Here is a 234,373-nt window from a genome sequence, read left to right as displayed (position 1 = left end):
TCAAATTGGATCACGTGAATTAAATTGAAAAATTCTTATATAAAAATTTAGAAATAGGTTGTCATCTCTCTCTGGATGGGCTTTAAGGAGAGTCCGAGAGCGTTCATAACCGATTCTTTGTCTTTGTCTCATGTATTCGGTGGGCATCTAAATAATACATGGTTCTACTTGAAAATGAGAAGTTTTAAGTTTGATTCTTACCAAAAACGAATTTGAACAACATTATTATAGCTAACCCAATATGAGGCTTAGTCCACTCTCCCATTTCATTAGTATACATAATATCGTTTGTTAAAAAAATAAAAAAATAAAAAAATATAAAAAACATGGTTGTCATCTCCAATACCAATATCATCACCAAGGTAGGAAAATCATAATAAAGCGTATTACATCATCATCACCAAGACCAATCTCATCACCATAACTATGAATACTAACCGTCACATGAAGCTCATTAGGTGCCCATTAAGAACCCAATGACTTTAATTTGCGGGGCTACCAAAAGTGGGATGTAAACGACGACCTATTTGAACTCGATGGACAATTTCCAACATCAGAAAAAAGTATCAACGTACCAAAAGCTAGTTGGTTTCACAATCTGGTCATTGTTCTGGTTGTTCAATGCCATGCCATTTGGTAAGAAACATGAGGGTTTGCTGACAGCGTCTCTTCCTCCTTGTTCCTTTTGCAGCGTCTCTTCAGTCACTGCACATATTTCGCAACCTACGGACAACAATAAACATCAGTAGCTCATACCATTCTTCATCAACAGCTTCAAGATGGATATCAAATTCCATATTACATTGCTAAGAATTGGAAAATAGGATATCAAAGTAAATCAAATGACAAAGATTCAGGTACTGTGTATATCTCGACACGTAGTTTTCCCCGAGAGGAAGAGAATGATCATAACACCGCAATAAGAAGCCGATAACCCTTCTTTCTAGTGGCAGCTCAAATAAAACCTTCCCCCAGAATACAGAATAGGCTTCTACTATAACGACAACGAACCAGAGTCAGAAAAGTATCGCAAGCTAATATGACAAAGAACAAAATCTAACCTTTCTAGCCAGTTTCTCCACATCTGTTGAGAAGCTCCTTCTATGGAAATCCACAATGGCGTTGTTCGCCCTAATATCAGTGAAATCCAGATTACAGACTCGAGACAGTAGATGTATCCATTCCAAAGTACTGTGGGTAAAAATCTCCCGAATTCCAGAGAAGAAAAGCTTGTATCTTTTGTTTTCATCTTCTTTTGACCTTCAAAAGAATCATTCTCAACCATGGAACAGTCAGCAAAGCTAAAAAAATGTTATGCGCCAGGCCCCAAACACAACCAGCAACAAGATGAATTTCAAGATTGATTACCCTTGTAAATTACAGATCCAGCTCCTGCATGTGCAACCTATCAAAAAATTCATAAATTTTGCCAATATCTGCAAACAAAAATGACATCAACACTTGACAGCTGAGTGAAGACACGACCCTGTGAATTTGTCTGGACATTAACGAGCCATAGTGTTCATGATCGCGACGTGCCAAAAAACCCTTGAGGAACCATATCTATATAAACTCTTTGGTTACGATGTTGGGAATAAAGCAGTTTGTACAGGGTCTGTGGTGACTGGACATATGTACAAGATCTGCATCTTCGGAGTAGTCAGGTGCAGAGTCACTAATTCAGTTGGAAGGAAAATACTCGCTAAGAAACCAGAAATACAATCTCCTAGGCATTTATTTTACGTACATATACTTCTTGGGAGACAAATATTTCCTTTATAAATACTGGAGACTTGAGCCTTGCTCATGCAAGCAAGGTCATCATAAAGACAAAGTCTTGACCCATATCTGACTGCATCAGTACAAACAGCTATAGCAAAATTGCACTAGGTATGAAAAGAAGCAACTTCACAATATCAGATGATGTAAATGTCGATTTCCCATCATCAACATTACATGAATGCATTCATTGACTTTAAAGCAATAAATTCAACATGATATACGAGTAAATTTCAAATAAGGCTAGACAGACTTGGTGTCAACCATCATCATAGTTGTCCACTAGCCTGGGATGTTTTGTGATAATTGGGGAAACACACAAGAGAAGTAGCAGAGTTCAAGGTATTCATAAAAAAAAAAACCAAAGAAACTATTTCCAAATACTAAGAATCACGTATAGTATAAGTTAATGATCAATACAAGAACTCTACCTGTTCATGCTTCTATGTAACGATAGTGTATCTTTCTGCGACAGAACAAAGAGTAACGCATTTTCCATCACAAGAAAAACATTTAGTTTCCCAATAAAGAAACTAAATGGGACACAAAGTTAGGCCACTTTAGACATTCATGCAAACATCCTTTTCGACACCAGAAAGATACAGTTCTCATAAGTGAGCATCATCAAAATTCATAATAGCAAACAGTGGCACTGTCTCAGTCGTAGGTTGGATGATGGTTGATATTGTCTATCAGAATCTGATCCATCAAAGGGCAAAGCTAATGATTTCACGTAACTGAACTAGTTGAAAGAATATACTAACTAAAGTAGGCAAAATGATATTACTTTCATTGTCTTTAACAATCTTAAGACCTACATAAGATGCATACACATGATTAAGAAAGAAAAAGTCAAACTAACATAGAACAATGACCAAATATGAACAGGCATAAGAAAAACCAAATCCGATGAATATGAATAACATTTTAAGATAAATTTGATTTTCTGAAGTCAACAAAAATTACTACAAGGAAACAGTGCGTCTGTAAAGTACTTCATCATCACTCTCATCATCCTCATCTGACACCATCTCACTTCCCGGGAGCTCTAACTTCCCACCCATATAAAATGATGGACCCGGTGTCTCTGTTTCAATATACTCCCCTTGCAACCTCTCCTCAAATCTCTGACCACTACAGTTGAGGAACCATTTCAACGAACACCTGATGCCCTTGCTTTGCAACCTCTGGTACCTAGGTTTAATCCTCGACTCCAAGCTGTAAGTAAAGTATTCCGGAAATTCCACAAGCTCTTTCAGTGGCCTCCCCATTTCACTCTTAAAGAAGTAGAAACTATTCTTCATGAGCTCAACACGCAGCGCAATTAACTGGGGACACTTTACAACCATCTTAGCTACGTCCTCAGAAGCTATTCCCCGTCCAAGAAGGAATTCGACTGGCTTCATTATCAAATGTTGATGAAGGCTGACTATCTGTGGCATCTTCTCAACCACCCGTGCAAACCCTTCAGGATCAATCTTAAGCTTCAAACTAAAGAAATACTGCTGCGAAGACATTTTAGCTTTCAAGGGCAGCCCAAGAATTTGGGGGTACTGAGCAACAACCGAAGCAAGCGCTTCCCTCCTGATCCCGAAACTAATTAAACAATCCACATTTGGTTTAACAGTCTCCTCAAGATCATAACCAAGTAAGTACGTCCGCTTCTCCAGCATCCTAGCCAGTATCTTTTTCGGCAAACCTAATGAAACCAAATAATCAACAAACGGCTTAATGACAGTCCCAACTCTCATTCCTAAGAAGTAAGGATACTGTGTAACCATCGGTCCTATATCCCTAGGACTAACACCAATACTAACAAGATATGCAACCGAAGTACTCATTGTCCCCTCAAGCTTGTATCCAAGAAGTTCAGGATACTTCTGCAACACATAACCAATATCCTGCTTTTCGACATCAAGCCCACGAAGGAACTTGACAACCGGCACAAGCTCAACAACCACACTAGCATGCAATACTTGCGGGTAATTCTTAACAAACTCACCAAGTTTCGGCCTGGGAATCCCAATTTTCTCCAAGTAAGCCAACACAGGTATCATATTTTTCCTCACACTGCATCCGAGCATCAACGGGTACTCGTTAATGTCGTCGATCGACAATCCGAGCTTCTGAAGGAACTCAACTCTCTCCCTCATGACATCAACAGCAGAGGGCAGCTCCAACTTCTCCAATTCATCAGGAATTATGCCTAAGCTCTTCAAATAGTCACAGATTATGACCCTGGAGACGAGCTTCTCTTTCCGGCCTTGGACGACGCCCCAAGTGACTGAGGGCATTTCGTATTCCGGAAATTTGGAGGACTGGGTTGAAAAGGAAGAATTCTGCAAAACCCTTGAAGGGTTTTGGGGATGAGGGAGTTGGGGACATGGGTTTTGGTGGGATTGGATTGGGGTTGAGTTTGGAGTGAGAATTTGTGGATTTGGGGGGAAGACTTTGGGGATTTTGGTGATGGAATTTCTTGCTCGTAGCAGTGAGCCGACCATTTCCAGGAGGGACAGAGAAATTAATATACTTTTTCTGATTTCTTTGCTCCAATGAGGAGAAATTTGAAGGGAAAATGTAAAGTTCTTGAAATCTCAGCTTATGATGTCATATGCCATAAATTCACACCAAAGCTAGGTTCTTTGGTGTCTATATAAACCAAACGCAACGGAAGCTATTAGGTTAGGAAGTCAGAAAGAGAGGGAGGGGAGGAGGCGCGGAGGGTGGAGAATCTCATAACATTCGGTATTCTCGTACCAACCGGACCAGTCCAACTGGGTTGGGTTGGGCTGGGCTGTAAATTGTAAAAATTTGATCATCGTTTAATAGGTGATTTGTGTTGAGTAGAAGTATTATTAACCCAATTAAAATGAACTAATCTGAATGTTAACCATTTTTAAACATACATGTATATTCTGTAGACATATACTTAAAATTTAGTAGTTAGTAGACATATACTTAAAATTTAGTAGTTATGTTTTTTTATTGACAAACGATATTATCTACACTAAAGAGAAGGGGATAAGCTTAGTCTCATAATAAACTAGCAATAATGTGGTTTATATACGCCTTTGGCGAGAATCGAACATAAGACTTCTCACTTACAAGTAAAAAAGGTATATTACTAGATCGAAGTATTAAATAACAAATTTAGTAGTTATTAAACACACTTATTTGTTCTTTGGTAAATAATGAAATTTAAATATTAAGTAACAACTAGTGATCCTACAACACTCAAATTACATGATTTAAGTCTAATGTAACATGTATTTTGGTTTATTTATCACTCATAATCACTGTGGGAGCCAAAAATGACTCCCCCACTAAATAAGCCACTAGCACACGAAACATGAGGAGTGGAGCTACAATCAAGTAACCTAATACCCACTCCATGGAACATGAAGAAATAGAAGGAAAGTGGGACTTGGAGCCCAAGACTTGAATGCCTATAAAAGGCCAAGAATCCCACCAGCCTAGGGGAGAAAAAAAGGGAAGTATCTGATAGCTTTATAATGTCTTGCAATTATTTTGAACAACGACTGACTTGAGCGTCAGAGTGTTTTCTTGTAGGTCCCCCCCCGCTCTCATTGTTGACAAGCGAATATGGTGTCTAAGGCTTCTCAACATGTTCAAGATTACTTGTTGGTGGATAATTGGAGTATCCGAAATTTTCCTCTCCAACAGTTGGCGCCGTCTGTGGGAATTCGTACAAAAGTCGTATCGAGAAGTTATGGTTTCCACCTAAGCCACAATGGGGGCATGGGCCAAAACCCTAAATAATGGTTGTGCAGACTAGGTGTGTTCTGCAAGGGAGACACGCTTTTAGACTTCTGTGCTACAGCTGCTGCTTTCGTCAGTTCGACAAGATGGGATAGAAGTTTATATAATAAATACATATATGTATAGCCTGTCAGACAACCTTCTAAGTCAAATTTCGTCAGTCCTCGCTCGTAAATCACAGGTTTGTAAATCCTTGTTCGCAAATCATATGTTAGTCCTCGTTCGTAAATCCTCGTCCGTAAATCAAAATCCTTGTTCGTAAATCATATGTCAGTCATCGTTCGTAAATCCTTGTTCATAAATCCTTGTTCGTAAATCATATGTAAATTCGTTTGTAAATTCTCGTTCGTAAATCACGGGTTTGTAAATCCTTGTTCGTAAATCATATGTCAGTCTTCGTTTGTAAATCCTCATTCGTAAATCATGGGTTCGTAAATCATATGTCAGTCCTCGTTAGGTTCGTAAATCCTTGTTCGTAAATCATATGTCAATCCTCGTTCGTAAATCACGGGTTCGTAAATCCTTGTTCGTAAATCATATGTCAGTCCTCGTTCGTAAATTATATGTCAGTCCTCGTTTGTATCATAAGATGTCAGCCCTCACTCGTATACGAAGATATGACAGGGCGAAGAAAGCTAGTTGAGCACCTGTCCCCCGGTTCTCACAAGCTACGAAGGAAGATTGTTCGGGGATGCCTCTGGCGAGGGATTCAACGAACGTAAACGTGAGGATTGTAGTCAATGAATTTGTGGAAAACACAGGCATGAAGAGAAAAGAGAAGCCCAAAATATCAGACAGTCAAGGATGATGCCTGATAAGCAACTTGTCTTTGAGGAATTGCACGAAGAAACCATTTGAGGAATTGCATGAAGAAACCATTCCATTAGGGCAACAAGTGCTCAAAAGATGAGAAGGACGAGAACTGAAACATTCAATTCTAGCTTGGGAAAACAATTGCACAAAGAGACAATGAGTTCCTACCAAGTCATCAAACAAAACATGTGTTCAAGGTTTCAAGGCAAGGAAACACAATCAAAGTTCACTCTGGCTGCAGCGGATGTAATGAAATTGCCTAACAGTTATTCGGCAAGCACCCAAGGGTTGTTAGCAAAGGAAATTCATTTAATTCGACAACAACAAAGTTGCCCAACAGATAAGAGTTTCTATCTTACACATGCTCATTAGTATTGTTGATGTTATTCAAATTTTAATTACTCTGGGGGAATACTATTACTATATAAATTGATGATCGAAGATCATGAGACCGTGGGTTGAAGACCTAGACCGAATAAGAGCCGAAGGTCGAAGACCCAAAATTAATGGTCGAAGACCAATATGATCGTGGCCGAAGGCCAAACTCATGGTCAAATACCATATGATCGTAGCCGAAGGCTAAACTAATGATGAAATCTCAAGTTGAATGAATTTTTGCAAAGAAACATTTTTCCTCTACAAACTCTAAACAATATGTGTTTGCAGAGAAAAAAGGGGGCAATGTGGGAGCCAAAAATGACTCCTCCATTAAATAAGCCACTAGCACACGAAACATGAGGAATGGAGCTACAATCAAGTAACATAATACCCACTCCATGGAACATGAAGAAATAGAAGGAAAGTGGGACTTGGAGCCCAAGACTTGAATGCTTATAAAAGGCCAATAATCCCACCAGCCTAGGGGAGAAAAAAAGGGAAGTATCTGATAGCTTTACAATGCCTTGCAATTATTTTGAACAATGACTGACTTGAGCGTCAGAGTGTTTTCTTGCAGGTCCCCCCGCTCTCATTGTTGACAAGTGAAGATGGTGTCTAAGGCTTCTCAACGTGTTCAAGATTACTTGTTGGTAGATAATTGGAGTATTCGAAATTTTCCTCTCCAACAATCACTTAGGAATAAGAAAGAAACTAAATAATCCAAACTTTTAGAACATGTCTAACCTAACTCACTTTAGAATAGTTTAGATGAGTTGATTTGTCAATTTTCTTGGGTGGAAAAGGTTTTCAATAATGCCAATTTGGGCCTATTGGGTTAGCCAAAGGTTGAAGTCTAACCTGACCAACCCATGTAATGCTCATTGCTCAACCCTACTTGTAACGATTTAGCATCAGCAATTGAACCATGTATTCGTGTGGATTCAGACAAAAAAAAAACACTACTCTACCCCCTAATTTGGCTAGTTAACCCTAATTTGTCAGGTTAACACTGACCCACTTTTTGATCACATACCCTTTCACAATCCCTTAAGTTGACTTCCCTACCCAAAAACCTCTCCTATGGGGGTAGATATTGGTTTACTTCCTTGGTGCTCCTACATCAAATTTGACCGTAAGAATTTTTTTTTGCTCACAAGCTCGAAAGGTCGAGTGTATCGCAACATGATAACTTGTAAAAATAATGTTGGACAGAAATGAGACTTGCAGGAATTATTCGTTTATGTTTGTGCCCAGTTGGGTATGTTTCATCAAAAGGTTTCTTGTTTGGTTGTTTTGGTCAAACTTAAATAGGTACTTGGAATAATTGACGATGTAGCCCGAGTACGCCAATTAAGGCACATACGATACAATGCAACTTTAAATGCTCAAAAAATGAATGAAGGTTTCAACTAGAACTTGATATGTCCTTTCCAATAGTTAAATAGACCAACTAAATATACTGATGATACCCCATCTACTTGAATCATATCTCAGACCACATGATATGGCAGCTGATGGTTAAATTCATCGTGGTCTATAAAATTTAGTCTAAAAACATCTTCCTAACATTTTCTTCACAAAATATTCCACTTTCTCTCCAATGCTATACATATCCTTCTCAGGCAAACCCCAGCGCTCAGTGGATATCTAGAAACTGCAAGTACACATACAGACTTGTTATCAGCAAATAAAATCAGAAAGACAATATAAGGATGGTAATGAAAGGAAACATCAGACTCAAATAAAACTATTTAGTCTTGTAGAACAATTAAAAAAATTTAAGGGATGGAATCTGGTACCACAACTTCTCACTCAAAGCAAAGAATATTACTAAGGGAGAGTCATAGGGTCGATATACTTTTCAGTGTAACTATCACACCACCATGTGGCCACCAATCCATTTAAGTTATAACATGAGGAATCTATTTGTTAATGGAACATCTATATAGCCTACTTATATTATGACACGTGAATTAGTAATGTTGCACGGCAGCGTGACTGACACTCAAATTCCAACATAAGCATCACTTCTGTATGTAGTGAATATTCCTTGGTTGCAAATGTCATGGACATGTATTAAGCCTAGGTTGTTTAGGTTGGTACCTACTAAACGTGATTTCATTTTTCAGGCTTATTGATTAGTTTGGTTGCTTGGAAATATGATGGGCAGTAGTGATAAGCTGCTGTCCAGATGGTAAAATAGGGCTAAATCGCCGTAGAAGCAAATACATTCCAAACAATGAAAGTTATAACTTATAAGAGATCAACCTGATATGAAATCATCCACATATTCGCTATCAATTTTCCCGTGAGCCATGGCACCAACCTGAACATTAGGTTAGTTAATGAACAAATGAGCAAACCATCAGATAGTAAATGTATGATGCGAACATATGAGGGGAAAGTATAATGCTCATACCACAAAAACAAGGTTGGCCTTATCGCTGATAGCATTTACATACTCTCGTAGCTGAGCTGACTTTTGCGAACTGACGAAAAGTCCTGAAGTGATGGCGTGTTTTCTGTATAAGGAAGCTTTTAAATGAAAATAAAACCATGCATTATTGGAGGCTTACCTATTTTGATGGAGTTGGCATGCAGGTGCTGAGCTACAGGGTTCTGTGTTGGAATTTTTGGATCGTTGGACCCGTCCCACTCCAACGACACTGATACTGTCCTCAACTTTCCCACCTGCCCAATCCGTCAGGTGTGAGGTTTTACCACAAAAGGCCTCGGTATTAGTTAGAGTGGGGTAATACTATTTAAACCTCTTTGGTTTTCTTCACCTCACCGACGTGAGACACTTTTAACACTCCCCCTCACGTGTAACTTCATTTAGTGGTTCACACGTGGAGATCCACATCGGTAATTGAAACTCAGAGATCGGCTCACGTTGGGCCCACTTATTTTCAATGGAACTCAGCGGTCGTCTCTATATTAAGAGTTTAGATTTGTTTCCTTATGGGTGACAAGCTCGTTGGCTTGCACGGACCCGCAACCGTGGGCTCTGATACCATGTTGGAATTTTTGGATCGTCGGACCCGTCCCACTCTAACGACACCGATATTGTCCCTAACTTTCCCACCTGCCCAATCCGTCAGGTGTGAGGTTTTAACACAAAAGGCCTCGGTATCTGTTAAAAGTGTCCCACATCGCAGAACCAGGTTCATCGCTTTAATCTGGGCATGAATATGTGATTTTTGTGTTCTTCAGTGAATCGCTTTTCTGGAGCTTCATCGATGAAGAATCGCGTTTCTTAAATCTGCAAAAATAGAATATCTGAGTCTAATATGGCTGGATCAATGAGTTTTGAGATCCGCACTCCCATTTTCAATGGTGAGAACTATGAATTTTGGAATATCAGAATGTGAACCATTCTCAAGTCTCATGGCAAATGCAACATTAAGATATTATTAATAGATTCCGGCAAGATATAGACCAGCATGACATAGAAGAGTAAAGCAAAACGTAAACTGGAAGAAGAAAACATAACCAGACGAGAAACAGTTTTGTGTACAACTGACCATGACACTTAACAAAGTTTAATACACTTTAACACTTAAGAAATTACAGTATCTACTTGTGTCAACCATCTGCTCTCCAGTTTTGATAAGATTCAGGTTTCCTACATTGCAAAAAATCCTTCGATCGCTGTTCTTTTGTACTCAAGAATTCATACTAGACCACCAAAAATCACATTTGCAAGCTCTAAAGTTCACATAAACCATCTTAGTGTTTTAACATATCTATTCAAATCGACATTTAGAATTTTAGAAGAGTATTTTTCCTCCATGCTTCTATAAAAACCATACTATCAAATAACTCAAGTACAAATTACCTGATATAAAATCATCTGTATACTCATTGATCTTCCCATGGGTTTCTGCACCCACCTGAACATGTATAAAAAGCCGTTACGGGGATTTCAAATTTCACATACAAAACGGAGCATGAATTAGAGACCTATGAACTGGAATTTAGAATCTCAAACATACCACAAAAACAAGATTCAATTCATCACTGGCAGAATTAACATAGTCATCAGTAAGCTCAGAATGCTAAATAAAGGTAGGCAATGCTCACCTACTACACTAGAGTTGACTCGTAAATGTCGGGTTTACAGGTTCCGCAATGACGCGCATAAGAATTTCATTTGTATCTTTGGTCCGTATGCATTTTTTATCTAGTAACTCCACTTTAGAAATTGCAGAAGTCAAAATACAAAGCAATTCGTAAGTTCCATGACATTTTGAAGAGGCAGAATGATGCAAGGTGAATATAAAACGACTAGGAGTAGAAGCTAACTTACGCATGACTCCACAAAAGCGCCTACACGTTCTTGGTAAACGGACATGGGGTTTAATCTCAAATAACACTCCATTATCTGTTTTTACATACACAGCTCGTACCATACCAGCTTTATTAAGTTTGCTATCAAAAATCGAACGAAGAGCCTGGACGGGTAAAACCCTTAAAATCATGAATTATAAATTAAACACAGTAAAAGAAAAAGAAAACAGAGACTACGTATTAGTAAGACATGCATGATCCAATGCTAAAACCTTAGTGGCATACAGTAAGCCTATGCTAATCTCAATTCCAATGAATGAACTTATGGTTGATGATATTATAATTTAAAGGTCTGTAAGGATAGAATGATAGAATGATACAGTATAAATTGTTTAATTGGACTTTACTGTCTTGATATGTTAATAAAATCCAAAAGTTACTTCAGAAAAATGAAGGTTTGGAATTAAATTTTCCTCTCATATAAACAAATGGATGGATGTACTTAGACCCTAAATTTGCAAAGCTAGGGTTCTTCTATGCATCCAGAAATTCTCTGGTACAAATCGTCGGCGGAATTTGTATCAGTAACTCACTAAGTTGTCACTGATATTTTTCAACAATGATATCAACACCTTATAGTTATCAATTACTTTTTTCATTTATTTATAAGTATTTTCATTGACCTAATAATATAACTCCATTAGTTTGAGTTTCAAATAGAAACCTAACCAACTATAAATAAGGATTTTCATTAACCAAAGAATATAACTCCCAAGTCTAATCAAGCAAGTTATAGTTTATCAAAAGTTATGACTTTGAGCTGTAGATGACATTTTACCATAGTGGTGAAAAGCAACATCATGCCTATAAACCCTAGTGTGGGTTCAATCTCCACCAACTCTCTACTGTCTATATATAACACTATCGCTATACTATAAAAAAGTTATGACATTGAGTTGGAGTTCAAATGACATAAAAATGTATCAATGTAACGTCTAATTTATAGCTCAAGAGCAAATCTGGTAGACAACTCCAGTCCTATAATCATTCACATCTTTCTTTTGTTTGAGGAAGTCAGCGTCTTCCTCTGAATCTAGAATCTTTCACCTCTGAGGAATAAAAATGAAATTGAGGAAATATAATTCTAAAAAAAAAATTAATTAAAAAGTTTCAAATTTAATTTTTTACTGGAATATTAAAGAAATATTTGCTTGAAGAGTTTCTCCTGTACCTTTCGAACGATGCCTTTCCTCAGAGAAGCATTTTCTACAATAAAAGTTGCCCGGACCTCAACAATCGGCGGGGACGGTATAATGGCATTATCCGTGTCATCATCTTCTGTTTTCTCTTCGGTTGTTGTCGATTCGTCTTCCAACTTCCGTTTCACCATCCTAGTGGATAAATTCTGCGACTGCGACTCCGACTGCCCTCTCTTCCACCTCACCATGTTATAGTAGTGTTCCTCCACTACCTAGGGTTTTTGACTAGTCGAGGGTTTATTAATGAGTAGCCCATTAAAAAAAAAGATAGAATCTTATGTACTATTATTTTGTTTCGGGTAGGGGTGATTTTCGGGCTCATTCAATTGAAAACAACGTTTTTAATTTGGGAAGCGTTATTGGCACTCCAAAAATCTCATTCTATACTCCTTACAAAGTGTATTTTTCTTTCCTAATATAGAAAGTTTGGAGTGTAAAATGAGATTTTTGGAGTGATAATAATAATTCCTTTTAATTTTTGTTATAAAATTTTGGAATTAGAGTAATCTCAAAATTCTCGAAACATATTTCAAAAATTTATATAATTTATATGTTTTGAATATTCTCGAAATTTTTGGTACATGTACTACTATGCTTATCCTTTTTAATATAAAATTGTATGCTTTATATAAAAACAATGACTAAAATATATCCAAAACGAATAATAAAATATAAAAATTGATAACATAATGCATAATTTAAGTAATAAAATATCAGAGTATTTTAGTCTAGGGCTCATGTTACATTTTGCGCTCAATTTGAGTAATAAAATATCAAAGTGCATAATTTGACTTGCATATTATTCATTCCTTTCAGAACTCAATATAAGTCTAGGGCTCATGTTATCTTTTGTGCTCAATCTCAAGCTAATTACTTAATGCAATAGATATTTGATATTAAGCTCAAGCGTAAAAGCAGGCCCAAACAAAAAATCAATTGTTGTTATCATTGTTTTCGGGGTCATCATCATGTACATGGCATAACTTAAGTCTCACATAACCTTATTATAACCGAACACCAAACTCATGTCTTTCGATTCCTAAAAACAAAATTTCAAAGTTACAAGTAATCTTTGACATTTGGTTAGCCATCAATGGATTCCAATCTTTCTTTGCTTAAAAAGGATTCAAGCTCTCCATGTTGTGTTAAGCAATTAAAAACCAAACACTCTCGTAGACCCAACAAAAAGCAGTGGTTGCTTGAAAATGCATCAACCAGACCAACCATTAATTATATAATTAAGCATGATGGGATTTTTTATATATGATACTCTGGAGTATTGGTTACTCAAGAATTTTAACCGTTTTGTAGCTAAAACACACAATAGATAATATCTAACAATTAAAAAACTCGGAATATAAGATACTCCGGAGCACGATAAAATTTTTGTAAACGAGATATATATATTCTCAATCTCACACTTTGGACATATTAACAACTTCTAAAACTTGTCCTCTTCCTCCTCTTTTGTAGTGACCACATACCACATATCTTACTACAAGTCTAATCTCTCTCTCTCACACACACACACACAGAGTGACATACTAGCTAGCTAGAGAGACTAATATGTCTTCATTTCTCTACTACTCTATCTTCATCCTCTGCTCAACCTTTCTCTCTTCCATTGATGGAGTTCTAATCAGGCAATTCGTCAGATCCGACGGGAAAACAGAAAACTTAAGCCACCTCCACTTTTTCTTCCATGACATCCTTGGTGGCAAAAACCCAACCTCTGTTAGAATTATTGGGCCACCAAATGGTACCGCTGCAGGCTTTGGCAGCACTATGATGATCGATAATGCACTGACTGAAGAGCAAGACCGTGCCTCCAAGCTCATCGGAAGAGCACAAGGGTTTTACTCAGTTGCTTCACAACAAGCAGATGAATTTGCACTCCTTATGGTCATGAATTTTGTTTTCGTGGAAGGCAAGTACAAGGGGAGTAGCATTAGCATTCTCGGGAGGAATCCGGTCCTGAATGATGTGAGAGAGATGCCAGTTGTTGGAGGCACTGGGCAGTTTAGGTTTGCTCGAGGTTATGCCTTAGCCCATACGGTTTGGTTTGATGCTAATACGGGAGATGCCATTGTTGAGTACAATGTTTATGTGTCAGAATCCTGAACTTTGTCTTAGGCTAGCCATTTGTTGAGAAAAACCCGTTTTTCTTTTTACTTTTTTATACTTTTTTTATTTTTATTAATCCTTTATAGAGACATCTATTGTACTTAATCAGGGAATGGCTACGTTAATCTTATAACTAAGAATAATCCCTTTGAAATATACTAGTATCTTATGATGGATTTTAGAATGGTGTGCAATTTAAGGCAATCAATCTTTTAACCAGAAATTAAATCAGAGTCACTACCAAATTTCGTTTCTAACACTTTAAGTACTTCATTCATAAATTAGGTAATTACCAAAAAAAAAAAAAAAAAAAAAAAAAAAAAGCTATCAAAATGTGGGCAATTGCATGTTCGATTTAACTACACGATGAGACCGATTCGAACCCAAGCTCGTGGTAACTGACGCTTGATGAGATCCCAGAGCAACCAGAGAGGACCTCAACCAAGAGAAAGGAGAGAGGGATAAAAGCCTGAAAGAGCAAGAATCTCGCAAATCAATTTGATAATTCCTTTTAATTTCAATCAAATTTTATGTTAGTGTGCTGATGTGACATATAAATGTATAAACTATTGAATCATATAGTGTCACGTGGATTAACCATAAAAACATTTTTTTCTCAAAATGAAAAGCTATTTTTTAAAACGTTTTTTTTTTTTTTTTTTTTTCACAAACTGATGCACCACGCCTAACTTTTCTCTTGTTCACTGTTCTCTCTCTCTCTCTCTCTCTCTCTCTCTCCATTGAAGAAACCTCGAGAGCTTCAAAATGGGTGCAAATGTAATAACAGTTTTCCATCCTTTCACTAATCTTCAACTGGAAAAAATATGAAAAGTGTTTAAATATTCAACCATGTTTTCAAAACTTGAACATTGATATTATCAACTCATAAAGCTCGTCAACAACTCATATTTTCTCTCAACAGCTCGAGCTAGATTCTATATATATTATAACTTTAGAAGTTTCCTTGAAATGATGAAAGATCATGTATGTGATTTTACATTTATTTTTACTAAACGTAGCTAGGCCAACCATGCAACTATTAATCAGTTTTGCTCTAAGATTTTCTCTTTTCTTTACTGAAAGAGCTTTCATTAATTAAATCTATCTCGACTCACTACAACAAAGTCGTCTATAGAACACTTTTGGCAAGGATATTATCCATTCCTTTAAAAAACAGACCCGATTTTGATCACTAAACTTGTCCTTACTATAGTGAGAAATTAAAATATTTTGTGAGAAAACGTTTTCTCGCTGTCGATGGATTGTTGGCGAGGAAATATCTATTTCCTCGTTGTAGGCTCGTAGCGACTAAGAGTTAAAAAGTTAACCAAAACAAGAATCAGACTCCTGTAAGTTCTATAGAGATTGAGCAAACACTTGTTTATCGTGTAAAGATAATTTGGAATGATAAGGAGATTAAGTTTAACAATGTGGTATGGCTTATCGGAGTTGTATACTAGGGTTGTTACTTGTTAGCCTCAAGCAATCTCGATTGAACTAGGACTATATCTAGTTGATATGTTTACCATAGAGATTGATCAAACACTTGTTTATCGTGTAAAGGTAATTTGGAATGATAAGGAGATTAAGTTTAACAATGTGGTATGGCTTATCGGAGTTGTATACAAGGGTTGTTACTTGTTAGCCTCAAGCAATCTCGATAGAACTAGGACTATATCTAGTTGATATGTTTACTAGGGTTTCGCAGTGATATGGTTTTGTCAAATGATAGATTTTGTTAGATAAGATGTTTGATTAGCCACTGACGAGATTTGAACCCACGTCATCATGTAAGGGTTCAATATTTTTCCACCATTGTGGTAAAAGGCCACTTACTTGCGGTGATATGGTTAGTTTGCTAAGGATCACATAATGGGAAGTGTCCTTATTGAAGTCCATCGCTTATGGTATAAAGTTGGGTCACTGCTCTCTCACTATATTTATACGCAAGCAATCAGATATTCAACCCCATTTGATTGAGTCGTTTCCAGGAGTGTAGAGTTGCAGAAGAACCCTAGTTCTCGAGTAGTGATGTCATCGTCTGGTAAGTGATTACCTTGGTGTTGTAATATAGTTTTCTTTATGATATGACTCCTGACATTTATCGTTGTTTGCTATGTTGGGTCGGCATTCTGCAGCTCCTACACAGGGAGCACACATACATCAGACATTCATCTTCTAATTTTCCCTAATCTAAGCTTAGACTTGAAATTGAATTTAGAGAATCATACATTTTTACCTCTAAGTGGGTCGACACCAACCATGATCAAAAGTTTGGGGGTGGATCTCCATTTTTGCCTTCAGCGCAATGAATAGAGAAAGAAGATTGGACTCGAGTTAGATGATGGCTCTGGTGTTAGTTGGGTTTGACGATGGAATTTCGAGATATAATTTTGATTTTGAGAGAAATGGAGGCTGCAACTGGGTTTGTGTTTTTGGGTTTTGAAGATTCTAGAGGGAGAGGAACAACTGCTCTAATTTAAAAATACGAACTTTAAGGAAAAACTTCTCGTATTATTTATTTTAACGAAAAATTATATTTTTACACTAAAAAGTCAATACTGGTACTCTTCATTTTACCCTTTATTTTGTCTTTATCGTTAAAACTCAAAAATTTCAAATCATTTTCATTAGTTTTCTTTTAAAAATAAGACACAAGGGAGCTGATAACTGAGTTTAAATAGTAAATTGCTAGGTTTCTTGTCACGTTAAGGCTTGCGCGTGTGGTTTGTAAAAGGCTCAGCACCTCATGTTGTTCTAGTAGGTCACGGGTTCGAATCCAGCACCGCAGTACTTTTGGGTTTTTATTTTTCAGCGCTTTCTTTGATGCTCTCGTATCCCAGGTTCGAACCCAGTTGTGTCCACACTTCCATTCCCTTTATTTTATTTTTCGTTTGGTATCATTTTATAGTTTGTTCTGCTTTGTCTTTTGTTTTATTTTCTAGTTTTATTTTTCGTCTTTCTATTTCTAGTCAATTAAGGTGGTTGTTTATTTTTGTTTGATGTTTTAGTTTATTTTTGCTTTTCTTCTATTTTCCACACCTTGAGGACAATGTGTGATATAAGTTTGGGGGTGGGAAATAAGAAATTTTAGATTTTTAATTTTTGAGTCAAATAAAAATGTTCATTCTTTTTAAGTTAATATCCATATATTATTTTAAACGTTAGAACAAATGGACATGGTGAAGATTAATCCCACAACAGAGTATTTTCTATTTATCGTTGCTTAGGCAATAATTCATGAGTTATACTTTTAAAATTTGCACTTTCACACCTAGGGGTGGGCATGTGCCAGGCTGGGCCCAAATTTGTAGGAACCGGACTCGACCCGTTTTAAAATGCAGTGGGCCGGGCCGAGCTGGGTATATGAATTTTGAGATTTGAAACCGGACCTAACCAAGCCCGTTTTAAACGGGCCGATTCGGGCCAAGTCCACGGGTCCAAATTACTTTTATTTTTTATTTTTTATTTTTTAAAATTTTTAGAACAGGTTATTTGGATTGGTGGTAAAATCCCTATTAAGAAATTCACGATAACCTTGTGGTCGTGGGTTCTAATTTCTTAATAAGGATTTTATCACCTGCAAAAGTAGGAATAAAAACACTTAAAAATACTTGTAAGAGTATAATGTTATCGTAGTATAGCAGCTCGAGTACGGTCGTTCTCCATAGGGTTTGACTAAATAATTTATGTAAATACCAAATCTTAATTAATAATTTGAAAACAAAGTTTGGAAGAGGGTTGATTTTATGACTTAAAATATTAAAAACTAATTTAATTAAAAATAACTAAATAAATTGGCAAAGTAAAGAAAACAAAAGAAAATAGTTTTGAAAATAAATTTGAGCACTAGGGTTCCGCCGTCACCTTAACAATCATACGTAGTTCTTCCAATTACTTATGAATTACCTATGCATATTTTGAAGGTTAGGTTTTCCTAAAATATGCCCTACTTGGAACCTCCAACAATGTATATCTAACATGCAACCTGTCCGTGATGTCCAGATCGAATGTGAACATGCAAGACTCATTAAGTTTTGTGAAAACTTTATGAAAAACCATATAACCCTTAAGACTTGTCGTCCATCCTAAGAAGTTACACATATTAACCACAAAAAGCCTTAGTCAGTTTCAGGAACAGCCCACCGCCAAAATTGCATCAAATTATTTTTCTAAATATCCTAATGGCGACTAATCATCAAGACAATTAGATAATTTAAACCGGTGATTAATAATTCAAAACTTACATGCATAATATCACAAGTAAATTGAAAAGAGACTACATATTCTTTCTAAGGCTCGTGGCCTCGCCCTAGCAAACGAAACTAGTTATTAACAATCATAAAACAAAATATTATTAAGAATATAGATAAAAAAACACCTTGAAAATACAAAGTAGTGCGTTCTCCAAAGTATAAGCGTTCTTCTCTTTTATCTCTAATGGCTAAATAGCTTTATTTATACTACTACGAAATAAAATCCTTATTAGAAAAGGTCTTCTAAAAACTAGGAAATATAATAGAATAAGATAATTAGGAAGTAAAAGGCTTCCTATTTAAACTGAAATTCGGACTGCAGAGAAAATCCATCTTTTGACCAACCAAATAAACTCCGATTTGGTTTCAAAATATCTCTTTTTAAAGCTTGAGACGTTCCTAACAAATCCTCAGAAGGAATCTTTCTCAAAATATACTATATTGACCTTCAAAATACCCGAAACGTCTAGAAACGTCAATCTGGGAAAGTTGCGTCGTGGGTCTTTATTTCATTGCCACGGTCAAACGGTTTGGTAGAAAAATCAGGAATTTTGACACAATCTATCTTGAAAGACTCACGAACATCCTCCAATTATAATCACTCCAAAATTTATCTGTTTGGTTACTTTTTGCTCCAGAGGAAGTCAAATGCCCTACATTGAAAATACATAACAAATTATCAAAATTCTACCAAAATAACTAATAAATTAATACTAAGATAAGGGTAAAATATATAGTATAATATTGACTCATCAACACCCTGAGAAAGTGGAGAGTAGAGAGTAGAGATCTAGTAATATGTCTTCATTTCTGTACTTCACTAGTCTCATCACCCTCTGCTCTATCTTGTTCTACTCCAACGAAGGAGTTCAAGTTAGGCAATTCATTACAGCCCAGCAATAGCACGTGGAAAAATACACTACGTGATAAGTGTTCTGATTTACTTAAAATTTCTGTTGAAGATGTCATAAAATTATATTCTTTACCCGTTCCTTTTCTATTATATATTTGTAAATAAATATTACGCAGCGCTCTTGTTGATGGAAAACCAAGCACGGGGTTATAACTTCTTCACCAATGCAAAGAATCCACACTCTCTTAACTAAGGAAGAGACATCATTCCTCACTTCCATACCATTACCATCCTATAAACAACTCTCTGCAACACTTGCAATACAATTGAAAACTGAACGCAAAATGTCTTGTTTTGCCACTTTTGCCTGCTACTCCATCATCTTATCAAATTCCTTCACTACCATACATGGAGCATTCTCAGACATTCTGTTTTATCCCTATCTGCAAAACGAATGGAGAAGACTACCCGCCTTCAGTTCTATTTCCATGACATCCACAACAGCAAGAACCCAACTGCCATGAAAATTGTTGAACCACCAAACAAGTCAGTTGGGGGTTTCGGAACAATTTTCATGGTAGACAATCCATTGACAGAAGGGCCAAAGATTAGTTCAAAGCTTGTGGGGAGAGCTTAGGGCATTTCTGCTCTTGCTTCCCTACATGACCCTGGGTATTACCTATGGTCTTGAACTTTGCTTTCCTAGACGGTATGTACAATGGTAGCATCGTTAGTATTCGAGGGAGGAATCCTTATATGGAAGCCATCCGAGAGATGCCTGTCGTTGGAGGTAGTGGAGTTTTCCAATATGCACGGGGCTATGCATTGATGAAGACATTCTCGATGAGCACGAAAACTGGATATGCTGTTGGCATGTTGCTGAATACAATGTGTCTGTGTTGCACTACTGAAAGAGTAACGATATTGTATCACATCATCTCGGTGAGAGATATGGTCAGTAAATTTACTAGAAATAGTTTTGTTGCTTTTTCTTTTATGGTTTGTGTTGCTTTCCATGAATACATGCTGTGTTGGTTTAGAATTTATTTATTTATTTTTTAATAAACAGTATATTTACTCTAAGGGGTGGAGAATAAATTGGTAATGAACTCGACATTTATGAGATTCAAAACTATGACATCTTAATTACTGGTGAAAAGGAACATCAATAAACCGTAGTACTAAATTGATTTAGAGTATCTTGAATAGCAAGGAGTGTGATATTTCACTACTTAAAAATACCTATATGATTGACTTAAAACCCCAAATATGTTTAAAATTGAAGTATCTACAGAACAGGATTCAACCTAAAGAAAATATGCCAGAGGCACAACACCATGTTTTAATATAGATAGAGATCTAAAAAGTATACAGATTAACAACGACAGAAAAAAGAGAGAATAAATTCTCCAAACCGTTCTGAGAAAGACACTATGCAGTTGGATAGGAAGAAATGCTTAAAATCCTTTACACAAACAAGAAAAAGGTACACTTTTACTCAATCCCCGCATGGTCGACCAACATATCATTCTTATCTCCTAGATCTCCAGCCTGAAATCGTAAAAAGAGGTCTGTCATGCCAGCAAATAAACACACATCCATTCTCTTCTTTAATCTTATACCCGTCATAGCCATGCAAGAACCCCCTAGCCTGCAACATTCCATTGTAGCTCAAGGGCACCTTGCCAAACCCTGCCAACTCAAGTCTTAGAATCCACTTCTCAAGCTTCTCATGCCTCTCCCTGCGCTCAGTTCCTTCACATGCTATGATGTTTTTTATTTCCTCTCCGAAAAGCATCTTCTCAACCTTTTGTCGCTCCATTGGTGCTCTTGATACTGTAGACTCTAAGCAATCAAAAAGTGCTCCATAAAAGTGCAATGCTTCCATGATCCTGTCCATCAATGTATGGCCATTGTGGTTTGCCTCTTGCTCGGTTATTACCATTAGTTTTGGCGCAAGGCCCCAAAGAGAAGTTAAAAAACTCCCCGTTGGTGAAGCACCTGATAGCGGGGACCAAGCAGTGTCGGGACTCAGGTTATATGCGCTGATTGGATCTTTCTCCAGCCATTCTCCCAAAGTGAGTTTATTCATATGCAAGACTTTCTGCAGGTTCTTAGATGCTAATGGTGATTTCCTCCTTTGATCATCATCACTTGCCAAGAACGAATGTAGCTGCAGAACGGAGCAGATTGCAAGAGCCTCTCCAGTCTTTACACGCAAACTTTCGATGTCAAGGTTCTCTAACTTGCTTACTATAGCATTGAACTGAAATGGGATGTTCAGATTTCCGGCTTCTTCTGTCAACTGAAGGAACATTTGGTCTAATACTTCTTTTTGTTCATTAATGCCCGTAATTCTCAAATGGGGAGGGCCTTCAGGTCGCGCATTCAGTGTTTGAATCAAATTAATCCACTGAGCGGGCTCACATGAATGAAGATCGATAATATGAACCATCTTCTCCCCTTCCATGGCTTCCACTATGGCCTGATTTGTGACCACATACGCAACCTTTAGGAAGGGACAGAGATCAAAGAACAGCCTTTGAACAATAATTTCTTCTGAGACTGATGATATTTTCGTTGAATGAAGCGCTTTATGCAGACCGGGCCAACCTTTAAGCATCCGGTTAGCAAGTGCCTCGGTGAAATAAGCAGCTATTCTCTGCATTGAATCGCCATCAGGAGAGGCGAGCTGAGAAATCTGGTCAAGCCAAAAATTTGCTTTCTCAATACTACCAGAAGTGACATGGCTAGCACATGCGTAAAGAAGCTGGATCAGACATAAACCTCTCTCCTCAGATTTTAGCTCCCTGAGCCATGGTGAGTATGGAGATCCCATCCCAGGAGATAGCCAGGGAAAGAACTGCAGGGGTGATGAAGTTACTGGTGACCCATCGTCTTGCGCCATTTTTTCACTTAACGATAAAAACAATCAGCTGATGCAGAAGATTAATTGCCGGAACTGTTTTAAAACAGAAAGAATTAGGCCACAAGGAAAGCAGCTGAGTAATAAAATTAATTAAAATTCGACTTCAATATTTTCTCTTCCGCATATTCGTTTTCCAAATAATGAAGCACTTATATTCGAGCTGAAATTTCCAAGTATCATACCTATAATATAAACAATAGTCTAATCTATTTTAATCTATGGGGCCGAGGATTCGAACTCACCTGCCCTGACCATGTGACCTAGCTCTTTCACAAGGTCAGAAGTACCAGACCTGTAATTTCACAGACCTTACTTTGGTGTTTACGTACAGCACACAACTAAAATTAATCATGAATCCGGGTAAATTTGATACAAATCGGGTCAACTGAACAGATGGTTTCTGAGAAACAGGAGCAAAATAATGAAAAATTGAAAATATGAATTTGATTTTTGTTCTTGGAAATGATCCCATTGTGAACAAAACTAAAAGAACTCATTACAAGTGAGCTAAAATATTTCCTTCTCTACTCAACAATGTAAGTTTTTGGGAATTTTTCAAGTTAAATGTCTACTTTTTTTCATCAACAAATCAACCAAAAAGCCCTAAACAAAATCAAATATGCCACACAGAAAAGCATAAAATAAAAAACAATTCACAACAAATGAACAACTACATCTGTAATAAATATAAACTACGCAGAGCAAGGGAATTACCAGAAAAAGTAACTAGTTAGTTCCTCCAATAAATAACCGACCAAGTTCAAACGAGATGGAAATTCCTCACTGGGTCCAGAAAAGTTTATGAAATGGTAGTGGTTGGCTGGAGCCTCCTCCTAGCTAATCCATCAAAGGCGAGGAGTTTAAGAAAACTCAGAAGGGTTTTGTGTTTGTGAAGTGAAGTTTTGTTGCAAAGTGAGTGAAATAGCAAAAAGCTCTTGTTTTAAAGTACTGTTCCATGGCTGCACTGGCGACAAACGAGGCTTCCTTTCGTCGTCATTGATTTATTTTGTTTGTCCTTTGGCCCGTTCAGAGGAATATGGAATTTCTGAAATACAGTGCCCTCCCCCTCTCCCCCTCTCTCTAGCTCCCTCTCGATTTTATCTCTAAAATGTCTAGTGTATTACTTTGTTTCTCTCTCACTCTCACTTGAGATTTGTCACCAAGTGAAATGGATGGAAATAAGAGCTGGCCAAAGTTTGGGACTATTCTCCAACACAATGCCCTTCCAAAACATGTCCTAACAAAACAAAACAACACACTTGCTTGTTGCTTAGTGGGTAATTAATAGTGGGGAGATTGCAAGGAGGAGGCCTCCCAAGTGCCTCCAAATCCAAAACTTGTATTTGGATTCTTTCCAAAGGCATACACCATCCACTTGGTACTTTCTTCTTACATTAAGACAAAGGGACAAGCAAATTATTGGAAAAGCCAAAAGTAGAGAGAACATGTAACTTTTGGTGGTGGCGGTGGTGGGAGTACTTGGAAGAATATCATACCCCAATTCCTTCAGTATTTCTTTTTTACCCTAACCCAATCCCATGTATGAACTTCCCCTTGTGTATTTAATCAAGTGACATCAAATTGCAATCTACTCTAAGCCACCTAATCATGTAGTAGTGGTATACCACATCATTGCACCTAGCCAGTCTATGCTTGAGTTTGTTGTTTGAAAAAATTTATGCAATCAATTTCACTTAAATTTTATCATGTTCATGCAATGAAAAGTGTTTCGAGAAATACAATATAATTCATTTTAACAGTCTCCAAAATAACATGGAATAATTTCATTTAGAACGTAAGTGATTTTACACACTTATTTTTCTTCATGTGCACATGGATGTTTATATCTAATTTTTAGATTGAATCAATAAAAAAGAATCAATTAATATAAATAAACAAAGATGTGAATAAGGAAAAAAAGAAAGGAGTATGCGGATATCATTACTCAACAATGTGTCAATTTATACAATAGCTGGATACTATTACGATTACATTGAAATGAACAATAATAAAAAGACACACACGTATATAGGTTGATTTAGTGAAGGTTATTTGGCAAGCCCACTGTTAAGTGAGAGATCTTAAGTTTGATTCTCCCCCACCACCTCACTGTAAGTGTAGATAATAGTTTGTTCAAAAAAAATAAATAATAATAATTAATAAGGAGGCACATCTCTCTCTCTCTCTCTCTCTCTCTCTCTCTCTCTGTGAAAACCCTAGTTTCCGTAAGACACCCTTTTGGTGCATGATGAAATCGGCTCCACGAAAACCCTAAATTAGAAATGAATTATTAAAGGTAAGGAACCATGTTTTATCCTATTGAAAAATCAATATCCATTCAGTTTGTTGACCATATTTTAATTGATCAAAATTTGAATATCTAAATCATGATCAATTATTCAATATTCAATATTCGAAGAATATTAGTGATATGTATTATTTTCTTCTGGAGAAAACGTTTCATGATCAATTGATACGTACATAACATCAACCCCCAAGCTACATTACGTAAAGAATCAAGGATTAACTATCCTAACAGGGAGATTATCTCGGTAATCCAAAATGAGAGATCCCCATCAAAAAGGCAATGTAACGAGCAAGTCGGTGAGTAACTAAGCTAAAAATGTATTTGAACAATGCTAAACTAGGCTAAGTATGTGGATCAATTACATTGAGTGGCTAGAGCACGTGAAGTTAGGAAGGGCAGGGTTTGATTTTTCACAACATAAGTTGCCCTACTTTATTAATTAGAATTTAGGCAATTAATCTAAATTTCACAACATGAGTACATGAATATAACGACACGAGTATGAAAGCAAAAAAAAAAATTGTCTATTACGTAAAAAATCAAGTTCTCTACATATGGGTGTCCATATCTTAAGAAACTTCTGGACATATAAGCCTTTCACTTTTTATGTTCTCATTCAAGAAAGATATCCTATACAAATCTAGGAAAAACTATAGCATCTGAATAATATTCCTATTTCAATCATACAACCCATTTAACTCTCAAGTCTCAAATTACATTTTTTTTTTTTTTTAACAAACAATATTATCTATACTAAGGGGGTGAGCCTCATAATGTGCTAACAATAATGTGGTTCAAATTTGTTTTTGGCAAGAATCGAAACTAAGACCTCTCACTTACAAGTGAAGAGAAATATCACTAGACCGTAGTACTAAGTGGCAATAAGAGTACATAACTCTAAAGAATAATTATTTGGTCTAGTATGTAACTCTCAAATAAGAGTACATAACTAAACCATCGAGCCTTGTAGCGGGGGCTTGTAACTAAGCAGCGCATTAAAGTAAATGGTTGCATGGAGATTTAAAAAGTCAATTGGAGGTGAAAGATTCTTTATCACCTCATGCTGAAGTCACATTAAGCACGCCCTAATCCCTCAGGTTAATAGGACATACCTACCTTTGAAAGGGGCATAACAAACCACAATTGTTGTTGAAATAATTAAATCTAAATTTCATATGTTACTCATGTGGAAACTACAACATGGCAAAAAGAAAATGTGACAAAATAGCTAGTGAAGACATTAACTAGTGAAGCCATTTTATCTTACCATAAATTTATGTTTGAAAATTTCTTTATGCCGGTTCATACTTTACAACATAAAGCCATGATATATGGTACCCTTTGCAACGAATGTTCCATGATATATACCATATATGTGGATGTGGGAGGCTAATGAGATACGAGTCGGCCAGCACTATTGCATGGCTTGTGCTAAATATAAGTAGACAAAATGGAGCATCTGTCAGTCGTCTTTTTTTTTTTTTTCTCAAAAATTCCTATTCCTTTGTACTGTTGTTTGTAAATCATTTGTTTGCAATTACAAGCTGGAAAGTCAAACTGATCAAGTCTCACTGCCTAATTTTTTCTATTATATATATTTCCCTGGATCAGCATAGTGCAATAGTCACGAAATACAATTTGAATCCTATTTAATAATTTTCTGAATTTTTAGGGTTTTAATTTAAGTATCAAATGACTGAGAATGAAATATATAGAATTTTATGTTACATATTTCAATTCCTGTGATGATGATGATGTGTATATATATATATGGTTTAAAGTTTAAACAACGTTATTTTAAAATTAAGGTTAAGAAATTATGGTTAAGGCCATTAGAATCCTCCATCTTTTCTTCAGGTGCTGGATATCTAGGTAGCTTTAGAGGTGATTAGCATGTCAATTTGGTACCTCTTTCACCTTTTTAAATTCCATGGCTGTTTTCGGGATGGCTACATATGTAAGCCCTTTTCCCAACAGTTGCACAATCTTTGATTTTTGCGGGTCTTTCTATTATTTCGGCTATTTGGAAAGCTCGAAATAAGTTTAATTTTAGGGTCGTCCAATCTTTCATCGTCTTTGTATGTATATCAATTTTGGGATCGTTCATGATGGGAAGTTTATTCTTGATTACTCTCAGGGTTTTGACACTCGTATCATTTCTTCTATGGGGATTCAACCTATCCCATGCAAGGTGCCAACTATTCTTCCTATTCTTTGGTCTTCTCCTTGGTTCCCTTGGATTAAACTTAATATAGATGGTTTGTCTAAAGGAAATCTTGGTCCTGCTGCTTGTGGGAGAGTTTTCCAGGATTGTCATGGTCAGTTTCTTGTGGTATCTGCCAAGGGAATGGTCATTGCAACTCTTTTTTATGCGGAATTATTACCAGTTGTTATTAGTGTAGAGTTGCCTATCAGTGGGGTTGACATTGTCTTTAGCTGGAAAATGACTCTTCTAGTATTATTTCTGCTCTTCAATCAACTAATTTTGATCCTCCTTGGCCTCTTTGTATGCAATGGTCTATTTGTTTGGACCGCATTTGGAAGATGGCTTTCTATGCCTCTCACATATATCATGAAGGAAATGTGGTTGTGGACAATTTTGCTAACATGGACTTGTCTTTTCCAATTTTGGTATGGCTTGATTCCCCTTGGATAGCGGTTCGTGCTGCTTTGTTAAGACTATGTTGGTTTTCATGGCTTCTGTTTCTCAAATTAATGTGCATCTCGGCATACAGGTTTGTCTTACTTTCTTATTTTTTTTTTCTTAACTTTGTGATGTTGCTTGTTTTGTTTTGCAGATTTCGACGTTTAGGTTCGGCTTTAGAGGGGTTAGGTTTCATGTCCCCCTATTTTCCTTATATCTTTGTTGTTTTTGTTTCTAAAGGAGTATGGTTTATGTCCCCCTTCTTTTCTTGTAATTTTTCTTTATCATTTTTCTTTGTATTATAAAGGGTTATGTCCCTCCTGACCAATGCACTCTTTTTTTGATATCAATAAAATCCCCCTCGTACCGTCGAGGTTTTCTTAAAAAAAAAAAAAAGCCTCCATTTGTTTGGGTTTTAAGTGATATTCTACACTAATCAAAGAGAGAAGGATCGGGGGAGAGTTGGGGGAGATCATTGAACCTAAGCCGGAATGAGATGAGTAGACATGTCCTAACTACCAAAGCAATATCCACCACTTGTAGGAAACCACCATGCTCCTTCTCTATATATAAATGAGCACCCTAACTACCATGGCAATACACTTGCATGTAACTTTCAATATATCTATAATACCCTTCACTAGTTAGAATGTTAAAAGAAAATTTTAACTAATTGGGATAAAATAGTAGAATGACAACATTTTGAATCAAAATAGATTAATTAAAAATTCTTAAAACTAAAAGAATCCACGTAGTGGCAGTTTCTATTGTTGATTTCTTGGATTTATAATAGGGAAAATTTTTGAAATGTCATATTGTTATAAATAGGCAAAAGTTAGAGAGATAACCTTTACTAGGGACATGAGCGAAGCGGGTGCAATTTATCATATTGTTTAGTTTCGTAACTCTAACACAAAAGGATTGCAAGTAAAGAAAGGAAGAGAGGGATACTAATATTATTGCTTTCACTTATTTTCTTTTCTGTGTGTTGTGATCACACACAGAGTGTTTTTTAAATAAAGCCACACCCGTGAAAACTTACAAATGTGAAATGAGTGCTCTTTGAAAAACCTCACACAACAACAACATGGTCACCATTCTAAAGTGTTCTTCACCTTTGGCTAAAAACATGTGGGCATTCACTCCCACAACTTTTACAACACTCCCCCTTGGATGCCCACATATCAATATCAGTTGCCTCATTAAAACCTTGCTCGGAAAAACCCGGTGGGAAAAAACCGTAGCGAAGGAAAACGAGTACAACTTTGCTTGGATTGTTGATATAGTGTTAAGTATGCTTTTGTTGCCTCAATAAAACCTTGATAGGAAAAACCTAGTGGGAAAAATCCTAGCCGAAGGAAAAAGAGTACAACATACATGTATCATGAATGCTCCCCCCGATATGTATCCCCCCTAATTTCGCATTCTTCAAATTTATCTGATTGGTAAGCTGACGTAATCTGATATCATGCACTAGCTTCTGAAATGTGCACTTTGGTAGAGATTTGGTGAATAGGTTTACCAGATTTTCATTGGAGCGGATTTGTCTAACTTTAATAACTTTAGCCTTCTGAAGCTCATATGCGCTAAGAAAACTTTGGAGATATGTGTTTAATCTTATCGCCCTTGATGAATCCTTCCTTTATTTGGGCAACACGGGCTGCATTATCTTTATGAAGGACAATTGAAGTGTCTATCTTTGAAGGTAGATCACATGACTTCTGGATGTGGTGGATCATTGATCTTAACCAAGAACATTCATGACTGGCTTCATGTTGAGCAAGTATTTCCGAGTGATTGAAAGTTGTAGCAACTAAAGTTTGCTTCGTTGAGCGCCATGAAATTGTTGTATTTCCATACTTGAACACATATTTAGCTTGTGAGCGGGTTTTATGCGGATCAAAGAGAAAACTAGCATATTCGTATCCAACAAGGCTCTGGTCATTTGTGGATTTCTCGGAGTAGAAGAGATCCATGTTCGTTGTCCCACGAAGGTATCATAAAACATCTTTGACTCCCTTTCTAATGACGAGTTGTTGGTGCAGAGTTATACCTTGCTAACAAGTTAACTGAAAACGCTATATATGGTCTAGTACATTATGCTAAATACAATAAAGCACCTATTGCACTCAAATATGGTACTTCTGGACCAAGGACCATTTCATCATCTTCTTTTGGATGGAATGGATCTTTCTTAATGTCCAGAGAACGACTGATCATTGGCGTGTTGAGTGGATAAGCATTGTCCATGCCAAATCGCTTCAGGATTTTTTTCAATGTAAGCTAATTCATGGACCAAAATTTCATTAGCACAATGCTCGATCTGTAGGCCGAGACAATATTTTGTTTTCCCTAGGTCTTTCATTTCAAATTCGTTTTTCAGATATTCAGCAATTTTATTAAGTTAAGTTCATATCATCGACATATACTGCCACTATAGCAAATCTAGAATTTGATTTCTTAATGAAGACACAAGGGCAAATGACATTGTTAATATATTCTTCTTTGATCAAATACTCACTAAGACGATTATACCACATTCCTTAATTTGATTGAGAGCATACATCATGGCTTGTTAGTCGTTTCAAGCAACATAAGTTATTCTGGGACCTTCATATATATGTCAGCATCTTATTCTCCATATAGATACGTGGTGATGACATCCATAAGTCACATGTCAAGATTTTCTGAAACCACCAAACTTATTAACTAACGGAATGTAATTGTGTCCATTATAGGAGAGTATGTCTCCTCATAATCAATTCCAGGTCTTTGTAAAGAACCTTGTGCAACAAGTCGTGCTTTATATCTTTCAATCTCATTTTTTCTCATTTTGCTTTCTTGTGAATACCTATTTGTAACCCACGAGGCTTACACCAGGCGGGGTTTGGATTATCGGTCCAAAAACACTTCACCTTTCCAAGGAATTTAATTCTGCTTAGATTGCATCTTTCCACTTAGGCCAATCTTGTTTCTGTTTGCATTCATCAACAGAGCGGGGCTTAATATCATCGCTTAATATGTGGCTACTGCAAATGCGAACATATCATCGATGATTATTTCATTTTGATCCCACAATTCATTAGTACATGCATAATTTATGGAGATTTCTTTGCTTTCATGTACTTCTGTCTCTTTAGGGACATGTATCTCATCAAAGACATTTTCTTTTAATAGAAAGTACAGAATCATGAATTGTGGATTTGTCATTCATTTTCTTTTCCTAAATGATTTTATTTGGATTCGGCTATCCCCTCATCTTTCTCTTTCGAGAGTCTGAATCTTTTGAACCTGGGGTCTACCACGCTTCAAGCGTGCACCAAATGAATCATTCGCTACCACTTTATTTTGTCCAACAGGGACATCAATTCTTATAGGTGCATTTGCAGCTGGTATGTGTGATTTTGTCACTTTCGTAGCATCATCAAATGCATCTGGCATTTGATTAGCAATACTTTGAAGATGAACGATCATTTTCACTTCATTTTCACATTGAGTGTTTCGTGGATCGAAATGAGATAAGGTGGGTACAACCTATGTCAGCTCTTGGCGTTCTTCTAGAACAGTCTTTTTTCCCCCTAATGACGGGAAAACTATCTCATCAATGTGACAATCCGCAAAATAAGCTGTTAAAATATCACTTGTCAAAGGTTCCAAATATCTAATGATAGATGGTGAATCAAACCCACATAAATTCCCAGTCTACGCTGAGGTCCCATTTTAGTGCGTTGTAGCGGTGCAACATGCACATAAACAACATAACCAAAAACTTGTAAATGTGAAATGTTTGGCTGATGCCCAAACACAAGCTATACTGAGGAGTATTGGTGGTTGGCTATAGGTCTCAATCGAACCAATGGTGCAGGATGTAAGATGGCATATCCCCATATAGAAACTGGCAATTTTGTTTTCATGAGTAAAGTACGAGCTATTAATTGAAGCCACTTGATAAATGCTTCTGCTAAACCATTTTGAGTATGAACATGAGGAATAGGATGTTCAACATCAATGCCTAGTGTCATGCAGTAATCATCAAAAGGTTTGAGATGTAAATTCACCAGCGTTATCAAGTTGAATTGACTTGATAGGGTAATCTGGAAACTGTGATTGCAACTTAATTATCTGAGGAAGAAGTGTCGCAAAAGCTACATTTTGAGTAGACATGAGGCAAACATATGACTATTGGGTAGATGAATCAACCAAAACCATAAAATATTGAAATGGCCCACAAGATGGTTGAATAAGTCCACAAATATCCCCTTGAATTCTTCGCAAGAATGATGAGGATTCAGCATCAATCTTTAATTGTGATGGTCTAATTACCTTCCCTTGAGAATAAGTATTGCAAGGGTTATCATTTGACATAGCAATGTGTCTGCTCAATAATGGATGCCCATTAGAGTTGGTTATGATTCTATGCATCATGGTGGATCCTGGATGACCCAGACAGTCATGCCAAAGGATGTAAATTTTTGGATCAATGAACTTCTGGTTCATGACAGTATGTGCTTCAATTGTCTTTATGTATGTATAATATAATCCACTCAATAAACCACGCAACTTCTCCAATGTACGCTTCTAGGTATCATTGAAGATAATGCATAGATATTCCACATTTTTTGCACTTTTTGTTTCAATATGGTATCCATTTAAACATATGTCTTTAAAACTCAACAAATTTCGAGTAAATCGAGTAGCGTACAAAACATTTTGCGTGGACAATATTGTTCCATTTGGCAACATGATTTGGGCTTTTTTTTAGCCTTCAATTACATCTTATTGGCCTGATATTGTTGTTACCTTTACTTTTGTAAGCATCAAGCTTGAGAAATATTTTTGATCTTGAAGTATTATATGTGTGGTTGCGCTGTCTACAAGACAAATATCTTTGCCATTGCTCTTGTTTTGAGAATAACCATAGTTTTTATCCATGCTCTTTGAATAAGGGAATCATAGTTAAAAACAATCTATTCATAATAAAAGGAAATTGAAATGTCACTTTTATTGAATTGAAATGCAAGCATTAAACTACAAGTTTAGTACATCAAACAGAAATGATTTAATCTGACCGATAAATCAAACATTGTATTAGGTATATCCATTGGTTTAGCCTGGTCGAGGAAATTGGTTTCAACTCCCTTCTCCTTGATGGAGGCTTGATACAGGTTCACTAGATGTTTTGGGGTACGACAGGTACGTGCCCAGTGCCCATTACCACCACACCTATGACATGCTCATTCAGGATTTCTAGGAGTGTTATTCATATAAGCTTTACCTTTGTGGCGATTTACATTTTAAAGCTTGGGCCTGAATTATACCTAGGACACTGGTTGTAAAACTGGACACCATGATTATTGCCTTTCCCATTCCACCAGCCTCGCTTGTGGCCACGTCATCGTTTGTAATTATTGCCACGAAAGGATATGGTGTTCACTTCAAAGGAAGCAACATTCACTTCTGGGATTGGCGCCGATCCAATAGGTCAGGACTGATGATTTTTCATCAGGAGCTCATTGTTTTGTTTAGTTATAAGGAGCATCAATATCAGCTGGTTGTACTCAGTAAAGCCTCACTCTCTATATTGTTGCTGCAAAAGCACGTTGGAGGCATGAAAGGTGCTGAAAGTTTTTTCCAGCATATCTTCCTCAGTGATGGTTTCCCCACAAAGCTTCATCTGGGAGCTAATTCTGAACATTGCAGAGTTGTACTCAGCAACAGACTTAAGATCCTGGATCCTCAGGTGTGTCCATTCATAATGAGCCATTGGAAGAATCACTGTTTTTTGGTGATTGTATCTTCCAGAGGGCTAACGGATCTTCAACCATCAGGTACGCGCTTTTCAATCCTTCAACAAGGTGGCGATGGATAAAGATCATGGCCTTCGCCCGATATTGAGATGATGCACTGTTTTCCTCCTTGATGGCTTCTCCAAGATTTCCTACCTCCAGATGGATCTTGGTATCCACTACCCAGGTAAGGTAGTTCTTCCCAGTAATATCCAAGGCAACAAAATCAAGTTTTGTCAAGTTCGTCATTTTCTTTTTCTGAAAGAAAAATGAGATGTGTAAGAACTTGCAATAATATTATTTTAGAGGAATGTAGTGTTAGAACTTATGCTTCTTACAAATGTTTCATTTTGATCTTCAAGCCAAAATGATAAGTATTCGAAACTTCAGGATCGAGATTTACATAATTAATAAGGAAGGTGATTGTACCACACCACCCTCATTGAAACAATATAGTGTAAGATGGGGGATTATACCGTACCACTCAAGCAGTAGGGAAATTAAATATGCAGAGTAGGGTGAGCGATTATACCGCACCACTTAAAATTGTAGTAGAATTAAATCTGCAGTTCAAGATGGGCGATTGTACCGCACCATCTTTGATTGCAGTAAAATTAACATAAATAAACACTGGATTAGTAATTAGGAGCTACACCAAACAAGAAATCAAAAATATAAGTAATTGTTATATTGAGATGAGAACTAGGAGTAGGCACGGTGCTAGCAGATCTTGACGAGGGTACATCAAGCAGGTGAGGCAGGGGAGGAAGAAGAATGGTAAAATCCTTGGATGAAGCATTTTTAATGCGAAGGGAAATGAGAATTGGTTAGGGTTAGAGATTTGTGCTGATAATGTGTTATATATAGGCAAAAGTTAGAGAGGTAACCTTTACTAGGGACAGGAGCGAAGCAGGTGCAATTTATCACACTATTTAGTTTCATAACTCTAACACAAAAGGATTGCAGGTAAAGAGAGGAAGAGATAGATACTGATATTATTGTTTTCACTTCTTCTTTTTTCTGTGTGTTGTGATCACACACAGAGTGCTATTTAAATAAAGCCACACCCATGAAAACTTACAAAGGTGAAATGAGTGCTCCTTGAAAAACCTCATACAACAATAACATGGTCATTATTCTAAAGTCTTCCTCACCTTTGGCTAAAACATGTGGGCTTTCACTCCCACAACTTCTACAACACATGAATTTGTACGCATTTTTCAATTTGTCATATAAACTAAAATTTTAAGCAATTTGCCATTCCAACTTTTTGAAATTATTAATTTGTCATTGCTCCTTACCTCCGTTAAGTTTTCCATCCAATAGAAGTCATGTGCCTCGCATATGATTTGTGTTTAGGGTTATTTTGGTCATTCTAATACCTTACTTCCCTTTTATTAAGTTGTATTCGACAAAAAACCGTAGGGTTTCTCAGGCAATGGAACAATATTTTTGATATGATAGCAATGAAATGATCATGCAATGCACTCTCTTCTGGTTATTCCAAATATGTAATGATACACGAGTGGGAGTTTGCATTTTAGTATGTGACGAAGACGTAATTTCATATAGGCTTTATAAATGAGAAACAAGTTGACATTTTGTGCCCTAAATGGAGTAGTAGGTGCATATGCCCTAAAGAAAAATAGAACATTTAAGTGTTCGTACTAAAGAAAAGTAAAAAACTATTGAAAAGATATTAAAATGATCTAAATAACCCTAAACACAAATCATGTGTGAAACACATAACTTATATTGGATGAAAAACTTAACGGAGTTAGGGTGAAATGACAAATGAATGATTTTATAAAGCTGGTATGCTTAAAATTTTAATTTATATGACAAATTGAAAAATGTGAACAAGTTCATATGACATTTAAAAAATTTTCCCTTTATAATAATTATAAAATCAATATTTTAAATAAAATAAAATAAATATGAATTATCACACGCGTTAGCGCATGGCAAGAGGCTGGCTATTAGGCTTTAACCTTGGGCTTATACACTATTTCTAGCTTTTAGGGACAATTTCCAATTGACCATGACTCTCGATTGCAATCAATATATGAGGTTTTGAAAGAAAGTTAAATAAAGAATGCTTGGCAAAGTATGCAAAAATCCTTGGGAACAATGAAAAAAAAGATATCTCGGTAACGAAAATTATAGGGGGCTGAGATCCAACGGTGAACAACTGCCCAAAAGAAAAACTGCCTGGTAGGAGATATTAGGCCATTGAAACCAAACCCTGATTCTGATTACTCTAGGGTGGACATTTGGATTTAACGATACGTCAATTCACATTTGAATTTGGATTTGAATTTTATTTTGATATTAGATACTTTTTATGAATGTCAACTAAGTATCGTAAGTAAATTGCTCCCGGTTGTTCAATCATTTGATAACCAGAATCATTCTTTGATGAATGATATAAAAGTGGTGACCAAAAACGTTTTCAAAGACAATTGGAATTGTCACCCTATTCTTATCCTTTTTTTTTTTTTTTTTTGTCAAACGCTATTCTTATCTTGGTTTTCTTTCTTTCTCTTCTAATTTTGTATTTTGCTTAGGAGGCAAGCAAACCCGTAAGAAGTATACTTCAAAGCTTCACCGAAAACAAGGAAAGAAGACATGTTTTAGAGATCTGGCCAGCCATATAGGCAGTATCACCCAAATTAAAGGGAAATCTCAATGATAAGCAATATTTTATGCTATTTTAGTTTTTATCCTTTTAACAAGGCCGTGAGTGCGTCTTAAACCGACTACATATCGGTCTTAACAATGCTAATGGTCGTGTTTAGCAGGGCCAAAAATAGACCATGTGGCCAACCGTTGTCAATTAAAGGGATTTTTCATTGATAATTACGTTGTACCAAGACTGTTTGCCCTCTAAGTTTCAGTTAGACTTGCAATGCATTGGAATTTGGGGTAAAAACAAAAACAAGAGGACCCTACAATTTTGGTTTCTCCTTAATCTTAGTTTATTTTTATTTTTTTGAGTTAAAACTAGGGGTGCAACTAGAACGGGGTTGGAAGGTCAATCTAATCCTAACCTAATTTTTACAATTTGGGCTCGGGTTGGGTTTCATTCGGGTTCATTTGAGCTCGGGTTTAATTGGGTTAAGATTTACTTCGGTTTGGTTCGGATTGCCCAACCTTTTCAAGTTTAATCTTATGACAACTTAGTTTCCAAGAATTCCTAAAAAAATTAAGCCAAGTAGCATCAAAGCTAGCTAACTTTAATTTCATAAATCAATCCACTATAAAGCTTTGGGATTTAGAGACTACGAATATAGGCTAATTGATCAAAGTCTCTTATTCCCTAAAAGCTTAAGCAATTATAAAGGGTAATTTATTAAAAATATATTAGAAATGGCGTTGGTTTTTTGACTTGGCTCACTTGGATGTAGTATGAGCATTAATTGATATGGGTTCCAATCTTGTTAGATTGGGTTTGGTTAGTTGGGTTGGGTTGCGTTGGGGATAGACGATCAAATGATTAATCCAACTCAACCCAATCAATGAATGGGTTAAAATTGGGTTGGGTTTGGACGGCATATAACTAAAAAATATCCACTTGTTCAGATTTAAAATTAGGTTAAATATGAGCAGATTCGGATTGGCCCAACTTAAATTGCACCTCTAGTTAAAACATAGCTTGGTTTGCTTCTTAAGTTGTTTTTCATGACCCGTTTTATTTTCAGCTCGGTGCAGTTAAATTACGAAACCGCCTTTAGTCCACATGTTGGTCATTGTGAAAGAGCTGAATTGGGTCTGCTTCAAGTACAAACTCTCAGACTTTTGCTTCCATCTCTATTTCTCTCTCATAAATCTCGCTCTCAACCATTTCACCTCTCCTCTCTGTCAACAATATCAAGGCCACCTCTCTCTCTCTCGTAACCTGTAAGATACACATCTCGCTTTTGAGCATGCATGTATGTCAAGTGGGAGCTGCGTTATCCTTTCAAGATCGAAGCATAATTCATCATTGTAACGATTCAACGTATAGGGTTTAATGCATGCATTTACATTCTTTTTTTTTTTTTTTGGGTGCATCATGCAATTATTTTCATTATAGCCAATACAATATTGTAGGTAACATCTTCACATTTTCTCACAACATATAAGAGGTCTACTTACGATTCAAAGCGGTTTTCGTCTCTGAGAAATGTGACCGATAAATATGATACAAGATTTTCGCTACAGTACAATATTGGCAGCGTGTCATTCTCTCGCCGCACCTTTGATTCAATACCAAAGAAAGAGGTCTATACCTGGACAACTTTGATATCTCAAGTGGGATGCTGATTCATACGTATGTCATAAAAGCATGGACTAGACTTTGATCTGTTTGTATGCAATGCGTTGATTAACATGTACTCAAAATTTGGTAGCTTGGGGCATGCACGAAGAATTTTTGATCAAATGGAGGTAAGAGGTTTGGTCTCATGGAAGTCGATAATTGCCGCATATGAGCAGAATAATGATCCAACCACTGCACTTGAGTTATTTAACGCGATGCAGTAACAAGGAAATGTTGATACCTTTAAATGTTGTCCCCTTGTTCCACTTAACAGGAGAGCCTTCACTTCGTCTCAGTTCAAAAGCCATCACACCCGTTTCCAATTTTTGGTTGGTTGATCCAAATGTCGGGTAAATTTCAAAAGCTCCACCGGTCTAACTGCACTTTAGCTTCGGCCATGTCTTTCTGTGCCTTCTTTCTCCTATAGAATATAGGGCAGTCCCGACTGGAAGAATACAAACTAAGAGTTACATACAAAGCAAGCATGCATCTGTGCGTTTGGAGTTTTGCAATGTACATATTCCAACTCCAAATGCATGAATATGTTCCCAAAATACCCACAGGCCAGGAGAACAATATATACTAACGTATAAAAATCACTCAAAACTCATCAACTACAATACCTTGTGCAGAGCACATCTTGATGCAGAGAGCCTTGGCACTCTTGGCACTGCGTCCATAACCGCCCAAAAAGCATCTCTAGCTCAGACACTGCAGCAACATTCCAAAAGGTTGAGTACTTTGGTCCAAATATAAATGAATGCATAATAAAAAATTAGCATAATGTACAGGTATGATATTGATTCATACCATGAGTCACTGTTTTGCAATAGAGTTCAGCTTCTCTTCCCTTACAGTGTGAGCAAAGAGTACGGTCTGCCTTGCTAAGAATAACAAAATATGATAAACAACATTTTTAAGGAAGTTCAGTGCCATTTATATACTCAGTAGGCCTGACAATAAAAATACTCATAAAGGGACAACAAAATCAGCACGTAGTAGTACCTAAGTAGAGCTTTGCAGCCAACGCATGTGAGTTGTTTCTTTGCAAATCTCATTATTCCACTGTTTGCTGGGGTGGAGATTGAAATAGATCTTGTGTGACTTCCATGGAGAAGTTCCTTGCTAGCATTCTTCAAGATGGGCTCAAAAATTCTTAAAAGTGGCTGTATGATGAAAATTTATCGAAGCATGTAAGACAATAAAAGATATTATATGAAGAGTATTTAAAGTGCAGTACTTTAGAATAACTTTTAGTTTGCCACAATGAAAATAATAGTAGCAAAAACTTTACCTTGCTAATTTGATTTTCAAGATAGTATTGAGGATCTATGGGAATGTTATTCTCAAGCACATAGATGGGATCCTCTGACTTCTCATAAGCCTGATTGTCATCTATCCATTAATATTCATACCCCAGCCTAAAGCATTTGCAGTGAAAATATACGAAAAATTCTACACAAGGATTACCTTGGCACCTTTTGCAGCTTTAATAATGACATAAGGTACCCGATCCCCAACATTTGGAGCAGTGGCAGCATCTCGCTGTGAATGCCAAATTGAAGAAGAATAGGTAAGAGATGAGGTACCTTATTTAATAGTCCACTCCAAAGACATGAGCAATTTACTAGGACTTTCAGATAGGGAATATATTGAAAAACTAACTATAACTAGTTTAAACAAAGTTGAACAGAAATGAATTAAGTCTTTATCTTAAAGAATGTTCACATTCCTGAGTGATAAGCAATCCATTCATGTGTTCTAGCCTGCTAAAGACTAAAGTGACTAGGAATCCTAGAGTTCTTCCTAAGGTTCACTTTTTTGACATCAATCATAGCTCATGCAAGAGCAAACGCTAATTATTATGTAGAAAGAAGACCCTATTCATCCGTCTCCGTACCAGAATTTTGTGAAAAAAAGGAGGTGTAATCTTGTGCACATGCTTTGGGGCTGTGTAGGTGGCTGGTTAAGATTGCAGGGGTTAACTGGGTTACCCCTCAAACATAATTTGTAATAACCATATGTCTTCTAGTAGAGGGCAAGAATTTTGTGGAGTTTTACAGTACAACCGGTTTATTGGGTAATTCGGTTGCGACAAATAGAAAAATTTATTGGAATTATAGTTGGGATGAAGATAACACTTAGGAAAGAGACAAGTTTGAAGCATCTTTATGTGTTTCTCTTTCTAGCCTCCAGGCAACTCTCATTTTCTTAACCAAGAAAAAAGAAAGGTATCTTCGTTTACTGTAAATTTATTCAGATTGGTGGAGCTACGGTGATTTTCAGAGTTGTATGACAATGTCTTACAATATCAAAGATGTAGCATGGATTTGTTTCCTATGAGAATCATCTCGTTGATGGACACCTTGTTCCCCTAGTCTAGTATGTGTTTTAGAATTTCATTAAAAAATAATAATAAACAGACAACTTCGTGTTCAATCTACGATTAGAACTGTAAAGAATCACGAGAAGATTCAATCTAGGTTTACATTTTTATACAAGGGTTAGACTTTTGCCTCCCCCTTTAGATTATAACACTGCTAATAAGCTCCATACGTGACAAATAAGGGTAATAAGCTCGACATTTCCTCTAGGAGAGACACAAAACAAATATCTAAAGGGAAACAAGAATTTGGTAACTAGGGATGATTGTTTAATAAATGAGTATTCTTGCAACTTCCTATGCATATATGTCGAAGAAAATAGCAAGGGAATTGTTATTGGCACTCCAAAAATCTCATTCTACACTCCAAACTTTCTATATTTGGAAAGAAAAATACACTTGTGAGGAGTGTAGAAAGAGATTTTTGGAGTGCCAATAACACTTCCCAATAGCAAAAGAAAATAAAATCATGAACGCATGTGCCCCTCCTCATCATCTCTTCTAATTGGTTGGGATTCCTGGTTAATTATGAGTTCTTTCAGCTTATGGAATCCTGAAGCAGAAAAGTCAGGAAACGTGTGGCCAGGTGGAGAAAGGGGTGTCTCTCTAGAGGAGGTAGACTCATTCGTATACGTAGTCAACTTATCAAGCAGGTAGGCTAAAACTTATTTCTTCGATTCATTGAGGAATTTCATTTAAGCTATGGGTGTCTTGGGATATTTCTCGTGGCATACCCGTCATATAAGTTTTCATTTTGTTCTTGGTTTTGGAAAAGAGGAAACTCTCTCTCATATCTTTCTTTGATAGAGCATAGTTCAATAACTACCTTCAAAATGCATTTAAGACTTGAAACATCATTAAAACTCTTGAATTTCAATCGGATTTCAAGCTGGAGCAAGCAAATAGATATTGGTACAATATCTGGTTGTAGCCACATACCCACAACTCCATAAAAACCAATAACAGAGGATTACAAAAGTGGATAAGAAATCCACCAACTAAAACTGCTAAAAACACAATTTGATTTAAAACTAGTATGCCAATTCATAAATTTCAACCAATTCCACATGTGAATGATCTTCTTTTCAGAGTAACAGAGATCATAGTAACTGACTCATTTGAATTTGCCACCAGACAAGGTAAGTTAAAATGTACTACCTTGGGCAAAAAAATGGGAGGCTTCCACCTCAAAATACTGAAACAATTAAATTTTATGCCAACTGCATGCAATCAATAAAAGCAACAAACATTGTTCTTAAGGTTTTTTTTTCCTAGAAGCATTTCTTTTACAAGAAGGAAACAAGAAATTTAAAGCAAATTACGTCAATGCTGCATACCTTGCGCATACGTTCAGCAAGTTCAACATGAGCTGCCTTTACTCCATAATCATCCCCAGTTTTTGTAAGACCCTACAAAATTGTTTTGAATGTACCAGGTTAACTTTCATTATAAATTTACTCTAAAAGAGAATAAAATTCACCGAACTGGCACAAGCATGACACAAGTAAATGGTGAGGCCTGAACTGAAGTTTCTTAGCTCATCAGGCACCACAATGCTAGTACAAAATAAGCAAAGAAGGAAACAAAATATAGGCGTAAACTTGGAGCGGTTCACTCAATATTGTTTTTCTTTGAAAACAAATATACTCAACCAGAATAATCATTTTTTCAAACACAGTTGAATATTCAATCACAACAAAAGTAGAATCCAATATAAACTCCAAACACCAAACCAAAAGTCTAACATCCAGTACCACACCCGGTCTTGGCTATTTGTCATGGCATAAATACGATATGATTATAAAATTGATGTCAGCATAGGCAAGACACAGAGCGCATGAATTGCCCCTCTGTAAATGGGTTGGGCCAGCATGCCGCGGCCCATTTGACACCTCCAGAGTTGGGCAAGAAGCTAAGTAAGGCACAAAGCAATGACATCCAGGGCACTATTTTAACAAGTAAATATTCCAACCTTAGTGATAACCAAAAGCGACAAATCCATGCGATTCATGAGAAGATCTGAGATGATATTCTTGACATACTGGATTGCCCCAGGAATATCTCTGTCAATCAATATTTTGTGCAGGCATTCATTTACCAGGTTTTTGACCAATAAGCAATTGTCTCTTCGTACAGTTTCGATTCCTGTCATCAATGGATACAAAATAAGTGACACACACAAAACATTAGAAGATGATAAAGGGGTTGAGAGATTCTGACTAACCTTTAGTGTCCATTTTGTCAAACTTGCCAGGGTTTGTCCACAATAAACCAGCATATCTCTTCTTGCTTATCAGAAGATATGGATAATAAACCTTCTCAAATTCGAGTTTGATAGGCTTCATGATAAAAATAAATAAAAATAAATAAAAATAAAAACCCAGATAGCGAATTAAAATCAAAGAATGGTAAAAGATCAGCTTAAAAAATTACACAACAAAATAAGCATCAAAGGACAAATTACTAATCATGTCACGTTCATGTCACCTTCCTTCATTCCGGCTTGAAAGTATTTATTAAATGTTGCAAAGAACTTTCTGTGCTTGCATGTGTATGAGAGGTTCATCAGGAATCTCTAGTTTAGCACTATTATACTAAAGAGCAAACAAAGACGAATGACTTTAAGAAACCAACTAAACAGGAAATCAAGTGGCATCAACTCCTACTTTTATGAAAGTTCCACTTATGTATTCAGCAGCTTCTCTCCCCAAGTTCATTGCTGCTTCAACAGTGGGAACCCCGAATTGCACCATTACTGAGTCTGTGTCCCCGTATATAACCTAAAGTAATATTTTAGTGTCAAATTATTAAAGTAGGATAAAGGCAGTATAAAAAGGAAGAATCATTGACATCATGCATGAGAAGAAACAGCAATTCGATAAATTTATTAATGCATACATGGTAAACATGCAGCACTAGAAATGTGAAGCGTATATAATCCTCTGAACAAAATGAGATTTATTTTCTCAAATGCCCATAGAGTATTCACTCTTTTTTTTCTTGACATCATATGTTCATACTTCATACTGTAAAATTAATTTGTAATTTTTGAGCCGTTACTTGAAACGTGATGAAGATTATAAGATGATAAGGGAGCATAGAACTTCAATAAAGACCGACGTTAAACACCAAAAAGACCAAAAATAGAAACAGTGACCAAGCCAAGGTTAGTTAACCAACTCAAAAATAATATATCCTCCTGCTAATTTCCCCCAAAATAAAATTTCAAAGCCAAAAACCCCGGAAAGATGAGCATTTGACATTTTTTTTTTAAATTAAAATTTTATTCGTTTATGAGATCATTTGACTTGACTTCATAACAAAAGATTTATCAGAACTAATTTCAAGTTTAAATAAAAGGAACGGAAGTCCAGCAACATTTTCCACCGGAAACACAGATCATGACATGCCAAGACAAATACATAAAAATACAAAATAACAAAAAAAAAAAAAAAAGTGCTTAAAAACGTTCATCAGTCTTTAGTCTAAAGCCTCGAAATACTATAAATTCGGTGACTATCCTATCTAGAAAAGGTCACACATACAAGACCCCTTTAGCTCAACCCAACCAAACCCACTTGAAAAATCCAATAGCACACAATAAAAGAACAAAAGAGACCTTCCATCCAATCTGGAAAGGCAACTAAACCGCCCCCAACGAAGGAAAGAGCCTCCATATGGGTTGTCATGAATGGGCCTATACTATGAGAGTCCTAGCTCATATGATATCAAAAAGAAAAAAAGAGTTAATGTTAACGTATAGCTTTAATTGATTGGCTAAATAAGAGTCCTACCACATAGTTTATATTATACACTATGAGAAGAAACCCTTGCAGGAGAAGCAGTAAAGAAGACCAAGGAAGAACAATACTATAGTAAATTAACGTAGGCTCGAACAATTACAAACCCATTACCGAGAAAATCTGAGCTGGCATACCTCAGCATTGTGTTCATAGCCCTTAAGGGTGGTAAATTTGTCTTTTACAAGGTTCTTTGTGTGCTCAATCATCTGTCGACCTTTACAGAACAACCACATAACATTAATATCAGGCACATCTCAACAAGTTCAATGCATTATAACAATTCTGTTTGAAACGTACCATAGCTGGTGACACTTGATGATATCTCTAAACATGGTAATTGGCCTACAGTAGCTCCAGTAAACCCATATACAGAATTGGCACTTACCTGGATTAAGGGACAAATGAATGTATACTTATATGTAAATACATGCATACTATTAGTTGCAAACTATTCAATAAAGATAATGTGAATGTAATAGTTCAGAAAATACCTTTAAGGCCAATTGTCGCCCGTCAAGCACTGCCTTCTCAAGTGGATCTTTTGCTTCCTAGAACAATAAAATGATATTAGCCCAAAAAAAATTAATGGTAGTTCATAAAATTGCATGCACAAAAGAAGTGATTTGTAAGCTTGTAATATGTCATCCCACATTTTTTTTCTTTCCAAAACAGTCGGCAAAAGCCATTGAATACATAGTAAAAGTAATGTACCTTCAAATCCGCTTTTGCTCTCTTCCGAGCAGCTAATAATTCTTCAAGAATTTCAGGAAGTATTCCCTGTAAAGCATATTAAAATCTTATTAATGTAAATGATTTACTTGATGCGATGAAGTAATTATATGTCATACAGATAATTAAATAAAAAAAATTCAAAACTAGGAATCTTTGTCGAATAAAAAAAACAGAAAACGCAACATAGAGGAACATAAAATAAAGATGACCTTCTGCAAATTGGATTTAACAAATGTTTCTCCAGATGGAGTTTTGTTGACACATTCTGGAGGGATATTGTGTTTGTGGACATCTTCAGGTGTCACCTTCACATAGAAAAAGGGATACCATTTTGGCCAAAGTTTCTCACTATGAGCTTCTTTGATGTTAGATTAAGAAATCAAAATACAGAAAGGGCAGATTATATAAAAACTGTCAGGAGACTTACCAAAGTGCAGTAGCATAGATTATAGGCCATCATGATTGATGGATATAAAGATGCAAAATCCAAAGTGGCAATTGGCTTTTCATAGAATCCTGCCTTTGCTTCCAAAACCTGGATTTCTAAATGATGAATATCAAAGCCCATATGAATCTGATGTCTCATGCCATTCAAAGCCAGTTTAAGGAACAAACCGAAAGCATCAAATACACAAAGAGAGAAAAATCCGAAATAATAAGTTCCAGGTTATAATGCGCAAGTTATGTACTGTGTTACAGCACATAACATTTGTAGACATCGAAATTTCGGTGAAATGAATGTTAACCAATAATTAAAATTTCAACGCTCACGTGTCACATAAATTTTTAATGTAGCGTGTGACTCAACGAAAAATCGAAATAAATTGGAAAGGTCATCAAATAGGACACGTGTCAATATCTGGCAGAAACGATTTATTTCATCTGATTATTTAAATCCAAAAAATCAAGTTTTGGAATTCTATAAATAGGAGGCCAAGGCATTCATTTCAAGGGAGGAGAGAAAGGAAGAAGAAGAGAAAGAAAGAAGGGAATTTACATCACACCAAAACCTTGAAGCCTTGAAACTCTAAAGCTCTCAAGCAAAATCCCGAAGGATCAAGAAAACACTCTTCGTTCTTCGTCAAACCCTCCTTCAAGGTCAAGCCCCAACGGCCCTTGAAGAACTTCCGCCGACTCAAGATCAAGCCCCGACGGCCCCTTGAAGAAAGTGTTCATCACCCGTTCGTCCTAAGATCAAGCCCCAACGACCCTTTGGATCAACAACCTCAACAAATCCACACATCCATCAGTCTTCAAGATTAGGCCCAAAAGCCCTTGAAGATCCGCTCATCCCAGTCTTCAAGATTAGGCCCAAAAGCCCTTGAAGATCCGCTCATCCATCAGTCTTCAAGATTAGGCCCAAAAGCCCTTGAAGATCCGCTCATGCATCAGTCTTCAAGATTAGGCCCAAAAGCCCTTGAAGATCCGCTCATCCCAGTCTTCAAGATTAGGCCCAAAAGCCCTTGAAGATCCGCTCATCCATCAGTCTTCAAGATTAGGCCCAAAAGCCCTCGAAGATCCGTTCATCAACTGTTCATCCCTAGATCAAGCCCCGACGGCCCTTTGGATCAACAGCTCATCCACAAACCTACACCCTACGAAGATAGAATCAGAGGAACAAATTACAAAGAGATTGTAACCCCAAAATCATAAACACCAAAAAATATATTTTGTACACGTTATTCTTGTCTCTTGTTTTCAGGAATTTTCCGTGTTTACAAATTTGGCACGCCCGGTGGGACCTCTCTACCTCTCATCTCTATCCTCAAATCATCGAAAAACGCAAATGGCATCAAGAAAGGATCAAGCTGTTCCTGCAATCAAAGCAAAGAACAAGAACATCATCGCCGCAAGTGGTGATATTTCGGGCATCATAACCCGAAGTAAGGCAAGAGCTCTTTTTGCTGCGGCTTCCGCCCCTGCATTAACTCTGTCAAAGGAACAAGAGCACTTGAGGTACGAGCCTGTGATCACCTTAGCCTCGCTAAGGGCATCAAAGGGGGAAAGCCCGAGGAAATACTCAGAGTCCCTACTCTCCGACGCTGATTCGAGCGGCAGTACAACCATGCAAGTCATGACCACTGGAGCAACTTCAATCGAGGAGCAGCTAGCTCAGATGAATGAAGCAATCGCAAGGCTCACACGGACTGTGGAAGAGAAGGACTTGCAGATTGCCGCACTTGTCAACCAACTAGATGCGCTGCCCGACGTGAAAGTCGACCCAAATATTGGCCTATTAAAGAAAGAAGACGACGAAGAAGAGGAGCCACCAGCGGAGAAAGTTGAAGAGAAGCCGAAGCTAGACCAAGCAATGGCATCCATGGGATCTCTCTCTATCCAGCAGCTACAGGAGATGATCGCAAGCACTGTCAAGACACAGTACGAAGGAAGCTCGCATGACTCCGTACTGTACTCAAAGCCTTACTCCAAGAAGATTGATGCTTTAAAGATGCCAAGGGGTTATCAGCCCCCAAAATTCATGCAGTTCGATGGAAAAGGCAACCCGAAGCAACATGTCGCCCATTTCATTGAAACTTGCAACAATGCTGGGACAGAGGGAGACTACCTCGTCAAACAGTTCGTGCGTTCGCTGAAAAGTAACGCTTTTGACTGGTACACTGACCTCGAACCTGAGTCTATCAACAGTTGGGACCAACTAGAAAGGGAATTCCTCAACCGTTTCTACAGCACTCGTCGTACTGTAAGCATGCTAGAGCTGACCAGTACGAAACAGTGGAGAGATGAACCTGTCGTCAACTACATAAATAGATGGCGCTCCTTAAGTCTGGATTGCAAAGATCGACTTTCTGAAACCTCTGCCATTGAGATGTGCGTTCAAGGCATGCACTGGGGGTTACATTACATCCTCCAAGGTATAAAACCAAGAACATTCGAAGAGCTAGCAACTCGTTCCCACGACATGGAGCTGAGTATCGCTAATCATGGGAAAAAGGAGCCAATTACTAACTTCAATAAGGAGAAAGTATTCGCCCCAAATGTAGACAAGACCGGGAAGAAGCCCGCTAAGGAAGCTTTCACCGTCAACACTACCCCCATCAAGACCTCCTCAGCGCCCATCAAGACCTCCTCAGCGCCCATCAAGATCTCCTCCAAGAAGAAAGCGAAGGAGATAAAGACAAGTGAGCCTTCTCGCACCCAAGACAGATACAAGAGCACCTTGAGAGAGTTGGAACAGAAAACGTACCCTTTTCCTGACTCTGACATGGCTGCCATGTTAGATGACTTGCTGGAAAAAAAGGTGATTGAGCTACCCGAATGCAAGCGTCCTGAAGAAATGAATCGCACAAACGATCCTAGGTACTGCAAGTACCATCGTATTGTGAGCCATCCTGTTGGCAAGTGCTTCGTTCTCAAAGAACTCATCATGAAGCTAGCACAACAAGGGCAAATTGAGCTCGACCTTGAGGACACGGCCGCAACGCATACCACTACAATTGCGTTTGGATCGTTTAATCCTGTGCCTCTCCAAATGACACCTGACCGTTCTCGTGAATGCTTAAGTTGCACGGCACCTCCTACACAACCATCACTGGAGAGAAGCGACCAAGATACACATGCTGATGATGAAGAAGGATGGATATTGGTAACCTACAAAAAGACAAGGAAACCAAGACCACAAGTCATACAGCCAAAGGTGGAACAAAGAAGAAATCACCACGGCCGCAACAATGCGAAGCCTAAAAGAAACATAAAGCATAATAAAACAACATATGCTAGGGAACCTATGGAGCAGGAGCCACGCATTCCCGTTTCCTTGCGTGAGTACTTCCCGAATGACTTTTTCCAACAGTGCACTACCGTGGCCTGTCACATGGTTGAAGTAGAAATAGAAGAGCCCTCAAAAGGCAAAGCTATCGCCACTAAGGTAGAAAAAACCCTTACACCTGGAGAAGGTCTGCCAACACACTTTAGCATCGAGGAAGCGCTACCATTGCCAAAAAAGATGCGAAGAGCACTAGCAGCAGTCTTGGCAGGTCCCGACGACCACGAAGAGCAAGAAAGTAACGACGAAGGCTCGAAGCTTCAGCCACATGAATGTGCCACATGTTGTGCCACCCATGACGTAATTAACTTCACTGACGAAGACCTACTGTTGGGATCAAAGCCTCACAACCGTCCCCTCTTCGTCTCCGGGTACATAAAGGAATACAAAGTCAACCGCATGCTTGTGGATGGTGGGTCGGCCATAAACATCATGCCAAAATCAACAATGACCATAATCGGCATCAAGGTGAATGAACTATCCCTGAGCCGTCTGCTGATCCAGGGTTTTAACCAAGGAGGACAAAGGGCGATAGGCATGATCCGAGTAGAGATGACCATGGGTGAGCTCAAATCAAGCACGATATTCCACGTAATTGATGCAAGAACTTCCTATAGCTTGCTCTTAGGAAGACCTTGGATCCACGCAAATGGGGTAGTGCCGTCCACCCTTCACCAATGCCTAAAATTTTACCGAGAAGGAATGAAGGTGATCCAAGGTGATACCAAGCCATTCACCGAAGCCGAATCACACTTTGCAGATGCCAAGTTCTACATGGATGAAGAGACGGTACCCGAAGCCCTTCCGGAAGAGATCAAATCCACGGGCAGAGCAGCACCTAAAAAGCAGGAGTGGCAAGCCATGCCTAAAAAGCAAAAAGAGCAGGCCGTGCCATCTTCAAGCAAAGACGATGACGAGCTTGCTAAACCTGCAACAACCAAAGGAAGTAGGATGCCGTCAGAAGGACCGAACGCACCCATATTCCGGTATATCCCAATGTCAAGAAGAAAGAATGGTCAATCTCCATTCGAAACTAGAAAAGCCGATACACAGTGGCACACGGATAATGTGAACTTGCTCAAGACAAATGCAGTTTTGCCTTTGACACAGCTCGGGGGTGCTAAGGTCGCAAGACTACCACAAGGCTTCATGAAAGCTCTACCAAAGAAGGTGGAATCAAGCTTTCTTCCAACCAAGAGGACCGAGGAAGGTTTCGACCCTAACGCCTACAAACTCATGTCAAAGGCCGGGTACGACTTCGCTTCTTCTGCGGTGGCTGGAAAGAAGGTTTCAAACACTGTCAATGACGAAGAACGTAACCTCACCAAAACTCAAAAGAAGTTGAAGGAGCATGGTTACGGAGTTGACAACAACAAAGCCGGACTTGGTTTCACACCAAATGCACCTGTGATGATTTCAAGCCAAGCGAAAAACACTAGCACTCAATATGTCAGCATGAGCATTGAACAAGACCAAGAAGAGCCTAAACCCTCCCATCGGACGTCGGTCTTCGATAGGATGAGCCAGTCAAGCTCCAGAACTTCAGTGTTTAATCGCATTGGTGGTCAAGACCGAACCTCTGTCTTCAAGAGGCTTAAAGCGCCGACATCCCAAAGCTCTGTTTTTGAAAGGTTGTTAAAGCTTAAGAAACAAAGCAACACAGTTATCTCTCCTCTGCAACGATCAGCTTCAGAAAGATTTGAAGATAATGAGAAACCTTTTGGAAAGAGGAAGACAACACCAAAGGGAGAAAAGCTCGATGGGTTAGGAGGAAAAGACGACGTTCGAAGCTTGATTCCTTCAAGGATGAAGCGCCAAGCAATCCTAGAGGTTGACACAAAAGGACCATTGAAGGTAAGGAGGCGCATCATCGTCCACACTGGCAAATCTTCATGCCAACAAACCCAAGAGAACGGCACTGAAGATGAAATCCCTAAGAAAGATGTTACTTCTGGCTCTTTCGACTCAAAGTCTTCACCTCAACCGCTGGGGGCATGCTCCAAAACCATGTCAGTCAAGTCAAGTGAAGATGAAGGATGGATTCATGTCACTCCGAAGAAGCTGCACGAGAAACATATATCTTGTCCACAAGTTCACCAATCGGAAAGGGGGCAAAGCAGCTACCGTCAACCTTCAAAGCTACATGAAAATGTTGAGGATGATGAAATTACAACACAAAGATCGTTCATGCGGGATCTTTTCTTCCTCGAAGACGTCTTCAATTTCTCGATCAAGGCTCCTTGTTATGAAGATTGTGAGGAATGCATTTCGAAGATCGCTTCGAAGAAATTGGACAAGCAGCAACCATCTTGTCCACAAGTTTATCAGTCGAAAAGGGGGCAAAACAGCTCCTGTCAACCTCCAGAACAATGTGAAAGTGTTGGAGATAATGAAATTTCGACACAAAGATCGTCCATCCCCATCACAATGTGCGACCTCTTCCCAGAAGACTTCTTCAATTACCCGGTCAAGGCTCCTTCCTATGAAGATTGCGAGGAACGCCTCTCCCAGAACACCAGACAATCCTTATGCCGACAAGCTCGAGAAGGCAGCACCGAAGAGGAGATCCAAGATGTTTTCCACGTCACGGTTCAAGAAGGTAAAGAAGACGAAATCCCCGAGGAAGATGTCACTGCTGCACCACCACAGCTCGAAGATGGGGGGCAAGCCACAATCGATGATCTCAAGGAACTCAACTTAGGTACAAGCAAGGAACCAAAACCTATCTTCGTAAGTGCATTATTAAGTACATATGAGATAGAGGAGTATTATCAGTTGTTGTTAGAGTACAAAGACGTCTTTGCCTGGACCTACAAAGAAATGCCCGGCCTGGACCCTATCATCGCTGTTCATCATCTTGCGGTCAGGCCTGGAACACGGCCGATAAAGCAAACTCAAAGACGCTATCGATCTGAGCTTATCCCACAAATCGAGGTCGAGATCGACAAGCTAATCGAAGCAGGCTTTATTCGAGAAGTGCAATACCCCAAGTGGATCTCCAACATCGTCATTGTCCTTAAAAAATCAGGACAAATACGTGTTTGCGTAGACTTCCGGGACCTCAACGATGCTTGCCCAAAGGATGACTTCCCCTTGCCAATTATTGAAATCATGGTGGATGCAACCACTGGCCATGAGGCATTATCATTCATGGATGGCTCTTCTGGGTACAATCAAATTCGCATAGCCCTCGAAGACGAGGAACTAACAGCCTTTCGTACTCCAAAAGGTATCTACTGCTACAAGGTAATGCCCTTTGGTATAAAGAACGCTGGAGCTACGTATCAACGCGCAATGCAGAAAATCTTCAATGACATGCTACACAAAAATGTAGAATGTTACGTAGATGATGTGGTGGTTAAGACGAAGAAAAGATCAGAACACTTGAAGGATCTGCGAATAGTGTTCGAAAGGCTGCGAAAATACAACCTCAAGATGAACCCGTTAAAGTGTGCGTTTGGCGTCACCTCTGGAAAATTCCTCGGCTTCATCGTCAAGCACCGTGGTATTGAAGTAGACCAATCAAAGATCAAGGCCATTCAAAGCATGCCCGAGCCAAGAAACCTGCACGAGCTGAAAAGTCTACAAGGACGGCTAGCCTTCATCAGACGCTTCATCTCTAACCTCGCAGGGCGTTGTCAACCGTTTAGTCGCCTTATGAAGAAAGATGTTCCATTCGTATGGGACAAAGCATGCCATAATGCTTTTGAAAGCATAAAGAAATATTTGTCAAGTCCACCTGTCCTGAGGGCACCTGTGCCCGGGAAACCACTCATATTGTATATTGCTGCTCAGGAAAGTTCAATCGGAGCACTCTTGGCGCAAGAGAATGAATCCCAAAGAGAAGGAGCACTATACTACCTCAGTCGAACTCTCACCGGCGCTGAGTTGAACTATTCCCCAATAGAAAAGATGTGCCTCGCTTTGGTGTTTGCCATTCAGAAACTCAGACATTACATGCATGCTTACACCATCCACTTGGTTGCTAAAGCCGACCCTGTCAAATACGTTATGACTAAGCCAGTCTTGACAGGGCGACTCGCTAAATGGGCTTTGCTTCTTAATCAATATGAGATCATCTACGTCCCAGCTAAAGCCGTCAAGGGACAAGCGCTAGCAGACTTCCTTGCCGATCATCCAATCCCGGCTGATTGGAAAATCTCAGATGACTTGCCTGACGAGGAGGTGTTCTACATCGACATCTTCCCGACATGGACGATGTTCTTCGACGGATCCGCACGAGCAGACGGAGCAGGGGCAGGAGTAGTATTCATGTCACCACAAAGGCACATACTACCTTACTCCTTCCAATTGAATGAGCTATGCTCCAACAATGTTGCTGAGTACCAAGCATTGATCATCGGGCTCCAAATGGCGATCAACATGGAAATCACAGCTCTTGAGGTATATGGCGATTCCAAGCTCATAATCAATCAACTCTTAACTGAATATGAGGTGAGGAAAGATGATCTCGTCCCATACTTCCGGTTAGCGACCCAACTGCTACAAAGGTTCGAAGCTGTGACACTAGAACATGTGCCAAGAAAGGAAAATCAAATGGCAGACGCTCTCGCCAATCTAGCCTCAAGTATGACACTAGGAAAAGATGAAGTTGCAGACGTGCCAGTTTGCCAAAGATGGGTGATTCCTCTCGTTAATGAAATGTCACTAGATGATACAAATGTCATCTCAGTACTTCCAGTCGATGCTGAAGAGTGGAGACAGCCGCTGATCGACTACTTAGAGCACGGAAAGCTTCCAGATGATCTTAGACACCGTTCCGAAATACGTCGACGAGCACCTCGCTTCCTTTACTACAAAGGAACACTTTACCGACGCTCTTTTAAAGGACTGCTCCTGAGATGCCTAGGTGAGGAAGAAGTTAATCAAGCCATGGAAGAAGCACATTCAGGTATGTGTGGGGCACATCAATCTGGACCAAAGCTACATTTCCAGCTTAAAAGAATGGGTTACTACTGGCCGAGCATGGTGAAGGACTGCCTGGAACACGCCAAAAGGTGCCAAGCCTGCCAATTCCACGCCAACTTCATACATCAACCGCCTGAACCATTACACCCTACAGTTGCTTCATGGCCGTTCGACGCATGGGGATTGGACGTTGTAGGACCAATTACGCCAAAGTCATCTGCAGGGGAAGCTTACATCCTAGCTGCAACAGATTACTTCTCCAAGTGGGCTGAAGCCATACCTTTAAGGGAAGTAAAAAAGGAAACTGTTGTTCGTTTCATCAAGGAGCATATCATCCACCGATATGGGGTGCCTCGCTACATTATCACGGACAATGGAAAGCAGTTTTCCAACCGACTCGTGGACGAGCTTTGCGACAAATACAAGTTCAAGCAGCACAAGTCTTCCATGTATCATGCTCCAGCCAACGGCCTCGCAGAAGCATTCAACAAGACGCTGTGCAACCTCCTGAAAAAGGTAATCGGCCGAACAAAGAGAGACTGGCATGAAAGAATAAGTGAAGCACTTTGGGCATATAGGACTACACATAGGACTCCTACCCAAGCTACACCTTATTCTCTCGTATATGGCGTAGAAGCTGTTCTACCGCTTGAAAGTCAAATCCCCTCACTAAGGATGGCTATACAAGAAGGCTTGACTGATGAAGAAAATGCAAAGTTGCGCCTTCAGGAGTTGGAAGCGCTGGATGAGAGAAGGCTCGAAGCTCAACAACACTTGGAATGCTACCAAGCACGGTTAGCCAAGGCATTCAACAAGAAAGTCCGCCCAAGGTCTTTCCAAGCCGGAGATCTCGTGCTGGCATTGCGTAGGCCTATCATTACAAGCCATAAGACAAAAAGCAAGTTCACATCAAAATGGGATGGACCCTACGTAATACAAGAGATTTACACCAATGGCGCCTACTTAATCACGGCAGAAGACGGGTTGAAGATCGGCCCCATCAACGGCAGATTTTTGAAGCGCTACTACCCCTAAAGCAAACGCGTCACGCTCCTGGCCCGCAAGAGCATAAACTGTGTACGGCAAAATCATCACCAAAATCATCACTCATTTGAACTACGTTATGACTTGATCTCTTCTTTGGAAGAGTACGTAGGCAACTTGAAACTTCAAAACTTCAAGTACAGTCACATCAAAATAAATAAATGTTTCATTAAAGAAAGTCAATTTTATTACAAAAGAAAAAAAAATTACATATGTTACTATGTATTAGAAAAAATATATATATTCTCTACTCAAAAAAAAAAAAATAAAAAAAAATAAAAAAATAAAAAAAATAAAATAAAATAAAATAAAATAAAAAAATAAAAAAAAAATAAAATAAAATAAAATAAAATAAAAAATAAAAAAATAAAATAAATAAAAAAATAAAAAAAATAAAAAATAAAAAAATAAAAAAAAAAATCGAAACACGGTAAAAGGGGGGTTCACGGCAAAGCAAGCAAAAGTACTAGGTATAAATTTATTTGTTTATAATTTGTTCTTTGTCTTGGTGTTGCTTCAGCTTTTTGCAGAAGAAGAGAAAGAAGACTTGGCTCTTCTTATTTTCACAAAAGCAAAGAAAAAGGTGAAAGTTCCACCATCGCAGCCATCAGAATACACGGCTACTGCAACAACCGCTCCCTGCCGCTGTCGACTCCCCGTTACCCCGACGGCAAGCTCCGTTACCTCGGCGGGAAAACCCGTGTCCTTGCAGTTCCCCGCTCTATTTCCTTTTACGAACTGTCGTCAAAGCTGACTGAGTTGTGTGGGCCATCCGTGACGGCCGTCAGTCTGCGCTGTCAACTGCCCACCGAGAATCTCGACGCCCTCGTATCCATCAAGTCCGATGAGGATCTCGTTAATCTCATTGAGGAATACGACAGAGCAGCCTCTTCCGCTAATCTGAAAATCAGATTTGCTCAGTCCTTGCTCACTCAACCGTCCGTTAAGTCCCCCAATGGCGGAGCCATACGGAACCAACGGCGGAGTCCACGTGGACGTTACCGACAACGACGGCGAGATCCACACCAACCGGGAGGAGACTCTCTACGGCATCTTCCACCGTCTGATTGTTGAGATCCTCTTCCCCAGCTCCACCAGTGCCGGTGCTGCTGCTCCGCTGTTTCAACGGATCAAAACCTCTCTAGCCAAGAACGGTCCGCTGCTTCACGAAGCTTCCAGAAACAGTGGGCGAAACGTTCTTCTCTGGACTCGGAGGGGGAGCCCTCTCCGTGCGCTGCTAGTCATCTCTGTTGGCACTATTACTCTTCTTGCCTTGACAGGGTTGCTTGTCTTCACGCTTTTCTTTGCGGCAGCAACTTTCGATGCCGTTGCTATCTCTCTCCTACTTTCTCTGGCAGCTGCAGGAGGATTCTTGGCCATTTTCTTTGCCTGTGCTCAATGGTGATGGTGGAGCCCCTTCCTCTGTCTCCTCATGCCTTGCACTACCTCGAGTTCGTTATTCTGGTCACAAGTTTGCTGGATGTCCAATGCCTTGTGGTGTTCAGATAACAAGGCTGGAGCACATTAATGCCCTTTCAAGGAATGTAGAATACCTAGCTTCGAGGGATGCCACAATCATGGGAAGCCGGAACGGTCCCACTCTCCTGACAGAAAAAAAAACCATCAGGGCTTGGACTTGGGGTCTCATTTTTTGGGAAAGATTTGGAGGAGAATAACAAGCCAACTGCGTTGTCTCCAAACCCTCCAAAGAACCCTGTGTCAGGGGCAAAAAGGGGATTCTCTGACGCCATTGATGGGTGTTCTGAGAAATAGGTTTTTTTACCATGAGTAATGGATCTGAGGTTGATGTGGGTAAAGCAGGAGTCTTGGGTTCTCATTAGCCAAGAAGGAGGTTTCTTCCGTTCCTCTGTCGCCAAAGCCAGCAGCTCAGTTGGAGAAGAAGAACACTCTGGCCTCTGAGCATGCTGCTGCTTCTCCTTCTTGCAAGGCACAGGTGGTAGGATGGCCCCCAATTCGATCATTTCGGAAGAATTCCATGGCCTCTAGTCTGGCGAAAAACAACGATGACGCTGCGGGTAAACAAGGGTCCGGGTGCCTTTATGTGAAGGTTAGCATGGACGGCGCTCCATACCTGCGAAAAGTTGACCTTAAAACCTACAACAACTACACTGAACTTTCCATGGCTCTGGAGAAGATGTTTAGCTGCTTCACCATTGGGCAGTGCAGTTCTAATGGACTTCCCGAGCGAGATGGTCTGAGTGCGAGTCGATTGATGGATCTTCTCAATGGTTCTGAATTTGTTCTGACTTTCGAGGACAAGGATGATGACTGGATGCTTGTTGGCGATGTTCCTTGGCAGATGTTCACTAAGAGACCTGTGGGAGGCTTCAGACAATTAAGTGTGCCATTGCTGGGAAGAACTTGTACATGAGATTCACCGGCAGCACTGGTGATGCTATGAGAATGAACATGGTCTCCAAAGGTGTGCAAAACGTTTTGGATTTCCTCCAGAATGACTTCCCTGACATGGATGTGATTGGAATTTCGGGCAACCTCTGCTCATCACTTAGCGCCACTGCAATTCCTCCACTTCAAGCTCGACGCCTTGCACTACCTCGAGTTCGTTATTCTGGCCACCATGATCAAAATCAACGAAGAACTTCAGTGACCGCTGTCAAACGACTAGCCGATCGTGAAGCTCGACGCCTTACACTCTGCTTCAAGCTCTGGCTGCTTCTGCACTTCCGCCATGGCTGCTGCCTGTGAATGTGATTAACAAAAACAAAGTTTGTCAACTCACATCTGCTTGCCTCTGCTTCTGCACTTCCGCCATGGCTGCTGCCTGTGAATGTGATTAACAAAAACAAAGTTTGTCAACTCACATCTGCTTGCCTCTGCTTCTGCACCTCCACCATGGCTGCTGCCTTTGAATGTGATCAACAAAATCAAAGTTTGTCAACTCACACCCAAAGATCTCATCCGTCTTGCCTCTGCTGCTGCCTTTGAATGTGATTGACAAAATCAAAGTTTGTCAACTCACACCCAAAGATCTCCTCCATCTTCTCTCGGACTCGGCCTGGGTTTTCACCCACAAACTCAGCCTTGCAGATCACCATATAAAAGAAAAAAAAAATAATGGAATCTGGCTGGACAGCACCACCAAAAAAAAAAAAAAAAAAAATATATATATATATATATATATAATATATATATATATATAATAAAAACAATGATGGTGCTTCTGGAACCATGTGCAAAAAGAAAAAAAAATATATATATATAATAAAAAGAAAGAAAAAAACAATGGAGGTGCTTCTGGCACCATATGAAATATATATATATAAATGAATGGTGGATCAGAGCCACCGAAAGCAAAGAAAAGAATAAAAAAAAATAATAAAATAAAATAAAAATGAATGATGATGGACGGTGATGTATATGTTTTATCTGTATTTATCACGATACACTGAATAAAATAAAGCATGTCCATTAATCTTCAAGAAATTACAAGCATGAAAAAAAAAAAAAAAAAAAAAAAAAAAAAAAAAAAATACAAGATTGGAGCTTTCACAAAGGATGTTCACGTGAAGCCCCATTATTTGGCAAAACTCTCGGAGCGGAAGGCATCAGAGCGGGAGGCATCGAAGATAGAGCATTCGAGGCCTCAATACTTGGCCAAACACTGGAAGACCCAGGAAAAATGTGCCTCTGGAGGAAAGACGAAAACCTTTGACGGTCACTTTGAATCCGACCTTCAGATTCTTGCAGCTCATCAAGCTTCCTCTTCATGCCCGTCGAATAGTTGTTTGTAAGCACGTGCAAACTTCTATTCTCATACTTCAGCTGCTTGATCTCTTGCTTGAGACTTTCCACCTCTGCCATCAACGATTCAACCTGACGGGAGCGAGCAAGTAGGCGTTGGCCCATGTTGGACACAGAGCCTGCACACTGAACGCTGAGAGCGAGGGACTCTTGAACGGCCAACTCATCGGACCGTCCTGACAGCAGCCTACTATCTTTTGGAGTGAGGAGGTTCCTAGCTACTATTGTAGCTGTTGTGGCGTCCTCCATCACGGAGTCTTCACCTGTAAGAGGACCGTTAGAAGATAAAAAAGAAGGGCGCCATACATTACCTTGACCGGGTGCAACCGGATCGCTGCTGAGACTCAAATCTAAGCAAAGGTTCGATGAGTTAGTCATTTTTTTTCAAAGGTATTCAGAGAGAATGGGTGGATGAAGATAATTCTCAAAAGGCCGGAGACGATTTTCAAGAATGAGCAATTTTCAGAGTGTGTATGTTGGAGTGATCGATACCTCTGTAAAAAGCCAAGTGACACGACCACCGATTCAAAAATCCGGATTTTCCTGCGTGAAGTTCGGCGACGCGTTCGCGGCTTTTCAGAAAATGCGTTCAACTTTGTCAAAAGATATCTGACAAAGTCGAGAACACGTGGAGGCCATCATCGCAACTACACGTCTTTAGCCGACAAGCGCAAAGTTCGGCGACGCTTTCTCTGCTTTTCAGAAAACGCGTGCAACTTTGTCAAAAGTGGCGCTCGTTCAGAAATCGAGGAGGCGTCGTTCAGAAATCGAAGAGGCGTCGTTCAGATATCGAAGAGACGTTTGTCGACAAGGGTAAAAGAACGGTACCACCACTTGCTATTAAGAAATCCCTATATGTGTCGACCTTCGTCTCTTATGGCAAGGCAGACCTGAAGAAAATGCCCAACTCTTCCTCACCTCTGAGGGCGCACTCCCAGCAAAGCCTCTCGAAATACACAATTCTTCTTCTTCCTTTAAGAAAACCTATTCAACCTTTGAAGATACCAGATGCCTGGAGTACAGATGTCCCAGGAGGAAACGATAGATTGAAGCATGTGCTGATTCATTCACCGCTTCTTCAAAAGCAAAGGTATCTCATATCATCAAGGGCGAAAGCAAAGGTATCTCATATCATGCTTTTTCCCTATCTTTTCCTTTGCCCTTGTTCTCACCTGCCAAGACAAGGACAGAGAAAGCAATATGTCGGAACCTCCACTCAAACCAGTTGCCACCAAGAAGTGAAGCACCATTTAAATGCAAATGTTGCATTCAACTCCTGCATCGGAGGACAAATACTACAAGAGAAGAGGCTAAACCTGCATAAGGAAATACCACTTCTGCAAAGGGGAGCAAGTAAGGCAAGTGAAAATGATACATCGAAGCATGTGGAGACAAGCACAACAAATATATGTGTTGATTCATTCGCTGCTTCTTCGAAAGCAAAGGTATCTCATATCATGCTTTTTCCCTGTCTTTTCCTTTGTCCTTGTTCTTACTCGCATGGCAAAGTGAAAGAAGCAATCAGCCGGCACTTGGAGTCAGTCTTCCGATCTGGAACCGACTACCTGGAATCTATTCCTGATTGCTTACCTAGTATTGCTCTCGAGTAGTCATCTTCAACGGTTAATACACTGCCAGAGAAGGGACAAGGAAACTTCAATCTTTCCGATTCGTATTCAATACGAATTGGAAAGATTGAACAAAGAAACAGGTCAGCACCTCCACCTCGTACTTGCCTGCCATATCCTGAAACCTCTCGTAGACCTTCGGGGGGAGACCAAAAGAATCCTGCTGCCCAGTTCAAGAGTAGCACAAAGGAAAATCAACGAGCGGAGGAGACCAGAAGAATCCTCCAGCCCAGTTCAAGATCAAGCCTCAATGGCCCTTGAAGAAATCACAAGTCCGATTCAAAATCAAGTGTTCACCACCATTGAATCAAATTCAACTCCAGATAAAAGGAGTAAGTTCAGACCTTCGGAGGAGACCAAAAGAATCTTCCAGCCCAGTTCAAGATTAAGCTTGTGGAAAATCAACGATTGGAGGAAACCAGAAAATCTTCCAGTCGAACTCAAGATCAAGCCTCGATGGCCCTTGAAGAAATTGCCAGCTCAATTCAAGATCAAGCCTCGACGGCCCTTGGGTTGACATCTACATCAAGGGACTTCAAAACGCATCTTCTACACGTGACAAGCACATGTCAACGACGCGCCTTGAAGTGGGGGCATTTGTAGACATCGAAATTTCGGTGAAATGAATGTTAACCAATAATTAAAATTTCAACGCTCACGTGTCACATAAATTTTTAATGTAGCGTGTGACTCAACGAAAAATCGAAATAAATTGGAAAGGTCATCAAATAGGACACGTGTCAATATCTGGCAGAAACGATTTATTTCATCTGATTATTTAAATCCAAAAAATCAAGTTTTGGAATTCTATAAATAGGAGGCCAAGGCATTCATTTCAAGGGAGGAGAGAAAGGAAGAAGAAGAGAAAGAAAGAAGGGAATTTACATCACACCAAAACCTTGAAGCCTTGAAACTCTAAAGCTCTCAAGCAAAATCCCGAAGGATCAAGAAAACACTCTTCGTTCTTCGTCAAACCCTCCTTCAAGGTCAAGCCCCAACGGCCCTTGAAGAACTTCCGCCGACTCAAGATCAAGCCCCGACGGCCCCTTGAAGAAAGTGTTCATCACCCGTTCGTCCTAAGATCAAGCCCTAACGACCCTTTGGATCAACAACCTCAACAAATCCACACATCCATCAGTCTTCAAGATTAGGCCCAAAAGCCCTTGAAGATCCGCTCATCCCAGTCTTCAAGATTAGGCCCAAAAGCCCTTGAAGATCCGCTCATCCATCAGTCTTCAAGATTAGGCCCAAAAGCCCTTGAAGATCCGCTCATGCATCAGTCTTCAAGATTAGGCCCAAAAGCCCTTGAAGATCCGCTCATCCCAGTCTTCAAGATTAGGCCCAAAAGCCCTTGAAGATCCGCTCATCCATCAGTCTTCAAGATTAGGCCCAAAAGCCCTCGAAGATCCGTTCATCAACTGTTCATCCCTAGATCAAGCCCCGACGGCCCTTTGGATCAACAGCTCATCCACAAACCTACACCCTACGAAGATAGAATCAGAGGAACAAATTACAAAGAGATTGTAACCCCAAAATCATAAACACCAAAAAATATATTTTGTACACGTTATTCTTGTCTCTTGTTTTCAGGAATTTTCCGTGTTTACAACATTCTCCTGAATATCTTCCGCTTTATAACCAATCAAGAAATTGGCTCTAGGTTCAAACAGTGGGAGGGAACTGTAGATTGACAAAGGACTAATATGTTGTATTGTTATCAATTACTGTTAAATATAAAACAATTTTAATAACAATGCTTGTTGTAGTACGAGTATAAATGTTATAATGATGTAACTAATGTTCACCCTAGGCATCTATGCTTAACTCAAAACTAAAATTGGAAAATTAACTGAAACTCACTTTCTAAGTATTTCGATAATAAATATATATACACAAAAATTTCTCAGTGCAGGACGTCCAGAGTTTTTTAAAGTCCAGACGAGGAGCAGGTCGACGGGGAAAAGGGGGATTGATGCAGGAGCCTAGTTCAAAAGTTTAACAAGTGAATATCTTTCTAGTTTCTTATATAACAACAGAAATTTACACATACATGTGCAGGTTCACTGTCTTTGAGTTTCTCTGTATGTCAAAAAGTACAACTTCCGAATTTCAAAGCATATTGTTGTGGATCTTTCCAGATTCATTTACCCATTAGCCTATAAAAGGTGCTACTTTGTAAGCCCTTAAAATCAGAGTTTTGTGATTTTTAGCCCAACCCTTCTCACTGTCCTACATCAGGGACGGGCAACCTGCCAGGAATTAATTTTATTATTTTAGCTCCATCAACTAGCTGCGAGTTTTCAAGATATTTTTGTTAGTTTTGATCTATTTTTTCAACAGTGTTACTTAATTAGGGTACAGAACGTCTTAATGGATGCTAGATTTAGGATCCAACTCTAAAGTTTTGGGCAGCCACCATACATGCATGCAAACATAACTATACTTTATAGGCTGAAACACCAGCCCAGCAGTTATATTTATACAACCAGGCAGAATGTTTATAAACAATTTGACGACAAGAAAACTCAGTATAAGACCAGATCATAAACGTCAAAAACCTTCCCCACCCCTGACCCACTTTGTCAAGAGAAATGCAGTTAATTAACAACAACCGTGATAATGACGTATTAAGCATTCATGAACTTACAGTGGCACCTTCATACGTTCCTTGCTCAGATCCAGCCTTTTTGACATATGGAATAAGCAGGTTCTTTTGCTTTGCCTTCCTAAGAAGCTGCGAAAGTACCTGAAAAAAAAATGGTTTCATTGATGCATTGAACCTCTTCACAGCTGAACTATTGTGCTCTTCGCAGGTATTCATTCTCAAAACTAACCTTGATGCTCTGTCCTCTGGAAAGAAGAAATGACATTGGAACACCTGTCACTCTAGCCATCTCTACATAATTGTAAATATACATCAGTTTGTCCAAAAGCCTTTGTGGGAGGTAAGCATCCTGCAATGAAACATCAAAGTTGATTACTTGTGCCACATAACTTGCACATGATTGTCTTTTATTTGAAGTTTAACTGTTAATATTCTTGTCAATATTAGGCTTATATGGAACGGAATACAGAAAAAGTATGAAACAGTGTGCAACAAATCTATGAGAACTATGATCAGGATACCAAGAATAGGCAATAAACGGTTTATATGTTTCATATTCACTAATTCCATTTCCATTATTCCTTTCTGTGTGCCCTCTCCGTATGAGATGCAAAAGCCAGAAAACCCCCATTCTACGTCATGATGAAGAAAAAAAAAATCTGCTACCTTTCTCAAAACTTTTGCTTGTCTTCTTTTTTATACTGTCCAACTAAATGACAATTACATTCAATCGTAATTGATAAACTAACTATAATGATTATCTAAACTAATTGTGTCGGAATAGAGCCTAACAAGCATCTTATTGTTCAGAAAGCATGGGCCCTAAGAAAGCTTTATGTGCAAGCTTAGTATCTATCCAATTGAGGCTGCCTCAAAAAATACAGAACTGGACTATAAGTCCACAAAAACTCAAGAACAAACAGTGAAACAATAATAAAAGACCCCTAAAAAGAAAACTAAGATATAACTGACAGCAGCTTTCCAATCAAACCAAATATATGAAAATGACAAATCATTAAATCTGACAACACCGAAGCCAATGAAGACCAGAAACGAAGTTTCTCCCATAACACCTCTGCTGTTACCTACAAAATCTCCAAAAACCATCCTATTTCTTTCCGTTCAGATTACCCATAACACAGCCAAAATTATACATGCCCATAAAGTCTTATAGTTTTCTTCCCCTTCCCTGATAGTTTATGCTTCTGTGACAAAGAAGCAACAGAGGCTGCGTCTCATGCCATGACTCTGGGATTTTTAATGACACTCTTCTGCATCATATTGTGATAACAGCTCTACCTTTATGTTTTCTTAGGATACAGTCAACATGAGAGAAAAAATCAAATCGAGCTTCTTTAGGCAAGCTGATATGTTTCAAAATCCTTTCAACTGTCCTTCCCGTGCTTCTTTAGGCAAGCTCGACTTGGACGTATTTGCTCCAGCTTGAAACAGAGTGTTAGACATTAGTGTCCATTAACACCTTTACCGATGCCATAAATATTCTCATAAAATATAAGGGCTTGGCCTCTGATTTGACATGCAATTACATCACTATTTTTCTATTACCACAAACTAAACTCTGTACCAAAGAAGGTAAAATACTAAACAATCTCAGGTATTACTTTCATTACAAGGTTCATCACAATAACAAACAACAGGTACAGATGTAACTTTTCTGCAACCTTCTTATATTGTATAAAAGGACTACTCGTGAAGATTATATAAGGAAGATAAGTTGGAAGAATCAAAATAATCAAATACGTACTTTCAGACAATATACAGCAAGTCGCCTCCTAGTTTCCGCATTCCCATTCTGTAGATCAGATATAATTGAATGGTGGACATCCTCTTTCTGCACATGATTCAAAAAAGTTGCAATATATTAACGATGAAGACTCATTCCTTCCCCCGTTCAATTAAAGATCAAACGAAGAGACTATTGGATGATTTTTTTTTTTTTATGGCAGCTATATGAGCTAAAGATAAAACAAGAAAATTAATTGACAGTTACAAACTCAGAACTAAGAAGTCTATTCCATTCATTCCTGGAAACCGACAAGAATGGGCCAAAGACAGAAGATATTTTAACAAATAAATAAATAAATTTAGCAAAGTTTAACGCTTGGATGTCCTCATAGAATGTAAAAGAGCAAAAGTGGGCCAGGAAGTCAGGAAACAAGAGAAACAAAGGAAGCATTACTGATGAGAATAACTTTACCCAGCAAAGAAAGTTGGTGGATTTCATGTTTGACGAGATATCTCTCAGTAATGTTCCTAGAAGAATTTTCCAGAGATTTAGTACCTAATGTAATTACATTTGCCTGCATATAGAATAGGAGGTAACTATCATATGTAATAGCAAGTGATGCACAAGAACATGTCATATAATTTTCTATCAATGATTTTCTCAAATCAAATATTTTATAGATCCCAATGTATATTAAAATGGGAATTATTATTGGCACTCCAAAAGTCTCACTTTGCACTACCCATAAGTGTATTTTTCTCTCTAAATTCTAAAAATAGAAAGTTTGACTTGCACAATTAGATGGTCAGAGTGCCAATAATAGTTTCCATTACAATAATCAAGGAAAACAATTTATTGGGGACATAAAAGGGCCTTTTAGTGTCCGACCAAAAAAAGGGTATTTGAGTGCAATCGAACCATGTTTTAGGAATTCCAGAGAAAAACATTGGTCTTTGAGTGCAATCGAACCATGTTTTGGAAATTCCGGAGAAAAACAAGTATCAAGAAAGAAAAAAAGCAACAAGTACCTCTTTTCTCGATGTTGCTAAATAAAAATGTCTATAATTATATTACCAGGCAACCACACCAAAAAATTACTTCTGGGCTAAATCTGATTTTTAATAAAAGCTGTGGAAAAGGGCAACTGAATATATGCACAAGAAATATATCAAAACCTCACCTGCTCAGAGAGAAAGTGCGCTGAGACAGAATTCAATGAATAAGAACTTAATTTGTAATCTCGTTGCATAGCCTACAAGTAAGGAAGACAACAGAAATCTACATGAACATTTATTGAATCTCTAGCTGAAGAACAAATCTCACGGACCAGTAACAGGGTAAATTGAGCAAGAAGACAGATAATACCTGGAGTAAATCAAATTGAACCCTCCCTTCAACTGTTACTTCTTTACTTTCCCTGGTTCCGTACTGCCTGTATTACCAATATTATACCTTTTATAACAAACTAGAATTTTACTTAAAAGCATAAAGAAGTACAAAGCAAGATGAACCAAGAAGTCCAAGAAACAGAAAAAAGGACAATAGAGAAAACCAATAGACCAACCAAAGGACAGAAGAAACACCCACCCTTAGACCAGAACAAATAGACCAATACAAAACAATTAAACTCAAAGGAACATCATTAAACTGTTAAACAAAGAAGCCCAGAGAGATGCGAAGAATTTAATCCTACTGCGTGTAATAGCAAGAGGTATATCAAAAAAGATTGACAAAAAAAAATATAACAGATTAATTGAAAAACACACAAACTTTTTGTGAAACTTTGAGAAATTCTAAGCCGTTACATTGTATAACATATCATAGGATGAAGACAATGTTCCACCGCCACCAGCACAAATATAATGTTGAAACTTGAATTGTAATGTGCAAAAACTTCTTTTGTTTGTTGTGATTAGAAACAAGAATTTATCAATAAAGAGCAGTGACACAATACCTATGACAAGATGTCGTCAAAAGGAAAAAACAAAACCAAAACCATCAGCAACCTACCCAAATCAACTAAAATTGCATTCAAGACAAAACAACATGAATTAAGAAATGACAGCATTCAAGTTCGAAAATAACAGAAAAACAAGCTCTCCCTGAACTCCAAGGACATCAATGCCCAAAGAGAAGCCCAACATCAAACCCTCTCTTACAAAGAACCAGTCATCTCATCTCTTGCATTCATAAATATCCGTCTATTACTTTCTACCCACTGAAGTTGTGGCACGCTTGCATTCTTTTGCAAGAGATGAGTTTGAGAAACTAAGTTAGAAACACTTATTGCTTATGTCTTAGTGTTTGAGAACACTTACTACTTCTATCATTTTTCTTATGCTTTTTCTTATGAAGTTGTGGCCATCTTGTCCACTCCTGGTGCAATTTAATTGTTTACTGCAATAAAATTTGTTTCTTTTCAACAAAAAGAATAAATCAAAACGGCGGAATGCATTATATAGTAGTGAAAATAAATATAGCAAAGAAGCAGAAGTGTGTTAATTAACTAAGCTAATATTCACAGCCTAAGTCACTCTGTGGATGGATTGTTAATTCAACCCTCATACAAGTTGTTAAAATTACCGCAATTATACAATAGAGAAACAACGCAAAAACATCATAAAAATAAGGTCCACATTGGCACACCAACAATAGAAAAAGGATACAATATAAAGTCTAGTAACAGTTTATAACTTATTACCTTGAAGAAAAAGTAGTGTCTTTGACCTGAACCCTGCTGTTTTTGATGCGGCCAAGTATCGGAAATTCAGCAATTCCCAAGGTCTCAGCTCTCTGAAAACCAGAAAACAAGGGCAGCAAATTATTGCAACATTTTTTTTTCTTGTCAGTGAATAGAGATCTGTCAAAGCACCATGGAGGCGCAACCCTTTATGCTAAAAATACGATGTTGCACAGAGAAGTTAGCATTCTACCCCAAAGGAGTGGATAAGTTAATCCGGGAAACACCTCTTCGTTTAGGAGTGAAATTTTGAGGACACATAACCAAATCATGACAGAAATATGAAACTGGCATGAGATATTGTGTTATGTTTGGATTTTTGGCCCAAAATTAAATTTTATCATGTTTGTGTCAACAGACATTATAAAAATAAATAAATAAATAAAGATAGGGTACATGAATTTGACAAAAAAGTGAAACAAGTCCGAATTGATATCCCATTTCCACAAAATGGGCATAAATTGATACATGGTTAACAGAACTTGACACGAATTGGTACAACAAACTAGAGAATGTATACCATGTTAAATCAAATGGAAAACAAAAATGAAATGTTCCAGTTACCTGAATGAGATATGGCAAATCAAATTTGCAGATGTTATATCCAATTATGACATCTGGATCCACCTCGCGGATTAAATCCTGCAAGCAGAGTTTTATTATTCAACATTAGCAAGGCATAAAGAATGATGGCAATTAGATTTACTTTCTATGAGATTGACACACCTTTTTGTGCATAACATGTGAATGGCAGTAGCCTAGTAATTAGGTTAGCATCTAAATCTTCATGCATAGAATATAGAAAACGCCTAAAAAATCCATTGACATCTCCCTTGGAGACGCTCTTAGTTCTTTGCTTCTACTCTAATTAGTATTCCTTTTAGGTAGAGATGCATCTAGTAATCCACATTTTTAAAGACGGCTCTTACCCTCTGGTATAATTTCTTTTTATTAATAATGTCCCTACTGAAGAAAATGAATTACATATTGTCTTGATGGATGATTGGAGATATTTGGCACAACATATTCAAAAAAAATTCATAAATCTGTCATTATGAATGGCCACAGATGAAAAAATCAAAAGCACTAAAGAACAAGTTAGACAAAAAAAATTTGGACACAGATACAATTGAGTTAGAGACATGAAGGTAATGATGACATAAAATCTACAGAAAAAATGAAAAGGATCACATGGTATGCAAGTAGGATGATATCAGATGACTGGATATAGGGACTTTGTAATGAGTACAAACATAAAACGGATTGTGTTTTTAGCTTATCAAACTTAAAGGGTGTAAAATGTAGTTAGCCCAAAAGAAAAATACATTTTAGTCAATTAACAATAGTGTTGCATCAAAATTACAAGGTTTCTTTCCCCTTTCTATTTTAAGTAAAGAAGAATATTTAGGTTCAATAATATTACCCTCCAAGCCAACAAGACTTCCCTTTCTGTATCGAAAGGCATCACATCAACACCAACTATTGGAGCGCACGACTTAAGAGTCATGATGTTCCGTATAAATGGTTGGTTCTCTCCCTGCATAGTAACTAGGTTGGCCACCTATAAAACGAAGAAAAAAAAGCAATTCGTTTCAGAAACAGTTCTCTAAAAATAAAATATTTACCATGCAACATGAAAATCACTTGACATTTTATTTCAGATACTCAGAATGAAAAGAACTGAACCTGGATAACAGGATCATGGGTAGGCTCAGGAAAATGACCTTTACGGCCAGCACACTCAATATCAAAGCTCAATATGCGAAATGGAGCCATCTTCGAAAATTCCCCTTCTGGAGTATGGCTGATCAAGTCTAAATATCTAAGAAAATGGTTTGTCAAGGAAAGATAAACCAAGTACGAAATAGCTCATAATGTAAATGGCATTCATTAAATTGTTCACCAAACCCCAGATAGTTCCTTGAATGTGTAAGGATACAGGCAATGGAACTCTAACTGGCAGTAAGACAAAGGCTTAGTTGTCTTATATTTACCAGCAGGGACCTCAATCCAATTTCCACCAACTATGTTGCAATCAATCATGAAACGAAGAGCAAAAAGAACATTGCTGTCATATGTCATGAATTTCTTCATACCAAGGCCATCAATTTGTATGCCCTTTTCAAGAATGCCTGGCAGTTTGGGAAAGCATAGAAGAGGAATAAACCATTATTAGGCATAAGCCACATGATGGAAAGTTGGAAACATTGCAGTACACATTGACATGCAAGGTGCAAGACACAATATGAGCACTCCTCCAAATATAGTCCTTACAAAGAGTAAATTGGATCAGTACAATGATACACAAAGAAAGACATGAAAGAAGTTGGAGAACAATTATCGTCAAAGAAATATATGTGGTAATCACCCATAAAATGCATTTCCCTGCATGTAGGTGTTTCAATCTAGAAAGTAATTCAGATCCTACGTGTTATCAAATGTTAGTGAAACTGAATTTACCCCGGCAGCTGGCCACCATTGTTGGCAAAGCAACAACAATTTTGAGAAAGGGTTCAGAATCCTGTTGCTGGTAATACATGATACTCCTCTTCTGCACCATTTCAATACGGCGAATGAATTTTGGTACCTTGCTGTTCCTGTTGACCTCCCCCATCCTCCCCTATTGAATTACCAAACACAAAAGACATAACCAATTAAAGTAATGCAATAACAAAAACAAAGACATCTGAGCTGCTCAAGAAATAAAGTCAAAACAATACCTCAAGAATTTGATGAAACCTGGATATATCGTCAGGGCCCATTCCGGGGAAACAGTTGATATAGAAATATGGCTCAAATCCATGAACATGGCAGCAAACACTATGTCCTAGGATGATACAACAACTTATCAGAGTCAGAAAATGCATTAACTTAGTTTAGTTTAGTAGCACATTTGATTCCCATTAAGCAACATAGAATACTTGGTAAAAAGTTGCATTTCTGAGAACAAATAACCAACATGCTTGACCGAAACAACAATGCTGATCCTATAGTAATACAAAATTACAGTTTTATTCAGGTTTCTCAGTCACCAACCAAACATTTTCACATTTTCACAGCAGAATAATAACCCTAAAAGAAATTAGGAGCACAAGCTAACCTTCCTTTGTAACCCCAAAAATTCGGATAATGGCAGCAGACCCGGACCAATTAGGTAGCAATTCTCTATGGCTCTCTCCAATTACATAATCAATCTCCAATTGCTGAAAAGCTACAACACACAAGGAAAGAAAGAGATTTTAACAAGTTCTAAAAATAAAAATAGAGAATGGAGCAAAATTGGAAAAGGCTGACAGACCGACGTTTCGGGAGGCGGAAGTGTAGGCATGGGAGAGAGGCGGGCGGGCCCACTTGGTGAGGCGGGAAGCGAGGGACTGGCGCTGGTCGATGTCGCGGAGAACAAGGTCGTCTTCAGTCTCGAAAAGGGTTTCGTCGAGGAAGACGTCCTCGTCTACGAATTCTTCTTCTTCTTCTGGGGACGTGGCCTGCTGCTTGGCTGGGTTCGCCGCCGGTTGTGGCGGCGCTGGCCGTTTTCTGCTTATGCCTTTGTTCATCGCCTTTGCTTTGGATTTCCTAATGTACTAATGACGCTAAAATCCCTGCAAAATAACCAGAAAGCACATACTTTTTCATGATTCGACAAAAAGTAGGCATGTGGCTAAAACGAATTCTGAAAAAAAAACCAGATTAGAAAATTGAATTCTGAAAAAACCCAGACAAAAAACTGACCTGAAATTGCAATTCTGATCAGAATGTTCGATTTTTGCCTGAGAGAACCAAATGGTCTCTCTCAGCCACATCTGATTGGGGATTGGAGCAATACCAGCTGATTGGAGAGAAACGGATGCGGGATCGAACTGGGCGAGAGCGATGGCGTTTGGGATGCCGCTGCACCTGAGTATCGACCTTCTGCGTCTGAGTACCGGTTTCCTTTTTTTCGTCGCCGGCGCCGTCTTCTTTGGCGGGTCGTTTGGGTTTGCCGACGAAGATAGGCCACAAAGAATGATGGACTTCTAGTCATTGGAGGCCCAAAGCGTTAGAACTGTTAGGCCCAAATTTTTGTAGTAAATTTCAGAATCCAACACAAAAGAAATTTTTTTTTTTTTTTAGTACATTAATATTTTTAAACTATAGGCAAATGGTCCAAAGTCACACAATGAGTAATCTAATTTGGTATCGAATTTGTCATTCACGAGATTCAAATTTAGAACCTTTCACTTACAAGCGAAAATGAATATCACTATACTGTAACCCAAAAAAAATTAAAAACAATAAAGCTTCACAGTATTTCATGGATTATAAAACATAAACCAACCAAATATTCAATTTTGCAATAAGTTATGGATTCTAAAACAAAAGGGAATTTACAGATTCAGCTCTTGTAGTTAAACTAATGGAACCCAAGTATTGGTGTGGATGGATATATAAAAACAGAGATACAAATCTTCTTGTTCATGTAGTCTTGACATGTTCTGTATGTGAAATCCGAAAATTTAACGTACTTTATTTCATTTTTACCAGATTGTTTCTTTTCTCATTAAGAAGATTAACAAAAACATTCTCATCTCTATTTTCATCAATCTGACTGCTGAAATTGGGAAAACAAATACAAACATGCATTACAATATTAAAATTTAAAAGAAAATATAATTTGTGTCTCCTCCTTTGGTTAAAATTTGATCACCACAACATAAAATTTGGCAATTATAAGCTTGATTTAAGTTGGGCCATGTGGTTTTAATTAGATAAATTTCTGTTGGTTGGATTTGTTTTTTTCACACAAATGTAGACATTTTTTAAGTAAACTTCAAAGGTCACATTTATAAAGATTGTAACTCTTCGTCCATTCTTCTTTGGTTATTTCAATTTCGTTTCCTTTCTCTGTTGTTTCAAATTAGAGAAAGTCGCTAAAAGAGACACAGCTTAATGCAACTATAGACCATGGCCTGCAATGAGTTACATTAATCTCAATCCAACATCTCTATGTCTATAGATTGGGATAGAATATTTGCACCCCACAATCTCCGGATAAAGTTTCAGCAATTACGTATCGAAACCTTTCACCCTTCCAACAAGTAACGATTGGTTCGACGAAATTCCACATACAAGAGAACAAAACATTGTTAGCTTAATTGACTAGCACCCTAAAAAAGAAACAGGAAGGGTGTCCACCAAAGGATCTCTCATGGTAAGTCAGAAAAGTAGTAAGGAGAGAAGGATAATTTGAGAAAGTTCTAAGTAGTAATTAGTCATTAGCTTTCCTATATTTGACCAGGCTATTTAAAGGGAGAAATCCTGCAGGCATCTGAGAGGGGAGGTTGCAAAGTACTATGCAGTCCATGTATCTTGCAGGCTCAATATTTTTCGGGGTATGATTTTAAGAATGGTTCTCTCGCTAACAGTTATCTCGCTTCTAGCTATTAAGGATAATATATAATTGCATCTATCCAATGAGATGAATGCACATATTTACCCATGCGGAAAACGTATTTCTATCGTACAAACTATTCAATTTCTTAATCATCACTTAATTCATTCGTACAAAAAAAAAAATTCTAATTCGTGATTGTTTAGTCATTCAAATGTGTTAACGCATGTCCTTTCTGACTCTAATAGCCCCAAAGGAACACAGACCCAAAGGAAAGTTAAGGTCCAATGAGCATGGAACGATGAAGCCGAACGCTTTAAGGAGCCCATGGCCTCAACGCGTCTGATCAGGAATCAAGGATATCATTTCCCCATAAAAGTGCTTTCCAAGCACTATAAGGTAAGGTGCCCACTAATAGCTTTAAGGCATGAGGTCCTAGGAAAGAGCAAACCTACTTACATGTCCACTCTGAGCCACATGCAAAGGATTGAAGGCCTACTAAGGGATATAAAGGCTAACATGTAGGGCGCTCGGGTACGAGTCCCCACCAACTTCAGGCCCTAGCAAGACGTTCGGTCGCATCATCCCATGAAATGAAAGGACACAAATGGAGCTGCATAAATGTCATCTCGTTGCCACGTGTCGGTAAAAGAACGCAGGAACGACTAACAGGTTTAACCTATGCATTTGGCGCATTAAATGCAAAGAAAGTGATAGACTTGTGCCAAGAGACTGAAGACTCAAAGAAGGCTTATATAAGGAGAATGAATACTCCTTCAATGAGGTCGGACAAATTGAGAGAGAAATTGTACTCTACTAGGCGAGCGCTACTAGTACATTCTCTATTTATCTAAGAGATATTCAAAGGATGTATTTGAGTTTTATGGACGGAACCACTTAAATCCTTTGTTTTTTCCTTATTGTTTGCAAAGCCCAAGTCCATCAAAGGCAAACGCTTGACCAGTTTTACCATTATTGACCTCACCAATTTTGAGCGTTAACAAAATGTATTAAATAAATGACGACTCATCATGATTATATTATTTATAGTATTTACATCATCAATTTGGTCTAATTTTGAATGATTGAACAATTTTCCAATTTGAATGATTTTGTGTAGGAATAATTTCCAAATGAAGATTAAAAACTAAATAATCCCGATTGTAAAATTTGTGCGTTAAAAATACGTTATTCGAATTCACAAGGAGAATATGTGCATCTATCTCATGTATTATCTACCCAAGAAAAAGAAAAAAGACAAAACAATGTTAAAGCCTAAACTTAGTTATTACCAACCAGCTGCATCTGCGTGGTATCAACATAACCAAAACAGCGTTGCGTTAAGGAACATCATTTTAAATTAAACCTCAAAACCTCTCTCTCTGTTATACGATGGATAGAACAAGCCACGTTCTTTTCAAACCCCAAATTCTTAAAAATAAATCCAAATTTGCAAATTAAACTCATACGTACTCAAGTGGGAAACCAAAGATAAAGTAGTGGAAAAAAAATACAAGGCCAACGACCAAGAAGGCAAGAACCATGTGTATATATAAACCTCGTTCCCTTGTATTAGGATAACCATGAAGCTCCACTTTGATTTTCCAATGGGGTCCTGTAGGGTTTCCAATTATTCATTCGTTTTCTTCATATTGTTTCTGTGTTCTTTTGCTTCTTCTTCTTTTTCATCATCCTTGCACCCTTTGGTTTTCAACTCCAAAGTTGAACACCTTAATCACACAGCAATATCTGAGTTTAGGGTTCTTAACAGAAGATTTCTAGGCGACTGTCCGAATCCGAGCCCTTATCTCCAAATTAGTACTAATTCAAGTGCTTCTGGCCTTGGAGATGAAGAATATGTGAGTGTCAATATTAGTGGCGTCCTGCGTCCTTCCAAAGATGATTGGGTCGCCATGATATCACCTTCTCATTCTGAGTAAGAGTTCTCTAACAAATGTTGATTATGGTTTATTAATTATACACGTTAAATAATCGTTTACAAATTAATTCATGGTGTTAGTTTTAAGATATATAGTTCAGATGTTATACGTTGTTTATTTACCCATGCATGTTGGAAATATGCAGTGTATCAAGCTGCCTAGCCAATGGAATTCTTTATGCACAAACCGGAGATTTTGAAAAACTTCCTCTTCTCTGCCATTATCCTGTCAAGGTAAACAAATTATCAACCTTTTTCTCTTATGTATTTTGTTACACCAAAAAAAATAATAATAATAAAAAATAAAAAGATAGAAGCTAGGTTAACGAGTAGTGAAAAGATTTTCTTTGTATTGGATTGACATCTGATCGATATCTTGTAAGCAATAGCAACCAAAAATAAAGAATACCCGGCTGATTAGAGCCACAAATCACTCACGTCTTCATATGGCAATATATATATATATATATATATATATATATATATATATATATATATATATATATTGGAATCCTGTGGAGCTCATTAGCTTTTTATCCAGCTTTTTCATGTTCAACTACTACTTTAGAGATTTGAAAGTGAGAATGAGATATCTGCATGAGAGGAAAGAGCTTCTTTTCTGACTATATAAAAAAAAAAAAAAAAAAATTATAAAATGATGTTGGAAAATAGTTGATTGGGCTATGTCATAGAATGGATAAACCATAGTTTTGTATCGAACTTGTTATTTATGAGAGTTTTAACATAAGACATTCCCTTAGTAAAGAAGAACACCAATATACCATAATATGCTAGTGCCTATTTTACAACAATACAGGTCCTAACTTGTTGCTCTAATCAGATTTTTATTTTACTTTTTATAACAACCAATATTGCTATTCTAAGCTAGACCAGTGAGAGCTGCGGGTTAAACCCAATAGATATTGAATTAAAGAGAAAAACTCTATTCACTAGATCGATCCGCTTCTGACTTCACTTCCTCCGTTGTCAATCAGTTCCTTTCTTTATCAAAGTCCAGCTATTGGAAGAATCAATACAGGTGGTTGATATTATTTTAAAGTCTTCCCTACCTCCTTCCTTCCCTCCGGATGGTACTGAAATCCATCACTTGCCCAAATCAGTTAGGTCGCGAAAGAATCGGATCAAGCGCAAGTTTTCATTTGACAAACAGTGTTTCTTTTTTGGTGTCCATTTAATGTTGAATTTTCTGTTTCTAGGTAGTAAGCAAAAATATTAAATTCGAATGAACAAAAGCCAAAGATTTTAGGTAGCAACCGAAATAAATAAACTGGAATGAAGAAGAGCCAAACAAACAAATAAAGGTCAAAACTAAGGGCATCCAGTATTACGGTTTGGTAGTATTTTCTTCACTTGTAAGTGAGAGGTTTTTTTTCTTTTTTTTTTGGTACATTGATATATTTTTACAGTAAGGGGAATGGGAGTTCGACTTAACCACACAATGGGCAACCTAATTTGGTATCGAATTTGTCATCCATGAAATTCGAACTTAAGACCTTTGACTTTCAAGTGAACAAGGATACCATCAAACCGTATTACTGAGAGGTCTTAGGCATGAATCTTATGGATGGTGAATTCGATACCAAATTAGGTTGCCCATTATGTGGCTTAACTGAACTCCCAACTCCCCTTAGTGTAAAATGTACTGTTGTACTAAAAAAAGTCAAAACCAAGGGCCACATGGGGCAGTGAAAGAAAAAGTAACATGGAACGGCCATGTTGCCTATTGTGTGGCTTAACCGAATCCTCAACTTCTTTTATTATAAAATATATCATTGTATTAAAAATAAATAAATAAATAAGTCAAAACCATGGGCCACATGGGAGCGGTGAAAGAGAAAGTAGCATGGGACAGCCAAGGTGCCACGTTACGTTACTAACAAAGTGGCGTGGAGAAACCCATAACGTTTACGTAGAAAGCAACGCAGTGGCTATGCTTTGACGTTGGGACAACTTAGCTGATGCCGCATTATTCCACCGGCCTAGGGTAGGGTTTATTCCCCTTCCCTTTGTCGAGGCATTTTGTAGAAAGGTATCCTCTCCGGATCCCTTTCACCAAGTTCATCCATCCAGACCATTAAAATTTGATTAAACGGTTAAAGTTATTACAACTTTTAAAGGGTCCTTGTTTGTAGCTTTTAGATCAAATTTCAATGGTTCGGATGGGTGGACTTGGTGGACTTAGTGGAAGAGATCCGGAGAGGATCCCTTTCCGCATTTTCTGGCCCTTATTCAAATTAATTTTGACTTGTATATTCATTGACGAAGATGTTGAGATGTGTTAAAACTTATGCTAATATTAGGAAGACTAAATTTATGAATAAAATTTTGAAAACTAAAGGACATGGAAGTTAATATTTGGTTTATTACTTAAGCATTCATGACAAGTCAATGTGTACTTATTCATATTGGTGACAAGTCAGTTAGTTTGTAAATTTTGTGTTCAAATTTGGTTTCCCAAACATTACCTTAAAACTTACGTGAGGCCGTATATTTATCATTTATGTCATATGTTAAATGGTTCAACTTTTAGTTGCATTGAGGCATTTTGTATCTGATTGCATGGGTAATTAAGTGGAGTCAATATCAATGCTATTAATGATGGACTGTTACTCATTCCACCACTTGCACATAACGTATCTTCACCGTAAAAAATTCATTGAAGACGTTCAATTTTTTAATCTTCATTTGAAGATCATCCCTAAAAAAATTTCATTCGAATCGGAATTCGTCAACGGCTCATTATCAATATGTTCTAAAAAACAGAATTAACAAACCTATTGATTTTTAATTGAAAATTTTGTAGGCAGCATACATGAGCAATGATCCTGACTATCTCAGCTGCAAGAAGAAGGAATGCCAAAAGTATCAGAATGGTCGATGCATGGTGTCCACCTGTGGTGGTTCATTATCATTTCATGTTATCAACATCAGAACCGACATTGAATTTGTGTTGTTTTCCGGTGGATTTGAGGAACCTTGTATTCTCAAGAAGTCAAACCCTCTGAAATTTACCAATCCGAATAAGCCATTATATGGACATCTCTCAAGCATCGATTCAACTGGAACATCGGTAATTAACCCGTTACCTGCTGTCAATTAATTTCACTATTTTATTTTAGTAACCCGCTGTCAATTAATTTCACTATTTTATTTTAGTACAAGCTATATTGTAAACCCAGGATGCAGTATGTTAAAGCAAAATGCTCTAACCATGAGGGCAATTCACCACTTAAGTTATAAACATGAAAGCCTAATTTCTGCTTAAATTATGGGGTAATGTTCTATGAATCATGATTCGTTATGATGCAGATGAGATTAACATGGGTTAGTGGACAGAAGGAACCTCAGCAAGTGCAATATGGCAACAGAAAAAAACAGACATCAGGAGTTACTACATTTTCACAAGACGATATGAAAAGTGAGTTCCTCATCTCCTACTTCCATACAGATCAATGTGTTTCGCTGTACACATACCAGTATGACATTAACAGAACTGTAATATACATGAAACCTACAAATTGCGTATACCAAGTTGTATAAGTTGAATGATCAATGGTGTAATTTTTCTCCTAATCTTCGGCCGCACTAGCTATGACTCACTCCAGACAGGCCCGATTGGGGTTTCATGCCGAATGTCTTCTTAATCTCTTTGTTTTCGTGTTTGTGCCCCCTTTAAAATTGATAGGTTCAGCTATACCAAGTCCAGCCAAGGACTTCGGCTGGCATGATCCGGGCTTCATTCACACAGTAGTAATGAGAGGACTTAAGCCTTCATCTAGTTTCTCTTATAGATACGGAAGGTATGAATCGTTATGATGTAGTTTTAACCTTATAAATAATATTTGGTAGAAGAAAAAGAAGAAACAATGTTCCAAAATATTTGACGAAGGAGAATATGGTGTATGATGACAATGATCTATACACACACACACACACATATATAATTTTGTTATTAACAAAAGAGCCTTTCATCTTTTTTCAAATTCATGAACAAAAATCCAGCGATTCAGTTGGTTGGAGTGATCAAATCCAATTCCAAACTCCACCAGCAGGAGGATCTGATGAACTCAAATTTCTTGCATTTGGCGACATGGGAAAGGCTCCTCGTGATTCTTCGGCGATGCATTACATTCAGGTATGATGCATTAGTTTCTGCCAATTACTCAAATTTCTGGCACATGTTTGTACCTTGAAGGAAAAGTAAAGGCTAACGAGAATTTCGATCTTGTTGCATGAATATATAGCCAGGATCTCTTTCAGTGATTCAAGCCGTGGCCGATGAAATAAATTCCGGGAATGTAGACTCTATCTTCCACATTGGAGACATTAGCTATGCTACAGGATTTTTAGTTGAATGGGATCTTTTCCTTCAACAAATCAGTCCAGTCGCTTCTCGAGTTTCTTACATGACAGCAATAGGAAACCATGAGAGGTATGCTCTTTTATTATTTTCAAACTCTCAATCCAGAGCACACATTCAAACAAACGAATAACTTTATATTTGAGCAAGATGCTTGGCGACAAACATAACATCTTGCACTTAACAAAAACTGTGATTTTCTTTTTTTATAAATATATCATAACCTTTTGAATGCAAGGAGAGATGAAAAATGCTGACATCGCATTGCTCTAGGGTTTATGTGAGGAAAAAGTTTAGCCAATAACTTGATAATCAGGAGGACTTCGGGAACAATGTTGTTACAGTTTGTAACTTCATGGTTGATTTCGACAATTTTTAAATGTCAATGACCAAACTGTTTGCCTATGTTTTGCTTTACTATGTGGGATTCATAACGTATATGCATTATACGTACAATTTGCAGGGACTACATAGACACTGGATCAGTTTATATTTTACCAGATTCAGGTGGAGAATCTGGAGTCCCTTATGAGACTTACTTCCCTATGCCAACCTCAGCAAAGGATAAGCCATGGTATTCCATAGAACAAGCAGGTGTTCACTTTACGGTGATTTCAACAGAGCATGACTGGTCCACAAATTCTGAGCAGGTAAAGATGAATCAGCACTTCTGCATTTGCTTAATCATATCATTAATTCAAGCAACTATACTCTCAGCTTATTCGATGCTTTTATTTACGCACTAAATATTACAGTATCAATGGATGAGAAAGGACATGGCTTCAGTTGATCGATCTAAAACTCCTTGGTTGATTTTTATGGGGTAAGTACCGTAAGTTAACTATGAGACCTTCAAGTTTATGTTGTTTTCTAGTCTACCAATTTTAACGTACACATTCAAAAATCGAGTGTTCCAGTAATTAACTCTATTTTTCGCTCTTTTTATGTTGTTGTAAATATAATGCATGTAACTTTTTAAACTGCAGGCATAGACCCATGTATTCCTCCTCACCTGGATTCCTCAATGTTGATAAAATATTTGTCAACGAAGTGGAACCATTACTGCTCGAGAGCAAAGTAACATCCCTTCACCAGCTTGTTATTGGTTATATATTTCTAGCTAGTTAGTTCCTTTCTGACATGCATTGCTGTTGGAAATATGAACTGTAGGTTGATTTAGTCCTATTTGGTCATGTCCATAACTACGAGCGAACTTGTGCGGTTTATAAGAGTGAATGCAAAGGATTGCCTCAAAAAGATGAAAATGGGATTGACACATATGATCATAGCAACTACAGTGCCCCAGTGCACGCTGTAATTGGTATGGCTGGCTTTACCTTGGACGGGTTCTCAAGTGGTGTAAGTCTATCTCTCTCTCTCTCTCTCTCTCTCGCTTACACACACACAGGATTTTTGTACCATTTTTTACATGGAATTGGAATCTGATCAAACAGGTTAATAATCCTTGGAGTTTATCCAAGATTTCTGAATTTGGTTATCTAAGAGGACATGCTACAAAGAAAGAGATGAAATTAGAGGTCAGTAAATAATATGCAAGTTTGAGACTGAAACTTTGAACAAATCTCACTGTGGCAGACTTGTATGTTCACTAAATTGCTTTCATGTTTCCAGCTTATGAATGCAGATACAAGAAAGATTGAAGACAGATTCCGCATTACAAAATAGCAAGGTCATTTAATAGGGAGATCTATGTCCAATGTATAGATAAGTTGAACAAGATGAAGAGGAGAGTGCCGGTCATCATGTCAGGAGAAAGTTGTTTCGAAATGTCACTTGGTATTTTTAGTACAGATTATAAGGTTAATGTATTGCGAAAATATTGTCATCTAAGATAAAAGATAGTTTAAACATCTACAGATAATGTACTCGAACAATGATCTCTTCCTTTTTCAGAATCATTCAATCAGATTAATGGCAACTCTTAAATCTAAAAATTTCCGGCACAACTTATGTATCACACTTTGATCACTACTCCTCCTACCAATAACCTCAGCTCTCTCATGTCCTCTCCCCCTCCTCCAGACTTCTGTTGCTGCTGCAGCAAGGTTTTTCCTCCACCGTGTCCCAATCTTGGGGCTTTTTCTCGCTGTTTGGGTATTTGTAATCATAAACTCCTTGAGGCAAAAAAAGCACCATGGCTTGCCCGTTTGGCATGTTTCTCTCTCGGTCTCTAGCACTACTCCAAACTAAGCTATATGAGTTGCTCTCCGAAGTTCTTTGCCACCAAAATGGAACGATTAGATTCAAAGGGCCTTGGTGTACCAGCCTCTTTGGCGCCATCACTTGGGACCCTCGTAACTTGGAGTACCTTCAAGACCAAGTTCTCCAATTTCCTCAAAGGCCCTTATTTTCCAAGACGCCGTTTGATATCTTCTCCAGGAAGGCATATTCAGTGCAGACAGCGATAAGTGGCAGCGCCAAAGGAAGACGGCTGGCTTTGAGTTCCATTCAGCCAAGTTCCAGAAACTGACAGTGGATTCATTGTTTGAGCTGGTTCACGCTCAGCTGTTACCTGTTTTAGAGGACTCCATCAAACACTTGGCCCCAATCGACCTCCAAGACGTTCTTATGAGGTTGACTTTTGACAACGTTTGCATAATCACATTTGGGGTCGATCCCCGTTGCTTGCAGCCAGGTTTACCCAAAATACCATTTGCTCAGGCTTTTGAGGAGGCGACAGAAGGAACGTTGATACGATTTTGTGGCCCCATGTGCGTGTGGAAGGCCATGAAGCACTTCAAATTGGGCGCAGAGGAAGCTTCAGACGTCCATAATATAGGAGTGGATGAATTCGCAGACAATGTCATCCGGTCATTAAAGAAAGAGAGCCAACGCCAAGCTTTTCGAAGGCTAAGTCATCTTGGTCGGTATTCAGTCACTGGAGTCAATGCTAATTTTTTCAAAGGCTCAATTGTTCAGTCAATATTCTTAATGGAGTTAGCGCAACTTTTCGAAAGTTCAACTTAAAAGAAGCAGATTCGAGCCCAGTAACTTAGGCTTAACTTGTGTTGAAAAAATAGTTTGCTCTCATACCATGATAAACCTTTTTAGGCTTTGCATGTTCTACCACCAACATCGCTAATATTGTCCCAACTATTAGGGATGGAATCTCCAATATATAAGTTGTATATTATTTTGCCATATGTTTGATGTGAGATTCTATTGTCCAACATTTGGTACCAATAATCTAGTGTGGTATTCTTCTTCACTAATAATTGAGAGGTCTTAGATTCTATTCTCGTGAATGACGAGTTCAATATTAATTACTAACATAAAATGAAATGAAATTTAACTCGCAAGGTTCTTTTCTTGTTCATGAGAAAAAAAAATTAAAATATTATAAGTGTAGCAACTAGCCGTGCAAGTTGGAATGGTATTTCTGATTCTAATAGTAATAGTAAAGTTTTCGAATCCGAGCTCAAAAATTTCGAATTCGAATAGTTTTTGAAAAATTGTTAAGAAAATTGAAATGCATTTAGAGATTCCGAAAATTCCGAACTTATTCCAATAATTTCTTTTGAAATATTTTGATTTTTTTATAGTTATTTACTCAAATTATGTATTTTGTAATCAATTGTTAGTTTTGGATACCTTATGTTCATTGTAACAATTTAAACAGATATATATATATATATATATAATAGGATAAGCACACTAGTATACCAATTTTTTTTTAACAAACAATGTTATCTACACTAATGGAACTGGATGGGCTTAGACCATCAATGGACTAGCAATAATGCGGTCCAAATTCGCCTTTAGCGAGAATTGAACCTAAAATTTCTCACTTACAAGAAGAATAACACTATGCCGTAGTAAAAATTGTTTGTACCAAAAGTTGATTGAATTTACATATAAGCATATACTAAGTATTAAAAAAAAAATTGTATGTAACAAAAAAGTTCGAGAGTATTAAAAAACCCATAAAATTTATGATTTTTCAAATTATATTTTAAAATCTTCAAGACGACTTCGATTCAGAAGATTCTTAAACTTTTCAATTTAAAAAATTGCGATTCGATCTGAATTAATTTCGAAATATCAAAAAAAAAAAGTTAAAAGTAAATCCAAATTTGCAAATTAAACTCATACGTACTCAAGTGGGAAACCGAAGACAAAGTAGTGGGGAAAAAATACAAGGCCAACGACCAAGAAGGCAAGAACCATGTGTGTGTATATAAACCTCGTTCCCTTGTCTAAGGATAACCACAAAGCTCCACTTTGATTTTCCAATGGGGTACTGTAGGGTTTCCAATTATTCATTCGTTTTGTTCATATTGTTTCTAAGTTCTTTTGCTTCCTCTTCTTTTTCATCATCCTTGCACCCTTTGGTTTTCAACTCCAAAGTTGAACACCTTAATCACACAGCAATATCTGAGTTTAGGGTTCTTAACAGAAGATTTCTAGGCGACTGTCCGAATCCGAGCCCTTATCTCCAAATTAGTACTAATTCAAGTGCTTCTGGCCTTGGAGATGAAGAATATGTGAGTGTCAATATTAGTGGCGTCCTGCGTCCTTCCAAATATGATTGGGTCGCCATGATATCACCTTCTCATTCTGAGTAAGAATTCTATACAATTGTGGATTATGTTTTAGTAATTATACACGTTAAATATATTGTCTACTAAGTATTCATGGTGGTTTTAGATAGTTCAGATGTTAACACGTTGTTTATTTACACATGCATGTTGGAAATATGCAGTATATCAAGCTGCCTTGCCAATGGAATTCTCTATGCACAAACTGGGGATTTTGGAAAACTTCCTCTTCTCTGCCATTATCCTGTCAAGGTAAACAAATTATCAACCTTTTTCTCTTATGCATATTTTTATACCAAAAAGAAAAAGATAGAAGCTAGGTTTGAATGAGTGAATGGCCAAAAGATTTTTCTTCGTATCGGATTGATATCTGATCGATACCTTGTGATCAATAGCAAAGAATAACCGACTGATTAGAGCCACCAATCACTCTCCTCTTCATATGGCCACATGTTGGAATCCTGTGGAGTTCATTAACTTTTTATCCAATTTTTTTGTGTTCAACTACTACTTCAGAGATTTGAAAGTGAGAATGAGATCTCTGTACGAGAGAAAAGAGCTAAATTTTTTGCTTTAAAAAAAAATTATACAACGATATTGGAGATAGTTGATTGGGCTACGTGACAGAATGGATAGACCATAGTTTTGTATTAAACTCGTCGTTTACGAGAGTTTTAAAGTAACACGTTTCCTTAGTAAAGAGGATCGCCACTACATTATAATGCTAGTGCCTATTCTGCAACAACGCAGGTCCTAACGTGTGGCCCTAATCAGAATTTTATTTTACTTTTTATAACAAGCAATATTGCTACTCTAAGCTAGACGAGTGAGAGATGTGGATTAAACCCAATAGACATTGAATTAAAGAGAAAAACTCCATTCACTAGATCGATCCGCATCTGAATTCACTTCCTTTCTTTATCAAAGTCCAGCTATTGGAGGAATCGATACAGCTGGTTGATCTTTCTAAAGTCTTCCCTACATGCTTCCTTCCTTCCGGATGGTGCTGAAATCCATCACTTGCCCTTTATCAGTTAGGTCGCGAAATAATCGCTTTTCGGATCAAGCGCACGTTTTCATTTGACAAACAATGTTACTTTTTTCGGTGTCTATTTAATGTTGAATTTTGTGTTTCTAGGTAGTAAGCAAAATATTAAATTCGAACGAACAAAAGCCATTTTTAGGTAGCAACCGAAATCACATTAAATTCGAATGGCCAAACAAATAAAAGTCAAAACCGAGGGCCACATATGGTGATGAAAGAAGCATGGGACAGCCAAGGCCAAATAATTGTCTTTAAGGTGGAACTTTACGTTACTAACAAAGTGGCGTTAAGAACCCATAACGTTCACGTAGAAAGCAACGCAGTGGCTTTTGCTTTGACGTCGGGACAACTTAGCTGATGCCGCGTAATTCCATCGGCCTAGGGTTTATCCCCTTTGCCTTTGTCAAGGCATTTTGTGGACGGCTTTTGGTTTTTTTTGTCCTAACTCATTTTCTAATTTTCAAGTTTTGATATTCATATTAATTTTGAATGGTGAGATGTGTTACGTGAGGCCGTATATTTATCATATGTTTTTTTTTTTTTTGTTGATTTATGTCATACGTTAAATGGTTCTACTTTTAATTGCACCGAGATCTTTTGCATAAAAATTCCACACTTATTGATTGCACGGGTGATTAAGTGGGGGCAATATTGATGCTATTAGTGAGGGACAACAACTCATTCTACCATTTCAAATAACATATATTCACCGTAGAAATTTCATAATCAAAATCATTCAATTTTTTAATTCATTTGAAAATCATCCTTATAAAAAAAAAAAATCATTTGAATCGTAATTCGTCAACAACTCATCATCAATATGTTCTAAAAAAATTAACAAAAACATTGACCTTTAATTGAAATTTTTAAAATTTTTGTAGGCAGCATACATGAGCAATGATCCTGACTATCTCAGCTGCAAGAAGAAGGAATGCAAAAAGTATCAGAATGGTCGATGCGTGGTGTCCACTTGTGGTGGTTCATTATCATTTCATGTTATCAACATCAGAACCGACATTGAATTTGTGTTGTTTTCCGGTGGATTTGAGGCACCTTGTATTCTCAAGAAGTCAAACCCTCTGAAATTTACCAATCCGAACAAGCCATTATATGGACATATCTCAAGCATCGATTCAACTGGTACATCGGTAATTAACCCGCTTCCAACTGTCAATTAATTTCACTATTATTCTTTAGTACAAGTGATTTTCTACAGTAATTTACATTAAGGGGAGGGCTTGAACTCAGAATCCAATAAGTTGAAGAGGAAGACCCTAACCACGAGAACAATTTACCACTTAATTAGTTTTGTACATGAGGACCTAATTTCCGCTTAAATTTATGGGGTAATGTTAGGCATAGTGTTATATATCTTTCTAGATATGTTTCATACTCTATATTGCTACGAATCATTATTCACTTATGATGCAGATGAGAGTAACATGGGTTAGTGGGCACAAGGAACCTCAGCAAGTGCAATATGGCAACGGGGAAAAGCAGACATCAGGAGTTACTACATTTTCACAAGACGATATGAAAAGTGAGTTCCTCATCTCCTACTTGCATGCATACAGATCGATGCGTTTCACTGTACACATACCAGTATGACATTAACAGAATTGTAATCAATATACATGAAACCTACAAATTGTGTATACGAATTTAGTTGTATAAGTTGAAGGATCGATGGTAGTAATTTTCTCAAAATCCTCGGTCACGCTATAACTCACTCCAGACAGGCCTGATTTGGGTTTCACTCCGAAAGTCTTCTTAATCTGTTTGTTTTCATGTTTGTGTCCCCTTTATAATTGATAGGTTCAGCTCTACCAAGTCCAGCCAAGGACTTCGGCTGGCATGATCCAGGTTTCATTCATACAGCAGTAATGAGAGGTTTTAAGCCTTCATCAAGTTTCTCTTATAGATATGGAAGGTATGAATCATTATGATCTAGTTTTAACCTTATAACGAATATTTGGTAAAGAAAAAGAAGAAACAATGTTCCAAAATATTTGATGAAAGAGAATATGGTGTATGATGACAATGATCAATAATAATTTTGTTATTAACAAAAAAGCCTTTCATCTTTTTTCAAATTCATGAACCAAAATGACCTTATTGTGGAGATGGACAAAAATGCAGCGATTCAGTTGGTTGGAGTGATCAAATCCAATTCCGGACTCCACCAGCAGGAGGATCTGATGAACTCAAATTTCTTGCATTTGGCGACATGGGAAAGGCTCCTCGGGATTCTTCGGCGATGCATTACATTCAGGTATGATCGATGCATTAGTTTCTGCCAATTACTCAAGTTTCTGGCACATGTTTGTACCTTGAAGGAAAAGTAAAGGCTAACGACAATTTCAATCTTGTTGCATGAATATATATAGCCAGGATCTCTTTCAGTGATTCAAGCCGTGGCCAATGAAATAAATTCCGGGAATGTAGACTCTATCTTCCACATTGGAGACATTAGCTATGCCACAGGATTTTTAGTTGAATGGGATCTTTTCCTTCAACAAATCAGTCCGGTCGCTTCTCGAGTTTCTTACATGACAGCAATAGGAAACCATGAGAGGTATGCTCTTTTATTATTGCCAATATTTTTTATACGCTACGGATACTGGAGACGATTTCATTAACTCGGTTAATGTTACCTCACTAGATATTTGGCATGATCTGTTGTCAAACTCTCAATCCAGAGCACACATTCAAACAAACGACTCACTTTTTTTTGGTTGAGACTCCCTGGCTACAAACGTAACATCTTGCACTTTCTTAAAGTTTCCATTAAGTACACGTTGCACCCTTACTGTTTCGAGTTTATAACGGATTCCATATGGACAAAAACTATGATTTTCTTTTTTAAATAAATACTTCATAACCTTTTGAATGTAAGGAGAGATGAAAAATGCTCACATAGCATTACTCTAGGGTTTATGTGAGGAGAAAGTATAGCCAATAACTTGATAATCAGGAGGACTTAGGGACCAATATTGTTGTTACAGACTTACGGTTTGTAACTTTATGGTTGATTTCGCCATTTTTTTTTTTAAGTGTAAATGACCAAACTGGTTCCCATGTTTTGCTTTGCTATGTGGGATTCATAACGTATATGCGTTATACGTATAATTTGCAGGGACTATATAGACACTGGATCAGTTTATATTTTACCAGATTCAGGTGGAGAATCTGGAGTTCCTTATGAGACTTACTTTCCTATGCCAACCGCAGCAAAGGATAAGCCATGGTATTCCATAGAACAAGCAAGTGTTCACTTTACGGTGATTTCAACAGAGCATGACTGGTCCACAAATTCTGAGCAGGTAAAGATGAATCAGCACTTCTGCATTTGCTTAATCATATCATTAATTCAAGCAACTATACTCTCAGCTTATTCAATCCTTTTATCTTACGCACTATATATTATAGTATCAATGGATGAGAAAGGACATGGCTTCAGTTGATCGATCTAAAACTCCTTGGTTGATTTTTATGGGGTAAGTTAACTAAGAGACCTTCAAGTTTATGTTGTTTTCTAGTCTACTAATTTTAACGTACACATTCGAAAATCGAGTGTTCCAGTAATTAACTCTCTTTCACTCTTTTTATGTTGTAGTAAATATAATGCATGTAACTTTTTAAACTGCAGGCATAGACCCATGTATTCCTCCTCACCTGGATTCCTCAATGTTGATAAAATATTTGTCGACGAAGTGGAACCATTACTGCTCGAGAGCAAAGTAACATCCCTTCACCAGCTTGTTATTGGTTATATATTTCCAGCTAGTTAGTTCCATTCTGACATACATTGCTGTTGGAAATTTGAACTGTAGGTTGATTTAGTCCTATTTGGTCATGTTCATAACTACGAGCGAACTTGTGCGGTTTATAAGAGTGAATGCAAAGGATTGCCTCAAAAAGATGAAAATGGGATTGACACATATGATCATAGCAACTACAGTGCCCCAGTGCACGCTGTAATTGGTATGGCTGGCTTTACCTTGGACGGGTTCTCAAGTGGTGTAAGTCTCTCTCTCTCTCTCTCTCTCGCTTACACACACACAGGATTTTCGTACCATTCTTTACATGGAATTGGAATCTGATCAAACAGGTTAATAATCCTTGGAGTTTATCCAAGATTTCTGAATTTGGTTATCTAAGAGGACATGCGACAAAGAAAGAGATGAAATTAGAGGTCAGTAAATATGCAAGTTTGAGACTGAAACTTTGAACAAATCTCACTGTGGCAGACTTGTATGTTCACTAAATTGCTTTCATGTTTCCAGCTTGTGAATGCAGATACAAGAAAGGTTGAAGACAGATTCCGCATTACAAAATAGCAAGGTCATTTAATAGGAAGATTTATGGCCAATGTATATAAGTTGAACAAGATGAAGAGGAGAGTGCCGGTCATCATGTCCGGAGAAAGTTGTTTCGAAATGTCACTTAGTATTTTTAGTACAGATTATAAGGTTAATGTATTGCAAAAATATTGTCATCTAAGATAAAAGATAGTTTAAACATCTACAGATAATGTACTCAAACAATGATCTCTTCCTTTTTCGGAATCATTCAATAAGATTAATGGCAACTCTTAAATCTAAAAATCTCCGATACAACTATGTATCACACCCTGATCACTACTCCTCCTACCAATAACCTCAGCTCTCATGTCCTCCTCCTCCTCCTCCAAGACTTCTGTTGCTGCTGCAGCAAGGTTTTTTCCTCCACCGTGTCCCAATCTTGGGGCTCTTTCTCGCTGTTTGGGTCTTTGTAATCATAAACTCCTTGAGGCCAAAAAAGCACCATGGCTTGCCTGTTTGGCCCGTGTTTGGCATGTTCATCTCTCGGTCTCTGGCACTACTCCAAACTAAGCCATATGAGTTGCTCTCCGAAGTTCTTTGCCACCAAAATGGAACGATTAGATTCAAAGGGCCTTGGTGTACTAGCCTCTTTGGCGCCATCACTTGCGACCCTCGTAACTTGGAGTACCGTCAAGTCCAAGTTCTCCAATTTTTTCAAAGGCCCTTATTTCGAAGACACCGTTTGAGATCTTCTCGGGGATGGCATATTCAGCGCAGACAGCGATAAGTGGCAGCGCCAAAGGAAGACGGCTAGCTTTCAGTTCAACTCAGCCAAGTTCCAGAAACTGACGGTGGATTCATTGTTTGAGCTGGTTCACGCTCGGCTGTTACCTGTTTTAGAGGACTCCATCAAACACTTGGCCCAATCGACCTCCAAGACGTTCTTATGAGGTTGACTTTTGACAATGTTTGCATGATCACATTTGGGGTCTATCCCGGTTGCTTGCAGCCAGGTTTACCCAAAATACCATTTGCTCAGGCTTTGAGGAGGCGACAGAAGGAACGTTGATACGCTTTTGTGGCCCCATGTGCGTGTGGAAGGCCATGACGTACTTCAAATTGGGCGCAGAGAGGAAGCTTATTCAGATGTCCATAATATAGGAGTGGATGAATTCGCAGACAATGTCATCCGGTCATTAACGAAAGAGAGCCAACGCCAAGCTTTTCGAAGGCCAAGTCATCTTGGTCGATCGGTATTCAATCACTGGAGTCAACACTAATTTTTTCGAAGGCTCAATTGTTCAGTCAATATTTTTAATGGAGCTAGCGCAACTTGTCGAAAGTCCAACTTAAAGAAGCAGATTTGAGCACAGTAACTCAGGCTCAACTTGTGTTGGAAAAATAGTTTGCTCTCATACCATGATAAACTTTTTGAGGCTTTGCATGTTCTATCACCAACATCGCTAATATTGTCCCAACTATTAGGGATGGAATCTCCAATATATAAGTTGTATATTATTTTGCCATATGTCCAATGTGAGATTCTATTGTCCAACACTTAGTAACAATAATCTAGTGTGGTATTCTTCTTCACTAGTAGTTGAGAGTTCTTAGATTCTATTCTCGTGAATGACGAGTTCAATATTATTTACTAACATAAAATAAAATGAAATTTAACTTGCAAGGTTCTTTTCTTGTTCATACGAAAAAAAATTAAAATAGGGTTGTTTTATTCACATCCATATTTTGTTGGCTACACCCCAAATACTTAATAAATCCCACTTTTACTTTTTGAACTAAAATTTATCTTAATACACCCCACATTTTTTTCAATACTACCCTCACACCCAACATACACAATAATAAGACACCTAACGCTCAAACTCTTTGCCAACATCTGGGTTTATGCCAATTGAGTGTTTAGTTTTCTATCAATTAGGGATTTAGATTTCGTATTTGAAGAAATTGGATCAAAAGCATGCAAACCAAGTTCTGCAAAAAATAGAATAGAGCCTTTGCAATCTTAGCAAATGAATTCAAAAGGTTGTTTAAGAGAATTTCGGAAGTGTCCATCATCAATTCATAATCAAGCCATCACATTGAAGACTATTACTTCTATTGGCTAGAGTAAGGAGAAATAATGTGAGGAATAGGACAAGTTGCCATAAGTTGCTTCATGAGGTTTTCAATATTTGTTTTCTGTATATGCCCAATAGGCAACAGCAAACTCCACCATATCAGAAGTAAACTTGTTCAATTTTCTCTAAAGAGATTTTAGCCAATCGAATGAAATATTATAAACACAAATTGATATGTGATAAATGACACTGCAATGAATTGTATCGTTGACTCCAATACAGGTGAAAGTGGCTTCGAGAGCTGGAAGAAAATAATATACACTAAAAATGATTTTGAGGTGTATTCATAATCTTATGGGGTCTAAATAGTCTTTTTGCATTAAAGTGTATAAGTAATATTTTATGAGGGGTGCATTCAACAATATTTTGGGTGCTAATAGAAAAACCCTTAAAATATTATAAGTGTAGCAACTAGCCGTGCAAGTTGGAATGGTATTTCTGATTCTAATAGTAATAGTTAAGTTTTCGAATCCAAACTCAAAAATTTCGAATTCGAATAGTGTTTGAAAAATTGTTATGAAAATTGAAATGCATTTAGAGATTCCGAAAATTTCGAACTTATTCCAATAATTTTTTTTTTTTTGAAATATTTTGATTTTTTTATAGTTATTTACTCAAATTATGTATTTTGTAATCAACATAGTATTTTATTGTTAGTTTTGGATACCTTATGTTCATTGTAACAATTTAAACATATATACATATACATATATATATATATATTAAATATGATAAGCACGCTAGTATACCAAATAAATTTTTTTTTAACAAACGATATTATTTATATTAATGGAAGGAGATGTGATTAGACTCTCAATGAACTAGCAATAATGTGGTCCAAATTCACCTTTAGAGAGAATTGAATATAAGATATCTCACTTACAAGAAGAATACCACTATACTATATTAAAAATTATTTGTACCAAAAAGTTAATTGAATTTACATGTAAGTATATTATTAAAAAAAAATAATATATTTTATGTACCAAAAAAGTTCGAGAGTATTAAAAAACCCATAAAATTTATGAATTTTCAAACTATATTTTAAAATATTCGAGACTACTTCGATTAAGAAGATTCTTAAAATTTTCAATTTCAAAATTATGATTCAATCTGAATTAATTTCGAAATATCAAAATAAAAGTTAAAAATATTCCTACCGAAAGGTTCCGTTCAAAAAAAAAAAGGAATGATTAAAATTATTTTTAATGTGATCGTCACACAAGATAGTATACCACATATCATTACATAAATTATGAGTTATATAATTTTAAATATAAAATTTCTCACCCGTATAAAAACAAAAAACACATGATGTCACAACTAAAAATTTCTCATGAAGCATGCTTTCACCCCGCCGAGTCAAGTCAACATTTGAAAAACAAAAAGCTTTGCAACAGCGCTGAGTTATTCTTCATTCTCTGAGAAATTCGGAATCCATTTTCTTCTCAATCTTTCAACTTCCCATCCATCGGAAGATTGAAATCCATGGCGATGGAAGTTGTGGGCGGCGCTCTTCTCTCTTCCTTTCTCTCCGTCTTGTTTGATAGGCTGGCCTCCCGTCCCGTCGTCGACTTCATCCGCGGACAGAAGATCACCAGCGGACTGCTCAAGAAGTTGAGGATTAAGCTGCTTTCAGTTAATTCTGTGCTCGATGACGCGGAGGAGAAGCAATTCAACAACCCAGCTGTGAGGGAGTGGCTCGACGAACTCAAAGATGCTCTGTATGCTGCAGACGACCTGCTGGATGAGATCAAGACTGAAGCTCTGCGGCGAAAGCTCGAAGGCGATGAATCCGAAAGCAGCAGCAGCAAAAGTCAGGTAGGGATCTCCAGTTCCACTTGGATTGACGAATTTGACAAAACAATGGAACCCAAGATTGTTGAAATGCTTGGGAGGTTAGAATTTATTGTAAATGAGAAAGATGTGCTTGGTTTGAACGAGGGTGTTCCCAATCGGCGACCACAATCAAGATTATCTGCCACTTCTTTGGTGGAAGAGGACGGTGTGTACGGTAGGGATGAGGACAAGGAGGCCATTGTGAAGCTATTGCTATCCGATGATGCGAATGGCAATAAGTTGAGTGTGATTCCGGTTGTGGGAATGGGTGGCGTCGGAAAGACCACCCTTGCGCAGCTCGTATACAACGATGCTAGAGTGAAGCAACATTTTGACTTGCAAGCATGGGTTTATGTTTCAGAAGAATTCGATGTTGTTAGAATAACCCAAATTATTTATGGATCAGTCATTTCACAAACTTGTAGTATCACGGACTTGAATCTACTTCAAGTTAAACTCAAGGAGGCTTTGACGGGAAAGAAATGTTTCTTTGTTCATGATGATGTGTGGAACGAGAATTATATTCACTGGGATGCATTGCGGTGTTCTTTTGAGTCTGTCGCACACGGAAGTAAGATCATTGTGACTACACGTAACCAACGTGTTGCATCAATGATGGGTACTGTCACAGCTTACCATCTAAACCAAATATCTGAAAAAGATTGCGGGTTGTTATTTTCCAAGCATGCCTTTGGCAGGATAAACTCAGCTGTGCATCCAGCTCTAGAAGAAATCAGTCGCGGAATAATTAAGAAGTGTAAAGGTCTTCCTTTAGCTGCAAAGTCTCTTGGGGGTTTGTTGCGCTGTAAACAAAGTTACGAGGAGTGGGATGAAATATTGAAGAGTGAAATATGGGACTTGCAAGATGAGTGTACCATTCTTCCAGCTTTGAGATTAAGTTATCATCATCTTCCTTCTCATCTAAAACGATGTTTTTCCTATTGTTCGATTTTCCCCAAAGGTTACCAATTCGGAAAATCAGAACTAATTTTGTTGTGGATGGCTGAAGGTTTTTTGTCACCCCAAAGAAAGAAAATGATGGAAGAAGTTGGAGTTGAGTTCTTTGATGATTTAATATCAAGGTCATTTTTTCAGCATTCAGGTGATGACCGATCACTTTTTACCATGCACGACCTTATCAATGATTTAGCGAAGTTCTTATCAAGAGAATTTTGTTTTAGGTTGGATGATAGTGGCTCATTCAATAATGTTTCAAGCAAGACTCGTCATTTCTCATACACTCGGAATAGCTCCTTTCTCGAAGGACTTGGTTTGGGTGTTCATGCGACTGCAAAGGAAAAGATTTCTGGTTTTGATAAATTTGAAGCTTTATGGGAAGCCAAGTATTTGCGCACCTTCCTAGCAATAAAACCTGGAGAATTATGGAAATATTTCGGTTTCTATGAGGTACCTTATGATCTTTTACAAACACTGTATTGTTTGAGAGTGCTCTCTTTATCTCATTGTTACATCAAGGAGTTGCCTAATTGGATTGGCAATTTGAAACATCTAAGGTATATAGACTTGTCATACAATGGAGTTGAAAAGTTACCTGAAATGATATGTACTTTGCATAATCTACAAACGTTGCTCTTGAACAATTGTTATGAACTTGCTCAGTTGCCGATCAACTTGGGGAGACTCATCAACTTGCGCCATCTTGATGTTAGAAGCACCAATCTAGAAGAGATGCCACCACATATGGATAAGTTGAAGGATCTCCTCACACTGAGTGACTTTGTTGTAGGCAAACAAACTGCACCTAGCATTGTAGTGTTGAAAGAGCTTCAGATAGTAGGTACACTTGCTATTTCAGGGCTTCATCATATTGTGAATTCTGAGGATGCTTTTGTTGCCAATATGAGTAATAAGCACCTTAGCGGACTAGCTTTGACATGGGGAGCTGAGACTGATGATTCACAAAAAGATAGAGAGGTGCTTAATAATCTCCAGCCTCATACACACCTGAAAGCCCTCAGTCTTAAGTTTTATGGGGGTACAAGATTTCCGGATTGGTTAGGAGATCATTCTTATTCTAATTTGGTTTCTCTTCGACTCGAAGATTGTAAACATTGTTGCTCCTTGCCACCACTGGGGCAGCTACCCTCCCTCGTCACGCTTTATGTTTGTGGGTTAAATGAAGTGGAGACGATAGGGCCTGAGTTTTATGGTAATGTTATGCCATTTAGATCTCTATCAGTTTTATTCTTCAGAGATATGTTGGGGTGGCAAGAGTGGTCTCATTTCGGAAGTAGCCAAGAAGGTGGAGCTTTTCCTCATCTTTGTCAGCTCTATCTGACAAATTGTCCCAAGCTAACAGAGAGATTACCTGAGTATCTTCCATCCTTAATACACTTGAGATAAGGAGATGCGAGCAACTTCCGGGTTCACTTCCAAGAACTCAGGCCATTTTGGAGATTCCTTCTGTGAAAGACAACCTTTGTCTTGAAGAGAAAACTAGCGGTACTAACTCCTCTCTTACTCCATTTCCTTGTGACGGTCTGGCTGATGCTCTAAGAGTTCTTAAAATAAAAAATTGTTGGAACTTATCTCCACTAAATCACTGCTATGCATTCCTTCAAACATTGAAGATAAAGAGTAGCTGTGATTCAACCAAGTCTATCCGGCTGGACTACTTCCCAAAGGTTAAAGATCTCACATTATATGACTGTAGGAATCTGGAATCCCTTACTTATTCCCAGGATTCTGAAAGCCCTATAATCCTGTCCCTCAGTTTCTTGAGAATATTTAATTGCCCAAATTTTGTATCTTTTCCCGATGAAGGACTGTACGCCCCCAACTTGATAGTGCTTAATATATGTGAATGCGATAAATTGAGGTCATTACCAGAACATATGTGCACCAGGCTCTCATCTCTTGAGGCTGTAAATCTAGTCTATTGTTCTGAACTAGAGTCATTTCCTGAAGGGGGACTGCCTTCAAATTTGGATGGGCTGCGTATCTTTGGTTCCAAAAAACTCATTGCCAACCGCATGCACTGGGGTCTGGATAGGCTCATCTGTCTCAGATACTTGGCTTTCAGCTTTGATAAATGTGAAGACATTGTATCATTTCCAGAGGAGGGGCTTCTGCCTACCATTTTGACTACTCTCTGCATCTTCAATAGTCCAAATCTTAAGATCCTGGAGGGTTTTAGAAACCTCACCGCTCTTCAACATTTGTTCATTGATGGGTGCAATGAGCTCGAGTGCTTGCCAGAAGGCCTTCCCACTTCTCTTTCTGATTTGGGTATTGACAATTGTCCTTTGCTCACACAAAGGTGCCAGAAAGGGAGAGGGGAAGATTGGCCAAAGATCTCTCACATCACTCGTGTAAGAGTTGATGGGTCCTTGATTTCATAAACTGATCGACTCTCTCTCAGGTACTTCTGCACAATATGATATTTGTAGTTTATGAATGGTTTAATATTAGTAGGGAATCTGAAAATTGTTTTTCTGGTTACTTATTCACTTTCATCTATTTATGCAATCTATAACTACCGGATGTTTAGTTTCTACTAAATTTAACTTTATCTTTGAGTCCATGAATGCTATGTTCCTGTCATCTACTTCCTGATTTTTAGTTGTGAATTGTTCTCGCATATTAATTTGTCAATTCTTTATGTTCCTTTACGTATCTATCCAAATTTAAAATTATTTATTTTGTTGCTTTGCTTGAAATTCAATAACTATAACATGAATCCTATGCCTCACATATGCTTACTACTTCTTAGAAGAAGTCTGCCATACACAGGATTCATCATCGAAAAATCTTGGTTCTTTATCTTAATTTCAATTTTGATCAGGTTTAATCGTAACGGTTAGGAATTCTAGTTCTTATTTTAGAGGTCGGTATAAATTTCATGTTTTTCTTACACCCATAAAATGTCTTTAAATAAGGCAAGAACTTAAAAAGAAAGAGGATTTAACCATGCGAGCCATAATTTCCAAAACATATCTTAATGTTCAGATGGATTACCAAGTATTCTGATGCAGCTATAATTTGGTTTATGAATTTTTGTTTCTTGTGATGTTAAGAAAACACGCTAAGCAGAACACCAACCTAAAATTGCTGTTGATCACTCGTCAGAGTAATTCGACCACATATAGATGGGACCAAGATTATACTAGGACACCGTAATACTGTTATGCTTCATGTTTTCTTTTAGCACTTGGGAATCTTATAAAGGACTAACTGGCATTTCCCTATTACCCTAGAAGACTTCTGCATTCTTGACTAGGACACTGAGGAGAAACTTTTACTCCAGGTTGCTTGAACTTTAATGGGACTTTTTTGGTCTATTTGTATGCACTATGCACTGATATATACTTGTTTCCTTTAATGGCCGTTTCCCTGTACATGAACAAATTCATTGTCGTGTCTCTAGTGTTCCATAGGTATGCCCATGTTGAAACTTTAGCAGATACCTAATTCAACATTGGAAAAAAGGATATTGCTAGACAATCGAACTTTTCTCTCAACTTTATCTTCCCAACTTAGGAGGAATTTTGACATTGGAGTGTACAAAGCACTAAGTGTTTTGATGCAATGGTGCTGGTGAATATCATTTTCCACCTAAGTTGGTAAAGACAATTCAGGAGAAATATATGTATGTTTCTACTAAACTTTTTCTGGATGTTTGTTTTTAATTATGTTTGACTGTGGTTCCATGTTATTGCTGGCAAGAAGTTCAGCTACTATTGTGGAAGAGGATGTGTAGTCGTGATTCTCTTATGCTCTTGTTGTCATTGCTAGTATCGTTGGCAAAAGAATGTGTATCTGGTTTTTACTACAAGAAACAAGTTCTTTTTTCCCTTACCGAACAACATGCATGAGAAATCATCCCCATCATGCCCCTGTCAATTTTTCTTAGGGCGTTCAAACCTGGTACCTCTATATAATTTGGAGAGGGAAAAGTTTTGCACACGTGCTACCTATTGGACAGAGTTCGATGTAGTTCTCAACCTAGGATTACCAAAATTTCCGTTCGCAATGACTTCCGGATTTCTTTTCCAATGTAGTAATTCAAAATTCCTGCACTTGTATTTGTGTGATACTAGTTTCAGCTTTAGATTGATTGATTTCTATTTTAGTCAACATTGACCGAAAATTTTTGGTAAACAAAAACTGTAAATAGTAAATACACAGCTGCAAAACTCTGTAGGCTCAAATGCTGCAAAGTTTGTTACTAGTTAATATCATGTCTCCCTATAATTTTGCGATTGCTGTTCACTGATCAGGGTTACTCATTCTCAGGGTTATTTTCGCTCTGTGCCTTCAGAAGCCTCGGTGTGCTGGCATTTGTTTCTCGATCTCGATTCAACACAGAAGTGAGTGGAAGTTTTGTTTGCAAATGCTTCCCTCAGGTGCATCACCTGAGTATTCCCTTAGGTATATTTCTGGTCTGCACTCATTTCCTCTAGTTTTCTTCACTTGTTCGAAGACACAAACAGTTTCCGTGACAGGTTGTTCGCAATCGCAAATTTGACGGTTGTCATTGTTTTTCAGTTTCTGAAAGCGGATACAAGAAAAGTTTTGACTGCAGCTTCCACATTACTAAAACAATGGTCGTACAAATGATCAAACGCAGAAAACAGAGAAGAGTTTGAGGAATGTCACTTAATATTTTTCTTTAAACGAGATTAACAACGATTTGTTTTCGTTATTCACATGAGATTACCATAATCTGTCAAACCATTGTTCAATTATTTTCCTCATGGGCATCGAATCCAATTGATAGACACACACATTTGATCACATGTTCAGCAGACTAGCTAACAATGTTGTCCATCTTATTAACATACATGAGTAAGGATTTATGTAGAGTTTTTCGCCATAATGTCGCTATCTTAGTCCTCAAAACGAATTAGCGATCTATTAGGTTATAATTAGTGAGGCAATGAGATGATTAATACTAGTACGAGTGATTAAGCACTGATACAAAGTGATTATTACCAACGGATTGCTTGGAAATCCTATTAAGGTTTGGAATATTAACCAAGGTTTACGGCCGATTTTGTATTGTTGAAATTATTTTAAAAGCAGCTTTTTTTAAAAAAGCTGGGGCTAAAATTTGAATGAAAAAAAAAAAAGGTGTTTTTTTTTTTAAAATCATGGGTTCAAAACAGTATAAAGCAAACGTAGCTCCACCTTGCATTTGAAAACGTGTTTTTCTTCTTCTTTTTTTTTTTTTTTTTTTTTTAATTTTTTCACAGCACAACAACCCTAAACTAGCTTTTAGTGAATTTTACCAATATGAGCAAAGTTAAAGCTACGTGAATTACACATAATATTATTCATTAATGTAACCTAATGATTAGAAATCTATAGAATAACTCGTACTAGCACGCATGAAGATATTCAACAATAAGAAGGCGTCTTTAAATCTGGATAATCCAAGTTAATTCTCTACAATGTTTGCTTTGTATTACACCTTAATACATGTTACATGGTCGGTTCGATGATCGTTCTTCTATTTGCTTAGTATTGTGTATGCTAAGAGTGGCTGCCTAACTTTCTGAATAGTTTATGAGTACTCATTGAACCTTAAACAAAACAACCTTCCCAACATAATCATTCGGCTATTTATGTTGGTTCATATTGTTATTATTATATACACTTTTTGCCTCTGTCTTTTCTTTCATGTTTTTTAATCTTACCTTTTCCTGGTGACTTCTCCCCCAATTTCTTGGGAAACACATTGTTCCATGTGAAAATTCTAAACGTTAATTATACTTTATGAGAGAATAGCGCTTTTATATTGATATTAACATCACACTATCCAGAGTTATAAGATTTGACAATTCAGACTATTCAAATTTAATCTGACGATCTTCATTAACTCATTTTGCTAACATACTTTACACAAATCAAGAGCTCTGATTTCTCTTTTATATTGATATTAACATCACACTATCCAGAGTTATAAGATTTGACAATTCAGACTATTCAAATTTAATCTGACGATCTTCATTAACTCATTTTGCTAACATACTTTACACAAATCAAGAGCTCTGATTTCTCTTTCACACAAATTAAGAGACCGAAATTCCTTAAGCTCCGGATACTAAAGTCATGTTATTATAAATCAAAAAGTAAGAGCTTGAACCGACCATTTTGTATGAAAGCGTTTAATATTTGGGCAATGAAAAAGTAGTAATATTTTGGGTATATATTAGGGTCAATCATCAGAGCTGGGTGGTGGTCCAATATATTAAACCTAACGGCTAATAAAGCTTTGCATTTAACTAAATATACTTGGACCAAAAGCTTTAGATTGAAAATGCATGTTTCTAGCCTCCTAATCTTGCTTTGTCTATCTCTTTTGTGTAATTTCCACTTAGTCGGAGAAGAAAACAATTAAGTACTGAAAATTAAGTTGTTAATTGGCTGTGAATTAATGTGATTCATGTAAGATAATGATACTCTAGTGCTTTAGAGCTTAACCAAATCACTTTCAACAATCATACACCTCACGCTTATGTTTTCCTTCTTTTTGTCGTATCATCATTGCATCAGAAATGTTCTCTTGGTCATCTGGTGACTAGTGACCATTAAATTTGATATCAACGATAGAGAGTAAATGAATGTGTTTTGGGTGTTTTAAATTCAACTCTCATTTCAAATTCTTAGGGTTCGTTTGAAACTATTTTTAAAATGGCTGAAACCGTTATTTGTGAAAATATTTTGGAACCAATCTTTTGTAAAAATACAAGTAAATCATGAAAAAACATTTGAAGTACTTACTACAAGAAGCATATAACTGGTGCTTCCTAGAAGGAGCACATCCCTAATACTTCTTGCAAAAAGTACTTTAAGTGCTTTTTGAAATCATCGAACATTTTTTTTTTATAAAAACGCTTTCAACCTTTTAAAAGTACTTACAAATGAGTCTTTAATCATCATGACATCTGAAAAACGAAACTCGTATTTACTTTTTTTTTTTAATACAATAAACTAATAATATAATACCCAAGGGTTGGAGATGGTCTAAGACATATAAATTTAAAGCCACTTAGTATTACGGTCTGGTGATATTCCTCTTCAATTGGAAATGAGAAGTCTTAGGTTCGAATCTCATGGATGACGAATTTGATACCAAATTAGGATGCTTATTATGTGGCTTGGCCAAACTCTCCCTCCTCTTAATGTAAAAATATTGATGTACTAAAAAAAAAAACACAAATAAAATAGTGGCTTATGGTGGAAACAAAGCAATCAACTTTCCCAGCTTTGACGGGTAATGTGTCAGCTATCAAGTCTGTATGTTTTTGTTGGCAAATCTAGCATACATTGGAGGATATTTGACAAAGCAAGGGTCCAACTAATGAAGCAGTCGAGGTACTAAACTACTCAAATTATTAAAAAAAGCTCCAAAACTGTGATTTACATTGATCAAATGAGACCATTGGAGGATATTTGACAAAGCAAGGGTCCAACTAATGAAGCAGTCGAGGTACCAAACTACTCAAACTAATAAAAAAAAGAGCTCCAAAACTGTGATTTACATTGATCAAATGAGCCTGGTGGTCTCAATAGTGATAGTGTCGGAAGTACGTAATAATGTTAGAAGTTAAATATGGAGTCCAAAACTAAGCAAATATCCCTTTCCCATGAGCAGCGCCATGAGATATCTTTTCTTTCTTTTTTCCTCTGTAAGTTGTTTCTTGCGTCATACGGCATGAGAAAATATTTAATTTCCTTTCTTTTTCCTTGGCTTAGGGGTTGGGGACACATTATTTTAGAATATGCCATAATTGTTCAACAAACAACCCTCTAAACACAATAAAATTTATAAATAATTAAATAAATAAATAAAAGCTCTACAACCGATTCTCTTTTTTTTTTTTCTTTTTATTATTTTGACTGATAGAAATGATGAGGAGACTCTTTCAAAGTGGAACTCTGTATAGATTCTTCGTCAACTCATATTTTTGTCACAGTTCTATAATGTTGGCATGAAAAAATTGGACAAAAAACATGAAATGACAAGAATTCCATAAAAAATCTCACTTTTAAACGAGTCTCGCAATAAAAAAAGGAAAGGGTATAGTCTGCGTTTTGAATGGTCCCCTCCATGTCCATGGCAACCTACTTTTAGTTTTCATGATTAAAATTAATTTTCTTCCCTACATGTCAAAGTAGCCGTTGCACCTCCCCCTCTCTCCCCATTTAAATATGTATATGTCCCTAATCTTTCCACCAAGAAATCCGTGTCCCCTAATCCGCTCCTTTCCTTAGCTCTCTCTCTCTCTCTCTCTCTCTCTCTCTCTATTTCTTTACTGCTCTCTCTCTCTCTCTCTCCCTCTCTCTCTGTGTGACCATGTTTCATCCAATGAATCCCACTCTGTTAGAAAACAAACGTCTCTCAACAACTCCCTTGCTCTCTGCATCAGCAACAAGCACCAGCAGCAGCACCAGCAGCGAGGCCGATGACAGCCCGCCGGATTCAGGCCGCTTTTCGCTCCAGGATCATGTCAAGTATCAATTCCCCTGCGTACCCTTATCCAGGTCCTTCTCGTATCGATCGTTGGCGGTGCTCCCCGGACATGTAGGCTCGGTTTCGTGCTTGGCCTTGTGTGGTGAATTCATCCTCAGCGCCTCACAAGGCAAAGACATCATAGTCTGGCAACAGCCGGATTTAAGGCCTTTCACGAAATTCGGACAAGGCGATGGCAGCGTCAAGGCGGTTGTTGCTGTCGGGAACAAGGTGTTTACAGCGCACCAGGACAGCAGGATCAGGGTTTGGAAGGTTTCGCGGAGGTCGGAGAATGTCTTTAGGCTTGTCGACACGCTTCCAACAACGAAAGACTATTTGGGTAAGTTCATGAAGCAGAGTAATTATGTCCAAACTCGGAGACATCACAAGCGATTGTGGATCGAACACGCCGATAGTATATCGTGTTTGGCTTTCCATAACGAGTTGATTTACTCTGGTTCATGGGACAAGACTCTGAAGGTGTGGAGAATCTCGGATTTGAAGTGCGTTGAGTCGATTAAGGCTCACGACGACGCAATCAACGGGTTGGTGGCAAGTAAAGGGACTGTGTATTCTGCTTCTGCAGATGGGAAAATCAAAGCTTGGGGAAAAGAGGGGAAGAAGAAGAGCACACATTGCTTGAAGGGTATTCTGGAGGGGCACAAGGATGTTTCGCTTAACTCCGTGATCGTTTCAGAGGATGGGAGATGGGTTTATGGAGGTGGCTCCGACGGGTTTGTGATGGGATGGGAAGCGAGTAATAGCAATACTAATGGTGGTGATGTTCAAAACAAACTTGTGGTAAGTTGGAAGCTGGTTTGCGAAACAAAAGCACATGGGATGGCGGTTTTGTCGATGTGTTTGATGGGGGAGATGCTGTGCAGCGGCTCGGCGGATAAGAGCATCGGCATATGGAAGAGGGAGGCTTTCGGTAAGCTATGTAAAGTTGGGGTAATTAGCGGCCATGAAGGACCAGTGAAGTGCTTGCAGGCAGCACCAAATAACGTCGGCGGCGGATTCATGTTGTACAGTGGAGGACTTGATAAGAGCTTGAGAGTTTGGTGGGTTGCAAAACCCTCTAAAACCAGAGAGGAAGATACTAATTCAGTAAAAGGTTCAGAGCAATTTCCCATTATTTTGTGCTAGGATACATTTGAAGCACCCATCTTTTTTAATGGAGTGTCTGCAGGGCCTTCAAGCAGAGGGACTCTGTTCATAGTTTCAGAAAGATTAAAGAGTTTACAGAGGTAGAGAAAGGTTAATTTTGAAGCCTCAAATGTTTTGGAGTTGGTTTTGGGTTTGAGTTTATGTTGTAACATATTTTGCTTATATATATTTTTTTTGTTTGACTTTGTTTTGAGAGATTTGTGTGTAAAGTTCTAGGAATACATTTGCAATCAATTGTATTTAGGATTTTCATGATTCAACAAGTTTTAGAGTCAATAACATTTTTTGTAGTTGCATATGTGATCACTTGTGTTGCAGTTTTTGAGTTGCTACCTAAGAACTATCAGTAGTCTAATGGATGTTTGTCACGTATTAAAAGTGCACTACTCATCTGCTGAAGAAGATAAACTCTTGTACAACTGAGGCATAATCTTTGTGGCAGGAATCATTCAATAACTATTTTGTACGCATTCAAGAAGTCACCACTTGTCTAATAAATGTTCGCCACGTGATTTCTTTGGTTACAAGAGAGTTTCCCTCCCTCTGAAAACACACTGAATTCTTATGAGATGAATCTGAGAATATGGTAGGCAGGGTTAGATCAGCAACATAAAACACTAATGATGTTGTTTAATTCCCAAAACCCCACCAATAGGGTTCTCCTACTGGATATATAGTTTAGTATTCTACGTCGCCACACTATCAATTGTCATCCATGATGCATTCAAATAAAAACTACACGAGAACGGTACATGTTATATTATATGGTAATTTTATATGAAACTGATAATTTTTCAAGTTCTTCTTTTCTAGATTTGCACCATATAGATGCTGTGTGTCTTCCACTTGACTATTTCTTTATAAAGATCATCTTCTGTTCTTTATCAAATCAATTATTCTAAAACAACCAATTAATGCATTGCAATTATTGTCCTAACAAAATGAAGTGAATGTTGTTGAAGGTGCATGGACTAAAAGGAGTTTTGATTAGGAGTTTGAGTGATACAATAGGCTTTCATTGCGTATGTATACAACCATTGTGGCGTTCTGTATCAATGATACAATGTCATGCAAAGAGAAACTTAACACTGTATCATTGTGACCGAATAATATGGTGATGGTATGTCCATATAGTGAAATTTGGTCTCCGGGTACTAATTCCTCTTCATAGATGGTGTCTACCGATGGATAGATATTTAACTTATGAGTCTCATTTGGTGGATATTTAATTTATGTGAGATAACTAAGTCCCTTAAATCAAAGATAAAAAAAATTTACTACGATCTCCTGATCTCGGAATCTAGGCCTAACGCTCGTAATATGGCCCAATTGTGCAGTTCACCACTTATCAAGCATTTACTCGACAAATTATGCAATTTTCAAACATTAAAGACATATTGAACCCCTAATGTCATTAAAACTATATTTTGGTTGTAAGAGAGAATCTTTCGTACCGCCTGGCTGCCAACCTTGGTCAGAAAAGCATCGCATTTAAAAAATAAGCTTTAACAAATGAAAGGAATGCCTCTATAGTTTCATTATTTTTTTGCCTCTATAATTTCATTCATTATTAGTACCAAATAAATAAAATAAATAAAAAGAAAACTTGAGCTCGTCTAAGTAGCAGCTACTCTACTTATCGAAGCCGCAAGCGGTGAACCACCAAATTTATTGGTTCAACCACCACCCAGCAGGGAGGGCCTTCCTTGTAACATGCATACATGAACACCACTTTAATATTATATATTCTGCCTTTGTTGCTGCAAGACTCAGGGAGGGACTGTCCGGATTTCATTGTCCATATCTCAATACACAGGTAATTCGGACCATTCAAATTGAATTCACGCATTAGCTATTCACTTTAAGGTTGGGCAGTAAGGGGAACAAGTAAGACTCATTATCAGACTCTCGAGCCTCTCTTTCTCCATCTAATTGATTTATGTTCATTCTAGGGTAACAAGATGGTTAGAAGCGGTCCCTATGAACTTATTCCATGACCCGATTTTCCTGGTCCTTTGATCCTGAACAGTAAGGTTTGAAGAGAATCCAAATTACTCAGGGGGCCAATGGATTGAATTGAACCCCTATTTATTATAATAAAACAATAAAACTATAATAAATAAAAATAAAATATGAAACTTGAGCCAGAATTGTTTAATTGGTTCATGCGAAAGGAAGCTACCAACTAAAGCTACAAATTAAGGTGATGTTTTCATCACTTGAACTTGGTTTTTTAGATTAATTAATATAAACAGCCCTCTAATTTGGACCATCCTACAAGTATTAGTGGAAAATCAACTAATCAAAGCAATGCAGAAGCACTTTTTGGAGCAAAAGGGAAGGGACCACTGCACAAGTTGAAGCAAAGCAAGCGGTCGGGTTGTGAAGTTTTGGGAAAGAAATTATTAGTAAACCCTTTAGAAGAATTGTGCTTTTGGGAATTTCAATTAATTTATTTGGCTTTTGATGTTCGATTCACTTGTTTAAAATGCGTTTGTTATGTTACATATGCATGACATAATCGAAGGCATAGGTTATGACTTGATACAATAGAGTCAAAACATCTCTCTATCTAAAAGAAATGGTGCTCAGTGAAACGATCCAGATTCCACACTAGGTTATGGGTTGGGGAGATAGCGCTGCTCTGTGAAGGAGAAAAAATAACGTCAAATAGAAATGAACATGGTTTTACAGCATGATCACTATATCTTTTTTTTTTTCTTTATCTCTCATCTGTAGTAGAATCCCTAAATTTGAAGATTTGAGGTTTTAACGATTTTATGTGACAATTTGATTGGGTGCAAAAAAATTTAATTAATTTAATATTACATTGTTCTAAAATAATTTTGTAAACATTTTGACAATAAAAACTTCAAATTCTAACACTAAATTTATTTCTTTACAAAAACATAACTAGAATGGCTCCATTATTGGATTATGTCATGCCTATGTCATGACTCCATTATTAGATTATGTCATGCCTATATCATGATCAGTTATTTCTTATCTAAATAAGATTTCAAACTCTTTATAACCATTAGATTAGATTTCCTTATCTCAATATCATCCATTGAATTGTTATCCATCTTCTATCTCTGAGTATAAAATTGAGGTGATCTATTGAGGTCTCTATCCGCCTTTTTTTCATACTAAATCGCACCCCCACTCTTAGCTCCATCTTCTTGGAGGCACAACTTCTCCTCCACACAAATCCATGAATCACACCCTCACTTTCAGCTCCATCTTCTTGGAGGCACGACTTCTCCTCCACACAAATCCATGAATCACACCCTCACTTTCAGCTCGATAAGTCATTCATCTATCTCATTCGCCGCGAGACCGTCTTCGAATTCGAATAGTGTAATCTTCCACCACATACACTTCGTTCCTAAGAGGCCGCAACTCCCTATGGTATGCTGGTTTTGATATTTGGGGTTGGGGTTTGTGATCTAGGAACCTATTTTACTGTTAGTTCTCAACTTATTTTAACTCTCAAGTTTAGGGTTTACATATAGGTAGTATTGTTAAATTTCAGGTAGATGGACCGAGGGCCTACTCTAACAACACTGATATTGTCCCCACTTGGCCACCTTCTCAATCCGTTAGGTGTGGGGTTTTATTGCAAAAGGCCTTGGTGTTAATTAGAGTGGAGTAATTCTATTTAAAGGGCTTGTTAAGCCTTTTGGCCGATGTGGGACAGATGAATTCTAATACTCCCTCGCACGTGAAACCCCATTTTTATGGGTCACACGTGAAGTTTCACACATCGGTAACCACATGGAGCCAAGTTGGGGCTCACCCGTTCGCGCTGGGCTAGTGGCACGTGGCATCTTTTGCTCTATGTGGAGCCATGTCGAGGCTCACCCATTCGCGTAGGGCCAAAGGGGACTCACCCGTTCACGTGGTAGTACGAGCTCGTCCCTTGGCTCTGATACCACGTTAAATTTTAGGTAGATGGGCCGAGAGCCCACTTTAACAACTTTGATATTGTCCCCACTTGGTCACCTGCTCAATACGTCAGGTGTGAGGTTTTATTGCAAAAGACTTTGGTGTTAGTTAGAGTGGGGTAATTCTATTTAAAGGGCTTGTTCTCAAGCCTTCTGGTCGATGTGGGACAGAGGAATTCTAACAAGTATGATAGGATTTTTAGAACCTAAAGAAAGAGTATAAGGTTGTTGTAGTATCGATGCTCATGCAACGTCGTTCTCCATAAGGACTATTTCAATAATTTATGTAGAAACAATTCCAATTAACTACTTAAAATTAAAATTTGAGAAAAGAGATTTTGGAATTGGGTAATATTAAAAACGAATTTTAATTAAAAATAAATAGTAAATTTGCCCAAACTAATACGATAAAAGAAAAGAGTTTTAAATACCAATTCATAAAAGCACTAGGGATCCACCATCACCTAGCAATCCTATGAATGTTAATTACTTATGGGTTCCAGCATCACCTAACAATCCTATGAATTTTAATTATTTATTCATGCTAAGGCTCAGGGCTTCACCCTAACAAAACGAATTAGTTATGCATATTCATAATTAAAATCATAGAAAATATTATTATCAAGAAAAGGATTGAAAACACCTTAAAGTAAAAATCTGAAATCTTCAAAAACCCTATCGATTATTCTCCATCTCCTAAATCGCATAAAAGAAACGTAGCACCTAAACTAAAACCGGCCAAAGCCTTATATCCCTAACATCCATCGCACAATCCCTAAAAACAAGGTCTTTTATTCCAACTAGGAAACTAAATAATAATAAAATATCTTAAAAAAATAAAGTCCTAATTAAGTTAGGAGAATTTGCAAAGAAACAGTCCATCCATGTTTTAGTCTCAAATATCCTCCAAATCCGACCCATGATTGCTTGTTTTGAAGATCGGAACGTTCTAAACACATCTCCAGAAAGCCACGAACCCATCAGATATCATCTTGGGCTCCAAAAATGCAATTCAAGCTCAAAACGTCACTTTTCCAGCACCGTGCATTGCTCCTTTATTTTATTGCTAGAAAATAGCCGCTTAATGGAAAAATCTGATATTTGGACACAATCAAGCTAAGTGACTCACGAACGCCTCCAACTAGAATTACTCCAAAATTCATTCATTTGATCACGTTTTGCTCCAGAGGAAATCGAAAGTCCTATATTGAAAATACAATTCAAAGTATCAAAATTCTTCCAAAATAATAACCAAAATATACTAAGAATAAGGTTAAATATAGAATATAAAATCTACTCATCAAAATACCCCCAAATTTAGCTTTTTGCTTGTCCTCAAGCAAAACAAATCTAGACAAGAAAAATAAAAGCTAATGGACTAAAAACTTGAATAAAACCTAGCTAAAACAAAATTTTCACTTTCAAGTTGCAATCTATAGAAAATATTAAAAATCAGAACATCTTTTCAAAGTTCCAACCAATCCCACCACAGAGTCTAAAGCCATTTAGAATCAATTAGAAAAGAATTCACAAACTTCCTTCGGTGTAAAGTGAACCATCATACTTAAGGAGACTCGACCGAAACTCTTACCTCTCATCCCTTTCATTTAATTCTTCACACACTTATATAATCAATTTTTTCTCTCTATTTTTTTCTTCATAATAATTTTTTTTTTTTTTAGTAACAATAGTGGTCATGCAACGTCGGTTCCCTTAACCTTTCGATCCAACCCATGTAGCAAATTTTAGGTCAATGACTCCCAAACCACTAGGGCTTTACAGCATTAGATGTAGAGCACCCCTAAGGACTTATTAACTCGAGCTGAAAATGTTATGAAACCAACTAACCACCATGCCCTATGCCAAAACTCTACCGTTTAACGCAAGAATCACTGTTAATTAGGCAGGACTGGCCCAGTTACTAAGCAAAGCCTCGGGTGGGACAATTATTACTTCATTTATAACAACTAGCTTTAGTTTATTTAGAACAAAAATTAAAATACACTTAGACAAAATGTAAATGTTCCAATCTCACTCCCCACAAACCATGTTGGTGTGATGTGCAAATTTCAAAGTATAATTCATGAATGAGTGTCTAAACAACGATAAATAAAAAAGACTTTAATGTGAGATTAATCTTCACCATGTCCATTTGTTCTACCGTTTAAAATAAACTATGGATATTAACTTAAAAACGAAAATTTTTAACTGACACAAAAATTAAAATACCCAAAACTTCTACTTTCCCACCCCACACTTAAATCACACATTGTCCTCAAGGTGTGAAAAATAAAAGAAAAATAAAAAATAAAAAGACTATTCCCTAGAACAACAAATTTTTGAAAAAAAAAAAAAGAAAAAAAAACATCGAGCAAAAGCAAACAAAATAAACTAGGAAAGGAAAAATAAAAACAGAAAAAATAAAATAAAATAACAAATAAATGACAAAACAAAATAAAAGGAATTGGACACACCTGGCACGGTTCGAACCTGAACCTGGAACTGAGGAAAGGCGCTGGAAACAAAACAGAAAAAGAAAGTGGAAATTTGACAGGCGATGGGATCGAACTCGTCACCTGGGATGCTTGGGGAAATCGCGCTGACCAACACGTAGAAGCCCAATACATGTGTCAAACTCTAGCAACGGCTGCAATATAAAGATGTAGCAGCTTCATTTGTTATTTGAAACAAAAAAACCCTAGCTGCGTTTAATCCAACATTGGTTTTGCCCTCGAGCCCAAGCCCTCTTCTGTCCATTCCCATCCCCTTTTCAGAATAATAATAACGTTGTTTTTAAGAAACCAAAGCCACTCTCTTTCTCTAGAAAAATCAGAAGGGCTCTCATTTCTCCAATCTCAACCCTCGCAGCCCTCTCTCATTTCTCTCAGCCTCTCACCCGACGCCCATTCTTCCAAACCTTCCATCTCACAGCCGCTTCTTCATACGTGTTTCTCTAACCCATCCATGGAGGAACAAGCGTGCAAAGCTAAGATGCATGAAGGTAAATCACTCCTCCATGTGTGTTAATTTGTTTTTTTCTCGTTTCCGATTTATGGTTGTGAAATGTAGCAAGATCTAACACATGCATGTGTTTAAATCTGTGTGAGGACCCTCCAATCTTGCAAAACCGAGACAAACAATAAGATAAAACATTTAATTTGTTTTTTTCTCGTTTTCGCATGTTAATGAAGATGATGCAGAAGTGCTCGAAACGTCATTCCCTGAACAAGCATCGGGTTCGACTCGTTATTCAATTAGGCCTGAAGGTAAGAAGGCTTTAAAAAAAAAAAAAGTGCTTCCAAGAATGATTATTCAAAGTACATTGAAGAACTTGCTCGCCAAGATGAATTGACTTTAGCGTTGGAAATGGCGAAATTTGAGGCGGATAAGGTTAGAGATGAAGCAAAAGCTGCAGCTATTGAGAGAGAATTTCAAGCTAATGAGAGAGAAAGAGAGCTACTCAGGCAAGAAATGGAACAGGTTAGAGAAGAAAGAATGGCTCAACAAGATCGTGAGATTATGAACACGCCTTTAGAAGGGAAGTCTCCAAATTCTAAATATTTTTGGAAGTCGGAGAAAGCGGACGTGATGCGAAGAAGGCGTGCAAGAGAAGCGAGAGCAAAACAAGATGGTCCTAGCACCACAAGAGAAGATCATCCTAGCATCACAAATTGGTTAAGTGATGATGAATAGAGTAGTTTTTGTAATCGGAGCTCATAATTTTCCAATCAATTTGGGTTGTAATTTATTATTTATTGAATATAGTACTTTATGTTGTTTCCAATTTATTGAATTTAGTACTTTATTTAAAGTGAGTAAATTTATTGAATTTGGTAAGTTATTTATACTAAGAGAATATTTATTTAAATGACAAAAACACACCAAATAAAATTACATAAACATACCGAATAATAAAAAACTCACTAAAGCTGAACTAAAAAAAACATACCAACTAAAATTAAATAAACACACCAAATAAAAACAAACACAATAAATGAACTTAATTATCTTCAGCTTGTTTCAATGTCCACTGGTGATTTATGAAGTCATTTTGCTGGGCATTGTGCATACGTGGCCTTTGAAGTGCAGTATATCGTTGAATGACCAATTCATTGTAACGTCTATCCCTTTCTAATGGCTCATGTTACACGGGTTCTTTGGTGGCGTCATGAGCGCAATATATACATGTTCTTGAATTGTTCATCGTGTTTGGCTCATATTCATCAATGGTATCATAATCGTACTTATCTTCCACAATCATGTTGTGAAGAATGATGCACGTCATTATGATGGATCGAAACGACTCTATATCAAACAATCTGGCAGCACCCCTGACAATCACCCAGCGAGCTTGGAGGATACCAAAACAATGCTCTGCATCCTTCCTACACCCCTCTTGACAGCTTGCAAAGTGTTTTTCCTTTGCACTTCACGGACGTGGTACTGTTTTGACAAATGTTGACCACCTTGGGTAAATGCCGTTTGCTAAGTAGCATGGACCGTCGTACATACGTCTGTTGACGCAGTACGTGACTTTTGGTGCATTTCCTTGTAGGACATAGTTGAACATTGGGGATTGGGCAAGGACGTTGAGGTCATTTTGAGCTTTCGGAACCCCGAAAAAGGAGTGCCAAATCCATCTATCAAAAGATGCCACCGCCTCCAAAATGATACTTTTTGCTCCTTTTCTGTCCCCATAAGCACCTTGCCATGCACTTGGATAGTTTTTCCACGTTCAGTGCATACAATCAATGCTTCCAATCATCCCAGGAAAACCTCACATCTCAGCCTTCTTCAGAAACCTTTGCAAGTCCATGTCAGTAGGTTTCCGGAGGTACTCTGCTGTGTAGATAGATTCGATTGCTTCGCAAAACGCCATCAGGGACTCAAGAATGGTTGATTTCCCCATCCTCGTTATCTCATCCACTTGGTCTGCAGATGCTCCATATGCAAGCATCTGCAAGGTAGTAGTAATTTTTTGCTTATGAATGAGACCCATAGCACCAAAAGCATCATTATGTTGCACAAAGTAAGAATCATGGTTGCAAACAGCAATCATAATTTTGTTGAACAAATGTCGTTCCATTCTAAAATGACGTCTAAAGTACGTATCAGGGAATGCACTATTATCGATAAAATAATTGTCATAGAGTTCTGTACCTCGTCGTTGTCTGCTTCTATCAAGGTTTCCGGAATGGCTGGGCCTGCAGATCTGAACCACAGCTTGGATGACTCGACGGGAATGTGAGGCTCTGCCCATTCTTACTTCATCATCTCTCCTTCTACGCTCCTCATCATCTTCCCTCTCATTTTTTGTCGCTTGGAGATTGAACATTACTTTTGATTGGTTAAACAATTCTTCCTCTTGCTGATCGAGTTCCTACATCATCCTTGAGGAAGAAGAAGACATTGTAAAAAAGAAGTAGAAACTATGAATAATGATAGAGATTTTTGTAAAGAATGAAGCAGAAACTATGAATAATGATAGAGATCTTGAGAAAATTGGTGTGAGATTTGTAAGGATTGATGGTGGATTATATGGAGGATTCAGAAAGGATTAGGTTGTAGATAATGCCACGTGGCATGCCGTCATTTATTAAAAATCTGATGGAAATCTATCCTCAAAGATTGTAAACAGATTATGACACGTGGCGCGACGTGATTGGTTAGTAATCTTATCAAAAATCCATCACCAATAATTGTATTTTCGGATAATGACACGTGGCGCAACGAGTACGATTAAAAATCTTATCGGAAATCCATCACCAATAATTGTCTTTTCGGATTTTATGACAAGTGGCGTAACGAGAACGATTAAAAATCTTATCCGAAATTACAAATAAAATTGTTTTGTATTATTTAATAACTTTTCTGATAATGACACGTGGCGCAACGAGAACGATTAAAAATCTTATCCGAAATTACAATTAAAATTATTTTGTATTATTTTAAAAATAAAAAAAATACTAATATTTTATTGCCTATTATCATGGCTATTGAAGTACAACGGTGGATATGCAAAAGGCGATTACTGTTCATTAATGGCAGTTACTATTCACTGGATGGATTGCATAGTATATTGCCTAGCGGGAGATTTCACACACTGGAACTACTCTTAGCATTGTTTGGTTTTCTCTTGAATGCTTATTTTATGATATTATATATATATATATATATATATATATATATATATATATTTTTTTTTTTTTAATGTCGTATATCGTGTCTTCGCTTTTTAAAATTTGATGTATACCAATGTCGTATCGTAGTGTGCAACATAGCCTAGAACCAATCTTTTCTCTCTGATGTGTCTTTGTGTTATGCTTAGCTTTTCACCCCTCTTTGGCGCACCCTATTTATAAGTGTAGGGTGTGGTTGACACTCATAGTATGATTAAGTCTTCTAATCTATTTGGGATATGAAAGCACACTTGCATTCTTATTCCGTTTTTGCTTTCAGGATTCATAATCTGATTGTACAAGAAAAATCTTTTTAGGACAAGAATGTGTGCACCTTAGCCTTCCTAATACGTTCTTAAAATAAAATAGGACTCTTTAACAAAAGAAGAACCAAGTCATATGCATGAATTGGTGTGTTAGCTTGACAAAAATGTTTTTCTAAATTAATTACCCCCTGTGTTGGAAATATGTTCATGTATATTTCATTTGTCCTTAGTTGTGTAGTGTGCCTTGATACGATTTTGCAAATAAACCATAAACAAACAAGTGACTTTCGCCACCTCGATTTTCCAGGCCTCAAGTCAAACAAAGATGTGGAGAATTTTGACTCTTGCGGAACCACTGGAATAGTTGTGATTTTCTGCGGATTTGTGGTTCCCCTAGAATCAAATCCAAAGCTATAGCTACGCATTTGTGATTTTCTATGGATTTTCTACGGATTTGTAGTGAGGATCTTCCTGACTAGATTTATCGGACCGTTTAAATTTTATTTAATGGTTATAATTATTATAATTTTTAAAGAGATCATCTGTTTGTAACTGTTAGATAAAATTTAAACAGTCCGATAAGCTGGTTAGGAGGATCCTAATGAATCCTGATGGAGCGTTTGTTACTAAGCATCCATAAAGTGTTCGTAAAAGAGAAAAATAAAATAAAATATGCACTTCCACAGAGGGGAGGCTACAGGGGAGCTTGACTGTCAGGGCTATCAGGAAGAAGAACCATCCAAGTGATAAATAATGCAACTAGCTAGTACGATCTCGTGAACCCGCACCTAAGGCTCGTAAGTCGTAACCTACTCAAGGATCCTAGCTTCCGGACCACACCTGGAGCCCCCGAGACCCGGCCTCAGGAATCCTACGTTGGGACGCTGCCATCTGGCGTCCGCCTTGAGAAAGCCATTGGCGAATCTCGTCAGTCGTGACGGTGACAAATTTCCTTTTTCTTTTTTTAATATTAAAAAAAAATTAAAAACTTAAAAAATAGCACTTCTCCTTACCTACCTAATGACATATGGTATACCACTCGTGTTTCGGTAACAAAAAAGATTTTGAGAAATACAAGGGAGACTCTTTCAAAAGTCAAAATCTATATGGACTTTCTGTCATCTCATGTACGAAGAGTCCTACTTTGAGGAAGTCTTATTGGCATTTCTCAAAGATTTTTCCTTATAAACATCCATACATTAATATCATTTTAATACTATATTTTTCTTCTTTCTTTGTTTTTTTTTTTTTTTTTTTTTGATGAACAATATTACATTCTGCTTTCGGTGCTACGAGAGCTGGTTCGGTATGAGATACCAAATCGAAACTAGTATCTCAAATCCCAAACCGAAATTTTTAGGAATGAAAATTTGAAGATCAATTACAAATCAAATTTTCGGTAATCCTAAATTTCGGGAATCCCGAAATATTTTCGAGATTTCAGGACAAATCGGGAATCCCAAATTAAAATATGAAATTATGAATTGTTCTGACTTCAAGCTAAAAAAACCTTATCACCAGATAAAACCAAACAATGCACAAATAGATACAATCACAGAATAATCGATGTATCCAACCAGGATGACAAATACAGAACCAAATGAAGATTGATGAGTAACATGATCGCTTCAATTTTTTCACAAACATCTATATTCATGGAGCACCGACGTGCTAAATAGCATGATCACACCAGTACATTGTCAAGGAATCAATCAAAATCTAATCTGCAGGTAAAACCATAAAAATTGAGACAAATTGTATAAGTAAAACATCGTAAAACAAAACGAAATTTGAGGAATGAATTGAATTACACCATCTGGTGAGCTAGTTCCACTTGCAGAACTATTCTAGTTACGAAATTGAACATAAATACGAAGAGTGTTGCAAGGATTTAAGCACAGAGGTCTTCCATTCTAATACCATTCGAACCCTAAATTAATATATATATTTTTATTTCAGTTCAGTTCGGGATTACCGAACGAATGAAAATGTGAGACCCATTCCTATACTAAAATTTCAGGATCGATTCGGGATTGGGTTTAAAGAATTTGCAGCCTCCATCTTCAGAGAAGGCGATGATCCCTTGAAAGCCAGATTCTCCATCTTCAGAGAGGTCCCTTATTATTGCCGCAACAGGTCCTTCAAATTCCACCCATTTCCTCATCCTAAACTCTAATTTCCAAACGGTTATTCATTAATTTAAAATTTTTAATTTTGCATGCCCGAGGGCGATGCGTATTTCTACAAGGTCTTCAAGGTGTACACGCAACTATGAAAATTTCAGCAAGAAACTCCTCCCCTGTTCTCTCATTCATCTCTCAGCTCTGTCTCTCTCACTCCTGAGGTACATGCCGTTGGATTCCATTTGTTTTGATGAAATCCTGATGGAAATGAGTCTCTTGCCAAGGCTCACAAGGCACTGGAGTGCCCCTGCAAAGCCTGAAAGCACTTTGACAGCTTCATTTTCTCAATGTCAATATCTCCATTTGTGCCAAAAAACATAGCCCGACGCCTTCTTTGCTTGCTCATAGACTTTGTTGTACGGCATACGGTAAAAAATCTAAAGCTACTAGTGAAGAACACTAACAAATTTGGTGCCGAGTTTATAATTCGAACAATTTCGGATTTCAGACTCATCAATCCAAAACCTAATTTGTGTCTAGAAAAAGAAAATTACACGTTAATTTGAGCCAAAATTCAAAATTTAACTTCTCCAACAATCTTTAAGAAATTCACATAACGTTTAAGCCTCTAGCAATTTCATAGCGCTCGACCAATAAAAAGTAAATCAATAGAAAAATTGAAAAATCAAGCTCAGAGAAAGAGGCGCACCGATCGGAAAAGAGGAATGAGGTGTCGCGGCGGATGAAGGCGTGGTCGATCAGAGAGAGAGATTGGAAGTCGAGGAAGCCGAGGATCTGAACGAAGGAGAAGTCGTGCCTCTCGACAGCAAGCTCCGATCCAAAGGAAAGAGGTTATCGTCCGTTCCCTTTCTACAGCAGACCTCTTGGCCCATTCGCTTCCTCCTTTTCCGCCATTTTTCTCCTTCCCTTTCACTGAGCTGTGACAGTTAGGACTGGTTTGGTATTGCTGTGATTTGAAAAAAAACTGATTTTGCTGTACTGTGAGAATAAGCGGTTGTGAAATAAAGCAACAGAATGTTTGGTAAACTTTTTTGTAAAAGTGCTTTTGAAAAAAAAACAGTATTATAATGTTTGGTAAACTTTTATGTAAAACAGATGTGAAAAAAAACCGATTTTTCAAAGCTAGGTTTTGCATCTTCTTGTTTTTGGCTTTTTTTCATCCAAAACTGTGAAAAAAAGCTGAAGCTGAATGTTTACCAAACACAAAAACAGCTCCCAGCTTTTTTTGATACAAGCTTTTTTCAGAATCACCTCAATACCAAACCAGGTCTTAGAGTGGGCATAGTGTGCGGTTCGATCCGGGTCCACCTTAAATTCGAAATCGGAAAACTTCAATGGGATCGATGCAATGTTGTTCTGTTTAAATTTATGAAACAACACAAATGACTTCAAATCTTTTCATCTTAATAAAAAATTATCTGATAACATTATTTATTAACAAAGATAAAAAAAATTTAAAAAAAAAAAAAACACAAATCTGCCCTGGGCGCGCTTACATGCCCACCTTCCACACTCCTCTTTTTTCTTTCGTTGTCAATTGTTGTTAAGGTCATCTCCAACCGAAGTTAAAGGGCTTGTTTTAACTCTGTCATAAAAAATCATCTCTAATAGAGGGCCAAAGGGTATAAGGTCAAACATAATTTATTATTTAAAAATTACAACTTAAATTCAAATCCAACGGATAAATGACATTAGCATGATCACCTAAAGAAGCATGGAGTAGGCGTTTAAGTTTTATATTGTTAAATATTTTTAAAAATGTTATTTAAGTTTCATGTTGTTAAATGAATAATTTTTATGTTGATTAATGTTATTTAATATTGTTTCATATTGTTTAGTTGTTTCATATTACTTAATTTAAGTTAATGTTGTATAATGGCTTAAGAAGTTATAGGAAAAAAATAGAATTTTAAAAAAATATGAAACAAATTTTGTAAAATAGATGTTATAGAAAAAAATGGAATTTAAAAATAGAAATTTTAGGAAAAAAAATTGTAAATAAAAAAAATAAATTATAAAAAAAATTAAAAAAAAAAAAACGGCTAGCTGAAGTTAGATAGTCATTGCATTTGAAAATTTGACCTAGCATTCTTGTCGGATATAACCGACAAGAATGCTCACATTTCTGGCCAACCCTTTGGCCCTTTGGCCTTTTCAGATTTCGTGGGGTCCACGAGCCATCTGGCCTAACCCTCGGTTGGAGACAGTTTTCGAACATTTTTCGACCTTCTGAACCCTTCGGCTGGAGATGACCTAAGAGATATATATATATATATATATATATATATATATATATATATATTCTCTTTTTTTATTAAGAAAAAACTTCAAATTAAATTACATTCCTCAATTTTATTTGTGTGTTGTTGTTGCTCAATAGTAGTTAAGATGATTAGAGATTTTTTAATGTGCCCAGAATATGGGCTGGTACACTATGTATCTTTATATAAGCGGTGAAATTCTTGTGTTAAAAAATTAATAACATAAAAATAAAATTTCTCACTACTTACATAATAACACGTGGTGTACCACTTATATTACGGGCACAACGAAAAATTTCTCCAAGGTGACACACAAGCTCAAGAAATTAGATGGAGAGCTACATGTAATTATTGTAGATATGTAAAAAATGTGTGGGAATTTTTAGACATAATTACCGAGAACATAATCTTCTTAATTTTTTTATTTAAAGGATTACTTATGCGTTCATCGTTTTCAGCGCAATGGGTACTTTTACAGGACCAAACAAGGTCTAAGTTTCAAACTTTATGAAACTGAACCAAGAATTAAACACTATTTATAAAACTGGACCAATAAATACACTATTTATGAAACTAAACCAATAAGTAGACACTATTTATGAAACGAAACAAAAAATTAGACTCTATTTCTAAAACTAAACCAATAGGTGGAAACTATTTATGAAACTGAACTATACATTATTTATCAAACTGAATCAAGAATTAGACACTATTTATGAAACATAACGAAGAATTAGGCACTATTTATGATAGACCAATAACTAAGGCACTATTTATAAAACTGACTTAATAACCCCTGCACTATTTATGAAACATGACCAATAACTAGTCACTTTTTATGAAAATGGACCAATAGCCAGGCACTCCACGACTCTTGGATGGTTCTGCCTTGCTATCTGTTTGCAGTTGGCAATTCCATTTTAACGTCAAATACAAACTAAACAAAAAAGAAAAGAAGCTGAGAATTAAGCTACCTGGATCACAAACCAAAGACTCTTTAGAGATATATGATGAGAAATTATACTCAACCAACGAACCAATTTGCACTATATAATATAAACCCTAATGCTAAGAGTTAAAAGAAGCTGAGAATTAAGCAACCTGGATCATAAACCCTAACCCTAAATATCAAAAGTAGCATACCAAAGGGAGTCGCGGCCATCTTTTTTATTCTCCCCCCTGGCAGGATGATTCCGACCCGAGTGTGCGGATCACGGGAACGGAGTGTACGCGGCGGAAGATCACACCATTCGGGTTCGGAAACGGTCTCACGGCGAATGGACGGATGAAGCATGGTCCAGCGGAGAGTGAAAGTGTGATCCATGATTTCCATTTTGTCAAATCGAAGAGAAGTCAGGAGATTGTGGCCTGTTTAGTTACACTATGTTTGGACGGAGAATTATTTAATTTTAAAAAAAAAACCTCCTTTTCTTGGATTTTTATTTTTCATAAACTGGAAGTTACCATCAATTGGACGGAGAATTATTTAATTTTAAAAAAAAAACCTCCTTTTCTTGGATTTTTATTTTTCATAAACTGGAAGTTACCCTAAAAATTGACGGGGATTGCAATTTTTTTTTTTAACAAATGATTTTATCTTTCAAATTCGTCTTTGGCGAGAATCGAACCTAAAACCAAATTGTTTTTGGTGATAATCGAACCTAAAATCTCTCAATTGCAAGTGGAGATGAATACCACTAGACCGTAATACTAAATGACAATTTTTATTGTATCCCTTGAATTTGTATTATAAGAATACAAGTTTAGAAAATAAAAACATTAAACTGGTCATATAATTAATATCTAATTTACCTCTTATACAACCACTTAGTATTACGGTATAACAATATTTCTTATCGATTATAAATGAGAGGTTTTAGGTTTGGTTTCGCCAAAAACGAATTTGAATCATATTATTGCTAGCCCATTGTGAGGCTAAGTCCATTCCCCTTTCCTTTAGTGAAGATAACATTATTTCTTAAAAAAACAAAAAAAAATTACCTCTTCTACAATGAAATTTGATCTCCTTTTGATTCTTCATATATGTCCAATATTTATGTAAATCATGAATGATGTGCATTTTTGTGTGAAAACTAAGGGCCCGTTTGATATCCTACCCAAAAACTTTGATTGTTCCTAAAAATAATTTTCAAATAACATCACTTAAAAACAGGTTTCTTTTAAATCTCAAAACTTCAAAAAATCTGTTTGGTTGAGTTTTTAAAAATAATTTTTTTAGTTTGAATTCAAACTACCTTGAGCAGAAATTGGAGGAGAGAGACAATTGGGAAAGAGAAGAGATGAAATAGTTGGCGAGGAGAGAGAAAGACAGGGTAAGGGTGAGGAGGTGAGGGAGAGAGCAAAAAATTATGTTGAGAAGGTGAGGAGTGAGAAGAAAGAGAGGGTGATGAGACAAAGGCTAAGGAGGGAGAGAGAAGACAATGTGTGACATGGGGAGAGAGGTAAGAGAGGGTTAGAAGAGGAAAAAGAAAGGGTTAGGAGAGAGCAAACAAAAGATGTTGAGGAGAAAGCAGAAAAAACACTAAAAACTCACTTTCAATATTTTTAAGAAATAACCTATGTTTTTAAGTTAGTTTTGATTCCAATTTTTAAAAAGAATCCTACCATACAAGAATTCAACGCCTAAAACTCAAAAAGTGTTCTTCAGTTAAAACAAGTCCTAAATCCCTTGTGCATTTTTGTGAAAAAACCAAATCTTTTCAAAACAAAGATACCAACTCCACCTCTGTAATCCAATTCAGGGTAATTTCATAATTCACTTCTGAACATTAGGCGGACCCTACTCATTTTCTAATTTCCACAAAGCTAGTGAACTCTGAAATGCTTGGGAAGGCCTGCAATTCGATTCTCCCTACTCCTACCCCATTTGGTAAACACGCCATTGGCGTACCCGCACACCGAAAAATCTTTCTTCACATAATGGTCGTGCAGCAGAACAGGATGTAATTGAATAATTAAAAGCATTCACCAAATATAGTTGAAGATTAATATCAAAACATTCACTTGATATAATTGGGGGCACTGGCCTCTCTCTGTCTCGCTATATAAATATTTATATATATTACATCACAACAAACCTGAAAACTGCTGCAATCAGACAAGTTCAAAGAATTGTTACAGCCATTTTCAAAAGCATCGACGATCGGATGGAGACTTGACCAAAGTTTATCGCATCGACCCCAGGGGCCAGAGAACTGGTGACACTCCATAAACTATATGAACGAGAGGGGTCTCTCCAGTGGGAAGTGAGTTACTCCATGGTTAGCTTCCACAATTGCTCGTAAACGAAGACATAACCCTGTTCATGCAGTATACTACTTGTTTGAACTGCCCATTTATAATTGTTTGTAGATGAGGACATATGCCTGCTCATGCAGTACTTTACCGGTCCCAATTGCCGTGACCGACGCATCGTCAAACCGTAGCCACTGACCGGCATAGAGAGCATCAGTTGTGTAATGTCCCTTTGATGGCTCTCCCCCATGATGAGTTATTGTAGCAACAAGTTTGTATTTTCGACCCTACAGAAGCGAAGGATGGAAAAATAAGCACCAAAAATAGTATTTGAAATTCTGCCTACAACTGCCACTAGGTATGCAAACCCTAATTGAAAACAACAAGACTTGTTACAGCTCGACAATAAGGAAAATTCAGTACTTCTTTTCTTTGGATAGGGTTTAGCGTTATCATTCATGTTTATAGGTTACGTCCTACTCCTACCAGACATCATCCTACCAGACACGTCAAAGAAGACGTACTGAAAACACACTATAACAGCAAACTAAAACTCAATAAAGTATCAATCAGAGTCGATGCACCCTTCATCAAGAAGAAATAAGGGTCACGAGATAAAAGTTCAAAAAGTGTTTAATTAGATATAAAAGAGCATCACCTCAGTATTTGGAGAAACAAGCAATTCACGACCCAACACCAATTCAAGTGGAAAATGCACGGGTTTATCCAGCTTAGTGCTTCCTTGGCTTCCATAACCAAAACGCATCAAGTGCAATATCATTATCTTTGAAAGGGTCTGTATCCTTATTGTTTTGCTTGCAGTCACAATACCACCCTGAAACCGATGTAGAAGGTTAATATTAATAATAAAATGTCATAATGATACAAAGCCTAGGAGGTACCATAGGACTTATATAGTATCTCGGTTGCATTAATACCTTGGAATTCTAACAATTTTATACTGGCATACATCAGAAATTAAAAAATAGCAATGAGTACCTTCCCAGCTGCTGATGTTCGATAACCATCAAGAGTTTCTGGTGCAGAAAACAACTTAAGTGCATCTTCAATGGTACGAACAGCTTCAGGGTAAATATCAAGGTGGAGCAATAAATATGGCTGAACAGTAGCGGAAGCTTTATTTCCTGCTCAACAAAAACCAAATGAACACATAAACTCCAGATAGAATCAACAGTGAGTGGGCAAAAAACTACAGAGCAAACCTGACTGTTGATATCAGGAGTTCCTTTCGATGGACCAGTAAATAGATACTTTGGTTACAAATATGATTAAAAGCTTCAGCTATACCTCTTCATCTAAAAAATCCCTAGGAAACAACAGAAACATTTTAAACTACATTTCCAACTAGGAAGTCCTTGACATTGGTGTACATCATCTAGAATGCCAAATATGGCATCTAACTTGGAACCACAGAAATAACCATGAATTCCTGCAAAAACTCATGTATCATAGATAATTTAATTTTTCTTCAATTCACAGGTCCACAGGAAATATGGAACTCAAAATCTGGAAAATCAGAAAGATATACTGTTCAAGCTGTATTTAAATTTAAAATTTTCAGACATGAAACCGTGTGAATCAACATTAACTGTTACCTATTTGACTTATGAGGAAAAACGAAAAAGTTAAGCTACTCTAGCCTGAGAATGCAAGTGCTAACGAAAAGAATTCAATAACACAAAGATATATCTAACAAAGCTGCTAGCAAAACTATAAAAACTTAAATGGCAATAATAATAATAACGCAACCGCCACACCTCTTGCCTTCACCACACTTTTCAATTGTCCTCCAAAAATATCACTCAATTCTGAAGGAACAAAACTTTGTGTCCTGGTTATTGCAGATGTATTCTTTGGACCAACTGTCTCCCATTCATCATCCTCTGCGGAAGATATGAGAGTTGATTTGCGCCCGTTAATGCTTGGGGATTGTCCTTCACGCTTAAGTAATTCACCATGCATCTGATCCATGATGAAGCTAAGGAACTCCTGAGCATCTTCTTGTCTGAAAAAACACCAACAGTTTCAAAAGGAAACTTAATATAGAAACTGGAAACTTCCTCTGTAAGCTTTCAATTATATTTCTGAATAATTGATTTGTACACTGTGAAGACATATATATATAGCCTTTGGCTATTTACAAAGATACCCCTTAACTGCCTAACCTTATAACAGTTCTAACTAACCACAAACATTAGCACAGCTAATTACATTTAGAGATAACAAACTATTTAACAGTAACTGAAATGGGTGACTTGTCATTTTCCCTAATACTTAAAACAAATCAAAAGTAGAATATAGACATATAGATATAATGGCCATAGATATGCTGGGCAGAAAATATTGGCAGTAAAAAATATTGGCCAACTCAAAATAATAGAGAAGATTAACCTATTTGTTAAAAAGTTTTACGATCAACAATTAATTTCTAAAAACTCAGGGTCTAATCCCGTACTACACATTACATTCCTTGCAATTGGTGTAACAATCCAAAAACAGAAAGGAAAACATAGCAGGTTTTCAGAAAATATGACAATATATTCAGTGGAAACACCATAACTGCAGGCATCTTGATTGTTCTATATCAGACGGTGGCATTTTTTCTAACCATCACACAAAATTTCAAGCATGAGAATTGTCAATCAAACTTGATAATCCGGAGCAAAAACTATAACCTATCAACAGAAATTTTACAAAAACACAACAAGGTAACAAAATTACAACTGACATAATTGAGAAAAAAGATTGCAATCCATGTCTGACCTTTCCTCTTTATTTAGAAAGACTAAATAAAATTAATCACCAAATATACAGGGAATAAGAAGGCTTAAGATATAAATAAAAAAAACTAGAACTGAAAAGTATCAACCAATATCAGACACAAACCTTGGCCTGCCGGAGATGTTAGTTGGCACATCTGGAGTGAAATTCTTAAGAACGCCTTCAAACATGGCAGGGCTAAAAGGCCTACCAGTCTCGAGAACACTTGCATCTTTGTTCTTCGAACTTGAACCACTAGGCATGTCAAATTCAGAGACGAACTCTGCAAATGCACTCAATGTTGGAAAGTCAACCTAATCAATTCAAGTTTAAACGAGCAACATATCAGTCAAGTGATTTGTCAGAAAAAGAACCAGGGTTAAGCTAGGTAGCTACTCATTTCTGAGCAATTCTCCTAAAACCACAAGCCAAGGAATTGAACAAACAGATAACAATGAGGAGAAAGAACCTTAGGAACTTTGAGTGTTCTTAATTCCTGAAGAAGCTGAACAAAGGGAGAGCATGATAGAAGGGCCTGCAGGGTTGCATTTAGAAAGCACAGATTTCCTGAATTGATTAGACCACGAGGCAACAAGATTTTAGAAACAGTGACAGGCGCATTTGAAGCCTTCTGAAGTTCCCCCTTAATCTTAGAAACAGATAAATCATCAACACAGCCATTCTGCTCTCTATTCTGCAATTCCAGACTTGAAAATTGATTGGAGAGACCACCTTCGTCTTTGGATAAAGGCAATGAAGTTAAGATAACATTATCAGTTGCCACCACTTTCACACCATTACTATGGGCAGAAACATTAACATAATTATCAGTACATCCATTTTCTGTCAGAGTGGCTGTCGATGCAGGTAAATTATCATCTGCTGCTGTTACAGCCTTAACTTCATTCTGCTTATTAAGTGAACTTAAGGGCTGAGATTTGGTGAGCGCTTTCAAAGAACTTTTCTGTCCGCTTGATTCACCATTAAATTCACCAGAAGATTTTGGAGTAACAAAATTTATAGACCCAAACTGCAATACATTCTTTTCCACAGGCTTTTCTGCCTTCCCAGGTGATTGCTTTAGCAGCAACGACCTGGTCTCATCTTCAGAAAATGACCCAAATACTAGCAGCTGCAGACAAGAAATAACAACAAAAGTCAGCAGGCTTTCAAGCACATGAATGAAAGAGTAAAACCCAAACCAATAAAAACATTAGTATTCAAAATCACATTATAACCTAGCAGTAAATCAGCACGAGTTCGGGCAACCAGATGCTGACACAGAAATGATCATAAAAACTTTACTTCTGCATTATTACTCAACAGATAATTTAGAGCCTAGTGAGATACAACAGCTATTGTCAAAACGGAGTTGCCATCGCCATCACAATAAATTTCCACAATTCATATACATTTTAGTTTTAAACTTGGCAAAAATGAAGGCAAAAACACCCAAAAACTTCGCATTCATCACCAGACCAATAGAAGTTTCATCCAAGCACGAACTAATTCACAGTCACACTACCCAAATTTACAACCTTCCTAACTAAAAAACTCCACAAAACAAGTAAAAATTCATCGAAATAATCCGCCTCAAACGAAAATCATAACGGAAATACAAACTTGTCAAATGTGAAAGAGAAAACCCACCTTAGAATCACTCATTTCGTTTGCAGAACCGAATCAAAAACTCCAGAGACGCCCAACGAAAAGCAGGAATTTTGTGTGCGAGAAGATTGAGAATAAGGAACAAGTATGTGGAAAATGTCAGAACCGGAACCAAGAATTAGGGTTTTGTGAGGCCCTGAAGGAACAGAGGAGAAGAGAAGGACGTCGATTGAAGACATGAAAGGAGAGGGAACTGAGAGATTGGTGAAGGGAGAGAGCATTTACCGAAGAAACCCTCTTCAAGAACCTCCTCAACAAACCCTAACATCGACTGCACAGAGAGAGAGAGAGAGATGATTAGGTTTAGGGGACGGTGTGGAAATAGACCTCTTTGTGTTCGTTTAGGTGAGGACCTGTTGAGCATGGGCATTAGAGCATTTCCAGCGTGGGATGGCTCCCAAGGGCTACTACCTATTAAATCCCCTTCAATGAATAATGAATAGTAAATGTCTTTAATTAACAGTAATTATCTTTTATATTTTCATTTTTAAATTGAATAGTCATGACAATAGACAATACAATATTAGTATTTTTTATTTAATAAAATAATAAAAAAATAATTTTATTTGTAATTTCGGATATAATTTTTAATCGGTCTCGTTACGCCACATGTAATTAAATTAGAGACTACAATCAAACGTATTTGAGAAAATATAAAATTGTAGTCTAAGGTGGAAGATAATGATAAGAAATTTATAGAAAAATTAAATCATTTTTTTAATTTTAATTTTTTTCAGATTTTTTATTAAATTTTTACATTTTTATTAAATTTTTGTTTTTTTTATACATTTTTTATTAATTTTATAACGTGGTTGATGTCAGCCTTGCATCAGCACTCTCAGGTACTCAGGCTGTTGATTCCTGCCTTCCCTCTCCCATGGGCCCGCCCCTAGCCCAATTGTCTGCATGGGCTCGAGCAAGGGAGGCTGCCTATTGGGTGTTTTTGGTCCCCTATCCGCCGGGCTATGCCTTCCGATGGACTTGCTCTTAGGCAAGCGCCTATTTCACCTGTGCATCGAATCACTTTATAATAAGTGCTTGTGTTAGAAGAAAAATGATTTTCACATATTTTCTTTTAGCTTTCAGCACATTTTTGCTCATTTATGTTTATTGAATTTTTTTTTTATTCAATTTATTAGTTAGAAATCGATAGAAGTGTGTAGGAGTAGAATAAAAGTGTGTGAACCACATTTATTGTTAGAAATGTCTTTTTCGTAAACTGCTGAAATCTATATTATTTATTAAGGGACCATTTGATAAGTTTCGTTTTTAATTTTTGTTTTTATTTCTTTTAAAATTAAAAAAAAAATGATAACTATTTTTATTTTTTAATTTAAGAAAATAAAAGAAAAAATAAAAGCTATTTTCTAGATTTTGTAAATTTTGGTTTTCAATTTTAGTTTTTTTTTATTGGACTGTTCTTTGTATATGTGTTTTTTATTTTATTTTAGAGGACCTTTCGTGTTGTTTATGGGTTTCAAAATGAGTATTTATCAAATATAGCCAAATATTAGCCCTTAATTTCAAAAATGTCATTTTTTATAAAAGCTTTCAAATATATCCAAAATATCACTTAAATAGACATAAATAGCCTTAAGCTTTTAAACCTAATAAATTATAAAATCAAAATATCGAAACCCTTTTAGATTAAGAATTCTCACGACAAAACCTAAAAAATGGTGGAAACGTGAGGCATCGACGGTTGGTGGAGACATAGATGGTTAATTTCTTGCATTTTTCCTTGTCTACGTTTTCTTTTTACTGTTGTAGTTTTTTCCTTCGTATTTAATTTTCCCCTGCAACTTGAAGAAACAAAAACATGAGGTTTTATGATGATTGTAACACGGTTTACACTCCATTATATATTTATTTTGAGATTAACATCTGAATAGTCATGAGGTTTGTATATTTTGTGGTTTGCAATACTTGCCTTGAGAGATTTATCGAGTTTTCCTGCAAGGGCCAATAACAAGGTTGTTTTCCCGCAGCCATGGGTACCAAGAAAATCATGTACTACATTTAGAAAATTTAGGGTTTACTTTATGATATATATATATTTATTTATTTATTTTGTGTTTTTTTCTTTTTCTTTTAGTCTACAATTGTCGATTAACTGTACCAATAATTTGGCCAATATTAAATTAATTTTTTCAATATGTATGTCACTTTCTTCTTTGCTTATTGTTTTGCTTATATTTCAGGAAAATGTCTAGTAATATGCAATCTGATGAACTCAGCTCTAACCGATCAGATGTTCACAAGGGTAAAAATATTGTACATGAATTAGACATGGCAAACCTATGCAATTCAGATAAAGAGATAGTTATAGGTCAATTGTACGAGACTACGGAGGATTTAAAAAAAAAAAGTTGGGTACTGATGCTATGAAGAACAATTATGAATTCAAAGTGAAGAGATCAAGCAAAGAAAGATTTGAAGTTGGTTGTGTCGGCGATGAATGCAAGTGGAAACTATGTGCCTCTAAATTACGACAATCATCTTATTTCAAGGTCAGGAAATACATTACTATGCACTCATGCTCATTAGACGTTATCAATTGCCATCATCGACAAGCAAGTAGTTCTCTTATTGGTCAATGCATAAAGTCTAAGTATGAGGGTGTATCACGAGTACATAGACCACGTGACATCATAGAAGATATGCGGAAGGACATAGCTGTGAGTATAAGTTATGTGAAGGCTTGGAGAGCTAAGGAACATGCAATGGAGTTGGTTAGGGGATCACCAGAGGAATCTTACGCGTTACTTCCATCTTATTTTGCTGTGTTAGAAGCCAAAAATCCAGGTACTATAACACATATTGAAAAGCACATATTGAAACTGATGAGAATAATTGTTTTTTGTACTGTTTCATGTCACTTAGACCTTGCATAAGAGGTTTTCGAAGTGTTATTAGGCCAGTAATAGCAGTCAATGGGACGTTTTTAAAGGGTAAATATATTGGCACCCTATTTGTTGCTACATGTATGGACGACAATAAACAAATATACCCTCAAGCATTCGAAGTTGGAGATTCAGAGAATGACGCATCATGGAATTGGTTTTTGACAAAATTACGAGGAGCAATTGGGGAAATTGATGACTTGGTGTTCATTTCTGATAGACATGAAAGCATTTGGAAGGCTCTCCCAACTATTTTTCCCAATGCCCATCATGGTGCATGCATATTTCATGTAAGTCAAAACATCGGGCACAATTTTAAGCATGAGAGAACACACAAACTGTATTTTACAGCTACCAAGGCATACAGAGTTCTTGAATTTCATCGTCTCATGACAGAAATATATAAAATCGACTCTGCGGTGGGTGATTATCTTAATTCGGTTGGATATGAAAAGTGGACTCGTGCGTACTTTGATGGAAAGTGGTACAACATCATGACAACAAATATTGCTAAATGTCTTAATGCAATCACCAAAGATGCTCGAAATCTACCTATCACACGATTTCTTGAGTATTTAAGAATCAATATTCTCCAAAAGTGGTTTTATGAGCGTCGAACCGAGGCAACCAAAATGAATACACATTTGACATATTGGGTTGGTGCGAGAAAATAACAAGCAAAGGATTATCATTCCAAGTATTTTTCTTCATTCACTTAACTAGAATTTATTTTAATTTATCTATTTAATTTTGGCACATTTTGATTTGTTCTCAAGTTTTTGAACTATTTTACTGATTCTTATATCAAATAATCTGTAACTTTATCCATCAGTACCATGTTTAGTAAAGAATAAATATATGTATATTTGCAATGTAAGAAAGTAAAGTTAAAAACTTGGGTTTGACAAAAAAAAAAAAAAGTTAAAACCTACATTAATATAACTTCAACGTAATTTTGTTGTAGTTTTATACCAATTGCTTTTTGTAGTTTTTATACGAATTTTGTTTTTTTGTTGTTGTTGTTTAGTTCTTCTTTTGTTTGAGTTATATATATATATATGTGTGTGTGTGTGTGTGTGTGAATATGTAGGTATCACTCATCACAGCTTACTCATTTCATATATTCGATGGATCTCGTATTGAAGTTGTCAATTTAGAGGAAAAGAGTTGCACATGCCGGCAATTTGATCTTAACCAAATACCTTGCTCACATGCTTGTGCTGCTTGTAGACACCGACAAATTTCATATCATCTTATGTGTTCTCATTATTATACTACAAACTCCTTGGTCATTGCGTATACAGAAGCTATATGGCCAGTTGGTGATTAGATCGATTGGATAGTAACTGATGATATGCGTGAAAGAATTGTCCTACCACCAATTACACGAAGAAGATATGGTAGGCGCAAAGAAAAGAGGATCTCATCATGTGGAGAAGAAAAATCAACTCGAAGGTATTCTAAATGTGGTTCAAATGGCCATTATAAGCAAACTTGTAGGAATCCCATTCAACTTTATACTACTTTGTGGAACCCTTTTAAATTTACAGTTTAATGAATACAATTTTCTTTCTGTCATTTTATTATTTATATTGGTTGTACAAACCTTTAAATTTGAGACAAGTGAAAGTTAATTTATTATCATTTATTCACTCTAGTATATTGCCTTCTTCATCAACTTCTTCATCCATATTCCTAATTATCTTTACCACTGCTTGATGTATTGTCCCATCTTCCCTGTCAACTACTAGATTTTCAAAGGAAAAGTTATTCGGTTACTATTAGCCGAAAGACTAGTATAAGAGAAAACACTATTTTTAGGTTTTTCCGTGAGAATTCATTCATCTAATAGGATTTTGGTTTTTTATTTTTTATTTTTATTTATTTTTTATTTTTTATAATGCAATGATATATTTTATTTTAAATTTATTAGATTAAAAGCTTAAGGGTATTTGTGTAACATCCCACATCGCCTAGGGGAGTGATCCTTAAATGTATATTCTCATCCCTACCTAGCACGAGGCCTTTTGGGAGCTCACTGGCTTCGGGTTCTGTAGGAACTCCGAAGTTAAGCGAGAAGGGGGCTAGAGCAATCTCATGATGGGTGACCCATTGGGAAGTTGTTCGTGAGTTCCCAAAAACAAAACCGTGAGGGAATGGTAAGCCCAAAGCGGACAATATCGTGCTACGGTGGTGGAGCGGGCCCGGGAAGTGATCCGCCCCGAGCTGGGATGTGACAATACGGTACCAGAGCCAATCCCTGGCCAGAAGTGTGCCGACGAGGACGTCGGGCCCCTAAGGGGGTGGATTGTAACATCCCACATCGCCCAGGGGAGTAATCCTTAAATGTATATTCCCATCCCTACCTAGCACGAGGCATTTTGAGAGCTCACTGGCTTCGAGTTCCGTAGGAACTCCGAAGTTAAGCTAGAAGGGGGCTAGAGCAATCCCATGATGGGTGACCCATTGGGAAGTTGCTCGTGAGTTCCCAAAAACAAAACCGTGAGGGAATGGTAATCCTACTGCGGACAATATCGTGCTACGGTGGTGGAGCGGGCCCAGGAAATGATCCGCCCCGGGCCGGGATGTGACAATTTCTGTCTATTTAAGTGATATTTAGATACATTTGAAAGTTTTTATAAAAACATGATATTTTTGAAATTAAAGACTAATATTTGGCTATATTTGATAAATACTCTTTGAAAGAAAGTCCCATTGAATTCATTAAGTCGCGAACTATTGTTGAGTATATTTGAAGCATTACAACAACAAACGCGGATAACAAATAAAATATGGAAAACATATTCTCCATATGAATCTTTTGGTATTTGTTCGTGTTTGTGTGGTGAAATAAAAAAAAGCTATGAAAAAGTATTCAATAAATTAGAGTTTATTACATGCTTGACGTATAGCAAGAGGCTAATTTAGTTTGAATACGAATCTAAATCAAATATTGCATTATAAACCGTTTATATATTGTTATAGTAGATTGATTAAACAAATTTAACGAATAAGGACAAATCTACCACTTTAAAAAGTCTTTTAAAACCTTACTAAGCCTTTATTTTGACATGCTCGACCCTGATATCCTCCCAAACACCAGGGTAGGCACGTGCTGGCCGACACTCGAATGTGACGAATCCATACTAACATGCATGTGTAGAATGAATATGAATAAAATAGTATTACTTTAAATACAATGATTATGCATATGAGGAACGTGTTCAGAGCATACAACTACACTGAGATACTAAAAAGGAAATAATATAAAATTTGAATGAACAAGATGATGGGTCTTACACCGAGAGGACTCAAAGGTGCTGATGCGGGAGTGTCTTAATGTCAGAATTGTACGCCTTGATTCTAAGTCCTGAGGGGGCGCAAAACAAAACATGAGCGGACCAAATTGATATATAAATAATACGAAAACAGTTAATCTTTAACATACTAATCCCCAGGTTTAGAAAACTCGTATAACATAATAAGTAATAAGTTTTACGAAAACCCTAGCATGCCATAATACCTTTCATAAAACATATATCATATATAGTGTGCTAACTAATGGTATCATATATAAGTATCTTCCGGCCGAAGCCAATAAAAGTATCATCGCACAGAACAGTGCCTTACACACACCTGCCCGAAGGCAATATAAGTATCATTGCCTGTAGGTAGAACAATGACCACTAGATAGGCACAAAACATTGAATATAATCTTTCCAGCATAAGTATATATCTCAACGGAGCTTAATAGCTCAAACATTATATCTCAAAACATCTTCATAGTATATAGTCATCCTTCATATATACTACAAAGAGAGTAAAAATCGATAAATCATGGTATGCCAAAATATTCTCGATAAAACATGATAATCAAAAAGCATGAATCCAATTTTCTCATAAATGTTTAATAAAATGTATCCATAAAATCATACTTTCATGTATGCATTTCTGATTGTAAAACCATGCATTTTGGAAGCGGTCTACTCACAGATACTTCACCATCGAAGAGCCACGCAAACTAGCAAATACGGAAACGCCGCTAACAAATGCACCTAAGCACATAAAGGGTCCAATTAATAAAACTTTATTCAAACGATTGAATTTGGGAAAATAGACGCCGGAAATAGGTTCAGGACGTCGAAATTAACTTAAGAGGGGTCCCGAACAAAACCCAAAAAAGTTAACGTTGATCGGTTAACGGTCTACGGTCAGAGTTGACCGGAAGTCAACAGTCAACTGGGTCCAATGGGTTGGGTTGGGTTGGATCCAAATTGATTCGGGCCTTGGGTTTGGGTGGGTTGGGCCTAATGGGTTAAGGGCTTGGGCTGGTTACATGGCCCAAGGGTTGGGTCGGTTGGGGGTTCTAGGTTGGGCAAATGGGTTGAGAACTTGGGCTGGGTTCCAAACTCGGTTTTTGGGCCGAGTACAATTAGGTTTGGGTTTAGGACTGGGCTAGGCTTATTTGGGTTTTGGACTTAGGGCCTGGCAACTGGGTTAGGCTTGGCCCAATTTCCTTTGCAAATCGTCGGAGTCCAAAAGAAGGGAAAGCCGGTTTTCGGCCGGGAAAGTTCTCGAGCTTCGACGAAGCTCAAATCTCAATTAAAAGTCACCACAATATACCAAATTAAAGCCCAAAACCTAAGGAATCAAATTATACCTTCCTCGGGGCCAGGCGTGGCCGAAAAGTATTCGTCGGAAAACTGGGCAAGCATTCCCCCGAGTTATCTTCTGTCCTAAACCAGTCCAAAACACACACACATGTGCAAAATCAAACCACAAAGATGTATGTACAAGATTTAGGGCATTCTCGTGGCAGACCTTGCTTGGAGAGACGAGGAACGCGCCGAAAAAACGATGTGGGTGGTCTTGGTCCTTGTAATTGTAGAGGGAGATGAGGAACGAGGGAGGTCCGAGGGAGAGTTAGCGTGTGTGTGGGTGTGTATATGTGTGTGATGGTCCTCGGGGTAGATAAGGTGTAGCGAGGGGGAAAAAAGAGGGAGAGAGCTGTGAGGGGAGAGATGAGAGTGAAAGGGAGAGAGATCTGAAAGTGAGAGAGAAAGACTTGGGCCCTAGGGAACAAAACCAAAACAGATGGGCCTTACGGGTACACACATTAAGACTCGTAAATAATTTTTAAAATAAAAATATCCCAAACCAAAATGAAATTACAACATTGCCATTTCGTTCTGTAAATTTGGGGACGGGTTGTTACATATTTAATTGCGACCAATTTTATATGATTAATGCTATGGAGACTAAATTTGTCTTGTAAACCAAATGATATATTACTAATAAAAAATAAACACATTTATCAATGATTAAGTAATAATCTAATTATTTAACTTCAATATTATTTAGTTTATAAAATTTTACCTACAAATATACAGCATTACTCATTTTATATTTTTATTTTAAAAGACAACCTGTGTTTCTTGAACTCCCAGTAAAGCTTGTAATGTAAAGACCATCAACGACTCTCACGACCGACAAAAACGACCATGACCAACCACCACCACAACCACCTCCATGCCCCTCTCCGATCAGCCCCACCATCCTCGTCCTCTCAAACCTTCACATCGAAGCTCCTCCTCCTCCTCACTCTCCTCCCCCTCTCTCTCGCTGCCTTAGCTTTCATCCTCCAATGGCGTGGCGGCATCCCCGACCCCACCACCCGCTGGTCCCCTCCTGGTTCCCACCACCTCTTCCCTGGCATGGACGCATCTCCTCTTTCCTCCGCCGTCGTCCATTCCTCGCACTCCGATTGCCTTAGTCTCGGTCGTTCAGCTTCGCCTTCGATTCCCTACTATCAGAATTGGAAGTTTGATACTGTATCCAATTTAAGACCAAAGGTATGATTTTTTCGTTCTTTCATGGATTGGAGGTTGATCTGATTCTGGGTTTTGCTTGTTTTGGATTAGGGTTTAGTGGGTTTTGTTTGTACTGCTGTGTTAGAAATTTTGAAATCTCTGAGTGGTCGTGTGGATCTGTATCTGGATTTTCCTTTTTGTATATTGAAGTTTATGGCTTTGAGGCTGTTTATACATGTACTGTTCACTCCATATTTCAAATTCTTTGCATTTTTGCTCACAAATATATGACGAATCTCCAAATTCAGTTAAACTCGTCTAAGGGGAATTACTGGGGCGGTGAGCAACAATGCTGTCCTCTCATTGATCTCAAATGTTGTGAAATGTGAACTATGTTCATCCTTTTTCTGGCAATATCCAACCCAACCTTGCTTTCCTAATAGACTTGTTAATGGGATACACTAGGCGGTATGCTTCATGCTTGCGAAGAAGTTGTCTTCTGCTACGAATTAAAGTTTGAAACCCGTGGAGTCCCTTCTCTACAGATCTGACATTCTGCACAGCTACAGAGTGTTATGTATGGTCTAGTGTTTATGCATTAGCGGCTTGGTTGTCCAATAGATAAACATAATACAATTGTTTCATCAACAACCTGTGCTTGCAGTGAGAAAATATGATAACACCACCATTTACTTATCAGACTTTATCATCCCGGTATTCAGACTAATTTGTTGGGTAGTGGAACTTGATTGTGTAAGTTACGTATCATTTGAACCTTCCTGTTCTATTGTGTTAAATTTTGGGAAATATGCCCCTTCTAATCCTTTTTAACAAGTGTGATGCTCTGCATATAATGCAATGTCTTGTTTCATTGTTTATAGCACTTAAAATTCTATGTAACCCAATTGTTTGGATGATCGATGATGGTTTGTTATGTAATGAGTGCTGCATACTAATATCAGGACGGTATGCATTTTGGTGGAATGCATTTTTCGTCTCTTATTAAGTTAGAGTTTTGTGCAGATATGTATTACTACAAGTACGTCAGCTGGTTTAGAACAGATTTTGCCGTGGATGTTTTATCACAAGGTTATTGGAGCTGCTACCTTTTTCTTATTTGTGGAAGGAAAGGCTGCATCTCCTGAAGTATCTAAAGTTCTGGAGTCTATTCCTGTGAGTTAAATAATACTTCACTCTGACTGCCTACGTCCTGTTCAGTTGCCTTCTTCTCCCCTTTATTTTTCTTTTCCGTGTTTTTTTTTTTTAATTGTATTTTTTTTAATATTTTACAAATGCATTTTTCCAATGCTTAATATGGTGAAAATTGTCGAGCATAAATTTTGTGGTACTTATCAGGGAGTAAAGGTGATATACAGAACTAAAGAGCTTGAGGAACAACAAGCTAAAAGGTGAGTTGATTCTGCCACTGACACTTGGTGCCTGTCTTGTGCTTACTATAATGTAATCTTCTCGTATTGTTAAGACTTAAGACTCCTGGATATTTTGATTAACATAACCAACATCTCTAAATGCTTGAACATCTTTTATTTGTTTGTCCTTTTCCTGTAGACTGGTAGATACACACACATTTATACATACCAACAATCCAGCTTTGGGACGGTAGCCGGAATGTGGCACCAGGATGATTCAAATGACCCCTCTGGCTATTCAATTTGCGCAATAAAAAAAAGCAAAACACAGTTGTTTAGGGCTTTGGTTAGGGATACTAAGTTCGTGGAGTTGAGAGTTAAAATCTAAAGACTAAGCCCTAAATCGACTCTACACAAAATAATAACCTTGTAGGGAAAATGGATTGAAAACTAGACTAAATAAAAAGAAACACAAAATTAATGTGCTGTTTGAACAGCAAGCACAGTTGTTCAAATGGTGGACATATCAGCTGTGCTGTTGCTTCTGAGAATAATTCTGCATACATTTTTGCTTAAATCACTTGTGTTTTATGTTTCTTGTTCTTTTGTTACCATCAGTCGGATCTGGAATGAGACTTGGCTGTCCAGTTTCTTTTACAAACCTTGCAATTATGAGCTATTTGTGAAGCAATCTCTCAATATGGAGATGGCTATTGTCATGGCAAGGGTATGAAAGATTTTTCTCATGTTACTTGTGCCTATGTTGTTACTTTTACCTTGTGATGAGAGGTTTTCTTAATTTATTAATCTCTTTTGTTGCTTGGGATTTTGTATTGCATATAAAACTATTAGGATGCTGGAATGGACTGGATAATTCATGTTGACACGGATGAGTTACTGCACCCAGCTGGGGCCAAGGAGTATTCTTTGAGGCAGTTGCTGCTTGATGTGCCTGGGAATGTGGATATGGTCATTTTCCCGAACTATGTAAGTGAAATATTCAGTTACTTTTAAGTTGTGTACGTGTAAAGATGATTAAGCATGCTAGGCTTGTTATCTTTGAGTATTGGCGCCCGTTTCCGTCCTTATGCATGTTATTCGGTGATTTAACTAACTGGTTGTTTGTTTTGTGCAGGAGAGCAGTGTTGAACGGGATGATATTAAGGAACCATTTACTGAGGTGAATCTCCTCTGTTGTCCATCATTATTGCTTCTTACTTGCTTCAATAACTTTCATTAGATCTCTGAAGTTCAACAATTACGAGATTGATATTTGCTATTCTATATGGGCACTCAGCTTGGTAAGGTCTTTAACCTGCATACCATAACTTTGAATTTGTGAAGAGTTTGTAACCTTATCCATAGTCTTAGATTTAACATCCTGGGAAACAGCAGTATGTTGTTACCCCGTTGAACTATGCAAGGATATGTTTGTTAGACAGTGACAAGCATATATTCCGAATTTATGGATCAGACCAAACATGTTGGACTAAAATTTTACCAAGATCTGCCTCTTTTCATATCTAGACATAAAACTTGGAAGTTAATGTGTTAGTTCAAATAAGGGCATATTCTTTAAAGACAAGTACGTAAGTGTGGGATTAGAGTGAGTAATATTTATCATACAGATAGTGCTGCATAAAGATTTGGTAGTTACGAGCAGTAGAGTCGTAGACAAGGTCTTTCTGACTTTGTACTTCTAGAATGAGAAATAGTACTTTAAATAAATGTATCCCCGTTGATTCTAGGAATGCTTCACTTCATGTTTATTTTTACATTTCAATTAGCATGCATGTCCTGTCTTTGTCTTATGCCTTGCTCTTGTATCTACACAATCAGGTTTCCATGTTCAAGAGGAATTATGACCATGTACCAAAAGATACATACTTTGGCATGTATAAAGAGTCAGTTCATGGTAACCCAAACTACTTTTTGACTTATGGAAATGGGAAATCAGCTGCTCGAGTCCAAGATCATCTTCGTCCTAACGGTGCACACAGATGGCACAATTATATGAAGACCCCAAAGTACGGTAATTTTATGTTGGAAAGAACAGTGTTTTGGGGTCAACTTATTGGTCATGGTAATCATATGTATCATATTTCCTTCTTAGCGAGATCAAATTTGAAGAGGCTGCTGTTCTGCACTACACATATGCCAAATTTTCAGACTTAACATCTAGACGTGATCGGTGTCGCTGCAAGCCTACAAAGGAAGATGTCAAAAGATGCTTTATGTTGGAGTTTGACAGATCTGTGAGTTCAATTCTTTAGTTAGTTCTTTCTAAACTCTCTAACTACCGGTACAAGATCATCGAGCATATAATGCGATCAGTTAACTTTGTAAAGTTACCGAGTTGGTCCATGCAATAGAGTTCTTGAAAATTTAAATATATATCTATTGGTAGAGCGGTTACTTGGAAATCTAAAAGGGAATATAGTTTTTCCAACTCCAAGCATAACTTAAAGTGCTCCATATCGGGCAAAGTGGTCTTCTGAAACCATTTTGCAGATTTGGCTAAGATTCTACGAGATTTGTAATAGAACAGTGGACTTGTCTTTTCCCTTATATTTCCTCTTTCTTTTGGTGTAATAGCTGCCAGCTCTTGAGCTTGCTTTTTCGTTTGCATTTCATCGTGCTAACTCTTTCATATACTAACAACATGTAGCATTGCAGGCTTTCATAATTGCATCAACTGCAACCAAGGAGGAAATGCAGAAGTGGTAAGATTTTCTTTACAAGTTATTACATTTATCTTGATCCTCCTTTAACTTTAAAATTTGAAGTATGGTGAAACCTTCTTTTTAATCCTTTATTGTGAATTAAAGTCTGCGCTTGGCTTTCGTTCTAGGTACCATGAACACATTGTGTGGGATGACAAAGACATAAGGATCAAACTTTTGAGAAAGGGAATTTTGACTCGGATATACGCTCCCATGGTAAGCCGATCAACTCAAACTTAAATTTTTTGTAGCTGATCAACTCATTTAAATAATGTAATTAACAAATGATTTTCGTGAAAGTATTGACAAAACCTCAAAACCTAAATTGAATCGTTTTTTACCTGCTCATTCTGTATCGTTTTAAAGCTTTCACTCACTGTACATTTCAGGCCATAATAAAAGGACTAAGGGAGTCGGGCGTCTTCAGCTCCGTTATTGCATCTGCCCCAACAACTCTCTCAAAAGAAAAGTTTTTGTTGACCATTAATGGTAGTAACTCCTCGAGAGCTGCTGCCTCCGAATCCCACCCGTCATTGAGGAAGATTGGTAGAAGCAGAGAGAGTAAGGCTACTGCCAGGAAGGCCTTGGATATTGAAACTGCTGAATTTCAAGAAGTGGCTGTTCCACCGTTGTCCCCTCCGGGAATGGACGATAACCAGGCCAGTGTGGAAGTGTAAAATAAGGTCCTTTATCATGATTGAATCATTAAAATACATTACGGAGTAGGTTCTACAAAAACGTGTATCATTAGTTGTGTAAAAAAAAAACTGTTCCACGGATCCGCCCCTATATTCATGCATTATGAGTGTAATCTATTCTTTTCAATTTTGTATAGTGAATGTAACATTTAAATTGAGAATTTGAGATTCACATGTGATATTTTTAACGCTTGGCTCCTTTGGTCGGCAAAATACTTTGAATTCGAGCACAAATGCGATTAGATTCCTTTTTCTTTCTTGCATACAAAGAGGAACGCTTGCCTACTTTAAAATACCTTGTGGTCAATTCACAAAATTGTGTTATATGATGGAAAATATTCATATTATAAATCACTTTATAAATATCATTTCATAAAAAATTAGTTAAAAATAAAATCATTTAGTCAATCAACGGTAACAAATAGATGAATGATTTGTAATGCGTTTATTGAATTTGACTGATTCGTAATGCGTTTACTGAATTTGACTATTTGTTTTTTTACAGTATAATGACTAAACGATTATATATATACATATATTTTTTCATAAAGATGTTTTTTAGTAAATGATTTATAATATGAATGATTTTGATCATAAACACAGTTTTTAGTAAATCAATAACAAGGTACTCCCATTCCATACAAATAAGAAGTGAGTTTTATCTATGCTATTATTAAGAGAACCTTTCTTGTCAACTTTTTGCCACTTTTTTTTTCTTTCTATTTTACCCTCACTTTTGATACACAATATTTACATAAGATAAAAAATATGCACTTATTAAGAGAAATTGTCCCACCATCATTTTTTCATACAGGTAAATGAAATCATGATGTTTTTTGGATAGTTTGAATGAACTGAAGCAGTTGTGCTTGAGGAGAACGTAGTAGGAGGTAGACGGTTGAAGAAGCTTTAATTTTGTCAATCATATCTCTATTTTTCCTATTTTACCCTCAATTTTTGACAAAATGACAATCATATATTTATTTTTCCTATGACAAAAAAATATGCCCTTATTCAGATAAACTGTCTCAATATCATTGTGTCATACTCATTTTTCAAATTTTAAAAACGAATCACACTCTTTAATAAAAAAATTAAAAAGATGAAATTATTCACACACTGTGCTCATCTTCTAGTTTCTAATTAAAAGAGGCGATGTTAACGTAACCTGCCGTTCTTTTATAAAAAGCAAAATGATAACATTATCTGCTCCGAGCGGAAGAGCTAAGCTGCTGCCATGGCAAAGCTTCTCATCTCCAACACAGCCTCACTCGTTCTCTCTCCTCCACCACCCGCCCCACCATCACGTGCTTCATTCATCCCTCCGCGCGTGCCCATCTCGCGGGCGTCACGGTATCCCGGCCGGCAAACCAGAGGCCTAGCGGTGGTGACACGTGCGGGGCCCACCACGAGCCAGTACGTGTTCGCATTCGTTTTGCCGCTCTCTCTGATCGCCGTCACCGTTTTCACCTCCATCAGAGTCGCCGATAAGCTCGACAGAGACTTCCTTGAAGAGGTTTGTCGAATTTCTGCAACTCCCTTCTTTGATATGCATGCGGTTTAATGCTTCCGAATATTTGAATACCTGTGACCGCATTCATATAGCATATGAATTAAACTCGGAAGAGCTAAAAGTGTTTCCTGACAATTAAAAACGCTTTTGAATATGTTTTGGAAGCAAAAGCGCTAGGGTTTTTAACAAAAAATTCAATATGTTTATAGTAACACGCTTTTTGCAGAAACGCTTACGAGCATAAGTGCTTTCCTACCGAAGCAATCGCAAATGAGCTCCGCCTTTTTCTTTGTTACGAGTTTTTCCAGTTTCTAATCTCTCTTTTAAAGTAGTGTGCTTTAATCGTAGCAGAGCAATGTCTCTCGTGCGTGCAAATGTTGTGTAGTAGTTTTCTCGTTGTGTTTAACGGTTAATGAAGTACTTTGTCACCACGATTAACTCGTGATTTCGGGTGCAGCTTCCATGTTCTTAAGAGATTTATGCGTAATGCAACTCTGATGGTGCAGTTTCGAGTAATCGAAAACTCATCGTTGGAACCCTAGTTGAATAGCAGGGGCAGGAAAGTGAGCATTTTGTGAGCGCTGCTAAAAAAAGCATTGTTTCAGAGTCTTTTTCTTGGTGATGTTCATAAGCTACTGGGTTTTGTTTCTGTTGATGTTTTCTTTAGTAGTCATAGTGTTTGTGTTCTTGATGCAGATGGCAATTAACCAAGCGATCAGGGAAACGGATGAGGATGGCGAAGCTGACAGTTCGATAGAAGAAAAGCCTGCACTTCCCCGTACCCGCAACCGGCCCAAAAGGGAAGTCTAGGCTTCGGTTTCTTGCTCGTTAAGGTTTAGTTTTGTGCTTAGATCAGCCTGCGGCCGTGCATATGAATCTGTCAATGTACCGGAAAGAAAGAGATCGAGGAACTGTTAACATTTTTATGACAATTTTGTATGTCAAATGGATGTTAACATTAGAATGTTGTGCCAAGCGCCCCTCGAGAATAAGAGGGAACGGCGAGCTTGACGGTTTAATTCCGGTGAATGTATGCGTTGTGTATTTTGTATGTAGAAAAAGAAATATGGAATGAACATACCTCATTTGTGCAACAGGCAAAGAATATTAAGGGGTTGTGGAAAAAATAACTGTTTCATATTCACGTAAGACGGTTTACTAACATAGGCGTTGGTCTAGAGGTACTTCTCTTCTCGGTATTAGAGGACAGCCCTAATACAAATCAACGCATTTAAACCTCACATGTCAAAACTCAAAGGTTTCTTTGCGTATTGCGAGAGGGCTTCTCCTCCAGATGAAGGTGAACATTATAGCAGTCTCACAATTTCTCTCGACAGATTATGAACGTTATATATCTGGAATCTTCGACCGATCATTGAAGAATTCAGAGTACCTCAATTCCTGCAATCTGGAACTGCTTCTCTTCTTTGCCATCCAATTTCCGTGATATTGGAATTTGGAGCTTGCCTTGAGAGAAACATATATCCATATCATCAGGGAATACACTCACATTGAATTTTAATTTGCGACGTCTTAGTACCAGAACAGTTGTTTATCTCCCACTAGGAAAATATACTTCCATTCAAGCAACGACCAAACTGAACGACCAGCAAACCAACATAGAGAGTCCCTACCAGGGTCTCTGAGCCAAATTGTACACTGAACCTCCAAAACACATTGAGACCACGGGCGATAAAGTTGCAGAGAAACAAAGAAAGCAGGCTACCCACGTTCAGCAGAATCATAGTGGCCAAAAGACACTTTCCAAGCAACCCAAATCACAAGCTGCCAAACCAAAAGTTTTAGTTTCAATAAGAGTTCACTAGCCTCTCCTACTATTTAGCTGTATGCATTTCTACAAACTTGTAGCTGAAGTAGGCTAAAAAAAACACATCATTTTGTTTCCAGGTTGCATAATAATTTGAGTCCTAGACTTCCAGATAAAAAGAATGGTAACAATAATATGATTGAGTTTAGGTTTAATCTCCAATTTCCCAAAAGATGCCAACTAAACAAGCAAAAATCAGCTAACTAAAGATGAAGAACTAAAAGAAGAACAAGCAAGAATCAGCTAACCAAAGCAAAGCAACGGAAAATAAACCGTAACATTATTGGAAGCAACGGTTTAAACTTTAAAACAAGGCTTTACAGTACAAAACTAACCTGTTGGAATATTCATGAGACACCCAAAAAGCGAACATCATTGGCAATGCCAGCTAATAAGATGCCTCACAACCCGAAGATGTGTGCCTCCTCCATAGATGCATCTTAAATGGAGTGTTCTCACCACTTGATACAATTTCATGCATTATAAGCGAATTGCAACAGAAGGAAAGTCCGAAGTAACCAATGAATTCCGTACCTGCCTTTATAGTTTCATCACAACAGCAGCTTACAACCCTTTGCTTTCAATTTGTTTTCTAATCCAAAAAACTTCAAACCAGACACCACCAGATCTGCCGTCTTCTTCTTCATGTGTTCAATTAATACTTCATCATACACAATCATGTTGGCTTCTGTTAAAATTTTGTGCTCTTTCAAATTTGAAAATATTTTTCTTGCCTCCTCTATTGTGCCATGCTTACACATGCCAGAGATTATAGCAGAGTATACAACATCATCTGGAGGACAACCCTGCTGTATCATCTCATTTAGCACCTCAACCACCTTCTCAGCATTATTTGATTTACATGCATGGAGAATGGTAAGAGAATACTTGAATTCCAAGGGTCCACTTGTCACGCTGGCTAAGCAGTCACGAAGTAACAGCATAACGGCGTCAATCTCTCCAATTTTACAAAGCCCTCTAGCAAGCGAACCGTAGGCAGCAATCAAAGGAACACAAGACATCTCAATTATTTTATTATAACAGGCACAAGCTTCATGGATGTCCCCATCTTCAACAAAACACATTATGGCAATGCTGTAAGTAGAAGAGTCGGGCTGCAAACCCACATCCTTCGTTTCATTAAAGAGAGACAATGCTTTTTTCACTTTCCCAGATTTGTGGAGGGCCTCCATAAAGATATTGTAGATTCCTAAACTATAATAACCTTTGACTTTTAACTCTTCAAACACTTCCAAACCCATTGTTACTCTGTCCTCCTTTCCTACAATAAAGGAGAAGAATTTCGAAAGATCGTCAATGACAGGAAAACCACATTTCTCCATCTGTGCAAGCATCTCGCAGAACTTATCCACTTTACTTGTCTCAGCATAGAACACCAAAATGGGATTCACCGTAGCGAAATCTGGCTGAAGACCCTCTTGAACAGTAACTCGGAAAATTTTATAAGCCTTATCAACCCGCTTCACATTACATAAACCCTCGATAAGAGAATTATATATCCCCAAGTCTGGCCTATAGCCCGAGTCCACCAAATCCTTCAACAAATCACAAGCCACCCCAACCTTCCTGTCCGCCACAAACCCCTCAATCAACACCCCGTATATCGCTCTATCAATCAAGAAACCCTTCGCCTTCATCTCCCTAAACAATTCGTACCCTTTCTCCACCCTGCCACCCTTACACAACCCTGTAACCAGAGTTGCATATGCCATAGCATCAGCCTCAACCCTATCTGGCTTCATTTCCTCCCAAACCCTCAAACACCCATCTAAGTTCCCCTCTGAAAGCAAAACCTTAATCATTGCCGTGTATGCAAACACGTCCGGTTTACACAAATTCGCCCTCATTCTCTCCAAAAGCTGCAACATTTCATCAATTCTTCCCATTTTACACATACCCTTTATCAAGATCATGAAAGTAACACTCTCCTCCACCAATCCATCATCACGAAAGTCATCGTAAACCGATAAGGCCAAATCCAAATAACCCGTTTTCGCCAACGCATCCATGATCCTATTGTACAAGAAAACCCTGGGTTTAACCCCAAATTTCTTCATTTTTTCATACACATAATAAACCCTGAGACCTCTATTGGCATCAGAGTGCATTCTGATGAGAATCTCAAACTGTTTCTCGCTCGGCGGTTTGCCCTGCGAGTCCATCAGCTCGGGGACTTGGTCCGCCGACCGGAACCGGTTGGACCGGTTCAGACAATAAGCCAAGGCATTGTACGAAGCATAAGTGTGCTTGAAACCCTTTTGCTTACCTGCCCAGTGGAAGAACTTGGAGGCCGAAACGGGGTCATTCTGGACCTTGAGCACCTCGGCGACGAGGTCCGGCGTGACCCGGCGGAGCTTCCGGAGCTCCGAGACGACTGGCGGGCCCCAGTGGTTCCGGTTCTTGCGGAAAGCATCGAGTATGAAGCGGGCGATGGGGGAGAGGAACGAGAGGAGGGTCGTGTCGTCGGGGTTGGGCAATGAAGTGGACGGCGAGGTTTGGGGCAGGTGTGGGTCCCACTTGGAGAGATCGAAGGGCTGGGATTGAGTTACGGTGGTGGGGTATTTGCGGCTCGGCTGAGAGACACGGTCGGAGAAGAGGCCGCCGCGGACGGTGGGGCGGTTCTGTGTGGGCTTGCGGTGGCCGTGGAAGATCTGGAATTTAGGGGGTGGGGACTGAGGTGGCATTTTAAAATTTGTTGCTGCCCCTTTCTCTCTAATTCTTTTCGTTTGATAATGTAGTGACAAAATGGCCACCGGCTGTTCCCTTTTAAATAAAATAAAAAATAAAAAATGATTATTATCATCACTGCAGAGCGTCGTCTTCTTCTCTGAGCTCTCTCTCACTCTCTCTTTGCTCAGTTGTCTGCAGTGCGCAGAGTGTCCTCTCTCCTTTGTTGGCCGTCGTCCCTCACGCTCGTAGCTAATGACACACACTGAAAGAGGTGAGCTACTTTCTTTTCTATTTGGTGATTTAGGGGTTTTGTAATTTTCTAATTTTCCTGCTAATTTAGGGTTTACGAACCATAAATTTGGTCACAGATTATTTGTATATACTTGTGCAGTCGATGATTTTTGGATATGTATATTTCTTGAAGAATCTTGGACGCATATCGAACCGGAAATGGACGCATTGTTGTAATAGGGAAAAAAAGTAATGTTGAATTGCTTGATTATTGTGAAACAATACCGAAATGCCCGGATTATCGTAAAAGGGACAACTGTCTTGATGTTCTTGCAAGTAGCAAATAATCCTTCTAAACTGCTAGATTGTAATTCTTCACTTTAAAAGTAATAAAAGTTCATACATTTTCGTTGTTTGTTTTTTGTTTTTTGTTTCTGTTTTCGTTTGGATTTTAGAAAGCGTAAGTGAAATTAGGGGCGAAAGTGATTGTTTTGGATGTAGTCGTTCAGAGTCTTGAGAAATTAAATTGTTCTAATTCTGTTCTCATTTGTGTACTTTGTAGATTTTAAGTGCCATGAGAAATGAAATGCTTTCGGGTTGCTACCTGATCACATTATACTGTTCTCCCTCTGTCATCACATTTTCAGCCCAATTACTAAAACTCCTGTGAATATGGCTGCTGCTGCGCTGGTGGTACCATCATACATCCCTTTCCCCTTAGACCGCTCTGGTCCCCATAGCTCTAAGCTCACCTTTTTCTTCTCTACCAAACCCCTACCAAGGTTCCACTATCATAGGCCTCTCACATTCTCTTGTGGCCTCAACCTCACTCCACATTTGCCAGTGCCAGAGCCTCCCACCTCCGCTGTGTCTCAAACCTTGGTTCGATTTGCTGCCTCCACTGCAGTCTTTGTTGGGGTTGGGCTTTGCTGTTGGGCCAGTTCGGCTCATTGTCGGCCTCTTCCTCTCGGCAAGCCTCAAGTGGTTCTAGAGGAGGAGCACACAGCTCAAGGTAATTTCTCAAATCAGTTGAGTTTAGCATTTTTTTATCAATAAGGCAGGTTTGTTTCGCATAACTGTAGTTTTTGAAATTGTACATTTGATGAGCACAGCCAAAGATGATGGAAATGTAGCTAAATCTAAAAGTTTGGAAAAATTGGAAGATAACAAGTTGGAAGCAGCATTTGCAGCTTGGAAGTCTAAGACTTATGCTTTGACAGTCCCTTTGAGACTTGCTGCTCTCCGCGGCTCTGTGCCTCCTTCATGGGTTAAGGTATGAGGTGCTTTTTGTTTTCTGTATTTCGTCATATGACATCAGATTTGGTAGTCAGTTTGGTAGGTAGCTGGGATTACAAGTGTTGGATTATTTTATTCTTTTAGAGTGAGTAACTTAATTTATTTCCTTTTGACAATGTAGGATTTTATGCAATCTCAAGGAAAAAGATCAAAGGTTCACATGAAGTCGCATGCAAGCCTTGAGGGCATCTTTTCTGATCTATCAATGGCCTTTAGCAAAGGCAAAGTTGGGCCTTCATCTGTTGTCGCAGCTGACCTCGTTAGTGTTGGGGACTCTTGGCTCAGTTATGCCATTAGCAAGGCTGTGATTGAGCCCATACAAGGGGTAGAAGACCAGGACTGGTTTAAAGGCTTGAGTGACCGATGGAAAGTAAGAAAACAACTGCTCTTTTCATGTCCTCTTGATTCTCGATTCTGAAAAAATTGTGTTCCCTTGGCTCCCTGTATTATACATGAGTAATGCCTTGCTATGCTCATTTGCTGGCCGTGCCATTTAAGGTTGATGTTGTGAAAACTGTAAAAAGGTCATAGGTCAATTGAAATACAAAGCTTGTGTTCATGACCACAAATCAGAGGACTAAGAAAAATGTATTACAGTATTACTAACTCCATGTGATGGAATATATCATTAGCTTTACCATAAATATTAAATATGTATGAAGAGGGTAGGCCCCGAAAACTACAGATATATATCTTCTGTTGCAGTAATTTCTAGGAAGAGATTTAACTTTTCTTTTTGCTGTTTTGATCACTGGGGCTATCTGTCCTGAATTAATTGTTACAATGCATTTCTAAGATATATGTTGTGTAACCAGAAACTCAGGAATCAACTAGAATATACTGAAGGGGGTAATAGACATGTAGATAACATGTGAAGGGAAAACCTGCTTAGATGTTTCACCGGGCATGCCAGACACTGGAATCAGTATTATTATCTTGTGTGGTTTTCCTAGTATGCTTGGATATTGGTTTTGAGTTTTATTGTGCATGTTTCCTTATGTAATTTATGCATTCTCTTGCATTTGGAGTACTGTTTCCATTCTTTCGAACTGGCAATGCCTTTTTGTTCCCTCAGAAATCAGTTATGGTGTTTTACTTTTACTAAAAATGACTCAGGTATATCTCCGCAGGAACTCTGAGGGGGGAATTGACGCTAAGGGTAAAGTATGGGCTGCGCCATATCGCTGGGGCTGTGTGGTGATAGCATACAAAAAAAGTAAATTTCGAAAGCATAAGTTGGCTCCTGTAGAGGTATACATGTCCCCGAACTGTTTATTATCCGCTAATTCTTTTTAATTAAACTCTTTTTTTATATCAGTACTCTTTTCCTCAAAGTATAACATTTGATTGATAAACACAATATTCTATGAAGTGGGAAATTTATGAAAAGAAGTTTGAAAAATGATTTGAGGGGTAAATTTGCTAGCTGAAACATATGTTAAAATTCATACTCACTGGCTTTCATTTGAATCTGGCACATTTTGAATTTTTTAAAATATTATCTTATACAACATTTCAAGAGTTGTAAAACCACCATCGCAGGACTGGGCAGATTTATGGCGACCTGAACTTGCAGGGAAGATTTCTATGGTTTATTCTCCTAGAGAGGTTATTGGTGCAGTATTGAAGTATATGGGAGCATCATACAACACGAAACACATCCATTCGCAAGTTGACGGTGGGAGAGATGCTGCCAGGCAAAATCTGGCTTTACTTGTAAAGCAGGTATTGAGAGAAAAGATCTAACGTCTTTGTTTTGGGTGAGGGTGTACTTGATAAACTAGTGGAAAGGTAGATTGCTCCCAAATCTGGAGCTAAATTTAGGGAATGGACCTCAGTTTTGGAACTACGACTTAAAATTATTCTACTTATTTAGGGTATTTCTAGCCGTGGCTTGCGCAGTTCGGATGTCTTTTGTGATGAACATGTTTCATGATTATTTGAAAAAGAATCGTGACATGCTCATTGGCTTTCTGTAGGTCCGACTATTTGACAGTGTACATTATTTAAAAGCATTTGGGGTTGGAGATGTGTGGGTGGCTGTTGGGTGGAGCAGTGATGTTCTTCCTGTTGCCAAACGCATGTCTGATGTTGCAGTAATTGTTCCAAAATCTGGAGCTAGTATATGGGCGGATTTATGGGTACATCCTCCATCATGCTCTCTTAGACATTTACGTTATCCTCTATATTGTATCTTCTCCTATATGTCAATTTATATTTTTTGTTCTTTTTCTAGGCAATCCCTGCCGCCAGTCGGCTTGAAACAAATCGAATTGGGGGGCGAGTTAGAGGGCCGTCTCCACTCATCCATCAATGGATGGAGTTCTGCTTGCAAACTGCTAGAACACTCCCTTTTAAGCAGGAGGTAATCCCAGGAGCTTCCCCTTCTGTGCTTGATAGTGCTCAGCCTGAAGATTTGAAAGAGCTCAAGGGTAAGCCGAAACTGGACACAAACCTCGTGGCAGGAGTACCGCCACCTGAGATTTTGGAAAGGTGTGAGTTTTTGGAGCCCTTAACTGAATCTACGCTATCAGAATATCAATGGTTGATTGCTAGTATGCACAAACCTAGAGATGGTTTGATCACTAGTACGCGTGATTATATGTCATCCTTGATCCAAAATTTTAGAATGAAGCTGCAATCGAAGCCAACATAATCCTGAATTACAACAGGAGCCTAAACCAAGTCCAAAGTTGTCTGATGAGAAATAATTCATTTGTTTATATCCAATGTTGTACTCGTACATCATCGGAACATAAGTTCGTTGAGACATGGAATGTTCAGCGGAATTGTACAAATATTATCGATGAGCTACTTGTATAATACGGTGGATAAGTTTACTGTCTCGTTTTTTTTTCTGTTGTTTTCAAGTTTTTGAAAGTAAGATAGGTTGTCTTTGAGCTTCTAATTTCTATGTTACCAGGATCCCCTAACGTATGATTTTGCTCTCTTTGAAAGCCAGAACATGTGGTATCCATTTACGCATCAGGACTCTAAGCGGATACCATATGTTCGGATACCACCTGCGTGATGCTGTAAGCGGAAAGCTGCTTTTGAACAAAGCAACACCATATGTTCGGTTACCACTTGCGTGATGCTATAAGCAGAAAGCTGCTTTTGGACAAAGCAGAAAACTTAACGGGCATTCGTAAGCAGAAAATCAAACACGCCAATATCCAATCAAGGAATTTATTATAACCTTGCCAGTCAATTTAGTATTAGACATTACAGAACCGAGCGCAATGGCATTCTAGAATCCATACAACCGAACTCACTTAGTGAAAAAAAGCTTTGTTGTTGTTGCCAGTCAATTTATCATTGTGAGCTTATCCAGTAAACATTATATGTATCTCACTTCTTTCCGGGAAAGCATCTGCAGGACAACGCTCTGCTATTAATACATTCGAGTAATTGTCGAGTAATTGTGCAATGATACATGCTGCAAAAGTTGCCTGTATTTATCAAATGTCCACTACCCTGAATGTTAGTCACATTCCCAATGATTTGTATGATTATCTAGGACCGTGTTATGTTCATCGGGAGGAACAAAATCTGAATATTTTGCCTTTCCCTTCTCTCTCGTCAGGAGCAAAGTATTCACGATCCACCTCCTTAATGAGTGCACAATCGATATTGGGGCTCCAATCTATTGTATCAATATATATATGGATCAGGCAGAGAGGCGTCAAGCGAAGGCCATTGATGTCTGCCGGCCAAAAGCGTTTTTTGGAAATGCCTCTTCAGCAGCCGAGTCATTCCAATTGAGTACCATACTACTTCCATACAGATAATTCTTGGCATCTACTACCTTCCACCACGGTATACACCCGACCAACGTGCAGTTGTGCTTTTCCCAATAAGGTATACCATCCTGCCAACTCCCTATGAATGAAAAAAAAAAAAAAAAAAAAAAAACACAAAACTCGAAAGATTTGAGTAATATCCAACACCGTTGCTGCCAGAATGACTCTTTCAAATGATACAGAATTAAATCCGCACGTGTCTTGTACAACATAAAAAACAAGCCACATAACCACCCAGTATTAAAACGAATGGGAAAACACAAGTAGAGAACCCACATCCCTAACAAGTAATACTTAGAACTAATACTATGATGCATCAGAGAAGAAACATCTCTATGAACAATTTCCATAGTCTATGAAATTATGATAGAAACCTTACAATCAGGTTCTAAAAGACGCTAGCCGGTAGTCAGAAGGCGGGCGCCTATGCGGATTAGTAGGATTTAAGTAAATCTGTTATATTTCGTGTAAATAAGGGTTTGCTTATAATTAAAATATATATTTTTTCATCATAAACTACTAAATAGAATGACAATATATTATGAAATATTGGAACATAATGAAAACATAGGGACCAAAGATATAATGTGTGTTCATTTGAGTATGCAACCAGTATCTTACAATTTATTGAAAAAAAATAAAATGCAAAATTAAAGTTATATATTGTCTACCTAATTGAGTCGCAACCTAGGCGGTCTAGGCGGGCATCTTAGCAGTTTTAGACGCCCTTTCTTAATTTTCAAACGTCTAGGTATTAATCGGGGCAGTGGTCAGCTAGGTGGCACTAGCCGGAGATTTTTAGAACAGTAATTATAATGCACACGCCGGAATTAGTTATGTTACACACGGCTTCTTCTTTACGCATACTGAAGATAGCAAAGATCTAAAAATGCAATAGCCGCCTTTCGAAACAGCACATAACACACTACTACTTAGAAGCCCAGCTAAATTTAGAATATAATCTTCAATCTATATCCAATTATCGGTCTTTAATACGAAACGAGTGTCTTATAACAAGTGCTTTCTAGCATTGCTCTCCAGAATATTGTCAAACTCACCTTCCATTTCCAATAATTTTCTCAGTTGAACAAATAAACAATCCGAAACATCAAAGTTCTTTTAAGTCGATATTTTATCGGGAACCAAGCATAAATCACTGTTACATTACTGGAAAGAAAGAAAGAAAAGGCAAAAATTGAAATGATAAACCCACCAAGAAAGACCCACAAAACCAACAATTTACGAAGAATCCAATTCAAATTTAATGATGATATACACAAGAAACAAAGGAAATTAGAAGACTTACCAGAAGGGGGAGGAGGTTGAGGGTGAAATGGGCAGAGGCAATGCGTCCGGAAGCTTTTCCTGTCGGCAGAATCTACGGCGGGGACTATGAATCCACTTGCCCATTTGCCAATTCCGGCAACACATTGACTGACATGCAGAGAAATTGGATTCAAATCAAGAAAATCAAAGCTTTCGGAACTGCTATTGCAGATTCTTCGCTATGTTGCAGAAAGAGAGAAGATTTTACAGTTGAGAACTTTTCGGTTCAGAGGTAGGATAATGGGCTTCAGTTGGGAAGGTGGTACGCTGTAAATCTGGCAGGAGGCGACCGAGGAGGTTTTGACAGGCCCATGTTTTTGGGTGAACGGAGTCCACTGGGTGATGAGCAACTTTTAGGCCCAGTTCAAATCTGAAGTTTACTTTTAAATTTGAGCTGACAATTATTGTTTGGTGCGCACTAATCAGAGGTGGGTGTACCCCACTAACACGAACGCTCAGAACGTGCTTAATGTGATCTATGTATGATGTGGTTATGAACCTCTCACTTCCTTGACTTAATTCTTCATACAATTAATCATTTTAATGTCTAGCTTAGTTATAAGCTTATATTGACCATATGTCTTAGGATAATGTTAGAGAGACCAAATTTTAAACCAAATTTACAAATCAAATGATGTGTCACTAATAAGAAATAAGCACGTTAATCAATATTTAAGTAATAATCTAATAATCTATATCCACATCATTTGTTTGCAAATTTAGTTTAAAAATTTGATCTTCCTAACATTATCCGTCTGATCTTATGTCTGAAATTCAAACATAAAGTATTGAAATCTTTATGCAAAATCAGAAATTTTTCATCGAGTGAGCTAGTCAAAAAGTGAAATAAATATAAAATGAATTTGAATTTGACAGTATCAGATGGTGAATCACTTAACCCAATCATGTTAGACAAGTAAAGGAAGTTGGTTTGTAATTCAAAAAGTGCGGAACATTAGTTTATCCACAAAGCAATAATATAGTGTTGAATTTAAATTACATTTTGGCGTCTCTGCTAATTAGTAGCAAAAGTTATCATGTATTTGATGTCTTTAACTTGTAAGAGATGATCACGCACTTTGGAACCGTTGAAAGTCAAATTCACAGAGAGGTTAAGAGAATGCACAGAATACATTCATGTGCTGGAAGATCAAGACTTTCGAAGCCGTATACGAATTAATAATTCAACCTTTTTAGACAGCATGCACTACAATTTCATGCTTCAGAGGAATTATAATTAGATTGTCTACCATCATTCATGAATACACACACACAAATATATTTATGGGATAGGATCAAGGGACAAATGATTTTACAAATATTTTTACACTCCTTGTTACTCTTTAGATCTACTTGAATCCAATGATCCTGAATAAAACTAATATGACTCATCTAAACTACTAAATGATGTGGAGTTGATGACATGGAAATAAAAAGACATTAATCAATTAAAAAATTTTAAGGAAAAATTATTAGGTTATGGAAACTTAAACACTTTGGAGCCTCCATCTTCATCTAACTCCCTATGCCATTGTTAATTAAGATGACAAGAACTCAATCATGGATATATCAATCTCGCTCCTTACAACCTAACTGACTTTTTCACTTTCTTCTTCTTGTTCTCTCCCCTCTCTCGAATCCTACAGTATCAATACTATATTTTCATGGGTTGCCTGTAAATGATGGGAAGGTATATTTATTTTTGTTAACTCTCGCCCTGTTAAATTTTTATTTTTGTTTATTTATTTTTATTTTTTTCTGTTTGGTTCAATCACTGAAGATCCCCTGGTTTCTTAGCCCAGAATTTGAATATGGATATAGTCGGGGAAACAAAATTGAATCTTCCTAGAAAGGGATGAGGTTTTAACCCTAAAACTGATTTACATCAAATTTCTTAAGTATGTCCTTGATTGACAAGAAAGCTTTCTATTGGCTGGTTATTGCATAATATAAACAAAAGAACTAATCAAAATCTCTTTCGTTGTCCTTCTTTATTTTGGACTCAGCAACAGTTTTTATGCACAACACAATGGCATGAAGGAAGATGGTGTTTGCCAAGGAAGATAAATGGTTTAGGTGCAACAGGACTCTTTTCAAAATATTTTGAATTTTTAGTAGAGGTTTATGTTAATTTATTCTAAGTCATCGCCTCATCACCTACTAAATTATAACAATAATCTTAACTTTTAGGGTAAATCTCTGTTTACTAACCTTATGTTTCGTAGTTTTCAACATTTAGTACATCAAGTTTTTTTGGTCCTAGAGACATACCTAAAGTGTAAATTTTGGGACAGTCTCATACATCCGTTAGTCAAACTGTTAAGTCTGCTGTTAACTAATGACGTGGTGCCTATATGGACAATGATTGGGCGCTACGTATCATTAAGGGGTCCACGTGGATATTAAAAAATTACAAAAAAAAAATAAAACAAAAAATTTAAATTTAAAAAAACTAAAAACCAAATCTAAACCTAAAAAATTTAAAGTTGCCGCCGCCTTTGCACTCAACCTTCTTCCTCTCTCTGTTTCTTCTACTCTATCCAACACAGAAAGCCATCAGCTGCACGGCCTAACCTAACCCACTTGTTCCTCCCAGTCCACTGAGACCACCCAAGCCGCTACCTAAGCTACCAAAATCGAGTAAGCCATCATCCTTTGGAAAACTGCTTTGCTTCGCTCATTGAAAAAGGACCTTCATTTTCAGTTTGCATTTGTGGGTTGTTTTGGGAATTGCGTTGGAGCCATCATTGTTCTCGTTTTCTTCCTCATTTCGCTTTGGTTCACTTCCCGCTGCAATAGCAACAACTCCTTGAAAGCCAAGACCTTTACACACAACTCCTCCGCCATCCCAAACGTCTCCAAAGAGATCCAAGAAATCCGAATTGACAACTTACGGAACAACTCATCACAGCCTGACCCGAAACCCATCAACCACCAGAACCATCCTGACCTGGTTGCTGACTCGGACTCTGCCAGAGCCCAGCCCCTGTTTCTCAAGTAAGACGATCACCACGACAGCCCGGCTGGGAGCGGAGGCCGACAGAGAATTCACATTGAGATTGGAAAAGACCACCAGATTTAGTACCCGGAGAAGGGCGGCGGCGATGGGTCGTCGTATGGCAGCGAGAAGGCTCTGTCTGGGGACCAGGGGATGATCGCTGCGCCGGAGGTTTCGCATTTGGGGTGGGGACATTGGTACACTCTCAGAGAGCTTGAGGATTCCACTAATGGGTTTGCTGAGAGTCGGAATGAGTGTAAAGAGGAGCTTCTGCTTGCGCTGCCGTCGCCGGAGATGAAGAGATTGTGCAGCGGGCTGTTTTCCTTCAATCAGATCCCGGTCAGCCCGTTCGGGTCAATTGATATGGTCGAAGGGTTGGTAGCTGGGTGTGGAAATTGTGTGAAGAAAAGGGCGGCGACCAAGAGGGTAATTTTAAAGTTTTTAGGTTTAGGCTTGGTTTTTAGTTTTTTAAATTAAAAATTTTTGTTTTAGTTTTTTTTTTTCAATTTTTTAATATCCATGTGGACCCAGATTGACATATGGCACTCAGTCATTGTCTACGTGGGGGCCACGTCACCAGTTAACGGCTGATTTAACAATCAAACTAACAGATGTATGAGACTGTCCCAAAATTAACACTTTAGGTATGACTCTAGGACGAAAAAAACTTCACGTACCAAATGTTGAAAAACACGAAACTTGAGGGTAGTAAACCGATATTTATCCTAACTTTTAATTATGACCATTAGATTAAAAAGGATCCAAGGGCTAATAAGGAGTGTAAAGATATTTGTCCCTTAATCCCCTGTCTCTCTCTGTCTCTTTGTCTCTCTCTCTCTCATGTTTGTCCTGTACTTCCAACATATCTTTCTCTCTCTCATGTTTGTCCTGTACTTCCAACATAGGCCATTGGAGTTAGTTAGACCTAACAAGTAATTACACAAAGCACGTGGGAATTTCCTGAAAGCTTAGGTTTAGGGGTGTGATATTCACACACCCCATTTTACTTTTCACATACTCTTCTAATTTTTGACCGTTGGATTTGATGAATTGAAGAAAATCAACTGATAAAAATTAACAACGGGTGTGTAAGAAGTAAAATGGAGTGTGTAGATAACACATCCCTAGGTTTATATGCGACCGACAAATATTATTTACCTAATCAAACCATGCAACATTATTTGTGGAGAGAGACTTTGAAAGTCTTTTTTTTTTTTTTTTTTTTTTTTCCTTGGTCACAAAATTAATATAGTTGCTTATTTGGCCGAAAATGTTGAGGTTGGGGGCAATCTTTTGGTCTTCAAGTGGAGGCTTCAGGGTTGTGGGAATCTTTCATCTTACATTAATATTGTCATTTAAAAGAAACGTTCGAAGTTTGAACTGCAGAAATGTTTTTAGGATGCTGATCATTGAAGTTGTGTAACAATTAAATTTTTGGAGTGTCAACTACAATTTTCATATTTTGATTAAGTTGAAAGCTATTCATGAAGAAAGATATCTTACTAATCTCCACAAAAATGGTAGAATTACAATATGGATAATAGGATTACACATCTGTCATATGACAATATAATATACAATCCACACCTAATAAAACACAAAAGTCCACACTACTACCAACTAGCATGAACTCAGAAATGATCAACGCCTAAAACATACAAGTCTTAACTCAAAATCCTATAGATAAATGATACACCAGAATAATTTAGGGCACGTTGAATAAAAAGTCAACAGTTGGCCAAAGTAGGCCCCGTTAGGGTCAACAACCCTAGATTCTCAAATCTAGAAGATCTGAACGTCAAATTTCCGTTCCACAAGTTCTCAAAAGTCTAAAATCAATTAGCATGCCCAATAAGTTGCATAATGATCCAACAGTCAAATTGTCATCAATGATGAAAATAAAGACGACGGTAGAATTATCTCAAACATTGAATAATTGATCGAACATTTGAACATGCATGGGCTCAAAGTATCGAGTATGTATCGATGCCAAAATCCATGTCATTTGAATTTCCCACTCACTGCTGCTCGAGGTGGTTTCTGGCGAACAAGAACTCAGTTTTCCGACCAACTTTAAAGTTTACCAAATTTTTACAGCATGTATAACTCAACATGAGAACAACTTTTATACCTGAGACAAAGTGCCAGTACAGGCCGTGGGTGCCGTCAACTTCACATCATCGACTTGCCGCCTACGGTGGTATAGTGAGGTCGGGGTTGGTCCGGTTTTACTCCCGGGATGATGGGCTAAAAGATTAGGTAGTAGAGACAGTCGCCGTTTGGCCAATTCGCCAAACAAAGGATAGGGCAGTCGGAACTCATCAAATTTCACAGCCTTAAACCTCCGCATACGGTGGTTATTCGAAGTGGTTCTTGGGTGGGTTTAGTAGATGGAAGTGTGGTCTTCAATCTGAGAAGTTAAGAAAAGAGTTGGGGGTAATTAGTTTGGAATTTACTACAGCAAACTAACAACATAAATTTAATTACCTAAACCTAAAGGAAATAACCCCGCGAATTCAACCAAGTTGCGAAATTGAAGTTATTAAGTGCTGAAAAACCGAATGTAATTAGTTATTCACATACATGTGCAAATTTTCTCGATCAACATATATACATACTTTCTTGTGACTTTGATGTGGTAATGTTTTCATGAAAAGGAGATTGAACATGAAGCTTCATTCTGTGACGGAAATGAAAAGGTGAAGATCTAGAGAGGATGAATGAAGTCCTTCACAATAAATACTTTGACTCAATCAATCATTTTTTTAGCTGCAGTAGCATCAGATGATGAAAATTTAGCAATGAGGACGTGGAATGATAGTAAGGATCACATTATATGCATGCTGCTGGGGCTAGGGTCACATTCGTTTGAAGAAATTGAAAGAAACTGTTATTTAGGGTTTGCTAGTTTGGCAGCTATATCGATCGATATTTCATTATCTTTGCATGTCTTTCAAAAAGTGTGGAACATTAGTTTATCCACAAAGCAATAATATAGTGTTGAATTTACATTACATTTTGGCGTCTCTGCTAATTAGTACAAAAGTTATCATGTATTTGATGTCTTTAACTTGTAAGAGATGGTCACGTACTTCGGAACCGTTGAAAGTCAATTTCACAGAGAGGATAAGAAAGTGCACATAATACATTCATGTTCTGGAAGATCAAGACTTTCGAAGCCGTATACGAATAAATAATTCAACCTTTTTAGACTGCATGCACTGCAATTTCATGCTTCAAAGGAATTATAATATATTTCAGGTTTATACTGTGCTTCCAACATTCGCCATTGGAGTTAGACCTAATCGGTAATTAGATGAAGCACCTGGGAATTTCTAACATTGGGCTGTTTAGGGTTTGCTGGTTTGGCCGCTGTATTGATATTTCATTATATATCTTTGCATGTCTTTCAATTTTGATCGGTGGCAGAGTTAAGATTTTTTTCTTAATGGAGGAATAATAATAATAATATTATCCGTATAGATGTATTATATCAGATTCAACATTTTATGTAACCGATATGTGTGATCCAACATCCTAGTATATAAAATGTTGGAGTGATATAAACTGTTATAATAGTTTTAAACTCTCCCTCTCCCCTTAATAATAATAAATTAAAAAAAAAAAAAGAAACCTCCTTATGTAGTGTATAATTGGAGACAAAAGGCCTTCTTGGGATCATAGGATCCCAATGACTCCACCTTCTCTCCGCTACTGATTTTGGTCCTATTTTTTACCAATATATAGGAGAGCAAGCTACGTATATGTTTAAAATGAGGAAAATGATTTATACACACATCTTTTATTTATTTGCACGTTCTGTTTGTTTTAGTTTGTATGGTTGCTTTAATTTATTTTCATATCAGAGTCAGAAAATTTGTTAAGAAGGGTCAATTTTTTTTTCGTTTTTGATAGAAACCATAGACTATGGAAGATCAACCTTTTTTTAATATTATAGAAAGATCAACCTTAAACAACTAAAAATTTAAAAGAATCGAACTCATTCTTCAACAACAACAAAGAAGTAACTCGTTCAATATTACAAATACCCAGGAAAGCTTTGATGGTAGTCATTCCAAAATGTATAGTAGTACAAAGAACTATAAGTTCCTAATCTATCACGAGTTCAAATGTTTTTATTTATTTATTTATTTTTAAATTTACAATTATTAGGGACAGAATAAGAGTTTGAAACTATTACAATAATTTACGAGAGGAGGAGTTTTGAATCTGGGACGCATGGATAGAAACCCAACACCCTATCAAGTTCAAATGTTGTTATTTAGCCTGAATAAACCTATCCTAATCTACTTCAACTAAACAGCCAAAACCATGTGGGTGGTTATTCAACCCACACTCTTAAGGTTGAGAAGGGTCAATGCTGTAAGGAAAAGGCAAAAATTTAGAAGAAAACCCTGGATGTTAAGTAAAGATCAATGGGGAGAAGGGTCAGGTTCAAACCTTCCCCCTCTCGGAACGTACTGTAAATTAAAGTAGCAATAGCTTGTATTCAAAAGATAAAAGGAGTTTATAAAGAAGGAGATGCCAAGTCATATCAAATGTTCTTATTAGTTTGTTATAGGTTTGTTATAAAGTATTCTGTTTTGGTTAGTTAGAGAGAAAATAGTCAAAGGCTATATATTAGTGATTGTATCCATATTTGTGATTTAATGAGAAATATACTTTTCTTAGTCTCGAAGAAAACTTTCAAAGAAAGTCTTGAGTTTCTATATGGTATTCTTCGCCGCTTGTCTTCCGGCCTTCTCGATCCTTATCCTCTTCGCTTCGCATCTCTGATTTCTTGATTATTTTCAAGGATTTTCATCTTTGCTGCCATGGCTTCTCCTTCTGAGTCATCATCTCAACATGAATCGCTTCAACATCCAATCCCCAATTCCTCTTCTGAAAACCCTAATATCACATATTCGTCGAAGGTTTATTATACAAAATGGTCCCTGAGATTTGCATGATAAATAGAAATGGTCCCTAAGATTGTCCACCATCCATGATTTTGGTCATTCCGTTAAAAACTCTTTGGGCAATTTTCAAAGCTTCGTAACTCAATCTATTTTTAACCAAATTCGACCTATAATATATCAAAATGAAGATAAGAAAGTGTAGAACAAGATTACACCTATTTGGAAGCCCAATGATTGTCAGACATGGCCGAAAAATAGCCTGAAAGATGATTGGTCCGCTGGAAAACTAGAAAATTGGAAAACTCGCCGGAAACTGGGTAAATTTTAAACATTCATAACTTCTTCAATACTCAACCAAATCGAGTGATTCAAAAATGAAAATCATACTTATCCACGAGATGAAGAAAATAGTATCTTTCTTTACTACTAAATAACCGTGGTTTGGCCGAAAAACTGCTCGAAAGTGACTAACTTGAAAATGGTTAGCCAATTTTGAGCCGTTGTCCTACCAAAACACGGTGAGTTAGCCTTCGAAAAAGGTATCATTCTCTTCGTCTCGTCAAGAAGTATTATTTTCGTTTTTGAATCACTCGATTTGGTTGAGTATTGAAGAAGTTATGAACGTTTAAATTTTACCCAATTTCCAGCGAGTTTTCTAGTTTTCCCGCGGACCAGTCATCTTTCAGGCTATTTTCCGGCCATCTATGGCAACCATTGGGCTTCCAAATAGGTGTAATCTTATTCTACACTTTCATATCTTCATTTTGATATATTATGGGTCGAATTTGGTTAAGAAACGATTAAGTTACAAAGTTTGAAAATTGCCCAAAATCATTCTTAACGGAAGGACTAAAATCATGGATGGTGGACAATCTTAGGGACCATTTCTATCGATCAAGCAAATCTCAGAGACCATTTTGTATAATAACCCTTCGTCGAATTTGTATGCATCTCTTACGATTCAGAACATTGGCAGCATAGTGCTAATCAAGCTTAAACGGTCTAACTATCTTTCATGGCATGCACTGTTTGCACCGATTCTTCACCGTTACAAGCTTATTGGAATCGTTAATGGCACTGAGTTGTGTCTACCGCCTTTTCTCCCAGATCGTTCCATCAATCCTGCTTTTGAGCTCTATATGAGAAAGATCAGAATCTTCTGATTTGGTTGAATTCTACACTTTCTGAAGATGTAATTCCCTTTACTATTGGTGTATATTCTTCTTGCGATCTCTGGATCAAGCTTAAGCAACGTTTTAGTGGTGTTTCTGATGCTCATATTCATCAGCTTTTATCTCGTCTCCAAGCCATACAGAAAGGCTCTCAATCCATGTCCAATTATCTGCAATAGTTGAAAGAAATCTCTGATTCTCTCTTTGCAGCTGGAGCACCGATATCCAATCATGAATTTAATGGCGGCAATATTGGCTGGTTTACCAAATGAGTTCGAATCTTTCATTGATTCACTTATGCTTCGCCTTTCTTCCACCTCTTTGGATGAATTACATGGCATTCTTCTCACAAAAGAACTCTCTATGTCTCGTCGCAAGAAGATCTCATCCAATACTAAACTATTTCAGGCGTTCTCTATGCAGTCACAAGCACCTCTGCTTCCCACTCCACCGCCTGAAGCATTTGCCACTCATAATCAATTCTCACATCAAAATTCTTCTCGATTTCCCTCTAATCGTGGAAGAAACAACAATCGAAGACATCAACTCAACAACAACAATCGTTTCCATCATAATCGTCATTCTCGGGGTAATTTTCGTGGAAATGCTTCAAATCGAGGTCAGAATCAAAGGTTTCGTGGTTCTAATTTCTCTGAAAATCATATCATCTGTCAGATTTATAGTTCCACCAGTCATGAAGCCATTGATTGCATTAATCTTGACGTTCATAATGATTGCTCCCTACCTCCCATGCTAGATCTCTCTGCTGGATGCAGCTTATGAACCTCTCATTGTAGAAAGAGTTGGCATCTTCTCCAAAAGCGTCTTAAAAGAGTTAGTCCGAAAACCACGGATACCTCATAAGTACTAAAGCTCCCCATTCCAAGTCCGCCCGAGTCCGGCAGACTCTGAAGAAATAAAGGCAAGAGAATGTGGAATGGTTGGTGGGAGAGCCTCAGCTAAGATAAGGGCATGAGCCATGCCTTCGGGGAATTCTAATTTTGGTGCCCGAAGCTCAGGAAGTACCACTGCAACCACAACTGGACCATGCAGGTTGGCTCGTTGAGGTTGGTTTCAAAGGGTTCACCCCTAGTCATTTTGAAGAAGATGTGGTAAAGGTGAGCAAGAAGGAAGAGGCTCGTAGCTACATCATCGAAAGAATGAAGGGCTTCCACCAAGGGGATCCACTCGACCTTTACTCCCTTGGACTTGTTGGTGAAGATGTGTTTGTTGAGCCAGTACAATAAGAAGTACATGTGCTCTTGATCTCTGTTGGCATTAGAAGGGGTTGGGCCAAAGCTCTTCTTAACAAATGGGATAAAACCTATGAACGAAGTACCATAGCTCTTAAAAGTGGAAGAGTTGTACTCTAATCGGGTAAGAGACTCAGAATCGCCTGAACCTTTAGTCGTCGGGTGAGAGGAGGAAGACCAGTCATGGGTAGTATCCATGACTTTACCTGAAGGCTTTAGCCCGAAGACTTGAGCCATGTCGAGGATGGTTGGGAACATCAGACCCATCCTGAAATCGAAGGTGTTGGTCCCCGAATTCCAAAAGAAAAGGGCTGTAGTCAGAAGCTCGAGCTTGGCAACCATCATGACCTTTGAGAGTATGATGAGTTCGTAGATGCCATTATTCATCCACTTCTTCTTGAAAATGGGTTCGAGCTCATTTACCCATTGTGCCCATGCCTCATCCTTCATCAAGGGAAAACCTCAATGATGAGTTGACCACTTAAAAGAAGAAATTCTCGACTCAGCCGAGTACGGGTTGGGGGTGAACCAATTTGCCTTGGCCATGTTGTTCTCCACATCAATTGGGACCCTAGAGGTCTATGCTGGTCCTAAAGGGTGTACTCCCCATTCCTCGAAGAAAAGAGAAGTATTCAGGCCAGCTCGATGGTGATGAAGGCCATTGAGCAAGTGGCGCATGGTGATGATCCTCTCACCAGACTCCCATGAAGATTAAGCAGTTTTGGGTGCCATTGAATATGTTAGAAAGAAGATGGAAGAGAATCGAAAGCAAGGAAATTGTGAAGGCAAGGAAGTTCTGGGAAGATTGGGAAATTCTGAAGCTTGGAGAATAATAATTGCTAAGGTAATTTGGCTGAGAGGTTTAAGTGAAGATTATATAGTAAAGAAGTTAGTTAACATTGAGGATCGTGGGTTAGTACAAAGGTTTAGTTAAAACGGTTGTTTAAAAAGGTACAATTCCCGAGTAAAGGCATGCAGTTCGTTTTAATCATCATTGACACCTCGAATTCCAAACTCAACAATCATTGACGCCTCGGATTGCAGACTTAATTAATAATCCAATCATCGATATCCACATCATTTGATTTACAAAATTTGGTTTAGAAATTTGGTATCCCTAGCATTATCTGTCTAACCCTATGTCTGAAATTCAGACGTAAAATATTGAAATCTTTATGTAGAATCAGAAATTTTTAGTCGGGTGGGCTGGTTAAAAAATGAAATAAATATAAAACGAATTTGAATTTGACATTATCAGATTTGGTGAATCAATTAAACTAATCATGTTAGACAAAACAAGGGAGTTGGATTGTAATTCAGAAAGTGTTAAACATTAGTTTATGCCCAAAGCAATAATATAGTGTTGTACTATCAAAAGTTATCATGTATTTGATGTCTTTAACTTATAAGAGATGATCACGTACGTTGGAGTTTGGACCGTTGAAAGTCAATTTCACAGAGAGGATAAGAGAGCGCAAATAATACATTCATGTTCCGGAAGATCAAGACTTTCGAAGCCCTACATATATCAATATTTCAACCTTTTTAGATTGCATGCACTACAATTTCATGCTTCAAAGGAATTATAATTAGATTGTCTACCATCATCCATGAATATATATACACACACACACACGCATGTGTGTGTGTGTGTGTGTGGGATAGGGTCAAGGAACAAATAATTTTACAAATACTTTTACATTCCTTGTTGGTCTTTAGATCTATTTGAATCCAATGATCCTGAATAAAACTAATATGACTCATCTAAACTACTAAATGATGTGGCACTGATGACATGGAAATAAAAAGAATTTAATCAATTAAAAAATTTTAAGAAAAAATTATTAGGTTATGGAAGCTTAAACACTGTGGAGCCATCTTCATCTAACTCCCTATGCCATTGTTGATTAAGATGACAAGAACTCAATCATGGATATATCAATCTCACTCTATACAACCTAACTGACTTTTTCACTTTCTTCTTCCTGTTCTCTCCCCTCTCTCGAATCCTACAGTATCAATACTATATTTTCATGGGTTGCCTGTAAATGATAGGAAGGTATAAAAAGTGGGCTGAAGAAGATAGATTCAGAACTCTCGCCCGTTAAATTATTATTATTATTATTAATTTTTTTTTTTCTGTTTGGTTCAATCACTGAAGATCCCTCGGTTTCTTAGCCCATAATTTGAATCTGGATATAGTCGGGGAAACAAAATTGAATCTTCCTAGAAAGGGATGAGGTTTTAATCCTAAAACTGATTTACATCAAGTTTCTTAAGTATGTCCTTGATTGACAAGAAAGCTTTCTAGTGGTTGGTTATTGCATAATATAAACAAAAGAACTAATCAAAATCTCTCTTGTCGTCCTTCTTTATTTTGGACTCAGCAACAAATTTTATTTGATGCACAACACAATGGCATGAAGTAAGATGGTGTTCGCCAAGGAAGATAAATGGTTTAGGTGCAACACGACTCTTTCAAAATATTTTAAATTTTTAAGTACAGGTTTATGTTAATTTATTCCAAGTCATTGCCACATCACCTACTAAATTAATGACAATAATCTTAACTTTTAATTATGACCATTAGATTAAAAAGAATCCAAGGGCTAATAAGAAGTGTAAAGATATTTGTAAAAATATTTGTCCCTCGATCATATCCCTATATATATATATGTATATATATTTCAGATTTGTCCATAGGCCATTTGACCTAACAAGTAATTAGACGAAGCACGTGGGAATTTCCTGAGAGCTTAGGTTTATATGAGACCGACAAATATTATTTACCTAATCAAACCATGCAACATTATTCATGGAGAGAGACTTTGAAAGTCTTTTTTTTTCTTGGTCGCAAAATTAATATAGTTGCTTATTTGGCCGAAAATGTTGAGGTTGGGGGCAATATTTTGGTCTTCAAGTGGAGGCTTCAGGGTTGTGGGAATCTTTCATCTTACATTAATATTGTCATTTAAAAGAAACGTTCGAAGTTTGAATTGCAGAAATGTTTTCAGGATGCTGATCATTGAAGTTGTGTAACTATTAATTTTTTGGAGTGTCAACTACAATTTTCATATTTTGTTTAAGTTGATAGCTATTCATGAAGAAAGATATCTTACTAATCCCCACAAAAATGGTAGAATTACAAGATGGATAATAGGATTACACATCGGTCATATGATAATATAATATACAATCAACGCCTAATAAAACACAAAAGTCCACACTACTACCAACTAGCATGAACTCAAACATGATCAACGCCTAATAAGACATACAAGTCTTAACTCAAAATCCTATAGATAAACGATACACCAGAATAGGACACGTTGAATAAAAAGTCAACAGTCGGCCAAAGTAGGCCCCGTTAGGGTCAACAACCCTAGATTCTCAAATCTAGAAGATTCGAACGTCAAATTTCCGTTCCACAAGTTCTCAAAATCTAAAATCAATTAGCATGCCCAATAATTTGCACAATGATCCAACAGTCGAATTGTCGTCAATGATGAAAATAAAAACGGAGGTAGAATTATCTCAAACATTGAATAATTGATCGAACATTAGGATATGGGCTCAAGGCATCGAGTACGTATCGATGCCAAAATCCATGTCACTTGAATTTCCCATTCACTGCCGCTCAAGGTGGTTTATGGTGAACGAAAACTCAGTTTTCCGACCAACTCTAAAGTTCACCAAATTTTTACAGCATGTATAACTCAACATGAGAACAACTTTATACCTGAGACAAAGTGCCAGTATAGGCCGCGGGTGCCGTCAACTTCACATCGTCGACTCGCCGCCTACGGTGGTTTAGTGATGTTGGGGTTGGTCCGGTTTTACTCCCGGGATGATGGGCTAAAAGGTTAGGTAGTAGAGATAGTCGTCGTTTAGGCAATTTGCCAAACAAAGGATAGGGCAGTCGGAACTCATCGAATTTTGCGGCCTTAAACCTCCACATACGGTGGTTATTCGAAGTGGTTCTTGGGTGGGTTTAGTAGATGGAGGTGTGGTCTTCAATCTGAGAAGTTAAGAAAAGAGTTGGGGTAATTAGTTTGGAATTTACTATAGCAAACTAACAACATAAATTTAATTACCAAAACCTAAAGGAAATAACCCCGCAAATTCAAACAAGTTGAGAATTGAAGTAATTAAGTGCTGAAAAACCGAATGTAATTAGTTATTCACATACGTGTGCAAATTTTCTCGATCAACATATATACATACTTTCATGTGACTTTGATGTGGTAATGTATATGTGCGGAAATGAAAAGGTGAAGATCTAGAGAGGATGAATGAAGTCCTTCACAATATATACTTTGACTCAATCAATCAATTTTTGTAGCTGCAGTAGCATCATATGATGAAAACGTAGCAATAGGGACGTGGGATGATCGTAAGGATCACATTATATGCATGCTGCTAGGGCTAGGGTTCACATTCGTTTGAAGAAATTAAAAGAAACTGTTATTTAGGGTTTGCTAGTTTGGCAGCTATATAGATCGATATTTCATTATCTTTTCATGTCTTTCAATTTTGGTCCTATTGTTTTCCAATATATAAGAGATTGAGCTAAATATACGTATATGTGCGGCTAGTGCTTTACACATATGTTCAAAATAAGGAAAATGATTTATACACACTTCTTTTATTTATTTGCACGTCCTTTTTGTTTTAGTTTGTAACTTTCTTTACTTTATTTTCCATGGCAGAGTCAGAAAATTTGTTAAGAATGATCAATTTTTTTCGTTTTTGATAAAAACTAGAATCTAGAAGATCAATGTTTTTTAATACTATAGAAAGATCAACTCTAAAAAACTATAATTTAAAGAATCGAACTCATTGTTTATCCACACCAAAGAATAACTCATTCAATAGTACAAATTATCCAGGAAAACTTTGATGGTAGTCATTCCAAAATTAATAGTACAAAGAACTGTAAGTTCCTAATCTATCATGAGTTCAAATGTTTTGTTTAAGCTAAATAAACCTATCCTAATGATCTAATCTACTTCAACCAAAAAAGCCAAAACCATGTCGCGGTGGTTATTCAATCCATAAACTTAAGGTTGAGAAGGGTCGACGCTATAAGGAAAAGGGGCAAAAAAATTAGAAGAAAACCCTGGATGTTTAGTGGATATCAATGGGGAGAAGGGTTAGGTTCAAACCTTTCTCAGCCCATAGTCTAATTTAAAGAAGAAAATATCGCTTGTATGAAAATAAAATTATAATTAAAAATAATTCAATAGTACCCTAAAATTGAAAGAATGACGAGAATAATATGTATAGTACTGAAAAGAATTATATATATAGAAAAGAATGAGATGAATCACTTAGCCAATCATTAAGCAATTACAGTACCATATTCAGACAAGGCTTCCATACACTACTTGACACAATTAAGTTTATACAAAACTTTACAAACTCGATACATATTGAGAAATTACTAATATTGACAATATTACTTACCTACAAAAATTAACAAGATCTCCTTTAATTTCTTTAATGATTACAGCTGCAACTTTTTTTTTCGCTTTTAAATGTTCTTAGTAAGACTAATTATTGAAAGTAAATGTATGCTTCAACTCCTTGCTACAGCTTTCCTTATAAAGTATAGCAGATAGAGATGTAATTCATATGGTCGACAGGGTATTATCATTCACTTCAATCTCTTAATAATTTAATAGATTTGTACCTTAAATAATGTGACTCAGATGACATAAAGGAAATCTCATGACATTTTTTAACCTGGACAGCTTCCTCGTTTTACTGTCAGCCAGTAGCTTTCCTTTGCAATATAATGATATATAACCACTTTCAATGTTTCAAATAATCTATACAATGATGGCTGTCATTGTTCTTAAACTACAAGATCTATTTGACAAAACAAGTAATATAATTTTTTGGATAACACTTAGATATACTCACTACTGAGTTAAGAAATCCTAGCAACCTTTGTACTAACTTTTTGTTTTCGTACATTTCACTTCTTCACATGACACATAACATTTTCTTTCACAAGAAATAAGGCCGTTAATTGCATCTAACATTATATTATCTATCTTTCATCACTAATTCTTACCCAAAAGCATTAAAGATCATTTGAAGAAATGAAAAAGTCCAAGTACAAAAATTAGTGCAAAAGTTGCTAGAAAGTCCAAGTACCAACTTTCATCCACTTGTCAACATTATTGATCAATGCAAACAATTTATGGTACACAATACGAATTGGGAGTTGGTGCATGTTTACAAGGAGAAGAACGTTGTTGCGGACGACATTACCAATTGGAGTTATAATGTGAATTTTCGGTACCATTATTTTGAGAATCTACCTGTATAGATTGAAATTCATTTAGTGATAATATAATCAGAGTCTCTACAACTCGAATTGTTTATAATAATTTATTGATTTAGTTTCAGGATGAACTACCCCCTTATGTTACAATAAAAAATAAAAATCTCCGTCTGTCTATTTCTTCTTGTATACAATGAGATTGCACTTTAAGAAAAGTGTGAGTTTATATGCGTTCTTGACTCACTTAACAATGACTAACCTATAACTTTTCACCTACATTTTAATTAAGTTGACATCGACTTTCAAGTTACTTACTTTCTACCTTTCACTGTTTAATTACCCTGATCTTTTACGTGTGCATGAGAGATTGAGAGACGCATACAATTATATGCATTCACTTTCACCTCATGGAAGAGTTTTGATAGTCACGACAAAATAAGCAAGCTGCGAGATTTTATTTATTTTAGCAATACTATACTTACAACTCTTAAATGATGGTGATATTTATCATTCTATTTATTATCGTCAGATAAGTTTAAATTTTAAAATTTATATAACGAATCTCAAAATTTAAACTGATCCAATGATAAAATGTAAGATTGTAAGCATTACTACTAAGACTAGTAAGCAAAAATAATGAATTATTTTACCGCCGCGATTTTGGAAGAGACAAAAGACATTGATTAGAGTGGAATAAAAGTGGGTTAGGGAACACGATAAGAATAATTTTTATTTTTTTATAATTAATCTCAGAGGGTTTGATATCATTCCACAACAATTTTGTGTCGTTTCCGGCTCTTTAATCGCATTTTAGCTTCTTTAACTTCAATGGCATGCTGCATGCATGATGATGACTGATGGGGACGCCTAAAAAAAACCCTAATTAATTAACGTGGTAATCCCACATACGCATCACCCACTTGCTGCAGTATGATTCGGGGATTTTCATTTCCCACTAGCCAATCGATGCCCTAGATTGAACTTTAATATTTATGAATAGAGTAATGCTATGGAGACTAAAATTACAAACTAAATGATGTGTTACCAATAAGAAATGAGCACATTTATCAATGTTTAAGTAATAATCCAATCATTAACTTTCATGTCATTTAGCTTACAAAATTTAGTCTACAAATTTGATCTCTCTAGCATTACTCTTATGAATAACATTAGTTTGATCATCTCACAATAATGTTAAAGACACACTAACTTATTACACTAAATTTTAAGATACCGACTAATGTGCATTGTTAATTTGTTTCATGTACTTCTGGAGTTCTTACAGGCACTCTAACGTTTTGGAGTGCCAATAACCTATGCAACCTAAAGTTTGTAGTAATAAACTAGTATAATCGCATTATGTACATGTTGTACATGAAATGTGAATTAGTAGCTAGTTAAATGATATGCTTAAGAATCACAACGTCAATGCATGTGTAAAGTGGTGTGACAGTTTACAAGTCCTAAATATGTAATATGTAATATGTTTTTAAAGACAAACGAGGAGAGATATACATGGGAGAGATGCATGATGAAGAAGGGTTCGAAAAATACTAGACAAATACAATTTTAAATTATTTTCATTTTCTAAAGTTTTTATTTCATTCATTCTCCATTTCTCAATCTTCCCCTCTCTCCATTCTATTCCCACTTTTATCCCAAGTATTTTTCTTCCATATCTCTATTTGATGAAATACAGATATAGTTTTCATTTCCTTTAATATAGGTAAGTATACTCTATTATTGCATACAATGGTTTCACTTTGAGGGAAACAATATAGGTAAGCTACAAAATGAGTTTGTCAACATAATTATGTATCGAGTTTGTCATCATTATGAATTAAATATGAAACCTCTCAAGACTAGTTTGGGATTGTTGTCCTTTTAAATAAAACTTTTTTTTTTTTTTTTTTTTTTGTGTTTTGAAAAACAGCTGTAAAATAAAACAGTCAAGTTTGACAAACTCCAGTTTTAAAAGTGCTTTTAGCACAAAAACAATGTGAGTTTTTAGGAAACTTTTATGTAAATCTGTTGTGATAGTATCAAATGACCAAATGAATATGGCTCGGTCTCCTAAGCTAGAATTTGCAAAGTCGTGAGTTATGGGCTTTCGTTATTTTTAGATCTCGATAGGGCTACTTCAAGGAAAAGGCTGAAGGAGGAGGAAATAGATTCACAAATCACGTTGCTAAATCGCGATTGGAGGCAGAGGCTGGGCGTCGTGGTTTGCTTCAGATCCACAAATCGCTGGGAGGAAACGAGTCAGCAACTATTTGTTTTCATGATTGGGATGGTGATGGGATTAGCAAAGCTATGGCAGATGAACACCGACACCACCCAATTTTGTAGATGAACAGCTCTCGTACAATAAAGAGAGAAAGGAAGGTAGGTTTTGGAATTTTGATAAATTCATTTGATAGGCACTGTTTACTCGTGTTTTGGAATAAAAAGTCGGTTTTTTAAAGCTCCATTTTATTGCTTCATCTTTTCGATTTTTTCATTCAAAATTATGAAAAATGCTGATTATAGGATGTTCATCAAACACTAAAAAGGTCTCAAATTTTTTTTATATTCGTTTTTTTTTTTAATTTCAACCTTACCAAACTAGTATTCAGCAAGATGAATATCACTAGACTGTAATGATAAAAGCATGTATTTGCATATTATAGAATAACATGGTTCACCAATGTAACGTAGAATGTGATTTCTCTTGTTCCAAGAAAAAGAAATAAACCCTAATTTTTCATGAACATAGACATGACAAATTGACCATGGAGAGTGAGTAGGAGACCCTCTTTTTAGCAGCCCTTGGATCTCTACTACGACATATGTGTGGTCATTATTCCCACATTACAAATGCTCGAGTTCATGCAAGTCTTTATTTGTGGGTCGGTCTCCCTCCAGAAAGCATGCAATTAAATAAAGGATTAGGTTTTTCAGCACAAGTCCACAAATGAGAGGACTCCATGGCAAAGAGTTCACACTTGGCAAGCACGCCACAAACACTAGACTTGCAGTATCTTTATCAAATTATTACAGCAATCTTAATATTTTAATCCTAACAAAGATTTGTGTTTGCTGATTAGGACAGTTGCATGAGAGAGAGACCAACCAAAGTGACCATGTCATCCAAAATGCCGGTTTTTATCGATGTTTGTTGGCGTTTAGGTCATGATTATGTCGTTTTCATTAGTACATTACAATACCCTTCAACAGATTCTCTGTTGGTATCTTCTTCTTGGAGGAGGATCTCTATCCTCCTATTTAAACGGTCACGGTTAAGTCACATCAACATTTTATATTGATTTTTTATAGAGATAATAAGACAAAAAACAATGTGTGAGAGGAGGGGATGAAAATAGGAAGGTAGAGAATCCTCCTCCCTTCTTCTTTCCCTGCAACTTGTAGCTACGAAAGGGTTTTCTCCGTCGATCTTTTATGCTTAAATATTTAGGGTATTTTAAAGTTGAGGTTTGCTTTTGACAAGTTCATTGGCAGCTGCCATTTTCTTATTAGTTTCTGTAAAGAAGGCGGGATACAGCTTCAGACTGCTTTCGTTTTTGTCAATATAATAGTAAGCCGGGTCAATTTGCTATACAGTTACAAAACCTTGAATTATGCCATTAGCATTGTTATTCTTAAAAAATTTTAGTTTTCATATTCTCTTGTGGGAGTCCAACACAAAAGAGTTTCTTCCAAAAAGAAAATTATCAAACCCGAAACAAGACTTGGTTCTATACGATGTCAGAATTTTTCATCCACTCTTGTAACAGTGAGTTGGACACAGAAAATATTTTTTTTTTCACTAATAAATCACCAAGCCCTAAAGAAGATTTTGATTGTTTGCGATATATTTGCATCCACTCTTGTAAGAGTATGACATTGTGTCCAACCTAGAAAAAAGTTGTCCAAAAACAAAATACCAAACCCTAAGAAGATTTGTTTTTTTTTTTTTTTTTAATATGTTTTATTACAAGCGATATTCTACAATAATTTACATTAAGGAGAGTGAGGATTGTTTGAACACTCCAGGCCCACTGGATGAATAATTTACACTAGTGATAGCCTTTAAAGAAGATTTGGTTGTTTGTGATGTCGGCATCTTTCATCCACTCTTGTGAGAGTTTAACATAGAGCATCGAATAGAGAAAAGAGTGTTTCCAAAAACAAAAGACCAAACCCTAAAGAAGATTTGCTTTTTATATTACAAACGATATTCTATACTAATTTACATTAACGAGAGTGAGGATGGCTTGAACTCGAGACTCAGTGATCTAAGGAAAATATCCTAACCACCAGAGCAATCCACTACTTGCAAAACAAGCGATAGCGTCTAAAGAAGATGGTTTTCTGCGATTTCAAAATCTTCCGGGCCAAAGAACTGAAATGATGTTGTGAAATAGCATTGGAACATCAAGTTAAGGAAACATTCATCTATATCACTTGTTGATGTTAGATTCCACTTTCCCAATTCATTATTTGGTTATTGTCCTCTTATGGAACAAAATCATGATGCCATCCATAATCCACAAGATCTTCTCTTATATTTGGAGACAGGTTAAAGACAATTCCAAAAAAATATATTATTAAGCATATAATCTCTTGAAGGGATACAATGCAATCTATCAAATTGTACAAAAATATGCCGATAAAAAAGGGAAGGGGGAGATGGAATATTGCTTGCTCCCCATAGAGATGCAAATCTCTTAGTGCTCAAAAACACAAGTTGTACAGAAAAAGTTGAAAAAAGGAAATGATTCTCGCACAATCTATTTTCCGCATACACATTCCTGTTTATTTTTGGCATTTATTCAATAAAAAGAAAACTATAGCAACAGTGCCTCAACTAAAAATTCGTGACCATTGGTCCCTTTCACTCATCAAAATCTCCCGCTATGGTCTTTTTCGTCAACTCCATTAAAACTACTGTAAAAATAAGTCACGTGTCATACACGTGAGGCTGAATGAAGAAGCAAATATAAAAAACCAACTTTAACCCAATTGGAGCAATGGTCCCTCAACTTTAACTCGATTGTAGCAATGATCATTCAAACATGACTAATTTTGACGGAATTCTAATGGAGTTGACAAAAACGACTATAGCTGCACGTTTTGATGCGTTAAGGAACCAATGATCATAGACTTTTAGTTGAGAGACTATTGCACCAATTTGATTAAAGTTGAATGATCAATTAAATTAAGGAGAAACGTGGGATAAATGAACAGGACGGGGTCGGGATATCATATCCTGGAAAAAAAGAAAAAGAAAAAAAACATATAAACAAGAGAATCGGTCAAAGAATCATTCAAAGTTGTCCATTTGCTGAGAACTGAGGGATTGATAGAAGCAGTAGCGGCTGATGGGCAGAAGAGTAGTGTTCCTTCGCCCATTCAAAGTGAGCCCAACAGGGTCCCAATACAAACAGAAACCATTTGAACTTCACGTGCCCCATGGACCCATCACTTTCCTCCCTCTCAATCTGAAACCAACGGCACCACGGCCAGAGGGCAGGCTTCAGTCTCCCTCATCCGATATGCAACTAGATACGGTGATATTAACATTATGACCACAATATGGATTCCAGGACACCAAACCTGAATCTGATACGATCATTCATGTGACCAATAAACACGAATATGGGGGGTTCCGGAATACATACCTGTCATCCGTTGCGTCGAGGCAGAAGCAATAACTCTTACTATAAATGGAAGAAATCATAAAAATTAGATTAGAAAATGTTAAAGAATGGTAAAAGGTGGGATTGTGGTTGCAACTGTTAGAAAAAGTGCAAAGATTTGTGAGATCTTTCTTGTGACTTTTTCACCCTTCAACTTGGCTTATGTGGTGTGTGTGATGACTACTCTCTTATAAACAAAAGACCCCAAAAAAGAAGAACTAAAAAAAGAAAATCTTAAAACTCTTCCACTCAAAGTAGGCAGTCTCCAGACGGATTCTAACAGATGAAGACGATAGGTTGACTTAGCCACCCAAACCCTTTTCCCCCCTTTAAATACCCTCCTCAACCATTTATTTCCTTGCCATTTGTACACCTCTCATTTTTCCTTTTACCCTTTTCTTGCTAAGAGACAACTCAAAACATTAAGCTCCTTTCACCTTCTGCTTCCACCATCGCTTCTAACCAGGCAAAAAAATGAGGTATCCACCCATTTACTTCCTCAAACAAATGAACATGCTTATCATCGAAGGCTTCATGGTCTTGCTCGTGAGCTGCTTAACCATTAGAACGAACCTTTGTTCTCCAAACACTCCTTCGTTGAAAACACTTCCCCTCCATGGGCATTTCGACTTCCATGAAGTTCACCATGCAGCTAGAGATTTCGGCAACAGATATCAGTTCCTCCCTGTGGCAGTGCTGCATCCAAAGACCGTTTCAGACATTGCTACTATAGTTAAGCATGTTTGGGAATTGGGTCCTGGTTCGGAGCTCACAGTTTCAGCTAGAGGCCATGGTCACTCGCTCCAGGGCCAGTCACAAGCCCACCGTGGAGTTGTCATCAATATGGAATCACTCAAAGGCCCTCAAATCCAGATTCACACCGGAAGTTCTCCATACGTGGATGCCTCTGGTGGTGAATTGTGGATAAATATCCTGCATGAAAGCTTGAAATATGGGTTAGCGCCAAAATCATGGACCGACTACTTACATCTAACTATCGGTGGTACTCTGTCTAATGCTGGGATCAGTGGACAGGCATTCCGGCATGGCCCGCAGATCAGCAATGTCCACCAGCTGGAAGTTGTTACAGGTTTGTTAAACTAAACCAGGGGGGAGGGCAAACATCCGTGGTGATGGTGATATATCACCACGGAAGACAAGACCAACATCAAAGGTCAGACTTGCTCATGAAGCAAGTCATTACTTTGACCTTGGTCTCATGAATGATGATATAAACGAGTATCTATGAAATTTGTATATTGATCCCATACCATCTATTTTTACTAACAGATGAACTAAAAATGAGTGCAGGAAAGGGGGAGGTTGTAAATTGTTCAGAGGAGCAGAATGAAGACCTATTTCATAGTGTTCTTGGAGGGCTCGGTCAGTTTGGCATCATAACACGGGCAAGAATATTGCTGGAAGCAGCACCTGCAAGGGTAAAAGCTATATATCATTGAGGCTAATGTGTCAAAACTTAAGCTTCCAGGTGCAGTAGAAAGTATCAGTTGCTAACCAAAATCTCCATTTTTGTGAATAGGTAAAATGGATTAGAGTCCTGTATTCGGATTTCACAGCATTTACCCAAGATCAGGAGCATCTAATGTCTGCAGAAAATAAGTTTGACTACATCGAAGGATTCGTGATAATAAACAGGACCGGTCTGCTAAACAACTGGAGATCATCCTTCAATTCAAAGGACCCAGTTCAGGCCAGCCAGTTTAAGTCAGATGGAAAAACTCTCTTCTGCCTAGAATTGGCCAAATATTTCAACCTGGACAAGACTGATTTAATAACTGAGGTAAGCCGCACAATGGCCTACGAGCAAGCAAAATGGTTTGGTGGAATTCGGTTGTAAGTTGACTATATAACTAACATTGCACTCATACATCTCTTGCTGACATGCAGGAGGTTGATAACTCATTGTCTCAATTAAGCTATATCCGTTCAACGCTATTCGTGTCCGAAGTTGCATACATAGATTTCTTGGACAGGGTACATGTGGCTGAGATCAAATTACGCTCAAAAGATTTGTGGGACGTTCCACATCCGTGGCTCAATCTTCTCATACCAAAAAGCAAAATTCACACTTTTGCTAAAGAGGTTTTTGGGAATATCCTTACAGAAACAAGCAACGGCCCTGTCCTCATCTACCCAGCTAATAGATCAAGGTCAGTTACATCAAATGTGTCATTATCTCCAAAAGTCCCTCCTATGGCTTGTCTTAACAACTAATCTCTTAATTCCATGTTCAGGTGGGACAGCAGAACTTCTGTAGTCATACCGGAGGAAGATATTTTCTACTTAGTGGCATTCCTAACCTCTGCAGTTCCCTCGTCAACCGGAACTGATGGATTGGAACACATCTTAACTCAAAACAAAAGAATTTTAGCATTCTGTGAAACAGCCAAGCTTGGGGTCAAGCAATACCTACCCCATTACGCCACACAGGACGAATGGAAGGCCCACTTCGGTCCACGCTGGGAAGACTTCGCACAGAGAAAATCTGCTTACGACCCCTTGGCAATACTTGCTCCTGGACAAAGAATATTTCAAAAGGCAATACCCTTCTCGTGACAGCTGCGACATGTAAATATTATAAAAGAAGAGGCCCTAAAGGCATGTGGGGAAGTTCCCTAACCAAAAAGGTTATGAGCTACTTTATATTCACAAGCCTTATATGTGTCGCAGGGAGACTGCAAGCGTTTTAAGACAACGGGTAAAATACTTTTATACAAACTATAAGTCATGGTTGTAAAGGGACTGGAGAAACACCTGCTCCATAGAGGATGTAAATACTAACTCTTGTCAATATGGCTGAATAATATATGTCATCAATCCAGTTCATATCTCCGATATCTTATCGAATAATTCCTCTCTCCAATGAAAAGAAATAAAATAGTCGGAACAAAGTAGGGATCGATTCAGATGAAAGAAAAAACATAGCAAAATAAAAAGGAGAAAAGGACCCAGAAGAGCAATTAACCTGTAGTTGCAATCTTCAGCTTATTGCCTCTGTCACCTTGCAATATATTAATATCATATCTTGCTGCAAAACATCCGTTAATCTAGTACAACACTAATTTATACGGAATTGTGGCAATAACTAACTTGGAAAGCGCTGGCAACTGCAACTTGTGGGAAGGGGCTTAGACCTACAAAGCATTCATTCAGATAATAAAATGATAATGTACAATATAAAATGACATTGGCTATGTTCCATTTGATAACTCTTAAACACCGTTATGCAATAATTCCTTCCCAGAACAGATTCCAAATTTTACATCAGCAATCGTCTGAACCTAGAAATTTGATCATATTCATGTGTGTGTGTATGTGAGTAAAATATATATAAATACGTAGAGAAATTGAATAGAAGATATGTTTCACTGCGAAGAACATAAGCAAAAACACGATCGCAGCAAGCACGGGCTTGGACAGTATTGTTGTCCAATTTATTTGCACAGTCAGTAACTTCATTGGAATTTTTAGGCAAGGAAATATGACATACAATGTGTGTGTGTCTGTGTCTGTTGTAGTAGCAAAAGGAAATTGATAGAGGTTACCCTTAGACTAGTACTGAACTGCGATAAACCTGATATATAACAGAATATCATAACGACTGAATTGAAGTATGGAACGTACAGAACAAATAAATTTACTGGTATTCACCCAACTAATTTGAAACAAAGATGCATAATCTTATCCTTTGTTTCCTTTTATTGGTTTTGGTTTTCTTGTTCTTCTCTTAAATTAGAAGACTCGCACAGCGTTGCAGGCCGGCATAGATCTCAAACAAAATCACTTTATCAGGACCATTTTTCTCTACAAAGTGAGAATTTCCAGTTTAATGGTCCTGCTAATCATATATAATATCCATGATTTTTCATACCTGTTATGTCAACTAAATAATACCAAAGTTAATGAAATTATACATTTTCATCCACCTTCATGTACATTCGAAGTCAACAGAAAAAAGGATCTATCAAGTAAGTGAATTAAAAAAAGGAGACTTCTTCCATCTTTGTCTCAGAAAGTTAGAAATGTATTCAGTTGTTTAAACAATTCATGTACCGTTTTAATCACTGTTGACTGTACAACATAGTGATTTTAAAGTTCTTTGACACCAAGACCACCTTCATAATTACAAAATGCAGTGGTTGAGAATGGTCTCCTCTGTTTCAGCAACCACTCAAACACCAGTGACTCTCAGAAGACTAAAATCACCACAATTTAAAGCGAAGCTTCAGCTTTACTCATGTTGTTGGACGCTAAGGACCCTTGCTTTTGAAGATGAATTTAAACCATTCAAACTTCTCACAACGTTAGTTTGTTAAATAAAGAGAAGAGTTCAGTTATGAACACAAGTACTCTTTCCTTTTAAAGTACTCAAACATTGACAATATCATTGAATCCCCTTTTCAATTATCTGTACAAACCACAGAATCCCAAGAACGATAAGGCTAAGTACCTCACTTACCTTAAATAGAATATGGATGTCTCACTTAAAAACTTTGATAATTCTAATGTTGCTTCTCCAGTGACTACAGAAAAAGCTGTTGGAAAATCGGACACAACAAAAAGGTCCATTTTCTATCAAAAGCACCAAACTTCAAGCATTTCATCAGTGCCAATTGACCAGATAACCGATAAGCATAAAAATAACTAGATATGAAAAGGATCTAACATATAAAAGAAACACTTACATATGCATTTCAGAGCCAAAAGTTTGTGGTCAGGGAGCGATTATTGCCCCATGAAGGGCACATAATAAGTCAATGGAATGTGAGTGGGTAGGTTGCTTAGTGCACCAAATTGAAGTTGTACTACACAGGGTTCTGTCAGATCCTGATTCCCATGATGGTTGGATTGGACATACCTTGATATAGAAACAACATACTTAACAGTACTAAGGGCCAGTTCGGTATTGTTGTGCTTTTATAAAAAAAAAAAAATTGTTTTTACTGTGCCGTGAGAATACACAACTACATGTTTGGTAAAGGACATGTCGGAAAATGCTATTTATTTGTCTGTTTGGCAAAAAGAGCCAACTTTGACAAAAGAATTTAACCATAAAACAAAATATTGTGAACAAATTACTTCAATGTATTATAAACGTTAAAATTTTGAATAGATGCCTAAAATACCGTCAGCCAAATAATAGTTCCAACATAAACATCAGTAACCCGAAACTATACAATACATTAGGTCCTTGTATCAAACCAATTCACAAGAAGCCTCAAATAGCATAACAAGATAAGTTCACAAATATGATTCGTATGTACACTTTAATTACTCATGTTTGAGTTTACAAAGTCACCACTTGTTTCAAGATCTTAAACATTGGGATCCAAATGATCAGAGATTCATGTCGCCGATTCCAAATGAAAGGCCTACAAGCATTTGGGACCTCTAAAGTATTTCTTGCCACTTTTATTGACAGAAGTTTAATACTTTTGGAATGGATTATTTACACCATTGTGCTGTGAGCTTTCTTCTTCCATTATTTCCACGGGTAAGTTCTCCAACAACCAAGTGTGGCTTGTTATATCTAGGATTGTTATGATCACTTACCTCTTTGAATTTAACAATATTCGACGCTTCGATGATCTGTGGTTCATGATCCCCCCTTGCACAAGTCAGCTAACCATATCTACTTACGACGTCTAGAAAGAGAAACATTGTCCAGAAAAACGAATCAATTAGTGACATTGTTAACTAATAAATCGTGATGTCAAGAAACAAGACATGGCAACTCCAATGATTGACATAAATGTTGAGATGAGCCGAAGAAACATGAAAAATTCTAGCAATAACAACAAGAACGGATTGAAGTATGGGTTCGAACTCAAAGCTCGGCAAGAAAAACCTCAAGAACATCAGGGCTAGCTACATATCCGAATATAAGCTAAAATTTGAATCATCAAACACAAGGAATAAAATTAATAGGAAATTAATATGCCAAGGAGTGAATAAAAATTTTTCAATTAGAGTTTGGAAAATGGATTTAGAGCTGTGCAATTCAACAAACATAATCATAGATATATTCAATTGACAACAAAGAACCCTACTCCAAATCTACTGCACCCAAATTAATTAACCCAAAAATAAAATCTCAAAAACTAGACTGAAATATTGGGTTCAGTTACCTTGTCTCCCAAGGACAACTGGAGCGAAAGAGCGACGGGAGGAGATGGGAGAGACGAACGACGGAACGAGAGCAAGGAGAAAGACAAGGATAAACGTTGTCATTTTCTAAAATACCTGAGGGTATTATAGGTAGTCCACTTTTTAGGGGCCGAAATACTCACATAAGCATTTCAGCTTCTCCTGACCATTATCGTTCGATTCACCAACGTCAAGAATGAATGAGGATTCTCAAATTGTATCCGTTCATCGTACATCATACGATCAATTTTTATCAGATATTATTCATATTTAATTTTAAATAAAAGTATTTAAGATAATTTATAATCGCATGATTTATGATTTACGATGAATTAACAAGATTCCGTTCAAAGATGTGGCGTCTGAAATACAAGCGCGATACATCCCGAATCACTTGGACATGCGGAGGTGAATCATTGGGAGGTGTATCTAAGTTGCCCTCATTGGGAGGTGTGACAAACTGGCCAACAGCAACCGCCAACAGTCTCCATTTCTTGACAACGTGAACGCATAAGCTGCTGCCGCGTAGAAGGCAATTACGAGCACTGGCCGCTTGTTCTTCTTCCAGAGACAACGTGACCATTAGAGTACAGGAGTAGAGAGAGGAGGCCAAGCAAGTTCATTTCACCCCACGTTCTCGTTTCACACGCCAAAACCCACCTCAGCAAAGATAACCCTTTTGCGTTCGTCGGCATAAGGTGTCAAATTTGACAGCTTTTTTGGGTACACGTTTGGATTTGGAGCGTACCAATTAGAAGGAGCCAAAGCCAAGTCAGTCCACCCAACCGCGTCGGCAAACACAAAGCATAGTTTGTTTCTTCTTCCTCTTTCCTTTCGCTTTGTTTGCGTTGATTCGTTTTGGTGGGCCTTGGATAGCCGCTGAACCTGCTCGCTAAGAGTTCTATATGTTTTTGCTTTGCGTGTTGGAATGCAAATCTTGTGTGGGGTGATCTAAAACCCTCTTCGGTATTTGTTGAAATTTTGTAGAATCTGAATTGTCTTAGGGGAAAAGGTAAGTGGAAATTTGACAAAAGGGCTGTTTTTTTGGCAGAAAACTCACCAAGAATATCTCATTTTTATTGCGAATTGAGGTGATTTGATGGTCTGAGCTGTGCAGTTGAGGGTGTTGTGAATCTAAATACAAAATCGGAAGTGGGTTGTTTCAAACTTTGTGTGGTTATTTGAATTTAGGGAGTTTGGTTTTGCAACTTCGAAGAGCAAAGAGATCTTCTTGAGATAGGTTATTGACAGTTTGATTGTGGTTTCGCTTCTCGGAGAATATAATATTGGAAGCATTTCTAGTGTCTGTGAGCATTTGTTCGTGTAAGTGACTGTGCTAGTCTTAAGTTTCTTGGAGCGGAGTTTAGAAGAAAATGGTTGGGAGTACTGATGGAGTGACCGATAAGGTCTACTCAAATGGATTGATTCACCACTCGAGTGATTCTGTTGAGGAGAAGCTTGATGAGCTTCGGCGACTAATGGGCAAAGCAGAAGGTGATCCACTTAGGATAGTTGGTGTCGGTGCAGGTGCTTGGGGAAGTGTATTTGTTGCTATGTTGCAAGATAGTTATGGTCATTTAAGAGATAAGGTCCTAATAAGAATATGGAGACGGCCAGGAAGATCTGTGGATAGAGCCACGGCAGAACATTTATTTGAAGTGATCAATTCAAGGGAAGATGTATTGAGGAGACTGATTAGGCGGTGTGCGTACTTAAAGTATGTTGAGGCAAGATTAGGTGACCGGACACTTTTTGCAGATGAGTTGCTGAAAGATGGGTTTTGTGTGAATATGATTGACACCCCTCTTTGCCCAATGAAGGTTGTCACAAATTTGCAGGAGGCTGTGTGGGATGCCGATATTGTGGTGAATGGGCTGCCATCAACAGAAACTCATGTCGTCTTTGAAGAAATTAGTAGGTACTGGAAAGAGAGAGTAACAATGCCAGTCATCATTTCACTTTCTAAAGGTGTTGAGGCTGAATTGGAGCCTGAACCGCGCATAATTACTCCTACTCAAATTATCAATCGAGCAAGTAAGACTGATTCCATACTTTTCTTGAATTGTTGGCAATGTTTTTAGGGTCAATGCACTGGTAGCTAAGGTTTCTGACACCTATTTTTCCTTGAGCATTTCTTTTTTCTTGGTTGTTTTCTATCTGTTTCAACATTTCTGGTGCTCTTTGATGCTGATTTATAGTTAGTGTTATATAATTGTTTAAATGATCCCTCCCTTGAGTTGAAGGCCTTGAGATTCTTAATGGGGTTTTCTTTCTGATTAAAAAAGTGATCCTTATTAATTATTTTATGCCATTAGAGTGGTTCATACTTGATAAAATGGCTGTGTGCGATAGATATCCAATCAATTAATTTCTTGGTAAGCTTTTGACCTTGGCTATTCTCTTCTCTTATTTTAATTTGTACTGTTTTTTGCAGCTGGTGTTCCGAATGAGAACATTCTCTACCTTGGAGGACCCAATATTGCCTCCGAGATTTACAACAATGAATATGCTAATGCTCGGATATGTGGAGCTGAAAAGTGGAGAAAACCCTTGGCTAAGTTTTTAAGGCAACCCCATTTTATAGTGTGGGACAATGGTGACCTTGTTACTCATGAAGTTATGGGTGGCTTAAAGAACGTCTATGCCATTGGAGCTGGTAAGATTCTGTTCTTTACATATCCTATTTGATAAACGTTAAGAGGTTTAGAACTTTTCTTGAATTTAACCCTAAATGGTCGGACTGCGTTGCATATTAATGCGTGCTAGAGTGACTAATTGTCTTAGGCAATGTAGTTTCATGAATTACAAAAGAGAGGATAGTGAGAGAGAGACGACTTGTGAATAAGGAATTGCAAAAGATGTAAAATACATTATGCTAAACCATGTCTCACTTTAGTTTTTGGCAAAGCTGAAATACGAGTAGGCTTTGATAATTAAACAAAAAGTGCTGCATTTTTTTTGGATCAAGCTCAGCTAGTCTTAAAATTGTTTCATTCCACATAATGATACACGGGCAATCCATATATATATGTGTGTGTGTGTGTGTGTGTGTGTGTGTGTGTGTGTGTGTGTGTGTGTTTTTGTTGAAATTTGGAATTATCTGCACTTCATTGACCAAAGGCTATAACAGAGTGACCGAGTCATGTTTAGACTCCAAAAGTTAATTGAATGCCTCACTATTTGAGAGCATGAGTTGTTGGTGGTTCAATTTTACCTCTTGATTCAGTGTCATATAGACCTAAGTATGCATGTTAGATAAGAAAATTTTTATGGACCTCAAATATCTGCCTCTTTCTTCAGTCCAGTGTTGTTGGAATTTTAAATTATCTGCACTTAATTACCTTCTTTAGTAGATCACATCACATGTCAATTGGAAGGTTGATATGTATCATCCTCATCCCTTATGTTGCCCTGATGTATGTTAAATATCTTGGAACTTTATATCGGGTACTAGTGCTATCCTTAGACAATGCGACAATTATAATCAGTTGATTTTATCTCACTTTTAAGAATGTTTATTTGAAGGCTTTAACGTTTAATCAATACATTAATCTTCAAATCATGACTTAACAGGAATGGTAGCAGCATTAACCAACGAGAGCGCCACAAGCAAATCAGTATACTTTGCACATTGTACATCAGAGATGATTTTTATCACTCATCTGTTGGCAGAAGAACCAGAGAAGCTGGCAGGACCTTTGTTGGCTGACACGTATGTAACCCTGTTGAAAGGTCGTAATGCATGGTATGGACAAAAGCTGGCCAAAGGGGAATTAAGCCTTGAAATGGGTGATAGCATTAAGGGCAAGGGTATGATTCAGGTATGGTCTCAATCACCTTCATATTCGTGACTTCACGAGCATGATCTTTGCGTTGTATTATTATTATCGTTCAATGAAATATGGGCTTTGAACATGAACATAGAGAATTGACTAATAGGTTAATCTTTGTGAGGATTATAATGACAAGTGATAGCGATCACGAATCACATTCCAAAGAGTTATTTGATAAAACGATGTTCTGATGGCCGATAAATTATCAACATATTGGACCTTGCTGATTCTGCGGTTTAATGCTACATACAGTTGTCGCATGAAGGATCACATCACATCATATCAAATATACAGTTTTTCTGTCGTGTGACTGCTTTCTGTTGGATATCTTGATGAAGAAAAGAAAAACTCTGTTTGGAGGTCTGCTGATGAGAATCCTACTTTTATCTTACAGGGTGTCTCTGCTGTGAAAGCCTTTTTTGAGCTGCTAAGTCAGCCCTCTTTAAGTATCCTACATCCCGATGAGAAGAAGCCCGTTGCCCCCGTTGAACTTTGCCCTATCTTAAAGATGCTATATAGAATTCTCATAATAAGGTATTGCTTTTCTACATTCCAAATGAAATTAAGACAACTGCATTTTGATCAAGTTGGTTGAATTTAATGTGAATCTTAGTAGAAGTGAATTTGATGTTGTCTCGTTATGTATATCTTTAGGGAGTTCCCACCACAGGCTATTCTTCAAGCGTTACGGGACGAGACCATGAACGACCCTCGGGACCTTATTGCAATCGCACAAACCCATGCTTTTTACAGGCCATCTCTTCTTGGTCAGCAGCTTTGATGTGAATTCTCTCTCCTTTGCATGTAATTTTATTAGTTCTCGAGCATGTAGCAAGAAGCACTGGCGTTGTAGTTTTGTTTGGCAGTCTGCCGGGGGAATAATGTCACAGGAGAACGCTTGGCTGACGGTATGTTTGTTTTTGCATCCAAATTCAGTACCCCTCTCTGGCTCTCTGTTAGGGCTGTAAATCGGTTCGAAACAGTTCGAGCTCGCATGAGTTCGGCCCGTAAAAAAAAATCAACCTAGATTGGCTTGATTTTATGACAAGCCAACCTTGAACATTAGTATGTTTGGTTTGTAAAGCTTGTGAGTAGCTCGAAATTTTTTTCGAAAGAGCTCGAAGTAAGGTTTGAGCTCGGCTCAATCCTTCACGCTTGATACGTAATAAAATATATGAAAAAATGGCATCCAATCTTGATTAAACGTGGTGTAATCATATTATTTTTATTTGCGTAATACGTATTTAGAGGCCGAAGTCAAACTAACTCAACTAACAGTACAAATTGGTGCCCAAAGAACCCTAAACTTTAAAAAATAATGTCTACTTCGAAAGGATTATGCTTCTTCCCTTAAGGTAGCGTGTTTTAAAGTTCTGGATTGAACTTTTTATGTTTTATAATTCTATTCTTGGCATGTACTGCCATGTAACAAATTTTTTTTACACATTCGAACCAACTTACAATAAAAAATAGCTTGAAGTAGTTTGAGCTCGGTATCAAGCTTGAACATATTAAGCTCGCTAGCGCTCAACTCATATAAGAGCAAGCCAAGTCTAGCTCCAATTTGATAAACAAACCAAATTTAAACACATCGATATTCAATTCGACTCCCTCATTTATCACCTTTCTCCTTGTAATTTAAAACTTTAAATTAGATTATAGTATCGAGGTCTGGCTACAATGTTACGTCTTACTCAATGGTACATATTATAAAATTAAACCGTTTGATTATTCTGATCACTAAGTGATACTTTTAGTGAAAGAAAAATTAAAGTATCGTTCAAATATGAGATAATTAAATATACATAAAATTGTAGCAAATGGTCCTTATGACTTTAACCCAATTGGAGTAATGGTTCTTTAACTAAAAATTCATGATCATTGGTCCCTTAACTCATCAAAATGTGTTGCTATGGTCATTTTCATCAATTCCATCAGAATTCCAACAAAATGACTCATGTTGGAATGACCATTGCTACAATTTTTTTCATTTGGTTTTCTATATTTGCCCCTTGATTCAATCTCACTTGCATAGCACGTGACTCATTTTGATGGAAGTTTTAACGGATTTGACGAAAAAATCATAATTACACGTTTTGATAAGTTAAGGGACTAATGATCAAAGATGAAACATTGCTACAATTTTCTTGTTAAATATAATATCCAAATTTATGCCAAAAAGTAGTAAAGAAAAAGAAAGAAAAAAAAAAGAATATTGCAGAAGGAGCAGCGTTTTCATTGTCGAGCAGGCCACTAAGAGCAAGCCCAGCGTGGGCAGTTGCTCCGGGGACGAAGGAGAGAACAGGGGCCCAAGGCCCTGTGGACCGGCTCCAGCGTGGGCAAGCCCGAGTGAAGGTGGAGGCCCGAGTGAAGGTGGAGGCCCGAGCTCCGAGCCCGTGGAGAATTGTCAGCCCAAGAGCCTGAGGCCTTGTGACACCAACGCTGACGTTAGTCTGGCGTCAGGTATTATTTATTTATTTATTTTTTTTTTTTGTGTCAGGCGCGTGCACCCCACTCGCGCGTGGGGGCGCGTCGCCAACACAAAATCAGAAGAAAAAAATTTACTTTTTCAATTACCGTTGGGAAGCCACGTGGCTTCCCACGGTCCGTTCGATTTCAATGGATATTTAATTTGGACCGTTCGATCTCAACAGTAAAAAAAAAAGTCTTATTTAATATCCACCGTTCGATCTGAGATCAACGGTGGATATTAATATGCTTTATAAATAAATAAAAAATAAATAAAAAATAGTTTTAAAATTAAGAAAAGTTACCGTTATGGCATGTGGCACAATCTGGAGTGTTGGAATTCAAAATTTTTTATATCCAATGGTAGAGATTAATTAATTGAATAAAAATTGTAAAAAATTAAAAAAAAAAAAAAAAAAATCTGAATTTTTTTTAAAAAAAATTGTTTTTACTTTTCTATAAATACATTTTCATTATCATCTACCTTACACAACAATTTCATATTTTCTCAACTACTTTCAATCACATTCATTTCTCTATCTTAAAGTTTCAATCCATTTTTTTTCAACAAAATGACCACTGGTGCAGGTACGAATTGGTCGCTTCTTGAAGATGATGCGTTGTGTACTAGCTGGGTTGAAGTTACTCATAGTTCGCTTACGGGTAATGAGATGCAGTTGCGAGAAATGTGGAGTCTTATTCATACCAATTATCTTGAGAAAATTGATGGGAAAAGAACCAAAGAATCGATCTCCAGTCGTTAGAAATTGTTTAGCCAATCGTTTAGTACGTGGAGAGACGCCTTGGCACAAGCTAGTAGTAATATTCGAAGTGGGGAAAATTACTCGGATCAGGTAACAATATATTATTTATTTGATACCCAAATTTACATTATAATTATTTGTTTGTATTATTTAGTTGTTACCTACTTACATTATAATTATGTTATTCGTATTATTTATTTGTTACTTATTTTCATTATAATAATTTTTTCTCCCGCATTGTGTAGGAACTTCAAGCACAAGCTTGGTACGCTGCCAAAACCAAAAGCAAAAATAAATCATTCAACCGGTGGGAATGTTGGAATATTGTCAAAGATTGTCCTAAATTTAGAGTTGTGTCAATCGGTCCAAAAGTGCACATGAACAGCACCCCTCTACACTCTACACCTGATCATGTCTCGCATATTCATGAAGATGATGCAGAAGAAGTGCCCGAAACGCCCCTCCCTGAACAAGCGTCGGGTTCGACCCGTTATCCAATTAGGCCTCAAGGTAAGAAGGCTTCAAAGAGAAAAGGGAGTGTTTCCAAGAATGATTATGCAAAGTTCATGGAAGAACTTACTCGCCAAGGTGAATTGACTTTGGCGAGGGAACTGGCGAAATATGAGGCTGATAAGGCTAGAGAAGACGCAAAAGCTGCAGCTATTGAGAGAGAATTTCAGGCTAATGAGAGAGAAAGAGAGTTACTTAGGTAAGAAATGGAACATGTTAGAGAAGAAAGACGAGCTCAACGAGATCGTGAGATTATGAACACGCCTTTAGAAAGAAAATCTCAAAATTCTAAATTTTTTTGGAAGTTAGAGAAAGCGGACGTGGTGCGAAGGAGGCGTGCAAGAGAAGCGATAGCAAGCCAAGATGGTCCTAGCACCACAAGAGAAGATCATTCTAGCACCACAAATTGGTTAAGTGATGATGAATAGAGTAGTTTTTGTAATCGGAGCCCATAATTTTCCAATCACTTAGGGTTGTAATTTATTATTTATTGTTTGTATTATTTATGTTGTTTCCAATTTATTGAATATTTATTCAAATTAATTTGGTAAGAAAGAAGCAGAAACTATGAATAATGATACAGATTTTTGTGAAGAATGAAGCAGAAACTATGAATAATGATAGAGATCTTGAGAAAATTTGTGTGAAATTTGTGAGGATGGATGGTGGATTATATGGAGGATTCAGAAAGGATTAGGTTGTACATAATGCCACGTGGCATGCCGTCATTCGTTAAAATTCTGATGGAAATCTATCCTTAAAGATTGTGAACAGATTATGACACGTGGCATGCCGTAATTCGTTAAAAATCTGATGGAAATCTATCCTCAAATATTATGAACAGATTATGATATGTGGCGCGACGTAATTGGTTAATAATCTTATCAGAAATTCATCCCCAATAATTGTATTTTCGGATAATGACATGTTGCATAACGAGTACGATTAAAAAATTTATCAAAAATTCATCCTCAATAATTATCTTTTCGGATTTTATTACAAATGGCGCAACGACAACGATTAAAAATCTTATCCGAAATTACAAATAAAATATTTTGTATTATTTAATAATACTTCGGATAATGACACGTTGCGCAACGAGAACGATTAAAAATCTTATCCGATATTACAATTAAAATTATTTTGCATTAATTTATAAATTAAAAAAATACTAATATTTTATTGCCTATTGTCAAGGTTATTGAAGTGTAACGGTGAAGATGCAAATACTATTACCAAGATTATTACTGTTTATTAAAAGCAATTATTATTCATTAAGTGGATTAAATAGTGCATAAGCTCCGATACTCGAGTTGCTCTAAAATAACAGCGGAGACGGAAGAGGGGCATAGAGTGAAAGAGTGAAAGAGAAAAGCCGAAAGATGTCGTTGGTGGACTACCCATCTTCAGACGACGACGTACCGGAGGAAGAGGAGGTTAGGGAAAACAAGGAAAACGAGCCACAACAAGAAGTTCCCAGGGACAATCCGCGTCTTCCGACTCGTCCTCACACCCAGTAATTTCTTCAATTTATTTGTTAAATTTGAAATCTTTTACTTCTTTCGAATTCATCACTATTTTGTTATGATTTTATTTATTTATATGTGTTGGGATGCTGTTATTTTTGCGTATTTGAGTTGTAAATAAGAAAGGAAAATTCAAGGATTATGGGAAGAAGCATATTGTAATTATCTTAATTACAATGAGGGTTATATCCCCTCTTTAGGAAAATCCAACTTTTCCTTTTTAGAAACGATATTCTACACTAAATTCATCTAAATGATATTCCACACTGCTATAGTCAACTTGGCTAGCTCCCGGTCTGCCGGAAAATTAAAACTTAGAGATAGGCACAGTGTAAAAGAGAATTCCATGTTTTTGGTCTTTTATTTTATTATTTTAAATTTTTCTCGGGTTTCTATATTGGTTGACAGAATGGTGTTGCATAGTGTTGTAGTAAAAGAGGGTTTTTCTTAGCAGTCCTAAATTTTTACAGCTCGGAAAATAGTCACAATGTTTTATATAAGCTTCTCCTTCCTCGAGTTGAATTTTAATTTGATATTTTTTTTTTCTGTGTAATAGATCAGTTGTTTCATCACACCAGCAGCCTGAAGGTTCTGCCCGTTCATCAGCTCCTTCAATCCGGCAACTTCCTGATGCTTCGCTGCTCTTGAATTCTCCTGTTTTCTCATCCAATATGGTGAGTGACGACGACCACTCTTCTCGTGTTGCAGCTGCAATGGCTGAGAGTTCATCGCGCAAGAGAGAGTCGAATGCATTTGCTTCCTCTGTTCCCCGCAGTAAAGTTCCTAGAGGTAGTTTGCCTCATTCCAAGAATGTTCCAGATACAGTTGGTGATCTGCTGGTTCCGCCTCAGCTTAGTGGAAGGTCAGTTTCAATATCTGGAATTTAAATTCTGCTATTGTTTAACTGTTTAGCTATACACACATACTCTTTTGTATGCTTTCATAACTTGCAATATGAGCTTTAATTTCTTGAATATTGCATCTTAAGTTGCTTATTGTGAGTAATCACAACTTCAGAATTCATGTAGTCATGATTTGGGATTTAAATGCTAACTTGCTATGTTGTTTTTAGAATCCCAACTAAACTCGGGTCACATAGAGATCATGCCATGACGTATTGAAAGGGAAAAAAAGTTTGTAGATTTGTGTTAGCAATGAGTTTTGGTGAATAAATTATACGATTACAACGAGTGAATAGAGTGTGAAGTTGTACTTTAAAGTTTAAATTAGAAAAATTTATTCCTCGTAAGTTCAAAAACTCTTCCATATTATCTGCAGTTACTTGTAATATTTACATGAGAGAGCCATATGCTGTATAACTTAAGAGTTTTAATGAAATGGACTCCTTTTAATTGGGTAAAAATTGCAGACATGGAGTGTGCAGTAGTGGCTTAACACTTAACAGTCATGATGACTTAGTTGAGTGTACTCATTTTAAGTTGGTCTGTAATAAGAATCCTGCTCCACTACTCTATATTCTTAGGGTTCTGCAGTACTTGTATTGGTTCATCCTTTTGCCTTTGCTTTTACATGAAAAGATGTATTTGGGTTGCTTACTACTGCGCCATATTTGATTCTGTGACTGGATACGTTCTTCATGGGATACTCCTAGGAAAATATTTGTTAAGTCTGTCTTCAACTGTAAAGGGCCAGGTTTGTGTATTTCAAGGTCACTGTGCATAAATCTTGCTAAAACGATGGCTATGTGAAAGAATTTGTAGGTATAGATTAAATACAATCTTCTTGTGTTTGGTGAAGTTTGGAAATTGGTTAGAATTCTAAAACTGTTGGTCCTTTTTCTTCCTGATGGTGGCAATCCCTGAACTTGGCGTATTGTATCTGTTGAGCAACATTAAATATGCCAACTTTGTTATACGTCAGAGTTTTCGTTCTCATCATCGTTTTTTTTCTCTTTTTTGGGTCCAGGAGCAACATTGTTACAGAAGATGTAGGAAAGCTATTTGTCAAAAAGCAAGCTGACCATTCACCAAAGTAGACGATATCTAAAGGGGTGATGACGTAGTAGGAGTCTTAGATTATGTGGTTTCTTTTTGTTGTTTTGGAATGAGAGTCAGGATAATGTCTTTCAGAATCACATCAACTACTGAGGATTTTTGCTGTGTACAATGTAAAGAATGTTGGAGGACCCTTTTATTGTATTTTAGTTTTAGCTTGCCTAAGTTGTGTCACAACAGTTAATTAGTTCTGGATCAATGAGTCAATGACAATTACATTTTGAAAGATATCCAAAAGTAGAATTTTCTGCTTCTGATGTTTTTTTTTTTTTTTTTTTTCTTTTCCTTTTTTTTTTTTTTGCATTTATGAGGCATGGTTGGCCGTGAGGCACTGGAGTTGTAGCTTGTGTGTTTCTGGAACTATGACTCAAAATTTAAAGCATGTTCAATGTCTTGTCCAATTTGGTGGTCTATTTCCCTTGATCTGATGAAGAAATTGTTTCCTTTGGTCTGATCAAATGGCTTACCCTTGGATTGTTGCTCATAGAAAAAGCAAACCCTTCTTGAAAGGTGGTATTGGAGTATTCATGGTATGGCTGGTGATATCATCACTCTTATTGGTAGAAAATCATCTCTGAACGGAGTTGGATAGTAGGTAACAAACCCGAAAAGAAATGTCCCCTAGACTTTTTGGGCAACAAATTTTCTGTGTGGAAATTAGATTAGGAAACGGTTTCTTCATTCCTTTTAACTAGAAGAAATTGCTTCTTGTTCATTAGTTTAAGTTCAATTTACCTATAATTGTATGAAAATGACATTTTTGTACACATTTTATGACTGCAGTGCTGTAATTCCCAATACTCTTTTCTTCTTGTTACTGTTTTTATTCATCTTCACATGAATCCTCAGTTCTTCACCCCAAAATATTGATTAATACTCAAAATTACTTGATACCATCGAAAGAAAACTACGAGGCCTGAGCTTCTCTTGGCAAGAAGATGTTCTTCTCACACAGGGATGGCTTGCAACCAGCATGGATGTCGTGCACATAAAAGGTCAATCGAAGATTACTTATTGGGGGCGAGTGACGGATTATTTTCACAGCTACAAAACATTTGCAAGTGATCGAGAGGAGAAGTCACTACTACAACGGTGGTCAACTATTCAACAAGCAACCAAGAAGTTTTGTGAGTATGTTACTCAAGTGGAAGAGAAGCACAAATACGACGTGAATGGGCAAGATAAGGTAATCTTCTTATTCTCAATGTTATTTATGGTAATCATAGTTTGGTACATTTAGTAATGACCTTTTTTTTTTTCTTCTTTGGGCAGTATTTTTATGCGAAACAGTTGTACGAAAAATTGGAAAAGAAAAAATTTCCTTTCGATCATTGTTGGAAGCTGTTGAAGGATGCGCCAAAGTGGTTGGATGATATGTGGAAGCCCAGGAAAAAACCAACAAATAGAGGAAAAGGTACAAGTCTCGCTCCTGAATTCTCTTCTCCTTCTACTTCAGAGAGTTTGATAGGTCTTGTAGAGGACGACGTCCCAAATACTGAATCTGGGAACACAGAGAGGAAGAATGTCCCAAATACTGAATTTGGGAAAAAGGAGAGACTGCAAATAAGGAAGGATGCCCCAGATGCTAATTCTGGGAACAGGGAGAGACTACCTATTGGGAATGATGCCCTGAATAGTGATGTTTGGAATAGGGAGACACCACCGAAAAGGATGGACATCCCAAACATTGGTATTGGGGATATGGACGTCCTAGTTACTGATTTTGGGAATACGAAGAGACCACCCATGAGGAAGGATATCCTGAATTCTGATTTTGGGAGCATGGAGAGACCACCAATAAGGACAGACGTCCAAAACACTGACTTGGAGAACATGGATGCCTCAATTACTGATGTTGGGAACATGGAGAGACCACCATTAAAGAAGGGCATCCCAAATACTGATTCTGGGAACATGGAGAGACCAACGACAATGAGGGACGTCCTGGATACTGATTTTGGGAGCATGGAGAGACCGCCAGTAAGGCTGGTTGAGAAACCAAAGATTGAAGAAAACCAAAAGAATGACGATGCAAATAAGCAAGCCGTGGATATCCTACACATGATGGAGAAATGGAGAGACCAAGTTAATGAAGAGAAAAGGCAATATCGGTTAGAGAAATTAGAGATGCTTAGGGAGAGGCTTGAGATGGATAAGGAGAGGCTTGGGATGGATAAAGAGAGGCTTCGACTCGACCGTGAGGACAAAGAGGAGAGAATAATGTTGATGGATATAAGTATAATGCCTCATCAGCTTCAACAATACTATCATCGACGTCGAATGGAAATTCTTGCTAGAGGAATGGGTGGTGTCTGAAGTTTACTTGTTGCTTTGTAATTATTTGCTATCTCAGCGCACCTTCTTTTTTTCCTTTGATAGTCAAAACTAGCGTTATATTTAGCCTCGAACGTTCATCTCGCTCATTACCCTCACTGCAACCCAATCTTACTTACCTAGGAAATTTGCAGTTGACCCAACTCGGCACAGCACGCACACTCACCGCCATCTCTACTGCATATACCACCGAAGCTCACGCATTCAATTTGACCGCCAACCAGCGAAGCCCCGCCAATCAACTCCACTGTGACAGCCGAACCCAAGCAAGCATCTCCGCTGCTTTCTCTAAAGCTTTTGATTCTGTCAGGGGCCTAGCTCCTTTCAATTCAACTGAGCGGGAGGAAAGAGGCAGGTTGCTTTGGCGGCCGCAGCCCGGGTCTTGGTGCGTACTGGCTCGCCTAGTCCCTTAGGACACGAGTCAAGTCTTCACCCTTGCGGTGTCTTAAAATGTAGTTAACAACTCAACAGCAAAGAGGTTAACAGTTGAAAGATGAAAGCAAACCGTATAAAACTCAGCCTGCAAGTAAATATTAATCCTCCTGGCTTTTCCTGCCCCAAAAACTACAGTTACCAGATCAAGCGCGTATAAATTGAATTTGAATAAATACCACCGAAATGGCGAAAAGAAGACCGATTTCTATCTGAAATGTACAACCAAAAATGACGAGAAATGGTGTCGAAAAATGTTGAGCAAACATGCAACGAAAAAACGAAGAGATTCCTCCAAAATTCTGGCACAAAAATCTTTCACGAACAAGCTGTTTCGATCTTTCATGCGTTGTCAGGGCCACTGAGGAGAGGTTCGTAGACATCCTCGTGATCCCGAGGAGCTTCTTGTTTCCTGACAGAAACAGGAATGAACTTGAGGACGACAGCAACGAGCAAACTTACAGCGCCGATCAAGACGCTTGTTAACCACAACTCCCAGCTCAGTGGCACGGTTTGTGCAAACTTGCCCAAGAATTCAACGATGATGATCTGGAAAACAACGGTGGAGATCATCACCATCATGAAGGTGTAACTGCTGAACATGCCACTGAACACATTGATCTTCTCCATATCACGGCTGTTTATCTCGTTGAATGCCTGCAATACATGCAAAATTATATCACCTTTGAACGAAGAAAATAAAATATCAGATTAAAAAAAAAAGCCCGTAATCTATTTTAAATGACCAACTTACCCACCACGTTTGACGTCACCCACATTTTATAGAGATGACACATTCGAGAAAGGAAAAATAACAAATAAAATTTAATCCATTCCTAGGCATGACAGTGATCAAAACAAATGTTCAGAAGGAAAATCGACGGTAAGGTACAACAAGTTGTTGGGGAAATTGGTGAAATACTCATAAAAAAAACTTGTGAAAATCTGATACTATGTTTCTGAAAATAATTTGATAATTATTTTAATAGCTGAAACAATCATGAATTAAACAGATAAGAACAAAAATGATACAATGTATTTGTAAACACGAAAATTCATGTAACGAATAACAGTAGTACCTGGCAAAACACAAAAGAGTTGAATATGACGGTATTGAGAACGGAATTTGCGTCGGAACCAGTTAGCTTCAAAAGCCGGATTCCACAAAACTTGAGAACCAGAAGGACAGCAATTTGGTAGATACTCTGACCAACAATGTTCCTCCACATGATCCCGGTTATGAACTTGACGTTCCTTCCGACCGGTGGTCTTTTCATTAGGCCCTCGTTTGGTGGCTCCGTAGCCAGCGCCAAAGCACCGAGAGTATCCATGATCAAGTTCACCCAAAGCATCTGGACAGCCGTGAGAGGCGCAGATCCTGAAAGTTATTTCGCACGATCATTAGCGCCTGCAATGCTTTTGATAAATATGTATGTTGAAAGGTTTTGAAGTAGTTCCGCAGATGAACAAACCTGAGACGCATGCTGAAACGAAATTGAGCATCAGAGCTGCGATGTTAACTGTTAGTTGGAACTGTACAAACTTTTGAATGTTGATGTAAACCGCCCGACCCCATCTTGCAACGTTCACTATGCTTGTGAAGTTGTCATCCATTATGATAACATCGGCATTCTCTTTCGCAACCTGTGGACCGGCAGATGTTTAGCCGATTATTAGCATTTAAGAAGAAACAAAATTGTGTAGGATGATGTTTGTAACAAACCTCCGTTCCCGCAATACCCATGGCAAGTCCGATGTCTGCCTCGTGCAGCGCAGGAGCGTCATTTGTCCCATCACCAGTTACTGCCACAACTTCTCTAAGCTCATTCCTCAACTGTTTCACCAAGGTGTGCTTGTCCAAAGGCAAGGATCGAGCCATTACCTGCACAGAGAAATTTTCACCAATTTCCTGACAGAAAATTCATCTGGAAACTACTTCCCATTGTTACAAATGTGAATTTGATGTTAAGAAGTTACTAAAGCAATAGAAAAACTAAAACCTGCAGTTTCGGAATTATTTCCGCCATCTCCTGTGAGCTCTTGTTTCGGAAATCTGGCCCTTCTATAGCCAAACCACCTTCTGTCAAAATACCACACTCCGTAGCTATGGCTTTAGCCGTATTAATATTGTCACCGGTGACCATCCTTACAGTAATCCCAGCATCTAAACAAGTCTTCACGGCTTCCCTCACCCCTGGACGCACAGGATCCTTGATTCCAACAACAGCTATTAACGTATACTTATCGTCAGGAATACTGTTTTCACTAGAGGAATCATCTATATTCTTGAAAGCTAAGCATAGTGTTCTTAAAGCTTCACAAGCAAAACCATTTATGATATCTGAGATATTCGTTCTTTGCTCGTCCGATAGAGGCACAGCTTCACCATCAGTGCCAACAACATTATCACACATTTCTAAGATTATTTCTGATGCTCCTTTGCAGAAAGCTCGTTTCTTTCCTCCATCGGGTAGAGCCGCTAGCACCGACATCTTTTTCCTGACTGAATTGAATGGTTCAACCGTAAGTATCTTATAATCCTCACTGTAAGATTTAAAATCACCTCCCAGAAGCATTCCAAATTCAATTATCGCCGTCTCTGTTGGAGTCCCTATAATGCTATTATTTCCATCTTCCCCCTTGACTACCTCCGCGCTTGTATTCAGAAAGATGGACTGTAAAAGGAGGTTATGTACTCCTTCAGAAGCCGATTTCAACTCATCATTGTTCTCATTACTCGTTATGGTCTTGGTTTCGTTACAGACCCATATCTTGTTTACAACCATATGATTTGTTGTCAAGGTTCCTGTTTTATCTGTGCAAATACAAGTAGCAGAACCCATTGTCTCACATGCAGAGAGATGCCTCACAAGTGCTTTATCCGACATGAGTTTTTTCATTGCAAAGGCAAGACTTAACGTCACTGCCAAAGGTAGCCCTTCTGGGACTGCAACAACAATTATAATGACGGCAGTCGAAAAGTAATTCAAAAGCTTTTGTGCATCTTTGGAAGACCAGTCTTTCATGTGATGGTGAACCGCCTTGTTTACTAAAAACCTTGAAATCAGAACTATAAATGTCAGCACCGCAAAAGCCAAACCAATTTTTCCGATAATGGTTGCAACTCCATTAAGTTTCACCTGCAGTGGTGTCTCATTGTCTCCCCCTTCACTCAGAGTAACCATTAGTCGTCCCCATTCGGTCCTCATACCAACTGATGTCACTAGCATTTTACCAGAACCATCTTGCACTTTGGTTCCTGCAAGAAGAAAAGGTCTATCTTGATTTATGTCCACTGGCTCACTCTCGCCTGACAAGCTTGATTCGTCGACTTGTAAGCTGTGGCCTGATATGAAAATACCATCAGCTGGAACTTGATCACCGATGGAAAGATGAACAATTTCTCCAACCACCAAATCGTAGATAGAGACCTTCTGTCTACGTCCATCTCTAGTCACCTGAACCATTATGTTTTTCTTCTCCTTGTCCAGTTCTTTAAATTGCAGTGACTGCTTGTAGTCGCTAATTGCAGTCACCAACACTACTAACAATATGCTAACTATTATTCCCAAGCCATCATACATACCTTTCGGCATTCCTTCGGTTGCAATTCCAACACCTATAGAGACCGCAGCAGCAACCATGAGGATAATTAAAGTTAAATCTTGTAAGGCTTCCCAGAGAAATATCAAGAAACCTTTAGAAGGTTTCTCTGCATATTGGTTTAGGCCAAATATATTCTGCCTAATAGGTATCTTGCTTGAAACAACACCATCTTTCAGCGATACAGAAACCTCTCCTGCTAATCCTGATACTCCTCCGTGTCCTTCCAAACCCTTCGTATCATGAGATCGAGCAAAGGATGCAATTTCTTCAGGATCAATGCCAAAACCAGCATCTTTTACTTCTTTGGAAAGATTATATCCCCCACGATTGCCAGCTGAATTGTACAAAAAATTATACATTGACTTAGAAAGGAATCAGAAGTTTGAATGAAGGAGATGTTACTATATAAGAAGGATATAATACCATCGATGAATTGCAATGCCGCTTTTTGTACGTAAAGAGCTACACGTATCTTTTCCTGACAAGAATCAACAGAAGCATAGCGAAAATGGTAGATTAAGAAAATAATTAAAACCAGTATTCAGAGTTAAATGAACACGCTTTTCATGCTTAGCAGATGACAAATGCCATCAAACCTGATGCATAACAATCTTGATGCGGATATAATCATATATTATATATCTATTTAACATTGACAAGCCTAAATTTCCTGCCATTGAAGTATAGTTCGATTGAAACACTAGTCTGATGTGCTGACAGTGCACGCCATCCTCACACAAGCATATAAATTTTGTCCTTATCAAATGAAAATCCCGACTTTATCAACATGAAACCTTCATTCCTTTGATTTTCATTCATTTTCTGTCACACTATGAAGGCGCGACACTTTCAAATGGAGGTAACATAAAATCAACGAAATAGACACCAAGAAACGCAATTTTCTGAACATCTAACAATGTGCAGCTTCATGGCATCAGTAGTTGGATTTTTACCTCAATACACATTATGGGAATTTGAGCCTCTTCCTCCCAATTTCTCCCTAGGCCTTAGGCCTCAATTGAATTATTTCATTGTCATTGGTATATTCAACTGCATCAAACCCTCTTCTATTTGTACCACTTTCATATACTTTTTTTTGGCGAAACAACGGGGCTAAACAGCACAAGACAAAAGCACAGAAAGAACTTAGCCCGAGAGTCTGTACAGATGACTGTTATTTCTCGAAGCCACACAGATTGTCTATCACTTTCGTGTACTTGAGACAATCACTTTCATAGAGAGTGAAAAAATATTTCTTCGATGGTTTAATTGTTTAATTAAGCTGACATTAGTAACCCCCATGAGCATAAAAAACCATAGCTACTATTCAATAAATAAGTTTAATGCACAGTAATAAAGAGATTCAACACCCTGAAGTGAAGACCTTTAGAAAATAATAAAGTTTATGAAGATAAAAACATAACTGCTGAAATAAACTCATCAAACTGTACCAACTCTACCTAGGGAAAAGTTAAGACACGTCTTGTTCTTTCAGAGTAAGAAGAAAAAAAATAAGCACAAATGTTAAAGTTAAACTAAGAGCTTAACGATTGAGATCAGTAGAATTTATCTTCGTTTCTCGAATTTGTAACAATGCAGCACATTTAGTGGCTTCGTTTGTTGCTCAAGAAGGGGGTTTCATTTTTTGGATGGTCTTGAGCCACAATGGTTGTTTAATACGTTGACTTTAGATATAAACGTTTCCATTTGAATTTTATCTTTTTCTTTCAGAGTAAGAATAAAATATATAAGCACAAATGTTTAAGTTAAATTAAGAGCTTAACGATTGAGATTAGTGGAATTTATCTTCGCTCCTCGAATTTGTAATAAGGCAGCACATCTAGTGGCTTTGTTTTTGCACTGGAAGGGGGTTTCATTTTTTGGATGATTTTGAGCCACAATGGTTGTTTAATACTTTAACTTCTGATATAAGCATTTTCGTTTGATTTTAATAAAATTCTTACCTTTAGAGGAAAAAAAGAAAAAAGAAATAAAAACATTAATTCTTGTGGGTCCCACCCTTGTAAAGCCAAAAAAATAAAATGAGACGATTTCTTGAACGATACGGACTTTGCAGCTTTTGTGGCTGCCTAAACCCAGTGTCAGTGGACAATTTTTTTTGTGTGCCGAAAATATAATTAGCTACATTAAGTATTCTAATACAATTAATTGAATTTTTTTTTAAAAAAAAATTTAAATTAATTATATTATTTTACCGGCACGCTAAAAATTTTCTCGTGTCAGTTGCCGCCTAATGGACTTCTGAATAACACCACCACCACCTAATGGACTCGTGGATTTTGACCCCTGCCACCTCTCAAAGAATGAGGTTTGCTCACCCGCGCACATGGATATGTGCATGATTTGTGTAAATAGTGCATTGACAAGGTATTCTAACTAATGGAAAGAGATCCGAAGAAGATCTCTTTCCTCCCAAACCATCCTTCAAAACCATCAAATTAAGTTATCCGGGCCTTTGAAATTTGATCCAACGGTTTAGTAAAAACTTTTGAAAGTTATAATAATTTTTTGCCGTTGAATCAAATTTTAAGAGTCCGGATCACTTGATTTGGTGGCTTTGGAGGTAGAGATCCGGAGAGGATCTCTTTCCCTAACTAATGTATCGTTATGGTAAAATTATTATTCTATTAACATAATGGTGCACTGTTCTAAAAATTATCGCTTAGGACTGCCCTGATTAGTCCTTAGACGTTTAAAAATTAAGAAAGTCTGCCTAGACCTGGTTAGGTACCCGCTTAGGTTGTGACTCTCACTTGGACAGAAAATCAATAACTTTCTTTTTGCATTTTGTTTTGTCAATAAAATGTAAGAGACTTCTTGAATACTTGGATGAAAACTCATTATGTACTTGTTCCCTATGTTTTCAATATGTTATAATACTTTATAATCTATGCGTCATTTATTTTGCAAATAATGTATGCCAATACATTATCGGTAGCCCATTGTGAGGCTAAGCACACCCCCTCCTCCTTAGTGTAGATAATATCGTTAGTTAAAAAAAACACATAAATGTGTTTTTTTTATAATATAAATAGGCACTTATTTATACAATATAATAAATTTATTTATCCCCCTAATCTGCCTAGGCCCCCGCCTAGCCGCTTATGTGTTAGACCCCAACCAGCCGCCCGACTAGTTGGTTAGTGTCTTTTAGAACCTTGAATGTATGTCGTCAATACACTACTTATCTATATTTATGCACATCAGCACAATTCAGATGCGCAGTAAGAATTAATGCTCAAAGCACAATGCAATGGCATATTGTGCATTGGATTTTAGCACCCAAAAGAAAAACAAAATAAAAGACAGTTTGTGGAGCAATCATCCAACTCAATATTATGCACATCATTATTAATTAGTTGATTACTTGATGATATGTTCATCATCAAAGGCATTTCGAAGCCAAGGATCATACAAATATTATAACAAACAACACATCTACTACAAGTCACTTCTCCCTCACAAGTATAATTATCCAAGACTCGCAAAGGCCTGTTCGGTTTCCAAGAAAATCTTAGGCTCCAAACAATAACACAAACACAAACAATAGAGAATTAACACATGCATCTCATCTATTCCTCTGACTTCGCCATAAATTTTTGAAGCCAAAACAGAACGTGACATGCAATTAAAGTAACGAGCCATCGAGTAGTTTGAATGTGACAAACACAAAGGCGAGAATCGAAATAATTAGTTGAAGAAATTATATATAGGAACGACGATGATCCAGATATTGAAAGGAACCTGGAGGTTCTTGCGCTTCCGCTCGTCCTCGGCGCGCTTGGCGAGATCAGCGACCATGCGGAACCTTCGGGTAGGATTCTTGACAATGGAAACCGCGGATCGCCACCGCTTCAGGGCCTCCTCGGACGGCCGTTTGGGTTCGACGTCGAAGTGCGTCCGCAAGTACTCCTCCATTTTCTCTCTCATGATTTCTCTCTCTCTTCTTCTGAATACGACGACGATGACCACTCTGACCGACTCGTTCTGTGTGACTGAGTTCGTTTGGATCTGTGAATTAGTTCGTAGCGAGAGAGATAGAGTTTTATTTGGTGTTATAGAAACGTTCAAAAGGAAGCCGACAATGGCGGGAATGTTTGTGTATTAAGAGTATGTTTTGCACAAAATCTCGAGGGGAGATATTATCAATAAATTACCGACTAATTAGCTCAAAACTAATTAGCTAGCTAACCAAAATTAATTAGCATGGAAGGCGAAGCCAAGATTTTGTAGCAATGTGGGCGTGACAAAGAAGTTCTCAAGTATTAATTAAAATACGTCTGTTCACAATTATTTCATACATGTTTTCATATTTTATAGTCATATGCATGACCGATATATTGTATCAAATTTAATTTTCTATGTATTATTTTAGTCATTTGAAAAGGTCCATATTCAAATCTCCTCGATAAAATATGTATAATCTAAGGATAATGTTATATAGACTAAATTTTTAAACTAAATTTGCAAACTAAATGATGTGTCAACAATAAAAAATAAGTACGTTAATCAACACTTAAATAATAATTCAATCTTTTCTATAAGAAAAACAAAGTTTGCTATGAATAATTTAAGGCGAAATGAACAATACGCAATTGTTTCGGGTACTTAATCCATTTATTGTATCTAGTGTTCTAAAAATCAAATCACATTTTATTGGAAGAAAACACAATATTTTTTTTTTTTTTTTGAAGTCATATGATATTATCTACATTAAAAAGTGAGAAAGTGGACTCAGCTCATAATGGGCTAGCAATAATTTAGTTTGAATTTGGTTTAGGTCAAAATCAAACCTAATACTTCTCACTTACAAATAAAATAAAATAAAAATTACGGTCTACCCTACACTGTAATACTAAGTAACAACACAATGCTTTAGAGAAAGAAAAATCACAATGTTATGGATTCACTATGTCCTTCACAATATTATTATAAGTTTCTTGCTTTTTCCCCAAGTCTTTCACAATTCATTCATTTGATTGATACTTTCCCTATTTTGCTCAGATTGATCCTTGCTTTGGGTTTAAGGATTTCTTTCCTCGTTGAAGCTTGGAAATGGCCATCCAAATAAGTTAAGGAATAGCAAAAGTTTTTTTGTTGTTTTACGTACGCATTTGCCCTTTAAAAGAAGGGGAAATTAAATTAGGTATAGCGTATTTTTTGCTCACCTCTACCGTGAAGGTGATGCTCATCCCGTATTGTTGTAAATTAGTTTAAATTTCGAGTATCGTGTATTAGATCAATTAAACAAACTAATCTAATGGAATGGGGGTGAGCATCAAAAAGGGAAATATTGACGAAACATACTCTAATTGTTGTGTGATATGAGATGCAAGTAGTGGATTGCTTTAATGGTTAGGTTTTTTCTTTTCAACTTACTGCGTTCCGGTCTTAAGCAATCTCTCTTTTTGTACTTTACATGAATTTAATATAAATTATCCTATCCTTTATCAAAAAAAAGAAAATCATCTTAAATGGGGTGATATGGGATACTGCAATCTAAGTCAAAATCTGATCCAAGTTCACTTAATCAAGTTACAAATGGGATACACATGACAAACCTAAATTTCAACCAAAGAATACAAACTGTATTTCTATTCTAAATATTGCTAAGAAGAAAAGGCAAAAAAAAAAAGAGTTTGACGTTGTAGTTTAAAAATTAATATCCTAACCAGTAGAACAATCCAACACATGCTACTCGAATTGGTGTTGACGTGCTAGATGACAAGCATAATTAGAGAACCAGTATTAACAACATGATCCAGCCATTCAACCTCAAAATACTCCACCACCACCACCACAACCTCCTCCACCGCTGTCACCACTGCCGCCATAGCCTCCTCCACCGCCACCACCCCCACAACCTCCGCTGCTGATGCTGCCAACATGACTATGTACGGTAGCTACAGCAGTTGCAGTAGCCAACGTAAAACCAGCTGCTCCCAAAACAGCCACACCACCGTCTTTGGTTCCACCACTTTCAACATCGCGGCGCAGAGATCGTTGATAGGAGTGATGTGACACGGTGCCTGGTGATGATTCATCCATCACGTTATATGTTGTATAAATATAGAAACAAGCAAAAACTAATGCAACGATTGCAACCCCAGTAGCACAATATGCAGCGAATGGCGTCATCTCGCACAAGTTTATCGTTAAAAATAAAGGTTTTACGATAAAATTCCAGAATTCTTTGATAATCTCATAGTATATTCTTTCTTCCCCATCTTAGAGCAATTTATAAGAGAACAAAAGTAATAAATAGGAAATAAAATCAAAATAAACTGTCCCTAAAAAAAGTAAGCTTCATAGCTAAAGGCTTCATTGGATTGAAAAGGAGAATAACCGTAACTTACCATCATTTTTTTTTTTTTTAAGAAACATTTTTAAAATGATTGAAAACATTTTTTATACAAATATTTTTTGAACCAATCTTTAATAAAAATATAAGTAAATTCTGGAAGAATACTTGAAGTGTTTTTTAATCCCAAAAATATTTTTTCTAAAAGCGTTTTCAATCATTTTGAAATCACTTCCAAACACTCTAAAACACAGAACCTTTAATTAAATCAAATCAAAAATCATTTCTATTTTATTTTTTTAACACCCCCTCAAACTCATTATTTAATAAAATAAAATCCATAATTATAAATAATTCTCAATATGCGAGAAAGGGCGCCTAGTGCACGCTTTATATCTACCTTACATCTTGCGGTTATCATACATTTTTGTCACGCCCTGTTCCAAGAAAATTGAGAAATACCAATTTTCGAATGGACAAGGATTTTCTGCCCTTCACTTCCGGTGTCTTCCATGTGCCCTCCTATTTTGTGTGGTCACGGTTAAGCCACGTCAATATTTTATATTATTTTTTTCATAGAGATAATAAGATAAAAATGAATAGTAATATAAAATGTTAACATAATTTAACCGTAACCACACAAACAGGAAGGCACAGAAAGGACACCGGAAGTGGATGGCAGACAATCCTTGTCCCTTTCGAATTAAGGCATGATTGCTTTATTTAAAATCATAATTGCAAAGCTCTTACGCATTGAAATGTGTTGCACGGACTCCATACTCTCCACCAAATAATTTGATAAATTTTATTCAAAACTTACCATGTCTACGGATGAAATTAATTGATTGGCATGCTAATGTAATTGGGTGATGCTGTTTATAGTGTATACTCAATTGAAATTCAAACTAGCATGGAGTGTTTCTTTTTATTGGTGTAAGTGTATATTAAATGGCAAAAAAGATATAATGTACTAAGTGTTGCAATCCTATTGGATTAGGAATGTGATTGTGTAAATCCTAGTATATCTAGGAGTATCTTGCATATTCCCTTTAGTAGTTTAATTCTTATTAGAGTTGTAATCCTAATAGGGTAAGGATTTAACCTTCCCCACTACTATAAATAAAGGCACAATGAGGTGAAACAACACACACCTCAGAATTACATCTCTCTCTTCTCTCTCTCTGTTGCCGCCGGCCTCTCTCGCTGTTTTTACTTTATACAGTTCAGTTAAAGCATCAAAATAGAAGCAATTAGGGTTTTTAACCCTAGAATTCGAAGAAAACAAAACTGGGATTTATGCGGCACCGCCGCCGCACCACCGTGGTACCATCGCCACACCCAAGCGCTGGCCTACATCCCAGCCGCATGGAGACAACATTGGGACAATGTCGTATCGACACCTTAGATCAACCATAGTAGCCCTTTGGGCTTGCTGTCACTAAACCACAACCAAGCTTTGGCCTGGGTTGAATCACATGCACGGGCCCGAAACCCTAACCCACACCCTAGCATACCTGAAGCCAACTGGGCTTGTCTCTTGTCTCGGCCCCATCTGCTAGCAAGCCTTTGTGCTTGTTGGGCTTTGCCTTAGCCCCAACTTGTGAGCACCATAAGCCAGCCCAAATGGATGGGCTTGTCCTTACAACCCAAAAATCAAATCCAGCTTTGATGGGCTTCACGCGTACCCACTTCCCAAGCCAGCCTGTGTCTGGCATGTGCACCCACATCCCAGGCCAGCCCATGTCTGGCCTTTGCTGCTCGGCCTATTCCAATTACACAATTCGTGGCCTATGACCATGTTTGGGCTGCAGCGTAGCCACCCAAGGCCCAATATGCCCTTTAGGGCTTTGCCCTACTCACGACACCCATACCCACTGGAATTGGGCTATGGATTTTTGAATCCAATGCTATCTTTTGACATCCTATATAATTTTAACTCGAATGTTATAATTAATTTTGCTTATACGTTCAACCCTTAATGGTTTCGATCTATTGAATTAATTAAAGTGACCAGCAGTCCATTAATCTAACAATTAATCCAAAATTATTGGCATGAAGCTCACTTTTTTGGAAATTAACGATTCAATAAATTATTTCGTTTCTTTGAACCGTTGACTATCATTCACCGTCCCAAAGCACTCACGCTTGGGTTCCTGACGCAATCCACAAATCCACTACACTTTATTGTATATTGTATTCTATGTTCTTGCAGGTACTCATATATATAAACTAAATGTTCATAGCTAAATCGAACTTGTAGCTTTGAATTTAGCACATTTGAAACCCTAAGTTTTCATTCAAAACTTACCACATGAAAGTCGTAGCTTTCATGCTTAAATTAAACCAATACATGTATATAGAACCCAAATGTTCTACGATATATGTCTACGGCTTTCCGTATGACTGACCATGTTTTGTTGTACCCTCCATTTAAAGACATGTCGAACTTGAACAAGCTCGATTTCACCACTTTGGAAATCTCTGGAAGAAACTACCTAAAGTGGGTTTAAGACGTGAAGCTACATCTTACTACAAAAAGTCTTAGCTACTATCGAGGAACCTACCAACAATGAACCCATCAACGAAGCTCAGAAAGCTACTCCTATGATCTTCAACTACAGGCACATCCATGATGCACTGCAGACCGAGTAACTCATAGAGGAGGATCCACATACCCTCTAGCTTGCTATGGCCGATCGATTCGATCACCAGAAAGACACTTACTTGCCTAAAGTAAGACACAACTGGTAGCATTTACGCTTCCAAGACTTTAAGTCTGTGAATGAATACAACTCTGAAGTTTGTAGAACCCAATCACTACTTAAGATCTGTAACGATGACTTAACCGAACATGATCTTTTGGAGAATACCTATTCGACCTTCAATGCCAGAATATTGTCCTACAGCAACAATATAAGGCACATAAGTTTACCAAATTTTTGGATTTGATATATGTTTTACTTCTCGCTGAAAAGTAGAACCATCTTTTGATGAGAAATCATCAAGCTCGGCCCACTAGTTCGAACGCTACTCCTGAAGCGCATGCGACCAATTCTAATAGCCATAACCAACAAAAATCCCATTGTGGCCGTGGAAAAGGGCGGTAGCCCCACCACGGGCCCAAGGTCAACAAAATAGAGGCTTATCCAATGGAGGAAATTTGACCCAGAAGCGACAACCCCTTGGCCCCAAGGCTCTAAACTTCAAGAACAAGGGAAAAGCTACCGTTCAATCGGCTTCCACTGAATTGGACATGTGTTATCGCTGTGGATCAAAGAATCATTGGTCACGCGTATGCCGAGCTACCCCCGAGGCTATTGCCAAGTATCATTCTCGTCGTGAGTCTAACTTTGCGCAAGTAGAACTTCCCGAAGATACTACTACAACTCTGGAGGTTTTAGATTTTTAGGAGGCATTCGTTCCTATGGAAGAATGAAGTTTTATTTTTCTAAGACATGTTAGGGAGTTTTACACCCCTAGTGGCCGAAACCCCCCCTAAATTTATAGGTTTATGGTTTAATTTTTGGACAATTTTTCTAAGTATTTGGAATTATTTGTTTGGTTTTGGTTTGTTTTGAATTATCGATATTATTTCTCGAATTGATTAATTGAATGAATAGAATTATATTTATGATTTGACCGATTCAATTAATCTATTTCTAGGTATGACTAGTGGGGAAATTAGTTGTCTGGCTGATAATGCCACCACGTACACCATATTGTGTGAGAAACACTATTTTACTAACTTCGTACCTAAAAATGCACCTCTGAGAACCCTCTCAGGCCCATCCAACTTGATAGAAGGATATGGAAAGGCCCATATAATGTTGTCCAACGGTACTGAATTAACCATTAAAGAGACAATTTGTTTTCCACGTTTTGACAGAACATTGTTGAGTTTTAGAGATATTTGAGATAATCAATATCATGTTGAAACCACTAAAAAGAATGGTTATGAATTTCTTTGTATCACTTCTTACAAATATGACCAGAAGTGTATTCACGATAAGCTGGAACGTCTCCCGAGTGATTTATACATAACAACCACTTGATCAGTGGAGACCCACCATGTGGCCGACCCTATGGCCGAGTTCCAGCCCACTTTACTGATTTGGCATGACACTTGGATGAGATATTGACACGCGCTAACCCTGATATCCCCAAATATCAAGGTAGGCACGTGATGGCCGATGCCCGAGAGTGACGAAGCCATTTTAAATAAGCATGCAAAAAAAAAAAAGAATAAGTAATTAGAACGATTATGCCAAAGCAAGAACGTGTTCAGAGCATACAACTACTAAAAGTAGTATGGAAGAATTACTAGGAAAAGATACGAACAAGGGAATGATATCAATACTGAGGAGACTTAAGGATACCTATGTTGTAGAGTTCTGACGCCGAGATCATGTGCCTCAATCCTAACTCCTGAGGGGGTGCAAAAACAAAAGAGGTGAGTGAACCGTAATTTATAATAATACTAATAATAGGAAAACATTTTATTTTTGGACATAATAACCCCCTGTTTTGAAAACACATATATAACCCTAGCATGCCATGTAAAACATTCGTAAAACATGTAGATATTATGCATACTTCTCACTTTTCTCCTTAGTCTATAAGTTTTCCCCTGCCTTGGGTTTTACCATAGCTAGGTTTTGTGAGTTTTACTACTCATGCACACTTTCTTTTAAATTTGAGAGTCACATTCACCCGTTGTGCCGACAACTTCATCAAATGTTCTACCTTATTTGCTGAAGATCTGATGCGATGTTTTGTTTGAGTATTTACACACTCAAGAGAGAATGTTACAGTCCTATGATTGTGTAAATCCTAGTGTATCTAGGAGTATCTTGTGTACTCCCTTTAATAGTTTAATTCCTATTAGAGTTGTAATATTAATAGGGTAAGGATTTAATCTTCCCTACTACTATAAATAAAGGCACAATAGGGTGAAACATCACACACCTGATAATTACATCTCTCTCTTCTCTCTCTATTGCCGTCAGCCTCTCTCATTCTCTATCCTTTATACAGTTCAGTCAAATAAGCCTACAACATTAATTTCTTTTTTCTTTTTCAAAAAAAAAAAAAAAAAACTAAAGACAAAAACTAACCATGGTTAATGTTAACGAAGTCTGTGTTTGCATCTACTTGTTGGCAAACTCATGTCATATGCTGCCATAAGTTTGACAGGGTGTTGAAAAATTAGTTATTTATTTTATTATTATTTATGGTTTTCTTGTGGGCCAATGATTAAGATTTCTTACCCTTCAAGGTTTAGGGTTTATTTTTATGTTTCACCATATATATATGAGAGTTTGTATTCATTTATTTTATATAAGTCTGACAAGATATATTTTTCGTTTTGTAGTTTTGTATTCATTTATTTTATATATATGAGTGTTTGTATTCATTTATTTTTCTTTGTTTTTCGTCAATAAAGAGATATTTGTAGTTTTGTCATGTGGTGCCGTTTGTTCGTTTGCGCAGTCTAATGTCCTAACTTATGAATTAGTTATTAGTCAATCTTAAATCTGGGCAGATGAGTTTATGAATTAGATCCCAATTTTCTTGTTATTTTACTGGTTTAGTACATGGAACTTGTTTGTTAATTTATTTGTACTTAATTTGATATCTCAAATATTTTCGATTTGACTAATATTTTACAAGGATGATTTATAAGGTCCAACTTGAAAAATATACGGTTCAGATAATTGAAGTTCAATGTGACGTGGCCCCATAAATAATCCTCATCAAAAGAACTTATTGGCTATTAGATTTCTTTGTGTTCCGGGACTTTTAATGAGATTGCTAAGCGTGGTCGCGGCTTGTGAGTTTTTCTTTGTACATTTCTTTTATTTTTTACATCCTTCATACCTCATTTTTTTTCTATGTATTTATTACTAACACGGAAAACTGAAATAAAAAAATCGAAAACTAAAATAGCTATAAAATGAGCGTTCAAAGTGCTTCTAATGCATTTTAAAGAAAAAAATGGATGACAAATTCCTAATTTTGTCCAAATTAAAAGTTATTCACATAAAAAAAAAATATTCCTACTAACACCACAAAAATGATAGAATTAAAAAGTACAACTGTTTTTCATGAGTATCATTTAACATGAATAAAATAAAGAATTTGTCATTTATTTCTACTTTAAAATACTTTTAATATAAAATAGTCAGATCCAAACTAATTTTTCTATAATTATACATACAAATTATCAGCGACCGGATAACATCCAAAAGGGTATAATTATGCAGGTATGCTGACACCGCCAAATCGGTGATCCTTGTTTCCATTTTGTCTTTGTTATCATTGTTAAGAGTTGAGTTCCCCCCTTAAGTATAAAATCCAGGCTACTTGCCTCATAATTTTGACAGAGAGGAAAAAGTATGCATGAAAACATAAGCTCCGCACACACAATTTGACCACCCCTATTGTGTCATCAGTCTGTTATTCCAAGCGTACCTCTGATCTGTCGAGTGAGAGGCCTTTCCCCCGGGTCCGCCGAATCATTGTGGCCGATTTTCATCTTTGTTCGACTGATAGGTCTCACGATCAAGCAAGCTTATAACAACAACAGAAATTTTAGCTTGAGCGTACTGTCGCACACCTCCGTTACTCTTTAGGACGCATCTGCTCCAAATAAACTACCCACCTCGCAGGCATCCTTAAGCAAGAGAGTGACCTTTCCGAATTGGCGTTGTGTGTCACCATGTCCCACTTATCCTAAACATTCAATCAAGGTTGTCATTGCAAAGCTATAGTACATGCATATACACACACCCGCGCGCGCGCACATATATATATATATATATATATATATATATATATTAGGATCAAAGGACACATATTTATAGACACATTTTAATATACTTTTTTGTGGTTCTCATTTTATAACATTTTTTTTAAAGATCTAAACCATCAAATATTTCTATTTTAATTTATAGATCATCCTTGTCAAAAATTAGATAAATTCAAAACCATTAAGAATCTTTTGTAGTGAAAAATTAGACGAATACAGTTTTAAAAAGAAACACCAAGATGACTATTATTTAATCCAAGAATCATATAATTTTGCAATTGACTAATTTTTGGTAGAAATAATTTTTGAAGAAAGACGTAAAAATAGACGATCAGATTGCTTCGTATAATACAAAGTGAGCCCTAAGAATGTGTCAAAAAAATGTGTCCCCACTCTTTATACAAGACAGATTAGCACATGGAGCCTTGAACCTTCCCTCTTTAATCGTAAGCTTATTTTTTTAGCAACCGTGAAACTCAAATTTAATTTCATTTTCATCCGTGAAATAAAAATATCACCATCTTACACTCCCTAAAACAAGATTTTCATCCCAAATTGTCTAGATCTTGTTAAGTTGCTTATGTGGCAGACATGTTGGACCCTTCACACAATGATATGACGCCACTTGGATTTACATATTAAATGAAAGTTTAAAGGTTTTTAAATACTAAATTCATAAAGAAATTGAATAGAAAAACAGAAAAATATTGTATAAAAATCAGAAAAGATAACAAAAATATGGAAATGGAGAGAATGAGAAGAGGAAGAGACGGGGGTGGGCGCGGGTTGACTTCGGCGACCATTTGTCGGCGACATAGGATTGCGTCGGCAAAGGTTTTATGATAATGTGGTAAAAAGTGGTGAAATTTATGTTTCGAAAGAAAAAGTGAGATTAAGTTTGAGTTTTACATAGCATACTAAAAAATAAGCTTTGATTTTATATGTGCACCAAGAAACTTGTGTATCTTTATATTATGAGCTACTAGGGTTCCATGGATCTCGTCGGGAGACGTGCTTTGAGTTTGGATGGTTGTTGGAGTGCATTTAACAATATTTAGTAGAATTACAAGAGCGCTCATTGCGGGAGGCTTGCCCACCTCATTTTTCATTCGTCTTTTTGGTTCTTTGATTCTACTTCTCGGTGGCGCCGGCTTTGTGGTAGTGGAGTGGCTGTTAATTTGGGTGGAGCCGGCTGCTTTTCTGTTCCAAATCTAGTGTTTTATGTTTTGGAGTTGTTATGGCCCCTCTTATCGAGCTTGTTTCCCTGTCTTTGAACTTTCCTAATCCTTCAATATTGTAATAAAAAAATTAAAATGAAAAAGCCAAAAGAGAATACCTTGGATCCTCTTCCGGCATAATCATGTTCGTTTAGACGTGGTACATGCATGACAGAGTGATAGAGCAGAGCAAACACAGCTTTTCTTTTTTACTTGCTGCATTTTCTCATTCGACATTATTAATTTTCATACAATCATATCCCAAACTTTACACCCAATTCTGGGCCAATATTCCCCTTTTCTCCTCTAGGAAATCATACCACCTAGGCACCTACTCTTTTTTTTCTTTTTACACAATTTTTATCCTTATCATTATTTTTTTGAGAAATTATTCAAAAATAACGGACATGATTAAACAAAAAGGTATACAAAAACAAAAAGTACAGTTATTTTGACAAGCTGTTGTCTTATTTATGACTTAGGCAATCGTTACTTTAATATGTGATTCATATTTTCTTTTATTGAATTACATTCGTACTTGGAAAACATCAAAACTGTTTGATAAAGACATTACGCAAAATTGCACGCGTATAGAGATACATAAACCGAGTGCAACTAATCAAAAAATCTTATAAGGAAACAGTCTTGTTCTTTGTGTTAATAGCACACTCAAAAATTTCTGTGTAACTTTGACACTGTCGCATCAGTGGCAACGATGAAAATTGTCGGAGGAAGGGACAAAACATGGAAGGGTAGAAGCTTCAGCCTTATTTTTGGCGCGCTTCATAAAAAACACATTCGATTGCGAAAACTTATCAAACACTTTCACAATCGCCCATTTCTTCTCATTTGAAGTACAATTCAATCAATGCATAACCACAAACGTATTCAATGCAACCTTGTCATGTATCTTCATTAACCCATGTATTATTTTCTCATATATGATGCCTTAACCTCACACACACCTTTAGAACAGTGGGAATGGAAAATTATCAGGCTTATCATCATTGCTTCTTGACTTAGATATCATGTTATGGAAGAGATACAAGGTATCTTCTCATCGATTCTCTCTACAGTAGCTCCTAAGCATGACATTCAAGATAGAGACAGTTAAGTGCGGTGTTGCATCAAACACCTTGTAGGCATGACCGAGTGACTTATATAATTTATAAGTATGCCTTCGGCTCAATTCCCTCACTCAACATTGCGTTAAAATACCTCTTGGCCATTATATATCGGTTGTGACGCATAACGGCCTTAAATAGAGCCTCATAGGACTTGAAACTTCTCCGCACACCCAATTCCTTCGTACTATCAAACAACTTAACAGACTCTTGACAATAACAACTTCCTTAACGACGTTGTTCGAATTTTTTTTTTTAATCCCAGTACGAAAATAACATTGTTTTGACCTGGGTATTTAAAAAAATACAAAACGCAGAAGAAGTAGCAAAGTATATAACACAAAAGCAATGAAGTAGCGCAACAGATTTCAACGACAATTCAAAGGATCTGAAGGACGAACTCCTTACTCTCAATAGTGATTTGTGGCAATCGAAGGGGTGGGCATCCCTCCTTGTCCCCATGTAGCCTCGCTCGTGTATCTCATGGTAGTATCAATTCATTCAGATAACACATGTATTTATTTATATAGAATATACATTAAATTTAACAATGAAATAATCATATCGTCAAAATATATTATAACACGATGATTACTATTGCTATATGCTGACACCACATTGTAGTGTGACAATCAACAAATGTCTTGCCCCGTTTCAATCTTTTTAGTGCGCTACCGCATAAGGTAACCTCATTTTGGCATTACATGCCAAAGTGAACCATTCATCACCTGAAGTCATGCGCATAATGGCCTAACTTAGTATTCTAGTTACACAAGTAATCACATTTCTTCAACTTAATAATCATGTCATGCCTCATGATGAAATTGAGATTCCACCATAAAACCAATTGGCAATATGGGGAGTAGCCCAATACCATATAAGCACATAGCAAACTTTGTCCCTCACCGATGTAGAACAGCTCTGAACACACCCCCCGCACGTGTGGCGGATTTTCAAGCCTACACGTGGACAACAACTGGGCGATGTGGAGTGCGTGTGGTCGTTTGGCTTCACACGAGGACAACCCGCTCTGATACTATGATAAAATTGAGGTTCCACCATTAAACCAATTGGCAATATGGAGAGCAGCCCAAGACCATATAAGCACATAGCAAACCTTGTCCCTCACCGATATGAGACAACTCTCAACACCTCATAATTTAAGTTCATTAGCATAGTATGTAGTATACCCGTGTCATGTAAGATCATCTTCAATAATTTTTTTTTTAACCCGTGTCATGTAAGATCATCTCCAGCCAATATCTATAAGCCAATTTTAGCCCAAATTCATACAAAACCCGAATCAAGCCAAATGCCCAAAGAATATGCTCAACAGAATTATGGTTACATTTAGCCGCTTCATCTAGCAAACCAGCATCGATGGAGAGACTTATGGCTCGTTTGAAAAGTGATTTTATATGATTGAAAGCGATTTTAGATTTCAATCATTTAAAAACACTTTTAAACGAGCTCCTTAGCCATGCATGACTGGAGATGAAAAAATGTAACTCTATTCTTTAAAATATTAATTTTGAAAGACTAAAACATAATTAAAGCAAAAATGTTATTTTTACCATTTATTTGTACAATTACTTGTACCATCTTTCTGTAGAGATGAAACACATATGCGTTTGACAACTTTACTTCTATTATAAAAAATAAATAAAAAATAGTATAAGTAATTGTATAAGTAGATGGTAATTATATTACTACTCTAATTAAAGATTACGTACGTTTAGCTCTCCATAACATTAATTATCCTTCAACACGAAATAAGACATTTTTACCCCTTTTCGCTCCCGTCACTTTCATCTATTTAATTTACCAGAGTTAAAACAACGAACCGAAAACGTCATAGTCAAAAGGGCTCAAAGACATCAACGACTTGTGAATTGCCGAGCCCTTCATTCCAAAACCCTAATCATAAATTCCCAAGAAACCAGTTGGGAAACAGCGCAAGGATAGGTCTTACACGGTAAAATAGTAATTTTGCAGTTACCGAAACATTTTGCCTACCTATTTTTCAAACAAAGTTAAGAAGATCAAAATTTTAAATTAAATTTACGAACTAAGTATGTATCACTTATAAAAAAAATAAATACATTAATCAACACCGAACTAAAATTATCCATGTTTCTCACCAACCATATCCATGTTAGGATCTTTTTCATTAAAATCACCGAATCAAGTAATCGGGACCTTCTAAATTTTATCTAATGGTCCATTTGTTTTAATTCCTTAAAAATTGTAATAATTTTGTATCGTTTGATGAAATTTAAAAAATTCGAATAATTTAATCTAATTATCTTGATATAAGAGATTACGAGAGAATATCTTTCCATTTTATCCATCTAACTTAGATTTCTTTTACTGGTCAAGTAGGTTAGCTACAAACTCCGAGCCAAAGGGTAAATAATATATCTTGCAGTTACTGCCAATTTTGTCACGCATTCACAAAATAGGGCTACGGAGCCCAAAAGATTCCAGTATCCGTGCACTTTGTCATACGTGTGGCCATCACATCTACTTTTAGATCTCTGCATGTCCTCTCTCTCTCTCTCTCTCTCCCCCCACCCCCCCTGTCAATAAAAAGTGAGAGAAAGTAGAGAGAGAAAGCTTAGAGAGAGATAGTGGCATGGCATAGATCGCTCACATGGGTGGGGTAGTTGGTGTGTAGGGACCCAACCCCCAATCTGGCATTATATAAATGAGTAGGACCCGCTTGCAGCGTCAGCAATCCCATGTGACACCGTGCACTGCGGTCCCCACTCAGCTTTAGTCTCTAGGACCCCATGTATCCCGCCAATTACAAAACAAGAAGAAAATAGAAAAGGCTTTTCACAAACGGACAAAATAACAAAATAAACTTAGAACTCGTTTAAAAAGGACATGGGTCTATTGGTTTTAATTCATCAAAGTGATCATTAAATTTGATTCAACTACAATTAAAAATCAATTTAAAAATTTATAATAACTTTAATCATTATATCAAAGTTCTGAAACTTGTTGGATTAGGACCAATGAATCCGAAAAGACTCCATGTCTGTTTAAAAATGCCTTTAAAAAAATTGGAAGTATTTTTAATGAAAATGTTTTTAAAATTAACTTTTGATAAAATATAAAACCAATTACTTTTGGTAAGAATATTTTTAAAATCAATTTTTAATAAAAACGGAAGTAAGCTTTTGAGAAAACACTTAAAAACATGATTCAAAAAACATAAAACCGATTTCCTAAGAATATTTTCTCTGAAAACACATTCAATTATTTTAATAGCATTTAAAAACGAACCCTAAAATAACTAAAAAGTGCAACAACTTACATGCGACTGATTCACTGTCTCATAACATGCAATCTAATAATCTTATGTCACATGAAGAGGAACTTAGACACGCATGAGATTAAACCGGAAGACCACATGACAATAGACATGCAAGAGATTAAACCGGAATACCACATGACAATAAATACGTTTCTTGTAAGTCGTTAATGCATACAAGGGCAATGAGGGTATAGAAAAGAGTAAATAGTATCAACTTGACTTGTTTCATTTCTGATATTGTTCCTAAACTTTTCTTACTGTTTGATAACAACTACAAGCAGCAGGAACACATGATTGATAGTGGTACAAAAAAAATTTCCCAATATCTAGCTGGAGCTCATCTGACAGTAATTCATCCTTCTTCCTGAGCTTTCCCTTCATATCAGTGAATCAGCCTTGTAGTTACAAACATACAAATTTACTTTTTACCTCTTTCTTTCCTCAGCTTAGCTTCTTCTGGGTTCTTCTGCTTCTGCTGTACAAAGATTTTGATTACACTTGAAAAAAGACTAACAGTAACGTCTAACACTAAACCTTTGGGCAATTGTTTCACTTGGAAGGTTGAAAATTAAAATTACAGTGCCAAAAGTAACAACAAACTAACATATTTTTCTTTTCTGTTTTTTTTCCTTTTTTTTTTTATTTTTTTTACCGTGTCTCCTTTTCTTTTAACCTGTGGTGCTTTGATTTCTTCCGACTTGATAAAGCTAGTGCAGAAAATGGGGGGAGTAGATGTGACCGAAAATAGTACAAACAACAAACAAAAGAAAGGAAAGGTTAATGGGGATGGGACGGGGACCCGCTTCCTTCCTTTCACTGCCCTTTTTACGTATGCATTTTTGTATGGTAGTAAGTAGAGTATTGTTGGGTATTTGGATGGTGGTACTGCTGCTGCTGGCGGTGATGGTGATGGTGGTGGTGGTGGTGGTGGTGCCGGTGGCGGTGGCGAGATTTGATATCATTTGATTCTCTACAGATTGTCGGGGGTGGCTTTTGTTTGGTTATACTTGAAACATGTTGACCCTCCTGCAAAAAAAGACAAATTAATCATATAGATTAAATGTTTATCTAAACAAAATCTAATCTTAGGTTTGAAAGTAACTTTTACCTAATTAAGCTTGATTAGGAAGTTCCAACCGGGCATTTTGGCCCCGCTCCTGTGCCGGCGTACATCCCTATGGCTCCGTGGCCGGAGTTCAACCTGAAATGTAATCAAACCTTGCAAGTTACATATATAATTCACTTCGCACCGTAATGAAATGAAAAAAAATTGAGAGTAGGACATTAGAATTTACCGTGGAATTTGGCAGTTGAAAGACTTGAAGGATGCCACGTCCAGGGTGGAAGACGCTGGAAGAAGGGAATTTGCCACGTTAATATTAGCGGTTGCAGCTGGGGCATCCGAACCATTGGCCTCGCTAGTCCCATTGGGGAAGGCGGACAATGTGTACTCTCCAGCGGGCTTTGTTGGAGATGCGAAAGGACTATCGGGAAGATTGTGCTCCAAGCTGCAGGAACTCAATTGTATAAGCTTCTACACATTGTCCTTGCAAATTTGAAATATGGGTAAACTTGATGCATAACCCGGCTTACCCTTCGAGCAAGTCACCAATCTCATCATGGGGGGTCTCCTTGCCACTACTATTGCCACTTCGGCTACCACTGCCATTTTCGTCATTGTTGGCAATTAAACCTTCACCTAGAACAGCGGCAGCTGCTTCCTTAAGCAGCTGATCGGCATCCACTGCTGGAGTCATGTGTGGCACCAGAGAAGAACAGTTATCTGCAATCAAGAACAAATAAACATTACCTACTGCATTGAACCATGACGTGGTTTTGTGATCAGGGTATGAGTGACAAAACAAGTACCGTGGGGAACTTCTTGGCCGCTGTGAACCGAAGGATGCATCAGGTTTTGATTGAACATGTTGGGAGACTGGGTAGGGGAGTGAATCGGACTGCTGGCAGAAAGCGCACAGTGGTGATGCTTCTTGACATCAAGTAGCTGCAGGCCCATCAGTCTTCGACTTTGAATTTCAAGTGCTTGCTGCAACTCAGCTTGCTCCTCCAGCTTCCTCCTCCACAGCATATCTTGAGGATTGTAAAACATCCTCGGTCCTAAAATAAAAAACAAAAATAAATAATTAAGCATGTGACAGAAATGGAATGCATATCGTCAATGCGTGAAAATTAATAAATATTACCATGTAAATATTTTTGTTTAATTAGCTAACCTAGTTGGAGATCATAAGGGTCTCTAGCATCCAGCCCAGTAGGTGTACCACAGGGGGACAAATCTCCTCTTTCCCCTTGTTGCTGTTGTTTCCTGGAAGATTAATAACATGCAAAGCAGCATTATTAGCTTGTTATTCACTAAAATATAATTTAATTAAGGTATTGATATAATAATTAGTGGAAAAATTAAAACAAGATCAATTGAGAAAGTGAGAGAGTTCGTGTACTTTTCATGAACTTTGCCCTTCTCCTTGTAAGGCTTGACAAGCACTCTTGCATCACAAACAAAATGAGGGTTCCCTTTGGCCAAGATGAGCTTCACCGTCTCCGGGTAAATGAATGTAACGAATCCAAACATCCTCTTCTGCTGGTACGGGATTCGCACGTCTTGAACCGGCCCGTACATGCTTCATTATTTTCCGATCATGGACAACAGAAACAAAGGTCAGCAAAACGAAAACAGCCCGTGACCTTCAAACTGACACTAAAACGGAACAAATAAAAAAAAACAAAAGAGAAGAAATTAACCTGAAATAGTTTGAGACATCTTCCTCTCTGAAAGTGCTATCGGCCGGGAAAGTCAGGTATATCTGCCTTGAAGCTGGGTTCACAATCCCCGCCCCGCCATTCATCGAAAAATCAGATCTTTCGAGGCGGGATCGGCTGAATTTGTGCATATCATCACCCATCATCAAGGCAGCTGCTGCAGCCCTACATGTACAATCAACAGAAACGATCAACTTAAATGTAACGCAAATGATTAAATATAAGAGCTTTCCTTTAATTAATTTATAAAAAAGATATAACTTCTTTAAATCATGTACCTTTGGGCGTCAGTTTGTTGCTGCTGAAGAAGGAAGTTCATGCACTTCGAGGAGTACGGGAAGGAGTTGGCTGACGCCGCCATGAGCTGAGAAGCAGCAGCAAGTCTCTGCTGCTGAGCGGTTTTAGATCTAAGAAGTGCTTCGTGGTCCGTCATCTCAAGCTTGCTCGGCGACCCAACAACCACCTGTCCACCGCCGTCGACGACGGCGTCTCCGAGCCCGCCGCCGTGCAAGAATCTGCAGCTGGCTCCGTTCTTGCAGTAGCCTCTGGCGAAATACAAGCAGGGTTTCCACCCAAACCCTGAGTTGGGGTCCTCCAAGCTCACGTCGCTGACTGAGCAACTTCGTCGGTGGAGCGGCCCACCACCACCCCAATTAGCAGAGCCATGGAAGGAGGGAAAAAGGTTCGGATCAGAAGCGGTGGTAGGACTCGGACTGGAAGACAAGTCGGACTGAGGGTAGAAAAAATCAGGCGACTTGGGTCCCACCATTGGTGGTGGACAGCCGTCGTTAAGGAAGGAGAGCTGCTCTTGGAGCTGAAACTCATCCATCACATCAGTTGGAACTCCTCCATAAAAGCTGTTTATTTCTTCTTGGTTTCTGAGCTCGGAGAGAGCAGCCCAGGAAGCGGAGGAAGAAGGGTTTGGGATAGTGAGAGAGAGCCTCGAGGCGGAAGAGCAAGAGTTCTGCCTGGAGATAGCGATGGGGTTTGTGAAGGGGGAAGGAGAAGGAGGGGTGGAAGGAGTAGGAGAGTTCGATGATAAGGGCACTCCCAGCTCCTTCCTTGCCTTTAGAATGACAGAGTGGAGAAAAGCTTCAGGCCCAAAAGCAAGCCTTATCATTTCCTTCTCCCCATGGTCTTGTATCAGAAGTAGACCCATGATTTTTGAAGCATTTTCTGGGTCCAAATTTTGGATCCTTGAGAACACAATTCTTGTAGCTTCGTAGGAATCCATGGCGGATAGAGAAGTTGAGTTGATGTGTGTGTTGGAACTGGAACTGGAACTGGTACTTCACTCGCACCACCAACCCTAAAAAATTTATGTGTTTCTTGGGAGGAACAAGTGAAAATTTCAATTTCTTTTTCTTTTTCCCAACCCTTTTACCTACCAACTTGTTTTTGTGATGAGTAGGAGGAAGAGTACAAGAGAGAGAGAGAGAGAGAGTAGTGTTCTCTTTCTGTTTCTTTCTATCTTAATATTCCTGCAAAACCCAAGAAAAAATAAATAAATAAACAAAGGTCGAGAGAAAAGGAAAAAAAATTATGATAAAAAAAGTTGGAGTGTTAAAAGTAGTATTCTCGTGTGGTTTGATTGATTAAAAGGAAGCAACTAGTAGCTGAAGCCGAAGAGAGAGAGAGAGAGAGAGAGAGCGAGAGAGACTTTATTTCTCCAAAAAGCAATTGAAGAGGAGGAAAGTTGGGAGGACTCCTTAAGCATAAAGTAATAGCAACAAAACTGAAAAGTTTGAACTCAACTGAACTGAAATAAAATCCCCAACCAAATAATCAGTCACTGAAATAATCAATTTTTTTTCGAAGTTTTTGTTGCCAAATTGAAGCTGAAACCAAAATCTGTGACTAAAGTAACGCTTACCCACGAAAGATGAAAGGAGTAGGAGTGTTGCTGTTCTGGTTTCTGTGCGTCTTCCTGCAGCTCAACTACTTGAAACATATTATTTGCTATAAATTGTATAAAATCCCAATCTTAGAGCTATGGAAAATCCGAGTCAAACTTTTACTACAAAAGCAAACCACCGCCTTTTCTTTCTAGCTTTTAGGCCCTCTTTTGCCGCAGCAGAAGAACCATCAATTGCTTCACTGCTGCTGCTGCCACTGTTTCTGCTGCTGCACTGCTGGGTTTTTGGGTTCTGAGCTTCTCTCTCCTCCTCGCATCTCTCTCTGTTGGGTCTCTCTCTGAAGTTTTATAGAGGACGAGGACCGAGTGATGAGAGAAAGTGAGTGAGTGAGTGTGTTGAGTGTCCGAGTCGGGTGTTTTGAGTGGGATCCAGATCTGTGTGCTTGCTTCAAATACTGCACGTATTCTTGCCCCTAACCTCTGACACCCTCTAAATTTCTCTGTAATTGTGTTTTTATTTCCCAACTCGAAAACAACCTGGTTTGACTCCACGCAGCTTGTGTGGGGAGGTCAGCACACGCGCCAATGGTGATCTTAAGGGACTCATCGAGGACCATGGTTGATTGCAGAGTGGTTTGCACGCTCTTGGGGTTTGGTTTGTGGACGGATTCTGTGTTTCCGTGAGTGAGTCAATGCCTCCATCTGTATTAATAAGATGAAAAAATTATTGTTTGGAATTAGGTTAAAATAATTAAAAGCAATTTTAGATTACTAAAAGCGTTTGTTATATGTTTAAATGAAAAAATTAAGTGCTTCTGGTTTGAAATAAACTCGCTTAATTAAAAATAATTTAAAATAACTTAAAATATTTTTAAATTGTTAAAAGTACTTTTGACTTTATTTGGCAGAACAAATTAATATTTTTGGGTTAAAAAAGATATTTGAAGTGCATTCTAGAAAAAGCTGTGTTATTTGCTTCTTAAGAAGTACTTGCATTTTTATTAAAAATTTCAATGTGTTTCTAATAAAAATACTTTTATTATAAATAAATTTAAACGAGTATTTGTTAAAGAAATAATCTTGAACAATCTCCTTAAGTGAGTTTGTAGAGAAATATATTTTTAATAAAAACGTTTCCAAACGAGTCAAAGTATAAAAATTTGCCTTACAATGTTTTTAAATTTTCTCTCATCTTCATCCACATAATTAGGGGTCACTGGAGGTCATGTCTCACTCTCTTGAAAATAATTGATATTATGATGATGGTTTTTGAGGGGAAAAGATAGATCTCATTTCAAACAAAACAATCCAAAACGTATAAGAAGATGATTGGGCATGCCTAAGAAAAAGGCTTCTGAAAAAACCTCTCACAGTTAAAACCACTTAAAAAAATTATCAAGAAAAGAAAAAGAGGTCAAGCATGCCAACATTAACAAAAAATATACAAAAAGGGAGGATGGGTGGTTTATTTTTTGAGATTTTTTTTTTTTTTTATGTTGAGTGATAACTACAAATGGTATGGGGATTTGTATATGATAGGGAAGCATGGTTCATGCCCTTGCTTTTTTTGAATAAGATGCCCCACAAACAAATAAATGATGACTGAATCCTTCCCCTATCTCCTCTCCTTTTCTCACTCTCCAAGCACCCAACTCATATCACATTATAATTTTAAGAGGCAATGAGCCCCAATCACTTTTCTCCCCCACCTTTTTATGTTCATTACTCAGTTATATGCACAAAGAAAGATACAGGAGGGAGTACAAAATTGTTGCCTCTTGGTGGTGAGTAACAAAAGTAGTTGGGACTTGAAAAGTATAGCTTTTCATTAGAGAGAGAGAGAGAGAGAGAGAGAGGGAGGGAGAGGGAACCATGGAGAGCTTCCACATGGGGTGTATGGCCAATCTCATAATTCTACTTTCAAGCAAATGTTCATGTTATGTGGTATGCACTATGTACCCTATTTTTATTCACATGTGTGAGATTCTCAGTTTGTACCATACATTTCAGAAAATTTAGATAACAGGATTAGTCCAGTGTCGAGGATATGGTGATGGATATGAATCAGCTAGATATTAAGAGTTCAAAACTCTCATTTGTAACAAACAAAATTGACAAATTATGTCGTCAAATCGTCAAATAGATTTGTTTGGTTTACTGGCCGTAACAATCACTTATACATGCTAATTTGTGAAACGATTACTTTTCAATACTCGATTCATGTATCGTCAATGGTTGATTGATATGTTGTATGTATTTGATTTTGACCAGTCCAACAATTGAGATTTACAAATTGACCATTTCAGTCGATTTTTCAAATTATTAACACAATTATTCATGTAATTAGTATGAGAATTACAGTTTGATGACATAGTAAATAAGTAAACTATTTAAGCAAATGATTACTAGTGAGGAAGGTTAAGTGATATTTAAGAATTAAAATAAGTTTAGAATTCAATTTTACGACAATGTAACCGAAAAACATTATTAGACAATCGAACAAGAGATTCCTAACATAGATTCATTACCAATACCAAAAATGATGATAATCCTCTTACATGGAGTACTTTATGCTCCACGATCTTGGCTTCTTTAATTTCGTAATTAATTGAAACATTAATCAAACCATTGAACCAAAATGAAAACAAAACAATTGCATGTTTTGAGCTATGTAATCACAACATTCTTTGCTAGTCAATTCCGCGCGTGACATCTTGAAGCTTATAACAAGCGCGTGGGAATAAATCCACTTTGTTTCCTTTTTTGGTCGAAAAATTTCACTTTGTTTCTCTAATCTAATGTATGATTGGCCATTGGGTCATGAATATATTTTTTAAATAAAAAATTAGGGATGGGCACGAGCAAGGTCAGATCCAAATTTGAAAGAATTGGATCGGATCAGTTTGGAAATGAAATGCAGTTGGTTGTTATATTTTCAAAAATGGAAATAGACTTAACCCGTCCCGTTTGTTTTAACGTTTCCATGGGTCCATGTCCTTGTGCAACCTGAAAAACCTGATGTGGAGAATTGTATGAAGGCAGCGTTGAGTAATGCTTGAGTTTATGTTCTATTTCCTCACTCTACAAATTCCTACTAAAACCAAAATGGAGAAAAACCTAAATCAGAGAAAGAACAAAAACAAAAAAAAAACTCAAATCAAACCCAAAGCAAACCCAGTATCAACGGAGACCTCGATTGACGAAGATGGTGGTGAGGTGGTGGGTGGGAGGTACCTCGTAGTGTTGAGGTGGTGGGTGAGAGGGACCTCAATTGACAGAGATAGAGATAGAGATAGAGATGGAGATAGAGAGTCGAGAGAGGGAAGGGGGAGAGACACAGACTGAGAGAGAGAAGAAAATGTGATATCTATATGATACGTGCGGAAAATCACAAATCAATGATAGAAACTGTTCGTTAAATTAATAAATTTACTTAATCCCAATACTATTAATTTCTAAGGATTTAATTGTACAAATATATATGTTCCATCCTTAACTTGCTCTAGGACTTGCTCTTTAGAGCTAGAGTTTTCAAAATTGAAGTAGTAAATGATTAATTTTAATGTCATTTTTTTTAATTTTATTTTTGCTAGGTTTGTCCTTGGTGGGAATTGGAAAAATAAATTAAAATGCCATTAAATCAGTATCATATGAAAAGCAAGATCCTCTCCAAAGCTTAGGAGACTGAGTCTCTTGAGCAAATTCATTGGACTGTTGAAATTTGATCCAACAGCTACAAATAGTAAATCCTTCTAAAAATTATAATAATTATAACCGTTGAAATATGAGTTTGCCCAGAAAGCTCATCCTTCTAAACTTAGGAGAGGATTTTGATCCGAAAAGGATGGTTTCCTCCTATTATGTAAGAGCAAGTCCAGCCCGGACAGAATTGACTGGCACCAAGTGAAGAAAATGGCCCGGCTTGCATGGAATGAGCTCCAGCCCGTGCCAGTCAAGAGCCCATCCCAAAATGGACAGACCCAGAGGCCGGTCCGTTTCTTGGCGCGTGCACAACACGCGGGAGGCCAGGTGAGTAGCCGACAGGCTTTGCAGGCGGTGGGGCCCGCGTGGCAGGGCAACTTGCAGTCATCCGGCTGAGGGCTACGTGGCCCTCCTCAGAGCCGTTGGATTTCCAACAGCTAGTTTTTGTAGGCCGTTGGATTTCCAACGGTAAAAAAAATTTAAATTTAAATTTTAAATTGGACCGTCCGATCACAGATCAACGGTCCACGTTTATTTCACCAAAAATTTAAAAAAAAAAAAAAAAAAGGCCCAACGGTCAGAAATTTGACCGTTGGCCACGTGGCAGCGTGTTGGCTGTTGGATTTGATTATTTTTCAAATCCAACGGTCCAGATTAATTACAACATTAAAATTTATTAAAAATTAATTAAAAAATGTCAAATTTTTTTTAAAAAATACAAAAAAATTTTAAAAAATTAAAATTTGTTTTTCTATAAATACCTAACCCTCATCTTCCACCTTACACCACATTTCAATATTTTATACACTTTCTACATTTGAATATTTTGTACACTTTGAGAGAAAAAAAATGACTTCGTGGAAACTCAGTGAAGATGTTACGTTGTGTGAATGTTGGGTTCGCACTACTCATGACCCGATTACGGGTAATGAGATGGATAAGCGAGAAATGTGGAGTAAAATTACGAAATCGTTCAACGATGTACATGGAAAAGATGCAAGATCTAGTCAAGGTCTTCAAGGTCGTTGGAAAAAACTCAACGCATCCTTTACTTGTTGGAAAAACGCCCTCTCTCATGCTTCTAGTAATTTGCGTAGTGGGACAAGTTTAGCGGATGAGGTAACAATATTTTTATTTATTTATATGCATTCCACCCACATCAATATTTTAATTTATTTAATTTCTAAAACGACGTCTAAAAACATAATCAGGGAAAACGCTGTTGGGAATAAAATAATCTTCCAAGAGATCTTTACCTCGTCTTTCCCTTCTTCTATCGATGTTTGCCGCACGTCCGGGTTTGGCTATCTGACCCATAGCTTCCATGATACGGCGGGAATGTGAGGCCCTCCGCCTTCTATGGTGATCATCCTCATCCTCCTCCATTGCGAAGGCCTCATCTCCACCTCCACCTTGGTCAAGATTGACCAATTCTTCCTGTTATGCCAACAACCTTTTCTGCTGCTCTTGCAACTGTTTATACGCTCTCATTGAAGAAGACATTGTAAGAACTCAAGATTTGAAAACGATAAAGAAGAATTCTGAGCTAAAAAAAATGATTGAGTTTAGTGTGAGGATGGATGTAGGGATGTAGGGTTTATATGGACAAAAAAAAAGAAGATGAGGTTCTGGACAATGCCACGTGGCACTACGTGATTGGTTGAAAATCTTAGCGGAAATCTATTAAAAAAATAGTACGTTCGGATAATGACACGTGGCGTGACGAGATTGGTTAAAAACCTTATCGAAATCTTACCTAAATTATTGTAAACAGGAAGTGACACGTGGGTTGTCGGGATTGGTTGAAAATCTTAGCAGAAATCTATTAAAAAAATAGTACGTTCGGATAATGACACGTGGCGTGACGAGATTGGTTAAAAATCCTATCCGAAATTATAACTATTTTTTTTTTTTATTATTTTATAAAAAAAATTATTTAATATTTTAAATGGACTGGGTGCCAGCGCATTTTGTAAGGGTGGAGATCGTTTGTGCCAGCGCATTTTTAGACTATGTGCCAGCACATTTTTTTGGGGTGGAGATGCTTTGGCCTATTACTGTTCATTGGGTCTATTACTGTTTAATTAAGTGGATAAATGGGCTGGGTGCTGGCGCAAAGTGGATAGGGATGAAGTTGCTCTAATGGTACTACACAATGTTGGATTCTTGAATCGTGATATTCAAAAAGTTACTTAAAGTATTGTGTTCATATCAATTCACATCATAGCTTCCTGTGCATGACATGATAGATAGTTAATAGATATGGGATTAGTTGGGCTTTGATTTTTTTAAAATAATTACCACATAAATGTAAAGATTATTGCACCATTACATATTTCTTTCACTGCAAAAAAATGGTTTGAGAATAATATTAGGGAATTAATTTTCACTCTTTCTCACTTTACACACAAATATAGTTTCGTAATGGTTACATTGAACAATTAAAGTAAAATTATGATCAAAATTAAAATAGAATGTGCACAAAATAAAAGGAATGTGTTAAGAATTACTACTCTAATTTTAGCCTAAAAGATAGCGTTATTTGTGGTTCGTAACAGTTCTTTTGATCAATAGAAGAGAAATTTCGATTTGACATCTCTTCCAACTTTTCTAAAAGAATCCTGCAGGATTGTTTCATTTATTTTTAAGCACTCTAAGGATACGAGAATAATACTACTGCTTGTTTTAATTATATCGTAACATTTTTAATTATTCCCAAAAACAAATAACATTGTTACTATAAAGTTTAAATACGTGTACTTTCTTTCAAAATAAGGGAAGATTGATCAATAAGCTCTTATGCTAACGAAATAGCAAAAGTATAAAATTTAAAACATACAAGAACACTCAAGCGCAGAAAAACTAATTAGTAACTTAATACGTGCTAATTACTCATTAGGGTCCATTATTGAAAACTATCTCTACAAAGATTCACTGAAATTAATCTTAACTCTTTAGTTATTAATTGAAATCAAAAGTCGTTCAATTTTTCTGTTTAATTGTACAGATATGGCTCAACATGGTTAAATAATTCGAACTCAAATATATGATGGAGGGACTATGAAGAACATCAAATTGCAGATACCAACCTTCGAACCCAAACCCTACAAGGATCATGCTTGTGCACATTCCATTAGGTTAGGAGGCATGTCGGTCAGTATTACGGTCTAGTAGTATTTCTCTTCACTTGTGAGTGAGCTCTTTGGTTCAATTTTCATCAAAGATGAATTTAAACCACATTATTACTAGTCTATTGTGAGATTAAATTCATCTCCTCCTTCTTATTATAGATAATATTGTTTATTAAAAAAAAATGATATGATGGAGGGATGTTACCTTAGGTGTTCTAGGCGACAAAATACGTTTGGAAATGTACATGCATTGAAACTTTTACTTTTGAGAATTATGCGAGGAAATCTAGTCTTAATTAACACGCACAGTATAACATGGTACAAGTAAATTGACATATATGCAATACGATATTGTTTGCCACTTGTTAATGCCTTATTACTTTAGGCCGTAACAAGAAATATCAGTAATTCCAACACGCATGATGCATGAAATGTAATTGGAACTCGTAAGGAGTCACATTGACCGGAAGTGGTAGATTGACCTTGTAATTAAGAATTTTCTTTCTGATCAGATTCTAAGTTTAAACTCTTCACTTTTTCTTAGTGTGGAATATTATTTTACTAAAAAAATGATTTGCAATGACCATGAACCAACAAAAATAAAGTTTTTATTTATAATATTATTAAAACAGTAGTAATTAGTGTTATAAGCCATTAGAAGCTCCCTTATTCTTTCTCAATGTAGGGTTCATTAGAACATCTCCAATTCTACTCTTACTTCAAACTCTAAAATTTGATTTTAAAATGGTATATCCCCATAATATTCCAACTCTAAAAGTTTCCTACCTCAACCATACTCTATATTTGAAACTCTAAAATAAAATATTTCTTAATACTCTATACTTTTTGACACATCCCTACCCAGATATTTAGGTGGATACTTAAACCCGAGGCATGCTGACCAATATTTGGAAGGTGACGAAATCATATTATGATAACCTTTGGGTAAAAGTGTGAATAAATTAAAATCGAAACCTAAAACTAATTTACGAGAATGTGCAGTGCGGATGTATCCATATTACATAAATGTAACGTTAGAGCATAGATAAGAGTGTAGTTATAGAAGAATATTCTCATCCTAGTAGGATGAATATTCTCACAAATACAAGAAATTAAATTCTCACATTTACTGGGTAAATACAAATATTCATATGTACAGTAAACTGCAACATCTCAACTATATAAAATAGCATGCTCATCACAATAGTATAGACACAAGTCCATTCAAAAAGAAACTACATGGAACAAGTTGGGTGTTTACGCTCAAGTACTACATACACATGAAGCTGGTGCTAAGCGCATCACATATGAGTCTTAATTGCCTAATGCAAACCAATACATGCTAACACCTGCAATAGATCCATAATGAGCATAATTGTGCGATGTGAACATACACTTTAGCCGATCCTAGCTCGAACGAGTACTATAGACACCGATATAAGCATGCACGATAAGCAAATAAAAATATACGTGTGATCATGCCAAAATAATTTCATACACATCAACACCCTCAAATAATACTTATAATCATAAGTAAAAGCATGATATGATGTAAAAACACATTATCCAAGCAGTTATGGAAACTACAAAAAAAAAATATATATATATATATATATATATATATATATGCTTGAAAACAAAGCTCACTCACTAATATGTAATCAGGTCGTAGCCGCCTTATTTTGCTTGGCCTCTAAACTCTTCGGGCTAAGTTTTTCTTATATGGGAAATTATTACATACTCATAGTTAAATTACCCAAAGTTTGTAAATACTAAGGAAAGACTTGAAAAATTATGTCTTTTGCTTGCTCAAAATGGAGTTAAAAGTGTTAAAAACAGGGCTCACGCGCCGCCACACGCCGCCGGGAACCGCCACACTTCAGCTATGCATGATCACGCGCTTGCATACCAAGACCGGAAGGAATATTCATTTAAGGTTAATGGAAAAAGTAACGGTTGCCTGACTTCGCCCAATTGACAGAATATATATTTCTTCATCTTCTCTGGTGAGCCGGTCAACTGCGTTTCGTCAGCTGCCTGTGTCGCCGGAAACTGGGAAATTTGCCGAAAATTTTCCAGACACGATAAGCTTGAAGTATTCAACCAATGACTACGAAATTCACAACCTAGGCCAATTTGAGGGTGTAGAATCCAAGCATCACCATGGTTTGGCCAAAAAATGGCAAGCCTTTAAATAGGCTAGGAAAGTTTCGGCCCGAATTTGGAAATCTCGAAACTGCAACGGGTTGCTCGAAACTGAGCCTAGGGACATTGAAGAGTTGTTTGGTGGTCACGATCTTGTCTAAACTTGACGAGATAAAGTCAGAAAACCCATGTCGTTTCTCTACAAAACTTACTAGAACTGCAGTAGGTTTCCTCCTCTGCGATCTGTGTCCACAACTCACCATTTCGACAACTAATCACAAGATTTAATCTACTAAATGAGGTGCAACGATTTAAGAGGATTAGAAGCTTACCTTTGCTGGGAAAACGATGAAAAGCTCGTCGGGAAGTTTGGCCTTGTCGAAGCCTTGCTTGTACATTTGGGTTCAGATTATCATGAATCCAAACCCATGGCTGGGTTCGACGTGACCAGGTGAGTGAAAATGTGGAGTTTTGAGCGTCAATCTGTCTGAGATGACGTCGTTTATTTGAGTTGCGGCGAGAAGAGGGAGGCCGATATGAGAGAGAGAAAGATGAGATGGTGGAGAGAGATGTGTAGGTGGGAAGATTTCCCAAATTGTGATATTTCTTTAAATAGAAATATCTCACATAAAAGACAATGAGATATTTCTAAAACAGAAAACAGATATTCTCTAAAACAGACCCACCGTTTGTTTAGCTCAAATCATGTTCCGCTGGAGCGTTCATAATGAGGAGTACTACAAGATGATAAGAAAGAAGATAAAATATAAAGTGAGCTCAAAGGATTTCACTTAGCTCAAAAGGAGCATTTTCGTCATTTTACAGCTTTAGGAAGAAAAATACAACAAATTATAAAAATATCGTCACACTTTTCCAACAAAAAAAAAATTATATACTTAAAACACTTTTCCAACGAAAGAAAAAATATATACTTAAATGTAAATTTACTATACACATGACTCATCTTAAAATTTATCTTATACTAACTTCATATACTTAACTATTAAAGTTCAAAATTTGTATTATAAAGTCAAGATTAGACTTGAATTAAAGATCTCAATGAAATATTTGTAATGGTATAAACTTTTTGATAAAAAAAATTAAAATCAAATTTGTGATATGATAATAGTTATAATGTGAAAGAGATATGAAAGGAAATAAAAAAAAAAAAGTACCATAGCAAAAATGAGTAGTATAGGCATTATAAGAAAAAATTACATCTACTCCATATATGAAGTATGATGGTGTCTACTCCATATATGAAGTAGAATAATTGACAATCCAAAAAAAATTAACATTTTTGGAATTGCGTTTAAGAGTAGGGTTGGAGGAAATTTATGCATCGAACTAAGGTTTTGGAGCAGAGTTGGAGATGCCTTTAGAGGAGCATGGTTATTAGTACTATCTTATATAAAAAGACCCAAAAAATAAATGTGTTTTATTGATTATGTGAAAAGTTTGCATGTATGTGAAGCTATGTCTTCCTTATACATATGTTTATTCGAATATGCAAACAATAAGTCGTTGAATTTTTGGACTTTTTTACTAAATAAGGAAAAAAAAACATATTTACTTTCCATTGCTCCGTGTATTGCCACACACCAAATTATGATGGAAATTTCGCTGACTAGTATAATAACTCAGAAAATGTAAATCGGAAAACTGATTTTTTTTTTTTAAACCTCAACAGTATGAGAGAGATTTTATTGATAATCAAAAAAAAAAAAAAAAGTTACACCTAATTAAGGGGACCAAAAACTGAGATAAATTTATATGCCAAGATACACATTAATTTGAGAAGCGGAAGTCAAGCAAGCCAACATAATCTAAAAACAAAGCAGCATGAGCAGCCGGCAAAGGGAAACCATGTCATACCAAAGTTGGAGAAGACAAACCCATGTTAGCAAAAAATGGTCCGCAACAACATTTCCCTATTGATATATGTGAGAGGCGTAGAAAGTCATTTCTCAAATGTTATCCAAATAAATAGACCGTTGCGTACGAAGAGGCCAAGGAAGATCAAAATCAGTCAATCGAAGAGCGAAAATAACACTTAAAGAGTCATTTCCAAACCAGTAACAAGTGACAACCATATAATTTGAAGATTATTGTATACACAAAGAAACAAAGTAACTAAAATAAATTATTCTAAAGCGTTGAGATAATAATATTCCCATATACAAACTTCCGGGATGTCTTTGTCACACTAAAAGCCACATTCTAACAGCAATAAGAAATACATACTGCTTCAATCAAAATTGTTCGGAATAATTCAACTCATCATGAATAAGCTCAAAGACCTTAAAATACAACTACTTAACAAACGACTTGAAAACATTATCTTTGGACTTCACAATCAGCCTGTTATTAATGAACTTAATTGGTGTCTTGGGGTATAATTCAGTTTAAATATTTTACTAAATTATGATCACCAACTCCTGCTTATGTATTTATCCATTTTTCTAAACCCTTTAATTTCCACAGCTAGCCTCCTAAATTACGAATACCATTAATTATACATACATAATGTTGTATCAGTTGGTAGCCTCCCGATTAGTAAGTGGGGCATCGATTTTCTGCAAAAAAAAGATGAGTAATTTAGGAAATATTCTCTTACAAAAATTTAGGAAAATGTTAATGGAAATTTAATTGAAAACATGGTTTTATAGTACAAATGAAGATACTGCATTATATCTTTAACCAATCCACATATCACATTTCCAAAGTAGCCAAACACGTCCTTAATCGCATGGTTACTATTTGTCTCCCACCAATTGGGCATGACATACACTCACAGTTCCAAGGCTTTAAAAGGTAATGAGAATAGTTCACGAACGCTCCTCAGTTCTCACGTGAACCATCGTCAGCTTTCACTATTTGCCAAATTTGGTTCCCAATAAAGTTCCTTTTTTGAGGGTTCCAAAACCACATGCCTTATTTCTCTCACGCTTTTCTTTCATTTCTGGCTGGGGCCAAAACCCATGCGGTTTGTTTCCATGAGCATCACCCAAAAAAAAAAAAAAAAGTAACTACCAAAAGAGTGATGGCAACAGTGGTGGAAGAGGTCAGCTTTGCACTCTCCATCTCCACCTCATCGATCATCAGTCGGTGATCTATGGCGTTTGCTCTAATACCCTCTTGAAGCAGATGGTTGAGCTCATACAAAGATCCAAATACATATGACGTCAAAACCGAAGCGAGAAAACATAATTGAAACCCGAAACTTCAAGTTGCGAGATTGTAAAATGCAGTTAGTGATCAGTCGGTGATTTATGGCCTTTGTTCTTGCTAGTACCCTCATGAAGAAGATGGTTGAGCTCATACAAAGATTCAAATACATCCACGTCAAAAAAACTGGAGCGAGAAAACATAATTGAAACCGATACTTTAAGTTGCGAGGGTGTAAAATGTAGTTAGTCATCGGTCGGTGATCTATGGCCTTTGCTCTAGCCAGTATCCTCATGAAGTAGATGGTTGAGCTCATACAAAGATCCAAATGCATACCACGTCAAAACGGAAGCGAGAAAACATAATTGAAACCTAATACTTCAAGTTGCGAGCTTGTCAAATGTAGTTAGTCATCAGTCAGTGATCTATGGCCTTGCCCAGATGGTTGAGCTTATACAAAGATCTAAATAGATACGACATCAAAACCGAAGCAAGAAACTTTAAGTTGTGAGGTTGTAAAATGTTGTTAGTTATTTGTCAGTGATCTATGACCTTGCCTAGTACCCTCAGCTGAACCATATTTGACTTTAATTAAAAGAAATGAAAGAGCTTGCAATATTGAAAGGATCTTTTGATATAAAGGTTGCTAAACCTGCTAGTAGAATAAAGCTTTGAAATGAAAATGGTGCAGCTGTTGGTTTTCTAGAGAGAGATTTGTTTGATTTTTAGTGTTCTTTTTTTTTTTTTTTTTTTTTTTTTTGCCTTGGGTTCAGATATATTGAGAACAAACCATATTGTAGAAGCAAATCTACTTTGCTGCACTTGCGTGAATAATATCTATAAGCATATAACATATAATAATGAATGTCATTTGATATCTGTAAGCCAATTATATATATGTCACTTGATGTAAGTTTAGCTTAATTTCAAAATAACCTCACAAAAAGCTATAATTTAGCCTTAGACACAAATAAGTGAAATTGTGCCAAATTTAAGCACAAACACAATGCAGATGCATAAAATTTTATTTGAAAACTATACAAAATAACTTGAAGGAGGTCAAGTATGATTAAATAAAGTAGAAAGAGCTTATTTTATTTAGACAAAAAAATGGGAGAAAGCTACGTGATTTCATTTGCGATGCGACGCTGCGGCTGTATATACTATATAGTAGAGACTTGAGTGGTCCTATTCATACAGGTTTAGATTATACTTTGTCTGTTTGCGTATACAAAGTCCCC

General features: G+C 37.3%; 20 protein-coding genes, 1 long non-coding RNA gene and 3 pseudogenes across 26 annotated transcripts; 14 read left to right on the top strand and 10 right to left on the bottom strand.

Annotated features, from left to right (window-relative positions):
• Positions 1–2,553: 2,553 nt before the first annotated feature.
• LOC137734653 (transcription termination factor MTERF4, chloroplastic-like) lies at positions 2,554–4,502 on the bottom strand. Of its 2 annotated transcripts, XM_068473910.1 has the most exons (2): positions 3,782–4,502; positions 2,554–3,478 (listed from the first exon to the last, which is right to left on the bottom strand). In XM_068473910.1, exons 1-2 carry the CDS (start codon positions 4,278–4,280, stop codon positions 2,745–2,747), a joined length of 1,233 nt encoding a protein of 410 aa, XP_068330011.1. In that variant the 5' UTR covers positions 4,281–4,502; the 3' UTR covers positions 2,554–2,744. The 2 variants fall into 2 exon arrangements, with proteins under 2 accessions (XP_068330011.1, XP_068330010.1); XM_068473909.1 differs by having other exon boundaries at positions 2,554–4,502.
• A 3,822-nt stretch (positions 4,503–8,324) lies between these two features.
• On the bottom strand, positions 8,325–12,487 carry LOC137733526 (uncharacterized; annotated as a pseudogene).
• Positions 12,488–13,812: 1,325 nt separating this feature from the next.
• LOC137733168 (dirigent protein 22-like) lies at positions 13,813–14,528 on the top strand. Its single transcript, XM_068472328.1, has one exon. The coding sequence runs from the start codon at positions 13,866–13,868 to the stop codon at positions 14,418–14,420; it is 555 nt and encodes a 184-aa protein (XP_068328429.1). The 5' UTR covers positions 13,813–13,865; the 3' UTR covers positions 14,421–14,528.
• Positions 14,529–19,876: 5,348 nt separating this feature from the next.
• Positions 19,877–20,443, top strand: LOC137733640 (dirigent protein 19-like; annotated as a pseudogene).
• A 397-nt stretch (positions 20,444–20,840) lies between these two features.
• Positions 20,841–23,491, bottom strand: LOC137735661 (scarecrow-like protein 3). 2 transcript variants are annotated; one of them, XM_068475108.1, is made up of 3 exons: positions 23,176–23,491; positions 22,704–22,753; positions 20,841–22,494 (listed from the first exon to the last, which is right to left on the bottom strand). In XM_068475108.1, exon 3 carries the CDS (start codon positions 22,438–22,440, stop codon positions 21,064–21,066), a length of 1,377 nt encoding a protein of 458 aa, XP_068331209.1. In that variant the 5' UTR covers positions 22,441–22,494; positions 22,704–22,753; positions 23,176–23,491; the 3' UTR covers positions 20,841–21,063. The 2 variants fall into 2 exon arrangements, with proteins under 2 accessions (XP_068331209.1, XP_068331208.1); XM_068475107.1 differs by lacking the exon at positions 22,704–22,753.
• A 9,491-nt stretch (positions 23,492–32,982) lies between these two features.
• Positions 32,983–33,448, bottom strand: LOC137733525 (uncharacterized). Its single transcript, XM_068472671.1, has 2 exons — positions 33,225–33,448; positions 32,983–33,100 (listed from the first exon to the last, which is right to left on the bottom strand). The coding sequence occupies exons 1-2, from the start codon at positions 33,446–33,448 to the stop codon at positions 32,983–32,985; spliced, it is 342 nt and encodes a 113-aa protein (XP_068328772.1).
• Positions 33,449–37,084: 3,636 nt separating this feature from the next.
• LOC137734843 (DNA polymerase delta catalytic subunit) lies at positions 37,085–70,621 on the bottom strand. The gene is made up of 31 exons (XM_068474144.1): positions 70,407–70,621; positions 69,976–70,276; positions 69,778–69,888; positions 69,398–69,504; positions 69,138–69,297; positions 68,617–68,809; positions 68,364–68,499; positions 68,101–68,238; positions 67,242–67,319; positions 66,639–66,730; positions 65,303–65,369; positions 65,118–65,189; positions 63,956–64,042; positions 62,420–62,539; positions 62,233–62,331; positions 44,845–44,952; positions 44,627–44,722; positions 44,397–44,462; positions 44,177–44,233; positions 43,983–44,070; positions 43,820–43,899; positions 42,549–42,662; positions 42,107–42,221; positions 41,855–42,027; positions 41,220–41,291; positions 38,970–39,044; positions 38,794–38,883; positions 38,505–38,665; positions 38,310–38,383; positions 38,123–38,210; positions 37,085–37,944 (listed from the first exon to the last, which is right to left on the bottom strand). The coding sequence occupies exons 2-31, from the start codon at positions 70,229–70,231 to the stop codon at positions 37,857–37,859; spliced, it is 3,261 nt and encodes a 1,086-aa protein (XP_068330245.1). The 5' UTR covers positions 70,232–70,276; positions 70,407–70,621; the 3' UTR covers positions 37,085–37,856.
• On the top strand, positions 55,130–56,901 carry LOC137735110 (uncharacterized; annotated as a pseudogene).
• A 3,031-nt stretch (positions 70,622–73,652) lies between the features above and the next one.
• On the top strand, positions 73,653–80,299 carry LOC137733232 (probable inactive purple acid phosphatase 27). The gene is made up of 13 exons (XM_068472382.1): positions 73,653–73,981; positions 74,131–74,218; positions 76,809–77,075; positions 77,315–77,423; positions 77,691–77,805; positions 78,008–78,140; positions 78,250–78,437; positions 78,829–79,015; positions 79,121–79,188; positions 79,352–79,442; positions 79,536–79,724; positions 79,820–79,903; positions 79,998–80,299. Exons 1-13 carry the CDS (start codon positions 73,653–73,655, stop codon positions 80,049–80,051), a joined length of 1,902 nt encoding a protein of 633 aa, XP_068328483.1. The 3' UTR covers positions 80,052–80,299.
• A 2,319-nt stretch (positions 80,300–82,618) lies between these two features.
• LOC137733135 (probable inactive purple acid phosphatase 27) lies at positions 82,619–88,549 on the top strand. The gene is made up of 13 exons (XM_068472294.1): positions 82,619–82,947; positions 83,089–83,176; positions 84,851–85,117; positions 85,401–85,509; positions 85,785–85,899; positions 86,109–86,241; positions 86,357–86,544; positions 87,106–87,292; positions 87,399–87,466; positions 87,619–87,709; positions 87,803–87,991; positions 88,081–88,164; positions 88,256–88,549. Exons 1-13 carry the CDS (start codon positions 82,619–82,621, stop codon positions 88,307–88,309), a joined length of 1,902 nt encoding a protein of 633 aa, XP_068328395.1. The 3' UTR covers positions 88,310–88,549.
• Positions 88,550–91,772: 3,223 nt separating this feature from the next.
• LOC137735293 (putative disease resistance RPP13-like protein 1) lies at positions 91,773–94,752 on the top strand. Its single transcript, XM_068474708.1, has one exon. It carries the CDS (start codon positions 91,900–91,902, stop codon positions 94,612–94,614), a length of 2,715 nt encoding a protein of 904 aa, XP_068330809.1. The 5' UTR covers positions 91,773–91,899; the 3' UTR covers positions 94,615–94,752.
• Positions 94,753–95,105: 353 nt separating this feature from the next.
• LOC137733524 (putative disease resistance protein At3g14460) lies at positions 95,106–95,612 on the top strand. Its single transcript, XM_068472670.1, has one exon. It carries the CDS (start codon positions 95,106–95,108, stop codon positions 95,610–95,612), a length of 507 nt encoding a protein of 168 aa, XP_068328771.1.
• Positions 95,613–101,572: 5,960 nt separating this feature from the next.
• LOC137733248 (protein JINGUBANG-like) lies at positions 101,573–103,006 on the top strand. Its single transcript, XM_068472394.1, has one exon. The coding sequence runs from the start codon at positions 101,573–101,575 to the stop codon at positions 102,872–102,874; it is 1,302 nt and encodes a 433-aa protein (XP_068328495.1). The 3' UTR covers positions 102,875–103,006.
• Positions 103,007–120,674: 17,668 nt separating this feature from the next.
• LOC137734872 (ubiquitin carboxyl-terminal hydrolase 24-like) lies at positions 120,675–125,766 on the bottom strand. Of its 2 annotated transcripts, none has more exons than XM_068474182.1 (7): positions 125,379–125,766; positions 124,198–124,860; positions 123,855–124,042; positions 122,726–122,973; positions 121,947–122,092; positions 121,606–121,782; positions 120,675–121,234 (listed from the first exon to the last, which is right to left on the bottom strand). In XM_068474182.1, the coding sequence occupies exons 1-7, from the start codon at positions 125,391–125,393 to the stop codon at positions 121,049–121,051; spliced, it is 1,623 nt and encodes a 540-aa protein (XP_068330283.1). In that variant the 5' UTR covers positions 125,394–125,766; the 3' UTR covers positions 120,675–121,048. The 2 variants fall into 2 exon arrangements, with proteins under 2 accessions (XP_068330283.1, XP_068330282.1); XM_068474181.1 differs by having other exon boundaries at positions 121,606–121,789; positions 121,948–122,092.
• Positions 125,767–133,725: 7,959 nt separating this feature from the next.
• LOC137733780 (glycosyltransferase-like KOBITO 1) lies at positions 133,726–139,094 on the top strand. Its single transcript, XM_068472964.1, has 11 exons — positions 133,726–134,151; positions 135,133–135,282; positions 135,466–135,518; positions 136,098–136,206; positions 136,332–136,466; positions 136,615–136,659; positions 137,319–137,506; positions 137,593–137,734; positions 138,156–138,202; positions 138,331–138,418; positions 138,592–139,094. The coding sequence occupies exons 1-11, from the start codon at positions 133,801–133,803 to the stop codon at positions 138,877–138,879; spliced, it is 1,596 nt and encodes a 531-aa protein (XP_068329065.1). The 5' UTR covers positions 133,726–133,800; the 3' UTR covers positions 138,880–139,094.
• A 1,004-nt stretch (positions 139,095–140,098) lies between these two features.
• On the top strand, positions 140,099–141,509 carry LOC137733864 (uncharacterized). Its single transcript, XM_068473061.1, has 2 exons — positions 140,099–140,416; positions 141,110–141,509. Exons 1-2 carry the CDS (start codon positions 140,138–140,140, stop codon positions 141,221–141,223), a joined length of 393 nt encoding a protein of 130 aa, XP_068329162.1. The 5' UTR covers positions 140,099–140,137; the 3' UTR covers positions 141,224–141,509.
• A 123-nt stretch (positions 141,510–141,632) lies between these two features.
• On the bottom strand, positions 141,633–144,948 carry LOC137733862 (pentatricopeptide repeat-containing protein At4g20740). The gene is made up of 2 exons (XM_068473059.1): positions 142,577–144,948; positions 141,633–142,198 (listed from the first exon to the last, which is right to left on the bottom strand). Exon 1 carries the CDS (start codon positions 144,944–144,946, stop codon positions 142,793–142,795), a length of 2,154 nt encoding a protein of 717 aa, XP_068329160.1. The 5' UTR covers positions 144,947–144,948; the 3' UTR covers positions 141,633–142,198; positions 142,577–142,792.
• A 1,302-nt stretch (positions 144,949–146,250) lies between these two features.
• On the top strand, positions 146,251–149,367 carry LOC137733863 (uncharacterized). Its single transcript, XM_068473060.1, has 6 exons — positions 146,251–146,436; positions 146,581–146,829; positions 147,576–147,710; positions 148,002–148,184; positions 148,439–148,600; positions 148,696–149,367. Exons 1-6 carry the CDS (start codon positions 146,266–146,268, stop codon positions 149,113–149,115), a joined length of 1,320 nt encoding a protein of 439 aa, XP_068329161.1. The 5' UTR covers positions 146,251–146,265; the 3' UTR covers positions 149,116–149,367.
• A 23,890-nt stretch (positions 149,368–173,257) lies between these two features.
• Positions 173,258–178,947, top strand: LOC137733624 (cytokinin dehydrogenase 6-like). The gene is made up of 5 exons (XM_068472762.1): positions 173,258–174,990; positions 175,212–175,339; positions 175,441–175,701; positions 175,809–176,071; positions 176,156–178,947. Exons 1-5 carry the CDS (start codon positions 174,375–174,377, stop codon positions 176,475–176,477), a joined length of 1,590 nt encoding a protein of 529 aa, XP_068328863.1. The 5' UTR covers positions 173,258–174,374; the 3' UTR covers positions 176,478–178,947.
• A 197-nt stretch (positions 178,948–179,144) lies between these two features.
• Positions 179,145–180,227, bottom strand: LOC137733626 (uncharacterized). Its single transcript, XR_011068505.1, has 2 exons — positions 180,050–180,227; positions 179,145–179,566 (listed from the first exon to the last, which is right to left on the bottom strand). It is a non-coding gene; the product is annotated as an uncharacterized lncRNA (long non-coding RNA).
• A 237-nt stretch (positions 180,228–180,464) lies between these two features.
• Positions 180,465–184,812, top strand: LOC137733625 (probable glycerol-3-phosphate dehydrogenase [NAD(+)] 1, cytosolic). The gene is made up of 5 exons (XM_068472763.1): positions 180,465–182,102; positions 182,503–182,724; positions 183,642–183,889; positions 184,296–184,435; positions 184,556–184,812. Exons 1-5 carry the CDS (start codon positions 181,442–181,444, stop codon positions 184,680–184,682), a joined length of 1,398 nt encoding a protein of 465 aa, XP_068328864.1. The 5' UTR covers positions 180,465–181,441; the 3' UTR covers positions 184,683–184,812.
• A 4,156-nt stretch (positions 184,813–188,968) lies between these two features.
• On the top strand, positions 188,969–193,698 carry LOC137735073 (uncharacterized). Its single transcript, XM_068474444.1, has 4 exons — positions 188,969–189,160; positions 189,727–190,032; positions 192,089–192,371; positions 192,458–193,698. The coding sequence occupies exons 1-4, from the start codon at positions 189,027–189,029 to the stop codon at positions 193,499–193,501; spliced, it is 1,767 nt and encodes a 588-aa protein (XP_068330545.1). The 5' UTR covers positions 188,969–189,026; the 3' UTR covers positions 193,502–193,698.
• Positions 193,699–194,293: 595 nt separating this feature from the next.
• On the bottom strand, positions 194,294–201,496 carry LOC137735712 (calcium-transporting ATPase 4, plasma membrane-type-like). The gene is made up of 7 exons (XM_068475156.1): positions 201,323–201,496; positions 197,981–198,035; positions 195,952–197,891; positions 195,675–195,833; positions 195,424–195,595; positions 195,031–195,329; positions 194,294–194,608 (listed from the first exon to the last, which is right to left on the bottom strand). The coding sequence occupies exons 1-7, from the start codon at positions 201,494–201,496 to the stop codon at positions 194,294–194,296; spliced, it is 3,114 nt and encodes a 1,037-aa protein (XP_068331257.1).
• A 15,048-nt stretch (positions 201,497–216,544) lies between these two features.
• Positions 216,545–221,674, bottom strand: LOC137734156 (zinc finger CCCH domain-containing protein 53-like). Of its 3 annotated transcripts, none has more exons than XM_068473461.1 (10): positions 221,005–221,674; positions 219,410–220,612; positions 219,114–219,296; positions 218,813–218,992; positions 218,585–218,676; positions 218,220–218,468; positions 217,944–218,133; positions 217,646–217,858; positions 217,459–217,551; positions 216,545–217,376 (listed from the first exon to the last, which is right to left on the bottom strand). In XM_068473461.1, the coding sequence occupies exons 2-9, from the start codon at positions 220,363–220,365 to the stop codon at positions 217,473–217,475; spliced, it is 2,142 nt and encodes a 713-aa protein (XP_068329562.1). In that variant the 5' UTR covers positions 220,366–220,612; positions 221,005–221,674; the 3' UTR covers positions 216,545–217,376; positions 217,459–217,472. The 3 variants fall into 3 exon arrangements, with proteins under 3 accessions (XP_068329562.1, XP_068329564.1, XP_068329563.1); XM_068473463.1 differs by having other exon boundaries at positions 217,944–218,097; XM_068473462.1 differs by lacking the exon at positions 221,005–221,674 and having other exon boundaries at positions 219,410–220,921.
• Between the last annotated feature and the right edge of the window lie 12,699 nt (positions 221,675–234,373).

The sequence above is a fragment of the Pyrus communis genome, chromosome 5, assembly GCF_963583255.1.
Source record: "Pyrus communis chromosome 5, drPyrComm1.1, whole genome shotgun sequence".
NCBI classification, from domain to species: Eukaryota; Viridiplantae; Streptophyta; class Magnoliopsida; order Rosales; family Rosaceae; genus Pyrus; species Pyrus communis.
Note: the sequence above shows the minus strand (reverse complement) of the source record. Positions and strands in the feature narration are given on the sequence as shown.

What these genes read in the sequence shown, in the direction of transcription:
- LOC137734653 (XM_068473909.1), bottom strand. Translation starts at nt 4,280, where the DNA reads ATGGTCGGCTCACTGCTACGAGCAAGAAATTCCATCACCAAAATCCCC.
- LOC137733168 (XM_068472328.1), top strand. Translation starts at nt 13,866, where the DNA reads ATGTCTTCATTTCTCTACTACTCTATCTTCATCCTCTGCTCAACCTTT.
- LOC137735661 (XM_068475108.1), bottom strand. Translation starts at nt 22,440, where the DNA reads ATGGCGCAAGACGATGGGTCACCAGTAACTTCATCACCCCTGCAGTTC.
- LOC137733525 (XM_068472671.1), bottom strand. Translation starts at nt 33,448, where the DNA reads ATGACGAACTTGACAAAACTTGATTTTGTTGCCTTGGATATTACTGGG. An exon ending in TACCTGATGGTTGAAGATCC is followed by an intron (nt 33,101 to 33,224) that starts GTTAGCCCTCTG and finishes TGCAATGTTCAG; the next exon opens with AATTAGCTCCCAGATGAAGC.
- LOC137734843 (XM_068474144.1), bottom strand. Translation starts at nt 70,231, where the DNA reads ATGAACAAAGGCATAAGCAGAAAACGGCCAGCGCCGCCACAACCGGCG. An exon ending in TTCAATTTGATTTACTCCAG is followed by an intron (nt 65,190 to 65,302) that starts GTATTATCTGTC and finishes CCTTACTTGTAG; the next exon opens with GCTATGCAACGAGATTACAA. An exon ending in AAGCTGCAAAAGGTGCCAAG is followed by an intron (nt 38,884 to 38,969) that starts GTAATCCTTGTG and finishes GATGACAATCAG; the next exon opens with GCTTATGAGAAGTCAGAGGA.
- LOC137733232 (XM_068472382.1), top strand. Translation starts at nt 73,653, where the DNA reads ATGGGGTCCTGTAGGGTTTCCAATTATTCATTCGTTTTCTTCATATTG. An exon ending in TTCACAAGACGATATGAAAA is followed by an intron (nt 77,424 to 77,690) that starts GTGAGTTCCTCA and finishes TAAAATTGATAG; the next exon opens with GTTCAGCTATACCAAGTCCA. An exon ending in AGAAAGAGATGAAATTAGAG is followed by an intron (nt 79,904 to 79,997) that starts GTCAGTAAATAA and finishes TCATGTTTCCAG; the next exon opens with CTTATGAATGCAGATACAAG.
- LOC137733135 (XM_068472294.1), top strand. Translation starts at nt 82,619, where the DNA reads ATGGGGTACTGTAGGGTTTCCAATTATTCATTCGTTTTGTTCATATTG. An exon ending in ATATCACCTTCTCATTCTGA is followed by an intron (nt 82,948 to 83,088) that starts GTAAGAATTCTA and finishes GGAAATATGCAG; the next exon opens with TATATCAAGCTGCCTTGCCA. An exon ending in TCGATTCAACTGGTACATCG is followed by an intron (nt 85,118 to 85,400) that starts GTAATTAACCCG and finishes CTTATGATGCAG; the next exon opens with ATGAGAGTAACATGGGTTAG.
- LOC137735293 (XM_068474708.1), top strand. Translation starts at nt 91,900, where the DNA reads ATGGCGATGGAAGTTGTGGGCGGCGCTCTTCTCTCTTCCTTTCTCTCC.
- LOC137733524 (XM_068472670.1), top strand. Translation starts at nt 95,106, where the DNA reads ATGTGCACCAGGCTCTCATCTCTTGAGGCTGTAAATCTAGTCTATTGT.
- LOC137733248 (XM_068472394.1), top strand. Translation starts at nt 101,573, where the DNA reads ATGTTTCATCCAATGAATCCCACTCTGTTAGAAAACAAACGTCTCTCA.
- LOC137734872 (XM_068474181.1), bottom strand. An exon ending in GAACACTCAAAGTTCCTAAG is followed by an intron (nt 124,043 to 124,197) that starts GTTCTTTCTCCT and finishes TGAATTGATTAG; the next exon opens with GTTGACTTTCCAACATTGAG. An exon ending in AAGTGTGGTGAAGGCAAGAG is followed by an intron (nt 122,093 to 122,725) that starts GTGTGGCGGTTG and finishes TTTGTTGAGCAG; the next exon opens with GAAATAAAGCTTCCGCTACT.
- LOC137733780 (XM_068472964.1), top strand. Translation starts at nt 133,801, where the DNA reads ATGACCAACCACCACCACAACCACCTCCATGCCCCTCTCCGATCAGCC. An exon ending in TGTTGGAGTTTGACAGATCT is followed by an intron (nt 137,735 to 138,155) that starts GTGAGTTCAATT and finishes GTAGCATTGCAG; the next exon opens with GCTTTCATAATTGCATCAAC. An exon ending in CTCGGATATACGCTCCCATG is followed by an intron (nt 138,419 to 138,591) that starts GTAAGCCGATCA and finishes TGTACATTTCAG; the next exon opens with GCCATAATAAAAGGACTAAG.
- LOC137733864 (XM_068473061.1), top strand. Translation starts at nt 140,138, where the DNA reads ATGGCAAAGCTTCTCATCTCCAACACAGCCTCACTCGTTCTCTCTCCT. An exon ending in ACAGAGACTTCCTTGAAGAG is followed by an intron (nt 140,417 to 141,109) that starts GTTTGTCGAATT and finishes TTCTTGATGCAG; the next exon opens with ATGGCAATTAACCAAGCGAT.
- LOC137733862 (XM_068473059.1), bottom strand. Translation starts at nt 144,946, where the DNA reads ATGCCACCTCAGTCCCCACCCCCTAAATTCCAGATCTTCCACGGCCAC.
- LOC137733863 (XM_068473060.1), top strand. Translation starts at nt 146,266, where the DNA reads ATGAGCACAGCCAAAGATGATGGAAATGTAGCTAAATCTAAAAGTTTG. An exon ending in TGGCTTTACTTGTAAAGCAG is followed by an intron (nt 148,185 to 148,438) that starts GTATTGAGAGAA and finishes GGCTTTCTGTAG; the next exon opens with GTCCGACTATTTGACAGTGT. An exon ending in GTATATGGGCGGATTTATGG is followed by an intron (nt 148,601 to 148,695) that starts GTACATCCTCCA and finishes TTCTTTTTCTAG; the next exon opens with GCAATCCCTGCCGCCAGTCG.
- LOC137733624 (XM_068472762.1), top strand. Translation starts at nt 174,375, where the DNA reads ATGAGGTATCCACCCATTTACTTCCTCAAACAAATGAACATGCTTATC. An exon ending in CCAGCTGGAAGTTGTTACAG is followed by an intron (nt 174,991 to 175,211) that starts GTTTGTTAAACT and finishes AAATGAGTGCAG; the next exon opens with GAAAGGGGGAGGTTGTAAAT. An exon ending in TACCCAGCTAATAGATCAAG is followed by an intron (nt 176,072 to 176,155) that starts GTCAGTTACATC and finishes TTCCATGTTCAG; the next exon opens with GTGGGACAGCAGAACTTCTG.
- LOC137733625 (XM_068472763.1), top strand. Translation starts at nt 181,442, where the DNA reads ATGGTTGGGAGTACTGATGGAGTGACCGATAAGGTCTACTCAAATGGA. An exon ending in AGGGCAAGGGTATGATTCAG is followed by an intron (nt 183,890 to 184,295) that starts GTATGGTCTCAA and finishes TTTATCTTACAG; the next exon opens with GGTGTCTCTGCTGTGAAAGC. An exon ending in TATAGAATTCTCATAATAAG is followed by an intron (nt 184,436 to 184,555) that starts GTATTGCTTTTC and finishes GTATATCTTTAG; the next exon opens with GGAGTTCCCACCACAGGCTA.
- LOC137735073 (XM_068474444.1), top strand. Translation starts at nt 189,027, where the DNA reads ATGTCGTTGGTGGACTACCCATCTTCAGACGACGACGTACCGGAGGAA. An exon ending in CCGACTCGTCCTCACACCCA is followed by an intron (nt 189,161 to 189,726) that starts GTAATTTCTTCA and finishes TCTGTGTAATAG; the next exon opens with ATCAGTTGTTTCATCACACC. An exon ending in ACGTGAATGGGCAAGATAAG is followed by an intron (nt 192,372 to 192,457) that starts GTAATCTTCTTA and finishes TTCTTTGGGCAG; the next exon opens with TATTTTTATGCGAAACAGTT.
- LOC137735712 (XM_068475156.1), bottom strand. Translation starts at nt 201,496, where the DNA reads ATGGAGGAGTACTTGCGGACGCACTTCGACGTCGAACCCAAACGGCCG. An exon ending in GGCATTGCAATTCATCGATG is followed by an intron (nt 197,892 to 197,980) that starts GTATTATATCCT and finishes TGTACAATTCAG; the next exon opens with CTGGCAATCGTGGGGGATAT. An exon ending in CGTTTCAGCATGCGTCTCAG is followed by an intron (nt 195,330 to 195,423) that starts GTTTGTTCATCT and finishes AATAACTTTCAG; the next exon opens with GATCTGCGCCTCTCACGGCT.
- LOC137734156 (XM_068473461.1), bottom strand. Translation starts at nt 220,365, where the DNA reads ATGGATTCCTACGAAGCTACAAGAATTGTGTTCTCAAGGATCCAAAAT. An exon ending in CAACAAACTGACGCCCAAAG is followed by an intron (nt 219,297 to 219,409) that starts GTACATGATTTA and finishes TTGTACATGTAG; the next exon opens with GGCTGCAGCAGCTGCCTTGA. An exon ending in TTCAACTGCCAAATTCCACG is followed by an intron (nt 217,552 to 217,645) that starts GTAAATTCTAAT and finishes ATTACATTTCAG; the next exon opens with GTTGAACTCCGGCCACGGAG.